General features: G+C 44.5%; 8 protein-coding genes and 3 non-coding genes across 33 annotated transcripts; 9 read left to right on the top strand and 2 right to left on the bottom strand.

Moving 5' to 3' along the window:
• Nucleotides 1-55,651: 55,651 nt before the first annotated feature.
• Nucleotides 55,652-58,368, top strand: LOC139568532 (homeobox protein MSH-C-like). Its single transcript, XM_071390430.1, has 2 exons — nucleotides 55,652-56,179; nucleotides 56,797-58,368. The coding sequence occupies exons 1-2, from the start codon at nucleotides 55,744-55,746 to the stop codon at nucleotides 57,210-57,212; spliced, it is 852 nt and encodes a 283-aa protein (XP_071246531.1). The 5' UTR covers nucleotides 55,652-55,743; the 3' UTR covers nucleotides 57,213-58,368.
• A 9,665-nt stretch (nucleotides 58,369-68,033) lies between these two features.
• LOC139568530 (patatin-like phospholipase domain-containing protein 6) lies at nucleotides 68,034-101,188 on the top strand. 5 transcript variants are annotated; one of them, XM_071390423.1, is made up of 35 exons: nucleotides 68,034-68,178; nucleotides 73,742-73,839; nucleotides 75,344-75,397; nucleotides 75,621-75,708; nucleotides 76,656-76,738; nucleotides 76,853-76,944; nucleotides 77,094-77,234; nucleotides 77,492-77,651; nucleotides 78,031-78,111; nucleotides 78,993-79,121; nucleotides 79,221-79,301; nucleotides 79,612-79,819; nucleotides 80,123-80,223; nucleotides 80,538-80,717; nucleotides 81,176-81,253; nucleotides 81,675-81,880; nucleotides 82,551-82,682; nucleotides 82,950-83,073; nucleotides 83,314-83,503; nucleotides 83,642-83,791; nucleotides 84,031-84,094; nucleotides 84,189-84,357; nucleotides 84,645-84,827; nucleotides 85,433-85,551; nucleotides 85,915-86,071; nucleotides 86,323-86,439; nucleotides 86,674-86,743; nucleotides 90,843-90,959; nucleotides 93,124-93,240; nucleotides 95,174-95,322; nucleotides 95,407-95,559; nucleotides 95,856-95,975; nucleotides 96,179-96,281; nucleotides 97,834-98,000; nucleotides 98,081-101,188. In XM_071390423.1, the coding sequence occupies exons 2-35, from the start codon at nucleotides 73,783-73,785 to the stop codon at nucleotides 98,156-98,158; spliced, it is 4,218 nt and encodes a 1,405-aa protein (XP_071246524.1). In that variant the 5' UTR covers nucleotides 68,034-68,178; nucleotides 73,742-73,782; the 3' UTR covers nucleotides 98,159-101,188. The 5 variants fall into 5 exon arrangements, with proteins under 5 accessions (XP_071246524.1, XP_071246526.1, XP_071246527.1 ...); XM_071390424.1 differs by lacking the exon at nucleotides 68,034-68,178 and adding an exon at nucleotides 69,767-69,898; XM_071390425.1 differs by lacking the exon at nucleotides 90,843-90,959.
• A 4,406-nt stretch (nucleotides 101,189-105,594) lies between these two features.
• Nucleotides 105,595-133,876, top strand: LOC139568536 (myosin-9-like). The gene is made up of 41 exons (XM_071390434.1): nucleotides 105,595-105,733; nucleotides 113,216-113,547; nucleotides 113,815-113,971; nucleotides 114,056-114,083; nucleotides 114,257-114,350; nucleotides 114,833-114,850; nucleotides 116,705-116,797; nucleotides 116,927-116,990; nucleotides 117,413-117,511; nucleotides 117,870-118,013; nucleotides 118,150-118,245; nucleotides 118,547-118,818; nucleotides 119,052-119,225; nucleotides 119,521-119,694; nucleotides 119,896-120,010; nucleotides 120,334-120,527; nucleotides 120,697-120,818; nucleotides 120,936-121,005; nucleotides 121,085-121,245; nucleotides 121,399-121,507; nucleotides 121,631-121,762; nucleotides 122,115-122,321; nucleotides 122,605-122,742; nucleotides 123,003-123,126; nucleotides 123,308-123,479; nucleotides 123,807-124,019; nucleotides 124,170-124,314; nucleotides 124,503-124,709; nucleotides 125,222-125,326; nucleotides 125,424-125,576; nucleotides 125,883-126,131; nucleotides 126,444-126,656; nucleotides 126,927-127,139; nucleotides 127,290-127,451; nucleotides 130,156-130,284; nucleotides 130,381-130,469; nucleotides 130,586-130,709; nucleotides 130,930-131,138; nucleotides 131,270-131,378; nucleotides 131,994-132,166; nucleotides 132,544-133,876. Exons 2-41 carry the CDS (start codon nucleotides 113,221-113,223, stop codon nucleotides 132,653-132,655), a joined length of 5,889 nt encoding a protein of 1,962 aa, XP_071246535.1. The 5' UTR covers nucleotides 105,595-105,733; nucleotides 113,216-113,220; the 3' UTR covers nucleotides 132,656-133,876.
• Nucleotides 133,877-135,559: 1,683 nt separating this feature from the next.
• Nucleotides 135,560-147,228, top strand: LOC139568537 (mitochondrial glycine transporter B-like). Of its 4 annotated transcripts, XM_071390435.1 has the most exons (9): nucleotides 135,877-136,012; nucleotides 136,216-136,326; nucleotides 137,763-137,852; nucleotides 139,592-139,716; nucleotides 142,334-142,418; nucleotides 143,009-143,191; nucleotides 146,110-146,278; nucleotides 146,553-146,716; nucleotides 146,964-147,228. In XM_071390435.1, exons 2-9 carry the CDS (start codon nucleotides 136,312-136,314, stop codon nucleotides 147,084-147,086), a joined length of 954 nt encoding a protein of 317 aa, XP_071246536.1. In that variant the 5' UTR covers nucleotides 135,877-136,012; nucleotides 136,216-136,311; the 3' UTR covers nucleotides 147,087-147,228. The 4 variants fall into 4 exon arrangements, with proteins under 4 accessions (XP_071246538.1, XP_071246539.1, XP_071246536.1 ...); XM_071390437.1 differs by lacking the exon at nucleotides 137,763-137,852 and having other exon boundaries at nucleotides 135,560-136,012; nucleotides 136,195-136,326; XM_071390436.1 differs by lacking the exon at nucleotides 137,763-137,852.
• Nucleotides 147,229-152,056: 4,828 nt separating this feature from the next.
• LOC139568535 (small ribosomal subunit protein uS2) lies at nucleotides 152,057-156,807 on the top strand. 2 transcript variants are annotated; one of them, XM_071390432.1, is made up of 8 exons: nucleotides 152,057-152,139; nucleotides 153,097-153,268; nucleotides 153,864-153,982; nucleotides 154,435-154,680; nucleotides 155,365-155,493; nucleotides 156,045-156,231; nucleotides 156,363-156,407; nucleotides 156,639-156,807. In XM_071390432.1, the coding sequence occupies exons 2-8, from the start codon at nucleotides 153,136-153,138 to the stop codon at nucleotides 156,731-156,733; spliced, it is 954 nt and encodes a 317-aa protein (XP_071246533.1). In that variant the 5' UTR covers nucleotides 152,057-152,139; nucleotides 153,097-153,135; the 3' UTR covers nucleotides 156,734-156,807. The 2 variants fall into 2 exon arrangements, with proteins under 2 accessions (XP_071246533.1, XP_071246534.1); XM_071390433.1 differs by having other exon boundaries at nucleotides 152,065-152,139; nucleotides 156,045-156,213.
• On the top strand, nucleotides 154,196-154,337 carry LOC139568991 (small nucleolar RNA SNORA62/SNORA6 family). The gene has a single exon (XR_011673827.1). It is a non-coding gene; the product is annotated as a small nucleolar RNA SNORA62/SNORA6 family (small nucleolar RNA).
• Nucleotides 156,446-156,564, top strand: LOC139569022 (small nucleolar RNA SNORA26). Its single transcript, XR_011673858.1, has one exon. It is a non-coding gene; the product is annotated as a small nucleolar RNA SNORA26 (small nucleolar RNA).
• A 783-nt stretch (nucleotides 156,808-157,590) lies between the features above and the next one.
• On the bottom strand, nucleotides 157,591-157,663 carry trnar-ccu (transfer RNA arginine (anticodon CCU)). Its single transcript has one exon. It is a non-coding gene; the product is annotated as a tRNA-Arg (tRNA).
• On the top strand, nucleotides 157,656-166,193 carry LOC139568528 (intraflagellar transport protein 56-like). The gene is made up of 18 exons (XM_071390420.1): nucleotides 157,656-158,173; nucleotides 158,521-158,667; nucleotides 158,905-158,997; nucleotides 160,046-160,160; nucleotides 160,255-160,304; nucleotides 162,449-162,594; nucleotides 163,058-163,229; nucleotides 163,378-163,452; nucleotides 163,538-163,640; nucleotides 163,741-163,796; nucleotides 163,909-163,962; nucleotides 164,143-164,206; nucleotides 164,338-164,426; nucleotides 164,621-164,704; nucleotides 164,805-164,874; nucleotides 165,039-165,145; nucleotides 165,320-165,453; nucleotides 165,758-166,193. The coding sequence occupies exons 1-18, from the start codon at nucleotides 158,171-158,173 to the stop codon at nucleotides 165,870-165,872; spliced, it is 1,677 nt and encodes a 558-aa protein (XP_071246521.1). The 5' UTR covers nucleotides 157,656-158,170; the 3' UTR covers nucleotides 165,873-166,193.
• Nucleotides 166,194-166,881: 688 nt separating this feature from the next.
• On the top strand, nucleotides 166,882-183,393 carry LOC139568529 (ubinuclein-2-like). The gene is made up of 16 exons (XM_071390422.1): nucleotides 166,882-167,466; nucleotides 169,818-169,973; nucleotides 170,194-170,304; nucleotides 170,627-170,761; nucleotides 171,025-171,128; nucleotides 171,814-172,351; nucleotides 172,827-172,897; nucleotides 173,197-173,433; nucleotides 174,110-174,223; nucleotides 174,428-174,625; nucleotides 178,133-178,175; nucleotides 178,308-179,146; nucleotides 179,188-179,794; nucleotides 180,043-180,229; nucleotides 180,947-181,015; nucleotides 181,355-183,393. Exons 1-16 carry the CDS (start codon nucleotides 167,164-167,166, stop codon nucleotides 181,399-181,401), a joined length of 3,759 nt encoding a protein of 1,252 aa, XP_071246523.1. The 5' UTR covers nucleotides 166,882-167,163; the 3' UTR covers nucleotides 181,402-183,393.
• A 1,832-nt stretch (nucleotides 183,394-185,225) lies between these two features.
• On the bottom strand, nucleotides 185,226-276,397 carry LOC139568526 (myosin-10). Of its 15 annotated transcripts, none has more exons than XR_011673625.1 (45): nucleotides 276,224-276,397; nucleotides 274,151-274,527; nucleotides 257,815-257,971; nucleotides 238,347-238,374; nucleotides 235,847-235,955; nucleotides 233,381-233,410; nucleotides 233,103-233,120; nucleotides 231,898-231,915; nucleotides 227,048-227,140; nucleotides 224,879-224,942; nucleotides 224,584-224,682; nucleotides 224,165-224,308; nucleotides 223,868-223,963; nucleotides 222,374-222,492; nucleotides 221,814-221,966; nucleotides 220,758-220,946; nucleotides 220,387-220,560; nucleotides 219,478-219,592; nucleotides 219,144-219,215; nucleotides 215,388-215,581; nucleotides 215,019-215,140; nucleotides 214,809-214,878; nucleotides 214,463-214,623; nucleotides 213,976-214,084; nucleotides 213,694-213,825; nucleotides 211,399-211,605; nucleotides 211,050-211,187; nucleotides 210,539-210,662; nucleotides 209,391-209,562; nucleotides 204,815-205,027; nucleotides 204,401-204,545; nucleotides 203,394-203,600; nucleotides 203,153-203,257; nucleotides 202,600-202,752; nucleotides 198,182-198,430; nucleotides 197,728-197,940; nucleotides 197,138-197,350; nucleotides 196,696-196,857; nucleotides 195,070-195,287; nucleotides 194,436-194,559; nucleotides 193,901-194,109; nucleotides 190,314-190,422; nucleotides 188,476-188,648; nucleotides 185,913-188,254; nucleotides 185,226-185,846 (listed from the first exon to the last, which is right to left on the bottom strand). XR_011673625.1 is itself a non-coding variant. In XM_071390407.1 (44 exons), exons 2-44 carry the CDS (start codon nucleotides 274,493-274,495, stop codon nucleotides 188,104-188,106), a joined length of 6,096 nt encoding a protein of 2,031 aa, XP_071246508.1. In that variant the 5' UTR covers nucleotides 274,496-274,527; nucleotides 276,224-276,397; the 3' UTR covers nucleotides 185,226-188,103. The 15 variants fall into 15 exon arrangements, 12 of the variants coding, with proteins under 12 accessions (XP_071246508.1, XP_071246509.1, XP_071246510.1 ...); XR_011673626.1 differs by having other exon boundaries at nucleotides 186,012-188,254; XR_011673624.1 differs by having other exon boundaries at nucleotides 185,226-186,077; nucleotides 186,144-188,254.
• Between the last annotated feature and the right edge of the window lie 11,961 nt (nucleotides 276,398-288,358).

Genomic DNA, 288,358 nt, shown 5'->3' with positions numbered 1-288,358 from the left:
AGTCAGTTAACACTCTGAATTGAGAGGACCACCAGACAGTTAACACTCTGAACTGAGAGGACCACCAGACAGTTAACACTCTGAACTGAGAGGACCACCAGACAGTTAGCACTCTGAACTGAGAGGACCACCAGACAGTTAACACTCTGAACTGAGAGGACCACCAGACAGTTAGCACTCTGTACTGAGAGGACCACCAGACAGTTAACACACTGAACTAAGAGGAACACCAGACAGTTAACACACTGAACTGAGAGGACCACCAGACAGTTAACACTCTGAACTGAGAGGACCACCAGACAGTTAACACTCTGAGCTGAGAGGACCACCAGACAGTTAACACACTGAACTGAGAGGACCACCAGACAGTTAACACACTGAACTGAGAGGACCACCAGACAGTTAACACTCTGAACTGAGAGGACCACCAGACAGTTAACACAATGAACTGAGAGGACCACCAGACAGTTAACACTCTGAACTGAGAGGACCACCAGACAGTTAACACACTGAACTGAGAGTACCACCAGACAGTTAACACACTGAACTGAGAGGACCACCAGACAGTTAACACAATGAACTGAGAGGACCACCAGACAGTTAACACACTGAACTGAGAGGACCACCAGACAGTTAACACACTGAACTGAGAGGACCACCAAACAGTTAACACACTGAACTGAGAGGACCACCAGACAGTTAACACACTGAACTGAGAGGACCACCAGACAGTTAACACACTGAACTGAGAGGACCACCAGACAGTTAACACTCTGAACTGAGAGGACCACCAGACAGTTAACACAATGAACTGAGAGGACCACCAGACAGTTAACACACTGAACTGAGAGGACCACCAGACAGTTAACACACTGAACTGAGAGGACCACCAGACAGTTAACACTCTGAACTGAGAGGACCACCAGACAGTTAGCACTCTGAACTGAGAGGACCACCAGACAGTTAACACAATGAACTGAGAGGACCACCAGACAGTTAACACTCTGAACTGAGAGGACCACCAGACAGTTAACACTCTGAACTGAGAGGACCACCAGACAGTTAACACAATGAACTGAGAGGACCACCAGACAGTTAACACAATGAACTGAGAGGACCACCAGACAGTTAACACTCTGAACTGAGAGGACCACCAGACAGTTAACACTCTGAACTGAGAGGACCACCAGACAGTTAACACAATGAACTGAGAGGACCACCAGACAGTTAACACAATGAACTGAGAGGACCACCAGACAGTTAACACAATGAACTGAGAGGACCACCAGACAGTTAACACTCTGAACTGAGAGGACCACCAGACAGTTAGCATACTGAACTGAGAGGACCAACAGACAGTCAACACACTGAACTGAGAGGACCACCAGACAGTTAACACTCTGAATTGAGAGGACCACCAGACAGTTAACACTCTGAACTGAGAGGACCACCAGACAGTTAACACTCTGAACTGAGAGGACCACCAGACAGTTAGCACTCTGAACTGAGAGGACCACCAGACAGTTAACACTCTGAACTGAGAGGACCACCAGACAGTTAGCACTCTGTACTGAGAGGACCACCAGACAGTTAACACACTGAACTAAGAGGAACACCAGACAGTTAACACACTGAACTGAGAGGACCACCAGACAGTTAACACTCTGAACTGAGAGGACCACCAGACAGTTAACACTCTGAACTGAGAGGACCACCAGACAGTTAACACAATGAACTGAGAGGACCACCAGACAGTTAACACTCTGAACTGAGGGGACCACCAGACAGTCAACACACTGAACTGAGAGGACCACCAGACAGTTAACACTCTGAACTGAGAGGACCACCAGACAGTTAACACTCTGAACTGAGAGGACCACCAGACAGTTAACACACTGAACTGAGAGGACCACCAGACAGTTAACACTCTGAACTGAGAGGACCACCAGACAGTTAGCACACTGAACTGAGAGGACCACCAGACAGTTAACACACTGAACTGAGGGGACCACCAGACAGTTAACACTCTGAACTGAGAGGACCACCAGACAGTTAACACACTGAACTGAGAGGTCCACCAGACAGTTAACACTCTGAACTGAGAGGACCACCAGACAGTTAACACACTGAACTGAGAGGTCCACCAGACAGTTAACACAATGAACTGAGAGGACCACCAGACAGTTAGCACTCTGAACTGAGAGGTCCACCAGACAGTTAACACAATGAACTGAGAGGACCACCAGACAGTTAACACTCTGAACTGAGAGGACCACCAGACAGTTAACACAATGAACTGAGAGGACCACCAGACAGTTAACACTCTGAACTGAGGGGACCACCAGACAGTCAACACACTGAACTGAGAGGACCACCAGACAGTTAACACTCTGAACTGAGAGGACCACCAGACAGTTAACACTCTGAACTGAGAGGACCACCAGACAGTTAACACACTGAACTGAGAGGACCACCAGACAGTTAACACTCTGAACTGAGAGGACCACCAGACAGTTAGCACACTGAACTGAGAGGACCACCAGACAGTTAACACACTGAACTGAGGGGACCACCAGACAGTTAACACTCTGAACTGAGAGGACCACCAGACAGTTAACACACTGAACTGAGAGGTCCACCAGACAGTTAACACTCTGAACTGAGAGGACCACCAGACAGTTAACACACTGAACTGAGAGGTCCACCAGACAGTTAACACAATGAACTGAGAGGACCACCAGACAGTTAGCACTCTGAACTGAGAGGTCCACCAGACAGTTAACACAATGAACTGAGAGGACCACCAGACAGTTAACACACTGAACTGAGAGGACCACCAGACAGTTAACACTCTGAACTGAGAGGACCACCAGACAGTTAACACACTGAACTGAGAGGACCACCAGACAGTCAACACACTGAACTGAGAGGACCACCAGACAGTTAACACTCTGAACTGAGAGGACCACCAGACAGTTAACACTCTGAACTGAGAGGACCACCAGACAGTTAACACAATGAACTGAGAGGACCACCAGACAGTTAACACTCTGAACTGAGGGGACCACCAGACAGTCAACACACTGAACTGAGAGGACCACCAGACAGTTAACACTCTGAACTGAGAGGACCACCAGACAGTTAACACACTGAACTGAGAGGACCACCAGACAGTTAACACTCTGAACTGAGAGGACCACCAGACAGTTAGCACACTGAACTGAGAGGACCACCAGACAGTTAACACACTGAACTGAGGGGACCACCAGACAGTTAACACTCTGAACTGAGAGGACCACCAGACAGTTAACACACTGAACTGAGAGGTCCACCAGACAGTTAACACTCTGAACTGAGAGGACCACCAGACAGTTAACACACTGAACTGAGAGGTCCACCAGACAGTTAACACAATGAACTGAGAGGACCACCAGACAGTTAGCACTCTGAACTGAGAGGTCCACCAGACAGTTAACACAATGAACTGAGAGGACCACCAGACAGTTAACACTCTGAACTGAGAGGACCACCAGACAGTTAACACAATGAACTGAGAGGACCACCAGACAGTTAACACTCTGAACTGAGGGGACCACCAGACAGTCAACACACTGAACTGAGAGGACCACCAGACAGTTAACACTCTGAACTGAGAGGACCACCAGACAGTTAACACTCTGAACTGAGAGGACCACCAGACAGTTAACACACTGAACTGAGAGGACCACCAGACAGTTAACACTCTGAACTGAGAGGACCACCAGACAGTTAGCACACTGAACTGAGAGGACCACCAGACAGTTAACACACTGAACTGAGGGGACCACCAGACAGTTAACACTCTGAACTGAGAGGACCACCAGACAGTTAACACACTGAACTGAGAGGTCCACCAGACAGTTAACACTCTGAACTGAGAGGACCACCAGACAGTTAACACACTGAACTGAGAGGTCCACCAGACAGTTAACACAATGAACTGAGAGGACCACCAGACAGTTAGCACTCTGAACTGAGAGGTCCACCAGACAGTTAACACAATGAACTGAGAGGACCACCAGACAGTTAACACAATGAACTGAGAGGACCACCAGACAGTTAACACTCTGAACTGAGAGGACCACCAGACAGTTAACACTCTGAACTGAGAGGACCACCAGACAGTTAACACAATGAACTGAGAGGACCACCAGACAGTTAACACAATGAACTGAGAGGACCACCAGACAGTTAACACTCTGAACTGAGAGGACCACCAGACAGTTAACACAATGAACTGAGAGGACCACCAGACAGTTAACACTCTGAACTGAGAGGTCCACCAGACAGTTAACACTCTGAACTGAGAGGATCACCAGACAGTTAACACACTGAACTGAGAGGACCACCAGACAGTTAACACTCTGAACTGAGAGGACCACCAGACAGTTAACACACTGAACTGAGAGGTCCACCAGACAGTTAACACTCTGAACTGAGAGGATCACCAGACAGTTAACACACTGAACTGAGAGGACCACCAGACAGTTAACACACTGAACTGAGAGGACCACCAGACAGTTAACACACTGAACTGAGAGGACCACCAGACAGTTAACACAATGAACTGAGAGGACCACCAGACAGTTAACACTCTGAACTGAGAGGACCACCACACAGTTAACACACTGAACTGAGAGGACCACCAGACAGTTAACACTCTGAACTGAGAGGACCACCAGACAGTTAACACAATGAACTGAGAGGACCACCAGACAGTTAACACTCTGAACTGAGAGGACCACCAGACAGTTAACACACTGAACTGAGAGGAACACCAGACAGTTAACACAATGAACTGAGAGGACCACCAGACAGTTAACACACTGAACTGAGAGGACCACCAGACAGTTAACACACTGAACTGAGAGGTCCACCAGACAGTTAACACACTGAACTGAGAGGTCCACCAGACAGTTAACACACTGAACTGAGAGGACCACCAGACAGTTAACACACTGAACTGAGAGGACCACCAGACAGTTAACACTCTGAACTGAGAGGACCACCAGACAGTTAACACACTGAACTGAGAGGACCACCAGACAGTCAACACACTGAACTGAGAGGACCACCAGACAGTTAACACACTGAACTGAGAGGACCACCAGACAGTTAACACTCTGAACTGAGAGGACCACCAGACAGTTAACACAATGAACTGAGAGGACCACCAGACAGTTAACACTCTGAACTGAGAGGACCACCAGACAGTTAACACACTGAACTGAGAGGACCACCAGACAGTTAACACTCTGAACTGAGAGGACCACCAGACAGTTAACACACTGAACTGAGAGGACCACCAGACAGTTAACACTCTGAACTGAGAGGACCACCAGACAGTTAACACACTGAACTGAGAGGACCACCAGACAGTTAACACACTGAACTGAGAGGACCACCAGACAGTTAACACTCTGAACTGAGAGGACCACCAGACAGTTAACACACTGAACTGAGAGGTCCACCAGACAGTTAACACTCTGAACTGAGAGGACCACCAGACAGTTAACACACTGAACTGAGAGGTCCACCAGACAGTTAACACAATGAACTGAGAGGACCACCAGACAGTTAGCACTCTGAACTGAGAGGACCACCAGACAGTTAACACAATGAACTGAGAGGACCACCAGACAGTTAACACTCTGAACTGAGAGGACCACCAGACAGTTAACACAATGAACTGAGAGGACCACCAGACAGTTAACACTCTGAACTGAGGGGACCACCAGACAGTCAACACACTGAACTGAGAGGACCACCAGACAGTTAACACTCTGAACTGAGAGGACCACCAGACAGTTAACACTCTGAACTGAGAGGACCACCAGACAGTTAACACACTGAACTGAGAGGACCACCAGACAGTTAACACTCTGAACTGAGAGGACCACCAGACAGTTAGCACACTGAACTGAGAGGACCACCAGACAGTTAACACACTGAACTGAGGGGACCACCAGACAGTTAACACTCTGAACTGAGAGGACCACCAGACAGTTAACACACTGAACTGAGAGGTCCACCAGACAGTTAACACTCTGAACTGAGAGGACCACCAGACAGTTAACACACTGAACTGAGAGGTCCACCAGACAGTTAACACAATGAACTGAGAGGACCACCAGACAGTTAGCACTCTGAACTGAGAGGTCCACCAGACAGTTAACACAATGAACTGAGAGGACCACCAGACAGTTAACACAATGAACTGAGAGGACCACCAGACAGTTAACACTCTGAACTGAGAGGACCACCAGACAGTTAACACTCTGAACTGAGAGGACCACCAGACAGTTAACACACTGAACTGAGAGGACCACCAGACAGTTAACACAATGAACTGAGAGGACCACCAGACAGTTAACACTCTGAACTGAGAGGACCACCAGACAGTTAACACACTGAACTGAGAGGACCACCAGACAGTTAACACTCTGAACTGAGAGGACCACCAGACAGTTAACACTCTGAACTGAGAGGACCACCAGACAGTTAACACACTGAACTGAGAGGACCACCAGACAGTTAACACTCTGAACTGAGAGGACCACCAGACAGTTAACACACTGAACTGAGAGGTACCACCAGACAGTTAACACACTGAACTGAGAGGACCACCAGACAGTTAACACACTGAACTGAGAGGACCACCAGACAGTTAACACACTGAACTGAGAGGACCACCAGACAGTTAACACACTGAACTGAGAGGACCACCAGACAGTTAACACAATGAACTGAGAGGACCACCAGACAGTTAACACTCTGAACTGAGAGGACCACCAGACAGTTAACACACTGAACTGAGAGGACCACCAGACAGTTAACACTCTGAACTGAGAGGACCACCAGACAGTTAACACAATGAACTGAGAGGACCACCAGACAGTTAACACTCTGAACTGAGAGGACCACCAGACAGTTAACACACTGAACTGAGAGGAACACCAGACAGTTAACACAATGAACTGAGAGGACCACCAGACAGTTAACACACTGAACTGAGAGGACCACCAGACAGTTAACACACTGAACTGAGAGGTCCACCAGACAGTTAACACACTGAACTGAGGGGACCACCAGACAGTTAACACACTGAACTGAGAGGAACACCAGACAGTTAACACTCTGAACTGAGAGGACCACCAGACAGTTAGCACTCTGAACTGAGAGGACCACCAGACAGTTAACACTCTGAACTGAGAGGACCACCAGACAGTTAACACTCTGAACTGAGAGGACCACCAGACAGTTAACACAATGAACTGAGAGGACCACCAGACAGTTAACACAATGAACTGAGAGGACCACCAGACAGTTAACACAATGAACTGAGAGGACCACCAGACAGTTAACACTCTGAACTGAGAGGACCACCAGACAGTTAACACACTGAACTGAGAGGTCCACCAGACAGTTAACACTCTGAACTGAGAGGATCACCAGACAGTTAACACACTGAACTGAGAGGACCACCAGACAGTTAACACACTGAACTGAGAGGACCACCAGACAGTTAACACACTGAACTGAGAGGACCACCAGACAGTTAACACAATGAACTGAGAGGACCACCAGACAGTTAACACACTGAACTGAGAGGACCACCAGACAGTTAACACTCTGAACTGAGAGGACCACCAGACAGTTAACACAATGAACTGAGAGGACCACCAGACAGTTAACACTCTGAACTGAGAGGACCACCAGACAGTTAACACACTGAACTGAGAGGAACACCAGACAGTTAACACAATGAACTGAGAGGACCACCAGACAGTTAACACACTGAACTGAGAGGACCACCAGACAGTTAACACACTGAACTGAGAGGTCCACCAGACAGTTAACACACTGAACTGAGGGGACCACCAGACAGTTAACACACTGAACTGAGAGGAACACCAGACAGTTAACACTCTGAACTGAGAGGACCACCAGACAGTTAGCACTCTGAACTGAGAGGACCACCAGACAGTTAACACTCTGAACTGAGAGGACCACCAGACAGTTAACACTCTGAACTGAGAGGACCACCAGACAGTTAACACAATGAACTGAGAGGACCACCAGACAGTTAACACAATGAACTGAGAGGACCACCAGACAGTTAACACAATGAACTGAGAGGACCACCAGACAGTTAACACTCTGAACTGAGAGGACCACCAGACAGTTAACACTCTGAACTGAGAGGACCACCAGACAGTTAACACAATGAACTGAGAGGACCACCAGACAGTTAACACAATGAACTGAGAGGACCACCAGACAGTTAACACTCTGAACTGAGAGGACCACCAGACAGTTAACACTCTGAACTGAGAGGACCACCAGACAGTTAACACAATGAACTGAGAGGACCACCAGACAGTTAACACAATGAACTGAGAGGACCACCAGACAGTTAACACAATGAACTGAGAGGACCACCAGACAGTTAACACTCTGAACTGAGAGGACCACCAGACAGTTAACACACTAAACTGAGAGGACCACCAGACAGTTAGCACTCTGAACTGAGAGGACCACCAGACAGTTATCACTCTGAACTGAGAGGTCCACCAGACAGTTAACACTCTGAACTGAGAGGACCACCAGACAGTTAACACTCTGAACTGAAAGGACCACCAGACAGTTAACACACTGAACTAAGAGGAACACCAGACAGTTAACACACTGAACTGAGAGGACCACCAGACAGTTAACACTCTGAACTGAGAGGACCACCAGACAGTTAACTCTCTGAACTGAGAGGACCACCAGACAGTTAACACACTGAACTGAGAGGACCACCAGACAGTCAACACACTGAACTGAGAGGACCACCAGACAGTTAACACTCTGAACTGAGAGGACCACCAGACAGTTAACACTCTGAACTGAGAGGACCACCAGACAGTTAACACTCTGAACTGAGAGGACCACCAGACAGTTAACACACTGAACTGAGAGGACCACCAGACAGTTAACACTCTGAACTGAGAGGACCACCAGACAGTTAACACTCTGAACTGAGAGGACCACCAGACAGTTAACACTCTGAACTGAGAGGACCACCAGACAGTTAACACTCTGAACTGAGAGGACCACCAGACAGTTAACACACTGAACTGAGAGGACCACCAGACAGTTAACACAATGAACTGAGAGGACCACCAGACAGTTAACACAATGAACTGAGAGGACCACCAGACAGTTAACACAATGAACTGAGAGGACCACCAGACAGTTAACACTCTGAACTGAGAGGACCACCAGACAGTTAACACACTAAACTGAGAGGACCACCAGACAGTTAGCACTCTGAACTGAGAGGACCACCAGACAGTTATCACTCTGAACTGAGAGGTCCACCAGACAGTTAACACTCTGAACTGAGAGGACCACCAGACAGTTAACACTCTGAACTGAAAGGACCACCAGACAGTTAACACACTGAACTAAGAGGAACACCAGACAGTTAACACACTGAACTGAGAGGACCACCAGACAGTTAACACTCTGAACTGAGAGGACCACCAGACAGTTAACTCTCTGAACTGAGAGGACCACCAGACAGTTAACACACTGAACTGAGAGGACCACCAGACAGTCAACACACTGAACTGAGAGGACCAACAGACAGTTAGCACTCTGAACTGAGAGGACCACCAGACAGTTAACACTCTGAACTGAGAGGACCACCAGACAGTTAACACTCTGAACTGAGAGGACCACCAGACAGTTAACACACTGAACTGAGAGGACCACCAGACAGTTAACACTCTGAACTGAGAGGACCACCAGACAGTTAGCACTCCGAACTGAGAGGACCACCAGACAGTTAACACACTGAACTAAGAGGACCACCAGACAGTTAACACACTGAACTGAGAGGACCACCAGACAGTTAACACTCTGAACTGAGAGGACCACCAGACAGTTAACACACTGAACTGAGAGGACCACCAGACAGTTAACACTCTGAACTGAGAGGACCACCAGACAGTTAACACACTGAACTGAGAGGACCACCAGACAGTTAACACTCTGAACTGAGAGGACCACCAGACAGTTAACACACTGAACTGAGAGGACCAACAGACAGTCAACACTCTGAACTGAGAGGACCACCAGACAGTTAACACTCTGAACTGAGAGGACCACCAGACAGTTAACACTCTGAACTGAGAGGACCACCAGACAGTTAACACACTGAACTGAGAGGACCACCAGACAGTTAACACTCTGAACTGAGAGGACCACCAGACAGTTAGCACTCTGAACTGAGAGGACCACCAGACAGTTAACACACTGAACTGAGAGGACCACCAGACAGTTAACACTCTGAACTGAGAGGACCACCAGACAGTTAACACACTGAACTGAGAGTACCACCAGACAGTTAACACACTGAACTGAGAGGACCACCAGACAGTTAACACAATGAACTGAGAGGACCACCAGACAGTTAACACACTGAACTGAGAGGACCACCAGACAGTTAACACACTGAACTGAGAGGACCACCAGACAGTTAACACACTGAACTGAGAGGACCACCAGACAGTTAACACACTGAACTGAGAGGACCACCAGACAGTTAACACACTGAACTGAGAGGACCACCAGACAGTTAACACTCTGAACTGAGAGGACCACCAGACAGTTAACACAATGAACTGAGAGGACCACCAGACAGTTAACACACTGAACTGAGAGGACCACCAGACAGTTAACACACTGAACTGAGAGGACCACCAGACAGTTAACACTCTGAACTGAGAGGACCACCAGACAGTTAGCACTCTGAACTGAGAGGACCACCAGACAGTTAACACAATGAACTGAGAGGACCACCAGACAGTTAACACTCTGAACTGAGAGGACCACCAGACAGTTAACACTCTGAACTGAGAGGACCACCAGACAGTTAACACAATGAACTGAGAGGACCACCAGACAGTTAACACAATGAACTGAGAGGACCACCAGACAGTTAACACTCTGAACTGAGAGGACCACCAGACAGTTAACACTCTGAACTGAGAGGACCACCAGACAGTTAACACAATGAACTGAGAGGACCACCAGACAGTTAACACAATGAACTGAGAGGACCACCAGACAGTTAACACAATGAACTGAGAGGACCACCAGACAGTTAACACTCTGAACTGAGAGGACCACCAGACAGTTAACACACTAAACTGAGAGGACCACCAGACAGTTAGCACTCTGAACTGAGAGGACCACCAGACAGTTATCACTCTGAACTGAGAGGTCCACCAGACAGTTAACACTCTGAACTGAGAGGACCACCAGACAGTTAACACTCTGAACTGAAAGGACCACCAGACAGTTAACACACTGAACTAAGAGGAACACCAGACAGTTAACACACTGAACTGAGAGGACCACCAGACAGTTAACACTCTGAACTGAGAGGACCACCAGACAGTTAACTCTCTGAACTGAGAGGACCACCAGACAGTTAACACACTGAACTGAGAGGACCACCAGACAGTCAACACACTGAACTGAGAGGACCACCAGACAGTTAACACTCTGAACTGAGAGGACCACCAGACAGTTAACACTCTGAACTGAGAGGACCACCAGACAGTTAACACTCTGAACTGAGAGGACCACCAGACAGTTAACACACTGAACTGAGAGGACCACCAGACAGTTAACACTCTGAACTGAGAGGACCACCAGACAGTTAACACTCTGAACTGAGAGGACCACCAGACAGTTAGCACTCTGAACTGAGAGGAACACCAGACAGTTAACACACTGAACTGAGAGGACCACCAGACAGTTAACACTCTGAACTGAGAGGACCACCAGACAGTTAACTCTCTGAACTGAGAGGACCACCAGACAGTTAACACACTGAACTGAGAGGACCACCAGACAGTCAACACACTGAACTGAGAGGACCACCAGACAGTTAACACTCTGAACTGAGAGGACCACCAGACAGTTAACACTCTGAACTGAGAGGACCACCAGACAGTTAACACTCTGAACTGAGAGGACCACCAGACAGTTAACACACTGAACTGAGAGGACCACCAGACAGTTAACACTCTGAACTGAGAGGACCACCAGACAGTTAACACTCTGAACTGAGAGGACCACCAGACAGTTAGCACTCTGAACTGAGAGGACCACCAGACAGTTAACACTCTGAACTGAGAGGACCACCAGACAGTTAACACACTGAACTGAGAGGACCACCAGACAGTTAACACACTAAACTGAGAGGACCACCAGACAGTTAACACAATGAACTGAGAGGACCACCAGACAGTTAACACACTGAACTGAGAGGACCACCAGACAGTTAACACTCTGAACTGAGAGGACCACCAGACAGTTAACACACTAAACTGAGAGGACCACCAGACAGTTAGCACTCTGAACTGAGAGGACCACCAGACAGTTATCACTCTGAACTGAGAGGTCCACCAGACAGTTAACACTCTGAACTGAGAGGACCACCAGACAGTTAACACTCTGAACTGAAAGGACCACCAGACAGTTAACACACTGAACTAAGAGGAACACCAGACAGTTAACACACTGAACTGAGAGGACCACCAGACAGTTAACACTCTGAACTGAGAGGACCACCAGACAGTTAACTCTCTGAACTGAGAGGACCACCAGACAGTTAACACACTGAACTGAGAGGACCACCAGACAGTCAACACACTGAACTGAGAGGACCACCAGACAGTTAACACTCTGAACTGAGAGGACCACCAGACAGTTAACACTCTGAACTGAGAGGACCACCAGACAGTTAACACTCTGAACTGAGAGGACCACCAGACAGTTAACACACTGAACTGAGAGGACCACCAGACAGTTAACACTCTGAACTGAGAGGACCACCAGACAGTTAGCACTCCGAACTGAGAGGACCACCAGACAGTTAACACACTGAACTAAGAGGACCACCAGACAGTTAACACACTGAACTGAGAGGACCACCAGACAGTTAACACTCTGAACTGAGAGGACCACCAGACAGTTAACACACTGAACTGAGAGGACCACCAGACAGTTAACACTCTGAACTGAGAGGACCACCAGACAGTTAACACACTGAACTGAGAGGACCACCAGACAGTTAACACTCTGAACTGAGAGGACCACCAGACAGTTAACACACTGAACTGAGAGGACCACCAGACAGTTAACACACTGAACTGAGAGGACCACCAGACAGTTAACACACTGAACTGAGAGGACCACCAGACAGTTAACACACTGAACTGAGAGGACCACCAGACAGTTAACACACTGAACTGAGAGGACCACCAGACAGTTAACACACTGAACTGAGAGGACCACCAGACAGTTAACACTCTGAACTGAGAGGACCACCAGACAGTTAACACAATGAACTGAGAGGACCACCAGACAGTTAACACACTGAACTGAGAGGACCACCAGACAGTTAACACACTGAACTGAGAGGACCACCAGACAGTTAACACTCTGAACTGAGAGGACCACCAGACAGTTAGCACTCTGAACTGAGAGGACCACCAGACAGTTAACACAATGAACTGAGAGGACCACCAGACAGTTAACACTCTGAACTGAGAGGACCACCAGACAGTTAACACTCTGAACTGAGAGGACCACCAGACAGTTAACACAATGAACTGAGAGGACCACCAGACAGTTAACACAATGAACTGAGAGGACCACCAGACAGTTAACACTCTGAACTGAGAGGACCACCAGACAGTTAACACTCTGAACTGAGAGGACCACCAGACAGTTAACACAATGAACTGAGAGGACCACCAGACAGTTAACACAATGAACTGAGAGGACCACCAGACAGTTAACACAATGAACTGAGAGGACCACCAGACAGTTAACACTCTGAACTGAGAGGACCACCAGACAGTTAACACACTAAACTGAGAGGACCACCAGACAGTTAGCACTCTGAACTGAGAGGAGCACCAGACAGTTATCACTCTGAACTGAGAGGTCCACCAGACAGTTAACACTCTGAACTGAGAGGACCACCAGACAGTTAACACTCTGAACTGAAAGGACCACCAGACAGTTAACACACTGAACTAAGAGGAACACCAGACAGTTAACACACTGAACTGAGAGGACCACCAGACAGTTAACACTCTGAACTGAGAGGACCACCAGACAGTTAACACTCTGAACTGAGAGGACCACCAGACAGTTAACACACTGAACTGAGAGGACCACCAGACAGTCAACACACTGAACTGAGAGGACCACCAGACAGTTAACACTCTGAACTGAGAGGACCACCAGACAGTTAACACTCTGAACTGAGAGGACCACCAGACAGTTAACACTCTGAACTGAGAGGACCACCAGACAGTTAACACACTGAACTGAGAGGACCACCAGACAGTTAACACTCTGAACTGAGAGGACCACCAGACAGTTAACACTCTGAACTGAGAGGACCACCAGACAGTTAACACTCTGAACTGAGAGGACCACCAGACAGTTAACACTCTGAACTGAGAGGACCACCAGACAGTTAACACACTGAACTGAGAGGACCACCAGACAGTTAACACAATGAACTGAGAGGACCACCAGACAGTTAACACAATGAACTGAGAGGACCACCAGACAGTTAACACACTAAACTGAGAGGACCACCAGACAGTTAGCACTCTGAACTGAGAGGACCACCAGACAGTTATCACTCTGAACTGAGAGGTCCACCAGACAGTTAACACTCTGAACTGAGAGGACCACCAGACAGTTAACACTCTGAACTGAAAGGACCACCAGACAGTTAACACACTGAACTAAGAGGAACACCAGACAGTTAACACACTGAACTGAGAGGACCACCAGACAGTTAACACTCTGAACTGAGAGGACCACCAGACAGTTAACTCTCTGAACTGAGAGGACCACCAGACAGTTAACACACTGAACTGAGAGGACCACCAGACAGTCAACACACTGAACTGAGAGGACCACCAGACAGTTAACACTCTGAACTGAGAGGACCACCAGACAGTTAACACTCTGAACTGAGAGGACCACCAGACAGTTAACACTCTGAACTGAGAGGACCACCAGACAGTTAACACTCTGAACTGAGAGGACCACCAGACAGTTAACACACTGAACTGAGAGGACCACCAGACAGTTAACACTCTGAACTGAGAGGACCACCAGACAGTTAGCACTCCGAACTGAGAGGACCACCAGACAGTTAACACACTGAACTAAGAGGACCACCAGACAGTTAACACACTGAACTGAGAGGACCACCAGACAGTTAACACTCTGAACTGAGAGGACCACCAGACAGTTAACACACTGAACTGAGAGGACCACCAGACAGTTAACACTCTGAACTGAGAGGACCACCAGACAGTTAACACACTGAACTGAGAGGACCACCAGACAGTTAACACTCTGAACTGAGAGGACCACCAGACAGTTAACACACTGAACTGAGAGGACCAACAGACAGTCAACACTCTGAACTGAGAGGACCACCAGACAGTTAACACTCTGAACTGAGAGGACCACCAGACAGTTAACACTCTGAACTGAGAGGACCACCAGACAGTTAACACACTGAACTGAGAGGACCACCAGACAGTTAACACTCTGAACTGAGAGGACCACCAGACAGTTAGCACTCTGAACTGAGAGGACCACCAGACAGTTAACACACTGAACTGAGAGGACCACCAGACAGTTAACACTCTGAACTGAGAGGACCACCAGACAGTTAACACACTGAACTGAGAGTACCACCAGACAGTTAACACACTGAACTGAGAGGACCACCAGACAGTTAACACAATGAACTGAGAGGACCACCAGACAGTTAACACACTGAACTGAGAGGACCACCAGACAGTTAACACACTGAACTGAGAGGACCACCAGACAGTTAACACACTGAACTGAGAGGACCACCAGACAGTTAACACACTGAACTGAGAGGACCACCAGACAGTTAACACACTGAACTGAGAGGACCACCAGACAGTTAACACTCTGAACTGAGAGGACCACCAGACAGTTAACACAATGAACTGAGAGGACCACCAGACAGTTAACACACTGAACTGAGAGGACCACCAGACAGTTAACACACTGAACTGAGAGGACCACCAGACAGTTAACACTCTGAACTGAGAGGACCACCAGACAGTTAGCACTCTGAACTGAGAGGACCACCAGACAGTTAACACAATGAACTGAGAGGACCACCAGACAGTTAACACTCTGAACTGAGAGGACCACCAGACAGTTAACACTCTGAACTGAGAGGACCACCAGACAGTTAACACAATGAACTGAGAGGACCACCAGACAGTTAACACAATGAACTGAGAGGACCACCAGACAGTTAACACTCTGAACTGAGAGGACCACCAGACAGTTAGCACTCTGAACTGAGAGGACCACCAGACAGTTAACACAATGAACTGAGAGGACCACCAGACAGTTAACACACTGAACTGAGAGGACCACCAGACAGTTAACACACTGAACTGAGAGGACCACCAGACAGTTAACACTCTGAACTGAGAGGACCACCAGACAGTTAACACAATGAACTGAGAGGACCACCAGACAGTTAACACACTGAACTGAGAGGACCACCAGACAGTTAACACACTGAACTGAGAGGACCACCAGACAGTTAACACTCTGAACTGAGAGGACCACCAGACAGTTAGCACTCTGAACTGAGAGGACCACCAGACAGTTAACACAATGAACTGAGAGGACCACCAGACAGTTAACACTCTGAACTGAGAGGACCACCAGACAGTTAACACTCTGAACTGAGAGGACCACCAGACAGTTAACACAATGAACTGAGAGGACCACCAGACAGTTAACACTCTGAACTGAGAGGACCACCAGACAGTTAACACAATGAACTGAGAGGACCACCAGACAGTTAACACACTGAACTGAGAGGACCACCAGACAGTTAACACACTGAACTGAGAGGACCACCAGACAGTTAACACTCTGAACTGAGAGGACCACCAGACAGTTAGCACTCTGAACTGAGAGGACCACCAGACAGTTAACACAATGAACTGAGAGGACCACCAGACAGTTAACACTCTGAACTGAGAGGACCACCAGACAGTTAACACAATGAACTGAGAGGACCACCAGACAGTTAACACAATGAACTGAGAGGACCACCAGACAGTTAACACTCTGAACTGAGAGGACCACCAGACAGTTAACACTCTGAACTGAGAGGACCACCAGACAGTTAACACAATGAACTGAGAGGACCACCAGACAGTTAACACAATGAACTGAGAGGACCACCAGACAGTTAACACAATGAACTGAGAGGACCACCAGACAGTTAACACTCTGAACTGAGAGGACCACCAGACAGTTAACACACTAAACTGAGAGGACCACCAGACAGTTAGCACTCTGAACTGAGAGGACCACCAGACAGTTATCACTCTGAACTGAGAGGTCCACCAGACAGTTAACACTCTGAACTGAGAGGACCACCAGACAGTTAACACTCTGAACTGAAAGGACCACCAGACAGTTAACACACTGAACTAAGAGGAACACCAGACAGTTAACACACTGAACTGAGAGGACCACCAGACAGTTAACACTCTGAACTGAGAGGACCACCAGACAGTTAACTCTCTGAACTGAGAGGACCACCAGACAGTTAACACACTGAACTGAGAGGACCACCAGACAGTCAACACACTGAACTGAGAGGACCACCAGACAGTTAACACTCTGAACTGAGAGGACCACCAGACAGTTAACACTCTGAACTGAGAGGACCACCAGACAGTTAACACTCTGAACTGAGAGGACCACCAGACAGTTAACACTCTGAACTGAGAGGACCACCAGACAGTTAACACACTGAACTGAGAGGACCACCAGACAGTTAACACTCTGAACTGAGAGGACCACCAGACAGTTAACACTCTGAACTGAGAGGACCACCAGACAGTTAACACTCTGAACTGAGAGGACCACCAGACAGTTAACACTCTGAACTGAGAGGACCACCAGACAGTTAACACACTGAACTGAGAGGACCACCAGACAGTTAACACAATGAACTGAGAGGACCACCAGACAGTTAACACAATGAACTGAGAGGACCACCAGACAGTTAACACAATGAACTGAGAGGACCACCAGACAGTTAACACTCTGAACTGAGAGGACCACCAGACAGTTAACACTCTGAACTGAGAGGACCACCAGACAGTTAGCACTCTGAACTGAGAGGACCACCAGACAGTTAACACAATGAACTGAGAGGACCACCAGACAGTTAACACACTGAACTGAGAGGACCACCAGACAGTTAACACACTGAACTGAGAGGACCACCAGACAGTTAACACTCTGAACTGAGAGGACCACCAGACAGTTAACACAATGAACTGAGAGGACCACCAGACAGTTAACACACTGAACTGAGAGGACCACCAGACAGTTAACACACTGAACTGAGAGGACCACCAGACAGTTAACACTCTGAACTGAGAGGACCACCAGACAGTTAGCACTCTGAACTGAGAGGACCACCAGACAGTTAACACAATGAACTGAGAGGACCACCAGACAGTTAACACTCTGAACTGAGAGGACCACCAGACAGTTAACACTCTGAACTGAGAGGACCACCAGACAGTTAACACAATGAACTGAGAGGACCACCAGACAGTTAACACTCTGAACTGAGAGGACCACCAGACAGTTAACACAATGAACTGAGAGGACCACCAGACAGTTAACACACTGAACTGAGAGGACCACCAGACAGTTAACACACTGAACTGAGAGGACCACCAGACAGTTAACACTCTGAACTGAGAGGACCACCAGACAGTTAGCACTCTGAACTGAGAGGACCACCAGACAGTTAACACAATGAACTGAGAGGACCACCAGACAGTTAACACTCTGAACTGAGAGGACCACCAGACAGTTAACACAATGAACTGAGAGGACCACCAGACAGTTAACACAATGAACTGAGAGGACCACCAGACAGTTAACACTCTGAACTGAGAGGACCACCAGACAGTTAACACTCTGAACTGAGAGGACCACCAGACAGTTAACACAATGAACTGAGAGGACCACCAGACAGTTAACACAATGAACTGAGAGGACCACCAGACAGTTAACACAATGAACTGAGAGGACCACCAGACAGTTAACACTCTGAACTGAGAGGACCACCAGACAGTTAACACACTAAACTGAGAGGACCACCAGACAGTTAGCACTCTGAACTGAGAGGACCACCAGACAGTTATCACTCTGAACTGAGAGGTCCACCAGACAGTTAACACTCTGAACTGAGAGGACCACCAGACAGTTAACACTCTGAACTGAAAGGACCACCAGACAGTTAACACACTGAACTAAGAGGAACACCAGACAGTTAACACACTGAACTGAGAGGACCACCAGACAGTTAACACTCTGAACTGAGAGGACCACCAGACAGTTAACTCTCTGAACTGAGAGGACCACCAGACAGTTAACACACTGAACTGAGAGGACCACCAGACAGTCAACACACTGAACTGAGAGGACCACCAGACAGTTAACACTCTGAACTGAGAGGACCACCAGACAGTTAACACTCTGAACTGAGAGGACCACCAGACAGTTAACACTCTGAACTGAGAGGACCACCAGACAGTTAACACTCTGAACTGAGAGGACCACCAGACAGTTAACACACTGAACTGAGAGGACCACCAGACAGTTAACACTCTGAACTGAGAGGACCACCAGACAGTTAACACTCTGAACTGAGAGGACCACCAGACAGTTAACACTCTGAACTGAGAGGACCACCAGACAGTTAACACTCTGAACTGAGAGGACCACCAGACAGTTAACACACTGAACTGAGAGGACCACCAGACAGTTAACACAATGAACTGAGAGGACCACCAGACAGTTAACACAATGAACTGAGAGGACCACCAGACAGTTAACACAATGAACTGAGAGGACCACCAGACAGTTAACACTCTGAACTGAGAGGACCACCAGACAGTTAACACACTAAACTGAGAGGACCACCAGACAGTTAGCACTCTGAACTGAGAGGACCACCAGACAGTTATCACTCTGAACTGAGAGGTCCACCAGACAGTTAACACTCTGAACTGAGAGGACCACCAGACAGTTAACACTCTGAACTGAAAGGACCACCAGACAGTTAACACACTGAACTAAGAGGAACACCAGACAGTTAACACACTGAACTGAGAGGACCACCAGACAGTTAACACTCTGAACTGAGAGGACCACCAGACAGTTAACTCTCTGAACTGAGAGGACCACCAGACAGTTAACACACTGAACTGAGAGGACCACCAGACAGTCAACACACTGAACTGAGAGGACCACCAGACAGTTAACACTCTGAACTGAGAGGACCACCAGACAGTTAACACTCTGAACTGAGAGGACCACCAGACAGTTAACACTCTGAACTGAGAGGACCACCAGACAGTTAACACACTGAACTGAGAGGACCACCAGACAGTTAACACTCTGAACTGAGAGGACCACCAGACAGTTAGCACTCCGAACTGAGAGGACCACCAGACAGTTAACACACTGAACTAAGAGGACCACCAGACAGTTAACACACTGAACTGAGAGGACCACCAGACAGTTAACACTCTGAACTGAGAGGACCACCAGACAGTTAACACACTGAACTGAGAGGACCACCAGACAGTTAACACTCTGAACTGAGAGGACCACCAGACAGTTAACACACTGAACTGAGAGGACCACCAGACAGTTAACACTCTGAACTGAGAGGACCACCAGACAGTTAACACACTGAACTGAGAGGACCAACAGACAGTCAACACTCTGAACTGAGAGGACCACCAGACAGTTAACACTCTGAACTGAGAGGACCACCAGACAGTTAACACTCTGAACTGAGAGGTCCACCAGACAGTTAACACACTGAACTGAGAGGACCACCAGACAGTTAACACTCTGAACTGAGAGGACCACCAGACAGTTAGCACTCTGAACTGAGAGGACCACCAGACAGTTAACACACTGAACTGAGAGGACCACCAGACAGTTAACACTCTGAACTGAGAGGACCACCAGACAGTTAACACACTGAACTGAGAGTACCACCAGACAGTTAACACACTGAACTGAGAGGACCACCAGACAGTTAACACAATGAACTGAGAGGACCACCAGACAGTTAACACACTGAACTGAGAGGACCACCAGACAGTTAACACACTGAACTGAGAGGACCACCAGACAGTTAACACACTGAACTGAGAGGACCACCAGACAGTTAACACACTGAACTGAGAGGACCACCAGACAGTTAACACACTGAACTGAGAGGACCACCAGACAGTTAACACTCTGAACTGAGAGGACCACCAGACAGTTAACACAATGAACTGAGAGGACCACCAGACAGTTAACACACTGAACTGAGAGGACCACCAGACAGTTAACACACTGAACTGAGAGGACCACCAGACAGTTAACACTCTGAACTGAGAGGACCACCAGACAGTTAGCACTCTGAACTGAGAGGACCACCAGACAGTTAACACAATGAACTGAGAGGACCACCAGACAGTTAACACAATGAACTGAGAGGACCACCAGACAGTTAACACTCTGAACTGAGAGGACCACCAGACAGTTAACACACTAAACTGAGAGGACCACCAGACAGTTAGCAATCTGAACTGAGAGGACCACCAGACAGTTATCACTCTGAACTGAGAGGTCCACCAGACAGTTAACACTCTGAACTGAGAGGACCACCAGACAGTTAACACTCTGAACTGAAAGGACCACCAGACAGTTAACACACTGAACTAAGAGGAACACCAGACAGTTAACACACTGAACTGAGAGGACCACCAGACAGTTAACACTCTGAACTGAGAGGACCACCAGACAGTTAACTCTCTGAACTGAGAGGACCACCAGACAGTTAACACACTGAACTGAGAGGACCACCAGACAGTCAACACACTGAACTGAGAGGACCACCAGACAGTTAACACTCTGAACTGAGAGGACCACCAGACAGTTAACACTCTGAACTGAGAGGACCACCAGACAGTTAACACTCTGAACTGAGAGGACCACCAGACAGTTAACACACTGAACTGAGAGGACCACCAGACAGTTAACACTCTGAACTGAGAGGACCACCAGACAGTTAGCACTCCGAACTGAGAGGACCACCAGACAGTTAACACACTGAACTAAGAGGACCACCAGACAGTTAACACACTGAACTGAGAGGACCACCAGACAGTTAACACTCTGAACTGAGAGGACCACCAGACAGTTAACACACTGAACTGAGAGGACCACCAGACAGTTAACACTCTGAACTGAGAGGACCACCAGACAGTTAACACACTGAACTGAGAGGACCACCAGACAGTTAACACTCTGAACTGAGAGGACCACCAGACAGTTAACACACTGAACTGAGAGGACCAACAGACAGTCAACACTCTGAACTGAGAGGACCACCAGACAGTTAACACTCTGAACTGAGAGGACCACCAGACAGTTAACACTCTGAACTGAGAGGTCCACCAGACAGTTAACACACTGAACTGAGAGGACCACCAGACAGTTAACACTCTGAACTGAGAGGACCACCAGACAGTTAGCACTCTGAACTGAGAGGACCACCAGACAGTTAACACACTGAACTGAGAGGACCACCAGACAGTTAACACTCTGAACTGAGAGGACCACCAGACAGTTAACACACTGAACTGAGAGTACCACCAGACAGTTAACACACTGAACTGAGAGGACCACCAGACAGTTAACACAATGAACTGAGAGGACCACCAGACAGTTAACACACTGAACTGAGAGGACCACCAGACAGTTAACACACTGAACTGAGAGGACCACCAGACAGTTAACACACTGAACTGAGAGGACCACCAGACAGTTAACACACTGAACTGAGAGGACCACCAGACAGTTAACACTCTGAACTGAGAGGACCACCAGACAGTTAACACAATGAACTGAGAGGACCACCAGACAGTTAACACACTGAACTGAGAGGACCACCAGACAGTTAACACACTGAACTGAGAGGACCACCAGACAGTTAACACTCTGAACTGAGAGGACCACCAGACAGTTAGCACTCTGAACTGAGAGGACCACCAGACAGTTAACACAATGAACTGAGAGGACCACCAGACAGTTAACACTCTGAACTGAGAGGACCGCCAGACAGTTAACACTCTGAACTGAGAGGACCACCAGACAGTTAACACAATGAACTGAGAGGACCACCAGACAGTTAACACAATGAACTGAGAGGACCACCAGACAGTTAACACTCTGAACTGAGAGGACCACCAGACAGTTAACACTCTGAACTGAGAGGACCACCAGACAGTTAACACAATGAACTGAGAGGACCACCAGACAGTTAACACAATGAACTGAGAGGACCACCAGACAGTTAACACAATGAACTGAGAGGACCACCAGACAGTTAACACTCTGAACTGAGAGGACCACCAGACAGTTAACACTCTGAACTGAGAGGACCACCAGACAGTTAACACACTGAACTGAGAGGACCACCAGACAGTTAACACTCTGAACTGAGAGGACCACCAGACAGTTAACACACTGAACTGAGAGTACCACCAGACAGTTAACACACTGAACTGAGAGGACCACCAGACAGTTAACACAATGAACTGAGAGGACCACCAGACAGTTAACACACTGAACTGAGAGGACCACCAGACAGTTAACACACTGAACTGAGAGGACCACCAGACAGTTAACACACTGAACTGAGAGGACCACCAGACAGTTAACACACTGAACTGAGAGGACCACCAGACAGTTAACACACTGAACTGAGAGGACCACCAGACAGTTAACACTCTGAACTGAGAGGACCACCAGACAGTTAACACAATGAACTGAGAGGACCACCAGACAGTTAACACACTGAACTGAGAGGACCACCAGACAGTTAACACACTGAACTGAGAGGACCACCAGACAGTTAACACTCTGAACTGAGAGGACCACCAGACAGTTAGCACTCTGAACTGAGAGGACCACCAGACAGTTAACACAATGAACTGAGAGGACCACCAGACAGTTAACACAATGAACTGAGAGGACCACCAGACAGTTAACACTCTGAACTGAGAGGACCACCAGACAGTTAACACACTAAACTGAGAGGACCACCAGACAGTTAGCAATCTGAACTGAGAGGACCACCAGACAGTTATCACTCTGAACTGAGAGGTCCACCAGACAGTTAACACTCTGAACTGAGAGGACCACCAGACAGTTAACACTCTGAACTGAAAGGACCACCAGACAGTTAACACACTGAACTAAGAGGAACACCAGACAGTTAACACACTGAACTGAGAGGACCACCAGACAGTTAACACTCTGAACTGAGAGGACCACCAGACAGTTAACTCTCTGAACTGAGAGGACCACCAGACAGTTAACACACTGAACTGAGAGGACCACCAGACAGTCAACACACTGAACTGAGAGGACCACCAGACAGTTAACACTCTGAACTGAGAGGACCACCAGACAGTTAACACTCTGAACTGAGAGGACCACCAGACAGTTAACACTCTGAACTGAGAGGACCACCAGACAGTTAACACACTGAACTGAGAGGACCACCAGACAGTTAACACTCTGAACTGAGAGGACCACCAGACAGTTAGCACTCCGAACTGAGAGGACCACCAGACAGTTAACACACTGAACTAAGAGGACCACCAGACAGTTAACACACTGAACTGAGAGGACCACCAGACAGTTAACACTCTGAACTGAGAGGACCACCAGACAGTTAACACACTGAACTGAGAGGACCACCAGACAGTTAACACTCTGAACTGAGAGGACCACCAGACAGTTAACACACTGAACTGAGAGGACCACCAGACAGTTAACACTCTGAACTGAGAGGACCACCAGACAGTTAACACACTGAACTGAGAGGACCAACAGACAGTCAACACTCTGAACTGAGAGGACCACCAGACAGTTAACACTCTGAACTGAGAGGACCACCAGACAGTTAACACTCTGAACTGAGAGGTCCACCAGACAGTTAACACACTGAACTGAGAGGACCACCAGACAGTTAACACTCTGAACTGAGAGGACCACCAGACAGTTAGCACTCTGAACTGAGAGGACCACCAGACAGTTAACACACTGAACTGAGAGGACCACCAGACAGTTAACACTCTGAACTGAGAGGACCACCAGACAGTTAACACACTGAACTGAGAGTACCACCAGACAGTTAACACACTGAACTGAGAGGACCACCAGACAGTTAACACAATGAACTGAGAGGACCACCAGACAGTTAACACACTGAACTGAGAGGACCACCAGACAGTTAACACACTGAACTGAGAGGACCACCAGACAGTTAACACACTGAACTGAGAGGACCACCAGACAGTTAACACACTGAACTGAGAGGACCACCAGACAGTTAACACTCTGAACTGAGAGGACCACCAGACAGTTAACACAATGAACTGAGAGGACCACCAGACAGTTAACACACTGAACTGAGAGGACCACCAGACAGTTAACACACTGAACTGAGAGGACCACCAGACAGTTAACACTCTGAACTGAGAGGACCACCAGACAGTTAGCACTCTGAACTGAGAGGACCACCAGACAGTTAACACAATGAACTGAGAGGACCACCAGACAGTTAACACTCTGAACTGAGAGGACCGCCAGACAGTTAACACTCTGAACTGAGAGGACCACCAGACAGTTAACACAATGAACTGAGAGGACCACCAGACAGTTAACACAATGAACTGAGAGGACCACCAGACAGTTAACACTCTGAACTGAGAGGACCACCAGACAGTTAACACTCTGAACTGAGAGGACCACCAGACAGTTAACACAATGAACTGAGAGGACCACCAGACAGTTAACACAATGAACTGAGAGGACCACCAGACAGTTAACACAATGAACTGAGAGGACCACCAGACAGTTAACACTCTGAACTGAGAGGACCACCAGACAGTTAACACACTAAACTGAGAGGACCACCAGACAGTTAGCACTCTGAACTGAGAGGACCACCAGACAGTTATCACTCTGAACTGAGAGGTCCACCAGACAGTTAACACTCTGAACTGAGAGGACCACCAGACAGTTAACACTCTGAACTGAAAGGACCACCAGACAGTTAACACACTGAACTAAGAGGAACACCAGACAGTTAACACACTGAACTGAGAGGACCACCAGACAGTTAACACTCTGAACTGAGAGGACCACCAGACAGTTAACTCTCTGAACTGAGAGGACCACCAGACAGTTAACACACTGAACTGAGAGGACCACCAGACAGTCAACACACTGAACTGAGAGGACCACCAGACAGTTAACACTCTGAACTGAGAGGACCACCAGACAGTTAACACTCTGAACTGAGAGGACCACCAGACAGTTAACACTCTGAACTGAGAGGACCACCAGACAGTTAACACACTGAACTGAGAGGACCACCAGACAGTTAACACTCTGAACTGAGAGGACCACCAGACAGTTAACACTCTGAACTGAGAGGACCACCAGACAGTTAACACTCTGAACTGAGAGGACCACCAGACAGTTAACACTCTGAACTGAGAGGACCACCAGACAGTTAACACACTGAACTGAGAGGACCACCAGACAGTTAACACAATGAACTGAGAGGACCACCAGACAGTTAACACAATGAACTGAGAGGACCACCAGACAGTTAACACAATGAACTGAGAGGACCACCAGACAGTTAACACTCTGAACTGAGAGGACCACCAGACAGTTAACACACTAAACTGAGAGGACCACCAGACAGTTAGCACTCTGAACTGAGAGGACCACCAGACAGTTAGCACTCTGAACTGAGAGGTCCACCAGACAGTTAACACTCTGAACTGAGAGGACCACCAGACAGTTAACACTCTGAACTGAAAGGACCACCAGACAGTTAACACACTGAACTAAGAGGAACACCAGACAGTTAACACACTGAACTGAGAGGACCACCAGACAGTTAACACTCTGAACTGAGAGGACCACCAGACAGTTAACTCTCTGAACTGAGAGGACCACCAGACAGTTAACACACTGAACTGAGAGGACCACCAGACAGTCAACACACTGAACTGAGAGGACCACCAGACAGTTAACACTCTGAACTGAGAGGACCACCAGACAGTTAACACTCTGAACTGAGAGGACCACCAGACAGTTAACACTCTGAACTGAGAGGACCACCAGACAGTTAACACACTGAACTGAGAGGACCACCAGACAGTTAACACTCTGAACTGAGAGGACCACCAGACAGTTAGCACTCCGAACTGAGAGGACCACCAGACAGTTAACACACTGAACTAAGAGGACCACCAGACAGTTAACACACTGAACTGAGAGGACCACCAGACAGTTAACACTCTGAACTGAGAGGACCACCAGACAGTTAACACACTGAACTGAGAGGACCACCAGACAGTTAACACTCTGAACTGAGAGGACCACCAGACAGTTAACACACTGAACTGAGAGGACCAACAGACAGTCAACACTCTGAACTGAGAGGACCACCAGACAGTTAACACTCTGAACTGAGAGGACCACCAGACAGTTAACACTCTGAACTGAGAGGACCACCAGACAGTTAACACACTGAACTGAGAGGACCACCAGACAGTTAACACTCTGAACTGAGAGGACCACCAGACAGTTAGCACTCTGAACTGAGAGGACCACCAGACAGTTAACACACTGAACTAAGAGGACCACCAGACAGTTAACATTCTGAACTGAGAGGACCACCAGACAGTTAACACACTGAACTAAGAGGACCACCAGACAGTTAACACACTGAACTGAGAGGACCACCAGACAGTTAACACTCTGAACTGAGAGGACCACCAGACAGTTAACACAATGAACTGAGAGGTCCACCAGACACGGAACCCCTTCATTATCCTCAACTTGTGTAGCCGGCGGGACTGTGACTGCATACAGGCACTTTAATTAATGTCACAGAAAAAAATATTTTAATGACTTACAAATGGGGACTGTGCCCATACATACACACATCAACACACACACACACACATACTGTACATCCACAGGCACACATATACACACACAAGTACACACAAACACAATGTGCTATGCCATTCATTTACAGTCTGATTGAGACCTACTGGTATATGGGAACAAATACAGCAAATTCTTAGACCAAATTAGAGGGTGTTGAGAGTGTCGTGGCTACAGATACATGTGTGTTACCCTGTGGTCTTCCTCCCCTCTTCCCCCCATCCTCCCCACCTCCCTAATTTAGCATTTTTTCTAATCGATGCCAAATGGCACTTTTTCCAGTGTTTTTCAGAGAGAGAGAAAGAGAGAGAGAGAGAGAGAGAGAGAGAGAGAGAGAGAGAGAGAGAGAGAGAGAGAGAGAGAGAGAGGGGGGGGGGGGGGGAGAGAGAGAGAGAGAGAGAGAGAGAGAGAGAGAGAGAGAGAGAGAGAGAGAGAGAGAGAGAGAGAGAGAGAGAGAGAGAGAGAGAGAGAGAGAGAGAGAGAGAGAAAGGAAGTCACTGTTTTTCAATGGGAGCCTTCCATTTTCATTTTTTTACAACTCGCGTCACATTTTATCCCCCACAAACAAACTCATACAATTACTAGTGCTTTCATGTACCACAGACTGAGGGGAAAGGGGGCAATTGCTTATAATTAAAAGGTATTTGTTTGGGGGAAGCAGAGGTGGGGGGTCCTCACAATAAGTTATGGATGTGTACGTACAGTATGTCTTTGTGACAGATTATGAGTCACAATAGACGAGATAATAAATCACCATTAAAAAATAATAATAATAATAATTTATGGAGGTTAAGAACCAATTCTTATTTACGATGACGGCCTACCCTGGCCAAACCCTCCCTTAACCCGGACTACGCTGGGCCAATTGTGCTCTACCTTATGAGACTCCTGATCACGGCCGGTTGTGTTACACCCCAGGACCAAACCAGGGTCTGTAGTGATGCCTTAGACCGCTGCGCCACTCGGGAGTACCACCAGACAAATGACAGGGACAGAAATTCAATTAGGCATTTTAAAGATTTAAAGGATTATGAGGACTTAAAATACCAAACAGTTTCATGCAATTCAAATTACTATCAATGTGTATTCACTCTATTAAAAAAAAGACTTTGGAAGGGAAATGCATTTTGACATTCTTAAGAGTATACCATTGTATTATAAGGACCTTTTTTGACATTATGAGGATTAAAAAAAGACAAAGATGTTTCATCAATATACAGAATATATTCCAAGTTCATAATAATACTTAATCAAAAGTTTATTTGGCCCTTGGAAACCCTGGGCGACTGTTAAGTTGTTTGTGTGAGCGTCTGAACTGAACACCTTTTGCTGTACCTTTAATCTCTCATTTACACCTAATAACACAGTAAAATAATTCCACACTTAACCCAGCATATGCTAGTCATTATTAATTTGTGTATTTAGTTGCCGCCATTTAGGTAATAGCAGAGAAAGGAGAACAGTAAAACCGTTTACGTTCGATACCCAAGGCCTTACAATTAAAATTTACTATGTGTTTGTTTTTCAATAGGTCTTTAGTTTTGGCTGATGCAATCTGTTGGCACGATGAAACCAGGGAACGAAGCTGATGTAGTTTGACTGCAGGATAAACAAAGCTTCATGGACTTTAATTTGAATAAGAAGAAAACATTCTGGGTTTGATTGCTGGATTTTTCGGGATGATCGGATGATCCGTTTCTTGAGCACATCTGCGTCCACATATTTTTGCGAGGAAGTAAGTCACATAGGCACTGTAATTGGGAATACAGTCCAACTGCCTTTTTTTGTCTGGAGAAAACGGATAAATTCGTGATTTTCCCTTGTTATAGTTTTCATTCTAATCTACATGGACCCCATTGACTCTCATGAATTCAATGTGATCTGACCAGGTAAAAAAATGTCTGGCCCTACTTTACTTCTCTACAGTACATTTACACTCTATTCAATACAATTCAATACAGGGCAATTCAATGGCTGAACAAATATGAATGAATATATATATGAAATCTACTCCATCTCTCCTGCAGTCTCGGACTAGAACAGTGCTCCTATTGCTTCCATCTCTCTGCTCATCTGACATCAAAAAAGGGGTCAATTCTTCTCTCAACTCCCGGGCAGTGGAGTCGTTTAGTCTGATGGATGAGGCCAATTCTCCATAGCGATCCTCACTGCAGACGAACACAATCAAATAAATGGAAAGAGGGAAGAAAATAAAAAAGAAAGGAAAGAAGAGTGGGCCAGGAGGATTAACTTAATATGACCACTAGCTCATGTCAAGGAAGGGCGCTCTTTTGTTTTGTTCCTCCCACTCTCTCTCCCACTCTCTCTCTCTCTCTCTGTCTCTCTCTCTCTCTCTCTCTCTCTCTCTCTCTCTCTCTCTCTCTCTCTCTCTCTCTCTCTCTCTCTCTCTCTCTCTCTCTCTCACTCTCTCTCTCTCCCTCTCTCTCGCTCTCTCTCTCTCTCGCTCTCTCTCTCGCTCGCTCCCCCTTCTCTCCCACCCTCTATCTCCCCTCTCTATCCTCCCTCCATCTCCCCTCTCTATCCTCCCTCTCTCCCTCTCTCTCGCTCTCTCTCTCTCTCTCTCTCTCTCTCTCTCTCTCTCTCTCTCTCTCTCTCGCTCGCTCTCCCTTCTCTCCCACCCTCTATCTCCCCTCTCTATCCTCCCTCCATCTCTCTCTCTCTTTCCCCCCCTTCTCTCCATCTCTCCCTCCATTGTGTGTGTGGGTATATCAGCCACAGCTCCTGTCATTTGGCCTGACTCGGCAGAAAGCCGTCTGGGTCACAAAGTCAGCTGGCACCAGAGCTAATGGGGAAGGTTTGTTACGGGGGGCCCTCTCCTCTCGGCCCGGGCCGGGGCACAGCAGCCGACAATGGCCAGCGTCTCTGAAACCCGGGCCGCGTGATGACAGGTCGATCGGCGGGGGACAATGCGCTGTAATTTGTGAGGGCCTTGCCGGAGAGGTGGATGATGGGTAATTAAGAGGAAGACAGTGAGAGACACCACAGAGGCTCGGAGCGGCTCGATGACAGACGAGTCAGGTGATTGGCTGTTTGTGAGTTAGTAAGGGGGCCCTGGCATCTCCGGCTTGGCTCTTCTCTCGCTCCTCTCCTCTCTCTGTCTGTCTCCCTCATCCCCGGTTAAAACAAGCCTGTCGGACAAGCGAAAACAAGGGCCTTTGAGTACAGCTCAATGGTAGCTGGATGTTTGGAAGGTTCAGTTAGAGTGGTGGGGGCTGCTGTTTATGGGGGGACAGGGACAAGTACTGTAGTTGTGTGTTCCATAGCATATGAGGTATAAAGGCTTACCTGTACTGTCATTAGATGGTTAGGGGAGAATGAGATTGGTTGTCACACTTTTTACTCTTGTGTGTATTTCTCAGCACCAGTATATAATACAACACTATTTTCAATATTAGGTGAAAGAACAAGGTCTTATGACCCTCATATCTCATTCCAACATGGAGTTATAAGCCATCACAACCAGCCCCATCGCAAGGTTGGATTTCATACATTATGGGGTTGGATGTGACAGTGTTTGTTATTAGCTTATTCATTTTGGAACAGGAAATGAAGCAATAAAGTATACCGTTTTAGAAATAGCCTTTCCTTGATTGAGCGATATTCCCCCCAAAATCTGCATTTAATACCATGAGAAGAACATATGACATTTTAAGTAAATGTGTGTGTGTATGCGGGTGTGTGACAGAAATAAATATGTGTGGGAGAGAGGCAACGATGGTTATTTAGCATAACGTTTTCTACAGGTTTCCTCGTGGTTCTATTTAAAGTCAAGTTCTCAGAACGTTCAGAGAACATTAAGAAACAACGTTCTGTGGGGATTTCAGTACTTCAGCATAACGTTTTCTGCAGCTTTCTTCATGGTTCAATTTAAAATAAGCTTATCAGAACATGAAGAAAACGTTCCATAAAAATCACAATACATTTTTTATGTGGGGGAGGCTTTAATATTGCTTTAATATCAGCTTTAAAATTGCAAATATATTGTGGCTTCCATCAATAGAATTGTCTGCATTATTTCCAATCCCCCATATATTTTTGGGTATATACAGTTGAAGTCGGAAGTTTACATACACCTTAGCCAAATACATTTAAACTCAGTTTTTCACAATTCCTGACATTTAATCCTAGGAAAAATTCCCTGTTTTAGGTCAGTTAGGATCACCACTTTATTTTAAGAATGTGAAATGTCAGAATAATAGTAGAGAGAATGATTTATTTCAGCTTTTATTTCTTTCATCACAATCCCAGTGGGTCAGAAGTTTACACACACTCAATTAGTACTTGGTAGCATTGCCTTTAAATTGTTTAACTTGGGTCAAACGTTTCAGGTAGCCTTCCACAAGCTTCCCACAATAAGTTGGGTAAATTTTGGCCCATTCCTCCTGACAGAGCTGGTGTAACTGAGTCAGGTTTGTAGGCCTCCTTGCTCGCACACGCTTTTTCAGTTCTGCCCACAAACTTTCTATAGGATTGAGGTCAGGGCTTTGTGATGGCCACTCCAATACTTTGACTTTGTTGTCCTTAAGCCATTTTGTCACAACTTTGAAGTATGCTTGGGGTCATTGTCTATATGGAAGAACCATTTGCGACTAAGCTTTAACTTCCTGACTGATGTCTTGAGATGTTGCTTCAATACATCCACATAATTTTCCTTTCTCGTGATGCCATCTATTTTGTGAAGTGCACCAGTCCCCCCTGCATTAAAGCACCCCCACAACATGATGCTGCCACCTTCGTGCTTCACGGTTGGGATGGTGTTCTTCGGCTTGCAAGCCTCCCCCTTTTTCCTCCAAACATAACAATGGTCATTATGACCAAACAGTTCTATTTTTGTTTCATCAGACCAGAGGACATTTCTCCAAAAAGTAAGATCTTCGTCCCCATGTGCAGTTGCAAACTGTAGTCTGGCTTTTATATGGCTGTTTTGAAGCAGTGGCTTCTCCTTGCTGAGCAGCCTTACAGGTTATGTTGATATAGGACTCGTTTTACTGTGGATACAGATACTTTTGTACCTGTTTCCTCCAGCATCTTCACAAGGTCCTTTGCTGTTGTTCTGGGATTGATTTGCACTTTTCGCACCAAAGTACGTTCATCTCTAGAAGACAGAGCGCGTCTCCTTCCTGAGCGGTATGACGTCTGCGTGGTCCCATGGTGTTTATACTTGCATACTATTGTTTGTACAGATGAATGTGGTACCTTCAGGAGTCTGGAAATTGCTCCCAAGGATGAACCAGACTTGTGGAGGTACTACTACAAACATACTACATACATTTTACGGACACAGTATATTTTACAATAGTTATCATTTGTTCGTTTTTAGTTTCATCTTTCAGCTCTTTTCAACTCCTCCCATCTATCTCTGAACACTATCCAGTTTTTATTTTCAACTGTGTGATGTTTCACAAAAGTTCTGAACCTTTCTATTCTCATAGATTCTACGTATTGTAAATTAAATATAAAAACATTTGCTAAGAGTATTATTATATTATTGATCGATTGACTATGACTTTTTAAATCACCCAGCAGTGCTATTTGCAGAGTTAGCTCCAGGTAAATGTTGAAATTCTTCAGCCATTCCTGAACCTGCTACCAAAAACAAGCTACAGTGCATTCAGAAATTATTATAGACTTTTTCCACATTTTGTTACGTTCCAGCCGTATTCTAAAATTGATTAAATTGTTTTTTCCTCATCAATCTACACACAATACCCAATAATGACAATCCAATAATGACCATTTTAAAAACTGAAATATCACATTTACATAAAATTATTCAGACCCTTTACTCAGTACTTTGTTAAAGCACCTTTGGCAGCGATTACAGCCTCAAGTCTTCTTGGGTATGACGCTACAAGCTTGGCACACCTGTATTTGGGGAGTTTCTCCCATTCTTCTCTGCAGATCCTCTCAAGCTCTGTCCAGTTGGATGGAGAGTCTTGCTGCACAGCTATATTCAGGTCTCTCCAGAGATGTTTGATCGGCTTCAAGTCTGGGCTCTGGCTGGGCCACTCAAGGACATTCAGAGCCTTGTCCCAAACCACTCCTGTGTTGTCTTTCCTGTGTGCTTAGAGTATTGTCTTGTTGGAAGGTGAACCTTCATCCCAGTTGGAGGTCCTGAGCACTCTGGAGCAGGTTATCGTCAAGGAGCTCTTTGTACTTGCCCTCGATCCTGACTAGTCTCCCAGTCCCTGCCACTGAAAAACATCCCCACAGCATGATGCTGCCACCACCATGCTTCATCATAGGGATGGTGCCAGGTTTCCTCCAGATGTGACACTTGGCATTTAGGCCAAAGAGTTCACACTTGGTTTCATCAGACAAGATCATCTTGTTTCTCATGGTCAGAGTCCTTTAGGTGCATTTTGGCAAACTCCAAGCGGGCTGTCATGTGTTGTTTACTGTGGAGTGGCTTCCGTCTGGTCACCCTACCATAAAGGCCTCATTGGTGGAGTGCTGCAGAGATGGTTGTCCTTCTGGAAGGTTGTCCCATTTCTATAGAGGAACTCTAGTGCTGTCAGAGTGACCATTCTTGGAACTTGAAGCTCTCAACCTGTTCCACCACAGCCCGTCGATGAGAATGGGGGCGTGCTCAGTCCTCCTTTTCCTGTAGTCCACATTGATCTCCATTGTCTTGATCACGCTGAGGGAGAGGTTGTTGTCCTGGCACCACACGGCCAGGTCTCTGACCTCCTCCCTATAGTCTGTCTCGTCGTTGTCGGTGATCAGGCCTTCCACTGTTGTGTTGTCGATAAACTTAATGATGGTGTTGGAGTCGTTCCTGGCCATGCAGTCATGGGTGAACAGGGAGTACAGGAGGGGACTGAGCACACACCCCTGAGGGGCCCCCGTGTTGAGGATCAGCGTGGCAGATGTGTTGTTACCGACCCTTACCACCTGGGGGCGGCCCGTCAGGAAGTCTAGGATCCAGTTGCAGAGGGAGGTGTTCAGTCCCAGGGTCATAAGGTGCATATGGTGCATATTTAAAGGACTTCAATCTTTAAGGCCCAGTGCAGTCAAAAAAAATATTTTGCCCTTTGCTAAGAAGCTATTTTTGTTAATTTTTGAACTTTTTAATTTAAAACAATCACAAAAATTTGATAAAAATGTCTGCATTGGACTAGTAGCCATGTACACTTGTACCCGTATACAGGTTGAAAATTGCATATTTGGTCACTGTGCCTACATTGGAACGTTGGTGGCTGTTCAGTAATACGCTGTAAATGACGTCAGAGCTCAGGCTCTGCTCTTCACAGCGCTGTATGGGTTTTGACTGACAGCCGTTCTGAGCATAGAGATCATAAATGTTAACACTGTATATGACTTTATGATGTGGAAATGTGAAGTGCAAAAGCAGTAGTAATTATAATTGTCAACGTCTCATCTTTCAAAATACATCAAGTCCTCTTAATCTTAATTTCCAGCATTTCCCTAACTCAGACAACACCGCGCGCGACAAGAAGTTGCCCCCATCCCTCCCGCTAATTGGGCAACTTTTGCGCATTTGTTGTTGTCTGAGTAAGGGAAATGCTGTAAATTAAAAGGACTTGATGTATTTTGAAAGATGAGACGTATACAGTATCTACATTTATGATCACTATGTTTGATGTTGGCCTACAGTCACAAGATGACATGGCATCATATCCTGGGTTGTTCTGAACAGAGTGAGCCTGTTTGTTTATTCTGAAGATAATTTGCATCGGAACACGCACTTGAATGCAGACATGACTCCTTTTCTATGCTCACCAAAATTACGATCAGATTTTCTGAATTGCCCTGTGAAAGCCTAACACTGTAAGATCATATTCTATAACTTAGATAGTCATGTTGGTAATAGAACACGCTTTCAAAGTATGGTCACCTGACCCAGATTGCGATTTATACCGTTTTTGGATTGCATAAACAACAACAGTAATTGTGTGATGGCGATGATGCAGGATTGTGTTCCAAACACAACAACTACAAGTGTGCTTGCTCTAGTTTCTCAAGGGTACAGCTAAAGTAGGAGAGCAAAAAAAAAAACGTATAGTTGACGACTCTTCTTTGAGTCATAAAAGTGCATAGAAATTACTTAGGAACTGTGCACACTTTAGAGAGGTGTGTGGCCACTTGGAGACGCCAGTTAGTCCTCTCACTCAAACCGTTTAAATTTGTTTGTCTTATGTTGCACCTACCCCACATTTTCCAGGAATATTCTTATCATGTTACTGAATGTGTCCAGAGTATTTGTTATCAACAAATGCAGAGAAAATTACAGTAAATGTAAAATGCACATAAAATCAACAGTGTAATGTTTGGATTCAGTCTTGTGTCAGGTGAACTGTTGTGTGCTCACCTTTGGTCTCATCATTTTCACATTATCTCCAAACTGTTCCCTTTCAATTGCTACCATGGTTATGCATGTGCTTTTCATATTTCCTCTGTAAGAAGCATTTCAATTTAGCCCTATCCATATAGGCCAATTCCCACAAGTGTAAAGGGTTAAAGTACTTGGGAAAAAATGCTTGCAAACCTTTGCGTTTAAATTTATCGGTCTCCTCATTAGTATATGGTACCAAACCACAGAACGTGGAATACACAAGGTTTGGCCTCCAGCTACAGTACATTCCTATGGAACATCAAACCCATAGCTTTATCAGACTGCCTGGAGCTAAGAGAAGGACATCTTTCCCTTACATCTCCCTGACAGTCTCTAAATCAAAACTCCCAGCTCCCGGGACCATTAAATAACCTCGCTGGAGTTGCTGACTAATTGATAACGTTACAATCTGAAACATTTTCAGAGGAGGGCCTTAATTGAAAACATTGGGGAGGAAGACAGGATTATGTCTGAGGAGACTGACGTGAGAGAGAGAGGGAAAGGAGGAGGGCGGAGGAGGTGGGGGGAGGTAGCCCTCGTCTTTGGAGTCTTTGATCTCGGTACTTGTCTGCCATGCTGTTTTCCTTCAAGGCTTCCTGGTTTGTTTCAGTAGACACCGGGCCCGGGCCCCACTCTGGGGGAATAGGATCGCTAATGGATCACTTTAGGGAGGCCTATTCTTTATGGCCAGCCTAAGTGTTATCATCTGGGGTTAAAGACACTGACCGCAAAGCAGAGGAGAAAGCTGCTGGCTGGGCTGGAGTTTTTCTGACGGAGTGGAGAGCGGAGAGAGGAGATAACCTTCTCTTGGGGATTACAGTAGAAGGGCCTTTGGGGTGTGTTGTGTGTTGTATGTGTGTATGTGTGTGTGTGTGTGTGTGTGTGCGTGTGTGCGTGCGCTTGTGTGTGAAAATGGTTTTGATCTTTCTGCGGGGCGTCCTACATGGGGAAAACACTCTGGAGTCTGACGTTCCCAACCAGAATCTGCCATTCCATTAGAAACCATTTATCAGTCAGTTGCACAAGAGAGAGTCAGGGAGTCAGGCGGCAATAGATTCCAGAGGTTAAGGGTGACCCTGGCCCTTTGCCTTAAAGAGTTAAAGGGGTTTATCTATCCACAGGACCTGTCATTGCCTGACTGGCTGAAATGAGTAGCAGTCCATCAGATAAGCTGCCGAGGAAGAAAGAAACATGTCTCTTAAAACGATCATTATCTGACTGTGTTTTTCTGTTTAACGAGTGCACAGAAGGTGTGATTGACAAGCAGGAGGCTCTTTAATTGGATGTGATATATTCCATCATTAGGTTAATTGCCAGGTGGTTTTGATTATTTAGAAGTGTCAATCTCACCTGAAAATCGAATTCAATCATTTAATTTGACAAATGTCTTCTTTTTCTCACATATGAGTGGCAGTTAAAATCATAACTGTTAAGAGTGCAATGAATGAATACACACTCCCTCCACTTAGCCTATAACGAAAGAGACTCTACTACTGCTTCTATAATTCAGCAATATGACATATTTAGATATTTGTTTCCTTGCCCTTAAACAAGTACAAAGTGTGGATTTGTCACTCAATAAACTGCTTTCAAGGTAAGCAAAATATATAAATACATAATTTCACTGAACTGTTCCTTTAATACATAACAAGTAATCAATCAGAAAGTGAGTAATTTGGCACCGAGATGACTCCAATGCCTGTGGTACATACAGGAATATATCACTTAAAGGGGGAACCTGTCGTAAAATAGCCAATAACATGTGTTTCAAATTGCCCGTTGGTAATAGATTGGTTTACTAGAGGTGGCTAGTTATCGGCCCGGTGGCATTTCACACACATACACACACGCAGACACACACACACACACACAGATGCCCCCAACACACACACACACACACACACACACACACACACACACACACACACACACACACACACACACACACACACACACACACACACACACACACACACACACACACACACACACTTCCCTGTGTTGATAAAGCACCAGGGAATTCTAAGTCAATTAGTTTGCCACACCAAAATTCCTGCAGTCAGGCTGGCCAATTAAATCTCTGAATTCCCAGTCATGGTTTAGGGCTCTTCCTGTTGACTTCCTGGTTAGGGTTAGCTGTAGTTATTTCCAGATCACAGCACCTCTACACTGTGTGTGATGGTAAAACAGTATTTTATATTTAGAGACTGGCATGATGATGGTAATTGGATTAGAACAAATCTACACTGTTAGATGAATGTAGAATGTAGAAAATATGCAACGGGCAGGGAAACATTCATTAAAACTATTGCAATAAATGTTTGTGTAAGCATAACATCTCATTTCAGTTTGGTATCATTTTTTCCGTCACTGTTCCGTATGCTTAAGCCACTGACCTATTATCATTCTGTTTGTTGGTTTCAGCTCTACAATTACGACCAAGAATTCCACTTTGCCGAAACAAAGTTGCTTGGTTTCTTTATATTCACTTTCTTCTTTGCTCTTGAGTGAAAATCCCTCTGGAGAAAAAAAAATGTGTTCATTGTTTTAAGTCGCAAACTTTTATTATGAGCTCTTTTGTTCTCGGTCGGAGTTGCAAATTGTTGTTTTGCTGTGACGTTACGCAAACGGAGCATAACAGTAACCATCACTCCACAATGGAGATTCAACTTGAGAGGGAAAGAGCTGAGAGCTCTGGAGATCAGAACACACCTGAATCATATGGTGTGTGTGTGTGTGTGTGTGTGTGTGTGTGTGTGTGTGTGTGTGTGTGTGTGTGTGTGTGTGTGTGTGTGTGTGTGTGTGTGTGTGTGTGTGTGTGTGTGTGTGTGTGTGTGTGTGTGTGTGTGTGTGTGTGTGTGTGTGTGTGTGTGTGTGTGTGTGTGTGTGTGTGTGTGTGTGTGTGTGCGTGTGTGTGTGTGTGTGTGTGTGTGAATGTGATGTACAGAGGGGTGTTTGATGACTACACTCTTAGAAAAAAAGGTGCTATCTGCCCTTTTGGTTCCAGGAACAACCCTTTTGAGTTCCATTTAGAACCCATTACAAAGAGGGTTCTACATGGAACCCAAAAGAGTTCTACCTGGAACCAAAACGGTTTTAGCTGGAATCAAAAAGGGTTCTCCTTTGGGGACAGTCGAAAATCCCTTTTGGAACCCTTTTTTTAAGAGTGTAGAGGTATCTCTAAATCTGCAATCTTTTAGACATTCAGAAACTAATTCAGATTCAAAAGTGGATGATTATGATGATCAAAGACCATAAGATCTGTGTTTTTTCTTTTACATGCCTTTTTAGAATATTCAGTATTCCACATTTCAAGGTACAGTACTATAGAAGGAAACTTTGTCCCATGACTAAACTGTTGCATGCAATACTTTTTAATTACATCTGACCTTCACCGAAATATGGTCTTGATCTAACATCACAAAGACGTTAAAAGGACATTACACTATGTGGTTATTTTGATGTTTTACCCCTTATCGTTATATATCCTCTTCTAAGCTTGTGCGATCCAGACATTGCTTGTGGTGCTTGTTAAACCATTGTGGATAACAAACAAAACGTCCCCGCCGTGATGAACACAAAGGGACAGGGGAGCACTACCACTCAGCCTACCACAGCACTCTCTTTGTCTCCTCGGGGGCGGGTTACTTACAAAGCTGAATTTCCCCATGACTGAAGTTTAAGTTAACTAAACATTTTTTTGATCCCGCTGAATTTGTGGCTGTGTGCAATCCCTTTAACGAGCTCCATCTTTGACCTTGGTTGTATGTTTCCCGAGATGTCATGTCTTGTAACTCACCAAAATACTTCAATGTCCAGATGATTTAACATTAAAGAGGAAGGATCGAGAAGACGGCTCACCTCCAGGGAGCTAATAATACTGCCTAAAAAATGAATTGTAAACGCTAAATACATCCTACAGATCAGTAGAGAACATCCAGAGCAACTTCTTTACAGTAACTTAGACTGTCCATGGTTTGAGACCTAAAATATGGAGTCATATACCTGTCATAGGATGTGAAGAGAAATGTCATCATCAATAATCAATAATCATCAATAATAATTTTAAAAAATCACGTATACTCACATCTATACAAAAACCTTATGAAATGACTTACAAAGGCCCATATTTCTAAGATTGTCTTCATAGTTTTCCCATCAAGCATAAAGAACAGGAGTTCCCTGTAAAAGCTGGAGTTTCACTGTCTCTTGCTTTTCCCTGGTCTTTAGTAAAAGGGATTCTATAAAACACATTGTTTACATTGGCCCAAACCACAGTTGTGTTAGAGGGGGTTTCCTACTTGTAACTTTCCTTTTTCCCTCTGTCTTTCTGACTGTAAATTTGTACAGTATGTTTCCAGTAACAACAACATGAATTATGCTCTTCTCCTTCACTTCAGATCTGAGAGGAAGAAAACAGAGCAGAGAGCAAGACTTGGCCCGAGACATACAGTTCAGAGACAGGCTTGCCACGCCATTGTTTGTGGCTCTCACAGACCTGTAATCAGATTTCTGGAGGTTTTGGAAAGCCATCGCCAGGATAATTCTTTAAAGACTTCACTTCACCAGTTCGTCCTCAAAGGCACAATGATGTCCAGTAAAACAATATCGAGACTCTTTCTCAAACTCAAATCCTGCTGTAATCGTATATTTTTTGAAAGGAAATATATTCCATACAAATATTTGTATGCACTGTTAGAATTTATTTCAATATTATTTTGAATACAGTTATGTCCCTTGCTAAATCAGTTCGTTTTTGTCAAATTGCTCGAGGCTGGTTGAAGGTTTTGTCCGGGTTTTAAAGTTGTGGTTGGGGTTGAGAAACCCTGTTTGAATTAGTGTGATGGAACACATGTGTCCGGGTCCTTATCGGAACCGGCATCTTCTACTGATGGCCTTTGAAATAACTGGCTCCACCGGGTAATTGGACTTGAAAGAGCTGATTCTCCCAGGGTGCCGTTTTGCATACTGTCGGGCCATCCGGAGCCAGGCCGCGTGGCTCTGCTGCTGACACCCGGCCGTGTCTGGAGACTTGTTATAAAAGAGAAACACACGCACGCATACACAAACACACACACACACAGACAGATATACACACACACACACAGATAGTTGACACTCGTCAGTGTCCAGAGACTTGTTCTAAGTGGTCGTGTACACAGCCGGGCAACACCCCAGGGGAAGATATGGATCTCTGGAGTGGGACCCTCTGTCTCATTCATTAGTGGCTACAGACCATACACACAAAGTCAACGACATAACACACCACAGAATTATATGAATGCCATGGATGTTCTCTACCACTCCGGACAAAACCCGTGTTAGACCCGCAAGTGAAAAACAAGTGTCGATGTCCTAATATGTCTACCACATCTACAACAGATGTCTCGAAGGACTTATTGACGTATCATCACACCTTAAGAGTTAGTTAACAGGCCATTCTCAGCCAGACATAGCCCCAGTCTCATTACGTCTCATTACATACAGTTTGTTTCTCAATTAAACATATAAAAAAAAATTAAAAGCCCACGTAATGATCTCTTTAGACAAGCAAATTGCCATGGTAATATAACGTTCTTTAATTAGACTTTATTAGAGACTTCTGGTCGGGTTTGAGTCGTTTTATTTTTAGCGTCTTTTTCCAACAGAACAGACAAGCCCACGTAGCACTGAGAGGACTAGGTGTAGACTCGTAAGTGTCTCATAACTAGCCAATAAATCCATTTGCGTCATTTGAGAGTTGGTTTGCTCTGATGAAGGGTTAAATTGCCCCCGACATCATGATGCGATTTGGGTTGGTTTTTATCACCGTTTTAGCAGTTACAGTGCGGCTGTCCGATTTCCTGCAACAAAAGTGTGTAGTGCCATTAATGCGAGTAATTTCACACAGCAGGCCTCCATTTGGGCATACATGCGATCTGGTAGAAACGCACTCAGACACACAATGCAGAAATAGACACACACACAAAACCTTGGTTAATGTCCTCGGTCATCTTACCTTGTTAGGGTTGTGTTTTACACCACTTACATTCTTTGACCATCATGGGAGAGAAATACAACAGAAATACAACAGATGGCATACACAAGACTAGAGAGTGTGTGTGTGTGTGTGTGTGTGTGTGTGTGTGTGTGTGTGTGTGTGTGTGTGTGTGTGTGTGTGTGTGTGTGTGTACACTTGCACATACATACATGTGCCTGTGCATATCAACCATAACGTCATCTGACACAAACATTACACACCATACCCTTAGACATTTGGATATGAAACATATTAACCGTCCCCTAAGGTTTCCTAAATGGGCAAACCTTTAGACGTGGAAGGTTCCATTCTAGTTCAAGGTCACCAATGAGTCGGCAGAACTTCCGGTCAGACCACTAGGGATGTACAGTGGCGTCACGGCGGTAAGTCTGCTACTGTGTCTTCTTTACACACCCCCACACACACACACACACACACACACACACACACACACACACACACACACACACACACACACACACACACACACACACACACACACACACACACACACACACACACACACACACACACACACACACACACACACGCATAAGTGGTTCCACCATGATTCTCTCCATTCTCTCATGCAGCACAGACTCGCATAGTCGGAATCCCAAACGGCTCCCTATTCCCTATACAGGCCATGGTCAAAAGTAGTGCACTATGTAGGGAATAGGGTGCCATTTGGGACACATCCTCTGTCTTTCTCTGTGGACTACCACATACTTATAGTAATATGTATTTTTAAGTACCACAAACCATATGTAGATACAATGTGGGAGCTAAACTCCACAGCTCAACCATCTTGGCTGCTTAGGCTTATTCGACTGAGTCCCAATATAGAAGTCAAACAAGTAACGTGAGCAAGCACCATGCCGACCGTCGATATTGAAAATAAAATAGTGCTCTCCTAAGAAAACCTGAAAAACTCCTGTCCCGGCACTTTAAACCTTAAAGGGTGTCTTATATAAACTGTGCAGGACCGGACTGACTGATATCTGATCAACTAGATCAATATTATTGGCTTTTATAGTCCACTGAAAACATAGCCCAAAGGTATGTCGTTTGGCAGAGAGCAGCTCATGATATGTCTAAGAATTGTTACCAGCTGGCGTGACTGCGGGGAACGCTTCTCTCTTAAAAACCTCAAAGTCAAAATAATATAAGTTCAAATGCAGCATTCATAACCAGGTTGGCTTTAACGGCCGGCCGTCCACATTGATTTGGCTCCCCTTCGCAATGGCAACCTTAAAGGGGAACTACGCTTTTTTGAAGTTGTATTTTTTCTACTTTTCCTTGGAAAGGAACTGCGCAATTTTCAATTTGGATTATTATTTTATGATTAACTTTTCAGCAGTCTTATTGAATATATGGTGTGTAGGCTAGTCCCAGTAGGCTATTCTGTTTGTATAAGAAAATGTCTGCTCCTGTCCCTGTCTGTCATTTTTAACTCTTTTTAGGGATTTTGGGGACCCCACCCTGGTAATAGTTACACAGTTTTAGTAGTACACAGTTTTACTCAGGTTATTACCTTATTATGAGATTACAACGTCAGTGTAGTTAGTTTAGACAATTACTGTGAGAATTTGGTAGTTTTAAATGGCCTCTTTGTGTAGTTTGCTAGTTCTATCTTCTTTCGCCTATATCCTGTTTACACTATAGACCAAAGGAAGAGCATTTTACCTCAAATCAAATGCATTATCCCCACTCTGGCAATATACATTGGGAATCGCATAGGGCGGCTCACAATTGGCACAGCGTCGTACGGGTCAGGGTTTGGCCAGGGAAGGCCATCATTGTAAATAAGAATTTGTTCTTAACTGACTTGCCTAGTTAAATAAAAGTTCAATAAAAAATAAACATTGATACCGGTAGATAGGAACCACTGGTGGAAAAGTTGCTGCGGCTGCCTGGTAATCGACCAATCCGGTCCAAGGAATCCTTTTCTCTCACTGTGTGCCCTGAGGTCTAGATGGCCTGTCATAAGAAACATGAGTCCCCTCTGTAGCAGTGTGAACCGCGGGGGGGGTGGGAGGGAGGTGAGTGTGGGGGCTGTTTTCTCAATGCCTCCTTGACCTGTAGCTATTGATGAGGGGGGGGGGGGTGACTTTAGCTGTGACTGCGCCTCACCACATACAAACATTTTCAGGGACACCTCCGACCGACATCCTCGCACCCCTCCCTCTCATCCTCCTCTCCTCCTCCTCCCGGCGGCGCCGCAGTGTGAGAGACGAGAGGAGAAAAGCTGTTGTTAATAAAAAAGTGTTTCAAAAGAATAAAAAGAGGATGAAAAGGAGAGGTGAAATTGAGCGGGCACTGGCTGTGTTATTCCATCACCGTATGGGAGCTGGCCTCTCGCGGTGTGTGTGTATGTGTGTGTATGTGTGTGTGTGTGCCTGCGTGTGTATCCGACGCTCTCGAGCCGACGGGGGCCCAATGGGGGGGCTGAGGGGTCCAAGGATCACTGACCATTTCTGGCCCCGGGGCACAGCAAATGATTTGCCTCTCTGAGGCTTCAAAGGGGAGCAATTACACTTAAGTAACTAAATGAATAGATACCCCAGCTAGGAGGCAGTTTGGGGAAACAGTGAAGCCCTTTGAGGGGAAGAAGAAGAGAGAGGCACCACACCTCTGGAGTAATGTGCAACAGCTCCCAGCTTGCATCACAGGGAGAAAGGAGAAGAAGGAGAAGTACGGGAGGAAAGAAAATAAAGTAATGCCACTGACTGAGAAGAAAAGAAGAGAAGAAACTGAAGGGAAGACGGAAAAGAGGAGGATGGTGCCAGCGTTTGGCACCTGCCAAAAGGCAAAACAAAACAAATTCAGGCTTCGTAACTCCACCTCCGTGAGTTACATGTTTCTCGAGCGGCGGCACCTCCTTCATGAACTGAAGGCATTCCGAATGTCCCAATATACCATAGCAGCACATACGAAGTCAACTCAGCCCCCCCAAATGAAAAGTCCCATTGAGCCCCATTGAGCGGACTGGAGAGGCTGTGAGGCTGCTTCTTTGGCAGGCTTAGCTCACCTGCAGAGAGGCCTCTATAGTCGTATAAAGAGGCTTAGCAGCTGCCAGGGCTGTAAGTCTATGGCACCTAGTGGGAGAGGAGAATAGGGAAATGTAGGCCCCCCCTTTCAATGGCCCTCGCCACTTAGTAACAGAAGGCATGTGCCAAACTTGCAGAATGAGAATGAGGAGAATGAAAACGTTCCCTTTGGAGTTCACTAAATATCGGCAGTGGCAGCGACTCTCTTTCTTTGTTGTCAAAGTGAAGTCACTCTCTCTCTCACACACACACTCTCTCTCTCTGTCTGTCTGTCTGTCTGTCTCTCTCATAATTTCTCTATGAATAAAAGGACAATGAATGAAGTCAATTCAGTCAAAGACCCCCAACCAAAACAGCAGAGATAAAGCAACAACACGAGAGAGAGAGAGAGAGAGAGAGAGAGAGAGAGAGAGAGAGAGAGAGAGAGAGAGAGAGAGAGAGAGAGAGAGAGAGAGAGAGAGACTAAGGGCCTGGGTCCCGAAGTGTGGAAGCCATCAATTACATAGCTAAAGCTACCAACCCAGCAGGACAGGGGCATTAGAATGCAGATATAGGCATGCGGGGCCATAGGGGTCCCATAGGCAGCAGATGCCTAGCGTAGCGGTCAAAAGAGCACCCAGGGGCATATAGTATAATGGTATAGAGGAGGCATATGCACTGTGAGGACTTTTCCCCTCTATTGACATTATAGAACTGAGGAAGAATAGGAAATTCAATGGAATGATGAGTGAAATAGTGAGTCAATAAAAGCTATAGGTTATATAAAGGTTATAATAAGTTATTGGTTTGCTCTGCATGGGGGGGTTGATCCCTCCAATTCTGATATGCAATAGTATCGCAAAAACCTAATATGACACTTTTCTTGACATATTAACACATACAGTAGCTAATGTCACTTTTCCTGACATATTATTGAATAGCTACCTGTAGTGCAGGAAGCACAGGCATTTCGCTACACTCGCAATAACATCTGCTAACCATGTGACCAATAAAATGGGACTTGATTTGAGGTATTGCTATAACTGTATGAGTCTCCAAGAGCGCTTGACGCTGCAACAAGTCTGCTGTTCTATCAAGCCGATCCAGAAATCCAGAAATCCAAAATATACAACAGCAATTCCTCCACCCTCCATATCCCCCCCTCCCTAAAAGGATTGCCCCCCCCCCCCCCCCCCCCCCGGCATCTCCCTATTTGAGCCGCTCAGCAAGCCTCTATCCCCTCCAGGCTCCTGGGCTCCAGGATTCCTCCTCCTTCCTACCACGGCTAATTTAGAAGGGCCTCCAGGCGATCTCTCTTCACAGTCAGAAAAGTGCAATTGTATTTTCCAGCTCATTAAGCAATAGCACAAAAAGAAGACCCCCCCCATCTACTTTCCTGTCCACCCTCTGTTCAGAGAGAGGGAGAGAAGGATGGAGGGAGGGAGGGCTAAATAAGTGCTAAGTTTGAGGAGAAAACGGAGAAAGAGAGAGAGGGGGGAGAAGGAGAAATACGACTAAGTGAGCTGCTAAATTAAATGTGTGCACCTGTATCAGATTGTTTGTATTAGCTAGACACTCGGGAGGCATCTTCTTAAATTCTCGACTCCGCAGTCACAACCCACAATTCCCCCCTCCCTCTCTTCATCGCTCCATCTTTTCAAAGCCAATCCCACTGCTCACTTGGTTCCAGTGAGTCCCATTGAAAAGCAACCCGTGATTGTTTATTGAAAGGGCCTTTTAACTCTGCCAGCCCATTCCATTGTTGGGGCTTTTTCATGGGGAGGACTTTGAAATTGTAATCTCAAGATGGCTCAAGAGCACACTATTTGTCCTGACCTTTACTGCTTGTAATAACATTATTAGTACTATAGTATCAAACAAGTGCAATCCGGCAGGATCAAGGGCGATAGTGAAGAACCAATTGGGAACTCTTTAAAGTGGAGATAGAGTGTGGTTTTTGAAAAGTCACAATGACACTGTGAATAATACACATGACCCTATGTGAAATATACACACGACCCTATGTGAAATATACACACGACCCTATGTGAAATATACACACGACCCTATGTGAAATATACACACGACCCTATGTGAAATATACACACGACCCTATGTGAAATATACACACGACCCTATGTGAAATATACACACGACCCTATGTGAAATATACACACGACCCTAAGTGAAATATACACACGACCCTATGTGAAATATACACACGACCCTATGTGAAATATACACACAACCCTATGTGAAATATACACACGACCCTATGTGAAATATACAGATGACCCTATGTGAAATATACACACGACCCTATGTGAAATATACACACGACCCTATGTGAAATATACACACGACCCTATGTGAAATATACAGATGACCCTATGTGAAATATACAGATGACACTATGTGAAATATACAGATGACCCTATGTGAAATATACAGATGACCCTATGTGAAATATACAGATGACCCTATGTGAAATATACAGATGACCCTATATGAAATATACAGATGACCCTATGTGAAATATACAGATGACCCTATGTGAAATATACAGTTGACCCTATGTGAAATATACAGTTGACCCTATGTGAAATATACAGTTGGCCCTATGTGAAATATACAGATGACCCTATGTGAAATATACAGATGACCCTATGTGAAATATACAGTTGGCCCTAGGGTAAAACAACATTGATCTAATCAAAATATCTCTACTATAGATACTCACTTAAAAGTTAACGAAATTGATTAAAACAACCGACCTTGCAAAAGGTGAAAAGGATGGGTTTAGTAATATTGATGACCTATCTGGCATGAAGTTTATCACGTATTGGTATAAAGTCTCATTCCATTTGACTCTGAGTGAGCTTATCGCTATTTTCCTCAAAAACATTACAAAAGGGGCATTTGTTTCAAGACACTGTTGCGTCATATTATAAATAGCATCGTAGTCAGAATATTACCCATGGGAACATTACTCAACAGTGTCTACTATCTTTCTCGTGACAAGGGTTATCGCAAAACTCATTTGGTGTCAGGGCATGAGACGTTCAATAAGAAAATGACAAAAATGACCTTTTTGAACTTTTTTGATACAAATCACACAATTTTTTAATTGCGATTATTCATTGGTTTGATAAGATGTTTAATTGGTGTATCTTTTTACTCATATAATATAACAACATAACATAATTAGAGAATATTTAGGTTTTCATTGATAAAAACTATCTCTATGAGGCTGTAAACAACCATGAATATCCATCTGATATTCAGTGGAACCAGATAGGTTGGATATGCTGTCACAAGTTCTTTGGTCTGACAAAGTGTGACGACACACACATAACAAGGCTTCAGGATCAGGATAAAACAAACGCTGCTTTGATAACCTACTTATATCACCCAAACACACACACACACATACACACTTTTGACCAAAACACACACTCGCACAAACACACACCCAACACACACACCTTTTTTTCATATTTTACCTACAACACCCCCAGAAGGACGGTTGCAACACATCTTTTTGATTCTACCCTTTTCTCACTCACAGCCCATATTTCAGCCAATCTGTTTTTATTATGTGAAAATAGCGTTTTTATATCATATACTGTATACTAAATTGCTGTAATTCATGCAATAGTTTCTGGTTTGGCCCCGGCTTGAAATGCCGGCCAAGAGTGAAGAGAAAATTGAGGCTGCTGCCTAGGGTTTTCGCAAATATAATGCATCACAACTTTGGCTGAGAAGATAGTAGGAGTTTGTGGTGACATTCTTTGGTTGCCTTTGTAACCTCAAAGTAGTCACACTAAGTTCTTTTGTCCCCTGTATTCCCAAACCTCGCTCGCCCACTCGCATTGTCTCCAGACTTTCCTCTAGAATGCTGATTTCTATGGCCGACGAACGCGGAGGTCAAATGAAAATGGTTAATTGCATTGTCACCTCTTGAGGTGTACCACTACCTTAAACGCTTTCTGTTGGCAAGTGTGTAATGCCCTCCCTCTCTCTCTCAAGGCACGCTACAGAATCTGTTTTGTTTTGTGTAAAGGGCCGTTAGGATGGAATGACAAATGATAACCAGAAAGTAATTTCTTACATTAAAGACTCATCTTCATCATCAACATTCATATTTCAGTTATTATAGTGTTGTTATTCATTAATGTTCATGTGTAGTTGGAGTAGCAGTAGTACTGTTATCATTGTTGTTGTACACTGCTAGATCAAATGGTGCTGTATAGAGCCTAAAATGATTCAATGGCTCATTTAATTTATGGTGCTCAAAAATGTCATAGAAGTAATGGTAGAAAAGCCAGACAAGTTCAGTTCACTTTTGTGCATTCTGCAACAACATTTCTCTTATTACCCAGCATGCATTCAGCGACCAGGACCAGTTCTCACTGACTGATGCCACTGTTGCTACAAGGAGGGAAGTGGCTTTGGCATAAAAATGTTAACCAGCATTTAACTGCAAGCTTGAAGCCAGTTTGATGTGGATAGATTCGACTTGTTAAGTCAAATGAAAGGTCAAGAGATTTTACACGGATATCCTGCAACCCAAGGCAATGCTATTTAAACCACTTTAATTTAAATGGGAGAGAGCTCTTGCCTGGTTTCCTGATGTTAGAGTTAAATGAAGATGGATGCAAATGAAGCAAGGCAAGGAACTTTTAAGATAAAATACACTCAAAATATTTTCTCATAGTTATGTGAAATGTATGAGGATGCCTCTCAAATCTGCTCACGTACCGTTTAAGCCATGCAGTTCTCGGTCCCTATCTCTGACACGTAATAAGAATTGATAAAACTGAAGACTAAGTAACTGGCTTTGGCAGATCCACCCCCAAAATCCCTCTCTAGTGTGTATTTAATTTTCATGATCAGAATCCACACCATTCTGGACGGCTGATTCTCCACTTCTCTCCTCATACAGACTCATGTGAGAGCAGAGCGGTGAGAGAGTGGCGTGATTGGATGGCGATGGCCAACGAATGTGTCCCCTCGCCCCATCCTCCTGTGTAGTGTCAGCAAGTGTGTCCATCTCACTCTGTTTCATTACCCATCAGCCATTGTGTTTCTGTCTCTTAAGCCCATCTCACACGTATTGGGTTCCAGTTGTCCCTCACTTTCTAAATGATCGGTTTGTTTGTCACTGTACAGGGCCTCACCACGGCACGGACACCACCACGTCAGGGAATTCACAGTTCACTGGTGGACAGCTCAGCTCTGCACCTTTCACCCCGGGTTCCTTCTGACTGAGAATTTAGCTTTGCTGTACAGTGCACAATGCTTATGGCGGATGCGGTTGTAGTGATCAACTGCTTAGTGATCATATAGTCATCTAAGGATGTAATCACTGTCTGCAGAGTGCACTGTATTAGATTGGAATTCCCAAATTCTCTGTCTGGTTCCAAGCTATACAGCTACAGTACCTTCCTTGTCTAACACACAAATCCAACTGCGCATGAAATCTAATTTGATTTTGATTGTGTTTAATTACTTTTATGGGTTTCCTTAGTCATTATATAGGGTCAGGGGTCATTCCAACTGTCTGTGAGAGAAATAGGCCTAAGTCACGCTTTCATTCAGCAGTAAAACCTATTAATTGAGCTAGGAGTTAGATCAGGGGTCATCTACTATATAGGTTTCCATACCACTCATTTTGAACCTTATATAGATGATCTAACTTAGTCTTCTCACATTGTCTAAATTCGCTGCCCAAACTTGGCCCCTGCTTTTACGAACAGGCTGAGTGGTTCCATCGAAGCATGAGAATATTGGAAAAGGCCCCATTTGAGAGTCCTAAATGGCACCCTATTCCCTACGTGGAAGTAGAGCACTGCATAGGGAATAGGGTGCCATTTGTGACAGAGACAAAGTTTTCATTTCGGGTGCTGAAGGAAAGTGTTTCCCATCGAACGTGTCGACCTTGGGGGACAGATCTGCTTTCAAACTCGGTAATGACATCTGACACAGTTCACTCGCCTGCATGCTGTTACAGAAATTCATTTTGGGGATCTAGGAGAGAAGGGCTCTGAAAGTCTGAAACCGAAGACCCCGGCTGAACATCAGGGGGGAACGTTTTACTGTAACTTGGTGTAAATTCACGTGTAGATTTATTTATGGGTAGTACCTGTATCGGGTGAATCTCTGCATGGATTTGTGTTGCTCTATGATTCGCCTCTCATCCTCGTCTAGCACGACAGTTGGGAGATTAGATTGACTGAAGGGTACATGGTTGCTGGGATCTCAAACCTAAAACAGCTGGGCTGGGAGATTGTGGAGAGTGCCTGTTTAGTCAGAGAGAGAGGAGACAGAGAGGCAGATTGTTAGATATGAAAATGCAGGGGTGGACTCCCAAATTAGGGCTTGATTTTTTTTTAAATGAGAAACTGTCACAGTGGTTCAGATATTGATAATGACAGACTCATTTGGGAGGAGTGTAAATGATTGTAACTATTCATTCAGGTATTAGAAATGTATTTGAATGATATGTGAGATTGGAAGCCTAGATATCCAGGCACTTTGAAATGGCTCAAAAACTCTTAGGGTCATTTTCCCGAACTCAGATTAAGCCTAGTCCTGGACGAAATAACATTCTCAAATAACATTCTCTTCAAAGAACCCCCTGTATACGGTTCTACCTACAACCCTCTATGAAGGGTTCTACCAAGAACCACTTTATCATCGAAAGGTTCTTCCTAGAACGTCTATGAAGGGTTCTACTGAGAACCCGTTTATCTTTGGACGGTTCTTCCTAGAACCCTCGATGAACGGTTCCACCGGCCGTAAAATTGTATTATTTATGACAATACATTACATATATCATAAGGCCTTTCTTTGAGGGCCTAGTTACTCCCAAACACAGTGGTGTTAGGAATCTCATGGTTTACAGGCCACATCAGGCCTTCAAGACACATTATGCTTGCAAAGTGATGTGTAATTCCTATTGGAATCCAGCCAGAGTTAGGATTTCCAACAAGTGGAATTGTTAATCACCTGCAACCTGCATTGAGAATGACTGCTAGGGTAGGGAAGATTGAATACTGAGACTACCAAAATCATCTAAACTGGAACAACCATCTCAGTAACGGGTGCAATAAATCCAACAGATTGGATGTTTAGAAAACTGTAAGGTATTTATCTTTGTGTAGCATAAAATTAATCAACCAATCAATGTACATGCAAAAACACAGATATTACAGTAAAACAAACAATTCTGAAAATCTCCCTTCAACAGAGCATGCTGGGAAATATTATATATGGTTCTATGTAGAACCCTTCTTGCCTTCCAAAGAATCATCAAAGACTCCTTTCTTCCTTAGGATGTTAAAGGTTCTAGGTAGAACACTTTGCCTTACAAAGAACCCTTGTGTGAAAGCGAAGTCGTGCATCTCGCTCATCGCAATATCTGCAGTGCTGCTTGAGGCAACGTCATTTCGCTGAGTTAACCAATCAATCAATCTTTCCTGTCCTTGTGTAGCTTTGAGAAAAAGCCTGATTGCCCACAGAACTACGTCAGTTTGATAAGTTTTCCAACCATGACAGTCATGTGATTTGACCTAAGTCATATAAGGTCATAAACCAAATATGACTTGTTGTCAAATGAAGTGGACCAATTACACTTCATGTGTGACACAAGTTCATTCATAGTGTGACTTAAAGATCCACTCCGGGATCTTAAGCACAACAAATTCAAATCATATTGCACTAATTGGATTTGTAACATATCACACAAATTGCAAAAATCGTATGATATCATAAAAATTGCTACATTCGTAACATATCACACAAAATGGATGAGGTAGTACACAATTGGATGACGTAGCACACAAAAAACGGGGACCACTTTTGGCTCGTGAGCACCCCTTTCAAAACTAGTGGCAGAAATTATACAAAACGTTTGAGAGTGCATCTTTAAGGCGTTAAGGACACATAAGGTCATAAACCAAATATGACTGACTGGCGGTCAAGTAATGTGAACCAATCACACGTGCCTTCTCATGAATGGCCAGATTCAAATATTGAATTATTCACCCTTTAATCCAACTAAGATGTAAATTGAAGTGTGAAGAGTAACAAAGACAATCCAGAGAGGGCTGAGTGGCTCTCCAGTGTGTTGGAGTGACCGTGCACTCTCTCGCTCTCTCTAAGTGTCTTCCTTGCCAGAATATTAACCTAAGAGCGATGGGGCTAAGGCAATTCAATTAAGACAAACCCCCCACTTGTGGCCTACTAGGCGGCCATTTTGCACTTTACCAAGTCTTAATTGTGTATTTGATCCTGCTGATGACTGTTGGCAGTCAAACAGGCTTTCAGTGGGGTCCTGAGATAGGTGGGGTTGGCCATGCCAGGGAGGCCATCTTGGATTATATGGTGTTATTTACTATGGTATCATGTTGGGAGTGCAGAAGGGCAACGCTTTGGGATGATACACGTCATGAAAGATAGTTGACGTCAATGACACTGGGGCAAAGGGATGATTTTAGTGAAAGAGAATGTCTGAGAGAATCCTTATGTTACAAAGCTCCTGAAGGAAATGAGAGACTAAACGTTAAGAGCTTATTTTGCGTACTGGTGACACTTCAATCAAAGGCATTAATGTTAAAATAATATGTGGTCACATAAGGCCTATGCTGCCACTTTAAAGTGCTACCAAATAATGTTTTGTGATAGGAGACAACTAGGTCACCACATATGAAATCAGGCCATGACACCACAGATATTCGAAACTGTCAAGTAAATGTTTTATTTTTTCATATATTTAAAGTATTTTTAAAAAGCTGTTAATTGTCCCTTTTTAAATGTATGTTTTTTACTTTACTTTGTGGAAGGTATTTGATGGCAAATGCCAAATATTCCATATTTGTTATAAAGATTAATTAACAGGCTTTATTTAAAAAATCGAAATCAATATTCATTGCATTGTCTTTTTTACCTGATCTTTTGTATTTTAGTTTTTATTCCTCATTGTTCATTTGACCATTTTAATTTCAATGTTGCTCGATGTGTATTATTTCTGTGGAAATATCATTTTCAAAAGCATTTTTGAAATACTGCCCCTCTTATCATCCGATCAAGTTGTTTGTTCTCTTCTTCCAAAAAGTGAAACAGGCTAACCGTCTTTAATGTCAGTGGTTGTGCCTCATTCCTGCAGCTATGCACTGGACTATGAAATATTTCGAGTACAATTGGTTAAGTGGAGTTAACCGTACCCTTTTCTCCCCGAGGTAGCTTCCTTTTTGATCCCGCCGAGGCTGGCGCCTTCCAAAACACAACTTGTCTGGCTTATTAAATAGTTTGACCTGAAGAAAAAACGCCTGTTGCTTCTCAACCGAGCCTATTGTAAACTTTAAAAAGTCCATGACAGCATTTAAATTGGCGTAATGCTGTGTGACCAACAGTCATAGCATATCGATTTATTTATTCAATATGTCTGTTCATAAATGTTTAGATGACTTTGTGTATTTCCATTTTTTTTGTCCTTTCTCATATTTTATTTTTGCCTATTTAATACTTTAGAAGGATTCCTTTATAACCTTGCATTCTTCTGCATCTTATCACAACGTTCTCGGGTGTGAAATTAATTAATTAAAAGGTTCCAATAAGTGCTCAACTAATGGATGTAAATACTCACGAGGCCTCCCCACTGGTTAATTGCGCTAAAATTGGTCTACTTTGTGTTCGGCGGAGACAAAAACCCCTTGAGCTATCAACGCACCAGCTCCGCACGGGGTCTGTATGATTAAAACTTCTTGTCGCTTTCAAAGGGTCTCTTGATGTCTCTTGGAAGGCAGAGGGCCAATGAGGACGGAGGAAAGGAGCGCTGGGAACGTCACGAGGCCGAGTTGAGACGATGATTGGACGGCGCGGAGAGGGGAACAGTTACTGCCCTTTTATAGACGACCCCATCTAGTGAGTTGAGCTACTGGGCAATATTCTGACAGCGAGGACAGCACCAGACGCTATACTCTCGATCGCGATTCGATTTTCCTGAGCTGGCCAGGCGGAGGTGTATGGCCCCGTACCCCTTTGAGATGAATCCCGTTGGCCTACCGGGGTCTCCGTCCCACGAGATTAAACTCCACCAGAAAGAAGTGTCGGATACGGAGTGTGAGGAACTTCAACCCAAAGATATGACAACCGACAAAGGATACAAAAGTAAGACGAGCAGTCTTCCATTCAGCGTCGAATCATTGATTTCCAAGAAAACAACCTGCAGGACTTACTATTCTTCTCCCTCCTCGGATTCGGGTCTCCTTCAACCGAAGCCTGTGGCGGCGGCGGTGCAGATCACCGAACAGTTTTCTCCAAGGACTTTTTACGTGGAGAGGAAAGTTTCCCCGGAAAGCTCGCAGAGCGTGTCGGACTGTCAGAATGACGACAATCAAGATTTTTGTGAGAAAGACCAGAGCACTTGGTTCCAGACAACATCTTTCTCGACTCCCCCTCGTAAGTCCCTGTTTCCAGAGTTATTGGCTGTCTAAATGTTGGTCAACTAATTAGGCCAACTATTCCATATTGTTTGTCTATTATAATAATAATAATAAAGTAGTAGTAGTCATATTATTAGCAGTAGTATTATTTCTAGTTTTTCTATTATTAGTCTATTATTGATGTTATTGTATTTATGAGATCGTTATTACCTCACATAATAGATCGTCATAAGCCTACCTCACATATGTTGTCATCACTGTGATCGTGCCTGTCTATCCAAAAATCTATAGAATTTGCCTCGAAATGTCCCTATATCAGTCTAATAATACAATGTTATTTCAGAGTAGCCCGATCGTTCTAAACTGTGCACAATTAGACAACGTTCCTGTATGTTCCCGAAGTTTGTCATAGGCCTATTTTGGAATTGGGAAATTGGTAGGCCTATCCATTAAAAGTCACGGTGCAGGAATAAACCTTATGGCAATGTCCTTAAATGCATACCTTGTTTGGTGAGACTAATTATGACTAATTTATTGTCACATAGGCGCAGTGAAATGTGTTGTTTTAAAGGGTCAGCCGTTCTTGAGTTTTCCATTTGATAACAATACCTTTTAATTTATTTGTCCCTCCAGGAAGCTTAAGTCCACCTCCATGTCCTTTAAGGAAACATAAAAACAACCGAAAACCTCGAACGCCCTTCACTACCTCCCAGCTGCTCGCTCTGGAAAGGAAGTTCCGACAAAAGCAGTACCTCTCCATTGCGGAGCGAGCCGAATTCTCCAACTCCCTCAATTTGACCGAGACCCAGGTCAAAATCTGGTTCCAAAACAGGAGGGCTAAAGCCAAGAGACTTCAGGAGGCCGAGTTGGAAAAGTACAAACTGGCGTCGAAACCCATGCTACCTGCCTTTGCTCTGCCTTTCCCCCTGGGAGCGCACATGGGCTCTCCATCTCTCTACGGACATTCTAACGCCTACCCCAGGCCCACTTTACCTGTTCCGGGACTCTTCGGTGGACCTGTCGCCTATGGAATGTATTATTTGTCTTGACTTAGATTGTGCATTTACATTTGAGATAAAATCATATGTCATTTATATATGTCTTCAAACATGGTTGCAACACTTAACTCTACCCCCTGTCTGGAACATGGATATATTTTTCCAGAAAGCCATAATTTCCCAGAAAGCCTATAGGCCTATATTTGTCTACACGACAGAGATCATTTTTAGATATATGTTGTATACGCTCATTAAAGTCAAATAGGCCAATACTTGTGGGACATGTTCTCATGCCTAGATATTCTTAGCCAAATGTTGGCCACATTGTTGATTGCAAGATGGTGATTGCAAGATAATTTTATATCAAAGGCCTATAGGCCTTATTTTGTATATTTCTGATAGCGATTTCTGATAGTTGAGCAGTTATCAATGGCCAAGTTGTTAATGCACGTGAGGCCTTAAAACACAAACCGTTTGCCACTTGCAACTAACAGCGTGTGTAATTGATCACTAGATCTATACATTTTTGTATCCATTTCGATTATACACAAAAGGGGGGCATAAACATTAAGTTTATATAATTTAACAGGCCTAGACAACGTCAATATCCTCGTGCGTAATATATAGCCCAGTGCGCCATGCAACGAAAAAGTACTTAAAACAGCCTTATTGAAAGTGCCTTAAAATACCAACTAGGCCTATTTTGAGCTCTCGAAAAGCTTACTTGAACTGTAAAATGTCTGTCATTTGTTTCATTTGTTCAATATTGACGATTTTTCACATTCAATTGTCCGTGCATACAATTATGGAAAATCATGACCAACAGAATTATGCATGTGTACATTTGCCGCATTTCTTTCCAGTTGCAAGCTCTGTAAATCCGGTTTCTTTACATGGAGTGAAATATTACTTTAGAAAACAAATGTGCATAAACAATTTGTACTTTTTTTTACTATGAGGCCTTAAGATCAATTACAAATGGGATATTTGTATGATAAAAAATGATTTTATTTTCAAGAAATATAAATAATATCATTGTAAATAATAGTGTTCACGTGTCCTGCAACTGATGGAAGAAGGCGCAGGAATATTGATATTTATTAAATATCTCTGTATCTGTACTGTGTACATACATGGTCTTATTTTAATTATTCACTCATACCTGTAAAAACTGAGCTCAGTAAATAAACATTATAATTTAAACTTCTGTTGAAATGCTTTTGTCTCGTCAATGAATACAGATTACACGTATTACACCACACGGTGAACATCAAGATTGAAAGGGAAAATTGTCTTGACAGGAACCAATGTAGGCCTACATTTTCTCCTAATTTTCTCTTCATTAGAAATGTAACAACAGTTTCTAATTTCAAGGTTCAGTATTTAACCTCCATCTATTCTGAATAATAGTTGTATAGTTCGTTCATCTATGACGACTGGAATGGTATATTTCTGCAACAAAAACTGGCAAAGTTTTCTTGATACTTGCAATGTTTAAACGAACAATATCCTTAGGCTATATATGTTTATTAACAATTTAATAGTTGTGCGAATTAGGCCTACTTTGACAAGAAAAACTGAAATTATAGGCTACCTTCACAAGACTAGACTTGTGCGGCTGTTGTAATATGCCCATCACTACCTCTAATAGCCGTACTCCTATGATCAATATTTATTAAAATGTTAATAATAATTACAATCATGCGCTTTCATAAGATTTTTCCTTGATATATTGTTTTATTTGTGTATTTTGCCATTTGTTAAGCTAAACGATAGTTGAAACGACCAATGACGTTTGGATGCTATGATTTGGTTTTATTAATCTCTATCATATTAAACACAAAAACAGTAGATTTCAACCAGTATTATTCAATCTATCTAGTCATTTCTTAATTCCACATGAACCGTTGTATCATCCATCACCAAGCGTTTCGTATAGGCCTACTCAAAAAGTGATGATGTGTCTTCATTTCTCCCCTGGTTGTTTAGGCTACAGTTTTGGAATGATATGGCATTTTTCACCACCAAGTAGCCTAGGGAGCTTTAGCGAAAGTGGGACGATGTTCAGTATTTTTTTTATTATTTAAAAAAAATATGACAATCTCCAAGAAACCCGTCGTGATTTGAGTGGTGCGCAAGGGTCCTCGTGTTGGAACCACTTCACACTCCAACACGGTAGTGGGCGATATACACTCTATTTGTTTCCCGACCAATGGATGCACCAAAGAAATAGAGCCACTTCCACAGTTGCGCAGTGTGGGTAAAAGCTTGGACGTAACGAGGTATTTTGTCAATTAAAGTATTGTAAATAAAACGTTTTGGTAGCCATGTCAGTTATGGAAATATTATACCATGCAACGTGTGCTTGTCCTGCACGGGCATATAGTCGTTATTGTTACCCTTCCCACACATAGGCGTTCGTCTGAAATCTCATGTGTTTTGCATTCCGACCTTGGCTGTAATGTTGGTGCTAACAACTTGCAAGGTTGTCAAACGTTTAGTTTGCAGAGTTAGCATTAAAAAAATGCAGTTAAGTTTTACATTAGTGCTTGCAATGATTAAACAGCGTTTTGCTCATCTGCAGAAGAAAAGTAGAAGCATTGGCATGCTTGCATAATTCAAGACATGTGACTGTTTCAAGTGTCACCACATTGTTTCTTGACAGCAGGGCTGAAATGGCAGTTTAACAAAACCAATAGCAATACCCAACTGAATCCATCATGTGTCTTGGCATTTCTCCTGGGTAAAACCATTTGAATTCAATCACTTTTTGACAGCATCCCTTGATTTAAACAAAACTTTCCATACATGTTTGTCCATGGAAGACTTGGTCAGAAAGTGACTTTTTGGACCTGAATGCCAAAACATTCAGGAGATAAAGGTGCTCAAAGTTGACTTATTTTGCATACCCTACCATACCATGAGACATCCATGTTTTCATCACTGGAAAATATAAACGGTTGAGTTTAATATAATTTAAAAGCTTGCAAACTGGGTTGACATTTTAACCTTCAAAACACCCGCAAAACACCAGTCTCAACAGTCAATGTCAACAGTGAAGAGGCGACTACGGGATGCTGGCCTTCTAGGCAGAGTTCCTCTGTCCAGTGTCTGTGTTCTTTTGCCTATCTTAATCTTTTATTTTTATTGACCAGTCTGAGATATAGATTTTTCTTTGCAACTCTGCCTAGAAGGCCAGCATCAGTTTCTTGGCAATTTCTTGCATGGAATAGCCTTAATTTCTCAGAACAAAAATAGACTGACGAGTTTCAGAAGAAAGTTCTTTGTTTCTGGCCATTTTGCACCTGTAATCGAACCCACAAATGTTGATGCTCCAGATACTCAACTAGTCTAAAGAAGGCCAGTTGTATTGCTTCTTTAATCAGAACAGTTTTAAGTTCTGCTAACATAATTGCAAAAGGGTTTTCTAATGTCAATTAGCCTTTTAAAATGATCAACTTGGATTAGCTCACACAACGTGCCATTGGAACACAGGATTGATGGTTGCTGATAATGGACCTCTGTACGCCTATGTAGATATTCCATTTTTAAAAAATCAGCCGTTTCCAGCTACAATAGTCATTTACAACATTAACCATGTCTACACTGTATTTCTGATCAATTTGATGTTATTTTAATGGACAAAAATGTGCTTTTCTTTCAAACACAAGGACTTTTCTAAGTGACCCCAAACTTTTGAACGATAGTGTACGTGCACATATTACCTCAATTACCTCGAATAACATGTGCCCCCGCACATTGACTCTGTACAGGTACCACTTGTAGATAGTCTCGCTACTGTTATTTTACTGCCGCTCTTTAATTATTTGTTATTTAATTTTTTACTTAACACTTATTTTTCTTAAAACGGCATTGTTGGTTTAATTAAGGGGTGGTAAGTAAGCATTTCACTGTAAGGTTTCACCTGTTGTATTCGGCGCATGTGACAAATACAATTTCATTTGATTTGACTCTCATAGTCATCACACCAAAGCCAGTGTTGCCTATATCAGACCGCTGCGCTATAGGCACATGTCTGGAAAAAGCTATTTCCTTATCATTGGTGCAGAGGAATGGAGTACCAAACCATATAATATCCATTCATACGCTAGGGAGTTTTAAGATAAACCTAGAGATATGGTTTATGGGCAAAATGCTTTAAAACTGCACAGGATAAAGAAAATATAATTGTTTTCAGTAAACGTTACATGGTCGTCTATTTTATTCATTTTACAGTTTCCTCCCTATTGATGAGACGTATTTTGTCTCCATGTTATAATCTTGGGTATATTTTGTTTTCATGTATTTTCATGAGAACCACAATGGAAATACGTTTTTAAACTGTTTGTTGGAACCCTTCAGAAAATAGGGTTTTGCCATTGTGCACACGTGATGTGCTAATGTGATTGGTTCGTTGGATATAACTGCACTCATTTAGATGTTGCTTTCCCCCCTACAGTTCAGTGCCTTGACTATTCCAGTGCCATCGATGCTCACTCAGGAAGCAGAAGCAGTGAGTTACAAGTCATATGGGTAGGGTTAGGAGTATTTTCTGGACAAGCCAGTCACCATTGCCTCATTGGTCCAATATTGCTATTAAATTAAATGTATTGCTATTAGATCATGTATAAAGTTTATCATTGCGGGAGTTGATATTCTTTGTCAAAGATTGTATTTGGTAAATGAGTGCCACTGACTTGGCAGAGATGGCATCGCTACGCATCTTCAAATCAAATCAAATGTTATTTGTCACATGCGCCGACTACAACAGGTGTAGACCTTAAGGTGAAAAGCTTACTTACAAGCTCTTAACCAACAATGCAGTTTAAGAAAATGTCTAAAAAAAGGTAAGAGATAAGAATAACAAATAATTAAAAAGCAGCAGTAAATGACAATAGCGGGGCTATATACAGGGGGTACCGATACAGAGTCAATCGAGGTAATCGAGGTAATATGTACATGCAGGTAGAGTTATTAAAGTGGCTATGCATAGATAATAACTAAGAGTAGCAGCAGCGTAGACATTACAGAGAAGTAATAGAACTCAATGTTCTCATTCTAAACTACTCAATCTTCAAAGGAGGGTAAATCCATTCGACTTTTTGCCCGTACTGTAACGGTATTCCTCTCTCTCTTCATATGAAGAGGAGGAGTAGTGATTGAACCAAGGCGCAGCAGGTTGTGAATACATAAATATTTATTAAATAAACAAAACAGACAAAGACGAAAACGAACTATACTTGATAGATACAAAATAACAAACACGATGTAGACAGACCTGAACGACGAACTTACATATAACACGAAGAACGCTCGGACAGGAAAAATGACTACATAAAACGAAACGCATAAACAAACCGACAACAGTCCCGTATGGTGTAACATCGACACAGACACAGGAGACAACCACCCACAAACAAACATTGTGAACAGCCAACCTATATATGGTTCCCAATCAGAAGACAACGTAAAACACCTGTCTCTGATTGAGAACCATATAAGGCTGATTACAAAGACCTAAACATAGAAACACAAAACATAGAAATGCCCACCCAAACTCACGTCCTGACCAACTAACACATAAAACTAACAGAAAACAGGTCAGGAACGTGACATAACCCCCCCCTCAAGGTGCGTACTCCGAACGCACCACCACAAGTCTAGGGGAGGGTCTGGGTGGGCATCTGACCACGGTGGTGGCTCAGGCTCTGGGCGAGGTCCCCACCCCACCATAGTCAATCCTAGCTTACGTCTACCCCTTATCATGACCACCCTCTTATTTCCCCCACCTAATTTAAGGGACAACACCAAGATAAAGAACAGCTCCGGGACAAGGTAGCTCAGGACAGAGAGGTAGCTCAGGACAGAGGGATAGCTCAGGATAGAGGGGTAGCTCAGGATAGAGAGGTAGCTCAGGATAGAGAGGTAGCTCAGGATAGAGGGGCAACTCAGGATAGAAGGGCAGCTCCGGACAGAGAGACAGCTCTGGACTGAGGGGCAGTTCTGGATTACTAGCCGCTTCTGGCTGAGGGGCAGCTCATGGCTGACTGACGGCTCTGGACGCTCATGGCAGGCTGACGGCTCTGGACGCTCATGGCAGGCTGACGGCTCTGGACGCTCATGGCTCGCTGACGGCTCTGGACGCTCATGGCTCGCTGACGGCTCTGGACGCTCATGGCTCGCTGACGGCTCTGGACGCTCATGGCTCGCTGACGGCTCTGGACGCTCATGGCTCGCTGACGGCTCTGGACGCTCATGGCTCGCTGACGGCTCTGGACGGTCATGGCTCGCTGACGGCTCTGGACGGTCATGGCTCGCTGACGGCTCTGGACGGTCATGGCTCGCTGACGGCTCTGGCAGATCCAGTCTGGTTGGCGGCTCTGGCAGATCCTGTCTGGTTGGCGGCTCTGGCAGATCCTGTCTGACGAATGGCTCTAGCGGCTCCTGACTGACTATCGGCTCTGACGGCTCGGGACAGACGGGCGGCTCTAATGGCGCTGGGGAGACGGATGGCTCTAATGGCGCTGGGGAGACGGATGGCTCAGATGGCGCTGGGGAGACGGATGGCTCAGATGGCGCTGGGGAGACGGATGGCTCAGATGGCGCTGGGGAGACGGATGGCTCAGACTGATCCTGTCTAGCGGAAGGCTTTGGCTGCTCCTGTCTGGCGGAAGGCTCTGTAGGCTCATGGCCGACGGGCAGCTTTGCAGGCTCATGGCAGACGGACAGTTCAGGCGCCGTTGGGCAGACGGCAGACTGGCCGGCTGAGACGCACTGTAGGCCTGGTACGTGGTGCCGGAACTGGAGGCACCGGACTGGAGACACGCACTTCAAGCCTAGTGCGGGGAGCAGGGACAGGGCACACTGACCTCTCGAAGCGCACTATAGGCCTGGTGCGTGGTACCGGCACTGGTGGCACCGGGCTGAGTGCACGCACATCAGGACGAGTACGGGGAGAAGGAACAGTGCGTACAGGGCTCTGGAGACGCACAGGTGGCTTAGTGCGTGGTGCCGGAACTGGAGGCACCGAACTGGATACACGCACTACAGGGAGAGTGCGTGGAGGAGGAACAGGGCTCTGGAAACGCACTGGAAGCCTGGTGCGTGGTGTAGGCACTGTTGGTACTGGGCTGGGGCGGGGAGGTAGCGCCGGAAATACCGGACCGTGCAGGCGTACTGGCTCTCTTGAGCATTGAGCCTGCCCAACCTTACCTGGTTGAATGCTCCCGGTCGCCCGACCAGTGCGGGGAGGTGGAATAACCCGTACCGGGCTATGTAGGCGAACCGGGGAAACCATGCGTAAGGCAGGTGCCATGTATGCCGGCCCGAGGAGACGCACTGGAGACCAGACGCGTTGAGCCGGCCTCATGACACCTGGCTCAATGCCCAATCTAGCCCTACCAGTGCGGGGAGGTGGAATAACCCGCACCGGGCTATGCACACGTACAGGAGACACCATGCGCTCTACTGCGTAACACGGCGTCTGCCCGTACTCCCGCTCTCCACGGTTAGCCTGGGAAGTGGGCGCAGGTCTCCTACCTGCCCTTGGCCCACTACCTCTTAGCCCCCCCCCCCAAGAAATTTTTGGGTATTACTCACAGGCTTTTCGGGCTTCCGTGCAAGACGCGTCCCCTCATAACTCCGGTTCCCTTCTCCGGTTGCCTCTGCTCTCCTCAGTGCCTCCAGCTGAGGCCATGGGAGGCGATCCCTTCCAGCCAGGATCTCCTCCCATGTGTAGCAACCTTTACCGTCCAAAACATCCTCCCATGTCCATTCCTCCTTCTTGCGTTGTCCCTTCCTCCCGTTACACCGCTGCTTGGTTCTGGTTATTTGGTGGGTGGTTCTGTAACGGTATTCCTCTCTCTCTTCATACGAAGAGGAGGAGTAGTGATTGAACCAAGGCGCAGCAGGTTGTGAATACATAAATATTTATTAAATAAACAAAACAGACAAAGACGAAAACGAACTATACTTGATAGATACAAAATAACAAACACGATGTAGATAGACCTGAACGACGAACTTACATATAACACGAAGAACGCTCGGACAGGAAAAATGACTACATAAAACGAAACGCATAAACAAACCGACAACAGTCCCGTATGGTGTAACATCGACACAGACACAGGAGACAACCACCCACAAACAAACATTGTGAACAGCCAACCTATATATGGTTCCCAATCAGAAGACAACGTAAAACACCTGTCTCTGATTGAGAACCATATAAGGCTGATTACAAAGACCTAAACATAGAAACACAAAACATAGAAATGCCCACCCAAACTCACGTCCTGACCAACTAACACATAAAACTAACAGAAAACAGGTCAGGAACGTGACATAACCCCCCCCTCAAGGTGCGTACTCCGAACGCACCACCACAAGTCTAGGGGAGGGTCTGGGTGGGCATCTGACCACGGTGGTGGCTCAGGCTCTGGGCGAGGTCCCCACCCCACCATAGTCAATCCTAGCTTACGTCTACCCCTTATCATGACCACCTTATCACCAGGCATATCACTCTGCCTCACAAAAATAGATAATCTACAGATCTGAGTACATTATTTTATTGTCATGATTCTTTTATTTCCTTGAGAAATATTGTTTGTTTTCTCTATGCTTTTTTCCCTAAGGCTTTCAGAGGAAGTAGTAATAGTGCCATATCTAACGACACAAACATTCAATTGGTTTTTGAGCCAAACATTTGTTTGTTGCTTCACTAATTTAGCTTTCTTATCATGCATTTTGTCAATTAAATATTACCACTACAAAATAGAAATGTTGATGATGTAATGGCTGTTTCTAGATTGAGAATCTAATTCTCCTAAACTCGGACCTGCCTCCCCCCCCCCCTCTATGTGCACATTTTGTTTTTTGCCCTAGCACTACATAGCTAATTCAAATTACCAACTCATCAAGCTTTGATGATTTGAATCCGCTGTGTAGTGCTAGGGCATAAACCAAAACGTGCACTCAGGGGGGGGCAGGACCGAGTTTGGGAAACCCTCTCCTAACCTGCCACGTTAGTTCTCCTAACCTGCTGTGTAAGTCTACCTAACCTGTTATGAAAGGTCACCTCTGCTTGTCAAAACCGGCAGCCTGCTTTGAGAACAGTGTGAGTTTCCACTAATGTGATACACATGTAAATTATATGTTCCAGGTAGAATATCCCAGATAATAAACGCTATGGTGTACTGACAAGTTAGCACCACTGGGTGGCAGTATATGCATGTACTTGGCTCCAGGTTGAATGTGGCACCTAGACTCACAGCACACTTTCCATACTTGCACAAATGTATGAAATTAGTATTGTGAATGATTTAAGTGTTGCTTGTTGTTAGCTGAATGGATGTATGGATTACATTTTAGTCATTTAGCAGACACTCTTATCCAGAGTGACTTACAATTAGTGCATTCATTTTAAAATAGCTAGGTGAGACAACACATCACAATCGTATAATGTTCATTATTAGCTTGTTCCACCATTGGGGTGCCAGGACAGAGAAAAGCTTTGACTGGGCTGGGCTGAGCGGGAGGCACCCCCCCCCCCGGTATGGATGGGAGGGTCAAGAGACCAGATGTGGCAGAACGGAGTGCTCGGTTTGGGGTGTAGGGTTTGAGCATAGCCTGAAGGTAAGGGGATGCAGTTCCCCTTGCTGCTCTGTAGGCAAGCATCAGGATCTTGAAGATGATATGAGCTTCGACTGGAAGCGAGTGGAGTGTGCAGAGGAGCGGAGTGACATGGCAGAGCTTAGGAAGGTTGAACACCAGGCAGACTGCAGCATTCTGGATACATTTCAGGGGTTTGATGGCACAAGCGGGGAGCTCAGCCAAAGCAGAGTTGCAGTAGTCTAGATGGGAGATGACAAGTGCCTGGATTAGGACCTGCGCCGCTTCCTGTGTGAGGAAAGGTCGTACTCTATGGATGTTGTAGAGCATGAACCTGCAGGAACAAGTCACTTCTTTGATGTTTGCAGAGAATGACAGGGTGTTGTCCAGGGTCACGCCAAGGTTCTTTGCACTCTGGGAGGGGAACACTGTAGATTTGTCAACCGTGATGGAGAGGTCTTGAAGCGGGCAAGCCTTTCCCGGGAGGAAAAGCAGCTCCGTTTTGACGAGGTGGTGGGCCGACATCCAAGGTGAGATGTCTGCCAGGCACACAGAGATGCGTGTCGCCACCTGGGTGTCAGAAGGGGGGAAGGAGAAGAGCAGTTGAGTGTCATCCGCATAGCAATGATAGGAGAGACCATGTGAGAACCGAGTAACTTGGTGTACATAGAAAAGAGGAGCGGGCCTAGCGTTTTGGATGTGGCTTTACCCTAATTATAGGGCCTTTAAACCATCACAATAGTGATTGAATCAATCATCCCTCATTCAATACTAAATACTGATGAGCACTGAGGAATATCATTATATTTTATAAATTGCTGCCTTATCTTTTCTATCTAATATACATCTTGGTAGATGTCTGAAGATTTTGATAACATTTTTTTGTCATTTTTTATTTTAATATTATAATGATGGCACCTGTAGAAAGTGGGCAATGTCATGTACTACATACCCAGTTGATCAATATGTATTGTCATTAGTTTGTAGTCAGGATCCATCATAAATATTTTATTAGCAGCTAAAGTGAGTGTTCAGTTATCAAGATTAATTTACTAAATTCATGCATGATAAACTGTACAGTACATTTTTGGTTTGTTGTCTCTTGTTACTGGTTAGTGTAATCGTCAGTCATATACACCTCGCCAATCACAGGTCTATTTGTAGCGTCCCCTTCTCAACCTTGCAGTGCGACTGGCTACTTCTCTCATATGTATATAAAGGTAGGCGGGCTATGTTGCAACATTCATTCCTGGATGCAGATTGGATTAGATATCCACAATTTCAGATTTGGATTGGCCTGCGGCTCATGTAGAATAAAAAATAGGAGGAGTTATATTACAGATAATTTCCGCTATGTGTGTTATTTGACAGTACTGTAAAGCTTGACGAGAAACACGCAGTTCAGGTAAGGGTGTTTATCGTTTTAGTCACTTTACATGTCGATAAATATCATGACATTTCTAGTGAGAGGTCTGTCTAGCTGAATAAATTGACATATGTATGCGTCTTTGTGGTAGAGATTGTGTCACCAAATGTCCAGATAGTGCGCGAGCTGTGCCGAGCATGTCAATCAATAAGCACTTTCCCTGCTGAGGTCAAAAGACAGCATCTTTGCATTAACCAGATTCTGGTGGCTTTTCTGCACTAGCCAACTTGTTGAAATTCGAAAGCGACTGTATTTGTACATTACATTAGGTATTTTCTACGGCTGGTTGGTCTCATTGAAAACAACGATCTAACGTTAGCTGTTGGGTAGGCATTATCGGTCATCATATGCCAATGCTAACTAGAGGGGACCATAGTTAACGGCTAGCTAGCGAGGTTTATGATGCTTGCCTGCTGTTTCAAAGCGTGTCAATTTAGCTAGCTACTGTAACTAGGCTACTGAATGTTGTGGTGTAGAGGCACACATTGTAACTGTTAACGTTAGCTATGTACCTAGCTAACTAGCTACAACATAATGAGATGACTTAATTGAGTACAAGTTTCTAATGGGCTTTCCAGAACATGTTTGGCCCTGTAGTACTGCTAAGGTAGATGAGTGCCTAGACACGAAATTAGAATCACTTCACCAGTTTCATTACCGTACTCTGCGCAAAAACATACCCACGGTTTGCGCAGGTCCGAGCTAGAATGCGGCTACGTTAGATTCAAAAGGGCGGATCAGGATATTAATGAGGGCTAGTAATACAACGCTACACGCCAGGGTTCCGAATTATGCAACAACTATTTTGACATAGAAACCCGAGCTGACCTATTGCCACACTGTCCTGCTACCGTTCACAACTGCACACGACTCATGAGCTACTAATTCATGTCACAAAGGCTATACTGTAGTTAACCTACACATTTGAAAACGGTAATATGGTTCATGCTAATTGATAGACTTTAGGGAGCAAAGGTCAAGTTGTGCCATATGCTTATGTCTGGTTTCTGTTCTCTATGACCCTAGTTATTGCACATCATAGAAAGTTGGCTAAGTCAGAGTTCATGTACTTTCTGTCCATAGTCCCCACAGTAGTTTGTCTGTTCTCTAGGGTCTGACAGGCTGACCCAGTATAAACAACATGCTATAGGCTGTTGTTGGTGGTTAATCCCTGGCCCAGAATGGGCAGTGTACGTAAATAAAACAGGTTTGGTTGTGCTATTATTGCTTCTGGTGTGAGAAGGAGGAATGACGAGAGAGGGAAAGAGTTTGCACATGCCTGGGCCTAGGGACATCGACACTGGCAGCATTGTTTTCAGGACAATGGGAATAGCCACCAAGCTATATGGAGGCGTTACTGGAGAGTGGGAGAGAGAGACAGCTGCTTCTGCTAGAGGAGATTTCTGTAACAATTTACCCTTTTCACTGACAGTGATCTTATTACTCTGTAATAATTCTGCTAGCCTAAGCCTTGTAGTAGTAGTAGTGTGCAATGCATGCAATAGTTAGCATAGGCCTACGTGTTACACAATAGGATATACATGGTGACAACACTTAATATTCACTGAGATGGCATGAAGGGACACGGCAACTCGCTCTTGGGATCATTGGACACTCAGTACTTTAAGTTTGCCTGATTGACTGTCTTTTATCCTTCGAGAGCAAATTCTTTCCACGACCAAAGCCTAGCACTGCAACTGTGAGTGAGGGGCAGGGAAAATGTAATGATGAGCAAATGGAAACGCGTATATTTTCCTTTCTATATGATTACCCTGGGCCTCCTTGTTGTCTATACAGCACAGACCAACAGAGCATGTGATGTTTCTAGAGCCAGACAGTACTGCTTGGCTGGGTGGAATCATGGCTAGGCCTAGTTTACCATGGTATTTCATTAAAATGGGCATTTATTAACATAGGGATATTCAGTAGTTTGGGTACTTACAGTTTTGCTTCAGCAGTTGGTTAAATGAGTCAAACACAAATTAATGGTGGAGGATGAGAGAGAGTAGTAGAGAGAATAGACCTTGATGCTACACATCCTGTTTCAGGTCTGTTTGTGACAGGCTATGCAATAGGACAGTCCACTGTCAGCCACTCTCGGATTTGATTTCATCCAATGCAGCTCTTGTCCTCTGATTCCTAGACCATGATGTCATGGATTATCCCTTTAGCTGGGGTTCAAAAGTACATACAGAGTTTTCAGACCCCTTTGCTTTTCCACATTTTATTACGTTAGCCTTATTCTAAAATGGATTTAAAAAATGCTCAATTTACACACAATACCCCATAATGACAAAGCAAAAACAGGTTTAGAAATTAGTATTCAGACCCTTTACTCAGTACTTTGTTGAAGCCCTTGGCACCGATTACAGCCTTGAGTCTTCTTGGTTCTTCTTGAGTCTTCTTGGGTATGATGCTACAAGCTTGGCACACCTGTATTTGGCACACCTGTATTTTTGTTTCTCCCATTCTTCTCTGCAGATCCTCTGAAGTTCTGTCAGGTTGGATGGGGAGCGTTGGTGCACAGGCACAGCAATTTTCAGGTCTCTCCAGAGATGTTCGATCGGGTTCAAGTCTGGGTTCTGGCTGGGCCACTCAAGTACATTCAGAGACTTGTCCCACAGCCACTCCCGCTTTGTGCTTAGGGTCGATGTCCTGTTGGAAGGTGAACCTTCGCCCCAGTCTGAGGTCTTGAGCGCACTGGAGCAAGTTATCATAAAGGATCTCTGTACTTTGCTCTGTTCATCTTTTCCTCGATCCCGACTAGTCTCCCAGTCCCTGCAGCTGAAAAACATCCCCAAAGCATGATGCTGCCATCACCATACTTCACCATAGGGATGGGGCCAGGTTTCTTCCAGACGTGACACTTGGCATTTAGGCCAAAAAGTTCAATCTTGGTTTCATCAGACCAGAGAACCTTGTTTCTCATGGTCAGAGTCCTTTAGGTGCCTTTTGGCAAACTCCAAGCAGGCTTTCATGTGCCTTTTACTGAGGAGTGACTTCCGTCGGGCCACTCTACCACAAAGGCTTGATTGGTAGAGTGCTGCAGAGATGGTTGTCCTTCTGGAAGGTTCTCCCATCTCCACAGAGGAACTCTGGAGCTCTTTCAGAGTGACCATCAAGTTCTTGGTCACCTCCCTGACTAAGGCCCTTCTCACCCGATTGCTCAGTTTGACCTCATGGCTTGGTTTTTGCTCTGACATGTACTGTCATCTGTGGGACCTTTTTATATAGACAGGTGTGTGCCTTTCCAAATCATGTCCAATCAATTGAATTTACCACAGGTGGACTTCAATCAAGTTGTAGAAACATCTTAAGGATGATCAATGGAAACAGGATGTACCTGAGCTCAATTCTGAGTCTCATTGCATAGGGTCTGAATAATTATGTAAATAAGGTATTTCTGTATTTAATTTCTTATACATGTGCAAAAAAAAAATGATTTTTTCTTTCTGCTGTGTCATTATGAGGTATTGTGTGTAGATTGAGGATTTCTTAAAATTTGATCTATTTTAGAATAAAACTGTAACGTAACAAAATGTGGAAAAGGGGAAGGGGTCTGAATACTTTCCGAATGCACTGTGTGTAGCCTATAAAGACTTTGTTTGGGTTGCATACTTGCATTTGTTCATGTCAACAAATGGGTTAGGAGAGATGGTGGGGGGTCTGGAATGTCTGCTGTGATGTAGTGATAAATGGATGGAGTGGGAGGAAGAAAAGTAAAGAGGCGAGATGATGAAGGGAACAGATGGGGGTGGAGTTTCATTGGTCAGTGCTAGGCCTAAATCCCAGGAGTAATCAAATCAAATCAAAGTTTATTTGTCACGTGTGCCAAATACAACCGGTGTAGACCTTACAGTGAAATGCTTACTTACTTAAACAATAGTGCAAAAAAGTTATTAGGTGAACAATCGTTAAGTAAAGAAATAGAAAAACAGGAACAAACCAGGCTATATACAGTAGCAAGGCTATAAAAGTAGTGAGGCTACATACAGACACTGGTTAGTCAGGCTGATTGAGGTAGTATGTACATGTAGATATGGTTAAAGTGACTATGCATGTATGATGAACAGAGAGTAGCAGTAGCGTAAAAGAGGGGTTGGCGGGTGGAGGGACACAATGCAGATAGCCCGGTTAGCTAATGTGCGGGAGCACTGGTTGGTCGGCCCAATTGAGGTAGTATGTACATGAATGTATAGTTAAAGTGACTATGCATATATGATAAACAGAGAGTAGCAGCAGCGTAAAAAGAGGGGTTTGGGGGGCACACAATGCAAAAAGTCTGGGTAACCATTTGGTTACCGGTTCAGGAGTCTTATGGCTTGGGGGTAAATACTGTTGAGAAGCCTTTTTGTCCTAGACTTGGCACTCCGGTACCGCTTGCCATGCGATAGTAGAGAGAACAGTTTATGACTGGGGTGGCTGGGGTCTTTGACAATTCTTAGGGCCTTCCTCTGACACCGCCTGGTGTAGAGGTCCTGGATGGCAGGCAGCTTAGCCCCAGTGATGTACTGGGCCGTACGCACTACCCTCTGTAGTGCCTTGCGGTCAGAGGCCGAGCAATTGCCGTACCAGGCAGTGATGCAACCAGTCAGGATGCTCTCGATGTTGCAGCTGTAGAACCTTTTGAGGATCTCAGGACCCATGCCAAATCTTTTTAGTTTCCTGAGGGAGAATAGGCTTTGTCGTGCCCTCTTCATGACTGTCTTGGTGTGTTTGGAGCATTCTAGTTTGTTGTTGATGTGGACACCAAGGAACTTGAATAACCCAAATAGGGATGGGGGGGGTAAACCCTCTTAGAGGACCAGCCCTCAGGGAGATGGTCATGGGAAGAGGGGGTAGTAGTACCATGCCATCTGGGCACAGTAGGATTGTCTGTCTCTGGATCATGTGTTCCAAATGCCACTATATTCCCTATATAGTGCATTACTTTTGACTAGGGCTCTGTTTAAAATTAGTGCACTGTGTAGGGAATAGGATGCCCTTTGGGATGTTGCCTGTGTGCCATTGGAGCACTGTTATTATCTCTCGGTTTGGGACTGGGAGATGATCATGTTGCCAGTTTCAGTGGGGGAGGGGAACGGATGGGGATTGGCTGAGAGGCTCTGCTGTTCATGCATAAACACATATACAGTATGTATCTATAAACAGCAGTACCTCTCAGAAACCTGGATAGGTGACTTTCCCAAAGTTCCCGGGTTTTCCAGGAATTCTGGTTGGAGTATTCTGGAATTCCTGCTTGTTGCCTCCTGATTCAGGGAATTTCCCAACCTGGGATTTCTGGAAAACCTGGACATTTTTAGGAAAGTAACCCAAATTTTGCAACCTTAAACCTGGACAACCTTTACAAAGAGCAATGAGTCTTAAATACATACTAGATAGTATTTAGTATAGTTTTGTTAGTCCTTTGTAAAAGTCCAGGTTTCTCTTCCATGCTACTAAAAAGCTATTTGCTTTACTACTTGTGTGAGAGAGTGAGTGAGTGTGAGACGTAAACAGTAGCCTGCATGTCTAATGCCAACATCCTGTTTTGTCTCCTTAGAGGCCGTTGATGGACCAGCCTGGTGAAGAGGCGGGGTTAGAATGGGACAGAGCACCTCGGAACAAGAGGGCCAAGAACGTGCAGATGCCCCTCTGGAAGTAAGAACACACACAATCCTGGCCTCTACCACTTACTCTGGCCCCATTGACCTCACCAACTACTACAGTACCGCTCCCATAGAGTGTGTGTGTGTGTGTGTGTGTGTGGGTGGGGATACCTAGTCGGTTGCACAACTGTATGAATTCAACCAAAATGTCTTCTGCAGTATGTACAGTATCCACCATCTGTCAGACCATAACCAACTTCTCATCAATAACTGCAGCTGAGTCCTTCTTTCTTTCGTCTCTTCTCCTGATCAATAAGCACTGACCGCCCTCCCACTCCAGCACAGTCACTAATTGGCTGAGAGCCAGAGTACTAAAAGCCCATTGGCCTTGCCCCATAGTTATACACTATCTGATTGGTTATGTGACCAGTGGTCAACTCAGCCATCCCCTTCTCGCTCTCTCTCTCACACACACACACACACACACACACACACACACACACACACACACACACACACACTTTCTATTGCAGCAACAGTGTAAATAAGCTTATCTCTGAGCTAGGATCTCCACTCCTTCAATGAGTCATATAGGGCCTAGTCTTAATCAGTGAAGGGATTAGAACAGGGAAGGTCCTTTTGGCAGGACCTCACTCAAGTTCTACGATATCCTCCTGGAGAGAAGTGTCCTATTGATTTAGAGTTAGAGAGACCTCAAAAGATAAGAGACTCTCACTGTAATTTCTCTGCTTTGGTCCCCAACTGTGTGGGTGTTTATGGCATAGGAGTTAGACATCTCTCTCGGCTCTCTCTCACTCGTTACCTCTCACTTTCACTCACTTTCACTCACTCACTCACTCACTAACACACACACACACACACACACACACACACACACACATACACATACAGCTGTGTACAGTACAGTCAGCTGATCACAGCCAAATTGCATCATGTCTCAATGAGCTCTGTGTTATTGTCTGGTGCAGCAGAGTAAAGCAGCAGACAGTCACTGTTCCTATTGTTGGTCTCAGAGCCAGGCTGACATGGGCACAAGGCAACTCAATCCATATCGACAAGGCAATTAGGCTTACTGTATAATAATAATCATCATCATCATCATTAAAAGTATTGTTAGAGTTATGTTGTCCCATTATTTATATGGAGCTTTTTGAGTTAAGCTGGGTAAGAAGGGACTGAGAGAAGGAGGGATGAACAAAGGAAAGAACAAGTGGGATGGGGTGCTGACAAAAGAGGATGTTGATAAATAGTTAGGCCAAACTCAACACATTGGGTGACTGGATGTGTTTAAGATCCCACCTGGAAACTGTCATCCAGACCTGATTCAACCCAGATGAAACAATTTTACGTCATCATTCCTCCTTCTCTGACATTCTTTTCCCCGGGCATGGCGAACCCCAAGCCCTGAATTCCTTTATACGTCAGTTACTTAACTCAGTAACGCAACTTTCCCAGCTCTGGAAAAAGCTCCCTGTCTACATGGTATATAGGCTATTTTGTACGGTTGTTCACTTCTCTTTTTTGTCTGCCAACAGGAAGGGTTTAACAACATCAAGGCGTTTGTGGAGGAAGAGCTACAGACTAGCATGGTTAGTTCGTATGTTGTAGTCTGGTGTGCAGTGTTTCAATCCATGAAGCCGTTGTAATTATGTTCTAATCAGCTGCTGCACACCTCTCTCTCTCTTTGTCTCTCCGCATCTCCCTCTGTCTGTCTCTCTACATCTCTGTCCCTCTGTCCATCTCTGTCTCTGTCCATGTCGCTCCCTGTCCATGTCTCTCTCTGTGTGTGTCTCTCTCTCTCTCTCTCTCTAGATGATGGGGATGGTGATTGGTGCGGGCATCGCCATAATCCTCATCGCCATCCTCATCTTCTTCATGCTGCGGAGGATCCAGCTCAGAAGTACGTGTCACATTCTCTCTCTCCAATGCATTTTCTTCGATAACTATAAAATGAAATAAATGCTAGCTTCAGTTACACTAGCGATTGCCCTTCACTTACACCTAAGAGCTTTCTAGCGTTGTCCCCGAACCCCCCATAAATTGTCAGACTGAGTGTAAATGTATGTGGACACCCCTTCAAATTAGTATATTCAGCTATTTCAGCAACACCCGTTGCTGACAGGTGTATAAAATCACGTACACATCCATGTACTGTCCATAGACAAGCATTGGCAGAAGAATGTCCCATATTGAAGAGCTCAGTGACTTTCAATGTGGCACTATCATAGGATGCCACCTTTCCAACAAGTCAGTTAATCAAATGTGTACCCTGTTAGAGCTGCAGCGGTCAACTGTAAGGGCTGTTATTGTAAAGTGGAAACGTCTAGGAGCAACAACGGCTCAGCCGCGAAGTCGTAGGCCACACAAGCTCACAGAACGGGACCGCCGAGTGTTGTAGCACGTAAAAATTGTCTGTCCTCGGTTGCAACACTCACTACCGAGTTCAAAACTACCTCTGGAAGCAACGTCAGCACAAGAACTGCTCATCGGGAGCTTCATGAAATGGGTTTCCATGGCCGAGCAGCCGCACACAAACCTAAGATCACCATACGCAATGCTAACACGGAACCCAAACCGGCTGCACGCGTGCGCCATCGTGCATAAAGGTATTTTGTCCCCCCACACCAAACGCGATCACGACACGCAGGTTAAAATATCAAAACAAACTCTGAACCAATTACATTAATTTGGGGACAGGTCGAAAAGCATTAAACATTTTTGTCAATTTAGCTAGCTAGCTTGCACTTGCTAGCTAATTTGTCCTGGGATATAAACATTGAGTTGTTATTTTACCTGAAATGCACAAGGTCCTCTACTCCGACAATTAACTGTTTTAACTTCTCACAGACCTGCAAGCCCAGGAGGCCCCCAAGTATCGATTCCGCAAGAGGGACAAAGTCATGTTCTATGGGCGAAAGATCATGCGCAAGGTTAGTGGCTGTGATGGGATGCGTTTTGGGGTTTCTTGCAAAGTAAAATGGTACCCTTTTGTTCGACAATGCGTTTTTTTGCCTTAGTTGACCTATGACCTCTTGCTCTCACAGGTGTCCCAGTCCACCTCTTCCCTGGTGGGCACAGCCTCTTCCACACGCCCACGACTCAAAAAGAAGCAGAAAATGCTTAACATTGCCAAAAAGTGTGTGAACACGGTTTACCCTGTCTGCTCTACTCTAATTCATGATGCTAACGAACTTAGTGGCGACAGAGTAGAGAACAATAGTCTCTTATACATTTGTCCTCCCGCTCTCTCATCCTGCTCTCCATCCCTCCCCCTCCTCCCTCCAGGATTCTGCGTTTTAAGAAGGAGGTGCCCACCCTGGTAGCTAAGGAGCCTCCTCCCTCAGTGCTGGAGGCCGACCTTACAGAGTTTGACGTGGCCAACTCCCACCTGCCCTCCGAGGTGCTCTACATGCTCAAGAACGTCCGGTACGTAGGGACTTCTCCGAGTTTGTGTGTGTGTAGAGTGTACTCTCTGTTTGTGTTAAGATGTTGTGGAGTCCTTATCTATATGGAGGAGACGTGTGTGTGTTCGAGTATCAAACCACTATGTATCATGGGTAAATTGTGACTGACTGATCTTCAAATAATATTGAGTAGTTATTAATGATGCAAGGTGATACGTAGGTCAGTCAGTCACTTTCTTTGTGTGTAGTAATCTCTCCATCTCTATCCCCTCGCTGCAGTGTGCTGGGCCACTTTGAGAAGCCTCTGTTCCTGGAGCTGTGTAAACACATGGTGTTCCTGCAGTTCCAACAGGGAGAGTACGTCTTCAGACCGGGCCAGCCTGACAGCAGCATCTACGTGGTGCAGGACGGAAAACTAGAACTGTGCCTTACTGGAATGGTGAGGGAGAGTGTGTGTGTGTATGCGTGTGTCTGTGCCTTCTGTACAATTGAGCCTCCATCCATGCTAACGAGTAAACAGGAACTCAGTTCAGGGGCTTACAGTTCTCTAACAATTATCTCTCTTGTAGGTCATTAAATAATGATTAGCACCTATTAGTGTTTGACTCAGATTATCCCAATATGGAGGAAAAGGATCAAATGGAATGATCTCTGAATTTAGAAAGTTATGGCCACAATAAACTTGCATTTGGGCAAAGATTGGAATGACTTAACATGAACAGAATGTTTTCAAGGTAACTGTCAATTGTACTGTTTGCCTGTTTTTGTCTATGTTCATTTGTTATGACATACTCTGTTTTACCCCTGTGTGTTTTTAGGACGGCAAGGACGGTGTGGTGAAGGAGGTGTACCCCGGAGACAGTGTCCACAGCCTCCTCAGCATCCTGGATGTCATCACCGTAAGACACGCCCACTTCCTGTCCCGCATTCCACACTCCCTAAATCACCATGCACGTGCCGTTTCTTGTTTGAGTCACCCTTTTGTCTGTCCCTATCACGTTTCAGTCAGAACTTTGAACTTAGTCAAGGAACAAGTCAGGGAAATCTAGCGTTGAATCGTAGCCTCCAAAGTTGAATCATATCAAAGTCATGATGATTTCGCAATTTAATGTTATATCATGAAGCACTATGATATGACATGTGTGGCTTATGTGCGCTTTTACTCTTGGTGGGATTTTTTTCTTCTATAAGTATACAATGAACTATTAAACACATGACCCTTTTAGAGTCAAGAGGATTTGGTAGCTAGCATGTAACTCCTATATTTAGACTTGGGAAAACTACCTGACACAAACATCCCGGAGCCCTTGCTTTACGACTGAGAAAAGGAAGTGGAAAACGTCTCTAAAGCAATGGTTTCTGCTGGTGGGTTCTGCTAGTTCCCTCTTCTTGGCTTGTGACTATAAACATTTTGTTGAGTAGTTCAGTTTTTTGTTAGTGCGTGGGTCACAGTGACATTTAAAAAAAAAAAAAAAAAGGCTTCACCCAAGTCACTGCAATGGCCGGGGTAGGCCGTCATTGTAAAATAAGAATTTGTTCTTAACCTACTTGCCTAGTTAAATAAATAGGACAGTGCTGAAAGAGCCTTGTCGTTGTGTTTGTTTCAGGTACACCTAGCTAGCATGTGAAACCACTCCCAACACAAACTTCCCCTCCCTTTACTGCTGAAAATAGGAACTTGTAAAATGTCTCAAGTCTGTAAAGTTACTAATATTGAGTTACAGTATATTCTGAGAGCGTGTGTGTGTGTGTGAACCTTATCACTGTGTGTGTGTTTCAGGGACACCAGAAGCCGTACAGGACGGTGTCGGCGCGGGCGGCTGAGGTGTCCACCGTACTGCGTCTACCTGTCGAGGCCTTCCTCTCCATCTTCGAGAAGTACCCTGAGAGCCTGGTGCGGGTTGTCCAGGTAAGCTGCAGTGTGTGTGTGTGTTTGTCACCAGATGTGGACGTGCGTTTTTCTCTTGATGTTTACGGGACCTTTTCCTCCCTCTGTCTTCTCATGCAGATCATCATGGTTCGTCTCCAAAGAGTAACCGTTCTGGCTCTGCACAACTACCTAGGGCTCACCAACGAGCTCTTTAGCCACGTGAGTCAAGCTCCCCTTACACACACACAGCGCCACGATTCATCATACCACCCAGATTCTCAAACAACACACACCCACACATGGACATTCTGTTTGTTACTTCATCTACCAGGAATGCTACTTCATTAGCTGAAGCTACATCAGACATGCTGTTTTCATTACGATTGAGTCATTCAACGCTAACGCTACCGCTAATCACTTTTCAATGCTGACCTGGTAATTATAGCGATGCTAATTCAACGCTAGCCTGTCTTCATTGACCCTAACCTCTCTCTCTCTCTCCCATGCCCCTGTCCTCCCCTCCCTATAGGAGATGCAACTCCTGCGCCTGCTGCCCCTGTCCCCCCACCCCGTGCCCCGCACCAGCCCCCAGCGCCACGGCAAGCGTTTCGGTAGCCTGACCGTGCCCGTGGAGGACCGCGAGGCCGCCGTGAAGGACGCACCAGATCCTGGGAAGGATGGAGCCACAGTCCCACCAACCCTCAGTAGGACCATCTCCATGCCTGTAGACATCGCCGGTGAGTAACTCTTTCTGTCGGTCTCTCGATCCCTCTCTCTGTCCTCTTCCGTTCTTTTCTCTCTGTCCGTATGGTAACATCAGCATTCTTAGTATGTAACTTCAGCTCTGTGGCTTCAGTCCAGTTTTTACTGCATGTTAGTGACCTGACTTGACTCTTGACATTTGACATTAGTGTGCTTTAGTATGTTCCTAGTATGTAACTTGCCTCTGTTGCTTCTCAGACTGTTGACTGTGGCATTTACACGTGTTTGTGTTAACATGATTTCTGTGGTGTGTGTGTGTGTGTGGTGTCTACACACAGGCATGCAGAAGAATCTGCGGTCGGATTTCGATATGGCCTACGAGAGGGGACGGATCTCAGTTTCCGCTGAGGACGGCAACACACCACCCACCTATTCACGGGTCAGTATATACGTGTGCTCTCTCACACACACACACACACACACACACACACACACACACACAAGGTTGGATATTAGTGACATCTCAGAATATGCATTTACATTTTAAATAAAATCAAAACAGAAATGTTTTAGTAATTCAACACTATCTATTCACTAACAGTCATCCTAGTGCACTAAAATACACATTTGCACTTCAAAGTAGACCACTAACTCTTGTCTTTGTACGTCACAGATCTGCACTTCAAAGTAGACCAGGCACAGTGTACTGTAATTGACATTCATGTCCCTCCATGTTTTCTGTTCTTTTCCCAGGACCAGCGGGAAAGGAGGGTGACCGTTGACGAGGTGCCGTCGGGGGTGTACCTTTACCCCGAGGAGGAGGGGGGTCCGGACAACCAGTTCTCACCAGGACCAGGACCCGTCCCCGGTCGCCCCAGCCCTGCCCTGTTCGAGGAGGCCCTGAAGGAGCTCCTCAAACTCATGAGGATAGAGGTTAATACTAACTGATGCTTAGTAACCTTAGTACATGGTCAGTAGATGGTTGCTATCTATGCAACCATGACTCTAGTAACAATGTAATCATGTGGCATTTACCTGATTATTGTGTTAAAAAACTGTCACCAAGTTACTTTGTCCTTTGGGCTAATGTACCATGTCTAGACAAGTTCAAGTTCAACCAGCACTTTCTCCCTCTGACTCCTTTTATCTAAAATTATTACAGTTCCATTTCACAATCTACTGTTATGGTTGGAACCGAGCATCTGAAATGTACGATATCGAAAGTTCTGTCTCCGTCCGTATATTTGCCAACCCTCTTGATTTGCAGCCCAGGAGAGCAAAAGGGGAATCCAGACGTTGTTTCACCACCAAGAGCGTTTCCTCATTCCCTCCCTCAAACGCTGTCACACTCTTTCTTTCTCTCATTCTGTTCTTTTCCCTTCTTCTGCCAGGACCCCGCTCTGCTGAATGGGAGAGTGACTCTGCACCATGCCAAGGCAGGAACTGTGCTGGCTAGACAAGGAGACCAGGTACTTTTCTGAGGCTTGGAGAGATGTCCTCTCCTCTGTTTGAATGCAGGTTGACGTTTGTCATGAATCTTGCCATGGAGGCAGAACTGAGCGATTTCCGCTAGGTGGGCCAGCTGCAAAGTCAAAATTGTCTACATCGTCATGACAATACATGCCAACCTGACTGTTTAATCCCCCAATTTTATGAGGGAGAAGTCTTCAAAACATTATAGATTTGTGATATTGCAGATTCCTATCATCCCTTAATATTTCCTTGACATCTTTCCCCTCCAAATCCCTCTCTTTCCCATACACTTTATTCTCCCCTCCCCTCCCCAGCTCCTTACTCCCTCCTCTACTCTCCTCTCTTCAACCCCTCTAAACACACAAAAACAAAACAAAACAAGAGACCTGAAATCTGAACTCCCTCTTCTCCTCTCAGGATGTGAGTCTCCACTTCGTCCTGTCCGGCTGTCTCCACGTGTACCAGCGGATGATCGACAAGCAGGATGCGGTGTGTCTGTTTGTCACCCAGCCGGGTGAGATGGTGGGCCAGCTGGCCGTGTTGACTGGAGAACCCCTCATCTTCACCATCAAGGCCAACAGAGACTGCACCTTCCTCAAGATCTCCAAGTCTGACTTCTACGAGTGGGTGTCTAGTAGAGACCAGACTAGAGAGAGACTAAAGCAGGGGGGTAGTCAAGCCTGGTCCTGGAGCACCGCAGGCACTTCCTGTTTTTGATTTAACCGACCTGGAAGACCAGCTGTGCTGAATTTAGGCGCTGAACTGCTCAATTAGCTCAGTTGGTCAGGTGTGGTGCCTAGTTAGAGCAACATCCTGCTGTACCCGTGGCACTCCAGGAACAGGGTTGCCTACCCCTGGGCTAAACCCTTCTGTGTGAAAGGGGTATAGTTCACAGTCTGGGCATTAAGCTGGAACATTCAGTTTAAGCCTAACTCGGGTTTAGAAGTAGAGGAATGCAGGTTGTTGAATGATTACATGAAATTTAAATATACCAGTAGTCACTGACTGTTGACTATTAAACCATCTGTTACAAGTAGGTTGGCTTCAGTTCCAAACATGCATTTCTTGTTCTATGTCAGAACTGTCTCACTGTTGATAAGATGCTGGTTATTACTATCTATCTGGTCATGGTAGAAAAGACTGAAGTGGTTCGAAAGTGGCATACACTTCTCCTAACCCTCGCTTTGTTTATCAGTTCCTGTGATATTTAAGCATAGTGACTGCCTCACCCCTGAGATACTGTCTGTGTGTTTTTCCTGATCTGGTGTGCTCTGTGCTGCCCCCTGTCTTTAGGATCATGAGAGAACAGCCCAGTGTGGTTCTGAGTGCAGCCCACACCGTAGCCATCCGCATGTCCCCCTTCGTCAGACAGATGGACTTCGCCATAGACTGGATGGCTGTGGAGGCCGGCAGAGCCCTCTATAGGTATCTGGACAAATCTTCTGTCATGACAGTATTTTTAATTTGACCAGAAAATCTGTATTAGTGTGTTTGTTCTTATTACAAGCAGGCACATTTTTCTGACTGACAATATCACCTATCTGAAGGTATTTTTCTTTGACACGTTTCAAACTCTAGCCTTGCACAGACACGCTCAAATGTACACTGTCCTGAAACCAAACAACAATTTTTTTTTATTTTTTTTTTAAAACCGAAGTGACTGTTCTCCACCTCCTCTCGTCCTATCTCCAGGCAGGATGACCAGTCGGACTGCACCTACATAGTTCTGAACGGACGTCTACGTTCTGTTATACGTAAAGCTAACGGGAAGAAGGAGCTGGTAGGAGAGTACGGCCGAGGAGACCTCATAGGAGTGGTGAGACTTTGGCCCATTTCTACAGCTGTCATCGTTCTGGTCGTTCTGTAAAGGCAGAATATGTCGTTGCTATATTAGTTTATAAAGCTAATATTCAGAATAAAGTCAACCTATTTTATTTATATTAGACCTGTGTGTGTGTATAGTGTATATTTGGGTTGTATTAGATCATTGGGGACACTATACCTTTTTAAATCCCATGATTTTGGAGCTCTTACTATCTCCTCCTGTTTTCCCCAGGTTGAGGCTCTGACCCGACAGCCCAGAGCCACCACGGTCCACGCGGTCAGAGACACAGAGCTGGTCAAGCTACCAGAGGGAACGCTCAACAACATCAAGAGGAGGTACCCACAGGTGGTCACCAGGTTGATCCACCTGCTGGGACAGAAGATCCTGGGGAACCTGCAACAGGCCCGCGGACCATTCTCAGGTGAGAGTGTGTGTGTGTGTGTGAGACACACCCACAAGTACACAGGCATGTTTAGTATGCATACACACACTTGCCCTCTTTGTCCTCTAGATAAAGCCATGTATTACACTCTCTCTCTCTCACCCCGTACTTCTCCAGGTTCTGCCCTCGGCCTGTCCAGCGTAGCGTCCAGCCCTGACGTCACCAACCCGGCCAGTAACCTGTCCACTGTGGCCGTACTGCCCATCTGTGACGAGGTGCCAATCAACGCCTTCAACCTGGAGCTCAGCCACGCCCTCAGCGCCATAGGTACACACCTCTAGAGACTAGCATAGCAACTGTCAATCAAACCTTACTATGACTTGAACGTCTTGTTTCATATTAGTCAATAGTGATTACATCTGCCTAATGTGAGTAGATTCTGTGGACAATAAAGTTGTTCTATTCTGTTCCTTAACTAAATTGTTACATTGAGTGACCGTGATATTCAATTTTATATACATAAATTGTTCTCTCGGGAATATTAAACATTTGTCCTTGATGTGTAGGACCTACCCTGCTGCTGACCAGTGACATCATCAGAGAGCGACTGGGGGCCTCCGCTCTGGATAGGTCCGTTTTTATCCTCTCTTCTTCCTCTGCAGTATCCATATCAGTTGGTTGTTCTTCACTCTCGTTCTTCACTCTCGTTCTCCCCTCGTAACAGTATCCATGAGTACCGTCTGTCTGGCTGGCTGGCCCAGCAGGAGGACATCAACAGGATAGTCCTGTACCAGACAGACAGCAGTATGACCCCCTGGACCCAGCGCTGCATCAGACAGGCTGACTGCATCCTCATCGTGGGCCTGGGTGAACAGGAACCTGCGCTGGGACAGGTAGGAGGGACGGGGTGAAGAGCTGGAGGTTGATTTGGATGGGGCTCAATTGGAAGATGGGTTGCTAGTGTTTGGAGGATTGGTTGACCTATGAAGCTACTCTACTTACAAGCTGCCTAGTTACATTTATTTGTTCAATTTAAAACTTTCCTTGTGAAATTATACATGAACCTCATATTTCAGCTTATTTGTAGAGATATTTTTTTTTAAAGCAGTCTAGTTATGACTGCATCTTATCCTCAGTACTGTATCTAACCATGCCTCTCTCTCTCTCTCTCTCTCTCTAGTTAGAGCAGATGTTGGAGAACACCGCGGTGAGGGCCCTGAAACAGCTGGTGCTGCTCCATAAAGAGGACGGCTCGGGGCCCTCCAGGACCGTAGAGTGGCTCAACATGAGGAGCTGGTGCTCTGGACACCTCCACCTCCGCTGCCCCCGCCGGGTCTTCTCACGACGCAGCCCCTCAAAACTGGTGCGACTCCCTGGGGAGATGCCATGACTTCTTTGTTTCTTTTTTTACTTTCTCTCTTTCTAACTTTCGTTTTTTTTTCTTTTTTTCGTTTATTCATTCATTACACACCGACCTTTGCCCACATCTGATTGTGTTCCTCCATTAAATGGAGGATGAGGACAGTTGTAAAGAGAGCTCTGACGATGTGGTAAGAGAGGAGGCTAGTCTGTTTTATATATACTTTAATAGCCTGTTGAGCATGTCTTCTTCATCCAATCAAAACATTTGTTTTATCTTGCACGGAGTGACGGCTCAAAATGAAGCACTTTGCAGTTCTACGAGTAACATGAGTTTTGGTTTTCATGAGAAATAACATAGTGCTTTAGCAACAAAAGCTTTGGGAAACCCAGCCCAGGTCGTTTTGGGGAAATGATCCATTGACAAGTTTACCAACCACTTACAGCGCTTTGGTGGATAGCAACTGTCGCTAACCAAGTCTGAATTGTTGGACAAGCTCTCGTTTCAAGCGCATGGAAGCCTACAAATTGCTCAGATTATCATCTGAAATCGACGTGTGTTTTTGTGTGTGTGTGTGTGTGTGTGTGTGTGCGCGGGCGGGCGGGCAGAGGGAGGTGTATGAGAAGGTGTTTGAGAAGACAGCGGACAGACACAGTGATTTCTCTCGGCTGGCCCGGGTACTGACTGGGAACAGCATCGCTCTGGTGCTGGGAGGAGGAGGTGCCAGGTCAGTGGACTTAGTTTTGATAGGAACACCTCTCTTTTGTGCTAGACTCTCTTTTGTGCTAGACTCTCTTTTGTAGATGATCAAGTAGTACATGCTTTACTCCACACTATCGACATCATCAAATGCATGTTTTCAATGACAGTCATGGGACCACAGCTCTTTGCATGAGAAGTCCTGTCTTCTGTTGATTATTATCAAGATTTCTTGTAACATGAATGTCCTTCAGGGTATCTGTAGTCTCGAATTAGTCAAGTTCTTTCAGATCTTTTCAAATGAATGAAAGAAGTGGAAGAAATGCAGTCCTCAAACAGTGAATTTCCTACTCTCTCTGATTGGTGGTTGTTGTCTCTGTCACTCTTGCAGAGGCTGCTCCCACGTGGGAGTGATCAAGGCCATGGAGGAGGCAGGGATTCCCATCGATATCGTGGGCGGGACGTCCATCGGGTCGTTCATCGGGGCGCTGTACGCCGAGGAGAGGAGTGCGGTGCGCACCAAGCAGAGAGCCCGAGAGTGGTCCAAGGTCTGATCCTCCCTCCGCTATACCATCATGCACTTCTCTTGTTCCTATATCTGACCATTTGGCACATTCCTTTGTCAGGTGACATGTAGTGTATTAGAGGGAATCAGTTTGAGCATGGCGAGACACAGAATCACTCGTGTTGATCACATAATGAGTGGTCATGTGGGACGCAAGGTGATTCTGTGCGGTTCTGACTGAAATGTTGATTTCAGACACGCTCATTATTAACCTCCTTCCCTCCCTCCCTACAGGCGATGAACTCCGTATTCAAAACCATTCTTGACCTGACCTATCCCATCACCTCAATGTTCACCGGCGCCGCCTTCAACACCAGCATCTCCAAAGTGTTCCAGGACAAGCAGGCTGAGGTGAGAGGTCACATTGTCTGTCAGTGCTACTAGAGATGTCTGTCTGTGAAGGAAACTGGGCCACGTTCAGTAGGCAAACCTTGTGAACAGTTTCAGATAGAAATGTCTTGAATAGAGCTGACGTTGATACCTACTCCACATTTTAGAGAGGCATATTTGTTCTACATAATATATGTCCTTCTGAACGTTCCTTATTCCAATTCATATGGAATGTGTGGTCTATGTAACCATCAGGACCTGTGGTTGCCCTACTTCAACGTGACTACTGACATCACGGCGTCCGCCATGCGTGTGCACCAAGACGGTGAGTGACAGGCAGCTAACCGCTGGCCCCTCCCTCTCTCTGCTCTATCGCTGTTTAGAAATGGACGACTAGATTTTGAAGTTGTCTTGACCGCACTATAGAAGTAATTGTCCTAGTTCTGCGGGATTTTGAGTAAAAATTGGATAGCTGTTAGGATAACTCTCAAGCAGTCACACACACACACACACACACACACACACACACACAAGTTAGATATGTATTTCATTTAGATATATACTCCATATGTAACACTATTTAACTCAATCCACTCACGCTGGTACGGTCCAATATGACCGAGAACTAACGTGGGATTGTCATGATCATTCATTCCTAATGTCATTCGGCGTTTGATGATAACTAGATAATTTAGATTAGAACGCCCTGATTTTACTGAATCAGAGTATGGGTTATGCGACTAAAATCCCAGCCCTTAATTGCACATTTACATTTGTTTTTATTTTAGTCATTTAGCAGACGCTCTTATCCAGAGCGACTTACAGTTAGTGCATTCATCTTAAGATAGCTAGGTGTTGTTATAATTTGGCGTTTTAGATAAATTCTGCATGCGTTTCAGCTGTATAATACTAATAGGGAGGTCATACAGCTGGTATGCTAGAGCAAAATCCTCTTTTCCCCGCTTGTTTAATATGTTCCTCCATTGACTGACTGACTGACACTTAATATATGGATTGTTTATGTGTGTGATGACTGACTGAGTGAGAAATGCACTGCCACTAACTGTAGCTAGAATAGTCCTAGAGGCTGGGGGTACGACCCCTGCTGACCTCTTGGGGTCATAGGCCACACCTTTTGGCTTGTGGAAGGAAACCTACCCCCCCAAATCCAGTGTTAGTACATGTTGCATGCATTCGTTATCACCGGTAATGTCCACTGGTTTGTAAGAGCAAAGGCATTTAAAGAAAGTAATCTATGTTATTTATGTACTGATTTTAGGCCAAATAGGCAAATGTAGCAATTGAGTCCTACTTGATTCTGGATTTGGGGTGTCATAAGGTTGTGGGGTCCTCCAGTTATATCTTCGATGCCTGTCTGCACTTGGCATGTTTACTAACGGCGAGAGCAAAGCTTTACGACACTCTCTCTCTTTACCGACCACCTTCCTCCTCCCTAGTGTGATGTCACTTCCTGTTGACGCAGCCTAGTACACTCCCACTACTCATCTCTATTACTCTCTTTCTCAGGTTATTCCTCCTACCTTTCTCACATCTGTTTTATGTTTAAAACATGTCTTTAAAACAACACCAAACAAACCATGCCACAGTGACTTCCCTAATGTTCATTTGCTCATATGGGGACACTTTCACCATCTGCTGTATAGGCTTACTATTAGCCTGGTCCCAGATCTGTTTTGCCATCTTACCATCTTCTATGGTCATTGTTGGGAAGATGGCACAAACAGATCTGGGGCCAGGCTAGTGTACTATAGATGTAGTGTGCTAGTCGTTGAACCTTCCACCCTTGTCCGCGTCAACAAGTAGGATCCAGAACACTCTTCATTTGCTTTACCCCTCCGCACCCTAACGCCTCTCCGTCCATCCCTCCCTCGCTTCCCATAGTTTCTCCCAATGTGCTTTCATACAGCTCAAATTTCCATTACTGGAGGCTTACACACAGGAATAGAGTGAAGTTGCCCCTAGACCCTGATCTTGGGTCAGTTATGTATTTCCCCCAATAATGGTTAAGTTTAGTATTGGGGGAGGGGAAGCTGATCCTAGATCTGTACCTAGAGAACTTCAACCATAGCCTACACCACACATAGCCAGAGCGCAATGTCTGAAGCTCCGAGTAAGTGGGCCGTTTTTTTAACACCAACCTCAGGGTTTTCCAACATAGGAAGTTACACCGTTAGCTCATTCGTAACGCAAGGACTTTATTTGTTCGTGGTGGCACTATTTGGTTTATGCAACACCCCATGTTTCCATAAGCCAACCAATGAATGGTAGTCTCTTCGACATTGTGTAAATGTTGCATCATTTAGTCTTTTTTTATTTTTTTATGTTACGCTAGTCGCAAGACCTGTAGCTTAATTTCAAGATGGTGGCTTTTAGAGTATGGTCATAGCCATCAAGTTTTATAGATCCTGCGTTGTGTGTGTGCTAGCTAACTCTCCCTGGCTTGTAGATGGATCTTCCTTTTTGATCTTTTTCTAACTCTTACTTCTCTCTTTCACTGGTCTCCTCCCTCTCTCTCGCTCTCTCGATCCCTTTCTCTGAGAATGTTGGTGCATTTTGTAGTAATTGTCTTATTTGTTGACGGCTGCTATCTATCTAACCAAGCTAATACGCTCTTACGCTCTAAACAAAACACCAAACAGGACGACTGTGGCTGTTGATAGCCTGGGATAGAGTAGAAATACACTGAGTGTACAAAACATTAGGAACACCTTTTGCCTTTAGAACAGCCTCAATTTGTCGAGTCATGGACTCGACAAGTGTTGAAAGCGTTCCGCAGGGACGTTGGCCCAGGTTGACTCCATTGCTTACCTTAGTTGTGTCAAGTTGGCTGAATGTCCTTTGAGTGGTGGACAATTCGTGATACTCATGGGAAACTGTTGAGCGTGAAACCCAGCAGCGTTGCAGTTCTTGACACAAACCGGTGCGCCTGGCACCTACTACCATACCCCGTTCAAAGGCACTTACATATTTTTTTTTGTCTTGCCCGTTGGCACACATACACAATCCATGTCTCAACTGTCTCAAGGCTTAAAAATCCTTCTCTAACTTGTCTCCTTCCCTTCATCTTCACTGATTGAAGTGGATTTAACAAGTGACATCAATAAGGGATCATAGCTGTCACCTGGTCAGTCTATGTCCTGGAAAGAGCAGGTGTTCTTAATGTCTTGTGCGCACTCAGTGTATGTAGGTCTCCATTTTCCAATGAGGTTTCTGAACTAATACATGGTTACGGTGTTCATGGCTCCTTTTGAGTGGTTTAGGAGAGTAAATGGATGACACCATTTGAACTATTAGTTTGAAATTCAGTGTAATATTAATGCTGTGACGCTATTTAGTTCTTTTCTATCTGTATTGAAAAAATGTCATTGTCATCTACAATCCTGTCTGTGCTATCTGTTTTACTTCTAGAACTGGCCTCTCTGGTTATTTACTTCTAGAACTGGCCTCTCTGGTTATTTACTTCTAGAACTGGCCTCTCTGGTTATTTACTTCTAGAACTGGCCTCTCTGGTTATTTACTTCTAGAACTGGCCTCTCTGGTTATTTACTTCTAGAACTGGCCTCTCTGGTTATTTACTTCTAGAACTGGCCTCTCTGGTTATTTACTTCTAGAACTGGCCTCTCTGGTTATTTACTTCTAGAACTGGCCTCTCTGGTTATTTACTTCTAGAACTGGCCTCTCTGGTTATTTACTTCTAGAACTGGCCTCTCTGGTTATTTACTTCTAGAACTGGCCTCTCTGGTTATTTACTTCTAGAACTGGCCTCTCTGGTTATTTACTTCTAGAACTGGCCTCTCTGGTTATTTACTTCTAGAACTGGCCTCTCTGGTTATTTACTTCTAGAACTGGCCTCTCTGGTTATTTACTTCTAAAACTGGCCTCTCTGGTTATTTACTTCTAGAACTGGCCTCTGGTTATTTACTTCTAGAACTGGCCTCTGGTTATTTACTTCTAGAAACATTGCGTTATGTTACCTGGCCATGTTCACTGAGGGTTTTATACTGTATACGTCAGATACAATTTCAGGTCGTTTTACGTTTTTAGATTGTATACGTCGAGAGCTCTGGACATGTTTTGCCCTTTTTGTCTCCTGCTCTTTTCTGACCCTCACTCTCTCTATATATCTGGCCATCTTTAGCTCTGTCTTGCTCCTAGGTTTTACAAAATTACAGAAACTTTCCAAAGGTCTCCCAGAATTCCCAGAATCAACTGGGATTTCCCCAACAAATACGGGAACTTTGGGAACGTTTCTGACAATTTGGAACCCTAATCTCTCCTCTCTCCTTTGTCTCACTCCTTGTCTCTCTTTCTCTCTCTCTGGCTCTGCCTCTCTCTCTGTCTGTGTGTGACGTGGGGCTATTTGTCCATGTTTGATGTCCCTTCTCCATCTTCCATTCTGACAGGCTCGCTGTGGCGCTATGTTAGAGCGAGTGCCTCCTACACCCCCTATTTACCTCCCCTCTGCGACCCCAAGGATGGCCACCTGCTTGTGGATGGTTGCTATGTTAACAATGTCCCAGGTCAGAGTTCAAAGTTCAAACCCCGACCCGTCTCAACCCCAAAAGGAGTTGTAGAAGTTGCTCCTGACCACTGATACAGGGTCATATTATTTTCACCCACCTGATGGTTAATGTTAGGATTGGGGTTATGTCAATTGATCCCAGATCTGGGGTTAGGGGCAACTTCTACCTTAAGCTCCTTGAAACACCGACAATCAACCACTCCCTCCCCCTCACGTTCCGTCTCACCTTAACCCCACCTGACCAGTCGGACATTGGGAACCCATGGTTTGGAAGGAAAGTTAGGCTAATAATACAGTGTATATTTTGGTATGTGAGTGGAGGGGATGCAATGTTTCGCTCCCCTACACCCAGAACCACCCATTCTTAACACCAATACTTCTCTATTCAATTTGGCTTCAATAGTTCACACTCATACACACGTCAGTTACGAATTGGCTTTGTCCCGCCCCCCAGTGTCAATAAGCCCCTCCCCATGCCTCCGGATTGGCAGTGAGGCTTTGCTCATGCAGGTACATATCCATGGGTCAGACAGAGAGGTGCATGATGGTCCTGCTTTTGGTGCCCCGCCCCCTCCCTGTTTTTGGTTCTCCATGCTGCTCCACTTCATCTCCCAAGTTCTCCTGCACTTGGCTGGTATACTACACACCAAGTGTACACTCACTTGCCTGATTTTTCCTGAGCATGGCACACAGGCTTTTCCCTAAGGCCTTTCCACGCAGCTTACTGCTTGTCGTTTTCCACTTTCTAAAGCTTGGGTCTCAGTCACTCGTTTGTCAGTGTAGGTCCATAGGTTATAGCTTTTTGCGTATCGACCTAGCTATAGGAACACAACATGTAGCGTTCTCTTCAGGGTTTGAAGCTGATCCTATGGTGTCGGGAAATAAAGGTTTTGTGTTGAGGTCAGAGAAGATCACCATATAGGCTATTTCATGTGTTTTATTTTTATTGTGGTCTGTGGTTGTTTTTTCTGTGTCCATTTGTCTGTCCGTTCGTCCATCGCTTGATCCCATGTCGTCATACCGAGCAGTGCTTATGAATGGCTTCTGTCAACCATTTGCACCCCCCCAGCAGCTACACCTTCCCCTGTCCATGTATGTGCATGTGTCCGTGTACTGTACGCATCTATATATTTACTCTTTACATATATATTGATGACAGTGTTGCTGATGCTACCTGTTTCCCTTTAGCTTTTTCTAGCGAGATGCCAAAAGTGTTCTGGATCCTACCAATGCCCATAGCCGAACATACAGTTCCATCACTCTTGTCAGTGAAAGGCTTGATTGAAGCCTCAAATTAAAAGTGGGGTGAGAATGGTGACTGTGCGTTTTGTTAGTACTTCTAAGTCCAGAACTAGTTCAGTTCAATGATTCCACACTGAAATTCTTCAGTCTCGTATGTCCCCTTCAAACTCCACACACAGCGGCATCCTGCTCTTCCTCTGGTGCTCCTTCTCCTTCCAATCCATGCAGCGCCCAGCCTCCCCCTGCCCTCTGCTGGTCCGGAGTGGTATTACAGGACCACAGCTTTGGGCAGGGCTGGCTGGTTGCCCCTAACATGTTCGCTAGTGTCTGAGAGATCTCCATATGCTGTGACCAGACTACCAACCTCCAGTGCTCTTTGTGTCTAGTTGGGGAGTCAGGGAACTGAAGGCTAGGTTTAAAAAGGTTCCTCTTAACTAAAATCACCAAAAATACAGGTTTCTTCCCCCTTTTTGTATGTTTTCACCAAGTGCTGTAAACACACTACTTTTTATAAATGGTTCTAAAAGCAAAAGCTTCACTTTGGCTCGATAACCTTTCACAAGGGTTAACTCACAAGGAGCATAAGGTTGTGGTTGGGGACAGAGTCTGGAGATCGAACCAACCCTTGATACTCTGTGGCTGAACCCTTACCCCTGTACCCTGTGCCTAGACCTGACACACACTCAGGTCTCTGTGCATGGTAAGGTGGTTCAGGGGATGCAGAAGCAATTTGAGAGGTTGGGCAGCACCACATTCACATCTAACCCCTTGGCGGTTACCCACCTCTGGGTTAACCAATTGGGATTGCATCCCTTTGGTTTGGGGCCGTGGTCTGCTGCCAAAACGCATGACTAACCTGAGAAGTTACGCCAACGTTATTGAGATGTTATCCCCTCCCTCCCCCTGGGTGTGGCTCACAGGGTCACTGTGGCGCTATGTGAGGGCGAGCATGACCCTCTCAGGGTACCTGCCGCCCCTCTGCGACCCCAAAGATGGCAACTTGCTTATGGACGGGGGCTACATCAACAACCTGCCAGGCAAGTAGATGGGGAGGAGAACAGGAAAGAGGGCGGAGAGAAGGGGTAGTAGGACATCAGAGTTATTTTAGTTGGGGGGTATTGAGAGATCATCCATGGGTAGGGGCTGTCATTGACAATGGTGGAGATGACAGTTTGACAGAATTCAGTTGCATTTTCTACCATCTGAGCAGTGGGAATGAGCGTTCAAATCCTTTCCATTGTCAAAATGTTCAAATTTAATTTGCCAACAATCTTTTCAAAATATAGCCATATAGGCAATTGACTGAGGGGAAAACAAATATGTAAATGAACCCCGTAGTGTATTTGAAATTGGTCTGTAACATGCTTTCAGCTCAGGATCAATCTTTCCTATCAGATGGGAGAAAATACAACACAGAGCGTCAAGTGTGTTAGTGATGGTGGACACTGGCGGTACAAAGTATCCCATTGTCCAGTATCCACAAGCTTTTTAAATCGGCACTAAATCAACAGAGTTTCAGAATGCTATGTGTCTGTCAGTCAGGCTTCCTGGTGTCTTACTGGCTGAGAACATCTAAAGGGGCGGGACATATACCGTATTCCTCAAATTATTGGAGTGTTGATAGAGTTGTGATTTTAGGCAACTTTAAAAACGATATACAGTTAGCTTTCTCAATTCCATAAAACAAAACAATAGCCCATGCTTCTAAATCAGTGACTTACTAGACACCAGTCGGCTCTGACAGTACATTCCCTTCCAGTTTGAATACGAAACGCAGTATCATGCCCCTCAACAAACTGGTATTCAATAGGATGTTACCAATTTGGGAGTTCTACCAAATGGATGTATTGACTGCCTCTTGCAATCCAACTGGAAAAAAAAATATATAATCTGCATGCTACTCAAATGTCTATCTCTTCTACTATGCTACTGTTATCTCCTCTTGGAAGTCAGCATTGTAGCGTGCAGAAGAAAAAGAATGAAACACAAAACCATGTTTCACAAACCTGAGGAAGTTGAACATCATCCTTCTCTATTTTGGGTGATTTAGGTTCATTTAGATGTGGAATCTCCTTGTGGTTTGTGCCACATGGTTGGGTGGCTTCGAGGTCTACGATACGTGGGATTATTTGATGATTTGGGTGAACACACCCACAGAGTTGGACCCAGTGTCTATCGGGCTAAAGCAATGACTAGTCTCACATTCTAATAGGCAGAAGAGGCGCAATGCCATAGTAACCATCTAGTGTTTATGATGGCTTTAGATAGCTAGTACCCATAGAACTAACGCTAATGATATATGTTTAAACTCTTCCAAATTTAGGCTTGGTTCATTTTTTACATTTTTTGTCATTTAGAAGACGTTGTTATCCAGAGCAACTTACAGGAGAAATTAGGGTTAAGTGCCTTGCTCAAGGACACATTGACTGATTTTTCTCTGGCTTGGGGATTCGAACTGGCGACCTTTGGGTTACTAGACAAACACTAAACCGCTAGGCTGCCTGCCAGTTCCTTGAACACATTGGGTCAACACTGTGGAGTGGACTGGTGAGACCTGCACCCTTCACAGGGTAGTTGGTCTCAAACCCTCTCTGGGACTCGCACCATAAACACACACACCAAGGCTGCATTATCAACAATACAGGAGGGAACAAAAAGTGGAGATAAGAATTCACCCAAACATTGGGACCATCAAAAAAAATGTTGAGGTGTAGTAGGGCGATATGAGTAGATGCATTGTATAAAACTGGAAATGAAATGAAGTTTGTTGTGATTTTCCAGTTGGTGATAATCCAGCCAATTGGGATGTCTGTTTCTGTTGGAGTGAGTTTGAATATGTATTAAACTATATGAAGGACAATGTTCCTATTAGGAGATAACCACAATAACCCCAGACTGGGTTTTCCTTATCGTCCCTGCTGCCGGCTCGTGTGTGTGTGTGTGTGTGTGTCACAACGTGACGTCCCACAGCGGACATCGCGAGGAACATGGGCGCCAAGACTGTCATCGCCATCGACGTAGGTAGCCAGGACGAGACGGACCTCTGTAACTACGGCGACAGCTTGTCGGGCTGGTGGTTGCTGTGGAAACGGATCAACCCCTGGGCAGAGAAAGTGAAGGTATGATGATCAACGCAGATGACCCCACACACCGACACGAGCACACGCACACATTCTCACACCCTATCGTCTATACCCACCCAGGTTCCAGACATGGCAGAGATCCAGTCCAGGCTGGCCTATGTGTCGTGTGTACGTCAGCTGGAAGTGGTTAAGAAGAGTGCCTACTGCGAGTATATCAGACCACCCATCGACCGCTTCAAGACAATGGACTTCGGCAAGTTTGATGAGATCTACGTGAGTTCCACAATTCCTTCTCAACACCTGTCTCGTCTCCTTATGCAGGCTCTGGGATATGTTCAAAATGTATTTACATTCATGACCACTTTTTTTATGTGGTTGTTAGAGAAAATAAAATGTTAGATAACAGCTAACATTAAGTTTGGTAAAATACAGTCTCCTGTTCATAGCTAACAAATCACACGGTAAAAGACCATATTTGTAGCTAGGTCTCCACCAGACTCTATTGCTACAGTAGCTTGTTACTGTACCACATGGTCTGTTACCCCAGGCTAACCTGTCCTCTCTGTCAGGATGTGGGCTACCAGCACGGCAAGCTGCTCTTCACCGGCTGGGCCCGTGGTGACATCATCGACAACATGCTCAAGGACCACCGCTCGGCAGACTACAACGACAGCAAGACCAAGACGGACGTGAGTCACACACACACACACACACGTCACAAACCTTACATTCACCATCTTTACATTATGACATTCTCCTAACATAATATTTACCTAACGTTATTATAAAATTCCCATGACATTCTCTTGTTTTAAGCTGTGTTCGTTATTACATTTTACACAAATTCTAACATTCTCGTTAACATAATGACATTATCTTGTTTGTATTCCAGTCCTGTACGTGTACAGGGTCAGACTTCACTGACCTGGCTGAGATCGTGTCCAGGATTGAGCCGGTCCAGACCTACGTCGATCCCGACGCTGATGCTGCTGAGGGTAAGAGGCTATTATAAAGTGGAAAATGTACCGAAGTCTGGTCGAGCAGTAACTCTACTGCCAACGTCGATAAGGGTTTGAGCATTTCCCCTTCCTCTCTGTTTCCCTCTTTACCGTGTCCTGACTCTTCCAAGTGTCCTGCAATAAAATAATAATCACCGCTCCAGAGCCAGTGTCCATGAAGCCTGTCAGAGTAGGACTGCTGATCTAGAATCAGGTTTGCCTTTCAGATCATAATGAATAAGATTTCTATGGAAAGATCCTAGATCAGCACTCCTACTCTGAGATGGTGAATACGGGCCCTGGTCACCTTTAAAAATATATTGAATGTATCTTTACTTAAATTGTAGCTCCTTTAAGATAGAATATACATGGAGAGAGACACTATATATACAAAAGTATGTGGACACCTCTTCAAATTAGTGGATTCGGCTATTTCAGCCAGACCCGTTGCTGACAGGTGTATAATATCTCCAGACCAACATTGGCAGTAGAATGTCCTTACTGAAGAGCTCAGTGACTTTCAACGTGGCACCGTCATAGGTCAGCCTTTCCAACAAGTCAGTTCATGCTAGATCTGCCCCGGTCAACTGTATTGTAAACTGGAAACATCTAAGCGCAACAACGGCTCAGCTGCGAGGTGGTAGGCCACACAAGCTCACAGAACGGGACCGTCGAGGGCTGAAGCGCGTAAAAATGTCTGTCCTCAGTTGCAACACTCACGACAAGTTCTAAACTGCCTCCGGAAGCAACGTCAGCACAAGAACTGTTCGTTGGGAGCTTCATGAAATGGGTTTCCATGGCCAAGCAGCCGCACACAAGCCTAAGATCACCATGCGCAATGCCAGACGTTGGCTGGAGTGGTGGAAAGGCGTTCTCTGGAGTGATGAATCACGCTTCACCATTTATTGCTACCTGCCCAAATGCATAGTGTCAACTGTAAAGTTTGGTTGAGGAGGAATAATGGTCTGGGGCTGTTTTAGCCCCCTTTTTTAGTTCCAGAGAAGGGAAATCTTAATGCTACAGCATACAATGACATTCTAGACGATTCTGCGCTTCCAACTTTGGGGCAACAGTCTGGGGAAGACCCTTTCCTGTTTATGCATGACAAAGCCCCCGTGCACAAAGTGAGGTCCATACAGAAATGATTTGTTGAGATCAGTGTGGAATAACTTGACTGGCCTGCACAGAGCCCTGACCTCAACCCCATCGAACACCTTTGGGATGAATTGGAATGCCGACTGCAAGCCAGGCCTAATCGCCCAACATCAGTGCACGACCTCACTAATGTTCTTGTGGCTGAATGGAAGCAAATCCCCACAGCAATGTTCCAACATCTAGTGGAAAGCCTACCCAGAAGAGTGGAGGCTGTTATAGCAGCAAAAAGGGGAGGGGGCACAACTCCATATTAATGCCATGATTTTTGAATGAGATCTTTGACAAGCAGGTGTCCACATACTTTTGGTCATGTAGTGCATCACATGGCAATCTTCAGTCTTGTTGCTTGCTTGGTCTCTTTCATAGTGCATAACTGTGTCTGTGTGTCCCACAGCGGGGGACGAGTCGGACTGCCTGACGGAGTATGAGGAGGATGGGATGGACACGGTGAGAGAAGAGGAGGAGGAGGAGGAGGAAGAGGAGGAGGAGGAGGAAGAGGGGGAACAGGAACTCGATGACCTCTCCCCCGGAGAGTGGGGCCAGAACGGAGTCTTCCAGGCGGTATGTGTAACACAGACATCATAGACTCTCACTCACACACCCTACTGTTAGTAGTGACTGTCTGTGTTTTGTTCCTCTAGGATGAGGAGAAGTCAGTCCGCCAGCGGAGGAAAACAGAAGGTGACTCCAACACCTACTCCGAGCTCTCCGACTGCTGACAGGAGGAGAGGAAAAATGAGAAAGAGACAGACTTTGGGTCTAAGAACTATGAGGAAGGGAGGAAAGGAGAGATAAGAGTCAGGCTCTGGGTCCAAAAACTAAGAGGAGGTGGAGGATGAGAGTTGGATGTCGGGCACTTTCTGCAGCTACTGTAGCTTAAATACTTATTTTTCCCAACCCTAATCTACTACGCTTGATTCTAATAATTAGCTGGTTTATCAAATAAATCAGGATAGTTACATCAAGGGTTGAAAACCTACAGGAGAGCTCTCCAGGAACAGTGTTGGAGCAGCATACCACCCTGCATACCACTGCTGGCTTGCTTCTGAAGCTAAGCAGGGTTGGTCCTGGTCAGTCCCTGGATGGGAGACCAGATGCTGCTGGAAGTGGTGTTGGAGGGCCAGTAGGAGGCACTCTTTCCTCTGGTCTAAAAATAATATCCCAATGCCCCAGGGCAGTGATTGGGGACACTGCCCTGTGTAGGGTGCCGTCTTTCGGATGGGACGTTAAACGGGTGTCCTGACTCTCTGAGGTCATTAAAGATCCCATGGCACTTATCGTAAGAGTAGGGGTGTTAACCCCGGTGTCCTGGCTAAATTCCCAATCTGGCCCTCAAACAATCATGGTCACCTAATAATCCCCAGTTTACAATTGGCTCATTCATCCCCCTCCTCTCCCCTGTAACTATTCCCCAGGTCGTTGCTGCAAATGAGAACGTGTTCTCAGTCAACTTACCTGGTAAAATAACGGTAAAATAAAAAATAAATAAAATAAATAACCCCTGACCCTTAACCCGTAAGCCCTTGGACCACTGGTGCCCAGTGTGACTTGGACCATGAATGGATCCTCTCCAATCTGAAGATGGACTCAACTGGGACCCCACCACTCTGTTTCCCTCCCACCACTCCACTCCTGCCAAAGCTGAAATACTTTTATTGGGGTGACTAAAGGGTGTCCCTCATACCACAGGGAACACATTAGTACTTGGTTGAAGTTAAACACCTAGTCTCTTTAAGCTTTCAGCTCCAATGCTTTGGCTCTATTCAGTCTGTCTGTCTGCATGTCCTGTCTGTCCATAATCAGGAGAGGTTCTCATTGATGGTACACTGTTCTCTGTTAAGACACAGATGGGTATTAAGTGGATGGAAGTTGGAGAGAGGTGTGTGTGTCATTACGATGTATTTACTAGTAGTAGTATTAAAGGCTGATAATGAAAGAGGTGCAAAACCGCTGCTGCGCACAAACGGTAGAAAGACGGATGTATACTGAACAAAAATATAAACACAACATGCAACAATTTAAACAGTTTTACTGAGTTCATATAAGGAAATCTGCCAATTTAAAATTCATTAGGCCCTAATCTATGGATTTCACATGACTGGGCAGGGGAGCAGCCTTGGGTGGGCCTGGGAGGGCATAGGGTCCACCCACTGGGGGGCCAGGACCAGCCAATCAGAATAAGTTCTTCCCCACAAAAGGGCTTTATTACAAACAGAAATACTCCTTAGTTTCACCAGCTGTCAGGGTAGGGTGTCTGGTCTCAGACGGTCCCGCAGGTGAAGAAGCCGGGTGTTCAGGTCCTTGACTGGCGTGGTCTGCAGTTGTGAGGCCGGTTGGACGTACTGCCAAATTCTCAAACACAACGTTGGAGGTGGCTTATGGTACAGAAATGAACATTTAAATTATCTGGCAACAGCTCTGGTGGACATTCCTGCAGTCAGCATGCCAATTGCACACTCCCTCAAAACATGAGACATCTGTGGCATTGTGTTTTGTAATAAAACTGCACATTTTAGTGGCCTTTTATTGTCCCCAGCACAAGGTGCACCTGTGTAATGATCCTGCTTTTTAATCAGCTTCTTGATATGTCACACCTATCAGGTGGATGGATTGTCTTGGCAAAGGAGAAATGCTCACTAAGAGATTTTAAACCAATTTTTGCACAAAATTTGAGAAGCTTTTTGTGCATATTAAGAATGTCTGGGATATTTTGTTTCAGCTCATGAAACATGGGACCAACACTTTACATGTTGCATTTTATATTTTTGTTCGGTGTACATTATTGGATGTTGAAGTAGGGAGATGAAAATGTGTAGAGGAGAGGTGTGTGTCAATGGTTTCCACCATGCTTGCTACTACTGTATTCTGCTTGTTCCAAGCAGAGGATAACAATGCCTTTTTAACCTGAATTTAACCATTTAAAAACGATGGAGGGGAGACTTTGCCAATGGACCTTTTAGTATAGAAAACCCCCTCCTCTCCCTACTTGCCTAATGCTTGCATGGGTCCTGTGTACTCCCTAACCAACAAGTGTCAAACTCAATCCACGGAGGGCCAAGTGTCTGTGGGTTTTCACTCCTTCCTTTTACTTGATGAATTAAGGTCACTAATTAGTAAAGAACTCCCTTCACTTGGTTGTCTAGGTCTTAATTGAAAGGAAAAACCAAAAACCTGCAGAAACTAGGCCGTCCATGGATTGAGTTTGACACCCCTGCCCTCAAATGGTCACAGAATAATTTAGTCTAATCTTAGTAATAACTATATATACATGATACATATTTTACACCTGTTAATACTCAGAAATATGTATATAATAAATCATTTCTATGTCAATGTTTTTCTGCTGCAAAACTTGGACTCTTTTCGCCTGAGAGGTGTCCTTCCTAAATCCATTCAAATGTGCACTGAATGTTTTTTTTTGCCAATTTAATTTATTTGTTTTGTTTTACCACTGGCTTTTTTTTTAAATAGCCTTTTTTTATCACTGAACAAAAAAGGAGAAAAAAATCCTAATAGAGAATTCTAATTACAGACATGAATAATGAAATGTACTGTCCTTTCTTATTAGCTTGGGTTTCGCTATTTTGCACTGATGAATATAAAGAATAATTCCTTGGTTGGAAAGGAGATTTGTTTTATTTGCATCTTCCTTAAGATGCCCTATGGAGACAGGATGGTATGGGATGTCATTTCAATTTAAAGAAATGTTAAAATGCATACTGAATAATAAATCTAAATTATAATACAAACATTTGTTTTTATTTTATAACAGGTAGAGGAGAGGATTTCTCCTGTAACTTTACTTTTACTGTACCTGTAGTTTCTGAAGTTGTCCACAGGAGGGAGCCCTGTTCATTCAACGTGATGAGAACCCCAACACTACTCTACTGAATCATCATAGTTTGCCAGTGCCACACCTCCCTCTCTCTACACAGCAGAGGTGGATGTGCAGAAACACGTCCAGAAGCGGCTTCCAAATAATCCATGCACCCTCTCACTCCACCCCAGCCTCAGCTCCACATCCCTGGGTGCAGCATCTGCAGTTCCCCCTCAGTGAAATTACTCAACCACATTACATGACTGGACATGACCATTCCTTCCAATAAGTCTTTGGATGCTTGTGAAAGTGATATAATGTGTGTGTGTGTGTGTGTGTGTGTGACTTCACTCTTAATATCCTGTTAGTCAATTTTGTACGACCACAGTGCATGGTATGATGTAACATCCTGTCAGGTTAGAAAGTGTCATGGGACTGTTCATGTTTTTGGCTTTAACATCCCATGTAGAGGTATTAGTGCAGTAGGACTACACATAACAATACAATGAAAGCCTCCAGAGAGAGAGATCACACACACACAAATAATACTGTGAAGTGAACTACTGTATGACAGACAAATTCCTCCTTACATTTAACCTGTAAATCTGGTTGGTTTTATCAAGATGGCTGGTGTTAATCTCAGGTGATCTAACTGCATAATAGCACTCCCCTGCAGTTGAACAAAATTGCTTCTACCTGTGACTGCAGATACCATATGTAATTAATAAGTATATACCATATGTTCATGTGTCAGTGGTGGCTGGTGACTCTTTCAAATCAAATTGTATTAGTCACATGCACCGAATACAACAGGTGTAGACCTTACAGTGAAATGCTTACTTATGAGCCCCTAACCAAGTAACCTAAGAAATAAAAGTAACAAGTAATTAAAGAGCAGCAGTAAAATAACAATAGCGAGACTATATTCAGGGGGGGGTACCGATACAGAGTCAATTTGCGGGTGCACCGGTTAGTTGAGGTAGTATGTACATGTAGGTAGAGTTATTAAAGTGACTATGCATAGATGACAACAGAGAGTAGCAGGGGTGTAAAGAGGGGGTGAGGGGGAAATGCAAATAGTCTAGGTAGCCATTTGACTAGAAGTTCAGGAGTCTTATGACTTGGGGGTAGAAGCTGTTTAGAAGCCTCTTGGACCTAGACTTGGTGCTCCGGTACCGCTTGCCGTGCGGTAGCAGAGAGAACCGTCTATGACTAGGGGGGCTGGAGTCTTTGGCAATTTTTGGGGCCTTCCTCTGACACCACCTGGTATAGAGATCCTGGATGGCAGGAAGCTTGGCCCCGGTGATGTACTGGGCCATTCGCACTACCCTCTACCCTTCTCCAGCTCTCTTTCACTTTAGTGTCAACTGTTGCAACACACCTGCACTCTGTAGCCTATCTGTTCATCTTTGATGCCAGGCTGATTGAAGGAGAGGGGGATGGGGTAATAACAGGGTTGTAAAAGTAACTTGACACCACAGAACAAACACAATGAACCACACCTCCCTACTGCTCCCTTTCTCACTTGTTCTCTGGCCCTCTTTGACTATATTAGGTAGAGAAGTCACAAAAACACCTACATTGGGGAACTGAGAACGTGGAAGATAGACAGTATCTCCTTCTGAATGGTTGAAACAGATTGGTACATGTTTGTTTGGGGATTAGTGAATCATGCTTGGGGATAGTTTTCATACTTTTATCTGCTGAATCTTTTTTGTGTGCTTTTTAACCAGATCGGTTTGTGAGGCACATATCATCTTAGCTGGCTGTCTGTCATTGCCTGTGTTTACACAGGCAGCCCAATTCTGATTTTTTTTCTCACTAATTAGTCTTTTGACCAATCTGATCGGAAAATATCTGATGTGAAACAAGCTGATGTGATTGGTCAAAATACCAATTTAGTGGAAAAAATAGAATTAGGCTGCCTGTGTAAACACAGCCTTTGACGTTTGTTCTTCTCTCATGGTGTGACGAATGCCCTATTATTACTGTGCATGCACTGGCCCACATGCTTCTAATTGAGTCTTTGTTAACTGATTCGTTGAAACATGTGATTGGCTGGTTTTCCCCTGTCTCTTCATAACGCTTGTTCAGTTTGTTTGAGGTGTGGCTACATAGGGGGAAGCGACGGTTAGTGAAGGTTGTGGCAGAGTGCCTTTGAAGCCTTGGTTTTGCAAAGAGAAGTATGATTTGAGGAATGATGATCTGAGTTAAAGATTAAATGCATTCCCTGCACAGAAACCTGTTTTTGTTTGTTTTGATTGTTTTGTGTTATTTCCTCCCTTCATTTTGTTGTGCTAAAGTAGAGCAGAGATACTGTATATATGACAAGATGGTCTTGTCTCTGGGCTAACAATGGGAGTTGTCCAAAAAGCGGGAAGGCAGGTGGTCTGCTTATTGTGGACCAAGTTTGACGGGAGTTTAAACCCTCTTTGTCTCTTCCTCTCTGGGTAGAGTTAACTTGGTTTAGGGAAGCTAATTGGGAGTGAGAAATAAACTGTGACCTGTCTCAGACTTTTATTCTATGTACTTCCACTCAAGTCCATTCTAAAACAACTGGTGTGGTCTGTGTTACTAATTCAGTGGCCCCTATGCACTTGGTGTAAACCTAGGGTGTGTAGATCAAATTTGAGTTGTGTGACGTGCCAAATACAACAGGTGTAGAAGTTACTGTGAAATGCTTACTTACAAGCCCTTAACCACCAATGCAGTTCAAGAAAGAGTTAAGAAAATAGTTACTAAGGAAATAAAAATAAAAGTAACACTGAAATAAGAGGCTATAGACAGGGGGTAGTGAGTCAATGTGCGGGGGTACAGGTTAATCGAGGTAATTTGTACATGTAGGTAGTGGTAAAGTGACTATTGTACTGAATTGAGTTGTCACAGCACCTCTTGGCCAGGGTGTGACAAATGCACGCAAATGTTTACCTAGTTTTTAATACATGGTCAAAATAAGCAAAGGTGTACCCTGCATGGTGAGGTTTTCAATCACATTGATGAAGAAATACACTAATGATGCTGTTGTAGCATCTTTCGTGACACCAACCCACCTTGGCCATGTTCGGGGTGGCTACAGATCATACCTTTCTACACCCCTCTTCCCAACAGCTAAAGGTCTCAAAACTTCTGTCTCTCCCACCTGTCCCCCCTCCAGCCCCCAAGCCTTCTGTGACCTCGGGCAGAAAATCACAGGAAGGGCAGGTACAGACAAGACTCCTGCATTTCTCCACACATCCTCTCCTCTCTCAGATCAGATGCTCACCTTCTGTCACAACACCACTTCTTCTCTCCTTCCCAAGCCTTACCATCCATTATGGTTAAGTAACAAACAGATCTGTTAATAGCAATATTTATTGGCCTGGGTGAGGTCTGCCGCTGAATATAAGTTCTAGATATGGTGCTAAAGTATTGGTAGTTTATTCTTTGGAATTGACAAAAGTGATAATTCACCAAAACAACAGCATCGATATACATGATCATCCTTCCAAATCCCACCCTATTTCTCCTACCACATTATTATGATGTTGGTTGATACATGGAGGGGGCAACGCAAATACCTATCTACAATATGGTCTGACTGCGACCCGCATCCTCTCAACCGCCCCGGGAAGCCCTGTCGCCTCTTCTATTGGCTCCTGGCTACTTCCTTGTTCTAGCAGGTTAGGATAATTATTAAAGGAGGTTAGAACTAAAGTAGCAGGTTAGGAGAACTAAAGTATCAGGTTAGGATAATTAACGTGACAGGTTAGGAGAACTAATGTAGCATGTTAGGATAATTAACTTGGCAGGTTAGGAGAACTAACGTAGCAGGTTAGGATAATTAACGTGGCAGGTTAGGAGAACTAATGTAGCAGGTTAGGATAATTAACATAGCAGGTTAAGATAATTAATGTGTCAGGTTGGAGAACTAAGCGGGATAGGAGAATGAGGTTATGGTTAGGAAAAGGGTTAGGCTTAGCTAAAATGCTAAGGAAGTAACAGGTGCTACAAGGGCAGCAGGTAACCTAGCAGTTAAGAATGTTGGGCCAGTAACCAAAAGGTCGATGGTTCGAATCCCTGACTAGGTGAAAAATCTATCGATGTGCACTTGAGCAAGGCACTTAACCCTAATTGCTCATGTAAATCACTCTGGATTAGAGCATCTGCTAAATGACTCACATGTAAGTAGCCAAGAGCCAATACAAGAGGGGGCGGGGTTTCCCTGGGCGTTTCTTACCTAGTCTTGTTGAGGACGCGGGTCGCAGTCAGACCCTTCTCACCTGTGAATGATAAAGTGGGCGGATCATAGTTTCGATATGTCCACCCTATGTCAGCCACGCCCGGCGCAGAGACAACAGAAAGGGAGATAATTGAGAAGGAAATCATCTGCAGTAGGGTTTTTGGAGTTTGCTGTCGCGTGGAAGGAGTTGCCTTTGCAAACACGGAAACCGATAGAGCAACCGAATTCACCACGTAGTGCCGACAACCGAGCAAGAAGGTAAGTTTTTATTTTATCAAGGTTACGTATCTGTCGATCCCTCTGTAATCCTCGTGGAATGAGATCTACTTGGAATATGTTAGTGCTTACTTCGAAGTGTGTTGCGGGAAGCTTTACTAGCGACGACAGACAACTATGTTATTTTTGTTAGTTCTGTGTTCATGTGCGCTTTGGCGTTTTATTGCGAATATAGATCGAAAGGTGAGGCGTCAGGCAGCAACCGTACTACTCGACGTCAAGGTATCCTTTGAAATATCCGTCGTCACTGCTTCCGGTGAGAACGTAGTCGCTGGTAGTAACGAAGGGACACTTGGACAGATTGCAAACTGCATTGCTAGTTCACATTAGTCCTGTCAAGCTTGCACCGTGACACAGTTTGAGTAAAGCTAACCTGGGTGGCAGAATCTGCAAGGCTAAGCCAATTGTAGACTACCTGTACAATGATTATTTCCCCATGTCATGACAAGTAGTTTTAACAATGTCAACACCCAGCCAGTGTCCAATCCTATGTTCTGCTGCCCAAACTTGTTTTCTATTTCAAACCACAGCCATCAACCCTGTAGTAGTGCACTTTTTCCGTTGACCCATTTACTGTTTTGCGGAAGCTACTCTGAAAACAGTTTACTAAGCTACCAATCGTTTCACACTGAAAGACGGTAAGCTACACTAAAGCTACCCTAAAGAAACATGTTTAACTTAACTGAAGGCTAAAATTCACTCTGTCTAACTATGACCCGAAAGTGATTCGTTCTTGCAATTCGTAGTCTGACATTTCAGGGGTTTTTCTCTGGGGAAAAAATGTATATTTTTGCCTGTTAAACAAACTATGTTTCAAGTGAGAATTAGGCAGGTCTGATGTGGAAAAATATACATTTGCCTAATAAACACATATAAAAATATTTAAATTACTATTGGACTAAATTGAGTTAAATGCTCTCCAACACTGCCAATTTATCTTATGTATGCTTGTCTTGGTTTGAAGATGGAATTTGAGACCATGGGTTGGTGGAAGCACAAAATGCATGCAGGCCCTGATATGGATCTGCCCTAAGGATACAACAGTAGCACACTCACATTCAAATGGTTTTGCCACCTGAAATACTGGGACTCGTGTTTGAGTTGTTTCGTGTGGCATTCAACTGTTGAGCCAAACCTGTATTCAGTTCAGACCACTTGGCTGTCGTCACGCCATTTAGCAGAATGCAATGTTTCTGGTAGGAATCCAGTCCTTCCTTGGGGACTAGACCATACACACAATTATATGATTAGTACATGCATATCTGTTATGCAATCACATCAACAATCTTGCTTAGTTACTTCCCCAACCCATTTTTCCCCCTAGATACTAAAGTTGTTAATGCCAGAGACTCCTAGTACCTGCATTAACTAGATGAAGAAGAGACAGCCTGGTCTCAGACTACACGTAACATAGTAAATGTAAATCTGGGGCACTCAAATTAGTATATGTTACATTTGTTATAGTTGTGTATTACAGAAGGTTACTTAAAGCAAAAAATAAAGTTGGGCGGGTGGGCGTATAACGCGTATGTCTAGCAACCCAACGGTTGTGTGTTCGAATCTCATCATGCACAGATTCAGCGTTTAACCTGTCTAGCCCTGGGGTTCCGCTAGCGGAACGCCCCCCACATTCCACTGAAAAGGCAGCGCCTATAAAAAAACATTTTTTTAGAAATATTTAACTTTCACACATTAAACAAGTCCAATACAGCAAATGAAAGATAAACATCTTGTGAATCCAGCCAACATGTCCGATTTAAAAAAAAATGTTTTACAGCGAAAACACCACGTATATTTGTTAGCTCACCACCAAATACAAAAAAGCACAGACATTTCTTTCACAGCACAGGTAGCTTGCACAAAACCCCCAAATAGAGATAGAATTAGTCACTAACCAAGAAACAACTTCATCAGATGAGTCTTTTAACATGTTATACAATAAATCTATGTTTTGTTTGAAAAATGTGCATATTTCAGGTATAAATCATAGTTTTACATTGCAGCTACAATCACAAATAGCACCGAAGCAGCAAGAATAACTACAGAGAGCAACGTGAAATACCTAAATACTCATCATAAAACATTTATGAAAAATACATGGTGTACAGCAAATGAAAGATAAACATCTTGTGAATCCAGCCAATATTTCAGATTTTTTAAGTGTCTTACAGCGAAAACACAATATAGCATTATATTAGCGTACCACAATAGCCAACCACACAACCGTATTCATTCACCGCAAAGGTAGCGATCGCAAAAAAACAGCAAAAGATATAATGTTATTCACTAACCTTGACAAACGTCATCAGATGACAGTCCTATAACATCATGTTACACAATACATGTATGTTTTGTTCAAAAATGTGCATATTTAGCAGTACAAATCGTGGTTTTACAATGTGAATACGTAGCCAAACTGCACAAAATTATCCGGATATATTTCTGACACTCATCTAATCAAAGAACTCATCATAAACTTTACTAAAAAATACATGTTGTACAGCAAATGAAATACACTAGTTCTTAATGCAATCGCCGTGTTAGAATTCTAAAAATAACTTTAGTACGACATACAGCTTACGTTATAGCGAGACAGCGCCTGCAATGAGGGCGGAAAATAGTACTAAACATTTTCCACAGAAATACGAAATAACATCATAAATAGTTCCTACTTTTGCTGAGCTTCCATCAGAATGTTGTACAAGGAGTCCTTTGTCCAGAATAATCGTTGTTTGGTGTTAGAATGTCCTCTTCTCCTGTCGAATTAGCAACCAAAGCTAGCCAAGTGGCGCAAAGTTGTCCATCTTCACCAAACGCGGAGAACGGAAAACGCCAAAACTCCCGATAAACGTTCAATAATCTGATAAAACTATATTGAAAAAACATACCTTACGATGATATTATCACATGTATCAAATAAAATCAAAGCCGGAGATATTAGCCGTCTATACCGAAAGCTTTTCAGAAGGCAATCCAGGGTTCCTTCCCGCGCCTTGCTGAACAAAGGAAATTTGGGGTCACGTCATTCCAAGAGCTCTTGTTCGACCTCAGATCAAGCTAGACACCCCATTCCACCTCTCACTGCCTCTTGACATCTAGTGGAAGGTGTATGAAGTGCATGTATATCCATAGATTTCAAGCAAATGAATAGGAAGGCCCTGGAACAGAGCCTCGATTTCAGATTTTTCACTTCCTAACAGGAAGTTTGCTGCAAAATGAGTTCTGTTTTACTCACAGATATAATTCAAACGGTTTTAGAAACTTGAGAGTGTTTTCTATCCAATAGTAATAATAATATGCATATTGTACGATCTAGAATAGAGTACGAGGCCTTTTAAATTGGGCACGATTTTTCCCCAAAGTGAAAATAGCCCCCCTATTTAAGCAACTTTCCGACTACTCTGCAACTACTTGGCATGTTGGCTAACCCTAACCCCAGCTAACGTTATCCACCTAGCTAATGTTGCTGACAACAAATTGGATTTCGTAACATAACATATGAAATGGATGATGGACATCCACGAATGAATACTTACCATATGAAATGTTACATGTCATACTAATTGGAGTGTCCTGAATTTACATTTTACTATGTTACATCTACCCAAGAGTCAAGATTTTAAATAGGGGTGCATTAAGCCTACTTGGAGTGCCAGATGGGTGGTGATTGCACTGTTGGGACTGTTCCATTGGTTCCATTGTGCCATGCAATTAAGCCCAGATAGTATTTGAACGATTTCAAAATGCTGTTTAAAACCAGGTCTGAGGTCACCACTAGCCAATGTCTAGCTCTGGACAGACCTGCCCTGCTGTTCTCAGCATCACGTTTCAACACCTCTACGCACTTGTGTTCTTGGCCTCCATTCAATCCAGTCTTTAGCTTGGCTTCCCCCTGCCCTTTTAACAGACAGCCACATGCCATCTGCAGCAGCTTGAGCAGTAGGACTTTATTATGCTGTCTGATACAATTTTGAAACGATGACTGCATAACCTAGGAAAATGATACTGGTTGGTAGCAGAGTTGGATGAGTTGCCTTACAGGATTTATAGCAGCCGTCAGGCCGCAAATCATTGGCTACCGGGCTGCCAAATTATAATGTTTTTTCCCCCCGCTGGTTTATAGGACTAGTTAGCATTTTCTTAACTTTTTTTCCAAGTACTTTTTAAACCCAGATCTGGACCCAATGCACGGAAATCTAATGGGGCAACTGCAAGACGAACCATGCTGTGGTCCCTCGAGTGAATGGATAAGGAGTTTTGTTAAAGGGGCAATTCCGCCACTTTTCAACCTCATTCATTAACTTCAGCAACTTTTAAACGTTATATTTATGTGCCTTTTTCACATATGTAGACATACACTGGAATTGTGCTGGAGACGATGGAAATTGGTTGAAAAGTGGTGTAATGGCCCTTTAATTGACACTAGTCATTTGAGTTGGCAGGCCAGTCATGAGTTGAAAGGTGACTAGGAAATCCTTGGCATTCACAGCCCACTGTATGGGCTTACACTCTGATCTTCTAACACTGTATGACAATGGATACCATCAATTGTGGATGTCATTAGTTTTTTTTTTTTGACTGAAGTTGTGCAATAAGACCCTCAGGAAATGCATGTGTCAACACTGCAACACCATATCACGCAACTTCCTGTGGAAGTTGGCCCACAGTTAGCACTTTGTTGCTGAAAACCCACATTCATGTGAAAGTCTCATTTTTATGGTCGTCTTGTCTGCATTTCCTCATGTCTCCCATGAGAACCCATTCCTCCTATGTGTTTCAGATGGGGCTTACGTGCATGAGATCAGCCTGATCCCAGATCTTTGTGCCAACTTCTTGTCACTCAATGTCACGTTTGGTCTGGTTGGCGAGACGGCACAAACAGATCTGGGATCAGGCTAGCATGCGTGGGTCATTATGAGTGGGAACAGTTAGTCCTGATTTTAAGCTGTGTACTCACACTGGTTTAGTAGTCCACTCTGCTGGCACATGTAGTGGACAGCCAACAGCATGGACACAGATCCTTGAGGTGATCCTCCTCCCCCTCTGTCTTTTAATCAGAGCATCAGTCTGAGCCCGTAATGAACTTAGACACCTGGATGTTATCGCTCTGTCCCTCTATCCCCCTTTTCTCTTTGTCCCTATTATCTCACACTTTCTCCCTGATAGGGGGGACAGGGGTTAGAGAGACACGCACTGTTTAGTGTCCCCACCTCAGGCACTGGGGGACATAATCAACACGCGGTGATGTTTTGCAGGGAAGTGGGAGAGACCTTGCAATATATGCTGATGGGTCTGGACGCAGCCTCATTAGCCATCAAACAGTATAAGGCAGCGTTTACACAGGCAGCCCAATTCTGATATTTTTTCCACTTATTGTTCTTTTGAAATGTCACCTAAGATTTTTTTCTGATCTAAATGGGCAAAAGACAAATTGGTGAGATCTGAATTATGCTGCCTGTGTAAATGCAGCCGAAGAGGTTTAGAATTACAATTGTGGACAAGGCAACCCTGTACATATGTAATCCTGACGATATTGATCTGACCTGGAATGGAATTACAATGTTACCATGGAGGAAAAACTGGTTACGACTGGGCGTTGTAGTCTGTACTTGTAGCCTAAGGCCCATGAGTATGCACACACCCTTGAAAGGGTCATGGCTAGAGACGCAAGCAGATGGAAATAGAAATTGACCTAGAATACCTGGGCCTGTATTCATAAAGCGCCTCAGACTAGGAGTTCTGATCTAGGATCAGCCTTTTGGATCATAATGAAAAGATTTAGGACAGGTGGGACCTTATCCCAGATCAGCACTGGGGCTACTCTGAGACGCATTATGAATTCAGGCCCTGTGATAGAAGGGGGACGTATTAGGTTAAGATGTGGAGCTGTCTGTGTAGTCGCCAATTTAACCTGAAGAGTGACGGTTTTCTTCAAGAGACATGGCATCTGTTCTTAAGGGTGTGGTCTGTGTGTGGATGAGTATAATGACATGTCTCTGTCTAAACTTGCTCCAGACATTCCTCACTGGCTGTCCTGTTTTCTGTTCCCCTTCAAAGGAAGTCCTCATTTTGTCTTCCTCTGACTAGTCCACCGCTGTTTACTTGTCCTTAAGACAATGTTATGTAATACGTGACAGCTGGGGTGCATTCATTATGACACACCGTAGCAAAACATTTTGCAACAAAACAAAAACCAAGCATTTGTTATTAGACAAAGTTCAGGTAGTCCCTTCATGTTTCATTCCCTTCTGTTTTGGTGATGAACATGATACTGGGAAAGCTATGTGGTGTTAAAGTACTCAACTGTCCATTGTTCATTTTAAGACAGTCAGCTTCATCGAGCATAGGCATCAAGCAATAGTGGGAGTGTTTTGCTTAAGGAAGAAATATGAGAATGTGACCCTGGTTGGAAGATGGGATGGTCAGGTAAACGAAAGGGGGGAGGTTAAAATGCATGTATGGAACAGTGGCGGGAGAGACACGTGACCAGGTCAATGCCCAGAAGTTGTCTCCTCTTGTAGAGGGCAGCAGGAGTGAGAAAGAGCAGCTTGTAAGGGCCAAAGGTCACAATAGAAAGGTGTCTGTCTCACTGTGTTTGTGTGAATCCAATGACGTGTGCATGCACAATTCCTGATTGTCACAACCTATTTAGTCTGATCCAGTTTATGCTTGGCAAAGTCAGTCCATAACGCCTCTTACGTCTCATGAGAGAATCTGCCCAGCTTACAGAGGATCATCCTCGTAATACATCCTCATAGTACAACCTCTAGCTTGCAGCCGTGTGTGAGTGTGTGCCTGCGGGGGGGGTGTGTGCCTCCTCTCGTACATGGCAGATAACGCAAATATTCCAGAGAAGCACGTTTCATGTAACGCAGGTTTACTTCATGCATTTTCAGCAAATGGGAATCGCATGTTGTGTGTATGACCTAAACTTTTAATGGGTTGAGTGACTTATACGCTTAAATATTATTATTAAATCCACCTTAAGTCATTTTTCAACAGCCCGAACTGCACCTGCATACTGTTTTGAGTGCCCCTCACTTTAAAGTAAGGCATTTCGACTAAAAGAATTGCTGGTCCGTAACAATCTTAGTTAGCTCAGCATGTCTGCATTTTTCTCTAGACTCTTGTCCTATTTTCCCTATCCATCCTACAGCCATGTGCGAAGCAAATACGTTATTGTACAGGGAGAAGCCAAATTCTATAGGGCCGGTCATGAGTTCAGGACAAACTCCTGGCTCAAACCATGATCGTCTGTTTTTCACCGGGTGTTTCCATGACTCGTATTTTTCCTCTCCACTCTACAGCCACTGTTCTGGCTCGCGTTCCTTTCTCCAGCCTACCTCCTGGGTGGTGTGGTCTTATCGTTGTTGTCTTTGTCCTACAGCCACTAGGTTCTGGCTCACTTTCCTTTCTCCAGCCTACCTCCTGGGTGGTCTTATCGTTGTTGTCTTCGTCCCACAGCCACCATGTCCGAAGCGGACAAGTTCCTCTACAGAGACGGCGGTAAGGTCGCCAACCCCCTAGACCAGGCCGACTGGGCCACCAAGAAGCTAGTATGGATCCCTTCGGAGACGCTGGGGTTCGTGGCCGGCTCCGTCAAGGAAGAGAAGGGAGAGGAGTGTGTGGTGGAGCTAGCCGATACAGGCAAGAGGGTGACGGTGAACAAGGACGACATCCAGAAGATGAACCCTCCCAAGTTCAGTAAGGTGGAGGACATGGCCGAGCTCACGTGTTTGAACGAGGCCTCAGTGCTGCACAACCTCAAGGATCGCTACTACTCTGGCCTCATCTACGTGAGTGTTTTGCATGCTTCATATGCACGTATTGACATAAATACGCATGCATACATGCGTGTAAAATAGCACATGTATACAGTAAAACTCTCTTATCCAGAGGAATGTACATTTCTGATAAGTACACAGCACTCTGGACAACCAGTGATTTTGTAACGGCATATTATTCACGTTCGTCTTTTGCCATATTGTGAGACATTTGGGTCAGAATCTTGGTATAGATGGTAAGTATTGCCTGTGCCGAGTCTCTTCTCTTGTGTCTTTCAGACGTACTCTGGCCTCTTCTGTGTGGTGATCAACCCCTACAAGTACCTGCCCATCTACTCAGAGAACATCATAGAGATGTACAAGGGCAAGAAGAGACACGAGATGCCCCCTCACATCTATGCCATCACAGACACTGCTTACAGGAGTATGATGCAGGGTGAGAATGTGATGACACACACACCTGTGCCACATACACACACACACACACACACACTCATGCATTTTCTGTCTTCTATTTCAGATCGTGAAGATCAGTCCATCCTCTGCACGTAAGCTATGTCTCTGCTCAAAATCTTCCCTGTGTTTTACTTATGCGTGTTGTCTCGCTCCTATGTGATGTTTTTGCCGTCTGTTCTCATCTTCAATCAGCAACTCCTGTAATCTCGCCCTCCCCCTCTCATTTCTATCTAATTTCTCTCCCTTTTTCTCTTCTTTCCTGCAGAGGAGAATCGGGAGCTGGAAAGACTGAGAACACCAAGAAAGTGATCCAGTATCTGGCACACGTTGCCTCTTCCTTTAAGTCGAAGAAAGACCAGGTCAGTACCAGGCCTCCTTTTCACCTCCTCACTCCCCCTCTCCCTACACCTCCATTCTCTGTCCTCTGCAGTTGTCCTATTCTGCTGCTCATCCCCCCCCCCCTGTACTTATTCTCTGAGTCAGGGTAGTTCCGTATTCCTAACATTCCTGTTTCAGGCCCGGACCTGCCTGACACGCCTCCCTGCAGTCACCAGGGCCCGTATACATAAAGTGTCTGAGGGAGTGCTGATCTAGGACCAGTTTTTGCATTTTAGCTCTCTATATGAGCGAAATAACATGGACGGGGTGACCTGATCCTTGATCAGCACTGTCTTTATGAGTAGGGGCCCATTTGCTGAATGGGGATTGTTGAATACAATCCATTGACATTGAGTCATTACAGTCCCTTCCAGCTGTGTGACAGTTTGTTTTAGAACTGTATGGCTAGTACTTGTGTTAAACTCTCGCTCTCTTTCTCTCTCTCCATCGTTCCCATCTCTAGGGTGCAGCATTAGCACATGTGAGTTAATCCCGCCCGCTCGCCAGGGCTTTTTCCCTTCATGTACATGCATGTTCTACTAACTGCAGTCTGTCTGCAAGCTGTGTGGTGGTGTAATGTACAGGTGAAATGATGTATTTGAGGTGTGGTTAAAGATCATGTTATATCGTAAGTCTAACACCTTAGATTTAGACCTAAAAGAGTACTGCATGATATTTCAAATGACTGCATAGTAAAGCATATCAAGTAACAATGATTCGGACTGTGTTTACACAGGTTGCCCAATTCTGATCTGTTTTTCTCTTCTCACTAATTGGTCAAAAGCCCAATCGGATCCGCTCTGAAAAATATCTGATATGTGTTGGGTGAGATCAGAATTGTCTGCTGTGTAAACGCAGCCCTAGAACCAATTTAAGCTGTGTGTGTAGCTAGTAGGTGTTCAGCCATCAGTAAAGTGCTCATGAGTCATGCCACTAGTAGTAAAGGGGTAACCCAATATCATGTTTGTCTGGCCTTTGTCCACCTCATCTGGTAGGTCTTAGAACAGGGGGTCATTAACAAAAGTTGATTTATGTTTTGGTCTTACACGCCTGTGTGCTGTCTTGGGATCTCGGCGACTCTTGAATTCTCTCGCATGATTTTTAAGAGCTTTTGTTTTCGTGGTCTTGTGGACAGGAGAGTGAGTGTGCTGCTTGTACTTGGGCAACAGGTCTGGTGTGTCAGAATGTGTAACATTTAACATGAATGTGGGGGTTTATTAGGAAATGATAGGTTCCCTGGGGTCATACTTTCTTGGTTTGTATCATAATTGTAGCATATCCTGCTGTTTACTGCTTACAGCCATGCACACCTGCTAATGTATATACGTCTATGATGAACACTGATATAAGGCAATATACACTCGGTGGCCAGTTTTTGGTACACCACCCTGTTCACGAAAAATGGCTTGCTCCTACAGACAGTGAGTCACCTGGCCGTGGCTTTATAAAGCAGGCAGACGGGCATCAAGGCATTCATTTACTTTTTGATTGAATGTTAGAATGGGCAAGACGAGTGACCTAAGCGACTTTGAGCGTGGTATGATTGTCAGGCTATACAGAATGGCGCGACGAACTAAAAACATCCAGTTAGCGGCCGTCCTGTGGGTGAAAACAGCTTGTTAATGAGAGAGGTCGAAGGAGAATGGCAAGAATCGTGCAAGCTAACAGTAGGCCCACAAACGGGCAAATAATGGCGCAGAATGGCATTTCAGAATGCACAACTCATCTATCCTTGTCACGGGTGGGCTATTGCAGCAGACGACCACACAGTTCCACTCCTATCAGTGGCACGCAGTCATGTGGAAAAACATTGCCTGGTCCAGTGAATCCCCGTTCCTGTTGTGTCATGCTGATGGCAGAATCCGGATTTGGCGTGAGAAGCATGAGTCGGTGGCCCCATCCTGCCTGGTGTCAACAGTACAGGCTGGCGGTAGAATGGTGTGGGGAATGTTTTCTTAGCACACGTTAGGTGCCTTGATACTAATTGAGCAACATTTGAACACCACACCTTGTAGAATCCCTGCCCTGAAGAATTCAGGCTGTTCTGGAGGCAAAGGGGTCCAACCTGGTACTAGATGGGTGTATCTAATGAACTGGCAACTAGTGTGCGTGTGCATAACATGGCTGTAGTTCCACGACTAACGCATGGAGTCAATCAGGTGCTCCCAATGCTTCTCGCGAAGATTAAATGCAACGCTTGCAGCAATGAATTAAGTAGTTGCAGCATTTTACTGCATGAATGCTCATGTTGAGTCGTCCTGCCATCCTTCTGCCATAATGATAACATTTGCTATGTGTGTGAGTATATTTGTAAGTGAATATGATTTGTCACCAGGGGGAGCTAGAGAAACAACTTCTGCAGGCTAACCCTATCCTAGAGGCCTTTGGAAACGGCAAGACGGTCAAGAATGACAACTCCTCCAGATTCGTAAGAATCTTTTTTGTTTAAAAAACAAACAAACATTTGCGTCTTTGCAATTGTATTAATGGCGAGAACAGTATTGACTGTAACTGGATCCAGTGACACCACCTCCTTGCTTTCTCTCACTCTTTCTAGGGGAAGTTTATCCGGATCAACTTTGACGTCAATGGATACATTGTGGGAGCCAACATTGAAACTTGTATCCTTTCAATCCATATACATATACACTATATATATATGCCTTCAAGCTAGAATAATTTGTTGAAAAAGCTGAGGGATGGGCCTGGATAAATATACGCACTCAAATTCATGGACAGAGCTATGGATGCAAGGACTGACCATCCAGGATGGCAACATTTTTAGTTATAGCCATGTCTCAGAACCCAAAATATAAGCTTGTTTGACTCCAATGTTTGTAAACAAATGTGAATGTTAAACACTGTATGGCTAAGTTCATGAGCCATTTTTAGTTATTCTTCAAGTATCAATGGGTACATATCATTCGTTTTATACGTCCAAAAATTGGCGTAGCAACTAAGGATTGTAGCTTTAACATAAAATATTTCATAACTTATTGGTTGTCTATGGTGGTTATTTTTCCTTGACGAAACATGTTGGCAGATCTGCTGGAGAAGTCCAGAGCCATCCGACAGGCTAAGGATGAAAGGGCCTTCCACGTCTTCTATTACATGCTCACAGGAGCTGGGGACAAAATGCGCTGTGAGTGAGCAATAAACTCATTTTTAACCCATGTCATTTTTTTGAGGTGCAGGGCAATTATTACATTTGTCTTTATAGCAGAAACTCGTATCCGAAGTGACTTAGAGGAACAATTTAGGGATAAGTTCCTTGCTCAAGGGCACATCGAACCAACGACATTTCGGTTACTGGCCCAACGCTTTTAACCACTAGGCTACATGCCGGCCATTATTATAAGTATAATGGTTGGACTGTAAAAAGTCTTGATTTTAAATGAAATGATATCCAGTAACACTTAAAGCCTGCAGGTATAATGCTTTATAACTTGTAATAACTAAAGCATTTATAAGACATAAATGTGTTCTGTCTCTCTAACCAGCTGAGTTGTGTCTGGAGGACTACAAGAACTACCGCTTCCTGACCCACGGGAACGTGACCATCCCTGGTCAGGAGGACCGGGACCTGTTTGTGGAGACCATGGATGCCTTCAACGTCATGAGCATCCCAGAGGAGGAGCGGATAGGTACGCTAACTCCCCCTGTCACGCCTGATTCTTGGCCTGTAATACTAAAGTGTTCAAGTAGCTGTTTACAGATCAATGCAATTTCTGTAAATGACTGATGAATTGTGATTTGATTGATGGTCTTGTTCTCCATCAGGTCTTCTGAAGACTGTCTCTGCCGTTCTCCAGCTGGGGAACATGAGCTTCAAGAAGGAGCGCAACTCTGACCAGGCCTCCATGCCTGACGACACAGGTACTTTACATCTGTGTTTCACTAATAATTTCTGGTGTTCCCCCAGGATTGGTACTGGGTAAATTTTTTTATTTTAGTCCAGCACTAACTCACCTGTTAATAATCTAATCAAGAGCTCTCTCATTTAATTGAATCAGGTGTTAGTGCTGGTTTGGAACAAAAGTGTGTACCCTTTACTCCACCACTTGGGTCCTTAATTAGACTTTGTCTCCTGCAACCCTCCTTCATGGCTTCTACAATCCCTTACCTAATCCATTCATCCAGCACCACCCACTCACCCACCCCTTTCTCTCTCCCTCAGCGGCCCAGAAAGTGTGCCACCTGCTGGGCATGAACGTGACCGACTTCACCCGGGCCATCCTGTCCCCCAGGATCAAGGTGGGCAGGGACTACGTTCAGAAGGCCCAGACCCAGGAGCAGGCTGAGTTTGCAGTGGAGGCGCTGGCCAAGGCCTCCTACGAGAGGATGTTCCGCTGGCTGGTGATGAGGATCAACAAGGCCCTGGACAAGACCAAGAGACAGGGAGCCTCCTTCATCGGCATCCTGGACATCGCTGGCTTTGAGATCTTTGAGGTGAGCTGAAGGTTTGTTGGGAGTTTGTTGGTCATTGAATACAAATCAATGGATTGGTGTGAGTGGTCGTTGATTGTCAATTGTTTTTCAAAATGTATCTTCATCTCTTTAGATGGTGCGTGGACTTCTTTACTGCTTTCTCACGTTAAGAAACTTTTCATTTCTGAGTTCCCACCAAAAAGGTCTGTCTAATGAATGTGTACCATCTGTCTTTTCCCCTCTTAATCCTGTAGCTGAACTCGTTTGAGCAGCTGTGCATCAACTACACCAACGAGAAGCTGCAGCAGCTGTTCAACCACACCATGTTCGTCCTGGAGCAGGAGGAGTACCAGAGGGAGGGCATCGAGTGGAGCTTCATCGACTTCGGCCTGGACCTGCAGCCCTGCATCGACCTCATCGAGAAGCATGTAAGTTTTTGCCACTACCTCTTCCCTAAATGGAATTGAGGCTTATGATTTGTTCTGTTCCAAATTATACACTTTGTCTTTGGACCACATAAACAGCAATCCATCCTTTGGTTTTGTTTACCTGGCTGCTGTCACCAAATGCTAACCTGAGCATTTTATCCCAAAACCAATGCAAGTCAATATCCCCAAAAGTTGGCCTGTTTTTAAATGTCCTGCACAACCCAACATGCACTGAATTAGTGTCTCCACAAGTAGCTGATAGTTTTCCCCCCCAAACCTTTCCCTCTGTTCCTAGGCCAGTCCTCCTGGTGTGCTGGCTCTGCTGGATGAAGAGTGCTGGTTCCCCAAGGCCACAGACAAGAGCTTTGTGGAGAAGGTGGTTCAGGAGCAGGGAAACAACCCCAAGTTCCAGAAGCCCAAGAAACTCAAGGACTCTGCCGACTTCTGCATCATCCACTACGCTGGAAAGGTCAGTTTACCACTCGTGGCGAATCTAATCACTAAATTTGGTACTTTAAGAATGTTTTCAGAGATCCTACAACTGTGATTTCTGAAAAACCAGGGCATTTTGCCAGAATTGATCTTGAACCTGAGCAAATTGGTAAAACCACAACTTCTTGAAAGGTCAGCTATGTGATCACAAAATGGTTCCTCTCTTCCCCCTCCTTAGGTGGACTACAAGGCAGATGAGTGGCTGACGAAGAACATGGACCCTTTGAATGACAACGTGGCCACGCTGCTCAACCAGTCCACTGACAAGTTTGTGTCGGAGCTCTGGCGAGACGGTACGTCTCGAGATACCGAGAGTGGACTAGACCCGTGGAGTCCGAGGGGAGGACGGCTCATAATGGATGGTTATCAAATGCATGATAACCATTTATGAGCAGCCTCCACAGGACTAGAAAGTAACTGGGTTGGACTGTAGACTCTAATAGTGTGATATGTACCAACAGTAGGTGATAACTGCATGATTGGTGTTGGCCAATAGAACTGCAAGCAACCTTTCTGTATGTTTGAACTGAGAAAGTACATGGTGAAAGAAAATAACTGCTGGAAAGATGAGTTGATAAGTGTTATCTATGATCCTGTTTCTCCCTTTCTCTCTCAGTGGACCGTATTGTGGGCCTGGACAAAGTTGCTGGGATGTCTGACGGGGGGATACACGGGGCCACTAAGATCCGTAAGGGCATGTTCCGCACCGTGGGCCAGCTCTACAAGGAGCAGCTGTCCAACCTCATGACCACTCTCAGGAACACCAACCCCAACTTCGTCCGCTGCATCATCCCCAACCACGAGAAGAAGGTATGGTGTCTAGTCATCAAATCTTCCATTGCTCAATGAGTGATTTGACTATAAACTTAAATAATAAATATATGATAAATATGAGGCACAGGCAGTTGGTCTTTGCTTCAGCACATGTACTATAAAAAATAATATTTAAAATCCTGACGCTTCACTTCATCACTGTCAGGCTGGTAAGCTGGAGCCCCATCTGGTTCTGGACCAGCTGAGGTGTAATGGAGTTCTGGAGGGGATCCGTATCTGCAGACAGGGCTTCCCCAACCGCATCGTCTTCCAGGAGTTCAGACAGAGGTAACCATGGAAACATATCTTTGTGGTCATCTCCTTCCTGTTTATCAGATTCACCGAGCAGACTAGCCTGTTATTGTTTCAGTGTCTAATCTTCTTAAACTTCTCCTGTTTTCCCAGATATGAGATCCTCACTCCCAACTCCATTCCCAAGGGATTCATGGATGGCAAACAAGCCTGTGTGCTCATGGTAAGAGGCGTCAGACCAAACCATCGTTCAGCAGTCTTCCAATGTCATTCCCAAATGTCATCCTCCTTCCTCTTCCCAGATCAAGGCCCTGGAGCTGGATTCCAACCTCTTCCGGATTGGCCAGAGTAAGGTGTTTTTCCGGGCTGGCGTCTTGGCCCACCTGGAGGAGGAGAGGGACATTAAGATCACTGACATCATCATCAGCTTCCAGTCCTGGTGCCGTGGCTACGTGGCCCGCAAGTAAGGAACTCGTCATTTAGAGCAGTAACTAGCAGAGGTTTGGCTTATGGTTTTATACTGCGTATTAGTGTGTGTGAGCACGCTACGTACACATACTCCAATAACATCATGTAGATTGATGAGCGTCTTTTTTTTTTTTTTTTTTGTCTCCAGAGCCTTCACGAAGAGACAGCAGCAGTTGACTGCTATGAAGGTGATCCAGAGGAACTGTGCTGCTTACCTCAAACTCAGGAACTGGCAGTGGTGGAGACTCTTCACCAAGGTACATGCACTCAGTTGCACATCCATATGGGAGCATCCTAATATCAGTGTTGCAGACCTCATCCCCTACTCCTCAGCTACCTGCATTGTCCTGAGTCCCTGTCCTCTTCTCCTACTCCCCCAGGTGAAGCCTCTGCTGCAGGTGACCAGGCAGGAGGAGGAGATGCAGGCTAGGGAGGATGAGCTGGAGAAGAACAAGGCGAGGCAGCAACAGACTGAGGAGCAGCTGCAGGAGTTCGAGGCCAAGCAGAAACAGGTATGGAGTGTCCCTTCTAGTAATTATATTTCTATGGATTGGATTAAGCCCCAATGTAAGGTAATGACTGGTACACTCAGAATGATTATGAATTGGTGCCTTTCAATATGTCTTGTTGGGGTGGTTTCCCAGACAGACTAGTCCTGGACTAAAGCGTTTAACTGAGATTCTCCTTTGAGTTTGATATTTAGTCCAAGGCTTAATCTGTCCAGGAACTCACCCCTAGTGTCTTATACATTGTCGGTGAATGGCGTGAGTACCTTCCATACTGTTTAACACCATAGTATCATAAACCAACCAGCATTTCAGCCTTGCATCATTGCCCTGTTTGACACATGCCCCCCCCCCCCAGCTGAATGCAGAGAAGCTAGCCCTGCAGGAGCAGCTGCAGGCGGAGACGGAGCTGTGCGCCGAGGCGGAGGAGATGCGCTCCAAGCTGGCCACCAGGAAGCAGGAGCTGGAGGAGATCCTCCACGACATGGAGTCCAGAGTGGAGGAGGAAGAGGAGAGGGTCACCCAGCTACAGACCGAGCGGAAGAAGATGCAGACCAACATTACGGTATTATTTTTTTTTTAAACAATGTTTTATGTTATTTATGGTGGACTAACCTTCCCTTGTTAATTAAGCCTTGTGGTCCAAACCTGTCAGTCACATGTAAATAGTAAGATATTACCTTTATTTCTCCTATTAAATTGCCTTTGCAAATTGTCAATTTTCACTTCATTTTCCCTTCCATTTCACCCTCAAAGGGTGTGGCACTTATTAATGAACTTGGAGTGATGGCAGGAATTGAGGTGAAAATATCTGAAATAAAACATTCCATGTCTCTCCCTCTCTGTAGGACCTGGAGCAGCAGCTGGATGAGGAGGAGGCAGCCAGGCAGAAGCTGCAGCTGGAGAAGATGACCACGGATGCCAAGCTGAAGAAGATAGAGGAGAATGTCATGGTGCTGGATGACCAGAACAACAAACTCCATAAGGTTTGTAGTTAAAGTTGATGCGGTAACTTGTTTATTCAGATGGCTGGAAGAATAAAATAATCACTTGGGGAGTAATTCATTCCAGCAATAAAGCAAGTAATCATGGACCAATTTTTATTAAGAGTAAATTACTGTTTGGCATTCAGGGGCTAGGTGTTATCTTTGAATGTAATATCCGGTTGTGTCCTTATGGTTCAGACATTGTGTAACCTTCTGGGATTGTTTGTTGTGTGACCGTGTGTGGGGTTATTTGTTTGCAGGAGAAGAAGCTGTTGGAGGAACGCGTCTCAGAGTTCACCACCAACCTGACTGAGGAGGAGGAGAAGTCCAAGAGCCTGCAGAAACTCAAGAACAAGCACGAGGCCATGATCACTGACCTGGAGGGTAGGTGGACCGTAGACCTACAATGACATAGGTTCTATGTTTATGAGGTGAACCACTTTTCCTTGTTTCTTATCCTTCGTCTGTACTGATCTGAGAGAGCCGGTGAGAGCAATCTGAGACCAAGAGACCACTTAAAAGTATTGAGACACAACCCTGGTTTCCCATCCCTCTCCCTCACCAGACCGGCTGAGGAAGGAGGAGAAGAGTCGTCAAGAGCTGGAAAAGAACCGCAGGAAGCTGGAGGGAGACTCCACGGAGCTTTATGACCAGATGGCTGACCTGCAGGCCCAGATAGCCGAGCTCCGAGCCCAGCTGGCCAAGAAGGAGGAGGAGCTAATGGCTGCTCTGGCCAGGTGAGGGAAGGGGAAACGCATGATTGGAGAAAGGGCCTAAATTCTATTTCTGATTGTGTATCAAAAGTATTTTTGACATTTTTCGAAATGACGCATTATAGGCCGCATGTATGAAGAAAAACGCAGGCCACATTAAATTGGATTGCGGCCCACATTTGGTTGGCCTGAACGAGATATTTTACTTTCCATTGAAAGAGTTTGATCTGCTGTTTGTTAGGATCTCATTAAGCCCTTACAGTAAAAGTCTACAAAATAGTCTTGTCTGACTTTAATTTCAATGCTTTACACTCTAACCCCCATCCTCCTTCGCTCCCCACCACCCTCCAGGATAGAGCAGGAGGCCGCGGCCAAGAACACAGCCCAGAAGAAGATCCGGGAGCTGGAGGCCCAGCTTTCTGAGCTGCAGGAGGACCTGGAGCTGGAGAGGGCTGCAAGGGCCAAGGCTGAGAAACACCGCAGGGACCTGGGAGAGGAGCTGGAGGCTCTGAAGACTGAGCTGGAGGACACACTGGACTCTACTGCAACACAGCAGGAGCTCAGGTAGTGGGAGCGTGCACACACACACACAGTTGGAGGTGAAGCACAGCAAGACGGTGGTTTGCTATGAGTAAATGTCAAGTTTTAGTAATAGACAATTACCCATTGAAGACCTATGGTGCTATTCCCCTCTTTCTCCGCCATCCTGTTCAGAACCAAGCGTGAGACTGAGGTGACCCAGCTCAAGAAGGTTTTGGAGGACGAGGCCAAGGTGCACGAGCTGCAGGTGGCCGACATGAGGCACAAACACAACCAGGCATTCGACGAGCTCAACGAACAGCTGGAGCAGGCCAAGAGGGTGAGAGCTCACTTAAACTGCATTATACTGTTCATGTGTAGGCATTATGGGAATTTGTTTTTTGTTTATTTTGGGGGGGCTGCATATGGTTCTCTAACATGACCGTGTCAATGGTGGAATCTTTACATTATAGTATTTCGGTAGAGAACCGCTGATGTAACCTCCTGCCCATGTGTCTGCTCGTTCAGAACAAGGCGTCAGTGGAGAAAGCCAAGCAGGCCATGGAAAGCGAACATAATGAGCTGGCCATCGAGCTGAAGACCCTGAACCAGGGGAAGAGTGAGTCAGAGCAGCGCAGGAAGAAGGCTGAGACCCAGGTCCAGGAACTGCAGATCAAACACTCTGAGAGCGAGAGACAAAGGAAGGAGCTGGCCGAGAAGGTGGCCAAGATGCAGGTAGGTGTGGACTGGATGTTGGATACTGTGGCTTGGCTGTAGCTGATGGAGAAAGGGAATGGTAAGAGGGTGGATGAATGGTGATACAGAACACTTTGGGGGATTTCAAAGTATTATTATGTTGGGTGGGTGGATGAATAGATGAACGTTATACAACTTTATTTGTCACATGCACCGAATACAACAGGTGTAGACCTTAGAGTGAAATGCTTACTTACGAGCCCTTAACTCCATTTCTTGAACTTCATTGTTAAGAAAATATTTACTAAATAAATTAAAGTACACAATAAAATAACAATAGAGGCTGTATACCGGGAGTACCGAGTCGATGTGCGGGGCTACAGGTTAGTCGAGGTACTTTGTACATGTAGGTAGGGTGAAGGGACTGCATAGATAAACGGCAAGTAGCAGCAGTGTAAAAACAAGGGGGATAATGGATGATAGTGAATATATGTTTGTATATTAGGGATAATGGATTGATGTGGTTAATTCCTCCTGTGTCTTGTCTCTAGTCTGAGCTGGACAACGTCAACAGCGTGTTGAGTGTGGTTGAGGGCAAGTCCATCAAGGCAACGAAAGACTGTTCCACTGTGGAGTCTCAACTGCAGGATGTACAGGTACGGTCACACACACCCATGTTGTGCTGTTTGGAAATGGCTTTACACACACACACACTGTAACCATTCTTTCCCTCCCTTTTGTCCTGTTTTCTAGGCGCTGCTCCAGGAGGAAACTCGTCAGAAGCTCTCCTTCTCCACTCGTCTGCGTCAGATGGAGGATGACCAGAACAACCTGAGGGAGACGCTGGAGGAAGAGGAGCTGGGCAAGAAGAACACGGAGAAGCAGCTCTACACCCTCCAAGCGCAGGTTGCTAACACATTCCTGTCACTCTACCTCCATAATACTACCCAGTTTTGTTCCCCCTATCGTGCATGTATTACACTACCTACCTGAATGCTTACAAATCTTTCTGTATTTTCTCAATCAAATCCCCTGCTTGAACTATGCCACCTTGTACGCTAGGACATATAGACCATGAAGTCTGAGGCATTTCATGTATTTTACATATTGACACCACCTTGATGCTTTAGCTTGACCAATCAACTCTACATGTCATGTGCATCTCTTCCTCTCCCCTTTTACCCCTCTACCATAAACTTCTCTTATCCTCAGCTGACGGAGATGAAGAAGAAGATAGAGCTGGAGACCCAGTCCCTGGAGGGGGCGGAGGAGAACAAGAAACGGATGCAGCGGGAGCTGGAGGGCATGGGCCAAAAGCTGGAGGAGAAGGCATCGGCCTACGACAAGCTGGACAAGACCAAGACCCGTCTGCAGCAGGAACTAGATGACATGATGGTGGACCAGGACAACCTCAGGCAGACGGTGTCCAACCTGGAGAAGAAGCAGAAGAAGTTTGACCAGGTGAATGGGTTGATGGGTGATGGTGGCATAGAGGTTCTATAGCAGAGGTGGGCAGTGAGCACCTCTGGTCCTAGATGGCCGAAGACTGGAACCACTGCAGCCCTCAAGGACTAGATAACCCTGTTTTTAGAGGCTTGTTTTCTAGATTGACTCACTGGCCCATGACAAGCGATTCATAAAATGAACGTGTAATGATTGATGTATTGATCAATCATTTCAGGGTCAAATTTGCTTCGAGCACTATATCAAAACAAAAATTAGATTTGACTCAACTGTCTTACTGAAATATTTTCTCGCCTGTCCTGATAACAGATGCTGACTGAGGAGAAGACCATCTCCAGCCGGAATGCTGAGGAGAGGGACCGGGCTGAGGCCGAGGCCAGGGAGAAGGAAACGCGGGCCCTGACTCTGACCCGCGAGCTGGAGACCATTAAGGGCCTGAAGGATGAACTGGACCGGGCCAACAAGGTCCTCAAGGCAGAGATGGAGGACCTGGTCTCATCGAAGGACGACGTCGGTAAAAGTGTAAGTCCGATCACAGATGTTGTTGTAGAACTCTCTAGAAGGATAGTGGAACTATTGATAGTGGGTGACTCAAGTTCTCGATTCCTTGCGTCCTGTCTTCTAGACTCCTAAAAATGCAAGTCCAGTCCGACCTCCTCCTCCAATGTGTTTTACAAATCGGAAGGATGTGAAAGACTTGAGGATAGTTTGGAACTTTTCCAAACGCTGCAAAATGTGAATGCCCCATCCCTCCCTAACTCGCTCATTCCTCCTTTTTGTCTCTTGGTGCAGGTCCACGAGCTGGAGAAAGCAAAGCGTGCCATGGATCAACAGCTGGAGGAGATGCGCGTGCAGCTGGAGGAACTGGAGGACGAGCTGCAGACCACGGAGGACGCCAAGCTGCGTCTGGAGGTCAACATGCAGGCCATGAAGGCCCAGTCCGACAGGGACCTGCAGGCCAGAGACGAGCAGGGTGAAGAGAGGAGGAAGCAGCTGGTCAAACAGGTACTGGGTTGTGTTCATTACATACCAATTGGAAGAAAACAGTCTGAAACCGGAAGAGAGTACTTGAACTTATCCAATAAGAAATGCTAATTCAAAAAAAAAATCTTGAACCTACTAAATACAGCCTTGGATCTGTGTGATGTTCCCCAGGTGCGTGAGTTGGAGACTGAGCTGGAGGATGAGCGGCGGCAGAAAGCCCTGGCCGTGGCTGCTAAGAAGAAGCTGGAGGTGGACCTGGGAGAACTGGAAGCAGGCATCAGCATGGCCAACAAGGGCCGTGACGAGACCCTCAAACAGCTGAAGAAATTGCAGGTAATACAGAGGGACGCACACAGGAGGGCAGTGTGAGTTAAAGCTTTTACTGGTATTTCCAGGATTTTCCACTAGGGTTGCTGCATGTATGAAATGTTTTGTAATTGACACCTTTCCAATCAATTAAAAGGTGTTGGCTTGCCAATTGCTAGACCTGGGTCTGAGTCTCGGTCGGGGCTACCCCCTGAATTTGCTATATTATACTTCCATGGTTGGTTTCATTGACTCTCCCTTTTAATTGACCAATATTCTTTTTGCTACAACTTCCAAGTCTGTTGGAGAGGATCAGCTTGTGCAAATTGAGGTATAGAATCAATAATCTACAAAAAGTATTCCCTGCCAAATAATAGGTTTTGTGCATTGCGTTAGTTATGTTATAGGGGTGAAGGTTAGTGTTAGGACAGACAAACGCACTACCATGATACACTTCCACACTCCACCCCCAGGTGGCAGCAGCAACTGGGTCGAGATGCTGAGCCAAGTCTTTATTTGCACATAGGTGCTGCCTATGAAGGTGATAGTCAGTGTCCCAGCTGACGTAGCTGCTGGTTTTGTTTGGTGGCCACGAGGCCTTTCCTTTGTTTTTGTCTTTAGTTTGGCCTTTTTTATATATATTTTGTCACCATATAAACAAATAATAACCTGCTTGGACTGGCCGTCCAACACAATTCCCCAAAATGTTCAAGCTACGTTTGCTCCATGCGGTGGGGTGTGGCATGAAGTGACTTAAAGGGATCATGCATGATCTTCTACGTACCTGGAGTCTGAACTTGTGGATACCATTTTGTTTGTCTCTGTGTGCTGTCTGAATGTAGTTGGCAGTAGTTGAGTGAATGCTAACTAGCATTAGCGCAATGATGAAGTCTACGGGTAGCAATGCAGATGTTTGTCTATAGTATGCTAGGAGAGGTTTTGCGCAGTGCTAGTTATGGTTAGCTGATTTCAGCTGATGGTTTTTGGTGAACAAATGTTTGGAGGTGGCCACGAGGCTAGTACATTGTTTGCAGCTGGTATTCCTTATCTACAGTAGGGCATTTTAATATTTTATTTTTTGGTATTAGATTTCTCAGTTGAGTCTGAGGATGTGCTAGGCTAGTGGCTAACTGTTGCTATGTTTGGTAGCATTTGGTGCATGGCGTGGTTCTCTGAGGCTTGGTGCATGTGTTTTGGTTAGCGGTGAGCTAGTGGCCTACTGACTTGTCAGTTGTTTTATTGGTTGTCTTTGGCATACTGATTTTTAACTATGGGGGTATTTGAACCAGCAGTGTGTGTAGAGGATCGTGGGATTTTCCTCAGGCTAATGAGGGATCAGTTATTTCAGGTGGCAGAAATGCTGGAGGTTGAAATAGCAGAGGAGTTGAACGAGGTTACTTTGAATGGTCAGTGCTTTTTGGGTTCCTTGGGACATCCTCAACTCAAACTTTAACCATAATCTTATCCACTTCAAATGGGGGACGTCCCAAGGATCCCGGATAGCGAGGACTGTTGAACAGACAGGTGTGTTTTCTCTGGTTGTTGGGTGTGGCAGGGGTATGGCATGATGAATAACGTATTTAAAGGGCAGCAGCCATGCTGACAGTGTTCCCTAACCCCCATTGTCAACTGGTCATTCAGAACAGTGCTTTGTTTAATTGACATTCCACTTTGTAGTTGATAGTTGAGGTATGCCCAGTTTGTAAAGTTACACATGTTCAGAAGAGTGCTCATGAAAAACAATAGGGAGGAGGATTTGTGGGGGGCCCTGGAGGAAACGACATTATTTGCTGAACTAGGAAATCGTTATTGTCTCTAGCTGAGACCACCTGGGCAGAGAGATGATGTAGTGTGCCTTCTGCAGGTTGAGATTCATGTGTCTATTTAAGGACATGTTCCTTGTCAAAGTAGGTAAGGTTGTGGTTCCTCAGCAGGCTGACCGTGAGCTTGTTTAGGTGTCAGATTTAGCTGACAATTTTCTCACTAAACTGAAGGAGACTTCCCAGTCGTGATGCTAGTGAGAATCCGCTAGAAGACCTGATCTGGGTTTTGCGGGGTGACGCTGCTGTTTTTTGAGGCGAATCAGGAGCTTGAAAAATAGTTTGGAGGAGCCAGATCCACCGGTTTTGTCACTTCCTGTTGAGGCGCGGTTGACAGTTCCTGTCGCATGGAGGCCTAGTGCGTCTCCTGTTAAGGTGGAGGAAAGCGAGGATATGGCTGGTGGTTTCCCTCCAGTGAGCACTCCGGGCTGAGCAAAGAGGCGTTGGGGAACGGTTGTTCCTAGTGAGTGTTCTGAAGTTGGTTAATGTTCACGTGTCCCTGGTGGTGGTTGCTCCAAGTCTCATCGGCGCTTGCATATCCGATGGCGCTTGTGACCATGGGCCTAGTTAATGGAGTTGGTCTCAGTTTAGAACCAGACGGATCCCAGCTGGTGCCTTGAACAAACCAAGTCAGACCTTTGGCAGGAAGTAATTATCTGAGTGCAGAGCAGTGAATTTGATGCTTTTGGTTTTGAGAATGGCTTGGTCTCTCACACGTGATAACCTTCTCTATGCGCCAAAAGTGAGTTGAAGGCATGTTCAACAGCTGCTAGAAGGTTTACACCAACAAAAACATAGTTCACAGCTCACTACAAATTAGGCAGTGTGCAGTCTATTTCAGTAGAATGATACCAAGCCCTACAGTCTGGTGTGGTACTTGACTCAGTCCTTTGTGGTTCTCTCCTATACAGGCCCTGTTGAAAGATCAGATGAGGGAGCTGGAGGACCTGCGTCTGTCCAGGGACGAGGCCCTCAACATGGCCAAGGAGAACGAAAAGAAGGTCAAGGCAATGGAGGCTGACACCATCCATCTCCAGGAGGTATGCCCATCTGTCTGCAGGTCTCGCTCGCTGTCTCCACCCGCACTGTCCGTATTCTTATGCTCATCATGACATACTCCTCTCAATCTTCCATAGGAGTTGGCGTCTGCTGAGCGAGTCAAGAAACAGGCCCAGACAGAGAGGGACGAACTGCAGGACGAGCTCAACGGCCACAACTCTAAGAAGTACGGTTCAGACACCTCCATAGAAACACTGAAATTGCATTAATTTGCATGGAATTTGCCATTTCTGTGATGGTTTTCTTCCTCCCAACCAAAATGTATCTCCCCCTCGCCCTCAGTTCCCTGACGGGGGATGAGAAAAGGAGGCTGGAGACTCGTATCGCTAAGCTAGAGGAAGAAATGGAGGAAGAGCAGTTGAACACAGAGATGGTCAACGACCGCTTGAGGAGAAACACACTGCAGGTAATGAACTCATCACAAAGCTGAGGAGCTGCACCTAGAAAGTATTTCAATTGTATTTATCTGGGTTAGTCACAGGGAGATAAAGGGAGAGTGTTTCAACCTGAATCGTTAGCGCTATTTGTAGAAGTACTCAATTGAGATAAATGTCTAATGTTATGGGCCGGCCACTACATTGTCCAGTTCATCTCAATGCATAGTCTTGTCCATACCTCCGCCCTAGACCGACCAGCTGATCACTGAGCTGACAGCGGAGCGCAGTACCGCCCAGCGCCTGGAGGGCACCCGGGCCCAGCTGGATCGGCAGAACAAGGAGCTGACGCTCAAGCTGCAGGAGCTGGAGGAGACTGTGAAGTCCAGATACAAGGCCTCTATCGCTGCCCTGGAGGCCAAGATACTGCAGGTAGAGGAGCAACTGGACTTGGAGTCCAAGTAAGTAAAAACCATTGGCTCGGTCTCCCTTAGTCTTTCCTCAAGTCCTCTCTCCTTGCTTCCTTCTCAATGTATTGTAGGAGAGGATCCAAGGTCCCTCCCCTTTGACCTATGAATTTTTTCTTTCTAAGGGAGCGTCAGCAATCGTCCAGGCTGGTCAGGCGCGCGGAGAAGAAGGTGAAGGAGGTGCTGCTGCAGGTGGAGGACGAGAGACGCAACACAGAGCAGTACAAAACAGAGGTGGGTCCTCTCTGCATAGAACTAGATCAGTTAATTGCTAGAACGGAGCGATCAAATCCATGGCAGCCATATGTTTGTATTTGATACCATTCTACCTCAGCCATTACTATGAGCCCGTCCTCTCCGATTAAGGTGCTACCAACCTCCTGTGGTGTGTGTATAGTCCCAGGTGCAATGTAACCAGACAAGCGATATGACGGATGCATATTGTATAATCTCCATGTATTGTAAAGGTCTGGGGTGTTCATTAGTCAGATTGGTTCCTACAGTAAACGTTTCCGTTGGAGAACAATCTGAAGTAAATGGAGAGGGACCTAACTGAATTTGTCCAGTAAACTCTAGTTTTGGTTGCAAAATGTTTTCTTTTTGGAGTAAACGATTTCTGTTACAAAAAAAACATTTTGCAACAGACTAAACATTTTCCAATGGAAACCGACGAATGAATATACCCCAGATAATTTGTGCAGACCTGTCGTGAATCTGTGCTGATATCTGGAAAACAACCAGAAACCACATGCTGTATAGATGCAGCCACTGAACCACCTTGCACAGTTACTGTATAGCCTCCATAGATTTGCAGCCACTGCTCGAACGTCCTCTGCCTGTACTCCACAGGCGGAAAAGGCGAACAACCGCACACGTCAGCTAAAGCGTCAGCTGGAGGAGGCAGAGGAGGAAGTGACACGGGCTAACGCCAACCGCAGGAAGCTGCAGAGGGAGCTTGAGGATGCCACTGAGTCGCAAGACGCCGTGACCCGAGAGGTCAGCACCCTGAAGAGCAAGCTCCGGTATGGTCGTCCCGCCACTCTATATTCATTAGTGAAATGTTGTATAAGGTTTAGTTAGAAATGGATTGTGTAGAGCAGAGTTTCCTAAACTCGGTCCTGTGGCCCGCCCTGGGTGCACGTTTTGGTTTTTGCCCCAGGTATAGAGTATGTATGTCAGGTAGAATAGGTGATTGTGTCATTTATTTGTAACATTTATTTTGGCAACATTCTGAACTCACGAGTAATGGCGTTTTTGGCACCTTACAGAAATACAATGCGTTACTGTGTCTGACTTTGAACAAGCATAAAAGGATCTCAAAATGTGTTACTTTAAGTAATTGCACAGTCATAAAACCTGCTACCAAATATCTCTGAAGTGGTTGATTTACTCTTTGCAGGCGCGGGGACTTGCCTTTAAACATGCGCCGTGTCATGAATCGCACAGGCATGGGGGACAGTGATGAGGAGATGGATCTGCCCAGCGACGCATCCAAGCCTATACCTGAGTGAGATGAACGTGACAGGAGAGAGCAGTCAACTTTTTTACAGGGACCATACTGGAAATGCAATATCTATCATAGATTTAAATAGTGCATTCTATAGCGGACTGCTCATTCTGCCATGCTTGCGATCATACAAATAATTGTATACCAAGATTTTTACTATTCTCTTCAGTGTCCATTTTTGACAATCTGTTTTGTTCAGGTAGGCCTAGTAGGAGATCTGAGATCGTTCTCCTAGATTTACTAATTGACGTTTGAAATCTGTACAATGCATTTTGTGCATGTGTGCAAAACAAATCTGTGGCCAAATTTATATATTTTGTCATGAATGTGACTTTTTTTAGAGGCTAGCTTTCCAAATTATATTTGACATTCTAGATCCTTTTTTGTACTCTGCCATCTTCAATATTATACAAAGTATATTATTCAGACATGGTTTAGCAGCTTAAATTGTTACTGTGGCTAGAATACACCACAATATCTGTTGCGACCTCTTTTTCCCCTGGAACTTGTTTGATACTGTTTCTGCCATCTTTTGCTGTGCACATGGATTTATTTTCTTTATGAATGCAGTAATTTAATATGGTTAATTAGTGGGGGGGTTTTCACTGCTATTTTCTGCACACACAGCTATACTTCTCTATTCATCCTCATTGTAGTACTTGCATCACATTAGGACATGAGGTTTGCACACAGTTATTACATCTACAGATGGAGCCTGCACTTTATATGTAACGGTCACACTGGAATAAAGTTTGTGCATACACTGAGAATAACTACAGCCTTAACACTTGAAAATCGTATTATGCTGAAATGTGTGTGGGGGGGGGGGGGTCTTTTCCGATAGTTATTGGTGTCTTGAAATTGACTGCTTTGAGCTGATCCATGTGCTCTGCTAAATAGGGGAAATGGTGGTGGGGTTAGATGGCACACTGTTCTTTGCACATGGCTGGCAGTGAATACCACATGGTGTGAGTTCTACTTCATATCTAAGACTAGATACTCTTTTTAATCTAGCTCTGTCACTTTCATTTGCTGTTATCGCACTTTCACATATTTTAATTATTTAGCGCTTATAGATATTCTGCAAGATAGTGGGGGATGGCTGCTTTTGCTAAATTTTCACTCAAGGTTTAATGAATTGTAACTAAGGGGTATATTGATTTATTTCAGAGTTTTGTATTTTATCAGATGCTATGTTTCAATAAAATTATATTTTAAATGGAAATGACTGCAATATTTGTAACCCTGAAATGAATAGTGACGCAGTGAATATAATATTCACAGTAACAGTAATAACCTCTATGTGATCGGTGTTCTCCCTGCGGGACGGTTGAGCTAATGTGACTAGCATGTTGTAAGTAAAATTAACATTTCCCAGGACATAGACATCTGATATGGGCAGAAAGCTTACCTTGTTAATCTAACTGCACTGTCCAATTTACATTAGCTATTAGTGAAAGAATACCATGCTATTTGAGTGCCCAGTTATGAACTTGAAAATGTATTAAACCAATTAAGCATATTTGGGCGGTCTTAATACATGTTTAACAGAAATGCAATGGTTCATTGAATCAGTCAAATTTGTGCCACACTGCTGCCATCTAGTGGCAAATCTAAATTGCGCCTAACCTGGAACAGTACATTATGGCCTTTCTCTTGCATTTCAAAGATGATTGGGGGATGCATGTGTTTTCTTAATCTTTTACCAGATCTAATATGTTATTCTCCTAAATTAATTTCACATTTCCACAAACTTAAGTGTTTCCTTTCAAATGGTATGAAGTGTATGCATATCCTTGCTACAGGCAGTTAGATTTGGGTATGTCATTTTAGGTAAAAATTGGGGGGTGGGGGTGTATGATCCTTTAACCCTCCTGTTGTGTATGTTAATTCTGTGTTCCCGGTCCAAAATGACCACCCCATTTATAGCGGATTATAAATCCATAATGCATATTGCCAATCTTTTTATGAACTTAAGTTATTGAACTTCTATTTGCTATTTATGGCCTGTAGGCTTCACTGACCTGAGCTCATAACTCGATTCTGAGTAAAAGCATAATGTATCGATTATTTTGACTATAACAAATACTCAGATGAAACTTATTGTGCTATTTATCAGACTACTTTGTGTCAAAGTTTAACAAGGACTCTCTCCTCACCAGTGTCATGATCAAAGACATCAAGAGCCTCACATACAGTATACCATTTGGTCATTGTGCTGCCACAGAACGAATTGTGAGCAAAGCCTTATATACCAGAGCTGCAAGAAAAGTTCTATATATTATTGAAACAATGTTGCGATACTGAGCATGCCAACAGGTGTGGTTCCTGTGGGGGTTGCCATGGAAGCCAAAAAGGGGAGGTGTGCGTATGTGTGCTCAAACACATGCATGTGTGGGTCTGGGTGAGGAAGTGTGTCCCTCTGATGAATGGGCATGTGTGGGCATGTGCCTGAACTCAGTTTTATACACTAATTGTAGTCTCACCCATTCATTTCTAATGACCAGGAACACCACAGCTGTACAAAAGTTAAATAAAACACCCTAAATGTAATGAAAATCATCTAAATGTATTTTGTGCGTTCAGATGCCCTGTGTAGATAAAGTCATGGAACCTTATGACAATCATATTAAATGAACTACATTTGCCAGAGAGAAAATTGTAAATCTGTAAAATTCGACCGGAACATAGGTTTATTCAAAGGAGTGATACCACAAATTAGCTACTGTATTTACACACATGCAGTCCTCAAGTACACCACCAGAGGGTTCAAGGAGTAGAACTAGAAATATTGACTATGCTTCTCTCCCACTGTAAATTTTGCAGTGGAAAGCGAGATGAAACCGGTTCACAACCAGTTGGCCCCGACTGGTACCGGGTAGAGAGGAGGGGCTTGGTGCGAAGTGGGGGAAATTGCGCATCTCGCACTAACGTTACCGACGCCGACAAACAAGGTGCATGGCAACAACTGCATAGTGGTCTACGTGTTAAATATAGTGAATTATATCTTACTAGATGGCTACACTTTGGTATCTGTGAGCAGTCAAACGTTTTAGTACAAAGCCAGCCAACTACTTTTGCTAGCGTTACATTAGCAAAGTCAGTACAGCTAGCTAGCTTAATTTTGGTGAGACAGTTTGCTAGCTACCTAACGAGTAACTTAAACGGAGTATTTCTTTTAGCTAAACACCATTATAGTATTACTCAAAAGGTTCGCGCTTACAAGTTAGCTAGCTTTTAGTTCAGCTAACAGTTCGCTATCTGATGTGGTGACTGATCAGTTTCTTGTAGCCTGTCACCGGCAAAATGACTGTCTTTGAACTGAATCAAGTCATCGGTCCCTAGCTAACGTCAAAGCCAGGTAAGGTATGTTCTGTGCCGTGTGCATGACATTTGACCACCTTTTCAATAGCAAAAGAGGTAAGGTTAGCTAACTTCTGTATTCAGTTGGACCTGGTGTAGCCCTTTTATAGTTTGATGGCTGTAGCGAGTCTTTGCAAAACATTACATCATTATGTTGACATGCGTATGTAATTGGTATAGTTATTCACCCTCTCACTATAGTTGGGGCTGTAAACAAACAGCGACAAGACGGCAAGAGAAGTGAAGGAGGCGCTCGAATCGCTCCTTCAGGATTCATCCACTGCATCAGCATCAACGATGGAGTTGGCACTGGTAATTTAGTAACGTTAGCTACTAATGTATACATGAACACTATGTAGTCCACAGGCATTGTCTTTGTTTCTATACAAGCGAACTAACCTGACTGACAGCGGTACTGAGTCTCAGAATATTCACTTTAAAGACTGCACTATGCAGAAAACGTCCCTCCATTTCCTGGTTGCTAAAAATCTAATAGTTCGCTTAATTTCAGTTTATATGACAAACGTGTAGGGAACTGTATTTTTTACCATATAAACCGCTATGAAATGTTTTTTCCATAACCAAAAATAAATATTTTATCTGATGTTTGTAGTTGGTGTACAAAAGTAAGACGCAAAAACGAAAATTAGGAACAGGAAGCATAGAAATAAGGCACATAGAGCATATCTACTTCTTAGACTTACTTTCAATGAGAATGACAGATTTATAAATCAATTTCTGTGAATTTGGTCTTCACCCAAAAAGTTACATATTGCAGCTTTAAACTGTCAAATAAAAACCAACGATTGCAAAGTTAAACAAACCGTACATCTCAGTACACAAGGACTACTTTTAACAAATTCCACAACATTTTACTCAAACACATTTACTTGAACATTGCAGATGCAAAGTTTGGTAACAGAATAATGGCACAAACCGTTATTCTGTTAGCAAACTTTGCATCTGCACTGTTTTTCAAGTAAATTCATTTTCTGCAAAGATTTGGTTTGAATATCTGGTGTCATGGGCAGGATTTGACCATATTCTCCAGAAGTAAGGAGTTGGAATCTACCAAAGTGCATGGAGGTGAGGCCCAACACCCTTTTATGTTCTACAGGCAGCCCCTCATTGGTCATTGTTGTCTGTTGCCATAGCATTCTTTAGAAAAATAGGACATATTTTTTTGTAATGTTGAGAATAATGGGTTGTGACTAAACCTGTGACGTCGGGGTAAAGGAGGCTGCCATAGACTGAGAAAGTTGTATTTTCTGTGCAAACATTGTAATATTCTACTACACTAATTTTACATTGGTTATGTCATCCTGGCCTGGGGACAGTGTAGTGCACACAGGCTGAAAGTCTCACATTCATTTGCATAAACAGACTCCCTCCACCATCCAATTCTCAGTGACCCATATTTAGTGTCACACACACACAGAGAAAGACAGACACACACAGTCCAAATCACACACAGCGACACAGCCACTGCATGACTCATACATCGCATTTCATAGAGACAAAATTTGTCAGAGAGCGATTTAGAGGGGAGGAGAGAGAGCATCACAATTCTGTTGTGTATATGTGTGTGTATGTGTGAATCTACGAGAGCGAGAGAGAGACCAATAGAAGCATGTGGATGAAGCTGGGGTGGGGGTGAGAAGAGAGGTAGCAGCAGCAAACCATTGTGTGTTAGATTGAGAGGGAAGCGAGAGATGGAGATTGCTTATTTTGTAATATGCTGTTCGTAGCAGCAGCACAGAGAGAGAGAGGTGAAAGAGGGAGACATGCAACAGAAACAGGATTCTCAAGGAGGCAAACCCTCAAGCATCTTGGGAAAGGTAGGGAGGATAGCCAGTGGCGTGTGTGTGTTACTGTCAAGTGTCAGTGTGGATGTGTTTTCATGCTATGCTGCTGTGCATTTGTGTCTACATGCTTTAAAAAAAAAAAATGTTAATCACCATGATTACAGTATTTGAGATCAGGCATCATACGCATGTCAGCATCTGTCTTTGTGTGTGTGTGTCATCTGTGAGTGTGCGTATGTATATATGTTTGTGTGTCCATGCATGTTTCAGTGTTTAAAATTCACATGTACAGTGTTGCAGGTGTAATTGGATGGTACAGTGAACATCTGTTGCAGGACTAAGTGAAATAAAACAATGAAAATGGTCATAAAAAACAACAATTGAAATAGCACTGGGGGGGGGGGGGGGGGGGTAGTAGGTAGCTGACTAGTGGTGGCTAATCAGCAGCCTGATGGTCTGGGTGGCTCAGGTTTCTGATGATCTTCTTGGCCTTCCTGCAACGCCTGGTGTTGTAGATGTCCTGGAGGGCAGACCGTGTGCACCCAGTGGTGCGTTTGGCTGCACATATCACCCTCTGAAGTGCATTACGGTCAGAGGCGGTTGAGTTGCCTTACCAGGTTGTGATGCAGTCCGACGGTATGCTCTCGATGGTGCTCCTGTAGAACACTGGGAGAGGCCAAATTTCTTCAGAATCCTGAAGTTGTTGTGCCGCCTTCACCACGGTGGCCGTGTGACTTGTACACAGAGGAATTTTAAGTTATTGACCGTCTCCACGGTGGCCCCGTGGATGAGGATGTGTCCAGCCTGGTTACTCCTGAAGTCCACAATCAGCTCCTTTGTTTTGCTGACGTTGAGGGAGAGGTTGCTTACCTGGCACCACGCCGTCAGTGCCTACCTCCTCCCTGTAGGCCATCTCGTCGTTGTTGGTAACCAGGCCTACTCCTGTCGCGTCGTCAGCAAACTTAATGATGGAGTTGGAACTGTGTGAGGCCACACAGTCGTGGGTATACAGAGAAGACAGGAGGGGACTGAGGACGCACCCTTGTGGGGCCCCCGTGTTGAGAATCTGTGTCGAGCTCGTAATGTTGCCTACCTTCACCACCTGGGGGTGGCCCTTCAGGAAGTCCAGGACCCAGTTGCATAGGGAGGAGTTCAGACCCAGTGTTGTGAGCTTTGTAATGAGCTTATAGGACACTATAGTATTGAAGGCAGAGCTGTAGTCCATGAACAGCATCCTCACATATGCATTCCTTTTATCCAGATGGGTAAGGGGAGTGTGCAGTGCAATGGTGTATGTATGTACTTACGTGCGCCTGTGTGTGTGTTGGTATTTATCAGTGTGTGTCCCATTTATCCCACCATCTCTAGCTATATTTAGCATTTGTCTGTGTACATCCCCCCTCCGTATTTGTCCGTCAGACGTGTGAATAATGATAACGCTGAGTCTCCATGTGATTCGCCGTGACAGCTCCTCTGTTTGTGTCGACTGTCTGCACGCATCTCCATCACCACTGGTTGTTTGGGCGCTCGCCTGTGTTTTGTGGCTGTCGTTGCAATTTGTTGTATCTGCGTGTACTTGTGCATACATCATGAACATGTTTCCGTACTGTGCGTAGCCTTTTAGGGCATCGTTTGTGTTTTCACAAACAGAATGTGCGTTGTAAGCTGTATTGCCTACCTGCATGCCCGTGCATGTAGCATCAGTCACACATATCACGACATGTGGAACTGTGCTTATCCCTCGTCCTCTTCCAACCCCCCCCCCCCCCCAGGCGCATCCAGCTCTCAAGGCCTTCATGTGTGGCTCCTTGAGCGGCACCTGCTCCACGCTGCTCTTCCAGCCTCTGGACCTGGTCAAGACGCGCCTTCAGACCCTGCAGAACAACATGAAGCCTGGGTATGTAGTGGAGCTCGGCAATATGGACAAAAATCCATATCGCCAATAAAAACTTTTTTTATTTTTTATTGCCGATTTTAAATTATTATTTGGGGAGGTGCACAGTTACTCTCCATTTGCACCCTATGTACTGTGTCAAAGAAATGGCCCTAATATATTATTATTAAGTTATTTGGTTACCAGGTGATCCAGCGTTTAAAAGATGACGTAACGCTGCTACAGAAAGAGACCTGTATTTTAAACATTCATTTAGTTATGCATTCATTTCTTATAAAGACATGAGACTGATTTTATATGTAAATGTATTTAAAACTCCATTAGTCTATTGGTGTTTGGTAATTGCAGCATGTTATTTGCTCCAAACACAATGGACTTTTAGACTGCAAAGTAGGCAGTCTACAAGCACCTGCTGCACAGCTTCGATGTAGTGCAGTGGCAATGACATGTAGGGCTTCACCGTCCTACTGCATCACATAGCAGTTGTTGTTGCGAAATAGTGCTCTGCACCCGTTTCAGCTCGATGCTATTTTGCCATGACATTTCTCGTACATTTTGTATTTCTTGTCCAGATTGTGAACCATCTTCTTTTGCGATGTGGTACTTTATGCCATGTGTCATTTCATTCCATCTGTTAGTGTGTGTTGCATAGTAAGTTGCGTGTGCAAACGAGTATTGTGTTGTCCCTGGGCACTGCTCTTGTCATGACTAGGGCTGTTACAGTGACCATATTACCGCCACACCGGCAGTCAAATTCCACGTGACCGTTGAGTCACGGTAACTAGGCTCCAAAACTGCACTCTGATGCCGCTGATAGCTTACCAAACTTGTTAACTTCTGCTAATGGCCGGTACTCTGCGCTTCATTGTCCCTTTAAGTCACTCTGTTCTTCTTAAACAGGCTACATTTTCTTCACATCATAATGTTTCTTTAGACCTGCCTAAAATAAATAATGGATTTATTGTAACGCTGTAAGCAATATTAAATGGATTTATTGTAACGCTGTAAGCAATATTAAATGGATTTATTGTAACGCTGTAAGCAATATTAAATGGATTTATTGTAACGCTGTAAGCAATATTAAATGGATTTATTGTAACGCTGTAAGCAATATTAAATGGATTTATTGTAACGCTGTAAGCAATATTAAATGGATTTATTGTAACGCTGTAAGCAATATTAAATGGATTTATTGTAACGCTGTAAGCAATATTAAATGGATTTATTGTAACGCTGTAAGCAATATTAAATGGATTTATTGTAACGCTGTAAGCAATATTAAATGGATTTATTGTAACGCTGTAAGCAATATTAAATGGATTTATTGTAACGCTGTAAGCAATATTAAATGGATTTATTGTAACGCTGTAAGCAATATTAAATGGATTTATTGTAACGCTGTAAGCAATATTAAATGGATTTATTGTAACGCTGTAAGCAATATTAAATGGATTTATTGTAACGCTGTAAGCAATATTAAATGGATTTATTGTAACGCTGTAAGCAATATTAAATGGATTTATTGGACTTTTAAAATGTAGATGTTCCAAAGGTCTGCATCAGTGGCTTGTAGGTTATGCGTGGTAGCCAGAAATGCTAAACACGTTTATGTTAATTAACAGTCAATTACCATTAGTCAGGCAGTTATTTGCATGACAATCAACTGCTGACAACATTTCATAACAGCCCTAGTCATGACGCTTGTTGGCCTCTACCTAATTCTTCTTCGCCAAGCATTCGTCATGCTCTATTACCTGCCTGTGTTTCAAATGGTGGAAACAGTTGTTGGTGTTACCTCAAGTGGTTGCTATAGTTGTGCGACAGTTCAAGCGCATCTCCTCACTCTGCTCAATGTCACTAGGTTGAAAACCAAAATAGGCCCAAACAACCGACACAGCATCCTTCTTTGGCAGCGATTGTTCTTGGATTTCTGGGACGGCAGTTTGTTTGTCTCCGTTCATTTGAACAAGGCTACTCGCAACATCACTTGGGAGAACTGCCAACAACAGGTGTTGGAAGCTTGGGTTAGAACACGGCTCTGATTGGCTCGAATGAAACGGCATAGATGAAAGTGTTGAGCTCCGGCAGCGTGATGCTTTTCTCTATGCCTTTTTGCTTTCATATATGCTGTGCCGTTCTGTAGGCCATTGTTTCATGCACACAGGAACATTGTGTAATCCCCGAAAATTACAGACATTGGCAAAATTGCTTCGGTATGAGTTCGAAGTGCCGGTGTCGGTAATTTTGGGTTTATCATCCCAGTTCTAGTCTGTAGGGACACACGTACACAGAAAGAGCCAGAGACACACACACACACACACGTGCATGTATACTTGCATAAACACTGATACAAACACACAGAGAGACACACACACACTGCAGTGTAGAATCCCTCTTCAGTAGCTTTCAGACAGTTTGAATCCCCTCATTTGACCCATATATGCTAATTAGACACACTTCCATGCTAACAACTCCTCACTAGAATTGACCCCCGAAGACGTGTTGGGAACATATCTACAGGTGAATCTGTGTTTGTGGACTTTTGCTTATTTTCAAGTATCCAGTCTCTTATCTTATTAATGAATGTTGTGTTTAACCATGTATTTATCTCCTGTCTCAGAGCTCCTAAGGTGGGGATGATGACAGTGCTTGTCCAGGTCATTCGGACAGAGAGCTTCCTGGGCCTGTGGAAGGGAGTGTCACCGGTGAGAATCTAATCGAAGCAGTCTGGCTTCCCTGTTCATCTTGTGGTTTACTTTCCCTGTTTTAAACAGTCTGTGTACAAAGTCCGGCTTAGTGTATCACTTTGGTTTAGTGAATCTTTTTTCTAAGAACCAGACTTTCTTAGTAGATCATGTCGGTCTCCAAAAAAGACAGGACTTTATTTATATATTTTTTTACAACTGTTTTCTTTTGTGTGAACAATGGCAGAGGTGCATAAATGATGGCGGCCTCATGTACTTATCACAAATGCCTTGTTTGCGCATTTACCGAATTGTACATTGCTCTCCTTGACTCTTTTGTCATGTCCTCATTAGCACAGTGTACATGATTCCAATTCTCGCTCCAAGACGGCGGCAATTTGAAAACCCCAAAAAGTTGAACCATGTCGTTCTCCACCGTTTAAAAAAATCAGTGGATGTCATATCTGATTTCCGACATCTTTATCCACTTCGCCATTGTAGCTGAATTCTTCTTGAAGGTAGAAACAATCTAAATCTTGACCGCTCTCTCTCGCCCTCGCTCTCGCTCTCCTCACACACTCTCTCCTCACACTCATTCTCTCTCTCCCCAGTCGTTTGTGCGCTGTATCCCAGGCGTAGGGATCTACTTCTCTACCTTCTACTCACTGAAGCAGCACTACTTCCAGGAGGGCCGGGCCCCTAACGCTGGGGAGGCTGTGCTGCTGGGGGCCGGGGCCAGGGCTGTGGCTGGGGTCTGCATGCTGCCTGTCACCGTCATCAAGACACGCTTCGAGGTGAGAGCTTCTTCTCTGTGTTGTGAATGGGGATGGACTACAATAAAAGATGGAGCGATGCAGGGGGGAAGGAGCTGGGATTAAGGCATGGTTGAGTGGGCGAGAGGTTGTTACAGCTGTAAGGATGGAAAAAGACTGAGGGAATGGTGTAGGATGGAGAGGAGGGGGTGGAGGGAGAGGAGCAAGGATGAGGTGATGGTTGCTACAGCCATGTATATTTAGGATGGATTAGGGCATGAATGGATGGGGGAAAAGGGGTGGAAGGATGTATGAATTAAGATGAGGAATGATTCAGAATCAGAATGTGTGAGAGAGGAAAGAAAGAATGAAGTCAGGAAGTAAACAAAGGAGGAAGGGGAGGAGTTGGTGGTTCAGTAATAGCATAGAACAAGCACTAGCAGATAGGCGGGGATATTTCTGGTGTCTGTGGGCTGGAGATTGAATTAGAGGGAGGATGATGGTAGAATTAGCAGCCTGCTACCGCAGAGAGAGAGAGGGGGGCGATAAAGGGAAAAGAGAGGGGAGAGAGAGGTTATCTGACGGGAGAGCTGATTGCCTTGGGAACTAAACGCTTCTATCTGCATTTGATTAAATGCTGTCGTGTTGGTTTTATAAGGACCGAGCATCTAGCTGTGCATAGAGGATGTGTCACGACTACAAATGTTTAATGGAACTATGTCGCCTGCTAGTTTCTTCATCTGTATGACTACGATGTGTCATCTGTTTATTAATGGCGCTCCGTTGGTTTCCAGTGGTGGTGGATATCTATCTGGTTTAGTGTTTAAATGTTGCTAGTTGTTGTGTGTTGAGTAAGTATTCAGTCAGAGGAGGCTGCTGAAGGGAGGACGGCTCATAATAATGGCTGGAATGGAGTGAATGGGAAGGTATCAAACCGATGAAAACAGTGTGTTTGATACCATTCCATTGACTCCGTTTCCGGTCATTATTATGAGCCGTCCTCCCCTCAGCAGCCTCCTCTGTATTCAGCATTGGGGTCAATTAAATTTCAATTCAGTCAATTGAAATGGAACCGACCCCAACCCTCGTGGTAATCTGTAGGTATTCCAGAGTGGACGGTACAACTACGTGATCTACTGTGGTTGTAGTGTATAATGGGGTGTATTACTGTGTGTGTTTCGCAGAGCGGACGGTACAACTATGTGATCTACTGTGGTTGTAGTGTATAATGGGGTGTATTACTGTGTGTGTTGCGCAGAGTGGACGGTACAACTACGTGATCTACTGTGGTTGTAGTGTATAATGGGGTGTATTACTGTGTGTGTTGCGCAGAGTGGACGGTACAACTACGTGATCTACTGTGGTTGTAGTGTATAATGGGGTGTATTACTGTGTGTGTTGCGCAGAGCGGACGGTACAACTACGTGATCTACTGTGGTTGTAGTGTATAATGGGGTGTATTACTGTGTGTGTTGCGCAGAGCGGACGGTACAACTACGTGATCTACTGTGGTTGTAGTGTATAATGGGGTGTATTACTGTGTGTGTTGCGCAGAGCGGACGGTACAACTACGTGATCTACTGTGGTTGTAGTGTATAATGGGGTGTATTACTGTGTGTGTTGCGCAGAGTGGACGGTACAACTACGTGATCTACTGTGGTTGTAGTGTATAATGGGGTGTATTACTGTGTGTGTTGCGCAGAGTGGACGGTACAACTACGTGATCTACTGTGGTTGTAGTGTATAATGGGGTGTATTACTGTGTGTGTTGCGCAGAGTGGACGGTACAACTATGTGATCTACTGTGGTTGTAGTGTATAATGGGGTGTATTACTGTGTGTGTTGCGCAGAGTGGACGGTACAACTACGTGATCTACTGTGGTTGTAGTGTATAATGGGGTGTATTACTGTGTGTGTTGCGCAGAGCGGACGGTACAACTACGTGATCTACTGTGGTTGTAGTGTATAATGGGGTGTATTACTGTGTGTGTTGCGCAGAGTGGACGGTACAACTACGTGATCTACTGTGGTTGTAGTGTATAATGGGGTGTATTACTGTGTGTGTTGCGCAGAGCGGACGGTACAACTACGTGATCTACTGTGGTTGTAGTGTATAATGGGGTGTATTACTGTGTGTGTTGCGCAGAGTGGACGGTACAACTACGTGATCTACTGTGGTTGTAGTGTATAATGGGGTGTATTACTGTGTGTGTTTCGCAGAGCGGACGGTACAACTACGTGATCTACTGTGGTTGTAGTGTATAATGGGGTGTATTACTGTGTGTGTTTCGCAGAGTGGACGGTACAACTACGTGATCTACTGTGGTTGTAGTGTATAATGGGGTGTATTACTGTGTGTGTTTCGCAGAGTGGACGGTACAACTACGTGATCTACTGTGGTTGTAGTGTATAATGGGGTGTATTACTGTGTGTGTTTCGCAGAGCGGACGGTACAACTACGTGATCTACTGTGGTTGTAGTGTATAATGGGGTGTATTACTGTGTGTGTTTCGCAGAGCGGACGGTACAACTACGTGATCTACTGTGGTTGTAGTGTATAATGGGGTGTATTACTGTGTGTGTTGCGCAGAGTGGACGGTACAACTATGTGATCTACTGTGGTTGTAGTGTATAATGGGGTGTATTACTGTGTGTGTTTCGCAGAGCGGACGGTACAACTACGTGATCTACTGTGGTTGTAGTGTATAATGGGGTGTATTACTGTGTGTGTTTCGCAGAGTGGACGGTACAACTACGTGATCTACTGTGGTTGTAGTGTATAATGGGGTGTATTACTGTGTGTGTTTCGCAGAGCGGACGGTACAACTACGTGATCTACTGTGGTTGTAGTGTATAATGGGGTGTATTACTGTGTGTGTTTCGCAGAGCGGACGGTACAACTACGTGATCTACTGTGGTTGTAGTGTATAATGGGGTGTATTACTGTGTGTGTTGCGCAGAGTGGACGGTACAACTACGTGAGCGTTCTGGGAGCTCTGAAAAGCGTGTGTGAGACGGAGGGGCCCAGGGCTCTGTTCTCCGGGCTGACGGCCACACTGCTCCGAGACGCCCCCTTCTCTGGCATCTACGTCATGTTCTACAGCCAGGCCAAGAGGTCCCTGCCACCGGGTAAGAGAAACACACTCGTCTGCCCTGACGATACAGTTGTCTATGTGAGAGGAGGGGAAGAGGGAGAGACCACAACATTTCACACCGACACACTGAATAGTCACGTGTGTTACTTCAGCAAGATTTCTTTACATTGGCGTCTGTTAGTGTAAAAAGCTATTAAACGCCATGTGAGGTATTGCTTGCACTGAATTAAGAGTAATCCAGAATAATGACATATTTTCTATTAGTGCCTGGGTAGGTCTGACATTCTCTGTGCGGTCTCTTCCCTCAGAGGTGAGCTCGTCGCCCTATGCCCCGTTGGGGAACTTTGGCTGTGGGGTGATGGCCGGAGTCCTGGCCTCTGTGGTCACCCAGCCAGCTGACGTGGTGAAGACTCACATCCAGGTCAGCCCCTCCCACTTGACAACCAAGGACGCCATTCGCTACATCTACACGGTGAGGCCTGAATCTTAATGAAAATATACAGTACATGACTCATTTCCTGTGTTTAAGGTACCATTCTTGGTCTTCCAATTTTTCCCATTCTGAGGGTATTTTAATCCATGAGATATAGCTATGGATTTGAAGCACTTCTTATTGAACGTAAATGTTCCTCCAAAAGCGACTGAACATCTCTTCTTGCACACACTATTGTATTTACCAACTGAACAGTGATTGAACTCTCCTCTTCTCTCTCCTTCAGGAGCATGGTCTGAGGGGTTTCTTCCGTGGGGCTGTGCCTCGCTCTTTGAGGAGGACTCTGATGGCAGCCATGGCCTGGACTGTCTACGAACAACTGATGGCCCGCATGGGACTCAAGTCCTGAGGAGAGGAGACAGGGAGGAACTGATAAAGGAAGAATGACGTGGGGACTTGTTTTTATACAAAGCAGCAGTTTGAAGGGGAAGAAAGTGAGGAGGATGAGAAGGAGGGAGAGGGAGGAGGTGTAGGGACTGTTTATCACTGCAACTAGCTTGGGAAAGCCAAAGAGGTGGGTGTCGGTGGCACGGAAGAGGGAAAGGTGTGTGTGTTTTACATGTTGATGTTTATGAGAGAGTTATTGTGAATGTTTGTATGTCCTTACATTGTCAACCCTGACCTTAAATGACATTCCCTTACTGCTGAGAACTGAACTCATCCCCCTCCTAGTGTGGAGACCATAGAGAACTATCTATTTCTATGGGGGAGACCCTCTCAGACTGGGGAGACCATAGAGAGTGATCTATTTTTATGGGGGAGACCCTCTCAGACTGGGGAGACCATAGAGAGTGATCTATTTTTATGGGGGAGACCCTCTCAGACTGACTTCTATGGTTTACCTCTGGATACCACTCCAGTGACAAGAGACTGTCGCCGACTGTCACCCACTGTCACTGTCTATGACTGTGAATGACTGTGACTAACGTCTAGGTGTCTCTAACACTCCCACTCCCAAGACGGAACGGCAGCTTTGATTTAGTTACCTCAGCAAGAGGTTATCCGCTGGCTAAAAGTGTAGTGGACTGGACAAAGTAACCCTGTGCCATAACCATGCAACATATTTACAAATGACCGGCAGAATACATTATAACAGCACAGTGATTATTGTGACCTGTCGACTGACTGAAGGAAATACGATATTTATTGACTGACTGACTGACTAAAACATTTATTACTAGCTTGGACAATCAAGACAATATTGCTGTGCATTGTAGCAAAAGACTAGGCTGATATTTTCTATACTGCAACTGCACAATTAGATACTAGCAACTTGGCATTGGCATACTTAGCCATATGAAAATAGTGTACAGTAGGTGTTCTCTATACCCAATTCAACTGGGATAACATTTCTAGTGCATTCCATTCTGGTTGCAGTGTTGTAGACCGGATGTGCTTTATCTTAACCAGTAATGATAGTCAATCCCAGAGTCATAGATGGATAATTGGCTCTAGTCAATGCCATTGGAACCCAGACAATGCAACTCTGGCCCCCTTTGGGCTGTAGCATTGTGAGACAACATCGCGATCATGAACATGCAGCTTCAGCATCACTGTATTACATGGGCCAGATTCAGTAGTCACAAAAAGAAAGCAAACCGGAGGGACTAGCTGATCTTGTCCTATACGAAACGTAAAATGTGTTTGATTTTCAATGCAAAACATTTTGCGACGGTGTGCACTAATCTACACTACCCAGCTAAATATAGGAATCCATATCAGTGATGCACAGCCATGGTCCTGGATTGTCTCTGTTATTAGTTTAATAAATGAATAGGCCTATGTATTCAATATTTTGAGTAGTTCGTTTTTGGAAGCCCATACACGTGTATATTTTTTAACCCACAGTGTCCAGTGTGCCATGTTCAAAAATAAAAACCCATGACATGTCAGTTTTAAAGAGATGTGTTTATATTGAAAAGTATTGTACAGATTCAAAATATACACTGAGTGAGCGCAACTCAGTATTAGAAGGGTGTTCTTAATGTTTGGAATAGTCAGTGTATAGAGCCTGTAGAGAGCCCTATTGAAGCTTCTAGGACCAGAGATGGCTGAGAGAAACTGATTTAAATCCTTCATTCTATATTGGTGCACTAGTAGCACAGGGCTACTCACTCAATACCATCACTACAATCACTGTTTGCCAACTGTTTTTGCTTTTTACGCACACACATGAAAAAGGACATAACACTCAGTGGCCAGTTTATTAGGTACATCCATCTAGTACCGAGTCGGACCCCCTTTGCTTCCAGAACAGCCGGAATTATTTGGGGCATGGAAACGTTGCTCAATTGGTGTCAAGGGACCTAACGTGCGCCAGTAAAACTTTACCCACACCATGACACCACCGCCACCAGTCTGGATGGGGCAATGGACTCATGCTGCTTACGCCAAATCTTGACTCTGCCATCAGCATGAATGAACAGGAACCGGGTTTCGTCAGACCAGGCAATGTTTTTCCACTCCTCAATTGTCCAGTGTTGGAGATCACGTGCCCACTGGAACCGCTTGTTTATAACTGATAGGAGTGGACCCCGGTGTGGTCTGCTGCAATAGCTCTTCCTTGACAAGGATAGATGAGTTGTGCATTCTGAAATGCCGTTCCCCGACGTTATTTGCCCGTTTGTGGGCCTACTGTTAGCTTGCACGATTCTTGCCATTCTCCTTCGACCTCTCTCATTAACAAGCTGTTTTCACCCACAGGATGGCCGCTAACTGGATGTTTTTAGTTTGTCGCGCCATTCTCCGTAAACCCTAGACACTGTCGTGAGTGAAATGCCCATTAGGCCGACCGTTTCTGAGATACTGGAACCTGCTCGCCTGGCACCAACCATCGTACTACGCTCAAAGTTGCATAGGTCACTCGTTTTTCTCATTCTAACGTTCAATCGACTGCTAACTGAATGCCTCGATGCCTGTCTGCCTGCCTGCTTTTTATAGCAAGCCACGGCCACGTGACTCACTGTCTGTAGGAGCGAACCATTTTCGTGAACGCGGGTGTGTACCTAATAAACTGGCCACTGAGTGTAGTTTGAGTCATTGAGAGGGGAAACACTGAGTAAACCTTAGCTCAATGCCAGTCAGTGAATGCACTTTAGAATTCAACGCATATTCGTTCATTCAAGCCCCTTAGCGGCTGGTAAAAGGACTGGGGTGATTAACTTTTCTTGCGAATTGGTAGTTCTTCAGCCCTTGTCTGTGTGTTTTGTTGTTGTAACACAGTAACAACTCTTACACCAAATTGTCCTGTGCTGTAACATTTTTGCCTTGGCGATTATCATCACTATCACTATTGTCCTTGATATTGTGACTTTACATTGTATATGGTCTGTTATTTGTGTCAATATTTTGTGTGTGTGAGTTTGCTCAGACCGATGCTGTGCCTGTTTTTGTTTTTAAGTTAATAAAATTCCCCCCATTTTTGTACAATTCCTGGTGTTTATTTGATCCAATCTTTGCCTAGATTAACTTCAACATTGGTTCATCATGTTATCATCCTTTGTGGGTGTCTCTACCTTGAGCTGCTGTATTGTCAGGCTCAAACCTCAGTACCAAGGGGTTTACTACAATGCTGATCAAGGAGAAAACCAACTGACTTGCCTAAATAGTCTAAGCTTTTATTTTTTATTAAAACAAGCATGAGATGGGCATGATCTAATTGATTCAACAAATGAACACATATCTAAGTTTAGCTTTTATAATGAACCAGAAGATCAATAGTTATTTCTGGTTGCTTATCAAAGTTAGCTGGCTAACTCATTGATCCTAATTTGTTGTATAGCCCACTGGTCTCTCCAAAGCAACACCACATTGACATAACAGACAGTGACAGGCTACAGCTCATGTCCTCAGAACACCGGGGCCCATGTGTCCTGAGGAAGAGACAGGCACTGCAGTAGACATCCCCACAGCTGACTTTCCCTGGTGTAGGGAGAGGGGGAACATGATCAGAGGTTAATCGACACGTGCTGATATGCACAAGGACACAGTCACTAAGACTGAGGTCAGGTAAAAGTTTTCTTAAAATAGGAAAGTATTATCTAGCAGCACAGATTCCTTGCAAAGTAGGACAGATCTTCCTTGAAACACCAATCCACTATCTTTGCTCTCCCACTTTTACAGTTGTCCCTGTTAAAATAACATGCATAACCATGAGAAATACATACAGCCGTGAGTACAGTACCAATCCGTAACGCAAACAGACTTGGCCGATAAAAGCAGAGTAAGGTTGTCAGAGAGGGGAACTAGAGACAGTGATATATCAAAAGAGTGAGGGGAGTTCACAGAGAAGTCTGGTCTTTCAGTGGATTATCAGCCATCAGATATAGATAGATATAGTCTTGTATGACTCATTGCTTCCTACATTTACACTTATCCAGAGTGACTTATAGTTAGTGCATTCATCTTAAGATAGCTAGGTGGGGCAACCACATATCACAGGCAGAGTAAGCACACTTTTCCTTGAGGTGAGGAAGGGGATTATTTGATACTCTTTGAAAAGGTAGGGTTTCAGGTGCTTTTGGAAGATGGGCAGGGACTCAGCTGTCCTAGCTTCAGGGGGAAGCTGGTTCCATCATTGGGGTGCCAGGACAGAGAAGAGCTTGGACTGGGCTGAGCCGGGAGCTGCCCTCCCATAGGGGTGGGAGGGCCAAGATACCTGAGGTGGCAGAACGGAGTACTCGGATTGGGGTGTAGGGTTTGAGCATAGCCTGAAGGTAAGGAGGGGCAGTTCCTCTTGCTGCTCCGTAGGCAAGCACCATGGTCTTGAAGATGATGCGCGCTTCGCCTGGAAGCCAGTGGATTGTGCGGAGGAGCGGGAGAACTTGGGAAGGTTGCAAACCAGGCGGGCTGCAGTGTTCTTCTTCTTCTCTCTCCTGACTGACTATGTATTTCATCCCAGGCAGGAACCGGCTGAAACTAATCACTTTCTTATGATGTGGCCTGAATTGATTTAATTTGAAAGCAGTGGATTTTATATTCCCTTTGAACATTACCGAATTGGATAATGTCTTAATTGAAATGGCATCAAAATATTCAAAGATAAAGGACCTCAAAATGGCAACCTATAATTTTACTGACGTAAATAGACTATAAAGCGTTCAATCAATCATTACTATATGGGGTGATGGCATGATCTCTTGGCATGAACTTTACAGTATTTAATTAGAGATTTAACTGGATTTGAACTGCTTCCCATCACAATTTATGCCCTTTCTCATAGCACTTTAGACTCAAATGATTTGACTACCATCTATCGACCTTTTTATGAATTGCTTCTACTATTAATCCTGGAGAAGGAAATGGAAGATGATTGGTGGAATTTACAGTATATAAAGACGTCACTTCCGTTTCTCTTTCTCTTTTACCGTGAAGTACAGAACTCCATACGGCGTTGTCTCGTGGTGAGATAACAATTTACTATTTTCTTGAGATAAAAGTTGCGGAGACAAATACTAAAGCCTTGTTACGAACAACTATGAAGTTGTGTCTGATTGTTTCCTATATCCGTATAAATACAACCGCTGTAAATAGTGAATTACATGTTGGACAGTTAGGCCAGAAGCCATGTAGCTACTACTAACTTTAGCACTAGTAGCTAGTTAAGCCATGCGTGTTCTTGAAATCCATTGAAGAAGCTGGATACTAATAACTAAAGTAACCAACATCCATAGATGCAACCAGACTAGTTTCACACATGTATCAGTGCTCTTTTGCCTCATTGTATATATTGATATGAATTGGTCAGCAACATTGCATCACTTTTTTAAATTTCACTATGCAAGTCAGTTAAGAACAAATTCTTATTTACAATGACGGCCTACCAGGGAACCGTTGGTTAACTGCCTTGTTCAGGTTGCAGAACAACAGATTTTTACCTTGTCAGCTCAGGTCGCTGGATCGAATCACTGTCGACCCAACCCTCGAACCACTAGGCTACCTGCCGCCCCTCTTCCCCACATGCTCATGCTGATCATCACTCTGAGATCAGATGTCATTCATAAGGAACTGCAACAATATTTTGATTTAATAATTGTAAATTCTGTTTTTAGAAACTGATTCCAAGTCCCCATGACAAGTGCCTGTATAAGTACACTAAATCATTATAAGCATTGCAGCTTTGACAGTTTGTTCAGCACACAATTAAAGCCTGACACGGTCTAATGTCTGTGTTCAGGTGTCGGAAGTGTGCCAGAGTGATCTGGCCGGGTTTTCGCTAACATCAGTAGGGCTGCTGCCCCATGACTGGAGTTTGATAGTGACCTGAGCCACAATGACCCCTCAGTTCCAACTGCAACCATTCTCTGCTTCCCTACCTTTATACAACATCTCACCCGTCTCCTCTCTTCCCCCCCCGCCAGCTTTTCCACATAACTCGTAACTTAGGAAAAGTGGTCACGATGTCCGGAGGTCTGGATGTGCTGCAGATGAAGGAGGAGGATGTGCTCAAGTTCCTGGCAGCCGGGACCCACCTGGGAGGTACCAACATGGACTTCCAGATGGAGCACTACACGTACAAGAGAAAGAGTGATGGTGAGTGGAGGAATACGAGATCCCTGGCTATTTTGTCACTTTACGATCTGAAGACTTCCTGACCTCGCACATATTTTGACTGTGGAGGATGTGAATGCTTTTGTTCCGGCCCTGCATTTTCATACATAATTCGACTATTCGTGGTCTTGACATGATACACTGAATCAGATGTGTCGGTGCTGGGCTGGAACAATAGTCTGCACACAGGTTTATAGGATCAGAGTTGTTGATACCTCTGAAATGCACATTCCCCTTCTAAAAGCACTTGCGTTGTCCGGTCAGTGACTGGGTGAGTTGTCGTTGGAAGGGAATAGTAAAACCATCACTGTGGGTGAGATGGCAGTCTGAAACCGTAACTGACTCATCTCAATCAGTGATGGAACATCTCTTTCTAATATTGAATGTTTTTCGCTCAAACATTTATCCAATAGATAATGATCTCAATGTTGGTGAAACACCGGTTCTCAGTCAGTTTTAATCAGTAGTCTTTTTCTTCATTGATTGTCCTGAGAGAGGATAGCATGTGTATAGACATTATGGCTGTATGCGTGTCGGGTATCAGCATGTAATTAATGTAACTGGTTGTCCCCCGCAGGTGTGTACATCATCAACCTGAAGAAGACGTGGGAGAAGCTGCTGCTGGCTGCTCGTGCCATCGTGGCCATTGAGAACCCAGCTGATGTCTGCGTCATCTCCTCCAGGAACACTGGACAGGTGAGACCCCCACTGCTAGCTAACCTGACATATACGAGGGTCCAGAGTTTCTCTTGGGTTATGTTCAGCAGGCACAAATGGAAGTGAACGGTCTAGAGGAGAGGTACTATCTATACTTGTCCAATAAGAAACGTTTTTATTTCCTGGTGTTCCCTAATGAACATTACCTTGGTCAGCTCAGTTGGCCTGGTGTAATTGTGGGTGACTAGCTTAACCGCACACAATTAAAGCCTGGCACTGTGACGTCTGTGTTCAGGTGTCGGAAGTGTGCCAGAGTGATCCGGCCGGGTTTTCGCTAACATCAGTAGGGCCGCTGCCCAATGACTGGAGTTTGATAGTGACCTGAGCCACAACCAAACATACCATATTACTGCTAAGTTATATTCTTGACTGAGTCACCTCCTGCTTGTTAGCCAATCCACTAACTCCACTCCCCGTTCTTCTCCGACCAGAGGGCTGTGCTGAAGTTTGCGTCCGCCACCGGCGCCACCACCTTCCACGGTCGTTTTACCCCCGGAACCTTCACCAATCAGATCCAGGCTGCTTTCCGTGAACCCCGCCTCCTGATTGTGACCGACCCCCGTGCCGACCACCAGCCCCTGACTGAGGCCTCCTACGTCAACATCCCCACCATCGCCATGTGCAACACTGACTCTCCCCTCAGATACGTGGACATCGCCATCCCCTGCAACAACAAGGTACAGACAGCCCATAGACTACAGATGTATGTTCTAGTGGTCTCTCATTTTTGTGTATGTATATATATACATATACACACATACATATAAAAGTGTGTATATATATATACACACATACATACATATAAAAGTGTATGTATGTATATATAATGTGTGTATGTATGAATAAGAGAGAGAACGACTTTAACAGCTTATCATATCAGTTTTGTCCCCAATAGGGATTCCTCAAAGTGAAAGGGTAGATGGGAACTTCTGCCGATATCTTGGTCAACTGATGGAAATATGCAGCACACAATTAAAGCCTGACACGGTCTGATGTCTGTGTTCAGGTGTCGGAAGTGTGCCAGAGTGATCTGGCCGGGTTTTCGCTAACATCAGTAGGGCTGCTGCCCCATGACTGGAGTTTGATAGTGACCTGAGCCACAACCATGTACCCTACTGGGACTCTTCCTTCCTAGGGAGTTTCCTTTGCACTTCCTCGTCAGTAGTCGACGCCCTCCCATGTAGTCATGTTTTTACTGGGTATCAGTTAATCCACTAACCAATTCTACTCGTTTAGACTGATCAATTCTGTTGATGGCCTTCGTTTGACTTCTGTATGACTGACTGTTGCCAGTGCATATAATCATCAGGGACTTAGTATACAACCCTAGGTCTAACTGACTGTTGTATGATGTGTTCCAGGGCCACCACTCTGTTGGTCTGATGTGGTGGATGCTGTCCAGGGAGGTGCTGCGGATGAGGGGCACCATCTCCAGGGAACACCCCTGGGAGGTCATGCCTGATCTCTACTTCTACAGAGATCCAGAGGAGGTAACTGACATACTGGGACGCTGTGGTTCACACACTGTTTATACCAGGGGTTTTCAACTGGTCGCGGAGAGCTGTGTGTTTGATGGTCGCGGAGAGCTGTGTGTTTGAGGTTTTTGATCTAGTCCTGCACTAATTGTTTGATACAACTTAACTAATCATGGTCCTCTGTCTTGACCACGATTAATTGAATCAGATGTGTTGGTGTTGGACTGGAACAAAAACCTGCTCACCGTGTAGCTATTCAGGAACTGAGTTCGGAGACCTCGAATGCACATTCCCCTTCTAAAAGCACTTGCGTTGTCCGGTCAGTGACTGGGTGAGTTGTCGTTGGAAGGGAATAGTAAAACCATCACTGTGGGTGAGATGGCAGTCTGAAACCGTAACTGACTCATCTCAATCAGTGATGGAATAACTTGAAGCAAAATATGCTTCTGATGTGGTGTTGTATGCTTGCGCTAAGAATCCATATACCTGTGGTGCCTGCTTACCTGAGCTCTCACTCAAATTGTGACGTCACATCCCTAATTTGTAACCTCTTTGTCCCGTTCCAGATTGAGAAGGAGGAGCAGGCCGCGGCCGAGAAGGCTGTTGGCAAGGAGGAGTTCCAGGGCGAGTGGACCGCCCCCACGGCCGACTTCGCCCAGCCCGAGGTGGCCGACTGGTCCGAGGGAGTGGCAGTGCCCTCTGTGCCCATCCAGCAGTTCCCTGCTGGCATTGAGGGTAAGAGCTTCACCGAGGGTAAGCGATGAATACACAGGAGTGGAGGCCACAAATGCAAAGGTGGATGGAGTAGCACATTTTGACAATCACAAAACAAAATGGCTCCCGGAATAAATTTGACTCAAGCTTTGTTTAATTCTCCTTTTCAGCCGCTGCTCCTTCCAAGGCCCCAGCTGCAGCTGAAGGCTTTGCTGGTAAGTTCTACTGAAAGTAAATTAGTATTGCCCCTTTTTTGCCCATCTAGGACTTAAAATGTCCTATATGACCAACACAGAGGGGTAGAGTAGTTCTCTCATAAACCTGTAGTGAAGCATCAAATCCTCACTGCGGATCCTGTCGGGAGAAACACAATTTTTCTTGACTGGAAATGTCTACAATAAGTGGTTTGATTGTATTCTCACACACACATGATTGTATTCCTACAGAGGATTGGAGTGCCCAGCCTGCCACAGAGGATTGGTCCGCTGCCCCCACTGCCCAGGCTACCGAGTGGGGTGGTGCATCCGCTGATTGGTCTTAAGTGGTGTCAATTACTCGAGTCAAAAGCTGTGCTGTAAACGGTGACGTCAATAAACTTGGCTTATTGTTTTTAAACTTGTGTTTTTCTTGTGGTGAGGTCGATTACAAATACATGGATTTATTATATTGGGTATTTTGCATTGACATAGAATTCTGTCTTCTACTCTTGTGGTGTCTTCAGCTTGGCCTTCAACACTCAACCACGGAGTCACAATGTAAACACATAAATCAGAAATCCATACAAATGTTATATAGACTGTTCAGTATAAAATTGATATATAAAGATAGAATCATTAGTTGTTGCATTGAATGGTAAATACCCATTTTGTTTCTTGAAGAATATAATTTATAAATGGTTGATGAGCTTATTTCAACTATTACAACGCTTATTGTTTCAATTAGGGATTCTAGCTATGAAGATGAATAACAGACAGTTGTCTCCTGTTCTGCACAAATTCACATCACAGGTTGATTGTAGGAAGTTCTTGACAGATTTTATCCTATTTGGCCTCATGTCCATAAAAATGTTTAATTGGGGTGGCTAGATTATGGATCATGCATTATATATATCTATATATAGCAGGCCTGGGCAACTCAAGTCCTCTGGGCCTGATTGGGGTCACACTTTTGCCCCAGCTAACACACCTGACTCCAATCAACTAATCATGACCCTTTAAAAGCAATTAATTTAAATCGGGTGGGGGCAAAGTGTGACACCAAATTGGCTACATTTAAATGACATGAACAGAATCTATGTGCACTTGTTAGGCACGCGCGCATTTAGCAAGACTAAATCCACGTTATAATGCCCACCCAATGAAAGTGATGGTCAAAGCAGTTTCTGGGTGAAAATATTATCACCCCAGATGGGACTCGAACCCACAATCCCTGGCTTAGGAGGCCAGTGCCTTATCCATTAGGCCACTGGGGCTGTTCTGAAGACATAACAAAACCACTGTATTTCAATGCTGTTTGTGGCACTTTTTATTTTATGGTAATGTTATTATCAAACATGCACGACAACGGGGCTAAATCCAGAGTTCAATTTGCATTTCGACATGTGATCCTGAAGTGAAAAAGAGGATGAACGACGTTGCTAGGCAACACAAGCGTAATCCTCACATGGCAAGGAAATCACAGTCAGATGATCCATTAGCTAGTGGCTAACGTTAGCTAGTTTGATGCTCTTCGTTCACCTTATTCATGCTATTCTTTGATTACAATTTTAGACAGCGAAGAGGTATCTTTTGTTTTCGTATCTGTTGGTTCACTGTTAGCTAGATAGCCAGACAGCAAACGCAAGCTAATTCTAGCAAGAAAAGTTATAATAGTAATAACGTTAGTTAAGGTGTAGCTAATTTACGTTAGTGTTATCTAGCTATATTCAATTTCTCCATACTGAAGAGTGACATTATGCAAGAGTAACTGCTGTGCGGTCATGGTAAGTCTTACAAGTTAGCCTACTAGTTGCGTAACTTGTTGGTTAGCTAAAAGTCCTGCTATGTAGTTAACGTTAGCTAGTTAGCTTTCTAGATTAATCATTGTCGCTTGCCAGCTACCAAACCAAAGTCTATTTCACCTATCTGTGATATGTGACGAGGTTCATTTTAAAGTAATGGCAGTTAGCTAGTTTAACAGAGGATAACTGCGATAGCTACACGATATCCATTAAAACATGACTGTCTATTTTACCAAATATGCAAATATTGTTTGAATCCCGCTTTAGTAAACAAATTGCCAGCTGTCATGTCCACAATAAGGATTCTCTTCCTTGTCACATCCATCCAGATTCTGTCTCGGGTGAAGCCAGCAGTAGGTGGAGATTCTGCAGCTAGCGTCAGTGAGAAGAAGAAGAAAAACAAAGCCAAGAAGAGCCCTCGCCTGGAGGAATACCTCAACCAGAGAGACTACCTTGGGGCACAAACTCTGTTAGAGGTAGCCAGATAGGAACTCATGTAGCTGTCATGTGCAATCAGCAAATGAATGATGAGCAACTCTGTAATAAATGTGACAGAAGATATGTGATCTGTGAAAGTCCTGTGTCCTCAACATTCTCCTTCCTCATTCTTGATATTGCACTGTCTATAAGGTCTTTCTGTTTCCTTATTACAGTTGCATAGGTGTGAGTGAGAGCACTGAGTCCTACTGTTGATGTGTTGCTTTGTCTTTCAGTTTCAGCGAGATGTTGGAGAAAAAGAGGAGCATGCAGACCTTTGGATTGGCTACTGTGCCTTTCACTTGGGTGATTACAAGAGAGCAATGGAGGTAGGTGTGTGTTCAGTCAAATTCATTCTTGTCTGAAAAAAAGCATTTTTTACAATATGACACACACTACCGTTCAAAAGTTTGGGTTCACTTAGAAATGTCTTTTTTTTAAAGAATTTTCTGTCCATTGAAATAACATCAAATTGATCAGAAATACAGCAAGAGGACAAGTACATTAGAGTGTCTAGTTTGAGAAACAGACGCCTCACAAGTCCTCAACTGACAGCGTCATTAAATAGTACCCGCAAAACACCAGTCTCAACGTCAACAGTGAAGAGGCGACTCCAGGATGCTGGCCTTCTAGGCAGAGTTCCTCTGTCCAGTGTCTGTGTTCTTTTGCCCATTTTAATATTTATTTTTATTGGCCAGTCTGAGATATGGCTTTTTCTTTGCAACTTTGCCTAGAAGGCCAGCATCCCGGAGTTGCCTCTTCACTGTCCTCTTGCTCAGTTGTGCACCGGGGCCATCCCACTCCTCTTTCTATTCTGGTTAGAGACAGTTTTTGCTGTTCTGTGAAGGAAGTAGTACACAGCGTTGTACGAGATCTTCAGTTTCTTGGCAATTTCTCACATGGAATAGCCTTCATTTCTCAGAACAAGAATAGAGTGACGAGTTTCAGAAGAAAGTTCTTTGTTTCATGCTCCAGCTCATGCTTCAGATACTTAACTAACTAGTCTAAGGCCAGTTTTATTGATTCTTTAAATCAGAAAAACAGTTTTCAGCTGTGCTAACATAATTGCAAAAGGGTTTTCTAATGATCAATTAGCCTTTCAAAATCTTAAACTTGGATAAGCTAACACAATGTGCCATTGGAACACAGGAGTGATGGTTGCTGGTAATGGGTCTCTGTACGCCTATGTAGATATTCCATTAAAAATCAGCTGTTTCCAGCTACAATAGTCATTTACAACATTAACAATGTCTACACCCTATTTCTGATCAATTTGATGTTATTTAATGGACAAAAAAATTGTTTTTCTTTCAAAAACAAGTACATTTCTAAGTGACCCCAAACTTTTGAATGGTAGTCTATTTATTTCAATGACAGGAGTACAGGGCCTTGACACTCAGGTTAGAAGAACCAGGGGAGGTGTGGGTGTATCTGGCCTGCACTCAGTTTTTCCTGGGGCTCTACAGAGAGGCAGAGGAGGCTGCAAACAAGGGTGAGTATTAAGCAAAAATGTTTTGTCGTTTTTCATCCTACTGTTTCTTGCCCTAGTTGATAAGGTATTCCCTCTGTTTTTTTTTCTCCTGTAGCTCCAAAGTGTGCACTTCAGAATCGCCTGCTCTTCCACTTGGCTCATAAGGTCAGAACTGTTCCCTTTCTCAATTCTTTAATATGTTAATGAGTATTTCTCATCGTTCTTTCTTTTTTGCTTCTGTACAGTTGCTTGTGCTGAGCGATTTAGAGCTTTTTAGGTCGGTTCAGTTTCAGTTACATTATTTCAAAATAATAACGGTTTTCGATTTCAACACTTTTTTCCTAGACATTAAAAGCACTATTCATTATGTGAGTTTTAATGCTGTAAGAACACAGAATAAAACAATTAGTGTAAGTCCCATGAAGATAGTGACTGCCCATGACTGTTTATCACTTATTAACCATCATTTATTCACATTACTTTAATCAAAGATTTCAGTTGTTGTGTATATTACATTTGTTTTAAGCCTATTTGATGAGTTTATTATTTCATTCCAAGTCATCGTCTCATCACTATAGAGCTGCTACCTATGCTGTCTGACAAAACTATTTTAGTAGTTCTTCAAAGTAAATAAGGCATACTTTTATGACTGCTGAATACCAATTATCAATCATAGATCATGTATTTTCAGGTAGAGATACGTCCCGGAGCAACTGCTTTCTATCCCTCTCGATCACATGTTCTTCTGTCTCTTCTCTCCGTCTCAGACCGGACAAGTAGGCACGCAATGGATAATGGTCATTGTAGTTAGTTTAGCACAGAAAATGTGGTAATTATGTAGAATATTGGCCTTTTGGAAACTACAACCCCTTACTACATCGTACAGTCTGGGCTTGATTTAATTTATCTCTGGAGAAACTGCGCATTGAGCACAAAATGGAATTCAAGTAATTGAACCAACATCGGTCAATTCGTTGTTTAAAGACGGAAAAATAACCGACATTTCGATGAATTGCTCAGCTCTAACAGTTGCATAAAATCATGTTTTACACAATTCCCAAGTGTCAGTACTTATACTGAACAAAAATATAAACGCAACATGCAACAATTTCAAAGATTTTACTGAGTTACAGTTCATATAAGGAAATCAGTCAATTGAAATAAATTAATTTGGCCTTAACATAACTGGGAATACAGAAATGCATCTGCTGGTTACAGATACCTTAAAAAAGGTAGGGGCGTTGATCAGAAAACCAGTCAGTATCTGGTGTGACCACCATTTGCCTCATGCAGCGCGCGACACATCTCCTTCGCATAGAGTTGATCAGGCTGTTGATTGTGTCCTGTGGAATGTTGTCCCACTCCTCTTCAATGGCTGTGCGAAGTTGTTGATAAGGGAGCGAACTGGAACACGCTGTCGTACATGTCGATCCAGAGCATCACAAACATGCTCATTGGGTGACATATCTGGTGAGTATACAGGCCATGGAAGAACTGGGACATTTTCAGCTTCCAGGAATTGTGTACAGATCCTTGTGACATAGGTCAATGCATTATCATGATGAAACATGAGGTGATGGTGGCGGATGAATGGCACAACAATGGGTCTCAGGATCTCGTCACATTATCTCTGTGCATTAAAATTGCCATCGATAAAATGCAATTGTGTTCATTGTCCGTAGCTTATGCCTGCCCATACCATAACTCCACCGCCACCATGGAGCACTCTATTCACAACATTGACATCAGCAAACCACTCGCCCACACAACGGTTGTGAGACCGGTTGGACATACGGTCAAATTCTCTAAAATTATATTGGAGGTGGCTTATGGTAGAGAAATTAACATTCAATTCTCTGGCAACGGCTCGCCAATTACAAGCTCCCTCAAACATTTTAGACATCTGTGGCATTGTGTTGTGTGACAAAACTGCACATTTCAGAGTGTACTTTTATTGTCCCCAGCACAAGGTGCACTTGTGTAATGATCATGCTGTTTAATCAGCTTTTTGATATACCACACCTGTCAGGTGGATGGATTGTGTTGGCAAAGGAGAAATGCTCACCAACAGTGATGTAAACAAATTTGTACACACAATTTGAGTGAGTGAAATAAGCTATTTGTGCATATGGAACATTTCTGGGATCTTTTATTTCAGCTCATGAAACATGGGACCAACACTTTACATGTTTATATTTTTGTTTAGTGTACCTTTTTCCTTTCTTTGTAATGCTACTGTAGGTGCACACCTACTTGTGTAATAATAAACCAATAGACAAACCAACCATGCCTTTCCTCTCTGTTCCCAGTTCAACGATGAGAAGAAGCTGATGGGTTTCCACCAGAACCTGGAGGATGTGACTGAGGACCAGCTGAGCCTGGCCTCCATCCACTACATGAGATCACACTACCAGGAGGCCATCGACATCTACAAACGCATCCTGCTACAGAATAGGTACTTATACTGGGCCATTCTCCCATGTCCCCTCATCAAAATCACTGATAGGCAAGAGCATAGTCCCACAAATCCCTCATATGCCAGATTACAGTGGTCCCACTAGTACCAATGGGTATTGTGGATTGTCTGAATGAGTCAGTGTCAATTTTACTGTAAATTCTTATAACTATATACAGTAAACATACTATAAGCCATACATTTAGGATGAAGTATTAGAAAATTGGAAGGACACATTTCCTTGTGTTGAGACCGAGACAAGAAGATGGAGGGAGGCTATAGTTATTTTGCAGTGGAGGAAGATGCATTGGAGAAAGTGGAGAAAGGTGCATTATATTGGACGGTGCAGTCAAAAAGCAAGAGAGAAAGATGCACAGGGACTTCTATTCAAGAACGCAGTGTGAGCTATAGGACTAGCTATTGGATGTTTTACCATACTTATTGATTTTTCTTTTAACCCCAGAGATTTCCTGGCTCTTAACGTGTACGTAGCGCTGTGCTACTACAAGTTGGACTACTATGATGTTTCCCAAGAGGTGTTGGCTGTGTATCTGCAGAGTATTCCTGAATCCACCATCGCTCTCAACCTCAAGGCCTGCAACCACTTCAGGCTGTACAACGGCAAGGCAGCCGAGGTAAAGCAACTCCGTATGTGTCGACGGTCAAAACAGACTGCCGTGCATCTACACGCGTTTGCCTGACATCCACAGTCGATGTTTATGCCTACACTTGTCACGTTACAGCAATAAATAATGTGGTTCAATTTGTTCTTTTCTCTCTCAGGCTGAGTTAAAGAACCTCATAGACATCTCCTCTTGCTCCTTTGAGTTTGCTAAGGAGCTTATCCGGCATAACCTGGTAAGCCGTTCCACCACCTCTGTTGTGTGACTGTTTGCATGACAGTGACCCCATGCTCTATAACCTTTGACCTCTATCACCCCAGGTGGTGTTTCGTGGTGGGGAGGGGGCGTTGCAGGTGCTGCCCCCGTTGATTGATGTCATCTCTGAGGCTCGGTTGAACCTGGTCATCTACTACCTCAGACAAGGTGGGCCTTAGCCACTGGTGGTTGTCTTTGAATCCTAATCCTAACATTGAAAAGTTGAATGGCTATTTTGTCATCAGTAATGTGCATCTTTATGTTTCAGATGATGTTCAAGAGGCTTACACCCTCATAAAAGACTTGGAGCCAACCACACCACAGGTAGTAATCGTTTCACATGATCAGGTGTCATAAGCTGAGGAAGTCTCGTTGTTTAAAGACTAAAGCCTTAATAGCATACATGCAGTGTCTTAACACAATCTATTTATTTAAGGAGTACATTTTGAAAGGAGTGGTGAATGCTGCTTTGGGTCAAGAAATTGGATCGGTGAGTAAGTGTTTGACAAACTACCCGAAAACCCCCTAGGACCACACAGTAGAAATGTCTGAGTAGATTAGGAATGTCTTATGAACCTGGTTTAGTAGATCATCACTGATATGAAATCTGACTGACTGACTAGCAGTCTCTATTCCCTCCTCCTCGTCCCTGCCTGTATCTCTGCTGCAGAGGGATCACCTGAAGATCGCTCAACAGTTCTTCCAGCTGGTCGGAGGCTCAGCCAGCGAATGCGGTAATGTGAATGTATGAATCCAAAGCGATTCAACCAAGAAGCTAGGAGTTAGCATGTATGTGTGTGTGTATGTCTGCGTGTGAGTGAGCATGTGCATCTTTGTCTCACTGTCTGTATCTCGCTCTCCTCAGACACGATACCTGGAAGACAGTGTATGGCTTCCTGTTTCTTCCTTCTGAGGCAGTTTGAAGACGTTCTCATCTACCTCAACTCAGTCAAGGTTTGCATGGCCCAAAGCATGTACCACTAGGACAGTACACCACATAGGCATGTTTGCACACACATAATCATTTTCTTTTCCTTTGCATTTGAGTGCTTGACATATTTATGGATTAGTGTGGAATTAACATGTATACTTGGGGAAAGGAGGTGAGCATTATTTCTGTTTGTTTATTTTTGGTTTGTCATTAACAGAGTTACTTCTATACCGAGGATATGTTCAATTTCAACTATGCCCAGGCCAAAGCTGCCTTGGGCAACTACAAAGAAGCAGAGGAGGTACATCCTGTCAACATAGAAAAAGGATTTCTGCTTGCATGAGTAGTGTATTGAATCAGTTCAAAGTTCATGTTGTAACATTATTTTATATTGGACTCAGATATTTCTGCTGATCCAGGGTGAGAAGATTAAGACTGACTATGTATACCTGAGCTGGCTGACTCGCTGCTGTATGTATCCAGTCTGAAATACATTTTCCATTTGTCGTCAATACAATTTCAATACCTTTTACATCAATACGATATCTACATGCATGATCTAAAAAATGAAATATATGACGAATTCATTTGAATAAATATATTATCTAAATAGTGTTGTCTCTCCTCTCGCTCAGACATCATGAACCAGAAAGGCCGGCTAGCCTGGGAGCTGTATCTGAAGATGGGGGCTTCGCCAGACTCCTTCAGCCTCCTACAACTCATTGCCAACGACTGCTATAAGGTGAGGCTCACTACTATTCTCTCTACTAACTTAGTTTCCAGGCTAACCACAAGTCCGCAATGGCTTAATCTCCCGCACCAGACTTCCTCCACAATAGACTGGGGAGGAGATTAGCAAAGGCCAAGCTGTCTCAATATTCATTGCAATTAAATGTTGCTCTGTCTGTGCTTTCAGATGGGTCAGTTCTACTGGGCAGCCAAAGCGTTCGATACTCTGGAGAAACTGGATCCCGACTCCAACTACTGGGAGGGCAAGAGAGGGGCCTGTGTCGGAATCTTCCAGCTCATACTGGCAGGCAGAGAGCCAAAGTAAGTATTGGCTAAGTTTCTTAGTCTTAAGTCCAATTTTGATACCAACACTTGTCTGTGTTAAAGATTTGTCACCAACACATCAAATATGAAAATCATGTCCTCCACAGAGATGTTTTGGCACATAATTTTTGTACCTTGAGTAATTTGCATTGCACGGTAAAGTGTGACTTTTGTGATTCAGGCACTTTAATTTTAACTTTATAAACAACCGTTATGGTAATGTTATGAAAAAATTGCCATTGTACAATATGACATGTTCCTAACTTCCCATCACTAATAACCATTGTCTGTGGTTCCACAGGGAAACCCTGAAGGAGGTGCTGCCCCTGTTGAGGAGCACACAGAACCCCCAGGTTGAGTACATTATCAGAGCTCTGAGGAAATGGGCCAAAGACAACAGGGTTCCTCTGACATAACAATGTCTTAACGTGCTTAACTCGCATAATACACTTACTACATGTTGTTATTACATTATATATGTGGTTTACATGTGCATTTTTTATCAGACACTTTTTACTAGTGAAAATCTATAAAATAACATGTTCTCATGAGTCATGCACAATGTGTATTGATGCGCTTTATTGTACATGTGTCACAGTATTTATATCATGTAATACATGTTTTATTTGCAATGTATATAATTCTGTACAATCTCGCCAATCAATTGTATTGAAATGTGTATTTTGTATTACTCAAATGATGCTGATACAAGTATTAAACAGTATTCTCTTTATAAAGAGTTGTTGACCCTTTTCTCTCTATTGTTTGTTCTATCAACATTCACTATTTCTGTCAAGACGTAGTTTTTTTATTGTGTGCAAACTAACACAAATAGGCATACATTTGAATGAAATAGTACATGTACTGTCTTTTGAAGTCCAAAATACCCAATTGCTAATAAACGTATTACTCATCTAAATTAAAGGAAGCAGTGTCTCTACAAAATAATTTAACACAAAACCCCTCCATTTCAACAGGTGTCCACCAATGTTTGCTTGTGTTGCGTCATCAGTGCCCATAACCGTAACTCACAGAGTCACCCAACTGGCTTATTTGGTTCAGTTTGGGATTTACTGTGCGTGTAGCTAGGTCACTGTGGAAAAACGCACAATTCAGCATTTCAGCACTGACTGAATGGATGACATAAGAATGGCATCAAAACAAATTCCATCCATTTTCTTTATTAGTGAGCAAAATTATTCTGGTGACACGGGCTATGATCTGACAAAATGTCCTTTCACAAAATACATCTCCGTTAAGGTCATAATACTAGTGCCATCTTCTTCAGATGTTCTTATTATCGCCTTTTGTGATAGGGGCGGGATTAAAATGGGGGCAAATGCAGTGATTGGCTATGATAACCCCCCCTCGCTCACGCGACTTCCGTTTTGTCTGTGCGCGCAGGCCCAGTGACCTCTCGGATATTTTATTTACTCCTGAAATCCAAGATGGCCACCTTGAATGTCTCGATCCCATAGCAATTGAGGATGCAAGTAGCTACCGAAAAAACAACTTTTCCCCGACCATCTCATCCCCTGAAATTCAATTCGAATGGTGCGGCTGACCCCCTTACATCTTATTAGCCACTAAATAGCCATTGCATTTTCGCGCAAACCCCTTCAATTCGCAAATTTGAAGTAGTTTCGCGAAGTAGCTCGCGCTGTCGCTGTCTGTCCGAAGCGAGGTTCAGACAGGCAGCACATCCAAATGGCCGAACCGAGAAAAGTACAATTTGTCACCCTCTCGGCCTTCGCTGCGGGATCAGCCACGGAGACTAGGAAACGCCGGTTGGAGGATGACGAGGCCGACATCGACTTGGATGCGGATGGTGAGGTCGAAACGAAAGCGTCCGGGGCAGATGGTGGCGGTGGGCTTTTCGGCAAAACTAGTAGTGACAAGGACAACGCTGAAGGAAAACGGATTACCGTGCGGTTGAACCTATCTCTGTCCGAGCCCAGCGATCAATCGTCGGCCGAGTTTAACTACAGCGAACTCATCCAAAACATCCAGGTATGACTCCTTCTGTTTGGTCAAGAAAGACATGGATCAACACCAGTTGATTTTATTAACTTGGTTAGTGGGGACTTGTTAAAAGATAGGATATGAACGTGGGTGTATCTTGTCTTTCCACGGACTAGTGTGGTCGGTGGGAGGAAATTACCAGTCATGGACACACAAAAGACCCTAACTCAACCATTCATTAAGCCGTTCACTCAAATCACTTGGTACTCAAGAACGGCACATCAAGATTACAGTTGTAGGCACTCCTTATGCACATGGAGTGATAAAGGTTGTCTGGCGCTACCTGTTTCCAATTCTTGATAACTTGCCAACTCTCTTGTTAGTTTACACCAGTCATACAGCCAATAATATGGCACGTAGATGTGCCCCAGTACAGTTGAGTTTAGCCTCCTATGGGTGACATATAGAAGACCAGTCAGTGCTGAATAGATGGAGTAGGTTTGGAAGTACCAGGATGTATCCTACAGGGAGTTATGCAAACATCGGTGTTATGTTATCAAGACACTCAGTGGTGTGTACAGACTAGAGGTCGACCGATTATGATTTTTCAACGCCGATACCGATTATTGGATGACCAAAAAAGCCGATACCGATTAATCGGTCGATATTATATATATTTTGTAATAATGACAATTACAACAATACTGAATGAACACTTATTTTAACTTAATATAATACATCATTAAAATCAATCTAGCCTCAAATAAATAATTAAACATGTTCAATTTGGTTTAAATAATGCAAAAACTAAGTGTTGGAGAAGAAAGTAAAAGTACAATATGTGCCATGTAAAAAAGCTAACGTTTAAGTTCCTTGCTCAGAACATGAGAACATATGAAAGCTGGTGGTTCCTTTTAACATGAGTCTTCAATATTCCCACGGCTCAAAATAAGTTTTAGGTTGTAGTTATTATAGGACTATTTCTCTCTATACCATTTGTATTTCATATACCTTTGACTATTGGATGTTCTTATAGGCACTTTAGTATTGCCAGTGTAACAGTATAGCTTCAGTCCCTCTCCTCGCTCCTACCTGGGCTCGAACCAGGAACACATCGACAACAGCCACCCTCGAAGCAGCGTTACCCATGCAGAGCAAGGGGAACAACTACTCCAAGTCTCAGAGCGAGTGACATTTGAAACGCTATTAGCACGCACCCCGCTAACTAGCTAGCCATTTCACATCGGTTACACCAGCCTAATCTCGGGAGTTGATAGGCTTGAAGTCATAAACAGCGCAATGCTTGTGGCATTGCGAAGAGCAGCTGGCTAACGCACGAAAGTGCTGTTTGAATGAATGCTTACGAGCCTGCTGGTGCCTACCATCGCTCTGTCAGACTCCTATCAAATCATAGACTTAATTATAACATAATAACACACAGAAATACGAGCCTTTGGTCATTAAAATGGTCGAATCCAGGAACTATCATTTCGAAAACAAAACGTTTATTCTTACTGTGAAATACGGAACCATTCCGTATTTTATCTAACGGATGGCATCCCTAAGTCTAAATATTGCTGTTACATTGTACAACCTTCAATGTTATGTCATAATTATGTACAATTCTGGCAAATGAATTACGGCCTTTGTTAGGAATAAATGGACTTCACACAGTTCGCAATGAGCCAGGCGGCCCAAACGGCTGCATATACCCTGACTGCTTGCACGGAACACAAGAGAAGTGACACAATTTGCCTAGTTATAAGAAATTCATGTTAGCAGGCAATATTAATTAAATATGCAGGTTTAAAAAATATATACTTGTGTATTGTTTTTAAAGAAAGGCATTGATGTTTATGGTTAGGTACGTTGGTGCAAAGCCAGTGCTTGCTTCGCAAATGCGCTTGTTAAATCATCACCCGTTTGTCGAAGTAGGCTGTAATTCAATGAGAAATTAACAGGCACCGCATTGATTATATGCAACGCAGGACACGCTAGATAAACTAGTAATATCATCAAACTATAAACACACATACAGTACAACAATTACATATTACATTAAAAACACAAACATCTTGACTAAAAACAGCTGGCCTAAAAACAATTTCACTCTTCTATGATATATACATCGATCAAGTGTTTAAACTCCACTGAATATATAATACATTGTTCTCAAACTTATAATTACAAGTAACACTACAACTTTATAAACCAGCTGTAAATCTAAATACAAATGCTTCTTCACCAATGCTATTTGGGCAATATGATTGCATGACAATGTGATTTACATCCGGTACAATAACAACACAATATTATTTGTTCTTTGTTTGTTTATTGTGGGTAAGTCCATTTCTGTTCCAGTAGTTACACTTTTCCTCACCCATTCCCCCGCTTTCTAGGCAAAAAAGAACACTCCTCCTCCAGCCCCAGCCCCAACTCAGACTCCAACTCTTTTTATCCTGCCTCCTGCCCTTGACCCTAGCGACCCTTTCAACGATGACGATAGAGAACGACTGCAGGTGGAGGCCCTGGCCAAGAAGTTTGAGAACAAATATGTACGTTATTTTTTTGAGCCATGGTAAAACTTTGTGCTCTAATAACTCCACTTGTAAGATACTAGTTTTAAGATTATTTAGACTTTTTTTTATCTGGTTAATAGCTAGTTGTACTAGTTTATAAACCTATTATATCTGGTTATAAGCCATTTTTTTCTCGTTTTATGACTACTGGTTATACAGTATGTACATGTGAAAATATGTATCCTCTGTGACACAGGGCAATGCGAATGCAGCAGGAAAGAAGAAGAGGAAGGATAGAATGCAGGATCTGATTGACATAGGCTTCGGCTACGACGAGACCGACCCTTTTATTGACAACTCAGAGGCTGTAAGTATCCCTTTTTTTTAACCTTTTACACCCCTTCATGTGGAGAAGGCATGTTAGGCTGTATTATAGGCGGAGAAAATAGGAATCTGCTCTGTTCTGGCGAACTCCGCTCTCGACTTTCGCTTCCTGTTTGGAGCGTGCTTAAGACTGTCAATCAACCACAGCACCAATTCGCACAACCAATCAACCTCATCCCATAAACACTAACCTACATTCACCACAGTGACCTGTTTTTGTTGTTGTTGTCAGACTCTCATTGAAGTTACTCTGTTCTGCATCTATGTTCTGAATGTAACGGCTGCCATTTTGTTTTGTGTGACAGTATGATGAGCTGGTCCCGGCCTCCCTGACTACCAAGCTGGGAGGGTTCTACATCAACACGGGCACGCTGCAGTTCAGAGCTGCTTCCGAGTCAGAGGGAGAGGAAGGGGGCAAGGATGTCAAACCCAGAGTAAGGGTGGGATACTGGCATGAAGTATTGTATACAGTGAAATTACACTATATTAGTCAGTTGGTGTCAATTCCATTTCAATGATGTCAATTCAGGAAGTAAACAGAAATTCGAATTATTTTCAAAATCAATGAGAAAATCAGTTCATTTTTGTTTACTTCCTGAATTGACTAGAATAATTGACCCCATCCCTGATGCTTTATTTGTGTTTATCCAACTGGTTGTTTTGGTTTTTCATGAATTTTCTCTGTGCCTTCCGGTGTTAGCAGGAGCTGAAGGATGGCGAGGAGCAAGTGATCAAGAGACGAAGGAGGAAAGAAGGAAACAATTTGGAGGAGAAGAAACCCCGGAAGAACAGAGTGCCCAAACCAGGGTGAGATGATAGGATAGTGGGATGGATACATCGCTTCTTGTGCCTGTCTGTACCTTCACAAATTACAATTTGAGATAGAATGGTTGCTGAATAATTCTGATTATTTTGTTCTTGCTGTAAGAACAAATCGTCCATTGTTGTTCTATGCATATTTCTCAAATAGAACTGAGCATGTTTCACGAACCATTCCTCAAAAATGTCTCAAAATACCTCCCCGTGTCAAACCCTACCAAATGTGCACTGAAATTGAAATGTATCAGCATAGAATACAATAGACGAATTCATCATATACATATATCTTTGTTCATTCCTACCCATGTACAGATACGTCTGACTATGACATGATACACTGTGATGCTCTCTCTGAATGGCCCGTGGGCTTGTGTGACAGGCCAAGTGTCCTTAACAAAGGCTACATTAGCTACGCTCTGATAGGCTGGTCACTCCGCTGCCATAAATAATCCTATTCCCAGAAATAGACCAGCAGATATTATGAGACTGTTGTTTCCCTTGTATCATATTGAAAAGACATGGCCTTGCTTATAGGTTTCTTGTCTTCGAGATTACACATCGTAACTTGCCTCACTATTTTCTCTCTCCTTCCTCTTTCTTCCTTCTCTCACCCTCTCCTCTCTTCCCGCTCTCTTTCCCCTCTTCACCCCTCTCTCTTGTCTTTCTGATCCAGAGTGTCGTCTCTGATGAACATCCACCGGCCAGAGAAGAAGAAGAGGAAGAAGCTGATGAAGGACTCCTTGTGCTTGGCAGCCATGTTGCGCCGCTTCACCCGGGAGAAGCAGGAGATGAGGAAGATGAACCCCACCGCGCCCCACTCCGGCATGGGTAGCTCCGTGGCCAACGCCCCGCGAGCCAACCACCTGCTGGCTAACTCCCACCTGCACGCTAACGCGGCTAACAACGACGTCTCGTTGGCCGAGCTCACCGCGGACCCCGCCATGATGTCACTGCTGGGCTCGGCAAATGAGAAGGAGCTTCAGGATCTTCTGGGTGACCTGGACTTCAGCCTTCTGGACAGCTCGGCTAATCCGCATGTGGCCACGCCCGGGAGAGAGAATGGCCTGATGGGAATTGGAGTTTCAGGGCCGAAGCCGAGTGGGGGCGGGTTAGGGAGGGGGCTGGGGGTTGCAGGGGGTCTCCTACACCCACCTCCGCTCCCTGACGGCCTGCCCGCCCCCCTCATCAAGCGCATCGAGGACCTGCGGGCGGTGAGTCGCACTGATGGGGCTTTTCCAGTTTATCATAGATTGATTTGTTCATTTAATGTTTATGTGATCATCCCTTGATTTAATTGTTGAGTAACTTCCTGGAATTTTGTACAGTTGAAATGTGGGGCAGCCATTTTCTTAAACCATGATGATATCACTTAAAATAGTGTCAGTTCTTGGAAGATTTGTAATGCATTTCTTGACAGGGTGGTAAAAATGCGAGGAGAGGTTAGAGAAAAGCAGAGCAGAAAGGAAGAGCGGATGAGAGCAAAACGCATGAAAGAAAGGTAGACTAGCAACAGACAACTGGTGGCCAAAAGGGAGAGAGAAGAAAGAGAGAGTGACAAATCAAGGATGAGCGAAAACTGTCAAGATGACGATGCAGCCATTTTGAAACTGACACGGAAGGCTCCTTTTTGCTTTTGCGCGTCTTTCCATGGAAGACAGTATGCTCACCAACCTCTTTTCTTCACAGGCCTCTCGTCAGTTTGATCAAGAGGGAAGGAAGAAATTCTTCACCCTGGATATGAATAACATCCTACTGGAGTGAGTTAGTCATTCTTTTGACACATTGTACATCTCTCTCCGTCTCCACCCTGAATGTGTCATAATGCTGATATTGGAGTCGATTGTTCATCTCTTTTCCTGTCTTTTTCACCCCCACTCTGTTGTACATTTCTCCCAACATCTTTTTCTCTCGCACGCAAATGGTTTTATTCTTTGTCGTCTCTTCTTTATCCCCTTTCCTTGCTTACCATCTTTCTCTCTCCATCCCCCCTTTCTCTCACTCCTGTTAATTCCCTCTTGTTGCTCCTCTCCCTTCCCTCCACTCTCTCCTCCCCCAGTATTGAGCTGCAGGTGCAGGAGCAGCCGATGGGGCTACGCGGGGAGGTGTATTCTCACCTGGAGGCCTTTGTGCCCTGCAATAAAGAGGCCCTTCTCAAACGCCTCAAGAAGCTTAGCCTCAACATCCAGGATGACCGTCTGCGTACGCCCCTGTTGAAGCTGAAGCTGGCTGTGTGCAGTGTGATGCCCGAGCAGATCCAACGATACAACATGGACTGCATGGTTAAGGCTGCCAAGTAAGAAGATTACAATACTCCATAGTGTACTGCAGCCATACTCAACAGGCGGACCGTGGTCCGGATGCGGACCCAGAACGGGGTCAATACGGACCGCGAGTCCCGACTTTACATTTGACATTTTCCTACATTTGATGTTGCATTGGGCAGTTTGACATTCCCTGACAGAGAGCTATTTCGATTTAGTACCTGTCAGAAATGTCCTGTTGATCAAATAGCCCATGTTAGGTAGATGGGTACGCTCAGGGGCCTCGACCCCCAGTGGGCCCCCATTAATTTTGTTGAGCAATTCACTCAGGTATCATATGGCAAAATGTGTAGAATTGCAGGAAATTAGCTTTAAAATGGCAACATTTTCTCTCAAACAACAAGAAGGATGTGAACAGTTTGAACAGTTTGGGGTTGTTGGGTGGGGGTTTGTTACTAAATTACAAAATCCATCCTGACCTTTGCCACCTAGGAAATTTGTATGACCGGACCGTCTTAAATAGTAGTTGAGTACCCCTGATATACTGTAATGCTATATCGCTTATCCATAATGGGTGTTTGGTTATTTTTAGTGCCCTACTCTGCCTGTGTTCATCACTGCTTTTATTTATATGCGTCTCTGCCTCTGCGGGTATATATTGAGGTTGTTAGAACATGTTGGTACTGAGGTGTGTGTGTTGGTTCCTAGCAGGCAGCAGCCTGGAGAGGGAGAGAAGAACGGATCAGAGGAGGAAGACGAGGGGAAGCCGGGGAAGAGGATGATGGGCCCACGGAAGAAGTTTGTCTGGGACGACAAGCTCAGGTGACGGCCCATCCACTGCCCTCAATCAAATCTTATTTATAAAGACATTTTCACATCAGCAGTTGTCACAAAGTGCTTTTATAGTAATCCGGCCTAGACACTAAAGTGAAATTCTCGAGCAAAGTCATACAGGAAGTGGTTGATTTGAAAAGATAATAGATTAGTAAGCTTTCTTCATTTCTCTCTCTCTCTCTGTGTGTGTAGGTCGCTGCTGTGTAACCTGGTGCGTGTGAAGTTGAGCTCCTATGAACTGGAGTCGTCTCAGTGCTCTCTCTCCGTGGAGGATTACCTCAAGGCCTTCATGGAGAACGAGGTCAAACCACTGTGGCCCAAGGGCTGGATGCAGGCCAGGATGCTGTTCAAGGAGAGCCGTGGTGTACACAGTCACCTCACTGTCAACATGTAAGTTATCTCAGCTATAGTTGGACCTTATAAATAAGTTGGCTTTAAAATGGCAATTATACCTTTTATTGTATATATGCCTGATTGACAGATCAAATCTAATTGTATTAGTTCCATTTATACAGTGGGGAGAACAAGTATTTGATACACTGCCGATTTTGCAGGTTTTCCTACTTACAAAGCATGTAGAGGTCTGTAATTTTTATCATAGGTACACTTCAACTGTGAGAGACGGAATCTAAAACAAAAATCCAGGAAATCACATTGTATGATTTTTAAGGAAATTATTTGCATTTTATTGCATGACATAAGTATTTGATCACCTACCAACCAGTAAGAATTCCGGCTCTCACAGACCTGTTAGTTTTTCTTTAAGAAGCCCTCCTGTTCTCCACTCATTACCTGTATTAACTGCACCTGTTTGAACTCGTTACCTGTATAAAAGACACCTGTCCACACACTCAATCAAACAGACTCCAACCTCTCCACAATGGCCAAGACCAGAGAGCTGTGTAAGGACATCAGGGATAAAATTGTAGACCTGCACAAGGCTGGGATGGGCTACAGGACAATAGGCAAGCAGCTTGGTGAGAAGGCAACAACTGTTGGCGCAATTATTAGAAAATGGAAGAAGTTGAAGTTGACGGTCAATCACCCTCGGTCTGGGGCTCCATGCAAGATCTCACCTCGTGGGGCATCAATGATCATGAGGAAGGTGAGGGATCAGCCCAGAACTACACGGCAGGACATGGTCAATGACCTGAAGAGAGCTGGGACCACAGTCTCAAAGAAAACCATTAGTAACACACTATGCCGTCATGGATTAAAATCCTGCAGCGCACGCAAGGTCCCCCTGCTCAAGCCAGCGCATGTCCAGGCCCGTCTGAAGTTTGCCAATGACCATCTGGATGATCCAGAGGAGGAATGGGAGAAGGTCATGTGGTCTGATGAGACAAAAATAGAGCTTTTTGGTCTAAACTCCACTCGCCGTGTTTGGAGGAAGAAGAAGGATGAGTACAACTCTAAGAACACCATCCCAACCGTGAAGCATGGAGGTGGAAACATCATTCTTTGGGGATGCTTTTCTGCAAAGGGGACAGGACGACTGCACCGTATTGAGGGGAGGATGGATGGGGCCATGTATCGCGAGATCTTGGCCAACAACCTCCTTCCCTCAGTAAGAGCATTGAAGATGGGTCGTGGCTGGGTCTTCCAGCAAGACAACGACCCGAAACACACAGCCAGGGCAACTAAGGAGTGGCTCTGTAAGAAGCATCTCAAGGTCTTGGAGTGGCCTAGCCAGTCTCCAGACCTGAACCCAATAGAATATCTTTGGAGGGAGCTGAAAGTCCGTATTGCCCAGCGACAGCCCCGAAACCTGAAGGATCTGGAGAAGGTCTGTATGGAGGAGTGGGCCAAAATCCCTGCTGCAGTGTGTGCAAACCTGGTCAAGAACTACAGGAAACGTATGATCTCTGTAATTGCAAACAAAGGTTTCTGTACCAAATATTAAGTTCTGCTTTTCTGATGTATCAAATACTTATGTCATGCAATAAAATGCAAATTAATTACTTAAAAATCATACAATGTGATTTTCTGGATTTTTGTTTTAGATTCCGTCTCTCACAGTTGAAGTGTACCTATGATAAAAATTACAGACCTCTACATGCTTTGTAAGTAGGAAAACCTGCAAAATCGGCAGTGTATCAAATACTTGTTCTCCCCACTGTATATCTCGCAAACTTTATTGCGGGTGTAGCGAAATGCTTGTGTTCCTAGCTCCAACAGTGCAGCAATATCTAACAATGCACAACAATACACACAAATATGAAAAGTAAAATAATGGGATTTAGAAATATTAGGACGAGCAATGTCGGAGTCCGGAGTATAAATATACAGTGCCTTCGGACTTTTTCCACATTTTGTATACGCTACAGCTGTATTCTAAAATTGATGAAATACAATTTTTTCCTCATCAATCTACACACAATACCTCATAATGACAAAGCAAAAACAGTTTTTTTTGAGTCTTTTGCAAATGTATTCAAAATAGAAAAACATAAATACCTTATTTACATAAGTATTCAGACCCTTTGCTATGAGACTCGAAATTGAGCTCAGGTGCATCCTGTTTCTATTGATCATCCTTGAGATGTTTCTACAACTTGGTTGGAGTCCACCTGTGGTCAATTCAATTGATTGGACATGATTTGGAAAGGCACAGTTGACGGAGCAAAAACCAAGCGTTGAGGTCAAAGGAATTGTCCTTAGTGCTCCGAGACAGGATTGTGTCGAGGCACAGATCTGGTAGAGTGTACCAAAAAATGTCTGCAGCATTGAAGGTCCCAAGAACACAGTGGCCTCCATCATTCTTACATGGAAGAAATTTGGAACCACCAAGATTCTTCCTAGAGCTGGCCGCCCGACCAAACAGAGCAATCAGGGGAGAAGGACCTTGGTCAGGGAGGTGACCAAGAACCCGATGGTCACACTGACAAAGCTCCAGAGTTCCTCTATGGAGATGGGAGAACCTTCCAGAAGGACAACCATCTCTGCAGCACTCCACCAATCAGGCCTTTATGTTAGTGGCCAGACAGAAGCCACGCCTCAGTAAAAGTCACATGACAGCCCGCTTGGAGTTTGCCAAAAGGCACCTAAAGGACTCTGACCTTGAGAAACAAGATTCTCTGGTCTGATGAAACCAAGATTGAACTCTTTGGTCTGAATGCCAAGCGTCACGTCTGGAGGAAACCTGGCACCATCCCTACTGTGAAGAATGGTGGTGGCAGCATCATGCTCTGGGGATATATTTAAGCATCGGGAACTGGGAGACTAGTCGGGATCGAGGGAAAGATGAACGGAGCAAAGAGATCCTTGATGAAAACATGCTACAGAGCGCTCAGGATCTCAGACTGGGGCGAAGGTTCACCTTCCAACAGGATCTGCAGAGAAGAATGGGAGAAACTTCCCAAATACAGGTGTGCCAAGCTTCTAGTGTCATACCCAAGAAGACTAGAGGCTGTAATCACTACCAAAGGTGCTTCAACAAAGTCCTGAGTAAAGGATCTGAATACTTATGTAAATGTTATTTCCGTTTACCTGTTTAGATTGATGAGGGGAAAAAACGATTAAATACATTTTAGAATGAAGGCTGTAATGTAACAAAATGGGGAAAAAGTCAAGGGGTCTGAATACTTTCTGTGTGTGTGTGTATTATTTATATATGTGTGTGTGTGTGTATATATACACGTGTATATATTATATATATATATATATATATATATACACACACACACATGTTTTCATCAAGGATCTCTTTGCTCCATTCATCTTTCCCTCGATCCTAACTAGTATATATACACACACACACAGAGTATGTGATGGGATGTATAGACTATATGGATAGAAGATGTACAGTATATCTGAAGAAACAGATGATTGATTGACAGATGGATTAGCATTCCTGTGCGGATGTTAACTTAACACACCATTGGTTTCTCTGTCCAGGGTCAAGAAAAGGATGGTCCCCACCCCCAGGGCTAAAGCAAAGGTCAGTGACATCTCTTCACTCTCAATTGACGTTTGTAACCTTTTCTACAAGATGGTTATTTGGTATTACTTGCGGTGCCATGTGTTCTGATGCGGGGCTAATGCTAACCTTTGTCCTTTCCCTGTATTCCAGGAGGGCCAATGGATCCAGCAGAGGCCCAATCTCCCCACCGCCACCACCCCTTCTCTCCCCCACGTCCCCTCCACCCCCTCCGTCATCCAGGCCCGCCGGACCTCCTCGTCCCCCTCGGAGCCCATCTGCCTGTCCGACTCGCTGGACGAGGACCTCCGCGCCCCCTCCCTGGATTCCGTCTCCCACGCCCTCGCCTTCCTCAGCCAAGCCGCCAAGGGCCTGGGTCCCCACGGCAGCGTCACTGACCTCACCCTCACCTCCCCCCTCTCCCCCCCACCTCTCCAGATCCCCAACACCTCCCCCCCCTCCATCACCCCTCACTACTCCCCCTCGTCTTCCCTACTCACCTCACATTCTCTTTCCAAGATAAACGCCAACTTGTCGACGATGGTGACGATGCCATCGATGGCCAACATTAAGACCACGCTATCTACCTCTCCCTCCACTTCCACGGTGTCGTCGGCTCGCATGCAGCTCGCGGGGGCCACGTTGGTGTCTCGTGGCGCCGACGGAGTGTACGGCGTGATGAAAGGGGCAGGCTCTATGGGACAGACTCAGAGACACAATGTCAGCATGGCGACCGCCATTCACAGGCATGGGGGCATGACTGGAGGGAGTAAGCTCCACCCACCATCGTCCCCCTCCCCGCCCACCAAGCAGCGGCCCCCTCCCACAGCCTCTCCGCTCCTGCCCCCCCATCAGAAGGTCTCCCTGGGCATGGGGGTGGCAATACCAGAACTAGGGAAGAGCAGTGTCAAAGCCAACAGCAGCAGTAACGGCAGTGTCATGATGAGCAACATGCCCTCCTCCTCCCCTCAGTCCCGTGCCACCAACTCCCACTCACACCCCCAGCAGCTCAACTCCAAGAGCCCTCAGCGAGCCCCCAGCAACCCTCCTACCTCACCTCCACGGTGGGCTCTTCACCCTCCCCGTCCCCCTCCCACCACCAGGGCAAATCCAAGCCCCACCACCAGTCCAACTTCATCACCCCCATGCAGGCAACTCTCACCAAGTCCTCCCACAGCAACAACTCCTCCCCCATCATCAAGCTCACCCCCCGCCCCCCTGCCCCCACCCCTCCTCCCATCTCCTCCCCTTCTTCCTCCTCTTCCAACCTCCTCTCTCACTCTCAAATGATCTCCAGCCCTCTCCAGTACCAGTCCCCCAAGACTGCTGGCTTCCGCCCCCCATTTAGTGTCCAAGGTGGGGGTCAGGTGAAGCCGGGCCAGGGCACTTATAGCTTCGCAGGGAGCCAGAAGGCTCCGTGTGTCATTAGCAGTAGTAGCGTTAGCAGCGCCAGCTCCAACAGCAGCCCCATGCGCATGTCGCCCGTCACCAGTCGCCCGGACAACAGCCCCTCCCCCTCCGGCACGGTCTCGACCAGTCATGGACAGAGACAGAGGGCCATGGGCAGAGCCAAGGCTGTAGGCAGTCGGGTGCCCACGGCAACCATGGCCACACCCTCCGTCACCTCACACCTGACGCAGGTGAGTCAGCCAATCACATGCGACCAGAAAGTGCCAAGAAGTGTGAAAAACAGGATCAAGAGAAGCACCTCTTACATATTGACTGCATTTTTCTCGCTTGTGTTTTGAGTATGTTCTGCAAAGGCTTGGCCACGTCGTCAGAACAGAACAGAAGAGAAAGGAAGAGATTGTGTCAGGCACTTTATGTCACCAAGTTGAGTCACCTGATCCCTTCTCTCTTTCTCTTTCTCCCTCCCCCTTCCTCCTAGGTGTCAGCTGGCAGTCCCCTCCTGGGCGGGCCACTTGGCTTTGGGATGCTGGGGGGGCTAGTGCCCGTCTCACTGCCCTTCCAGTTCCCATCGCTGCTCAACTTCACTCCTCCTGGTGCCCCGGGGGTCAGCGGCCTGGGCACGGGCACCAACTCAGGATACAGCCTCTCACAGAGCGACTTAATGGGTGAGTAATTGGCAACCGGTGCCCAACTGGCAGTGGCTCCACAAGACTGATCTTTCAAAGCACCGGGCATGCAAATGTATAGGAGCAAAAATAAAGCATTTGTTCTCTCTGTTCGCTACGGTTCAGTAGAACTTCTAGGGCTCTTAATTCCACTGAAAAAGTCTGTACTGTACATCATGATGTGGTAAAGGTCTTTAAAGAATTTACTACTTCATTAGTATGACATTTTATCGGATGAATTTGATCAAATGACAAAGAAAATCAGTGTTTATTAAGATGGCAAAATAAATGAAGCCGCAGTTAGATTTGTTTGTGGTCCCTTGAGATTCATCTAGTCTTAGTTTGTGTTACTCATGGTCAGTGTTGTGGTGTGCAGTGTGTGTGCGTGTGCGTGCTGTGGATCCATACTGAAATATAATCAGCTCTAATGTGCCTATGCTAAAAGTTTCTCACTGTAACCCTCTTGCCCTGCCTGTCTCGTTTTCTCATCCAATCCCTCACTCCTTCTCCCCCTCCGTCCATCCATCCATCCTCCCTTTTATCTGCCCTCACTTTCTGATTTGATGTTTTACTCAAATTCTACTTTCATCTTTTAATGTTCCTTTTCTCACCTTTATTCTCCTCAACCCCTTCCCCCTCTCCATGCTTCCCTTTTTTTTTAACCTCCTCACTCTTTCTTCCTCTTGTCTGTCCACCCCTCCCTCCATCTCTCCTCAGATCTGTATAAGAGTCTCCAGTCAGGGTCACAGGCTGCTCTACCTCCTCACTTGCAGCTTGCTTTCTCAGGTAAACTTCACACCTCCTCCTCCAGTACTTCTCCCCCTCCTCCCTTACCTCCCTCCTCCTCTTCCCTTCCTCCATTTGTGTTGTTGTCATTCCCTGCGTCATGTTGATATCGCTCACTCACTGTTTGGCTGTAAGCTCTTCTTTCCCAACCTGTCTGCCTGCTTCAATGTTAGCGGTGATCTGCATGCCTGTGTTACTGCATGACTAGGCTAACACTAGAAGCACGTGTCTTGTCTGTCGATGAAGCATCTCCTCCCTGTGTGTTAGGTGTTCAGTTTTTTTCTGCATCATGTCATTTACACATGATGTAACAAATTATTTTAACCCCCCCCACCTCAGATGCGAACCAAAGCCAGGGTGGCGACATGAAGAGGAAGTCCCACTGACCAATAGAGACGGAGGACAGAGAGTGACATCGAGACGTCCACTAGGATCACTTTGATTGGACAGATGGACACAATGATGTAATAATACAGGGGGGAGGAGCCTTCTTCCCTCAATATGGACCTGAAGAATCAATTACCCCTCACCATGACGATTTATGAATTTAATTTAACTGTATTTTTATGATTACTGGGTATAAAATGGACCTGGGGTGAATGATAATGAATTTCTTTCCCTTACATTTTTTTCTTGTCAACATGTTTACATGACCGACCTTTATCACTGTGGAATGAGGACAGGGTCGTATTCATTAGGCTCCAAACGTAGAAAAACAAATACAGAAACAAGGAAGTACTGCCTGAACACTGGTTTTCGTTTAAAAAGAGTTTTGCTATGTTGTGCACCAACGGAGCGCACATACCGCAGCGAATGTCGATCTATTTGCCGTTTGTTCGGCGCGGTCTGTTTTACGGACCACCCCACCGGTGAGGGTCTGATTGTTGACATTTTCCCTCGATTCTACATGTAGAATCAGTTTGCAAATTATGGCTGGCACTCTGTTCAGAGGTGCAAAGTACTCTCGACCTGCAAACGCCACCAGTGTGTCCGTTCCGTAATGAAAACCACCCAGGAGAGGGAGCACGCTGTTAGCGAAGTAATTTAATTAGAATTTAAGTCTGTTTTTATTTTTTCTCGTCTAAAGCAGATTTGAGTATACATTTATTTTTTGGTCGTTGTCTTGACTGTCTGAGGAAGGTAGTTGTTAACTTGTCTCCGATGTGAGATGGTGTGTCCATAGATTGTTTTAAAGTCGCCTCTGCTCCCCACAACTGACTGTTAAGGTAGTATAGCTAATATAAAAATGGATAAATTATTTGTAATTTACACAGGGATAAAAAAAAATATTTAGAGGTATGAGTGTGCCCAGTGAGATTGTGTGTGTGTGTGTGTGTACGTACACAACCTACATATATTATTATAAATTGTATTTTCTTTCCAGGTCAGTCTGTGCTGTGTGAGTGTGCGAATTGCATATCCCCTTTTCTCTGTTGTGTGAGAGAGTGAGTATTCCCCTCTCTTGTTCAGCGTGTCTTTGGTGCTGTAAAATCACACTGGACCTTTTCTGGAGAAAAAACTTGAACTGTAAAAGCTAGACTCCTCTTGGAGGGTGAGAGAGGGGACAAAGATGCGAGATTGTAGCTTACTTGAACTTTTTTTTTTTTAATTGTAATTAATTACTTTGTAAAAAAAAAACTATCAACTCAAACACTCAACTCAATATGACAAAACGCCTTAGTTTGTAAGTTTCATTAAAGAACTATGCAGGACTATAAATGCTTCAATGCAAAAGTGCAAGTCGTCGCTTGGCTTTCAACCTCTTACTCAGCTGTCAATGTATTTCTGGGAGTTGCGAATGTTTGTGTGTACGTACGTCTGAGTCCTTTTTCCCATCTAAAGAACTCTCCCTTCTCACCTGCTGAATACCTCTAGAAATTGTTCTTCCTTACTCTCTTCCTATATCTGGGAAGATCTCAATAGCATACTCCTCACTTCCTCTCTCCTAGTCTTCTCAAAACCCGTTGTGGGAGAAGGTCAGAGGGGAGGGACTTCTGGCTTTCTTGCCTCTGTCCATCTCTAATCATCCTTCATCCCTCCTTCCAATGTCAGTATGAATGTCGACCAACTGCACCAAGGATGGCGCCAAAGATGAGTTTCCTAGCATATAGATGGGGTGCTTTGGTCAGTGTGCGTGTGTTCCTATCAACATTCTCTTTGAAATGTACCCATGAGTGTTGTCCGTCTGTGGTCTGTCAGGATATCATGGGGAGAAGTTGTTTCTTTCTGTGACTGGAGCAGGAGGTGACATTTTAAAGCTTTTGTGCTTTTGGGGCGGGTAAAGATTACATTTCATGGTAACTGGTTACTTAATTCGGTCTCTTTTGTAGATTATTTTTGTGTGTCGATTTATGGAATAAAATACAGTTGGTTTTCAATAGGGCCTGAGTCATTTCTTTGTGCTCCCTTTCTTCCGTCCTTTTGAAAGCTGTCTTTCAAAAGAACACTTCCTGTTCTAGGGCTCTATTCAATTTGTATATCGGATTTTAAACACAATGTTCCTGCCTTAAAGGTCATTTCCGATTGTCAGATCAAATGGAATTTACCTTAACATTTCTAGCACGCAAACTGTAACGCTTCAGGGATTCAGATTGAATAGAGCCTCTTTATTTTTATTTATTTAACCTTAATTCAACTAGGCAAGTCAGTTAAGAACAAATTCTTATTTACAATGATGGCCAAACCCGGACGACGCTGGACCAATTGTGCACCGCCCTATGGGACTCCCAATCACGGCCTGATGTGATACAGCCTGGATTCGAACCAGGGACTGTAGTGACACCTCTTGCACTGAGATGCAGTGCCTTAAGACTGCTGCGCCATTCGGGAGCCACAAGTGAAACGACGTGGCACTCGGGAGCCTTAAGACGTGGCAATATTGTTTTTTTATACATTTGTCCTAAGTCCATGTTTTGTACAGTCCCTCAATGATGTCAACATTCGTGTTCACTTTCTGTACTCTGGAAAGGTCAGGGCTCGATTCAATCCATAAGGCTGAAGATCCGTGCCACAATGCGGTTGAAATTTAAAGGTAATTTCCTATTGAGTGGACGTCAGCAGCGTTCACTGTGAATGCAGTCTCCTGCAAATGCGGAGACATTGCCTTTAAACCTCAATCGCGCTATATCCCGGATCTTCAACGGATCGAATCGAGCCCTCACTGTCAAAATACATCATTACACGTGTTGCTCTTTGACCTTTCTCACCCATGCTGGTGTTTCTCAGGTAACAACAGGCCCTAGCTTTGTGGAAGGCTCTGGAGTTTTCCGTTCTTGGCCCGGTTTGGATTCTTTAAAAAGTGCATCCTTTGTTCCTCCCTTGAAGTAACTGATTAGAAATGACTGGACAGGTGAAAGCCATGTGGTAGAGCCCTTCTGCTCACCTGCCCAGGACACCCACTCAGATTGAGCAACAACAAAAGAAATCTGCTCTTGTCAAATGTTCCAAACAGGACATTGTCTTTTTACCTAAATATGCCAACACCAACAGATATAATTCATAGCAAGCAGTGCATTGGGTTAGTCAGATTTGATTAAATATAACAGAACAGAGTACCTGGATTTAGATTCACTCTCACAGGATGGGTTGCCAAAAAAGAACTAACTGAAAGCCACACCCCCAATAATCCATGAATATAACTGCATTGAGCCATTTGCCACTGTGCTTCTATGGCTATAATCACCATGCTACTGCCTATTTCATTTGTTCAGTTAGCAAACAAGACAACTCATAATCCAGTACCTTTATCAGTCAACACCTATATTTTAGCTGTAATCCACTTTAAAATGCAACATTTTCTCTCAGGCTCATGGCAAAATGTGTACAATAGCATGAGATGAGCTATACAACAGCACATTTTCCTCTGCCCGATGACAAAATTTCAGGAAGTTAGCTACCCAATTTGATGCAGGCCCACCTGACAAGTTTCTGGCTACGCCAATGATGTCCCATACCCCCAGCTGGTGGAGAGAATAACATTTGGGTTGCCATCTGCAGCAGATCCCTGGTTCAAATCACAGAGTAGCTTTTGTTTTCTAACTTTTCCCAACCCCTTACTGAATTTAGACCACTTCCCTAAACAACCCATCATATCTGTCCAGGCCCTTCAGGCATAGCTACCCTCTGTGCTCTCCGATTTGAAGAGAGAAACATGCATGACTGAATTGAAAGTCTCTAGGGGCTCCTCCGCTCAGGACAAACTGGAATCATATTATTTCTACAATGAATATGCTTTATTTTCTTTCTACAAAAAAATCACTGTAGTCTAGAAATACAGGAGGCATACAAGAAATAAAATGGGGGGGGGGGTATTTGCAGTTGTAATGAAAGCCTGGTCGTCAACAGCCAGTCTGAGAATAATAATAATAATACAAGTAAAACTACATCATGGATGTTAAAGCTTTTAACCAAATGAAATCACATTCTGCTCTTGAAGGGGGAGCAGAAGGCTCCACATCTCACACAGTTAATAGTAACACTGATTTCTGACCCACACACACACTACCTATGGAGACATTGCTACAGGTATATGAACGGGAGAGGAGGTGCACACTGGGTATGATATGACACACAGCAAAAATACACAAGACAAAGAAGAAGAAAAAGTGTTTGTTTACCGTTCACCAGGTTTGCCTCGTTAGGTTTTTATGTAACACGTACAGCACACCTACACATCTTTCTGTTTAATACAGGTGCTCACCTACACATCTTTCTGTTTAATACAGGTGCACACCTACACATCTTTCTGTTTAATACAGGTGCTCACCTACACGTCTTTCTTTTTAATACAGGTGCTCACCTACACGTCTTTCTTTTTAATACAGGTGCTCACCTACACATCTTTCTGTTTAATACAGGTGCACACCTACACATCTTTCTGTTTAATACAGGTGCTCACCTACACGTCTTTCTTTTTAATACAGGTGCACACCTACACGTCTTTCTTTTTAATACAGGTGCACACCTACACATCTTTCTGTTTAATACAGGTGCTCACCTACACGTCTTTCTTTTTAATACAGGTGCTCACCTACACGTCTTTCTTTTTAATACAGGTGCTCACCTACACATCTTTCTGTTTAATACAGGTGCACACCTACACATCTTTCTGTTTAATACAGGTGCTCACCTACACGTCTTTCTTTTTAATACAGGTGCACACCTACACGTCTTTCTTTTTAATACAGGTGCTCACCTACACGTCTTTCTTTTTAATACAGGTGCACACCTACACGTCTTTCTTTTTAATACAGGTGCTCACCTACACGTCTTTCTTTTTAATACAGGTGCTCACCTACACGTCTTTCTTTTTAATACAGGTGCTCACCTACACGTCTTTCTTTTTAATACAGGTGCTCACCTACACGTCTTTCTTTTTAATACAGGTGCTCACCTACACGTCTTTCTTTTTAATACAGGTGCTCACCGTGCATTACCCACTAATGCTCTTATCTAGTGTCTAAGGCACTTTAAAGAAACATGTCATTACAGCTGAGCTAACATTGGAGTAAAAGTCAAATGAAAGTGGCAGTTTCCATATATTACCATCTTTTAATACTGAACAGAGATGCCAAAGGAAGAATAGAGAGCGCTGATGGATATGGACATTCTGGGACGTTAAGAGTGGCTTAATAGTTTTAGAGCTTTGAGATGCTATCCCCAGTAGAAGGCTGTTATATCTAGGAATACTAAGTGCTTGGTAGTTGGTGTGTCAGCGTATTATAATAGAGAGTTGGGGGTCCTACTTTGCTACCAAACCATGGCACAAACACAGTGAGATGGCAGTCTCCCTTGCTCTGAGCGGTAGGCTTTAGCTAGTCAAACTACACGTTCAATCGAAGCTCTCAACATTAGTGTTGGACTAAGGGGCTGTATTGTACATCATGTGACCACTCATGAGAGAAGCTTGGGGTTTCCTGGCTCCAGTTACAGGGGCATATGAACACTCATTGTGCAGTTTCCAGCGATTCTCTGTGACACGTACGCCAGCGACCATCTATCTAAGCATACCACACTTCACTGCCTTCAACCCTTCTTCCTGAACAACAGGAAAAATAGTGTTACAATTGGTCAAAATACAAAACAACAAAAACCGTCAATCATGACCTATGCGATTCCTATAAGAAGTCAGTTACCAATTGTTTTTAAAGTGTTGTGACGAGATGCTGTGGCAAGTGGAGAAAAGCTTTTCACAGTTAAAACTTTCTTTCCATTCAATGTTTTTCTCCCAGAACAGGTCAGACTGTGTGAATCCACCATCTTGTTTCATTGTAGTGTTTAGAAGCGGAACAATAGTCTGTACATTAGGAAGAGACTCATGCAATGAGGGAAGCGGAGGCAGTCTGACCTATTGTTGAATAGGACTATCATCGGAGAGGACAGAGTTTTGTTAGGCCTGCTTTAAGCCAGGGGAGAGATGATGGCTTTACATTTGGTGACACACTTGTATTACAAGACAATGTTTTGTTTAATGTGGGAGGAGGATGACAAAAGTGAACGTTTCCTAGTTTTGCTCCTTTCATTGCAGTTTGGCATTCAGGGGCATACACATACCTTACATACTCACATGTGCACACACGCATAGTTCATAAGTAAAAATCACTTGGACATAAGTTTACATATTAATTTAAGCACATAATTCCACGCCTAGGGAGGACTATATTAAGATCGTTGGGACACTCGCCGGGCCGAGCAGCTAGCCAAAGTAGAGTAGGAATATTGTTAGAGTAACGTTACAGTAAGGCAGAGTAAGCCGCTCAAGTGGGAGTAATTGCTTTGTCATCCCCAGGGAGGGAGCATTTCTGGGAGGGGTGGGGTGGTCTAGGTCGTATTCATTAGAACACACCGTAGCAAAACGTTTGAAAGCGTCTTTCAACGGAAAATGAAAACGAGCGGTTCTTATTGGACAAATCCAGGTAGTCCCTCCCTGTTTCGGACTGTTTTCTTCTGTTTTGGTGCCTAATGAACAGGACCCTGGTTCTCCCTGCTGTTGACTCGTGGACAGGGACAGATGGAGAGGCTGAGGTGTTGTAGTCACCATGCTGCCAGGCTGGCTAATCGATAGGGTTGGTAGGATTAGCAGGAGGCGTCTATTCGGTCTGGTTGGAGGCTTGCGTGTCGTTGTGGTCACTGGCGCGGCTGTCGGCGTCGTCGTCAGAATTGTCCACGGAGGTTCCGTCGATCTGGAGCTGCCGGCTGCGGCCTGAACGGCTAGACGAGAAGCTGATGGGGCCTCCACGCCTGAGGAGAAAAGGCAAATACATACATGGTCATTTATCACACCCACAGATCTATGACAGTGTGGGTGTCCTGTTGCATCTATAGGAGTGTTGATGAACATGTACGGGAAATGATAACAATGAATGTATTCTTCTTTGTTTTAAAGAAACTGGCAGAGGGAACGCCGATAGGCATAAATAACTACGTGAAGTGTATATACAGAGTGTTATGAGAGGCTGTACCTGAGGCGGTTCTTGAGTGTGTTGACCTCGCGGGTCAGGCCCTCGCTGGCCTCGGTGGCGTCGTCCAGCTCCCTCTGTAGTTTCCTACGGGAGGCGTTGGCCCTGGTAGCCTCCTCCTCAGCCTCCTCCAGCTGACGCTTCAGCTGCTTCATACGAGAGTTGGCCTTCTCCATCTGACGGGGGGAGAATTTGAATTTTATTGGCACAATTCAACGTATTTACATAGCAAATTCATGGGCCAATTCAAGATTAAAACACAAAGAGAGAGAGAAAGAGAGAGAGAGAGAGATATATGGAGAAGGGGAGATATGGAGAAGAGGGGGGAGATGGACAAAAGGTGGGATAGAAATTGGAAAAACAAGGATGGAAATGAAAGTTTGGGACAGACAGAAGAATTGAGAGAGAGAACCAAAGCTACTGAAGAGCGTGGGTGGGAATAGGAGAGAGAGAGAGAGAACCAAAGCTACTGAAGAGCGTGGGTGGGAATAGGAGAGAGAGAGAGAGAACCAAAGCTACTGAAGAGCATGGGTGGGAATAGGAGAGAGGGAGAGAGAGAGAACCAAAGCTACTGAAGAGCATGGGTGGGAATGAGAGAGAGAGAGAGAACCAAAGCTACTGAAGAGCATGGGTGGGAATAGGAGAGAGAGAGAGAGAGAACCAAAGCTACTGAAGAGCATGGGTGGGAATGAGAGAGAGAGAGAGAGAGAGAGAGAACCAAAGCTACTGAAGAGCATGGGTGGGAATGAGAGAGAGAGAGAGAGAGAGAGAACCAAAGCTACAGAAGAGCATGGGTGGGAATGGGAGAGAGAGAGAGAGAGAGAGAGAGAGAGAGAGAGAGAGAGAGAGAGAGAGAGAGAGAGAGAACCAAAGCTACTGAAGAGTGTGGGTGGGAATAGGAGAGAGAGAGAACCAAAGCTACAGAAGAGCGTGGGTGGGAATAGGAGAGAGAGACAGAGAACCAAAGCTACAGAAGAGCATGGGTGGGAATAGGAGAGAGAGAACCAAAGCTACAGAAGGGCGTGGGTGGGAATAGGAGAGAGAGACAGAGAACCAAAGCTACAGAAGAGCATGGGTGGGAATGGGAGAGAGAGAGCGAGAGAGAACAAAGCTACTGAAGAGTGTGGGTGGGAATAGGAGAGAGAGAGAACCAAAGCAACAGAAGAGCGTTGGTGGGAATAGGAGACAGAGAACCAAAGCTACAGAAGAGCATGGGTGGGAATAGGAGAGAGAGAACCAAAGCTACAGAACAGCGTGGGTGGGAATAGGAGAGAGAGAGAACCAAAGCTACAGAAGAAAGAGGGTGGGAATAGGAGAGAGACAGAGAACCAAAGCTACAGAAGAGCGAGGGTGGGAATAGGAGAGAGACAGAGAACCAAAGCTACAGAAGAGCGTGGGTGGGAATAGGAGAGAGAGAGAGAACCAAAGCTACAGAAGAGCGTGGGTGGGAATAGGAGAGAGAGAGAGAACCAAAGCTACAGAAGAGCGTGGGTGGAAATAGGAGAGAGAGAGAGAACCAAAGCTACAGAAGAGCGTGGGTGGGAATAGGAGAGAGAGAGAGAACCAAAGCTACAGAAGAGCGTGGGTGGGAATAGGAGAGAGAGAGAGAACCAAAGCTACAGAAGAGCGTGGGTGGGAATAGGAGAGAGAGAGAACCAAAGCTACAGAAGAGCGTGGGTGGGAATAGGAGAGAGAGAGAGAGAGCATCAGCACAGATGACACAGAGACACTGATTATAGTGAATTAGTAGCTAACCTGGCATCCATGGCCTTTTACTCACCCTTTCTAAATGTCAGGACAGACTGTTTCAAGCTCACTGTGGACCCAAAACGACCACTCACCTGCTCCTTGTACTGGTCGGCATGGCGACGCTCGTCCTCCACCTGAATCACCACCTCTTTCAGCTTCTTCTCTGTGCGTCGGACGATCTTATTGGCTGCTGCCCTCTCCCTGGGAGGAAAAAGAGTGATAACGGGAAAGTGTGTAAATAGTGTCACCCTGACTGACTCATATCTGATGGGGACATACATTTGCATCAGGATGCAGTAAAATACTCCACATTAGGCAACCTCATACACTACCATTCAAAGGTTTGGGGTCACTTAGACAATTCCTTGTTTTTGAAAGAAAAGCAAATTTTTTGTCCATTAAATAACATCAAATTGATCAGAAATACAGTGTACACATTAGTAATTTACAACATGAACATTGTAGATGGAAACGGCAGATTTTTAATTGAATATCTACATAGGCGTACAGAGACCCATTATCAGCAACCATCACTCTTGTGTTCCAATGGCACATTGTGTGAGCTAATTTTAAAAGGCTAATTGATCATTAGAAAACCCTTTTGCAATTATGTTAGCACAGCTGAAAGCTGTTGTTCTGATTGAAGAAGCAATAAAACTGGCCTTCTTTAGACTAGTTGAGTGTCTGGAGCATCAGTATTTGTGGGTTCGATTACAGGCTCAAAATGGCCAGAAACAAATACATTTTTTCTGAAACTCGTCAGTCTATTCTTGTTCTGAGAAATGAAGGCTATTCCATGTGAGACATTGCCAAGAAACTGAAGATCTCATACAACGCTGTGTACTACTCCCTTCACAGAACAGCGCAAACTGGCTCGAACCAGAATAGAAAGAGGAGTGGGAGGCCCCCATGCACAACTGAGCAAGAGGACAAGTACATTAGAGTGTCTAGTTTGAGAAACAGACGACTCACAAGTCCTCAACTGGCAGCTTCATTAAATAGTACCCGCAAAACACCAGTCTCAACGTCAACAGTGAAGAGGCGACTCCAGGATGCTGGCCTTCTAGGCAGAGTTGCAAAGAAAAAGCCCTATCTCAGACTGGCCAATAAAAATAAAAGATTAAGATGGGAAAAAGAACACAGACACTGGACAGAGGATGACTGGAAAAAAGTGTTATGGACAGACGAATCTAAGTTTGAGGTGTTCGGATCACAAAGAACATTCGTGAGATGCAGAAAAAAATGTAAGATGCTGGAGGAGTGCTTGACGCCATCTGTCAAGCATGGTGGAGGCAATGTGATGATCTGGGTGTGCTTTGTTGGTGGTAAAGTGGGAGATTTGTACAGGGTAAAAGGGATCTTGAAGAAGGAAGGCTGTCACTCCATTTTGCAACGCCATGCTATACCCTGTGGACGGTACGTAATTGGAGACAATTTCCAATAGGACAGTGACCCAAAGCACAGGTCCAAACAATGCAATAACTATTTAGGGAAGAAGCAGTCACCTGGTATTCTGTCTATAATGGAGTGGCAGAGCACAGTCACCGGATCTCAACCGGGGGGCAGCTTGACCGTATGGTACGTAAGAAGTGCCCATCAAGCCAATCCAACTTGTGGGAGGTGCTTCAGGAAACAAATTGACAACTGGAATGCCAAAGGTCTGCAAGGCTGTAATTGCTGCAAATGGAGGAATCTTTGACGAAAGCAAAGTTTGAAGGACACAATTATTGTTTCAATTAAAAATAATTATTTATAACCTTGTCAACATCTTGACTATATTTCCTATTCATTTTGCAACTAATTTTATGTATGTTTTCATGGAAAACAAGGAAATGTCTAAGTGACCCCAAACTTTTCAAATCAAATCAAAGTTTATTTGTCACGTGCGCCAAATACAACAGGTATAGACCTTACAGTGAAACAATGCAAATAGTCCGGGTAGCCATTTGATTACCTGTTCAGGAGTCTTATGGCTTGGGGGTAAAAACTGTTGAGAAGTCCTAGACTTGGCACTCCGGTACCGCTTGCCATGCGGTAGTAGAGAGAACAGTCTGTGACTGGGGTGGCTGGGGTCTTTGACAATTTTTAGTGCCTTCCTCTGACACCGCCTGGTGTAGAGGTCTTGGATGGGAGGCAGCTTAGCCCGTGATGTACTGGGCCGTACGCACTACCCTCTGTAGTGCCTTGCGGTCAGAGGCCGAGCAATTGCTGTACCAGGCAGTGATGCAACCAGTCAGGATGCTCTCGATGTTGCAGCTGTAGAACCTTTTGAGGATCTCAGGACCCATGCCAAATCTTTTTAGTTTCCTGAGGGGGAATAGGTTTTGTCGTGCCCTCTTCACAACTGCCTTGGTGTGTTTAGACCATTCTAGTTTGTTGATGTGGACACCAAGGAACTTGAAGCTCTCAACCTGCTCCACTACAGCCCCGTCGATGAGAATGGTTGGGGTATGTACGTACAGTCACTGTGGGGACGACGTCCTTGATGCACTTATTGATAAAGCCAGTGACTGATGTGGTGTACTCCTCAATGCCATCGGAAGAATCCCGGAACATGTTCCAGTGTGTGCTAGCAAAACAGTCCTGTAGTTTAGCATCTGCTTCATCTGACCACTTTTTTATAGACCGAGTCACTGGTGCTTCCTGCTTTAAGTTTTGCTTGTAAGCAGGAATCAGGAGGATAGAGTTGTGGTCAGATTTACCAAATTGAGGGCGAGGGAGAGCTTTGTACGCGTCTCTGTGTGTGGAGTACAGGTGATCTTGAATTTCTTTCCCTCTGGTTGCACATTTAACATGTTGATAGAAATTTGGTAGATCTGATTTAAGTTTCCCTGCATTAAAGTCTCCGGCCACTAGGAGCGCCGCCTCTGGGTGAGTGGTTTCCTGTTTGCTTATTTCCTTATACAGCTGATTGAGTGCGGTCTTAGTGCCAGCATCTGTCTGTGGTTGTAAATAAACAGCCACCAAAAGTATAACTGAACTCTCTAGGCAAGTAGTGTGTTTGAACGGTACTGTATGTTTTCAGCCCCCTAATGTTAAAGGTCCAATGAAGTCATATATATCTCAATATCAAATCATTTCTGGGTAACAATGAAGTACCTTACTGTGATTGTTTTCAATTAAAATTGTCAAAACGAAACAAAAATAGCTTCTTAGCAAAGAGCAATTTCTCAAGCAAGAATTTTGCTAGGACTGTCAGGGGAAAACCAAAAAAATCGCTGTTGGCAGAAAAGTTTGGAACTCTTTCTTATTGTTCTATTAACTAATTTACCATATGGTGATGACACCAGGCAGGCAAAAACTCCATCCCACCAAAATGGGCTGAAACTTCAAGCTGTCTTTATACTAAAAGGGCATTATCATAATTTTCACAATTTCACAGTATTATTCCAACCTCCTAGTGTGGAAATATATATAAAACACAGGAAAATCACATTTAAGACTGCACTGGGCCTTTAAAGGTCCAGATTTTGAGTAGTTTGTAATCTGAAAATAGATCTGTGGTTTGGGGAAACTCCTACCTCTAGCGGTCTATTGAGTATGGGTAAATCATTATGATGAGTGTATGAGCTAGAGTCCACCTATTGAAGCCTACATCTAATTCTAGGTAACCTCCCATGTTTAAACTCTGACCCCCATTATGACGTCTATTTAGTACAGTATATAGAAGGCTTCTTACTTGGCCTCCTGCTCCAGTTGCTCCTCCAGCTGCAGTATCTTGGCCTCCAGGGCGGTGATGGCAGCCTTGAACTTGGACTTGACTGCCCCCTCCAGCTCTCCCAGCTTGGCCTTCAGCTCCTTGTTCTGCCTCTCCATTCCTTGACGGGCGTTCTCACTCTTCTGAGCCGCGCTGCGCTCCCCAGCCAGCTCCGTGTTCAGGATGTCCACCTTGGGAGAGAAATGGGAATAAAGGGAGAGAGGGTCACTCTTTGTGCATCTCTATATAAAACTGTTAGTTGTGGGTCCCAGGAAGTGGTCTGGTGTGATACTTGTTAGCGCAGTTCATTATAGACTACTCTCCAGGCCATAAAGAGACTACATTCTAAGGTCCAGGAATCGTCTCTGTGTATGTGTGAATCTCAAAAGTACTTTCCTCTTGCCCGATATCCTCCTCAAAACGTCAAGAGACAATGCCGGTTTAAAGAGAGTTTTACCTGTTCTGTACCTTCATGAGCTGTGTGTACGTGTTTGACAATGTGAGAGTTGCACTGTACCTGCATGGTGGTCTTGCGGAAGCGGTCGTTGAGCAGCTCCATGTTGCTCTGTTCCTCCTCTAGTTCCTCCTCCAGCTGCGAGATGCGGGCCTCCAGCCTCCTCTTCTCATCTAGTAGGGCCGACCTGACACAAATAAGTGAATGATTCGGTGATGTGGTTGGTACAGAACAGAGCATAGAAATCAGGGGGGGAAGGCTGCTGGTCCACTTAAAGCTGCAGTATGTAACTTTTTGGGTGACCTGACCAAATTTAGATAGAAATGTGAGTTATAGATCTGCCATTCTCGTTGAAAGCAAGTCTAAGAAGCAGTAGATCTGTTCTACGTGTTCTACTGTTCTACTATTTCTATGCTTCCCGTTCTTAAGTTTCATTTCGTCTTTTACTTTCAGTTTTGTACACCAGCTTCAAACATCTGAAAATACAAGATTTTGGGTTATTGAAAATATATTTCATAGCGGTTTAGATGGTACAATGATTCTCTACACACGATACATTGCTTGTTTTGTCACAGAAACTGAAATTAGGTGAACGGTTACAATTTTAGCAACCAGCGATTTCTGCATATTGCACCATTAAATCTGGAAAATATCATGCTTGAATTTGATAATTAATCAGGAAAATGTAGCTACTCACTTTCCAGAGGCACTATTTGAGATCTCGTCGGCCAGCTCGTCTCTCTCCTGCTCAGCGTGTCTACGGGCCCTCTCTGAAGCCGCCAGGTCCTCCTGCAGCTGTAGGATCTCAGCTTCCAGGCCCTTTAGTTTCTTCTCGTTCTCTTTAGACTGTGCAAAGATCTCATCACGGGATGCTCTGGCCTCCTCCAACTCCCTCTGGTAGTCCTTCATCTGGGCCTGCAGGGGGCAGCAGCAAGGCAAAGAGTAAGACCGGTCTTGGGCAACAGTACAGGATTAGAGGTCAACTCCATTTCAAATTAGATTCTCCTCAATACTCCTCTATGGCAGTATTTACACAGGCAGCCCAATTCTGATATTGTTTGCCACTAATTGGTATTTTGACCAATCAGATCAATCTGTTGCCCATAATTGGTCTGCCTGTGTAAATGCAGCCTATGAGAAAATGTTTGAAATTCAGTTTTTCTTCCCGAATTGAAATAGAACCGACCTCAACCCCGTAGTTATACTGAATATAATAGTGTAAGGCCAGCGGGGAAGCTACAAATGAGACCAGACCAACTTGGACAACTAGAGTTTACAGCATCAGGGATGTCATCTAAATACAGACGTTGGTAGTCCTGGACATATTCTAATCTAGGCTACATTAAAGCTGACTACACAGTGGACAGACAGGCACAGATACCATACCTGCAGAGGCTACCAGTCCATTTTATTGATAAAAGGATACAGGTGTAAAAAATTATATTGCTGATTATCAGAGATCAGACAACCAGGAGTTCCTAATTAATCAGGCAAAAAAGATTGACATTGTAGGGTTGCAAAATTCTGCTAACTTTCCCAAAATTCCCAGAATTCCTGGTTGGAAGATTCTTGGAATTTTGGAAAAGTTACCAGAATTTTGCAACAATATTTATAATCTACAGTTGAAGTCGGAAGTTTAAATACACTTAGGTTGGAGTCATTAAAACCTGTTTTTCAACCACTCCACAAATTTCTTGTTATCAAACTATAGTTTTGGCAAGTCGTTTAGGACATCTACTTTGTGATTGACATAAGTCATTTTTCCAACAATTGTTTACAGAAAGATTATTTCACTTATAATTCACTGTATCACAATTCCAGTGGGTCAGATGTTTACATACACTAAGTTGACTGTGCCTAATAACAGCTTGGAAAATTCCAGAAAATTATGTCATGGCTTTAGAAGCTTCTGATAGGCTAATTGACATCATTTGAGTCAATTGGAGGTGTACCTGTGGATGTATTTCAAGGCCTACCTTCAAACTCAGTGCCTCTTTGCTTGACATCATGGGAAACAATTTAAAGGCAATGCTACCAAATACTAATTGAGTGTATGTAAACTTCTGACCCACTGGGAATGTGATGACAGAAATAAAAGCTGAAGTAAATCTTCTCTCTACTATTATTGTGACATTTCACATTCTTAAAATAAAGTGACCTAAGACAGGGAATTTTTACTCTGATTAAATGTCAGGAATTGTGAAAAACTGCGTTTAAATGTAGTTGGCTAAGGTGTATGTAAACTTCCGAATTCAACTGTACATAATAGCTCAGCACAACTTGAGAATGAACAAGCAAACCCAAATCCTGTACAAAGTCTCACCTGTAGTTTTCTGAGCTGTTTGATGGCTTCATCTCTGGCCTTGTTGGATGCTTCTATTTGCCCCTCCAGGTCCTTGAGGTCCATCTCCAGCTTCTTCTTAGCTGCCACGGCCAGGGCTCTCTGCTTCCTCTCATCCTCCAGCTCTGCCTCCATCTCACGAACCTTGGTTCAGACAACAAGATATTACAGAGGGTTGAAAACGCCAAGTAAGTGATGAAACCTAGTGAAGTTTGGGTTCTAGCTTGCTCGGATGCAATAACGGTTAGGGTGAAGATGGATGGAAAGTACACAATGAGTCCATAAGTTAAAGTTTTTGACCATATATATCACCATATATGGTGATTATTTTCTCCGAACTGTTGGCCAAGCTAAATCAGCTGAGTTTCTATTAGAGGTCTGAATGTTACTCCCCAAAAATGGTCCTCTCAGCTTGTCTCTGTACCTGTTTGACCAGCGTCCTCTTCTTCTCCTCGTTCTGCTCGTCTCTGGCCTGCAGGTCCCTGTCGAACTGGGCCTTCATGGCCTGCATGTTGACCTCCAGACGCAGCTTGCCGTCCTCTGTGGCCTGCAGCTCGTCCTCCAGCTCCTCCAGCTGGGTCCTCATCTCCTCCACCTGCTGCTCCAGGGTGCGCTTCGATTTCTCCAGCTCATGGACCTACACACAGGGGGACGTAGAGAGACTGTCATAAGGAAGCAATCCCATAGGATTAGTCAAACAAATTCTCACACAAAGCAAAATTCTGAGGTGGGTGGACAGCGTTCTTTCAAAATTAAGTAATTTACAGAAGGCTTCATGTGTGTAAGGTCTCCAACAACGTTTAGGAACCACCACCAGCTCCTCTAACACAGGCATTCTCACTCATTCTGTGGTGGGTGGATTGGTGGCCATATTGGAAGAAACATACCAAAACCTGTACATGTTGGTTCTATCAATCCTCATTGGATGAGCCTAGCCAGGTCAAGGCTTAGGACTGGGTTGTATAAGGTATGTTAGAACCTTCGACTCCTGTACGGGGGGTTTAAACTACGTACGCTCTTGCCCACGTCGTCCTTGGAGCTCATCAGGTCCTCCATCTCAGTCCTCAGCTGCTTGTTGAGCCTCTCAAACTCCTCCTTGGCCTCCAGGGCCTCGTCCAGAGCCCGGGCCATAGACAGAGCCTTGGTCTCCTTCTCCCTGGCCTCAGCCTCGGCCTTGTCACGCTCCTCAGCATAGCGGGTAGAGATGGTCTTCTCCTCAGCCAGGAGCTAACATAGAGGGAGAAGATAATGATGAAGAAGGATGGCAAGCAATGTCTTACTGGTAAGTTATGTTAATGAAGGCAATCATTGGAATAAAGAAATCACAAAAACTCTGCCATTTCTTCATTAATGGCAGGTCTATTTTTATTTTGCAGAGAGGGGAGAAGGAGATAAGCAAAGGTGAGTGGAGGGAGAAAAGGAAGCGAGATAGAGGAAAGGATAGAGACAAATGGAGATGATACGATACCTGGTCGAACTTCTTCTGCTTCTTCTCCAGGTTCGAGACGATGGTCCTCTGGTGGTCCAGGTCCACCATGAGGTCGTCCAGCTCCTGCTGCAGGCGGGTCTTGGTCTTTTCCATCTTATCGAAGGCAGAGGCTTTTTCCTCCAGCCGCTGGCTGGTCAACTCCATGTCCTTCTGTAGCTTCCTCTTCACCTCCTCCAGAGACTCCAGGGTCCCCACGTCCTCATCCAGCTTCTTCCTAGACTCAAACAGCTAGATAGAGAAGACAATGGTTTTCATATTATATATTTTTTCGATGGTTCTTACATGAGGAAATAAGATTCACAGCTTTGTGAGTGAGCATTTGATATACAGAAAATGACAGTGGTCTTTAAAAGAACACATTACTGATCTTAGTGTTGGGGAAGCTACTATGAAAATATATTTTACCAAGCTACCAATTACTTCACATTGAAAGAAGTTGAGCTACGTTAAAGCTACCCTTAAGACAAATATAGTTTCCTTAACTAAAGTGACTTTAAAAAAGTACTGTGCCTTGCAAAAGTATTCACCCGCTTTGGCGTTTTTCCTTGTTGCATTACAACCTGTAATTTAAATGGATTTTTATTTGGATTTCATGTAATGGACATACACAAAATTGTCAAAATTGGTGAAGTGAAAAAAAAAACTTGTTTAAAAAGAAATCTGTAAAAACAAAAAACGGAAAAGTGGTGCGTGCATACAGTGGGGCAAAAAAGTATTTAGTCAGCCACCAATTGTGCAAGTTCTCCCACTTAAAAAGATGAGAGAGGCCTGTAATTTTCATCATAGGTACACTTCAACTATGACAGACAAAATGAGGGAAAAAAATCCAGCAAATCACATTGTAGGATTTTTAAATTAATTAATTTGCAAATTATGGTGGAAAATAAGTATTTGGTCACCTACAAACAAGCAAGATTTCTGGCTCTCACAGACCTGTAACTTCTTCTTTAAGAGGCTCCTCTGTCCTCCACTCGTTACCTGTATTAATGACACCTGTTTGAACTTGTTATCGGTATAAAAGACACCTGTCCACAACCTCAAACAGTCACTCCAAACTCCACTATGGCCAAGACCAAAGAGCTGTCAAAGGACACCAGAAACAAAATTGTAGACCTGCACCAGGCTGGGAAGACTGAATCTGCAATAGGTAAGCAGCTTGGTTTGAAGAAATCAACTGTGGGAGCAATTATTAGGAAATGGAAGACATACAAGACCACTGATAATCTCCCTCGATCTGGGGCTCCACGCAAGATCTCACCCCGTGGGGTCAAAATGATCACAAGAACGGTGAGCAAAAATCCCAGAACCACACGGGGGGACCTAGTGAATGACCTGCAGAGAGCTGGGACCAAAGTAACAAAGCCTACCATCAGTAACACACTACGCCGCCAGGGACTCAAATCCTGCAGTGCCAGACGTGTCCCCCTGCTTAAGCCAGTACATGTCCAGGCCCGTCTGAAGTTTGCTAGAGAGCATTTGGATGATCCAGAAGAAGATTGGGAGAATGTCATATGGTCAGATGAAACCAAAATAGAACTTTTTGGTAAAAACTCAACTCGTCGTGTTTGGAGGACAAAGAATGCTGAGTTGCATCCAAAGAACACCATACCTACTGTGAAGCATGGAGGTGGAAACATCATGCTTTGGGGCTGTTTTTCTGCAAAGGGACCAGGACGACTGATCCGTGTAAAGGACAGAAAGAATGGGGCCATGTATCGTGAGATTTTGAGTGAAAACCTCCTTCCATCAGCAAGGGCATTGAAGATGAAACGTGGCTGGGTCTTTCAGCATGACAATGATCCCAAACACACCGCCCGGGCAACGAAGGAGTGGCTTCGTAAGAAGCATTTCAAGGTCCTGGAGTGGCCTAGCCAGTCTCCAGATCTCAACCCCATAGAAAATCTTTGGAGGGAGTTGAAAGTCCGTGTTGCCCAGCAACAGCCCCAAAACATCACTGCTCTAGAGGAGATCTGCATGGAGGAATGGGCCAAAATACCAGCAACAGTGTGTGAAAACCTTGTGAAAACGTTTGACCTCTGTCATTGCCAACAAAGGGTATATAACAAAGTATTGAGATAAACTTTTGTTATTGACCAAATACTTATTTTCCACCATAATTTGCAAATAAATTCATTAAAAATCCTACAATGTGATTTTCTGGATTTTTTTTCTCATTTTGTCTGTCATAGTTGAAGTGTACTACCTATGATGAAAATTACAGGCCTCTCTCATCTTTTTAAGTGGGAGAACTTGCACAATTGGTGGCCCCACTATATGTATTCCCCCACTTTGCTATGAAGCCCCTAAATAAGATCTGGTGCAACCAATTACCTTCAGAAGTCACATATTTAGTTAAATGTGTGCAATCTAAGTGTCACATGATCTCAGTATATATACACCTGTTCTGAAAGGCCCCAGAGTCTGCAGCACCACTAAGCAAGGTGCACCACCAAGCAAGCGGCACCATGAAGACCAAAGAGCTCTCCAAACAGGTCAGGGACAAAGTTGTGGGGAAGTACAGATCAGGGTTGGGTTATAAAAAAATATCAGAAAGTTTGAACATCCCACGGAGCACCATTAAATCCATTATTAAAAAATAGAAAGAATATGGCACCACAACAAACCTGCCACCCACCAAAACCCACAGACCAGGCAAGGAGGGCATTAATCAGAGAGGCAACAAAGAGACCAAAGACAACCCTGAAGGAACTGCAAAGCTCCACAGCGGAGATTGGAGTATCTGTCCATAGGACCACTTTAAGCCGTACACTCCACGGAGCTGGGCTTTACGGAAGAGTGGCCAGAAAAAAAGCCATTGCTTAAAGAAAAAAATAAGCAAACACATTTGGTGTTCGCCAAAAGGCATGTGGGAGACTCCCCAAATATGGAAGAAGGTACTCTGGTCAGATGAGACTAAAATGTAGCTTTTTGGCCATCAAGGAAAACGCTATGTCTGGCACAAACCTAACACCTCTCATCACCCCGAGAACACCATCCCAACAGTGAAGCATGGTGGTGGCAGCATCATGCTGTGGGGATATTTTTCATTGGCAGGGATTGGGAAACTGGTCAGAATTTAAGGAATGATGGATGGCGCTAAATACAGGAAAATTGTCTAGTCAAAGCCCAAACCTCAATCCAATTGAGAATCTGTGGTATGACTTAAAGATTGCTGTACACCAGCAGGAACCCATCCAACTTGAAGGAGCTGTAGCAGTTTTGCCTTGAAGAATGAGCAAAAATCCCAGTGAGACTTGCAGCTGTAATTGCTGCAAAAGGTGGCTCTACAAAGTATTGACTTTGGGGGGGGGGTTATTAGTTATGCACGCTCAAGTTTTGTGCTTTTTTTGTCTTATTTCTTGTTTGTTTCACAATAAAAAATATGTTGCATCTCCAAAGTGGTAGGCATGTTGTGTAAATCAAATGATACAAACCCCCCCCCAAAATCTATTTTAATTCCAGGTTGTAAGGCAACAAAATAGGAAAAATGCCAAGGGGGTGAATACTTTCGCAAGGCACTGTAAGTAGTTACAGTACCTGAAGACTGTAGTTCACTATGTGAAGGAACATTTTATGTTTGTGCTTTTCTAAATACCAATTCGACTGGGTTTGTGCAAGTGACTGATTCATTGTGCCTGGGAGGAACCCTCACTATCAGTATCTGCAATTTGGCAGTACGCCCAGAACATTGTTTTCAGAACGGAAAGGGATATCTCAGTTTCAAGGTCTCAGCTTGGAGAGAAGAAGCCTCGTGACGTATTGGTCTGTCACATGCATGAACCAAACGTTAATGATGAATTCATTATGAATAAGCTAAATCATGCAAATATAACTTGTCTGTGTAAGCTGTATATAAGAGGTCTAACGGGACTGCCCCGACAGAGCTCACTTCAGACCGGTAATTTAGTTTGACTGTGACCTATCCAGCTTGCTGTTAATAAAGAATGATTCATTTAACATTGAATCCAGGTGTCCCTGGTGGTAATTTCCATGACAACTACATCCAAACTACTTTTTGCAAGAATAGATCACTTTGGGGTCATATGTTAACAGAATGTGTTATTTAGCCTATTAAACAAAAACAATGTTCCAAGAGAGAATTAGGCAGGTCTGATGCTGAAAAATAAAAACATGTATTGCCTAACTACTGACAACACTACCTAGATTTGAATTTAGTTCAACTACCACCAAGCTACTGCAAAATGTAGTTAATTTACTAGTAGAACTACATGTAGTTTACTTCTCCCCAACACTGTGTCCAACTTATACCAATACCTATTTTGTGAGTAAGGAATCTATCTACCACAACCTGTAGTAAATATCAACGGTGGGTGTTCACAGCTGGAAACCCTGTCCTATTGGCATTGAAACATTAAGAATACCAGTGGGGTCCATACCTGAGCCTGCAGCGTGGCCAGTTGTTTCTCCAGGTTCCTGCGGGCCTCCTCGTCCTCCTCCTGCTGCTCCTGCAGGGTGCTCTTGTCCTCCTCCAGCTGACGGATACGAGAGCTCAGGTTCAGCTTCTGACGAGTCTCCTCCTGGAGCAGCTCCTACACACAATCACGCACACACGCACACACGCACACACGCACACACACACACACACACACACACACACACACACACACACACACACACACACACACACACACACACACACACACACACACACACACACACACACACACACACACACACACACACACACACATACACACACACACACAAAGACCCAAAAGTAGTTAACCACCACTTACAATAAGACTTGTTGGATGGAGACAATGATATGAAGTTGTTTTTACAGCAGATTGGCATTAGCTACAAGTGTCTCCAATAATGAAGCGTCACCAAAGGACATTTGCTTCCAAAGCATATTACAATACCTCCAACTTCGATTTCAACTATTAGAGCATGTAATGGCTTGGTGACGTATAAGGAGTCTCTGCTCACCTGTGTGTCCTGTAACGCACTCTCCAGGCCTGCTGAATCCTTGGCCAGCTTGATTCCCTTCTTCTCAGTGTCCTCCAACAGGGCGGAGACAGTGTCCAGTTCCGTCTACAGACAAAGGTCTATAAATATCTCTTCATATTCACATTAAAACATATTCACTCCCATTTTGAGAAACCAATTGACTTCAACACATAGTGATGACGACAGACAGACAGCGTGGTCCGTTGACTTGCCCTCTAACCTGTAGTTTGTGTGTGCGGTCGGCCAGTTCTACTTTAGCCCTCTCTCCCTCGGTGGCTCGGGCCATGAACTCCTGCAGCTGAGCCTCCATCTTCTTCCTCTTGTGTTCTGACTCTGTCTTGGCCTGCTGAAGCCCCTTCACCTCGCTCACCAGCTCCTTGTTGTCACTCTCCATGGTACACTTGTTCTTCTCCAGGTTGGACTTGAACTGCAGCGGAAAGAAGGGTGAGAGGGGTTGTGGTATACATTGGGAAGATGAGAGAATTTTACAGAGGGTATGTTGGATAGGCCTGTCCTCTTGGCCTGCTTAGCAAAGAAGTGATAGTGTAGTGTTACTACTGTATGAGATGACGTTATGTTGACAGGTCTATTTTCTCAGGTGGCGACCAATGATTTATATACACATTAGATGACTGACTGTGTTGAAGCCACCGTGCCTCCATCTTGGGAGTGTAAAAAAACATTTTAGAAGCTATAGAAATGCATTTATTAATGTCTACATTCGTTTTTGCCACATGTATTCTATTAGAAACACCTTAATGCATACAATTACATTATATTGTGAGCTAAACATACCTTTTTATTATAAAAATAAAATATAAAAACACAGTTGACTTTTTAGAGATTACTAATGTTACTGTCCCCATGACAACACATACTTAAATACATGTCAATTTGTCCTTGTCCCATTTAATTTAAACACTGTAGAATTCCATTCATTCCTATGGAGGACTGCTCCTACTGGGGAGTCCCAATATGGCCGACCAGTGGCTTCAAAGCCTCTCAATGGCCAATACATAGCATCAGCAATCCAGGGTTTATATACATCGTTGGAGGAGATCTACCCTCTTGACCTGCTAAACATGTGTAGTGCTACTACTGTATAACGACATTATGGTTGGCAGGTGTCATGTCCGATGGTGGACCTAGCCTCTAGGCCTGCTAAACATGTAATGAGACATGTTACTAGATGATTGACAGGTGTATTGTCTCTGATTATAGACCCACCCTCTTGGCCTGCTCCAAATTCTCAGACAGCTCCTCCAGGGCAGTGGAGTGTCTCTGTCTCATCTCCTGGACCTGAGACTCGTGGTTCTTGGTCTCCTCGTCGATGGCCTTCTTCAGCTCAGCCACCTCCTGCTCTCGCTTGGTCCTGAGAGGAGAGGAGAGAGGGGTTAGGAAGGAAGGTAGACCCCATAAAAGACACCTCACTGAGGTGCTGTGTCTCTCCATAGCCCTCATGCAGATACACACGCAGGTACTTTGCCAAACTATGACAGTGCCACTTTTTCAGGGCGACCCTACACCGGTTCTTTATCCATTTCTAAAAGCACCGAAAATAAACATATTGGGACTACAGTAAACATATAAGCGTATCAGCGCAGCAGAGAGCAGTACATCTGACAAGCAGTGTCCCAGTACCTGAGCTCCTGTTGGGCAGCGGTGGTATCCAGAGTGTCCTCCAGCTCAGTCTTCAGAGCCTCCAGCTCCTCACTGAGGTCCCTCTTGACTTTCTCTGCCTTGTTCCTGGACACCTTCTCTGACTCCAGGTCCTCCTGCAGCTCTGACAGCTGGGCCTGCAGCTCCCGCACAGCTTTCAGAGCGTTGTTCTTCTGGGCCGCCTCGTCATCACCCCTGGTACACACGCAGACACAACAAACCAATCAATTCCAAAATCAATTCCAAACAGCAACATAGAAATCGTTAAATTAGCTAGCTAATGCCAGGATACATTCCATTTCATTGAAGAGGTGAGAAATCATGTTAACTGTGGGGCGTTCATCTGAGCAGTACTTTTATAGTACCAGAGATGTCCAAATGTTAGGATAATTCTGGGTAAAACCATGGTACACAAAACTGGTACATGAAATCACTGCACATTCTCTAAATCCCCCAAAATGGCTGATCATTTCAAAATCATACAGGCCCTAGCAAGTGAGACTGTAGCGTGGTGACAAAATCCCAGTGAACACAGGGTGGCAGTGTGATCGACCTTACAGCGGGTGAGCTCATGGAGGACCAGTGTGTGTTAGTCAGCCTGCCGTGTGTGTGTGTGTGTGTGTGTGTGTGTGTGTGTGTGTGTGTGTGTGTGTGTGTGTGTGTGTGTGTGTGTGTGTGTGTGTGTGTGTGTGTGTGTGTGTGTGTGTGTGTGTGTGTGTGTGTGTGTGTGTGTCTGAGCAATGAGTTTCTTGACCGTGTCTGTCTGTGCCTTTCTCTGTCAGTGGAAATGCCATTGCGGGCGAGGCCATAGTGAGATTGAATATGTGTTGTTGCTGGCAGTCAGGCTAGATTAAACTATTATTATTATTATTATGGATTCTGACACATACTCACTAATATATCTACCCCTGGATTGTTAATTAGACTCATTCTGTCATTTCTTGTTTTGATTATTCATTATTTGTGTATGTGTATTGTATTTGAGAGACATTCTACTGTACTGTTGGCGCTAGTAACAAAAGCATTTCACTGCACCTGCTATAACACCTGAAAATCTGTGTACGCGACCAATACACTTTGATTTGACTCCTGAGCCCTGCCTGCATTCCTTAGACATTCCTGCGTTAGAGCTTCTGGAGAGGCCTGTCCCTTTGCCAGGACCAAATAATGACTCCATGTCCAATTAGGTCTTACACTGATGAAGCCATGGATAACAATATAGCTACTAATGAGTCATTATAGTCAAATAGCAACTGTCCAGACTATGGTAATTCAATAGCCCTACAATTATAAACAGTCATAAAATTCCAACTGGAATACTGTAGCCTAAGTAACGGTTTAATCAACTAGCCTATGACCATGTGATGATTTCAGAAGGTCATTTAGGGGATACTGTTTTCCATTGGCCTACAGTCACCACCTGAATTCGCTACAGTCGCCACCTGAATTCGCTACAGTCGCCACCTGAATTCGCTACAGTCGCCACCTGAATTCGCTACAGTCGCCACCTGAATTCGCTACAGTCGCCACCTGAATTCGCTAGTCGCCACCTGAATTCGCTACAGTCGCCACCTGAATTCGCTACAGTCACCACCTGAATTCGCTACAGTCACCACCTGAATTCGCCACATCTAAATGATTGGACTTCACCTTCATGCCAATGACCTCTGTTGCAGCCAGAGGAGGAGCTCATTAGTATGTTGTCTCAGTTTCCCTAATCAAAAGGGACTTAATTGAACGTGACACCAAATGTGTTGCTCATGAATATTTTCCACTAAATTAGGTCTGAATTGGCTTTGGATTACAAAGAATGTTAAATGAACAATCAAGATAAATTGAGGTAATACTTGGATGCAAGTTGACACTCTTTCTCCTTCTTCCAAGAGAAAGGTCTTTTTCAAGCCATATCTGGTAATGTTTTCCTTGAGTCCAGCAGCCCTGTTCAGAAGCTATTAAAAATAAACGTCTGTGAAGTACAAACAGATTCCGTGACCAATTCCCTCTGAGGTGTGAGACAATCCGTCATGGCTGCCATGCCCAAGCTGAGATTCCTTTTCCTTTCCGTTGAAAAATGCAGTGAAAGACTTGGATGGAGCACATCATCAATCTCTATCAATCTGCCTCAGAGTGTGCGTGTGTATTAAATGTCTTTAGTGAGGGTGATAGCCAGCATACCAGCACGCACTGCACTAAGGAAGGCATTAGTTTAGTTTAGAGTGAACCGATGCCACTGAACAACTAAGCAGCTGGACTGTGTGGCTGCTTTTAAATATTTCGTTCAAAGCCAACATGAGGGTATGTGCCCATATGAAAAAAATACTATGGTATACTATGGTTAAATAATATTGTATTCACTGTAGTGTTTTTGCGGACTTTACTGTAGTGTACTGTAGTATTTACAATCTACTGCAGTGTTGGAACTAGTAACATAAGCATTTTGCTGCACCTGCTATAACACCTGCAAATCTGTGTATATACCTTAGTCATTACTGTAGGGTTTTTGTGGACTGTAGTGCTTTTGTGAACATTACTGTAGTGTTTTTGAGGTCTGCAGTATACTGTAGTATTTACTATTGTATTCTATAGTATACTACAATGTGCTATAGCAAGTACTATACATGATTGAGAAGTACTACAGTGTGTAGTATATTATTCTACAGTATACTGCACAATTCTATACTAAGTTCTACACACGATCGAGGGATTCTACAGTTTGTAGTATAGTATTCTACAGTATACTACACAATTCTATACTAAGTACTGTAGTATTCTATAGTAAACTGTGGTATTTTTTTATGTGTGTGTGTGTGTGTGTGTGTGTGTGTGTGTGTGTGTGTGTGTGTGTGTGTGTGTGTGTGTGTGTGTGTGTGTGTGTGTGTGTGTGTGTGTGTGTGTGTGTGTGTGTGTGCCCGCTGGGTCTCAACTGCTTGGGCCCTGTAGAGTGGACTGTTGCTATGGGGACAGGCGATGGAAGTGGGAGTATATGTGTGGGTGCACATCTAGCCGGTATGGTTTACTGGACCACAGTAGTGGCCGGGCAGGTTGGGCCGGTTGCCATAGGAACAGGCAACATGCGCGGTACAGGCTTGCATGGTGGGCAAAGCTTATCTATTCATCATCTATTCCCCGTATTGATCCAGGTAGCGTTCACATAGTACATCCTCCATTTCATTTCATTCGATTTCACCGTTTCAAAACATTTTCTCTGTCATGCAGATTGAGTTCGAATAACAGACTGGAAGCTTCAAAAGGAGGGTGGTGCTTGGAATCATTGTTCTTCCTCTGTCAATCATGGTTACCTGCAAGGAAACACGTGCCGTCATCATTGCTTTGCACAAAAAGGGCTTCACAGGCAAGGATATTGCTGCCAGTAAGACTGCACCTAAATCAACCATTTATCGGATCATCAAGAACTTCAAGGAGAGCGGTTCAATTGTTGTGAAGAAGGCTTCAGGGCGCCCAAGAAAGTCCAGCAAGCGCCAGGACCGTCTCCTAAAGTTGATTCAGCTGTGGGATCGGGGCACCACCAGTACAGAGCTTGCTCAGGAATGGCAGCAGGCAGGTGTGAGAGCATCTGCATGCACAGTGAGGCAAAGACTTTTGGAGGATGGCCTGGTGTCAAGAAGGGCAGCAAAGAAGCCACTTCTCTCCAGGAAAAACATCAGAGACAGACTGATATTCTGCAAAAGGTACAGGGATTGGACTGCTGAGGACTGGGGTAAAGTCATTTTCTCTGATGAATCCCCTTTCCGATTGTTTGGGGCATCCAAAAAAAAGCTTGTCCGGAGAAGACAAGGTGAGCGCTACCATCAGTCCTGTGTCATGCCAACAGTAAAGCATCCTGAGACCATTCATGTGTGGGGTTGCTTCTCAGCCAAGGGAGTGGGCTCACTCACAATTTTGCCTAAGAACTCAGCCATGAATAAAGAATGGTACCAACACATCCTCCGAGAGCAACTTCTCCCAACCATCCAGGAACAGTTTGGTGACGAACAATGCCTTTTCCAGTATGATGGAGCACCTTGCCATAAGGCAAAAGTGAAAACTAAGTGGCTCGGGGAACACAACATCGATATTTTGGATCCATGGCCAGGAAACTCCCCAGACCTTAATCCCTTTGAGAACTTGTGGTCAATCCTCAAGAGGTGGGTGGACAAACAAAACCCCACGAATTCTGACAAACTCCAAGCATTGATTATGCAAGAATGGGCTGCCATCAGTCAGGATGTGGCCCAGAAGTTAATTGACAGCATGCCAGGGCGGATTGCAGAGGTCTTAAAAAAGAAGGGTCAACACTGCAAATATTGACTCTTTGCATCAACTTCATGTCATTGTCAATAAAAGCCTTTGACACTTATGAAATGCTTGTAATTATACTTCAGTATTCCATAGTAACATATGACAAAAATATCTAAAGACACTGAAGGAACCAACTTTGTGGAAATTAATATTTGTTTCATTCTCAAATCTTTTGGCCACGACTGTATGGTGCAAACTGAACACAACCCATGAACGTTTATTGAGAATCCATTTTGGGGCTGAAGGGGGAGTATCTCACCTGGACAGAGCGGCCTGTAGCTCCTCCTCCTTCTTGGCCAGCTGGATCTTGAGCTCCTCTATCTGGGCCTGCAGCTCAGCTATCTGGTCCTGGAGGTCCGTGGTCTCAGCGTCTAGCTTCCTCTTGGCCTTCTCCAGCTCCTGGCGAGTCTTCTCCTCCTTCTTCAGGCGCTCTGATGACACACACACACACACACACACACACACACACACACACACACACACACACACACACACACACACACACACACACACACACACACACACACACACACACACACACACACACACACACACACACACGTACGCAGACAGACACACACGAGGTGGATGGGCAGCGGGATCAACCAAACGATGAAAATAGATGTTGGCCCAGCACTCAAAAGTATCCACTCAAACATTCCACTCAAGCAGTAGTAATCAGATTCTTCCGCTTGGTAAACCATTAAGTCATTGTGGTGTCCGAACTGAAATGGAATTCCTATGCATACGTAGAATCACACTACCAGAGAAGTCTTAATCTTATCCAGTGTCACGCCCTGGCCTTAGTATTCTTTGTTTTCTTTATGTTTTTTAGTTAGGTCAGGGTGTGACATGGGGAATGTATGTGTTTTTGTAGTGTCTAGTGTAGTTGTCTAGTTATGTCTATGGCTGCCTAGATTGGTTCTCAATTAGAGGCAGCTGTGGTTCATTGTCTCTGATTGAGAGCCATATTTAAGGCAGTCATAGGCATTGGGGTTTTGTGGGTAATTGTCTGTGTCTATGTTGCATGTTTGCACTTAGTCTTTGATAGCTTCACGTTTGTTGTTTTGTTTCGTTGTCCTTCTTCTAATAAAGAGAAGATGTATTTTCCACACGCTGCGCCTTGGTCCTCTCTCTCTCCCATTGACGATCGTGACATCCAGTCTGTAGTCTCATCTTAATGTTATTATATGCAGTTGAACATCTGCCATGTTGAGGGAGTTACAGTAAGTTCTACAACTAATCTTTCCTGGATTCCTTGCATCATCAAAAGGCTTTGGAGAAGAATGCCTGACAGGAAGGACCTTGGACCTTCTCCTCCAATGAAGGCAGAGAAAGAGAGCAAGGAAGAAAGAGAGCAAGGAATCGAGGAGACCAATCGAGGAAGAGCCACAGTGAAGCCTTTACCTTCCAGGTCGACCATCATCACCTCCTGCTTGTTCTTGACCTTTCCCAGGTTCTTGGCCTTCTCCTCCTCCTCCGTCAGCTGGGAGGTCATCTCGGCCACACGGTCGTCCAGCAGCTTCTTCTCCTGTTGGGTGGAGAGAGGAGAGGAGAGACGTTAAACCCCTCTACAGTTTTCTACAACAGGGGTCTGCAATGTGTGGCTTCAGAGCCGCATGTGGTTCTTTAGCTTCCCCTTCATGGCATCTTCTAATAAATCATTTGTATCAGATTAAGATAATCTTAAACATCTCTTCTATCCCCTGTACCCTTCAGGGCTCTATACAAGTCTAATCCCTAATTTATGTTTTCCGCTTCAATCAAACGCACATGGTTCCGTATTCAGTGTTGGTGCGGACAGGAGGGGACATTCTATAATGTCTTTTCTGGTTTTGTTCGAGAGAACCAGGCAGACGGTCGGACGATGTGGAAGCAGAATGTATAAATTTGTCTTAAGTGTGCCCTCTTCTCTGACCTTGAGGAACTTGGAGTTCTGGTCCTCCAGCAGTAGAATGTCCTCCTCCATCTTCTTGATCTTGGCCTCGGCAGTCACCTTCTCCAGCTGAAGCTTCTGCCTGGCTGCCTCCTCTTCATCTAACTGCTCCTCTAGATCCTATGGATAGACAATGGACATACATACGTTCAACCAACAGAAACACTCAGTATCTTCAGCGCAAGGATATGTATTGCAATGCTGAAGTTATCAGTAGTTTTAGTTGAATCAATTCCATCTAAACCAACATTAACTCATCAACTGATGGTGTGTGAGTGTGTGTGTGTCCATGCTGCATCCATATGTGCATATATGGGTCTCTCTCTCTGACCTGGATGTGGGACTGCATCTTCTTCTTCTCGTTCTGCATGCTCTGGTTCCTCTCCTCCTCCTCCTCCACTCTGGACTCCAGGTCGTGGAGGATCTCCTCCAGCTCCTGCTTCTTAGCGGCCAGGCGGGCCCTCATCTCCTCCGCCTCGGCAAACAGCTCCGTCTCCGCCTGCAGCTGCTCTGCAAGGATGTTCTTCTCCTCTAGGAGCTGTGGGAGACACAGAGGATAGAGAGCAAAGTTTACCTACGCTTCTTTTCTAGATGTTATTCGATTAGAATAACATGGAAACACTTTGTTGCTTTTATGAATTTTGTCTTGCTGCTTTTTGTTCTATGTTGCTCTGTCTGTATGCTATGTCTTGCTTGTCCTATGTTGCTATGTCTTGTTCTATGTTGCTATTGTCTATATTGTAATTGTTTTTAATAACCTGCCCAGGGACTGCGGTTGAAAATTAGCCGGCTGGCTAAAACCGGCACTTTTACTGAAACGTTGATTAATGTGCACTGTCCCTGTAAAAATAAAAATAAACTCAAACTCAAACTCAGAATGTCGAAAGGTCAAATCTCCTCAAGTCTACAATAAAGGTGCTCTCTAGTACCAAAAAGGGTTCTTTGGCTGTACCCATAGGAGAAACCTTTGAGGAACCCCTTTTGGTTCGAGGTAGAATCCTTTTGGGTTCCATGTAGAACCCTTTCCACTAGAGGTCGACCGATTATGATTTTTCAACGCCGATTATTGGAGGACCAAAAAAAGCTGGTACCGATTAATCAGCCGATTTTTATATATATATTTGGAATAATGACAATTACAACAATACTGACTGAACACTTTTATTTTAACTTAATATAATACATATATAAAAATCTATTTAGTCTCAAATAAATAATGAAACGTGTTCAATTTGGTTTAAATACGTAAAGGAACGTTTAAGTTCCTTGCTCAGAACATGAGAACATATGAAAGCAGGTGGTTCCTTTTAACATGAGTCTTCAATATTCCCAGTTAAGAAGTTTTAGGTTTTAGTTATTATAGGAATTATAGGACTATTTTTCTCTATACCATTTGTATTTCATATACCTTTGACTATTGGATGTTCTTATAGGCACTATAGTATTGCCAGCCTAATCTTGGGAGTTGATAGGCTTGAAGTCATAAACAGCGCTGTGCTTCAAGCATTGCGAAGAGCTGCTGGTAAACGCAGGAAAGTGCTGTTTGAATGAAAGCTTACAAGCCTGCTGGTGCCTACCACCGCTCAGTCAGACTGCTCTATCAAATATCAAATCATAGACTTAATTATAATATAATAAACACACAGAAATACGAGCCTTAGGTCATTAATATGATCAAATCCGGAAACTATAATTTCGAAAACAAAACGTTTATTCTTTCAGTGAAATACGGAACCGTTCCGTATTTTATCGAACGGGTGGCATCCATAAGTCTAAATATTGCTGTTACATGGCACAACCTTCAATGTTATGTCATAATTATGTAAAATTCTGGCAAATTAATTACGGTCTTTGTTAGAAAAAAATGGTCTTCACACAGTTCGCAACGAGCCAGGCGGCCCAAACTGCTGCATATACCCTGACTCTGCTTGCATAGAACGCAAGAGAAGTGACATAATTTCCCTAGTTAATATTGCCTGCTAACATGAATTTATTTTAACTAAATATGCAGGTTTAAAAATATATACTTGTGTATTGATTTTAAGAAAGGCATTGATGGTTAGGTACATTGGTGCAACGACAGTGCTTTTTTGATTGATTGTTTTTTATAAGATTTTTATTTTATAAGATAAGTTTAATGCTAGCTAGCAACTTACCTTGGCTCCTTGCTGCACTCGAGTAACAGGTGGTCAGCCTGCCACGCAGTCTCCTCGTGGAGTGCAATGTAATCGGCCATAATCGGCGTCCAAAATTGACGATTACCGATTGTTAAGAAAACTTGAAATCGGCCCTAATTAATCGGCCATGCCGGTCGGCCATGCCGGTTGACCTCTACTTTCCACAGAGGGTTCTACATGGAACCCAAAAGAGTTCTACTTGGAACCAAAAATGGTTCTCCTATGGGGACAACAGCAGAACCCTTTTAAGAGTGTACTACTCAACTTTCAAACCCAGTGGCCGAAGTAGTACTACACAGCATGAACTATGGAAGCCAACGACATTAACAATGGCTGGAGTAAGTTCATATGTTGCTTTATCTTCGGCAGTGCATACTTCAGAAGAATAGCTAAATTGAGATATAGAACCATGGTAAGGGGATCAGGTAGAGCTCCAGGTAGTAACTCACCTGTTGGTGTTTCCTCTCCATCTCCACCAGCTCTCCCTCCACCTTGCTCTGTCTCTCCTTCACCTTGACCAGCTCCTCGTCTTTGGTCTGCATCTCCTCCTCCTGCCGGGTCACCTGGAGCAGAGGTTTCACCTGGAAGAGAAAAAGGAGGAGGGTCCCATCAAGGTCAGGGGAGGGAGGAAAGGAAGAAATGAATAGGATAAGGTGTAGAGAAATGGTCATATGCATCCTGTTAACAGTGGGTGTAGATGTGGTCGCTCCATCAGTAAAACCCCCACTCACCTTGGTGAAGAGTCTCCACCACTGCCAGTGGCGCAGCTTGAGGTAGGCAGCACAGTTCCTCTGGAGGACCTTCAGAGCACTCAGCTGCTGCTGCTTCTTAGCAAATGCCCTGAGGAGATGCATAATTAAGAGACTGATATCACATACAGCTTTACTTTAGCTACTTAACTTGGCCACACAGCTGTATCCCAAAACATAACACATACAGTATCATTTTGACTTGACTTTTGACAGTTTTAGCAACTTCATAACTTATCTGTACTTATGCCCCATTTTTGTGAATTGCATTGAAATCAAAGGGCATGAACATCCCTCAGTAATGAGGTGGACATTTACACCTACTTGACTGAGTGATAGGGGACAGACAGTGGGGCTGCTGAGTCATGGTACTTACTATGCAAAGTGATTTGAAGCCTGGAAGTCTGGAAAGTCTGGCTATATAAATATGAATTAAGTTATAAATCAATTGTTAGTCCTAATGACTCACTTGCGTGCCAGGTAGCCGCGGCAGACAGACTGGAAGTAGATGATGATGTCAGTGATCTTCAGGTCTCTCTCCTCCTCCAGGTGGGCCAGGACTCCGGTCCTGAAGAAGATCTTACTCTGGCCGATACGGAACAGGTTGGGGTCCAGTTCCAACGCTCGGATCTGTTACGATACACAGGAGAATACGAGTAAATGAGGAAAGTCAGCATGCAAATCAGATCTTTTTTATTTGTTATTTGCATCATTTTAAACAGGGTGGTGCATTGACACAACTCATATTTTCATGAGTTTCAACACTTTTTCTCATTGTGTTAGTTAATTAATAGATAACATTGGAAGCCCTTTACCATCCTCTCGCAGGCCTGTTTCCCGTCCATGAAGCCCTTGGGGATGGCATTAGGGGTCAGGATCTCGTACCTGGGATAAATAGAGAAGTATTAGGAGTTAACACACTGGCATATACCCCGAGATCCCTGTAAGTGAGGGCAGTCTTGTCGGCTCACAGTGTAGACAAAGAACACAAGCACAATAGTTATGTGTCCTGTTTCCATGGTTACCTCTGTCTGAACTCCTGGAAGACGATGCGGTTGGGGAAGCCCTGTCTGCAGATACGGATCCCCTCCAGAACTCCATTACACCTCAGCTGGTCCAGAACCAGATGGGGCTCCAGCTTACCAGCCTGACATGGGAGAGAGACGAAGTGAAGTGTAATAAATAAATAGTACAAAAATCTGGTACAGGTGTACAAGCAAAGAGTATTACCTATTAACCTTGTGTCTACAGAAGGTCTAGCAATATATACTCAGAGAAAACCCTGAAATTAAGAGATCAATTCAAGTCTCACCCCTTCTGTTGGGTATAGTATAGAACAGGTGGCCTGGTATAGTTAGACTGACATGTAAAGTATGACAGGATATACTACTCACCTTCTTCTCGTGGTTGGGGATAATACAGCGGACGAAGTTGGGGTTGGTGTTCCTCAAGGTGGCCATGAGCTTGGTGAGGGACTCCTTGTAGAGCTGGCCCACCGTGCGGAACATGCCCTTCTTGGTCTTGTAGGTGGCGCCGAACGTCGTCTCCGCCATGCCCGCCACCTGGTCCAGGCCCACGATGCGGTCCACTGGCGAGGAGAGAGAGAGGGAAGGAAAGGGGTTAGAAGAGAGGGGGCGTCAGACTTGGAGAGAGGTGTTGGGAGCTAGATCACAGACAGACAGACAGACAGACAGACAGACAGACAGACAGACAGACAGACAGACAGACAGACAGACAGACAGACAGACAGGATGCTGGGAGTAGCAGCAGCCAGCAGAAATGTGTGTCAGCTGCAGGTGTAGATAGATGAGGACCTCTAGGTATGACTGGCAGCCTCTGTGGATTTGTGGGGGTGGGGCAAGGACAGGGCAAGAGGATCACCTAAAACTGTAGTCCCGGACAAGCACAACTGATTCAACACGTCAAGTAATCATCAAGCCCTCGATGAGTTGAATCAGGCGCTTTTATCCGGGGCTACAACAACGATGTGTGCTGTTGGGGGTACTGGAGGACTGGAGTTGGGAACCACTGCTATACAGTATACATGCTTGGTTCCAGGGTCTGTATTCGTAAACGTTCTTCAGGCTAGGTACAGCTGATGGTTGCTAGTGGTAAAAACAGGTCTTCTTGAGCACTATGTTCCCACACTACTCCTTTCAGCAGTCATTCAAAGTGACAACCTTTTAGGATAACTATAAATTAAATACCTATTCTTTGGTATGAAACTAAAGGCATTTCACAGCCTGGGACCTTTCCTACACATTGTCTTTTTTCCATCATATTAGCATAATCTGACAGTCAGTCACACAGGGCCATTTCATATCCGTAACTTCAGATTCACAACATGCCTTTTTTCATTTTGGTGTGACATTATTGCTGGGCTGGCGTGTTGCCAAGCATCATATTTCCAACACGTGGCATAAGTTTTGATATGAGGCATGCTGATGAATTAACTATTGTTTATCCAAGTGTCCATACAGGTAATTTATCAAAATCAAACCTCCAACTGTGTTATCTCCTAGGGTTTCAGGCAGACAGAACTCCAGGAATGTCCTACAAAGTTCCAGACTTTCAGTTTTTAGTCTGTAGATATTGTATCACTGTCACACCTGCTGTGTGTCAACGTCTAATGTACTGTAGAATCGGGCCAAGAAAAATGCCAAATACTACATGTGGTTCCAATTCTCTGCTACTTTGAAAAAATAAAAGGGGGAAATGAATTCCATTAATCTTTCCTCAGTCAAGCCTCAATTCTTTAATTCCCTTTACGCTTAAATATATGCCTTGGAAAGGGAATAAAACCCAGACAGGAGAATAGGCTTTGGTTCGGAATACTGAATAACCAGTGCTCTTAACCTTTCCACCATACTGTAAGGAAGCGGTCGAAATGTACACTATTGTTACCCTGAGGGAAATGGGGGAGGGGCATGCTTTTTCAATTTCAGTCAGGGAGAGAGTTTAGTATTTTTTTATTTAGTCCAGGGAGGATCATGTAATTTGGATTTGATTAAATGTCATACACTCATAGATTTTTCTTTGCTATCTAGAACCTAAAGGGGTTCTTTGGCTGTCCCCATAGGAGAACCCTTTGAAGAACCATTTTTGGTTCCAGGCAGAACCCCTTTGAGTTCAATGTAGAACCCTTTACACAGAGGGTTCTACAAGGAACCAAAAAGAGTTCTACCTGGAACCAAAAAGTGTTCTACCTGGAACCAAAAAGGATTCTACCTGGAACCAAGAAGGTTTCTACCTGGAACCAACAAGGATTCTACCTGGAACCAAAAAGGATTCTACCTGGAACCAAAAAGTGTTCTACCTGGAACCAAAAAGGATTCTACCTGGAACCAAAAAGGTTTCTACCTGGAACCAAAAAGGATTCTACCTGGAACCAAAAAGGATTCTACATGGAACCAAAAAGTGTTCTACCTGGAACCAAAAAGGATTCTACCTGGAACCAAAAAGGATTCTACCTGGAACCAAAAAGGTTTCTACCTGGAACCAAAAATGTTTATTCTATGGGGAATTTCGAAGAACACTTTTTTCTAGGAGTGTATTGCTCAGTGTTTGAGAATTAGTTGTTTATTATATCTGGATGTGTGCCTGATGATGCCCCTCATCCCTGATTCTCTGCTGGGCGCGCAATATCAAGTGGCACTACTGTGGTCTCAATAAAATGATCCTTAGACTATAGGCCTAGGCTATATGAAGAGCATGCTTGGAAAAGTACAGGGCAACATTATATTTTGAAGAAAATGTACTTCCTTCCCAAGTTTTTGCGCTGCTGGGATGGTGTAAAAATAGGCTACACTCTCAATCAATCAATCAAATTGATTTATAAAGCCCTTTTTACGTCAGCAGATGTCACAAAGTGCTTATACAGAAACCCAGCCTAAAACCCCAAACAGCAAGCAATGCAGATGTAGAAGCACGAAGGCTAAGAAAAACTCCCTAGAAAGGCAGGAACCGAGGAAGAAACCTAGAGAGGAACCAGGCTCTGAGGGGTGGCCAGTCCTCTTCTGGCTGTGCCGGGTAGAGATTATAAGAGTGCATTGCCATTAAGGCCAGATTGTTCTTCAAGATGTTTAAATGTTCATAGATGACCAGCAGGGTCATATAATAATAGTCGTTATAGAGGGTGCAACAGGTCAGCACCTCAGGTGTAAATATCAGTTGGCTTTTCATAGCCGAGCATTCAGAGGTCGAGACAGCAGGTGCGGTAGAGAGAGTGAGAGAGAGTGAGGGAGAGTTGAGTTACACACAGCAATTGATAGGCTGTCCCAATCATGAGCCTTGGCCTGCCCTGCTCTTGTTGATGTAGGCCTAAAGTCTTTTGTGCAGCCTAACCAATGGTTGTGCTGTGTACGGTGGCACTTCAGGAGGCAAGTCAAAGGCTTCGTCCCCAAAATGCTATATTTGTGTGTGCGGACTAGCCCTACTGATGTCCTGTTCAGTTTGAGAGGAAGAGCGTGAAGATGAGAAGGAGGACCGGAGGTAAGCTTGCTACTGCTATAACACTTCCGTATTGGTTCTAATACAAAATAGGTCCCGTGACCAAATGATTAGGTACCTATACCATAACTACTCCCCGGGAAGTGGAATAAATTGGTCTGAAAAGCCCGTATTATTGTTTGTTGTATTTTCTTCATGGTGTAATCATTAAATAATTTGAATTGAACAAAACAATAAAACAGGCTTTTCAGACCAATTTAGTCTAAGTAGGTAGTATCTAATGCTAGCAGGAGTAGAGCATTGCTGAAAGGTATTGCCATCCATTGGCCTATTGACTACTATACTAGTACTGAGACATAGACGACCAACAATGACATGCAGCCTAGAAGCGACGGGAGCCTCTGTATGGAGGTAGGCTTCACCATGATGCACTGCTAAGCCATGGATCTACATCAGCATGTCATAACATAAAACGTCATCTATCTCTATGAGCAACGCCATGCTGCGCTGGTAAGCCATGGATCTACATCAGCATGTCATAACATAAAACGTCATCTATCTCTATGAGCAACGCCATGCTGCGCTGCTAAGCCATGGATCTACATCAGCATGTCATAACATAAAACGTCATCTATCTCTATGAGCAACACCATGCTGCACTGGTAAGCGTGGAACCTTCTACAGCTAGTCAGAACATTCACCTGGAGGCTCATCAAGACTAGTGACATTGTTCTGTATCTCTACGATACAGAGAGACAGGGGGATAAAAACACCTGACAGAAGAGAAAATAAAAACAGAAAAGGGTTGAAAACATAAACAGAGGTTAGTTAGTAGGCTGAAGTCCGACTGATTACTATTAGTACCATGTTAGCTAAATATCCAGCAAACATTGTACATTGACAATCCCTAAAACAAATAGGCTTAAATTATGATGAATTAACCAATCTAACGAATAATAACTGTTCATCATCAAGCCGGTGCTAACACATTCCTTCTCTGTTAACCATGTGGACAGGACAGGGAACATAACTTACCATCTTTCCAGAGCTCCGACACAAACTTGTCAGTGGACTGGTTGAGCAGCGTGGCCACGTTGTCATTCAAAGGGTCCATGTTCTTCATCAGCCACTCATCTGCCTTGTAGTCCACCTGGGGAGGGGGGAGAAGGTCAGAGCCATCCAGGCCTAGAGAGATATAAGCAATAATAGCCCTTCAGGGATGAATAAAGTTTATTGAATTGAACTGTCGGAGAGTGGTGATATACAACAAAATGACTGTTGAGGTTCCAAATTCATTTCACTAGGGGTGACATAAGACTCCAAATCATTCCAGGAAAGTGTGTTTAAAGACGACGTGGACATAATATAGAACAGATGTGGTTACGGTGTACAGGGCCCGGGTCTCTATTGCGCAACACTGACTGGACGCTAGAGAAACTAGCCAAACCTCCTCCCACGTATCTGATACATAAAACCAGGATGATACTCCTGCGGGATTTGAATACCACAGAGGAGAAGTTGTGCGTCAAGAGCGATACAGCAGCCAGAGGTTGATGGGAACAGGATAGGGGCTAGTGACGGAACAGACAATGCCTCAGGACACATTATAACGGCGGCTTTCCAAAAGGACCTGGTGTGCCTCCAAGAACACTACAAGCCAAAGGCTCTGGGGTCTACAAGTAGTGCAGATGACGTAAACCAAAGTAACTTGTAAGTGGATACATAAAAATAGCCACAAAAATTGCCTCAGCGGAAAAATCGGTCTATAATACATCCCAGTGCATTGTAAATGTTTAATCTTTGACTCGAGGAATACGGCAGAGCCATACGTTTTTAAAGGGATAGTTTTCTGTATTTTTACACCAATCTTTGGGTTACAAATAAAAACCAAACTATCCCTTAAACTATCCTCCACCCGCTATATGTAATCTCACCGGTCCGTACCTTGCCAGCGTAGTGGATGATGCAGAAGTCAGCCTTGTCCTTTAGCTGTCTGGGCTTCTGGAACTTGGAGTGGGTGCCCTGCTCCTGGACCAGCTTGTCGATGAACGTCTTGTCCGTGGCCTTGGGGAACCAGCACTCCTCATCCAACAGAGCCAGCACACCAGGAGGGTTCGCCTGCAGGATGACAGCAAACAACAAGCCCGTGTTCAATAGCACACCAGGAAAAAAAGTGAATCAACGGAAAACAAATTGTTTTAGTTAACTTTGTTCCTTACTGATTCACTCTGTTTCAAAATGTTAGCTGCTCATTGAACATGACCCAAGTATTGACAACAGCACAACACCACAGGAGGACACACACACACACTCACTAAACGGATACTGACCGGCCTCTCGATGAGGTCGATGCAGGGCTGCAGGTCCAGGCCGAAGTCGATGAAGCTCCACTCGATGCCCTCCCTCTGGTACTCCTCCTGCTCCAGGACGAACATGGTGTGGTTGAACAGCTGCTGCAGCTTCTCGTTGGTGTAGTTGATGCACAGCTGCTCAAACGAGTTCAGCTACAGGAGAAAGGCATACAACTTGATTTGATCTTTTCAGAACTCAGAAACTCAAGGAACTTTGTCTCAAAAGTGAAGAAAGCAGTAGGCGGAAATTGATTTGTAAGGAGTTTCAGATATGTAAAATCAACAAGACTACATTATTTCATTTATGAAACACCAATGAATACCACTTCTAAGATGTCTTCAGCTCAAACTGGCACCCACTGCTTTTTACAGTTTACAAAACAATAACTGCAGCTGATAGATTTTTGTTTGCTATGATTAAATTGGTACCAGGGATCGTGATTTAGTTTCCTGTTCTTTTGGCTCAACATTACAACGCTGCAGCCAAGGCTCTTAGTGGGGGAATAAACAGCTGCCACAAACCAGAAGGGAAACAGACAGGTTGGAATTTCAGCACAAGATTTAGTGATCTTGGGATATTGAGTGTTCTAATCGACGACAAGGTTCATGTCAGCAATGTCTGAACCGTCTGAACTCGCCTCGCATGATAACTATTGTCTTATCAAGTGATAGATCAATTAATGACCTTGGTGTGAATGAGGACGACACCCAAGAGGCATTTTTAGAAGTGATGAGATTACCATAACTGACCCTGAGGAGGGAATGGGTTCAAAGTGCAATTGGTCCACAGGATAAATGATCAGTTGTTTCCCAAAAATGTCAATCAGACCATTTCCCCACAAAAAAACATCCTTAGACCATTCAGATGACCAGTTCCATAGACAGGATGAACTAAGCCAAACCAAGTCCCCTCTCTCTTCTCTAGCTGTTTTCTCTGTATCTGGAAGAGATGGAGGGACCTACTGGAGGCCTTATTTGCCATGTATTTAAGTACCTGTTGAGGCCTACGCATTTAAGTACCTGGAAGATCTCAAAGCCAGCGATGTCCAGGATGCCGATGAAGGAGGCCCCCTGGCGTTTGGTACGGTCCAGGGCCTTGTTGATGCGGTGGACCAGCCAGCGGAACAGACGCTCGTATGTGGCCTTGGCCAGAGCCTCCACTGCAAAGTCAGCCTAGCGAGAGAAAGAGAAAGAGAGAGAGAGAGAGAGGTAGAGAGAGAGAGAGAGAGAGAGAGAGAGAGAGAGAGAGAGAGAGAGAGAGAGAGAGAGAGAGAGAGAGAGAGAGAGAGAGAGAGAGAGAGAGAGAGAGAGAGAGAGAGAGAGAGAGAGAGAGAGAGAAATATGCATTGCTTATTAGATTGTCTTTCAGTGGTATGACTTGGCAAGTAAGTCTGCCATTCTCAGCCTTGGGGTCTCACGGCTAGACCTCTCTGTTGTTATAAATCTAACACAGAGGTGGACAGGAACCACACCCCACAGTACTAACATTATCCTGATCCAGAGTCAGCAGTACAGTGAGTCCATAGAGGGGTGATGAGTGAAGCAATGAGAGCTTCTGTGGTGTAGCGTTTGTGTTTTACCTGTTCTTTGGTCTGGGCCTTCTGGACGTAGTCTCGTCCCACCTTGATCCTTGGAGACAGGATGGCCCGGGTGAACTCCATCACGTTCAGCCCCAACAGGTGGCACAACTTCTGGGCCGCTGGTAGAGGAGAGGAGGAAGAGGGAGATAAAGGAGGGAGTGAAAAAAGGGAAAACAGTAGTAACATTAAACGTTCGTTCTCAAGATGTGATTACAGGCAACACAAATAACTTTACAATACTCAAATATCCCTTACATAGACTCAAAGCAGTAGCAGGGAATGAAGTAGCAACATTTGAGAAGTTAAACGTTATTGGGATTTGATTATATCTATATATATATTATATAGACCCGACGGATAACCCTATAATCCTCCAATTCCCATAAACCCCAGTGAGTGGGAAAACACACAGTAAAAACCATATAGACTTTCCATCAGTGGGACCACCGCTTGAGACCACCAGAAAATACATACCACTGGCAGCAGGCCACAGCTCCACATGGTCGGTAGCTAAGAATTACATTCTCCCCCTTCTGCCAGAAGTTGCTCACATTTGACCGTTAATGGTAAAGAATAATAAGTAAGAACTGAACTGAGTGACTGCCTCCCCCTGCCAGTCCAGTACCTCTAAGGTATGCCTGGAGCAGACATGGATCCAAATACTATTTGAAATATTTCAATTACTTTGAGCATTTGCTCTAGTCTGTCTGGAGTGTCAGGTGAATGGGGTTTGCACTTTTGGGACTTTTGTATTGGTTCCATTGCAAAAGACAAGCTCAATCAACCACAGCTTAAGTATTTGAAATAACTTAAAATAGTACTTGAACCCAGGTCTGGACTAGAGCTCAGGGTAGGGGGTAGTTAAACGCACAGCTGTTTAGAACACCGGTGGGTTAACAACACAGACTTGATTTAAGACGTGTCAAAGCGGCTTTTATGATATTTGTCTTTTGGAACTGGGGAGATGTTTGAATTTTAAATATTTGTCACGGCGGGAGCTTCTGGAGAGGTAAGAATGATAAATCTGTATCATTTCCAGGGGTAGAGTTGCCAGCGCAGAGACAGCTAAAAACATCTGCTTCTGCCCTAGATCTGTTTTCCACATTTGGTAATAAGTGCCTGGGCCACGGCATTGACACTCACTTGCTACCCTCTCCTCTTGAAATGCCAGGAATGCAGCAGTAACACACGCGGTTGAGGCAAAGTCTTCATTTGTTTTTCCTTCTAAGTAAAGTAGGGGAGTAAATCTGAATAATGATGTTGTTTGAAGGTGGGTGACAGGGCCAGGGGAGATGGGAAGGTTAAATCGTTAGAGCTCTGACGTCTGACTCAGGCTGGTTAGCACAGGTCTGGGAGGAAGATGAGGAAGATAAGGTCTGAACGTGAGAATGTGAGGAGCTTCCTTGACATCAATACATGTGACAACAGACAGGTGTAACGGCGGTGTGAATGTAGTTATGTGTGCCCAGGGCAACGCGGGTCAATGTCAGCTACCTGTGTTCTCAGGCATAGAGGCCTGGTCTGAGTTCCTCTCCTTCTTGAAGACGACGTTCCCAAACTGAAGCACGGAGGAGACCACCTTCAGCATGGCTGCAAGCACAGAGAACGTTATCATAAACTTATCATGAAAGCCACACACTGCTCTGTGTTTGTTGGAATACATGGAACTGTTATGAACATGTAAAGTTATAATAATTACTGTAAAGCTGTAAAGTGTTGATGTAAAAGGGGTTTAAAAAGTTGAGACAGACAGACAGTCAGTCAGACAGATGAGAGTGAGGATGGTGGTACCCAGGATCTCGTCGTGGGAGAAGCTCATGATGTCCATGGCCTCCATGGTCTCCTGGAAGTTGTCTTTGTCCTGCTGACCAGGGACGGTAATGTTGCCGTTGGACAGGAAGCGGTAGCTGTTGAAGCCCTCCAGGAGCAGGTCCGCTACACAGAGGAAAGGGAAATGACGTCGAGATAGCTGGTCCGAGGTCACAAAGGACAAAAGGCAAACATGCATTTTTGACAGTCAGCCCACTGACAGGTGATGTTATTGTGATACTAGGTAGTGAACGACACGGAGTCTGAGTGGGTTTCAAGACACCTCAGGCCAACGACTAGAGAAACAATGTTCTGCATGTCAGAGGGTGACTATTCTTTACAGAGGCCATATGGGTCCGGGTCGTTGAAGTTATGCTGATGATACATAGCAGACTACTTACACCTGAGATGTTCTCCCGCCCCACACAGCAGCTGGTAGAAGATGTGGAAGGTGCGCTCGTCTTTGGCTTGGCGAACAGCTCTCGATTTCTCCAGTAGATCTGTCCCATCACAGTCAAGGAAGGGCAGCCTTTATACAGTAAAGAAAGATATTAACCCCCTAGAGAAGATTTATGCGGCCCCGTTGGAATCTAATTAGCATAATACAACAATCCCCATCAAAAATCTGTCAGTTTATGTAAATGATTAATATCATAGCTTGCATGGAACATTTAAGCTAGCTGTTTGGAAGGATACACGTTTCAATGTTGGCCCCGACGATGTATCCGGTGACATCAAAGTTGATCCGGATGAACTTTCCCTGCAGGGAGAGAGAAATGGAGGGTGAGAAAAGCAGACAAACCATATCACTGCATCCACGTCTCCCTCAACCAGGTCTCACACTGTGCTGCAAGGCCTTCCTTCTTCTCCCCCTGAGTCACATCACAATAAGGCTACATTTGATTAGTCTGGTCCCAGAACTGTATGTGCTTTAGTAAACTACTATAGTCAGATGAGTTGGCACATACACAGATCTGAGACCAGTCCAGGCCTCATTCGGCCACATTCCTGTGGTCTCTACATTCCTGGGGTCTGGATTAGACTACATTCCTGTTGGTCTCTACTGTCCCGGGGTCTGGAGTAGACTACATTCCTGTTGGTCTCTACTGTCCTGGGGTCGGGAGTAGACTACATTCCTGTTGGTCTCTACTGTCCTGGGGTCTAGAGTAGACTACATTCCTGTTGGCCTCTACTGTCCTGGGATCTGAAGTAGAATACATTCCTGTTGGTCTCTACTGTCCTGGGGTCTAGAGTAGACTACATTCATCTTGGTCTCTACTGTCCTGGGGTCTAGAGTAGACTACATTCATATTGGTCTCTACTGTCCTGGAATCTGGATTAGACTACATTCCTCTTGGTCTCTACTGTCCTGGGATCTAGAGTAGACTACATTCCTGTTGGTCTCTACTGTTCTGGGGTCTAGAGTAGACTACATTCATATTGGTCTCTACTGTCCTGGGGTCTGGAGTAGAATACATTCCTATTGGTCTCTACTGTCCTGGGGTCTAGAATAGACTACATTCCTGTTGGTCTCTAATGTCCTGGAGTCTGGATTAGACTACATTCATCTTGGTCTCTACTGTCCTGGGATCTGGAGTAGACTACATTCATCTTGGTCTCTACTGTCCTGGGGTCTTGAGTAGACTACATGCATCTTGGTCTGTACTGTCCTGGGGTCTAGAGTAGACTACATTCCTGTTGGTCTCTACTGTCCTGGGGTCTGGATTAGACTACATTCCTGTTGGTCTCTACTGTCCTGGGGTCTGGATTAGACTACATTCCTCTTGGTCTCTACTGTCCTGGGATCTAGAGTAGACTACATTCCTGTTGGTCTCTACTGTTCTGGGGTCTAGAGTAGACTACATTCATCTTGGTCTCTACTGTCCTGGGGTCGGGAGTAGACTACATTCATCTTGGTCTCTACTGTCCTGGGGTCTGGAGTAGACTACATTCCTGTTGGTCTCTACTGTCCTGGGGTCTGGATTAGACTACATTCCTGTTGGTCTCTACTGTCCTGGGGTCTGGAGTAGACTACATTCATCTTGGTCTCTACTGTCCTGGGGTCTGGATTAGACTACATTCCTGTTGGTCTCTACTGTCCTGGGGTCTAGAGTAGACTACATTCCTGTTGGTCTCTACTGTCCTGGGGTCTGGAGTAGACTACATTCCTGTTGGCCTCTACTGTCCTGGGATCTGAAGTAGAATACATTCCTATTGGTCTCTACTGTCCTGGGGTCTAGAGTAGACTACATTCATCTTGGTCTCTACTGTCCTGGGGTCTAGAGTAGACTACATTCATCTTGGTCTCTACTGTCCTGGGGTCTAGAGTAGAATACATTCCTATTGGTCTCCACTGTCCTGGGGTCTAGAGTAGACTACATTCATCTTGGTCTCTACTGTCCTGGGGTCTGGATTAGACTACATTCATCTTGGTCTCTACTGTCCTGGAGTATAGAGTAGAATACATTCCTGTTGGCCTCTACTGTCCTGGAGTCTAGAGTAGAATACATTCCTGTTGGCCTCTACTGTCCTGGGATCTGAAGTAGAATACATTCCTATTGGTCTCTACTGTCCTGGGGTCTAGAGTAGACTACATTCATCTTGGTCTCTACTGTCCTGGAGTCTGGATTAGACTACATTCCTGTTGGTCTGTCCTGGAGTCTACTGCAACAAACACACATGCCAGCTAAATCTGTCTCAAGTGCCAGTTGTTTGAGCAAGAGATAGTGAGTGAGATGGCATGAGTGGCTTTTAGTAAGCCACAGAGGAACATACTTATAAACGTAGGGAAGACTTCAAATGAAGCTCGATACGGTCTTGAGAATGGCATTCTTTTGGGGATATATGCATACATCCTTTACTTACGAATCGTGACGAGTTGTCATTCTTCACTGTCTTGGCGTTGCCGAAGGACTCGAGGATGGGGTTGGCCTGTAAGAGTTGACGTTCCAATTCACCCTGAAAAAGAGGAGAGGTATTACAGCAAAGCACTGGGTCCAAGCACATATGCCCCCTTCCCCCAACTAAACTTTTTACAAATAACAAGCACAAAAAAATGTTGGCCCAGGAGAAGCATTTTTCCAATACACACAATGACTGATCACCCTTCTAATGTTCGTCAATGTCAATCTAATAATCACATAGTGTCACACAGACTATTGATCATAAAACATATGTAGGCGGACGGACACTGTTTCCCCAGTAATGTTTATGACCATAAAAACTAGTCGAAAAGAGAGTGAAACGACAGGTATTGCAACGCTGTAAAAGACAGATGTGATCAATGGAGCATGTTCAGGAAACCACTTTACAGTCTCTCTGCTCAATATCCTACAACAGTACGTCCAACTAAAACTAAAGAGATGGTGGGATAGGGAGAGAGAGGAGATAATCTCATTTCTTTGAATAAATTGGGCCTGTTCTGTGCGTTAACGACACGTGTTTCCTGACGTCTGGTCACTCAGTGTAGAACCTCTGGGTTTGGAATGGAATGGACTAGAACCTTGTTGCTCAGTGGTGGAACACAACAGAACTGCAATGACTCTCTCCACACCGCATACGGTTCAGCTGAAGCTCAACACATCCACAAGCGAATGTTCAAACCCATCTGGACTCTGGGTTTGCATATCCTCTTTCTACTGTCAGACCAACATCAAAGGCATCAGATCAAATCAAATGTTATTGGTCGCATACACATATTTAGCAGATGTAACTGCGGGTGTGGCGAAATGCTTGTCAAATAACAAACAAAAAAAAAGAAATACTGTAAAGTTGCTTAGGAGCGAGAAGCAGAGCTGCCATGTCTGTCGGCGCCATCTTGATGATGGAAGCCATTGTCTAACCATCAAGCCTGCAAAACAACCTAATCAAATCCATCCCTGTTTACACTGTCGAAGTACACAGTACATTTACATTTACATTTAAGTCATTTAGCAGACGCTCTTATCCAGAGCGACTTACAAATTGGTGCATTCACCTTATGACATCCAGTGGAACGGCCACTTTACAATAGTGCATCTAAATCTTTTAAGGGGGGGGGGGAGTGAGAAGGATTACTTTATCCTATCCTAGGTATTCCTTAAAGAGGTGGGGTTTCAGGTGTCTCCGGAAGGTGGTGATTGACTCCGCTGTCCTGGCGTCGTGAGGGAGTTTGTTCCACCATTGGGGGGCCAGAGCAGCGAACAGTTTTGACTGGGCTGAGCGGGAACTGTACTTCCTCAGTGGTAGGGAGGCGAGCAGGCCAGAGGTGGATGAACGCAGTGCCCTTGTTTGGGTGTAGGGCCTGATCAGAGCCTGGAGGTACTGAGGTGCCGTTCCCCTCACAGCTCCGTAGGCAAGCACCATGGTCTTGTAGCGGATGCGAGCTTCAACTGGAAGCCAGTGGAGAGAGCGGAGGAGCGGGGTGACGTGAGAGAACTTGGGAAGGTTGAACACCAGACGGGTTGCGGCGTTCTGGATGAGTTGTAGGGGTTTAATGGCACAGGCAGGGAGCCCAGCCAGTACGATCATAAAAAGTACCAGTATATTTGTGCAACAGACACACCAATAAATCTATCCACAGATGTCTCATATATTCCACAGTGCACAGCTGTGTTCCAGCGTGGTGGTTTAGGACGTGTGGACAGCTAGCTGCTGTGAGCCAGGCGGATGGGTGGGTGCTGGATGAGTTGGGGCTAATGAGGCGACTCAGAGAGGAAGGCCATATCTCTCCAGTTAGTGATTGAGATAGAGATCCTGAGGAAAAGGACTCAATCGTTTACCACAGTGACAGATACTGGGGAAACAGACCTGTTTAACACACTGACACAAGCCAGAGACACTATATCCTATTGGCCAGAGACACACTCAATCCTATAAGGAAGAATCCGTCATCATTAGTGATCCCGTTAAGGGAGGGAGGGAACGGTGCTCTGTTCACTTCTCACACCTATTGTAGACCCTATCTGGCTGACTGCCAGGGCGGAATAGAATGTTCAATAAGTATGAAATGGAACAAAACGCTCCAAAATGTAAAGGTGGTATCCAAACTTGTCCAATAAGAAACACTGGTTTTCATCTTCCGTTGCTACAGTGTACCCTAATGGACATGACCCTGTGCAGATGTTTAGACAGGTGGCCCATTACGATCCCATCCAGAACCTCATTCTAGGCTTGGTCATGACCGGGGAATCCAAGATGGCCCACAAAAAAAAATAACATGGCCCATACTTTGAGCTTTTCTTTTCTGCGGCTAGGTGGGAATGGGATTTTCCCATTACGTCAAGCTCACCAGACACATTTTGATCGCTCAAGACAGTGGCGTTTTTCCAGGGATATCTGTGGGATGAGTTAGGGGTTAGGAAATCAGCCTTGCGTTCAGACGTGAGACGTGTAATGTGATCTTTGGCTGCCAGAGCTGGGCCGGAGAGCCCGGCTGCTGTTTTCATTGAGTTTTCGTCCTGCTGACAATGAGGCAGGAATGAATTGAATAAGCCCGTTCGTGCCAGTGGCAGATTGCACAGACTGTAAATTATAGCACGGTTTCAGATCTGTTAGTGCAGTCTTACCATTTCCTATAGTCAATGTCACACGCTGTCTCTATAACGCAGTGCTTTATGGCACAACTTGACAACACCACACGCTTTAGAACAAACTAGAACAGAGGACATAATAGAGACTGTTTAATGTCCACAAGCTGCAAATCTCTGCCAAACTCAGTCTCCAGACTGGGACCAGACTGGGGAGAGGGTAGGAACAAAGGGGTGAATACAAAACACCAGCAGGGGTCCACTTTAGGAGCATTACAAGCTGACCCACATTCCAGCGTTCCGGAGTGTGTTACTCTTGTTCTGACAGATTCCAGAGAACATCATTGTCATGTAAGGAGGCTAATCACTAGCCGTGCCAACAACTGACAGGCTTGGAAGACCTCCGGGACATGTATTGTACCACATAATCTGGTTTATGTGAGCAAGAAGACCATAACATTACTGTTGATGGAATGCGTTACACTTATTCTGATGAACATTGTCTGGAAACCATCATAGCCACATTAAGAGGCTAATCACTACAGTGACAACAACTGGTGGGGGCCTGGAAGAACTCAGGGACATATAGTTGTTGATAACATAATTGTTGTTGTTAGTGTGACTATGGACAATGCTATCGTGTACCACTTAATATCCCGTTAACATTGACACGACTACGAAATGAATGTAATCTTTTGTGAAATAACTCCTCTCTATTCTCAATCTTTCCTCTGTAACTTGGGAAACATCCTTTGTAGCGTGTTCAACCTCACTTGTTATCAGTGTCAGGGCCTTTGGCAGTGCTTTGGCCCAGATTGTGGAGAGTGGAGAGCCAGAGGAACAGTAAAAACTGTACCATTAAATCTTCAAGGAAGAGGCCAGGTAGGGTTGTGGAGTCACATCTGCTCCACAGACTAGAGTCAATGGACAGACGTTACAAATCTCTCCAAGTCCACAAGCAGAGTCACTGCTGGACAGACATTACAAATCTCTCCAAGTCCACAAGCAGAGTCACTGCTGGACAGACATTACAAATCTATCCAAGTCCACAACCAGAATCACTGCTGGACAGACATTACAAGTCGTTTCAAGAGTTGCTCCAAGTCCACAAGCGGAATACCACTTCAGTGACTGTTGGGAGAGTGCGAATGACGCAGGCAACTGGACTTTTGTTTGTGGTTTGGGGAACAGGAACAAACCCCCACTCCTCAAGGGGAGGTCAGAATAACTTTCTATCTGTGTAAACTCCTCCCCCATGGCAAAGCAGGGAGAAGATGAAAGACTTGCAAAGACAGGAAGAAGCAGTTCTAAGGGGATTCATTAGTGATCTAAGTAGCACTACCACTGAGACACAAATGGCAAAATCCACAGTCAACACCCCGTGGTGAATTCAATAAGGTACGAAGATTAAAATCCCCATTATCATCCCTGCTGGGCGTTCTGTGGCTGGGTCTGAATAGACCAAGCAGAGGAGAGGCTGTTGTAGGTCTTGGACCATGTCATGGCCCTCTCTCCCTGGGGGAGTCCGTTCAGCTGAGCTCTGGGCAGTGGTCCTCTTGGCTCTCCCTCCCTAGCTGCTCTCCTCCAGATTCCTACTCCAGCTCCAGCTCCTGCTAGCTGGAAGCCAACTGACTATTTAGTAAAGCCTGCTATGGCTATTTGGCAGCACCAGCACCTCGCGAGTGAAAAGCTCTCCAGCAGGCTCACCGGGAGCCAAATTGGACGCGGGAGAAAAGTTTGTGACGAGGTCCTGACAGGAGTCTTGCTCAATGTCTGCCAGTATAACAGTGGAACATATTACAAATGCACTGTTTATGATTGGTGGTGTATGATTGTTTCAAATGGGATATGGCAGTTAGGAAGTGGGAAACGTGTTTATTAGTATGTATTAAACTAGGAAGTAATGTTTATTTTCCCAAATCGGAGATATTTGAAAGAAGCAGTGCCAACTATAGGTAAGAACAGGGACACCATACAGCGCATGGAGTGGATTAAAACTAAACTAGTTTAGTGTCCCAAAGGTGATAGAAACAGAAGCTGCTATTGGGCCCCCACTGACACCCATAAAAGGGACAGATATACAGAATAGTACACAGAGACAATAGCAGCCCCTTTACAGGATATTCTACCCATTGTGTTTTGAGCTTGTCTAGTGAGTGGAGTACGGTGGGTGAGAGAGAGGTGAGGGACGGACTACATGCTACTCACATAGAACAGGGCTCCACTCTGTAGTCAATGGGTAGATTGTCAAATGTTACCATGGAAATAAACAGGAAGTGTTAATGGTCATGGATACTAAACACACATACAGGATATACATACCGTACATACACACCAAGGAAGACAATTACAGGTAGTACTCAAAGATAATTCGGACTAGGCTAAATAATGCATAAAGGCAAACGGTTTAAGTGAAATGTACAGCAGTACATTAAAACAGGAAGCAGGGGAATGGATATGTTATTCTGAAAGGCTCTATTCCAAGAAGCTATCTCACTGACGGGTGCAAATCCATATGTTTCTCATATTAGCCTTGGGGCAGTGTGCCATAGTGAGCATCACATCTCTATTCAGAACACTGCTCATCTGCCCTCATGTGCCGTTCCCATTATTTTAACAGTATCAACAAGACCTACAGCAGCTGGTTGAAAAGCCTTGAGAGTATTATTAAGCTACTGAACTAACTACTGTCATGACAACCACAGTCAGACAGTCTGCTTTTCAGTAATGTCCAGTAACTGACCCTGTGTGTATGTTTGGTCTTGTTCTTCTAATCCTCGTGGGGAACTGAAATGTCCAAATGTCCCTCACAAGGATAGTAAAACAAGGAAAATTCTCCCTTGTGGAGACATTTCCCACGTCTCCATGAGGACAAAGGCTACTTTAAGCTTAGGGGTTAGGTTTAGGGTTACAATTAGGGTTAGAGGTTTAGGGGTTAGGGAAAATAGGATTTTGAATGGTAATACATTTTAGGTCTCCACGAGGATAGAAGAACATGTGTGTGTGTGTGTGTGTGTGTGTGTGTGTGTGTGTGTGTGTGTGTGTGTGTGTGTGTGTGTGTGTGTGTGTGTGTGTGTGTGTGTGTGTGTGTGTGTGTGTGTGTGTGTGTGTGTTTGTCAGTTCTATCTTCAGACTCATCTCTACTCATCTCTATTCATCTCTATTTCAACGTCTTACTGCTCAACTTCTACTCTGCATTGTACAAAAATAGCTCACATAGTACGGCATGTCTGCCAAACTTTGACTGGTGGCGACCAAACACAACAAAGGCATGTATATGACTGTTTCATCTAGTGTAGAATAACAACATTTGCAAACACATTTTACACTACAGTACAGTGCATTGACCCACAGGTATACATGGAAAAGCTGCATTCACATCAATATTCATGCCAGATTTAAGGTTAACTTACGACATGATTATTTTCCGCCTGATAGAAAGAGAATCTGGGTCAATACCCAAACTTTGTTTGTCTAATTTTGACGCAGATGTCAACATTACACATACATGCTTCACCACAGTGTGCAAGAAAATAACCAACGGCGCCATTTCACAAAACAGGCTGTAGCCACAAAGAAATATATTGAATTGTCACTAGGTTTACATAACAGTAGGTCCGTTTGAGAGCAGAAAGTTGGTGATGCAACATGCACATGAATGAGGTGTTTAGAAGAAAGTGTAAAGACTTGCCTGTAGTTTTACTGGTTTAGGCGACTCTGGCTGTTTGTTGCAAATGAACAAACGCAAATATGTTAGAGGGTTGTGCACGCCTGCACAATCTATAGAGCCCACTATAGGTACTACTGTAGGATGCATTCACTTTGGCAACACACATCATGGGACTGGAGCTCGTCTATATGGACTCTTAACACATTTACAGGCATGTTATGCAAAAAAAAACATCTATATATTGGCACATTTTATCAATGGGTTAATTTTTATAAACTGGGTGGTTTGAGCCCTGAATGATGATTGGTTAGCTGTGATATATTGGCCATATACCACACCCACTCGTGCCTAATTGCTTAATGAGCCTATTTTTGACTGCAGTGGTAATGTACCAGCATCATATAACTACAGAAGGACCTGACCCTTTGGTGACCTCATCACACAGCCCATGTTCACTGTCAGACACTGTTGTCCTATAATCATTATTCCCCCATTATCATACGGATTATCTGATATGGATTAACTAGGGTTGGAGTTAATCCACTGTACTGTAAATACCAGTGGATCAGACTGGCCTGGTATTAGGGGGACATTGTAGATCAAACTGGCCTGGTATAAGGGGGACATTGTGGCTCAGACTGGCCTGGTATTAGGCGGACATTGTGGATCAGACTGGCCTGGTATTAGGGGGACATTGTGGATCAGGCTGGCCTGGTATTAGGGGGACATTGTGGATCAGACTGGCCTGGTATTAGGGGGGCATTGTGGATCAGACTGGCCTGGTATTAGGGGGACAATGTGGATCAGACTGGCCTGGTATTAGGGGACATTGTGGATCAGACTGGCCTGGTATTAGGCGGACATTGTGGATCAGACTGGCCTGGTATTAGGCGGACATTGTGGATCAGACTGGCCTGGTATTAAGGGACATTGTGGATCAAACTGGCCTGGTATTGGGGACATTGTGGATCAGAAAGGCCCGGTATTAGGCGGACATTGTGGATCAGCCTGGCCCGGTATTAGGGGGACATTGTGGATCAGGCTGGCCTGGTATTAGGGGGACATTGTGGATCAGGCTGGCCTGGTATTAGGGGGACATTGTGGATCAGGCTGGCCTGGTATTAGGGGGACATTGTGGATCAGGCTGGCCTGGTATTAGGCGGACATTGTGGATCAGCCTGGCCCGGTATTAGACGGACATTGTGGATCAGACTGGCCTGGTATTAGGGGGACATTGTGGATCAGGCTGGCCTGGTATTAGGGGGACATTGTGGATCAGGCTGGCCTGGTATTAGGGGGACATTGTGGATCAGGCTGGCCTGGTATTAGGGGGACATTGTGGATCAGGCTGGCCTGGTATTGGGGACATTGTGGATCAGAAAGGCCCGGTATTAGGCGGACATTGTGGATCAGCCTGGCCCGGTATTAGGGGGACATTGTGGATCAGGCTGGCCTGGTATTAGGGGGACATTGTGGATCAGAAAGGCCCGGTATTAGGCGGACATTGTGGATCAGCCTGGCCCGGTATTAGGCAGACATATAGAATGACAGACTGGCCTGGTATTAGGGGGACATTGTGGATCAGGCTGGCCTGGTATTAGGGGGACATTGTGGATCAGAAAGGCCCGGTATTAGGCGGACATTGTGGATCAGCCTGGCCCGGTATTAGGCGAACATTGTGGATCAGACTGGCCTGGTATTAGGGGGACATTGTGGATCAGACTGGCCTGGTATTAGGGGGACATTGTAGATCAAACTGGCCTGGTATTAGGCAGACATTGTGGATCAGAAAGGCCCGGTATTAGGCGGACATTGTGGATCAGTCTGGCCCGGTATTAGGCGGACATTGTGGATCAGAATGGCCTGGTATTAGGGGGACATTGTGGATCAGGCTGGCCTGGTATTAGGGGGACATTGTGGATCAGGCTGGCCTGGTATTAGGGGGACATTGTAGATCAGGCTGGCCTGGTATTAGGGGGACATTGTGGATCAGACTGGCCTGGTATTAGGGGGACATTGTGGATCAGGCTGGCCTGGTATTAGGGGGACATTGTGGATCAGAAAGGCCCGGTATTAGGGGGACATTGTGGATCAGCCTGGCTCGGTATTAGGCGGACATTGTGGATCAGACTGGCCTGGTATTAGGGGGACATTGTGGATCAGGCTGGCCTGGTATTAGGGGGACATTGTGGATCAGAAAGGCCCGGTATTAGGCGGACATTGTGGATCAGCCTGGCCCGGTATTAGGCGAACATTGTGGATCAAACTGGCCTGGTATTAGGGGACATTGTGGATCAGACTGGCCTGGTATTAGGGGGACAATTTGGGCCGTACAAGTTGTTAACTCCTCTTTCATCACTTACCCCTCAATAGAAAGACATACTGTAACTGTGGCCTTCAGAACAGGGTTTAGGGGGAGATCTAGAGGTGTGGTAGGGAGATAAACATGGTAGGGGGAATATAGAGAAAGAAAAGACAGAAACGTACACTTACAGGAATGCTGTGGTCTTTTTTTCCTTTATGGGAGGAAGCCACATGTGCAAGGTACTGGATGACCTTTTTAGTGTTTTCTGTCTTGCCAGCACCAGATTCACCTCTGAGAAGACAGAAAACATACAAGACAGATTCCTGGGTTAGTAGATGGGGAAGAATGACGTGTGTGTGTGTGTGTGTGTGTGTGTGTGTGTGTGTGTGTGTGTGTGTGTGTGTGTGTGTGTGTGTGTGTGTGTGTGTGTGTGTGTGTGTGTGTGTGTGTGTGTGTGTGTCAGAACTGTCTTTCTGACTGGCAGATGTTTTTGTGAGGAGATTATGGCACTTGGGAAACTCCATAAACAGTCTTGAGCCGGGGGTGAGAGAGCTAGCCAAGCTCTGCTCCCTGCAACTCCGCTAAACAACAAATTAAGTGAAAATAAACCACATTTGAGAGGTTTATCGGATGAGGCGTTGTAGCAGAGCTTTTGTGTATCTATATGTGCTGTTTATTTTCTTTGCGCTAGTTTAGTTCAGCGGCTGTGGTTGAGGGTGGTTCTCACGGACCCACAGCGATGACAGCTTTAGAGCAAGGAAGTATGTTTTTGCAAGCTCTTCAAGCCATGCAGACAGAATCCTATCCCCAAGTGCCACTTACTGTACAGTAACATCAACACACAATGCATACCAGTGGTTTTACAATAGGTACTCATTCTACGTAATCGCTGGCGGTTAACATTGAACTTTCTCCGCGATCTCAAGCTCAACGCTAGGTTATACCTATTTGAGCAAAATTACCTGCAAAATAAAACTAACGACATGATGATCTTCAAATAAATGACATGGCCCCATAATAATCACTGAGTGTAAAACCAATTACTATAACAAAATCGTGTGTTGTTTTTTCCTTTCAGATTCCCCTTACCTGGCCATGTGGCCAAGTCCTATGGTAGTCTAGTCTAATACTATGAATATGCTGTACGGCTGATGTGTTTAGTGTTGAGCTCAATAACCACCGGGAGCAGAGGGTATTTCTGGCTGCGTATGAAATGACGGGCTCTGGTCAAAAGTAGTGCACTTATATAGGCATTAGGTTGCTATTTTGGACACGGCCCGTGCGTGAGTGATTGTGTCAAATGTCCCCGAGGTTGGCATTGAACTGGAAGTGTTAGATTCCTCAGGTTGGGTCGCCTTGCTGAAGAGGAGACGGCTCATATTCTCAGGGACTGACTTATAATCACATGGCATCTCTGTGCAGCGTTTACATTGCTATGACCACCGTCTCCTACAGTGGGTGTGTGTGTGTCACAGTCACAGTTGGCATATAAATGCATCATAGCAGATGTGAGATTTTATGATAGTGTTCAAGCCACACTTCCGACATCCATCCAAATTCTTCCATGCTCCCCCAGACTTAGTCATGTATGGTGAGAGGCTAGAGAAATATTTGTTGACTGGTGGCTTGTAGCCCTGGGGGTTCCAGGGAAATTTTGGGTGGTGGTGGATCAGGTTCAGACCAGCGCAGGGAGAGAACACACACACACACACACACACACACACACACACACACACACACACACACACACACACACACACACACACACACACACACACACACACACACACACACACTTGGAGAAACTTTACCCTGTATACTCTTTCACACATCATCGGTGTAGGCCTGTCACAGAGGCTTACGATGAGATGCCACGCAGACATTTTTCTTGGCAGCATTCCTGTCACACACACACACACACACACACACACACACACACACACACACACACACACACACACACACACACACACACACACACACACACACACACACACACACTTGGAGAAACTTTACCCTGTATACTCTTTCACACATCATCGGTGTAGGCCTGTCACAGAGGCTTACGATGAGATGCCACGCTGACATTTTTCTTGGCAGCATTCCTGTCATCTGTAGATATTGGGCGCTAGACTGGAATACAGCCAACGGGTAGGGGTTGTGTGTGTGTGTGTGTGTGTGTGTGCCAGAAATACCAAACATTTCCCAGCTTCCCTGCCCCAAGCTTAAGTCTCTTTCCCGTAAGTGTCTGTCTCACTGTTCTGTGTTACCGAGTTGCTCCTTTTAAAATAGTTGGCTCTGTTCTAGTTCAATTCAATTGATTCCTCTTTCGACCTATAATCAGTGCTAAGTACATTCACGTCGGCTTCAATAAGCTACACTTCATTCTTAGTTGAATAGAGCTTCTGCAGGAATGCAATGCGGCAGGTAATTTCCCCATTTAATTTCCGGGACTAAGTGAGGAAAGATAATTGAATTGTGAATGTTATGCAATTAAGCTGGTGCTGCATGGCCTTTCTAAACCATCTGCTCCAAACCAGTGTGGTATGATACTATGCAGGCTGGATGCAAGGAATCAAACTGAGAAGACACTTTCCTGTAAATCCAGCAACCCACATGCAACACAGAACACAGAAAGAGAGAAGAAAAGGGCTGAGCAGACATGGCTCAGAGGTTACTCACGTGCAAAGAATTGATTGGTCCTCTCGGTCTGGGAGGGAGAGAGAGAAAGAGGGAGAGAGGGGGGGGGTAGTGGGAGAGAGAGAGGGGGGGGGTAGTGGGAGAGAAAGAGAGGGAGAAAGAGAGAGGGGGGGTAGTGGGAGAGAGAGAGAGGGAGAAGAGAGAGGGGGGGTAGAGTGGGAGAGAGAGAGAGGGAGAGAGAGAGGGGAGGGTAGTGGGAGAGAGAGAGAGGGAGAAAGAGAGAGGGGGGGTAGTGGGAGAAAGAGAGGGGGGGGGGTAGTGGGAGAGAAAGAGAGGGAGAAAGAGAGAGGGGGGGTAGTGGGAGAGAGAGAGGGGGGGGGTAGTGGGAGAGAGAGAGAGGGAGAAAGAGAGAGGGGGGTAGTGGGAGAGAGAGAGAGGAAGAAAGGGAGAGAGAGAGAAATGGGGAGAGAAATTATACAGTGTCAGCATTTAGCATACTCATCAGCTATGGCCCATTCCCCAAAATCCCTCTTTCAAACTGAAATGAGGTCTTGTACCAAATGTATCACTGGCTGACAGATGTACAACAAAGTCATTTTACAGAACATAGCCAACTTTACTGAGCTTGGTGAGTTTGCCATCAAATGAGATACTCCCTTCAAACAGGTTGAAGGTCATTATCTGCACCAGGAACGAAATGTAATTTGACTAAACATTTCAAAAGCCTCAGGATCCAGACATTTCACAGGCACACAAAATGGAGGAGGAATCGAGGAGTCTTTCAAAGGAAAGCTTTGTAGTGCCAAACCTCTGCATTACAGAGATAAGGGCTGATAGTGTACCTTGTCGCTATTAGGCTGGGGAACTGAGTGTAAACCTGCTGAAAGCTACACTCTTAGAAAAAAGGGTTCTTCGGCTGTCCCCAAAGGAGAACCCTTTTTGGTTCCAGGTAGAACTCTTTTTTATTCCATGTAGAACCTTCTGTGGAAAGGGTTATACATGGAACCCAAAAGGGTTCTACCTGGAACCAAAATGGTTCTACATGGAACCAACAGGGGTCGGTTCCTTTTAAGGTCTAAATAACACCTTTTTGTCTAAGACTGTATGTCGGCTATGTCCATCGGTAGGCGTAATACTGCAAAGGCCATTTTCTCTGTATTTACAGTCTTGTTATTTTAGAGCCCTGTATAGAACTGGTGGGCTGATGACAGAAACACAGCTCTCTAGGAAGAAGGCAGAGCATCAATGTGATTTACAGTCAGCAGGAAAGAGAGAGAGAGAGAGAGAGAGAGAGAGAGAGAGAGAGAGAGAGAGAGAGAGAGAGAGAGAGAGAGAGAGAGAGAGATGCTCTGGTTTAACGGCTAGAGAATCAGGAAGAAGAAGGAGGGACCCATTTGAAGTAACAGCGAGGTTGGGACAGTTTGCAGACAACAAGCCAATCACTGAGCTCCTTCTCATCTAATTGGCTGAGGTGAACGGGGGCACCAATGGGTTAACAGACAAGTTGCGTTTCGATCAAACAGTGTTCCAGTGATTTAATTTTCTTAACTCGAGTGGATTTGATTAATTGTAACCAAATGTGACACTGGGTTGATTAACTTCTTCAGATTACAGTAAGTTACTGTAGAGTCAGAACAGCTCTACACATACTGGTGGTTGATGCTACTGTACATTACTTAACATCTGTCAACATTGCCTTGCACTCCAGTTAATATGCACTGTGATGGAAATATTTGTGATTTGTTTTGTAACCACATTTTTATTAATTTTGTAATTTTTTCGTTGGGGGGGTACAGGTACAATATACAAATGAATATAATTCAATATTCAGTTCATATTGTATTTACCTGTGGGCTGCCACTCAAAAAAGAAAAGAAAAAAACATTTCGAAAAAAGGTACATAAATACAAAGTATTGATCATTATGATCATATTACAGAGTTACAAAGTTATAATACATTTAGTATGTAAAGAATGATTGCTTGTAGTCCAAGTAATTGCCACCATGTTTCTAAGACTTCATTCCTCGCACTCGTATAACACCACATAAAGCACTGTCTGCCACCAGACCAAACTGTCTGCCACCAGACCAAACTGTCTGCCACCAGGGCAAACTGTCTGCCACCAGACCAAGCTGTCTGCCACCAGACCAAACTGTCTGCCACCAGACCAAACTGTCTGCCACCAGACCAAGCTGTCTGCCACCAGACCAAACTGTCTGCCACCAGACCAAACTGTCTGCCACCAGACCAAACTGTCTGCCACCAGACCAAACTGTCTGCCACCAGACCAAACTGTCTGCCACCAGGGCAAACTGTCTGCCACCAGACCAAACTGTCTGCCACCAGACCAAACTGTCTGCCACCAGACCAAACTGTCTGCGGCAAACTGTCTGCCACCAGACCAAACTGTCTGCCACCAGACCAAACTGTCTGCCACCAGACCAAACTGACACAATGGGAGGCATCCATCAGTCCAGTGGGCTCCAAATGAACCCAAGGTCGTGGCTGCCGGCCAGGTTAGCACCAGAGAGTGGCAGTAGAGGAGCGTAAGGGGGGTGGTGAGGTGTGAGGTCATGGGAACTAACTGTGGTTCGGCTGCCAGCATCAGCGCCTCCTCAGGCCTCTCAGCTGTGTCACATGCCTGGCAGAGCTGGAGTACCACAGATAAGACAAAGGCCATCAGCTCCCTTCCCTTCTGCAGTGAGTCCCTTCCTCCGGGCTCCAGTGGCTCGCCACTGACGCCAGATAGACCTTTGTGGTCAGTTCTGGCTGTGAGTCTGACGAGGGCTGGGCTCTTGTCACCAAGGCAGAGCCAGGGGCTGACCCACAGTAAGAGGCAGAGCATGGGGCTGACCCACAGAGGCAGAGCATGGGACTGACTCAAAGTAAGAGGCAGAGCATGGAGCTGACTCACAGTAAGACGCAGAGCATGGGGCTGACTCACAATAAGAGGCAGAGCATGGGGCTGACCCACAGTAAGAGGCAGAGCATGGGGCTGACCCACAGTAAGAGGCAGAGCATGGGGCTGACTCACAGTAAGAGGCAGAGCATGGAGCTGACTCACAGTAAGAGGCAGAGCATGGAGCTGACTCACAGTAAGAGGCAGAGCATGGAGCTGACTCACAGTAAGAGGGAGAGCATGGGACTGACTCAAAATATAAGAGGCAGCGCATGGGGCAGACCCACAGTAAGAGGCAGGGCATGGGGCTGACCCACAGAGGCAGAGCATGGGGCTGACTCATAGTAAGAGGCAGAGCATGGGACTGACCCACAGTAAGAGGCAGAGCATGGGGCTGACCCACAGTAAGAGGCAGAGCATGGGACTGACACACAGTAAGAGGCAGAGCATGGGGCTGACCCACAGTAAGAGGCAGAGCATGGAGCTGACTCAAAGTATAAGAGGCAGAGCATGGGGCAGACCCAACGTAAGAGGCAGAGCATGGGACTGACCCACAGTAAGAGGCAGAGCATGGAGCTGACTCACAGTAAGAGGCAGAGCATAGGGCTGAACCACAGTAAGAGGCAGAGCATGGGGCTGACACACAGTAAGAGGCAGAGCATGGGGCTGACACACAGTAAGAGGCAGAGCATGGGGCTGACCCACAGTAAGAGGCAGAGCATGGAGCTGACTCACAGTAAGAGGCAGAGCATGGGGCTGACCCACAGTAAGAGGCAGAGCATGGAGCTGACTAACAGTAAGAGGCAGAGCATGGGGCTGACCCACAGTAAGAGGCAGAGCATGGAGCTGACTCACAGTAGGAGGCAGAGCATAGGGCTGAACCACAGTAAGAGGCAGAGCATGGGGCTGACACACAGTAAGAGGCAGAGCATGGGGCTGACCCACAGTAAGAGGCAGAGCATGGGGCTGACCCACAGTAAGAGGCAGAGCATGGGGCTGACCCAAAGTAAAGGCCCAGAAGCACAGTTTGGTACTGTACCCATCGTATCTACTAGCAGTGAGCTAGTTTATAGAGGGAAAGGTGGGAACATAACTGACCAGATTTTCCATATGAAGTTTCATAGCCTAAGTGCCATGTGCCGAGTTCTCAGATTGGACTATAATAGACCATGACCAATATAGCATAAGAGAGAGAGAGCTGCTCACACCGGCAATGACTCATCAGGAGCAGAACTCCATCGTAGCCCTGAAGACAGTCTTCTGTCCAATCTGTATCTCTACCAAGGAGGAGCACTTCTATGTTAGATGGGCTTTTTACCCCTGAAGACATCAATAACCCGATCGTTTCTGGGAATACACGCCTTAATAGGTTTAAAGAGTTTCCATCCAATCTGGGAGAGTCATGATGCGCAGTGGAAAGGTGGACGGAAAGGATTGTGATGCATTATTAGATTGACTCCTGTGAGGTACCGTAGTCAATCATTCAAGACAGGGGTGCATCTCTTCCTTCATAGGGGCTGTGTATTTTCCTGTATTCACCAAAGGAGTAACACTTGTCTCTAGGCTAAACCTTATCAGCTTTTCATGGATGTCAATGACCCAAATTATTTCATTTCCAAATGTTTGATTTGATTTGAGGATTATTCCTATACATAGTGCAATGTTTTGTTGAATATTTGTATATTTGCTTATTGCATTGTTAGGAGCTACTCCAACGTCAACAAAACAAAGGAGATGATCTTGAACTTCAGGAAACAGCAGAGGGAACACCCCCCTATCCACATCGAAGTGACAGTAGTGGAGAAGTTGGAAAGTTTTAAGTTCCTCAGCGTGCACATCACAGACAAACTGAAATGGTCCACCCACACAAACAGTGACAAACTTTTACAGACGCACAATCGAGAGCATCCTGTCAATCTGTATCACCGCCTGGTACGGCAACTGCACCGCCCTCAACCGCAAGGCTTTCCAGAGGGTGGTGCGGTCTACACAACACATCGCCGGGGGCAAACTACCTGCCCTCCAGGACACCTACAGCACCTGATGTCACAGGAAGGCCAAAAAGATCATCAAGGACAACAACCACCCGAGCCACTGCCTGTTCACCCAGCTACCATCCAGAAGGCGAGGTAGTACAGGTGCATCAAAGCTGGGACCGAGAGACTGAAAAACAGCTATATCAAGGCCATAAGACTGCTAAACAGCCATCACTAACTCAGAGAGGCTGCTGCCTACATAGAGACTCAAATCATTGGCCACTTTAATAAATGGATCACTAGTCAGTTTAATAATGGCACTTTAATAATGTTTACATATCTTACATTACTCATCTCATATGTATATACTGTACCTTATACCCTCTATTGCACCTTGCCTATGCCACTCGGCCATCGCTCATCCATATATTTATATGTACATATTCTTATTCCATCCCTTTAGATTTGTGTGTATTAGGTAGTTGGTGGGGAATTGTTAGATTACTTGTTAGGTATTACTGCACTGTAGGAACTAGAAGCACAAGCATTTCGCTACACTCGCATTAACATCTGCTAAACATGTGTATGTGACCAATAAAATTTGATTTGAGCTAGTAACCAAAGTATTTAGCTGCACCTGCTATAACATCAACTGTACGGGACCAATAAACATTGATTTGATTAGATTTCCTAATTATCTCAGGAATTTCACCCCGAGCTACGAGACGGCGAGATGGGTGCACTACAAAGCATTCCGATGAATTCATGTGACATGTGGAATTGTCGCTGTGATGTAACAAGTGACGAATGTAACGTGTCGTGTTCAAATCTAGCGGGTCTTCACCATCTCTTAGGAACAGAGAGAGAGGTGCTACTGGTTTCCATCTTTGTCTTGACGCTGTGAGTTTGGGTTGCTGCTGGGCATTCAAGTAGGTACTGTACATCTCCTCTCCATTCATCCTCACTTAGCAGATGAAAAGGGTTGTGGAGAAACGTCTTGATGTGTAATAAAAGCAGTAGTAGTGCTACAACCAATGTAGCAAAACAGGAATCTGTTAGCGTGATGTTGCCATTTGTTGTGGGCAGCCGGTCATATTAATGTTTGCTTTGCGTCGCAAATATTAATTATTTGACGTAATAATCATGTTTTTGACCACATCTGAAGAACTACATTGGAAACCGTTTGATATTAAACCAGCCTCAGAAGCGGGACATGTTTCTTCTCCCTTCTCCAAATGGGTTTTCCCCCTCTTCTTTCTGAGCTGAGGCCAACAGTCTTTCACCGTCTCTGCTACAGATTCTACAGACGGTGGCTGGCCACTGACATTACCCATGACCTCTTCCTGAGTCACTGGAAGGCATCAGAGGAAGGGATGATACCTGAATAGTTGCGCAATTTCCCTGAAGGTGAGGCTTTGTCTTGACCTGGCCTTCAGGAGGGAACGTTCGGATTCAATTTCTGTCCTGGATGAGCTCATTTGCGATTCCAGCCCAGCACAGTTAACATGATATACATCAATAAAATAACTATTGTGGTGGAAGGAGGGCAATCATTCAACCATGAGACGCTGCGCGCACAAACTCTTACAAACTCAATGTCCTTCGCTACAGTAGCCGTAACTATTCTAATTTGGCTCAGTATTGTCACAGAGAGAGAGGCCGTCCTGGCCCGGTCTTCTGATGGAGGGAGAGAGCTGGTTTGAAAGAGTGAACTGGAGAGAGGACAGAGCTGGATGGGTAGTTCTGTAGGAAGGGATGCCTGAGGAAAACAGGGTGGGGGGGGGATGGCTGGATGGCTCATCAGGGACAGTGCAACTTCCTTGATTTGAGCAGGTTCTTCCTGGCTTTGACGGGCGGGGGGCCTGGCTTGACACATTCTCACTGATGCACAAGGATTTACAGGCATTTCATGGTATGATGTCATCATCCGCTGCTCTACGCATGGCCGTACTGAGAAGCACGCACACACCCCATTGTCTCATCCTTCCTGTGTCTCCCTTTACATCCAAAACCCCTATCTCTTTCAGACGCAAACACAGCCCAGACAGCAAGGCTGCTGTGGAAACATCTCTCACTTTATCTGGCCGGCTGCAGACGCGGGAAGGATATAATCGATTCAAGAGGACGTTCTCGAATTCCATTCATTCATGCCAATGTATCGACCTTAACAACCTCTCCAAGATCGTAAAATTCTGATGACTATTTGAGGGGTAGAAGCCATGTTGGGCATAGATGGGGAACCAAGCAGAGCTGTTATGTCTGTAACATTGTTTTATAGCCTAGTCATGAGAACCGTTGTGTGGGATTCACATGAATGGTAGTGTTCTTTCCAGCTTCACATGACTTGATTATTTTGGATGGCTTCAAGAGGCTTCTCCACGGAATAGGATAGGATTGGTTGTTAAAATGATTTAAAAACCTATTCAGTTGTACAGTGTTTGGCCAATTCTTTAGTAATGGACTGTCTCATGGGAGGGAAAAAGGCAGTACCAAAGATTTGTTATTAATGCTCAAAATAACAGAATAATTACTTCATAATTTACAGCCTAATTAACAAGTTAACCACCAGGCTTGGATGGATGGCTCCACTTCAGCTCCTCCACAGACCACAGACAACAAAAACAAAACACACGTCACCATCTGTCAAACCTGCGACAAAGTGAAAAATTGGAGGACATCTTGAGCACAGTGGCTCTGCGTGTGGCGTTTGCGACGGAGAGGAGACAAGGGAGGACAGGACGAGGGAGAGAAGAGCAGCGGGGGGCAGAGGGAGCTGATCTCAGCCCACAGACAGTGAGCTCATTGTGAGCCTGTGGCCCGCTGGGCCTGGGCCAGCCTCCGCTATTGAAGGCTCATGCCGGCATTAAAGAGAGGCAATGGAGTGGAAACCCTCGCCTCAGAAAGCCCAGCTCCAGAGGTCACTTTTGCTGTTAACAAAGTGGCTTTGAAGGAGGAAGAGCTCAGAAACCAGTTTGATATAAATAGAGGTACAACACATCCACTGGGCCGCGGTGGATAATGAACACAAACTGGTGGTCTGCAGCTTTAATTGACCATAGTCTAGTTTTCATCAGTTTCAGAAAAAAGAGAATGTCTCAAAATGAACTCTGAGCACTGATAACGTATAGCAGACGCACTCTGCAACAAATAAAGGCATCATCCAAGTGTTGTGTGGTGAGCAGTAGTATGTCAGTCAGCAGATACCAGAGTCAAAACCAGAGCAAAATGAAGATCATTGTTGGTTATCCTGGCTCCTCCAGGGGAAGTTCCAACCGGCCACGAGACAGGGGGGATAGGGCCTATCTCACACTGTGGACTGTGGGCAGACTGCTTCCCCATTACCCCTCCCCCCTTCAGATCCCCCCTGCTGGATTGATGCAGTGACCAGACTCATGCCATACATTCCAGTTCACATCCCTGCCAGCCACGAGCCTCAAGCTCAATTCTAACGAAAAGTGTGCTCATGCTGGAAATAGAATGCATATGAGTGAGAGAAAACAGACGTGACGCGAGAGTCAACAGCATCATAGCGCGTCAAATTAGCAAGAAAGTCTATTTTTCACGCGTCTACACGGAGCAATTCTGGTAAAACAAGCAGATAGATTGCATGGGGTCATTTGTAGAAAAGAATTAGGGAAGATAATTACAATTCCTCTATGCTAAGTAGACTAAAGATGTAGTTTATAATGTATTGGGCAGTAAGCTAAGGTCGCAGCCTACCTGTGTTGATTTCATAGGCATATAGCTTTGGCAGGCTACGTCTGGAAAACTTGAGGACCGCTTATGTAGAAGAACAAGAAAGACTTGGTTGTTTATAAACAACTCGGGTTTAGCACAGGTACGGTGGCTCCCGTAGGACATCTAAGGAACTCACAACAATAACTCTCAGGGGCTTCGTAGGGAACATAGATAACTGTTTATTATGGATTTTCATTGGCATACGCTATACAGTGTATGTGAATTGACGCTCGCTACTCTCGCATGCAAATTTTCACGCCGTTGACAGGCGTCTGTGATTTCGGCTTCACTCTAGACTCTAAGGCAGAAGGCAAGCCTCTCGTTCACATCTACTATATGGATGGACGACACCTGTACTGACCATATATGGACAAATACCTGGCCATATACAAAGAACACCTGTACTGACCATGTATGGACAAATACCTGGCCATATACAGAAAACACCTGTACTGACCATGTATGGACAAATACCTGGCCATATACAGAAAACACCTGTACTGACCATGTATGGACAAATACCTGGCCATATACAGAAAACACCTGTACTGACCATGTATGGACAAATACCTGGCCATATACAGAAAACACCTGTACTGACCATGTATGGACAAATACCTGGCCATATACAGAAAACACCTGTACTGACCATGTATGGACAAATACCTGGCCATATACAGAAAACACCTGTACTGACCATGTATGGACAAATACCTGGCCATATACAGAAAACACCTGTACTGACCATGTATGGACAAATACCTGGCCATATACAGAAAACACCTGTACTGACCATGTGTGGACTGCTCTATCCATTTGACTGACTGAGGAACATTGGGTGTTTACAGCCTTTCCACAATAAAATGAGAGGTGTGTTTTGTTGCCCTGGCCTGTAGATTCAGAAGGATCAGGTCCAACATCCTAAAACTTTGTTGACAGTTTGACTGTAATTCAGCAAGCAGGGGAGCGAAGAATTGCTGGAATTGGCCAATTTTGCCATCTACAATGTGTGGAGAGGTATGGAAACGCTATCCCATTATAGCATTAGAGTGGTCAGTTTGTTAGTATAACACCTCAGGAGTAGTTATAAGCCGGTACATCGGGCAGGACTCCAGCAGTGCTTAAGGGTCTAGTCAGACTATACTGTATTTACACTGAGTGTACAAAACACTTCCATGACAGGTGAATCCAGGTGAATCCAGGTGAAAGCTATAATCCCTTATTGATGTCACCTGTCAAATCCACTTTAACCAGTGTAGATGAAGAGAAGGAGACAGGCTAAATAAGGATTTTTAAGCCTTGAGACATAGATTGTGAATGTGTGCCATTCAGAGGGTGAATGGGCAAGACAAACGATTTACGTGCCATTGAACTGGGTATGGTCGTAGGTGCCAGGTGCTCCGGTTTGAGTGTGTCAGGAACTGCAATGCTGCTGGGTTTTTACAACTTTTTCCTGTGTGTATCAAGAATGGTCCACCACCCAAAGGACATCCAGCCAACTTGACACAACTGTGGGAAGCATTGGAGTCAACATGGGCCAGCATCCCTGTGGAAGGCTTTCGACACCTTGTAGAGCCCATGCCCCAACGAATTGAGGCTGTTCTGGGGGCAAAAGGGGGTGCAACTCAATATTAGGAAGATGTTTCTAATGTTTTGTACACTGTGTATGTTCTCTCTGACATAGCCTGCATGAACCAATCCTCTCCCCCTTTCTGTTACCATCTCATTATAAAACAGTTAATTCCGGCAAGGCATTATGATTGGTCGAGAGGCGTTCACAAGCTGAAAAGCTGTCTTTGACAGCAAACAGCTGGCAGGCGGTCAATAGGGGGTTGTGGACTGTTCCTCTGTGCCTGGTCCCTGTTAGCCGTCATCTGTGCTTAAAGCAGTCAAGATAACACTCACAAAAACAAACACTGTGGAGTGCCTGCTTGTGAATGGGGTCTAAGAGGCAAAGCCCCTGGCCTCTGAAACGGCCATTAAACCGCAGTGGCAGGGCTTCTGCTATGGGGCCACTAAATAGCAGTGGCAGGGCTTCTGCTATGGGGCCACTAAATAGCAGTGGCAGGGCTTCTGCTATGGGGCCACTAAATAGCAGTGGCAGGGCTTCTGCTATGGGGCCACTAAATAGCAGTGGCAGGGCTTCTGCTATGGGGCCACTAAATAGCAGTGGCAGGGCTTCTGCTATGGGGCCACTAAATAGCAGTGGCAGGGCTTCTGCTATGGGGCCACTAAATAGCAGTGGCAGGGATTCTGCTATGGGGCCATTAAACAGCAGTGGCAGGGCTTCTGCTATGGGGCCATTAAACAGCAGTGGCAGGGCTTCTGCAATGGGGCCACTAAACAGCAGTGGCAGGGCTTCTGCTATGGGGCCACTAAATAGCAGTGGCAGGGCTTCTGCTATGGGGCCATTAAACAGCAGTGGCAGGGCTTCTGCAATGGGGCCACTAAACAGCAGTGGCAGGGCTTCTGATATGGGGCCATTAAACAGCAGTGGCAGGGCTTCTGCTATGGGGCCATTAAACAGCAGTGGCAGGGCTTCTGATATGGGGCCATTAAACAGCAGTGGCAGGGCTTCTGATATGGGACCATTAAACAGCAGTGGCAGGGCTTCTGATATGGGGCCATTAAACAGCAGTGGCAGGGCTTCTGATATGGGGCCATTAAACAGCAGTGGCAGGGCTTCTGATATGGGGCCATTAAACAGCAGTGGCAGGGCTTCTGATATGGGACCATTAAACAGCAGTGGCATGGCTTCTGATACGGGCAGAACCAGGAGTTGGTCCTCAGCCACCAACATCAACTTACAGATGGGAAATTTAAAAAAATAGACAGACCCAGCAAATCTAGTTTCCCATTTCCAAAGTGGATCTTTCCTGAGAAATGGGTCCTTAGAAGAGAAATGTGATAGGCTAGGCTAGCTAGGCGGATTCATCATTTTGAGAAGTTAGACAGCCCCGGACATCTGGACATTTATTCAGTGTGTGTTGTTAAGTGACCCAGACCAAGGCACCTGGTACAGTACACGTTTAGGAAATCTGTGTTTAATATTTACCTCAGGAGTGAGATAAATTACAGGAGACAGGTTGTGTACTACTGGACTGCAGCTGCCACAGCAAGGACAGAGGGAGTGACGAGGAGTGACAGAAAGTAAGGGAAGGGAATCTCAATTAAGCCAGAACCTGAGGCCTTGTCCTACTTCAATATTTAGAATACTTAGATCATGGGGTATAATGCAAGGTAACACACACCTGCCATCGTGAGACTGACCTGAGGGAAAAACCCAGCAGTTGAAAGTCTGATAACAAAAAAGTAGCCCATTATTAAGAGCTTACGAAGGCCCTGAGGACATTGAACAGGGCTCATTTACTGTATGCTAGCTCTGCCAAAAACCAATCCATGCTGGGTGACAACACAGAGAGGAATTCTCACTGTGAGCACGGCACATAGTGTATTTTCTTCAGATGAGTGGACAGCCAATGTGGCTCAGACCTGGCTGAGAAACAGAACCAGCTGTCCCGAGACGGGCGACCAACCGCACCGCGCAGGAATTTGGCGGGTAGTGGTTTGAAGTAATTTTTCATTAGTCACACAAACCGAGGGACTGATTGCTTCCCGGAAAGAGGCCAGCCACAAGACCACCTGCCGGACCGTCAGAAAGGCCCCCCCTTAGAGCACGGGAGATCGCATTCCTCTAATGACCAGGGCTCAGTCCAAACCAAGGCCAAAACAAAGGGGAGAACGTGGACCTGGGGCTCCTGATCTGAAGCGATTGTATTCCTGAGCCAAGATGTTCTAATAAATTAAATTCAAGACGAAACATGAAAGGTGTTTCAAAGGGAGAATGTAGCATACTGAACACTTTGGACACCATGGAACGTTGAGAGGTCCAACTCACTTAGACAGAGATTACATTTCCCATCCCTTGTATCGTTCAATCCAGGCCTGACCGAGGCTGAATTCCACGGGTGAGATCAAACGCATTCCTCAATGTTCTAACGTCATTCCTCTCTCGCTATCCTTGAACTGTCACTACAGAACCAAAAAACAAAAACACAACAGAAAAGGGATGACTTGGCTATAGCTGCAGTCAGTCTCACCCTTCCCCGGACAGAAAAGGAAACGGGTAATCAGCAGGTCTTGCCCTCTCAGTGTCCTGTGTGGCTTCTTTCCTCCCAGGCCAGGGGTCATTAGGAGTCCTCTTAGCCTCCTCCCGCCTCTGCAGACAATGATTTATTCTTTATTCACCCAGAGGATATACAGCAGCCCAATGGCCACCCCTGCATTCCTTGCCATTGAACTGTAATGGCCAGCAGAGAGGTTTGGTCACTGCAAGAAACAAGGGTAATGGATATTCTCTAGCTTCTTCAATGTGGTACAAAGTAGCGTTGGTATAATAATGGTGGAGCGTTGGCATAGTGATGGTGGAGCATTTGGCTCCACTGGCTTAATGCCAGCTGTTTTAAAAACCTTAGAGGGAAAAGGCCATAGAAATGGATCATTGTCAGCATATTCCAGAACTTTATAGGTTTATGACATCAACCATGCTCGTATTATATCTCCAGGGAAAATGGCTGTGTGCTGCAGTATTGCCGGGCCTGCCGTGGATCTCAGGGGAGGCTAAAGAAACAGCTAGACCTTTGCTCTGTCTGGAGGGCACGGTCGTTTAGGTGCTCAGACTGCAGAGTGTCTCCAGGGACATCATTCCCATGTTTGGCAGCTGGAAACATCAGAGGAGTGCTGAATCTGCTGATATTCAGGGTAAAAATTCCCTGCAGGTTGAATGAGTTTAGGGCCACAAAGACTTGGAAATTGGGGGCGGGAATGGGACAAATGTTATCTCAATTCCATAACATATGAGAAAAGCAACAGAGCAGGCTAACTCAATCAAAGCTGTTCCAACTATTAGACCCTTTCCACAGACGATTCTACATGGAACCATAAATGGTTCTACCTGGAACCAAAAAGGGTTCTCCTATGGGGACAGCCGAAGAATCCTTTTGGAACCCTTTTTTCTAAGAGCGTAGAGGAAATGAGGGATTGAATTTGATTAAACACATTAATCAGTACCGTAATTCATCAAGTACTTTCAGCATCCATAACTGCATCTCATCAATGTTCTTCTGAACCAGGTAAAAGCAAGACAACTTGCTTTTTGACAATTTGTTTTTACTTTAGTTTATTTAGTAAATATTTTCTTAACTCTATTTCTTGAACTACAATGTTGGTTAAGGGCTTATAAGTAAGCATTTCACGGTAAGGTCTATTCGGCGCATGTGACAAATACGATGAGATTTGATTTGATTCCAAAAATTTGATCAAGCCTGTGTTTTCTTGGCTCTACTTGTAATTCCTTAAAACATGTAGCAGGTCTCTTTTTCAATAGACTAACAACAATCTCTGTGTGTACTCAGTGTGTTCTAGTACTCACAGGATGGACGAGGCGGGCTATGCACAAAGCCTTGGATTCTTTTCAAAAGAACTTTGGCCATAAAAACCATAACAGGTCTTATTGGTACAAAGTGGGTCAAGGGATGCAGCGGGTCCCAGAGTGTACACACTAGGCCTACATCGTAATAACACACCCACACCCACATTCGCTTTGAGTCTAGACCGTACATTGTACATGAGGTCTCCATCCACGGGAATTTTCCTCCACACCATTTACTTAACAAATGTAGGCTTATTGCTCCAAGCTTGAGGCCAATATAGATCTGCCTTGAGTGGATCTAATGTCCTATCCAAACACAAGGGAGAGTCCTTCCAGAGGCCATTCTTCTCTTCAATCTCACAAAGCCTTGCTGTTGGACAACTATGTTGCTGAGGGACAGTGTTGCCGTTGATGCGAGTTCAGTCCACTCTTGAAATCCCCATGCTGACATGGGCGTTTCTTCTCTCAACCAACACATGGTTTCATTCAAGAGAACATCAGCGCTTCGCATTTCTTAACGACACGTTCCAGAAATGTTTGAATTAGCCCCTTGTAAATGACTGGACGCCATCAGTCCAGAGCAACGAGGGAGATTATGGAAGGAATCTGGAGAAGTAATTCATGGCAGATGTGTGGGTCTAGTTGTGGTGGGGGGAGGCCTAGTTACACAACCAGGGCTTTGTAACGTTACACCTCATTTAACCCTCCATCTGGCCATTGGCTGGCATCTCAGAAATGCTGGGATAATGACTGGCCCCTGGAAAGGTTTAGACATCTTTTAGCCAATAACTTGATTTGACTGTCTGGAAGTTGACTTCCTTGGATGAAGATGTGAGGCCTACAAACTGTGAAGATAACAAACTGCCCAGGGACGACAGATGAAAATGATCCGGCTGGCTAAATCTGGCACAGTTGCAGAAATGTTGACCAATGTGCATTGTTCATGTTAAGTATACTTAACCTAATACATGACATGAAGCAAATGCCTGTTCCTCGCGGCTAAATTTGAACTTCACTGTCCAAAGGGACATGTGATACTATCATCACTATCACAACATTTAGGGATGAAATCATGGCACTGAGATAATGCCGTGATGATATCCATAACAATATGCAGTGATCCAGCGGCATTTTCATACAATCAGTACAGGGTACCAGCGCATAATCACTGAACTGAATCAGGTTATAGACCTGCTCAGGGCCAAACCGCTGGTTGGCTGGTTAGCCATGATGACTATACTGGCGATGACTACTAGAGGTCGACCGATTAATCGGAATGGTCGATTAATTAGGGCCGATTTCAAGTTTTCATAACAATCGGAAATGGACACCGATTTTTTTTTTACACCTTTATTTAACTAGGCAAGTCAGTTAAGAACACATTCTTATTTTCAATGAAGGCCTAGGAACGGTGGGTTAACTGCCTTGTTCAGGGGCAGAACGACAGATTTTTACTTTGTCAGCTTGGGGATTCGTTTTTGCAACCTTCAGTTTGGGCTGCCTGGCTCGTTGCGAACTGTGTGAAGTCCATTTATTCCTAACAAAGACCGTAATTAATTTGCCAGAATTGTACATAATAATGACATAACATTGAAGGTTGTACAATGTAACAGCAATATTTAGACTTAGGGATGCCACCCGTTAGATAAAATACGGAACGGTTCCGTATTTCACAGTAAGAATAAACGTTTTGTTTTCGAAATTATAGTTTCCGGATTCGACCATATCAATGACCAAAGGCTCGTATTTCTGTGTGTTATTATGTTATAATTAAGTCTATGATTTGATATTTGATAGAGCAGTCTGACTGAGCGATGGTAGCCAGCAGCATGCTCATAAGCATTCATTCAAACAGCACTTTCGTGCGTTTGCCAGCAGCTCTTCGCAATGCTTCAAGCATTGAGCTGTTCATGACTTCAAGCCTATCAAATCCCGAGATTAGGCTGTGTAACCGATGTGAAATGGCTAGCTAGTTAGCGGGGTGCGCGCTAATAGCGCTTCAATCGGTGACCTCACTCGCTCTGAGACTTCGAGTAGTTGTTCCCCTTGCTCTGCAAGGGCCGCGGCTTTTGTGGAGCGATGGGTAACGATGCTTCGAGGGTGGCTGTTGTCGATGTGTTCCTGGTTCGAGCCCAGGTAGGGGCGAGGTTAGGGACGGAAGCTATACTGTTACACTGGCAATACTAAAGTGCCCATAAGAACATCCAATAGTCAAAGGTATATGAAATACAAATGGTATGGAGAGAAATAGTCCTATAATTCCTATAATAACTACAACCTAAAACTTCTTACCTGGGTATATTGAAAACTCATGTTAAAAGGAACCACCAGCTTTCATATGTTCTCATGTTCTGAGCAAGGAACTTAAACGTTAGCTTTTTTACATGGCACATATTGCACTTTTACTTTCTTATCCAACACTTTGTTTTTGCATTATTTAAACCAAATTGAACATGTTTAATTATTTATTTGAGGCTAAATTGATTTTATTGATGTATTATATTAAGGTAAAAGAAAAGTGTTCATTCAGTATTGTTGTAATTGTCATTATTACAAACAAATTAAAATAAAAAAATTGGCCGATTAATCGGTATCGGCTTTTTTTGGTCCTCCAATAATCGGTATTGGCTTTTTTGGTCCTCCAATAATCGGTATCGGTGTTGAAAAAAATCATAATCGGTCGACCTCTAATGACTACCACTGTGACAAGCCTGCATAAAAGTGCATAGGAACTTCAGGTCCTGAGAGGTATCCTTTCATTTCTAAATTGGTTATTGGTAGAAACCGATGCCTCATTTAAATGGATGAAATCAAGCGAAAACAAAGAAGTGATTTGGATTTGAAATGGCACTTACTTCGAGTCCAAGTCTCCAGTCCCTGCCACCCACCCCTACATCCATGCAGATGCTCAGGGTGTGAGGAAGCTGGAGGGTGTGAAGGGGGTAATGGGAAAAACTCACTGGGTCATGGGACAAGTAGGGCTCATAACAAAAGTATGATTGGGGAAGCACTATGTATTTGCATGCACATGCAGTGTCCGATAGTGGAATTAACACTACATTACCAGTACATCCAACCAGTGTCTTTGAAGATATTCTTCACAGAGGACACTACTTGAGGTGTCAATGCACACATTCTCCACACTGAGAGAGAACTTCCTCCTTGTCTAAACTGACACCAGGCAGGGCCTGGATGACGGGACTGCCCAACTCGTCACAACCGACCCCCACTGGACGGACAAGCCCTCGCCACAGAGACAAAAGGTCCCATTGTGCTGCCAAATGCAGGTCACCCTCTCTGTTCTCACTGGTCTGGTCCCAGTCACCGCTCCCAGCCTGGCGTGCCTCCCAGCTATATCAGGCAGAGGGAAAGAGAGACATCTCTCTATGATGTCTGTTGTTGTGACAGTCATGGGATGGTGCTCCGTGATGTGCATCCACACCAATAGCACAGCCCTATAGACATCCAGAGTTTGTCCCGTGATAGTATCGCTGGGGAGCTGTCCCTCGCCCCAAGATCCAGAAAAAAGAGTTAAGAGGTCAAGAGGAGCTGTGCAAACACAAACACACGCTGGTGTAAAAACTCTGGATAAATTAGAGTGGGAGAGAAAGGGGGACTGGGAAGGATTGTTTGCTGCCTGGAATGATGTTGGTTCAGTCAGGTGTCTGGGACAGGACAGATAACGGGTATCTGGGACAGGACAGATAACGGGTGTCTGGGACAGGACAGATAATGTGGCTATTTCCACTTGGGAGTATAAGATACAAAAGACATTAAATAAACCAACTGTCAACAGACAAAAATGTGATTAATAAATTCCAAGAAAAAACAGAGCTGTTCAGAGAAAGCCAAGAACCTTGGCAATTAAAGGGTAAAGCAATGGGAAAAGATGGAGCATGTGGTTTGAAAGAAGCGATAGGTTACTGGCACTAGAATGATGGAGAGAGATAGAGAAATGGGTGCTTTCTTTAAGCAGCTCCTTGTAAATCAATTCTGCCCTTCACTATTTTTCCACTGATGTGAGGAATAGAAGGTTATGCAGGCTTCTCCTGCTGGGCAGAACCTATAGGCTAGTAGACACTGCAGGAGGTCAGTTCTCCCTCATCACGAACCCCTGGAAGATTTACGGTCGAGTAAAAACCAACCCAACTGGGATGAAGTCTATTACAAGCTGGATTTAACATCACATATAGGATTGTGAATCTACTTGAGTCACATAGATTCACCCTTCTTGTGTTATGGAATCAGATGCCATTCTAATAAAGCTTTGGGTGTATGTTTTTCTTCACCCAACACCTGCGGTGCGTCAACATACTTTGACCATGCCAGAGACAAAGTCAAAGCCTCTGGCAATCTGAAGAGGTCTGAAGTGGATTCTCTCTGCAGTGACTAAAGGCTTTGGGTTCTCAAGCTGAGATTTAGACCCATTGGTGCTTATAGCCCATAGTGGTGCTGAGAAGTGCATCGTTCTGAGGTATCAGCACTTCATGGGAAAAACCCAGTCATCCTTCACTTCCCCTTTCCACTGTGCTCCCCACGTTCCAGACATTGCTGGCAAACTTCATTTCTCTCTGGAGGTGGAAATATGAACAGAGAAATAAGACCAGCTCCTTTGGACTGTTTCCACAGAGCCCTTTTTCCTCAATGCGTGCCATTTGATACCATAATGCTGGAGATGCTTGCATGAATTTAGGGCAACTACTACATAATACAGAGTTGGCCAGTGCACTACATCAAAATAATTGGGGGCGACATTAGTATGCAACAAACCATGGTTCAGCTGATGGTTTCAATTAAGCCTTCTAGTGAAATGAACGGCCCTAAAGTTGTTGAAAGTGAGTAGTAATCCCGTAAATCACAGGGCGACTGTTAAACAACTTTTATGAGCGTTGGCGATGGCGACACGTGGCTTGTTTTGGTTTGGTAACTTGAGAGCGAAAGCCTTGAGTATTGTAACAGTAGAGCTAACGGAAATGCCCTGCCAAATGCAACAGGAGGAAAGGTAACATTTCGACAATCTACAGAAGCCCCCCCCCCAAACAATACGACAAAACTAAAATGATGACATAAAGGCCCAATACCTGTTCATCCCCTAGCAACAGTTTAAATTGAAACACAACAACAACATCTAGCCCTATAGGAACTGACATTGTGCAATTAACATGACAAATGATCCAATCAGGCTCCACTTAACATCACAGACCTGGGAGATAAGTGCACCTGCCACAGTAGAGACAAGCCTGTCCTAATATCAGTATGTACTGTACCTACCGGTTGACTGCCTCTCAACAACAGCCTTAATCCCAAAACAACCGGTTAAGTTGGCTTTGACTTTCTGGTTCCAGTAGACTGATTCAGATCATTCATACAATTTCCCTGTGTAGCAAACATATGTGCATATTTTGTCCATTGACATTGATGGTTGCGGTAAAGGAATGGATAAACCTTAACCAATTGAGACTTACCTTGGAGCATGCATCTGTAGGCGGACTCTGAGATGGCGTAGATGTGAGGGGGCATCTCGTGTCTCTTCTTCCCCCTGTACATCTCTATGATGTTATCTGAGTAGATGGGCAGGTACTTGTAGGGGTTGATCACCACACAGAAGAGGCCAGAGTACGTCTGCAGGAGAAAGAAGATAATGTCATTTGGTGTGAAAAACGGGAATCTGAAGAAACCATGATATGATATCACATTTTTTTTTTTTTTACATTTAATAGTTCAGGTTTGCCAGGTAAAGAGAAACCATCTGAAACAATTGTGGACCAGTCAGCCGTCATGTAATGAGAAAGAGCTAACAAATCCCTTCAGTGCCTCACAGGGAATCACTACTATCACTATTCACTAATAATGTTGAAGCAATCAGAAAGCAATTTCCCCTCTCCCTTGTGGGGTTGAAAAGGAGTGTGAACTGCTTAGTGGACAGTGACTAAGCACAAACAGAGTAATAGCCTGACCTTGGCTTGTATGGTGGTGGAAGGACAGTGAAGATGTGAAAGGATACATACAGGTGGCGTAGAGGGAATGAGAGAACAAAGATCGTTGCTGGTCCGTATCAAAGCAGCCTAATGATAAGGTTGACCTTCAGTTTGCTGCTACAGGCACAGAGATTAAAGCATTACCATCATAATGATTACGCATCATAAAAAGACCGGTTGCCTCTGGTTCAGAGCCGGGATTTATTTTCCTTTTTCTCTCACTCTCCCCCTGACCTCCAAAAACGGATCATACAGAAACAGTCCCTGTGATATAGATGCTGCTAGGTGGATGGCTGCCAAAGTGCTGCACCATTTGAGATTCCTCCCACACAGCTTTCTCCTCATCCTCCTCCAACTCATTGCATCCGGCTGAGAGGACGGCTCTTTATTCAGTGCAGTCCAATGCACTCAAGCCAGGGAATGAGTTACGCTGTGTGTGATGCATTGTAATAACCCGAAACAGAGAGCAACAAATCTGATCTCTTTAACACTAATGCAGATCTCTAAATGGGGGTCGTTGCAGTTGCGTACAAAACTGCCATATCATCCCTGCAGTGTCAGACTGGGGGGAGGGCAGGCCAGGAGAGGGTTAATCCCTGTCTACAGTCTGCCGGCCGGGATATTCCATTAAACCAGTAAGAGAGGGGGGACGGGTGATTATGCAGAAGGGTCCATTTCCCATTCTGCCTTTCTCTCTGTGTCCATGCACCCTTTATCTCCATCTCTCAGACCCTCTCTTGGTCAGTCCAAGCTTGGCTGAGCGGCAGAGACACATTCCTGTAATTATGTTGTCTGTGTGTTGGGGCAGGGGAGGCAGAAGACAGGGGGCTGCAGAGGGGCCCAAGGTCGGCTAACCAAGTTGCTGAGCTGGAACAATGGCGGTGTGGCCACGGCATGCTGGTGGGGGGTGGGGGTAGCGGCAGGGTCCTAGTCTAAAGACTCTTGCGGAGCAAAGCTCACCGCCACGGTTGTCACCTGGCTGGAGCGGGAAGAGCGATTGTGAGTCACACACACTCCTTCTCCTCTGGGAGACAAAACAAACATGTCCGCTCAGCTAGCTAGCTGCTACGCCTTTTATCTCAGTCTTTGGACCACAGAGGACTTTTAGTGTACTCTATTTGGCTGCAGCATGACTGGGGTTTGTGGCATTGTGTTATGTGGTATAAAAATAATGGCAATATATTGAAGGTTGTGCTGAATGGAAATGAGACAATCACCATCACCATGCAGAATGTGATGAACGGTCACTTTGAGAGGACAAGGGTCAGTGATTTTGGGGGATATCATGGTGTGCATTAGGGGAGGGGTGAGTGGGTCACCAGATGGCCAGTCTTTCATACGTACACAGACAGATCCCTCGGAAGGGCAGAGATACGCTCTAGCCTGGTCATGGGCCAGCCACAGCAACAACAAGATCGGGAGGAAGCAGAGATTTGTTGATCAAACCAAAATCAAATCAAAGTTTATTGGTCGCGTACACAGTTTAACAGGTGTTATAGCGGTGCGGCGATACGCTTATGTTAATAGCTCCTAACAATGCAGTAAAATGTCAAAATCTAAATGTCAAGAAAAATACGCCACAAAAGGAAGAAATCGAGAGCGGCGGGACGAATGTTCATGAGTCACAGTAGGGGACTAGGTCGCTTTTTGGGGAGAAAAATTATAGATGCAGGGGTCACTAGCAGGGGGTATGTGGCTACACAGGGGTAACCAACATTCTAGTTGGTCATCTTGGTGCACTGGTCGATGAGTATGTATGGAGTTATGGAAGAGATTCCTGCGGAATCCACAGATCCCCACATAGTTGCAAGCCTCACCTTTAGCTGGCAGCAGAGTAGGGCCAGCGGACACACCACCTGTCGCCCCTTCCCCCCCACAGTGGGCGCAGCGCCAGGCAGACGGATCAGCGCTCCGGCCGGCGCAGCCCAGACCCAGAGGCAGCAGTGGGGTCGGGGAGAGATAGGACTCAGCTTCCCAGCCTGGATGGCAGCCCCTGGGGAGTACTTGGGGGATTAGTGGGGCTCTGGGTCTGCAGGCGGGGGTGAGACGTGTAGGAGGTATATGAAGGGAAGGAGGCCTTGGCGAACGACCTGTCCCTCTCTCAATACAGTAGAGACCGGGGTGAGACGCCGGCCAAGAAAATATATATCTCACACAGCACTGTGCCTTAGGTGGAGGGAGGCGTGAGCCAAGAACCTGTCTCTCAGTACAACAAAGTAGTGTACCCAGATAGCCAGGCTGTGGTTAACAACGGAGAACTCCGACACAGTTGACTAGGTTCCCAGTTCTCCGGAAATGTCCAAGTGGTCCCCCTTGCCAAGCCCAAGCTGAGCGTAGCTGAGCAACGGCAAGAGTTGAGGGCCTCTCCATGGAGAGAGTGGATGTTTTCATTCTCATTCTCAACATTGTTCCGTCTGCGAAGCTTAGCTCAGTGCCACTCCGTTTTGATTGTCATAGCATATTGAAAAGAGGCGATGATTATGGAGAACAGGATTTTCAAAGGGTTTAGAGAGAGAATGGTCTAATATCACTCACTATGAGCACTGCTTCATTTCCAGTGCTCCAATAGCATTGGGGTCTGAGCGTGGGAGGAGACCAATGGCGCACTAGCGCAGAGCAAGCAGTTTTGCTCCATCTACACAGTGTGTGTGTATGCATACTGATCTCTCATCCCGGCGGGCCTGTGACCAGGCTGCGAGTCTGAGGCATCAGGCAGGAAAGGAGTGGTTTGGGTCCCGTCTGTCTGCTTATGGGGACTTAAAGAAAATATTCTCTTGATATATTTTATGGGAAAAACATAACTGACGCACTGGTTTCTATTGAGAACAGAGAGACCCATGCTCCAGTGAAAGCCAGGCTTAGGGGAGACTGAAGAGGGGATGTCTGCAGATGAAGGTAACCAAACATCAACTCAACGCTCCAGGCCTTGGGCCGTCTTCCCAGTCTGCACTGTTGCAGTACAAAGGATACAGCAGATACTGTTACTTAAAAGGTTACAGAAACACATGCATTTAATAACACATCACACATTCAACCCAAAAGCTAGCCCTTTCCTGGGGCCATTGAGGTTGGCCACAGACCACAAGGGGAAACGAGAACGCTATGCAGCTGACCAAAAAACTAGTGCTGAGCAATAAGTGCTTTTTGAGGTCGGTTCGGTTTCGGTTCGATTACAAAAAACATATCACTGTTTCGATTTCGGTTTCGATTACTTTATTTTTTTTACATTAAATGCACTATGCATTATGTGGGTTAAATGCTGCAACATAGAATAAAACAATTAATAAAAGTCCCATGATGGCAGTGACTGCCCATTACTGCTTATCAACCTTCATTCACAAATATTTCACTTGTGTTAATTAAATGGGTTTTATTTGATGACAATTATTTAATTCCAAGTCATCATCTCATCTCTATAGAGCTGCTATCTATACTGTCTGACAAGCCCACTATTTTAGTAGTTCTTCAAAGTAAATAAGGCATACTTTTATGACTGCTGAATAGCAGCTATCAATCACTTAGATCACACATTTTCAGGTAGAGAGACCTCGAGAAGCAACAGCTGCCCTCTATATCCTTCCTCTCACAATCGCAAATTATTTGATCTCTTCTGCAGCAGGCGTAAAAGAAGCACAGACCGGACAAGTACAGTTAAAGTCGAAAGTTTACATACACTTAGGTTGAAGTCATTAAAACACGTTTTTCAAACACTCCACACATTTCTTGTTAACAAACTATAGTTTTGGCAAGTCGGTTTGGACATCTACTTTGTGCATGACACAAGCAATTTTTCCAACAATTGTTTACAGACAGATTATTCCACTTATAATTCACTGTATCACAATTCCAGTGGGTCAGAAGTTTACATACACTAAGTTGAGTCAATTGGAGGTGTACCTGTAGATGTATTTCAAGGCCTACCTTCAAACTCAGTGCCTCTGCTTGACATCATAGGAAATTAGTACTCAAGTATAAACACCATGGGACCACGTAGCCATCATTCCGCTCAGGAAGGAGACGCATTCTGTCTCCTAGAGATGAATGTACTTTGGTGCGAAAAGTGCAAATCAATCCCAGAACAACAGCAAAGGACCTTGTGAAGTTGCTGGAGGAAACAGGTACAAAAGTATCTATACCCACAGTAAAACGAGTCCTATATCGACATAACATGAAAGGCCGCTCAGCAAGGAAGAAGCTCCTGCTCCAAAACCGCCATAAAAAAGCCAGACTACGGTTTACAACTGCACATGGGGACAAAGATCATACTTTTTTGAGAAATGTCCTCTGGTCTAATGAAACAAAAATATAACTGTTTGGCCATAAAAGGGGGAGGCTTGCAAGCCGAAGAACATCCTCCCAAACGTGAAGCATGGGGGTGGCAGCATCATGTTGTGGGGGTGCTTTGCTGCAGGAGGGACTGGTGCACTTCACAAAATAGATGGCATCATGAGGTAGGAAAATTATGTGGATATATTGAAGCAACATCTCAAGACATCAGTCAGGAAGTTAAGAAGTTTGGTCGTAAATGGGTCTTCCAAATGGACAATGACCCCAAGCATACTTCCAAAGTTGTGGCAAAATGGCTTAAGGACAACAAAGTCAAGGTATTGGAGTGGCCATCACAAAGCCCTGACCTCAATCCCATAGAAAATTTGTGGCCAGAACTGAAAAAGCGTGTGTGAGCAAGGAGGCCTACAAACCTGATTCAGTTACACCAGCTCTGTCAGGAGGAATGGGCCAAAATTCACCCAACTTATTGTGGGAAGCTTGTGGAAGGCTACCTGAAACGTTTGACCCAAGTTAAACAATGTAAAGGCAATGCTACCAAATACTAATTGAGTGTATGTAAACCTTTGACCCACTGGGAATATGATGAAAGAAATAAAAGCTGAAATAAATAATTCTCTCTACTTTTATTGTCATTTCACATTCTTAAAATAAAGTGGTGATCCTAACTGACCTAATACAGGGAATCTTTACTAGGATTAAATGTCAGGAATTGTGAAAAACTGAGTTTAAATGTATTTGGCTAAGGTGTGTATAAACTTCCGACTTCAACTGTAGATGCGCAATGGATTATGGCCATTGTAGTTAATTACCACATATTATGCGCTAAACTATGTAGAATATTGGCAATGTTGGAAACTATAACTCCCTACTACATTGCACAGTTCAGGCTGTATCTGATTAATTTCTAGAGAAACTGTGCAATGTGTGCATTGATCTCACAGGAAACAAAATGGTTTATTGCTCAGCACTACCAAAAACAGACATTTGGAGGCAAGTGTCCTTCCTTACCCCTCAACAGCCTCTGTTCAATACGCACCTGGGGCACATCAGCGTTGTTGAGGATTGAGTCAGTGGCAGTTTCAAAGTGGGACTGTTCCCTACGAAATGTCACTGGCCTCTACTGTATTGGATTGCAAGGAGGGGACCTTGACCTGGCCGTCACACGTCATGCTTATTAACCATCTTTGGCTCTGAGAGTCCTACAGTTCTCAGCCTATGACATTCTATCTCATTAGCATAGGGTAGCCAGGGGTCAAGAACCTGTGGCACCAGGAGAGTTTAGGATTGGCAGAGCTCCCTGTAAAGCTCGGTGTTGTTATTTTATGAATGGAGTGCATATAAAAAATATTTTACAAGAAAGAAACTGCAATGTACAGCCTCGCAAAAACAAACCAATATCCATCAGCACCACCAGAGAGACAGAGGAGACTGTTTTTTTACACTGTGACCTGAGTCATTAAAGTCACAGGATCAAACATCAACCAAAACACACAGTACTGTGCAAAAGTTTTAGGCAGGTGTGAAGAAATGCTGTAAAGTAAGAATGCTTTCAAGAATAGACATGTTAATAGATTATATTTATCTAATTAACTAAATGCAAAGTGAGTGAACAGAAGAAAAATCTACATCAAATCAATATTTGATGTGACCACCCTTTGCCTTCAAAACAGCATCAATTCTTCTAGGTACACTTGCACACAGTTTTTGAAGGAACTCGGCAGGTAGGTTGGCCCAAACATCTTGGAGAACTAACCACAGATATTCTGTGGATTTAGGCAGCCTCAGGTGCTTCTCTCTCTTCATGTAATCCCAGACACAGACTCGTGATGTTGAGATCAGGGCTCTGTGGGGGCCATACCATCACTTCCAGGACTCCTTGTTCTTCTTTACACTGAAGATAGTTCTGAATGACTTTCGCTGTATGTTTGGGGTCGTTGTCATGCTGCAGAATACATTTGGGGCCAATCAGATGCCTCCCTGATGGTATTTCATGATGGATAAGTTGCCTGTACTTCTCAGCATTGAGGAGACCATTTATTCTGACCAAATTCCCAACTCCATTTGCAGAAATGCAGCACCAAACTTGCAAGGAATCTCCACCATGCTTCACTGTTGCCTGCAGACACTCATTCATGTACCGCTCTCCAGCCGTTCGGCGAATAAACTGCCTTCTGCTACAGCCAAATATTTCAAATGTTGACTCATCAGTCCAGAGCACCTGCTGACATTTTTATGCACCCAGTTCCTGTGTTTTCGTGCATAGTTGAGTCGATTGGCCTTGTTTCCACGTTGGAGGTATGGCTTTTTGCCCGCAAGTCTTCCATGAAGGCCACTTCTGACCAGACTTCTCCGAACAATAGATGGGTGTACCAGGGTCCCACAGTTTTCTGCCAATTCTGAGCTTATGGCACTGCTGGACATCTGATTGCGAAGGGAAGTAAGCATGATGTGTCTTTCATCTGCTAAAGTAAGTTTCCTTGGCCGACCACTGCGTCTACGGTCCTCAACGTTGCCCGTTTCTTCGTGCTTCTTCAAAAGAGCTTGGACAGCACATCTGGAAACCCCTGTTCGACTTGAAATTCAAGCAGCTCGGCTTTGTTTGATGCCTGATTCTAGCCTTGCTGAAGCACACGCTGGCTTATAGGCCTCTCCAGGTCTCGCACCCACTGTGAAATTTGGTGGAGGATCAGTGATGATCTGGAGGTGCTTCAGTGAGGCTGGAATTTCCCACTCATCAATCTACACACAATACCCCATAATGAACAAGAGAAAACAGGTTTTAAACAGAAATACCTTATTTACACAAGTATTCAGACCCTTTGCTATGAGACTCAAGATTGAGCTCCGGTGCATCCTGTTTCCATTGATCATCCTTGAGATGTTTCTACAACTTGGTTGGAGTCCACCTGTGGTAAATTCAATTTATTGGACATGATTTGGAAAGGCACACACCTGTCTATATAAGGTCCCACAGTTGACAGTGCATGTCAGAGCAAAAACCAAGCCATGAGGTCGAAGGAATTGTCCGTAAAACTCAGAAACAGGATTGTGTCGAGGCACAGATCTGGGGAAGGGTACCACAAAATGTCTGCAGCATTGAAGGTCCCCAAGAAAGCAGTGACCTACATTATTCTTAAATGAAAGAAGTTTGGAACCACCAATGCAGGAGTGGCTTCAGGACAAGTCTCTGAATGTCCTTGAGTGGCCCAGCCAGAGCCCAGACTTGAACCCGATCTAATATCTCTGGAAACCTGAAAATAGCTGTGCAGTGACGCTCCCCATCCAACTTGACAGAGCTTGAGAAGATCTGGACAGATGAATGGGAGAAACTCCGCAAATACAGGTGCCAAGTTTGTAGCATCATACCCAAGAAGAATCGAGGCTGTAATCACTGTCAAAGGTGTTTCAACAAAGTACTGCGTAAAGGGTCTGAATACTTACGTAAATATGGCATTTTTATTTTTAATACATTCGCACAAATTTCTACAAACCTGTTTTTGTTTTGTCATTATGGAGTATTGTGTGTAGATTGATGAGGGGGAAAACGACTAAATCCATTTTTGAATCGGGCTGTAACGAAATGTGGAAAAAGTCAAGGGGTCTGAATAGTTTCCGAATGCACTGTATATATAATATAAAGCTCTCAGAATAAAATTAATATCTCCCCCTCCAAACTGTGTCATGGTGTAATTGTCTAGAATAGAAGTAAACTTCTCTACAGGCAGCACATGCTGCTTCTGGGCTGTCATCATGACATACTAGCTACTAACTGCAGCTGTCTACTTCTCCCCTGGTAACTCATGCATTGCTTTACTTGATCTGAGGAAAGTAGAAAAAATGACAAACTATGACACCTAAGGAGGTTAGAATAAATGTTTAAAAGAAATGGAGGGAGACAAAGAGGGAGTGGTTAGGTTTGGGCAGTACACCGTATATACGTATACTGGGGTATATGGAAATAGTTCACAGGATGGTTTTTCAATACCGTCATTACCATTGAAACTATTTCTTTGTTTAATACATTTGAATATTTGTAGCTACTTTAAGTCAATACCTGCACTCAAGTTAGGAGATCAAGAAGATTGCGTTCTTCATTTCATCTGTCACATTTTTCATAATGAAGCTTACCGGTAGTCCCCAGTCACGTGGTGTTTATTTACAAGCACACAACAATGACAGACCGGAGCCTTGTGAGTCACACGCTGTTGTGCAGCACGCGCCAGGTAATGTAGTTACATTCACAACTAAATGTTTGCCAGCTAGATATCTTTGTCACCAAAGCCCCATACACTACCCACCATTGCGACCTGTACGCTCTCGTTGGCTGGCCCTCGCTTCATACTCGTCGCCAAACCCACTGGCTACAGGTTATCTACAGTCACTGCTAGGTAAAGCCCCGCCTTATCTCAGCTCACTGGTCACCATAGCAACACCCACTCGTAGCACGCGCTCCAGCAGGTATATCTCACTGGTCACCCCCAAAGCCAATTCCTCCTTTGGTCGTCTTTCCTTCCAGTTCTCTGCTGCCAATGACTGGAACGAACTGCAAAAATCTCTGAAGCTGGAAACACATATCTCCCTCACTGGCTTTAAGCACCAGCTGTCAGAGCAGCTCACAGATTACTGCACCTGTACATAGCCCTATATATAATAATATATATATAATTTAGCCCAAACAACTACCTCTTCCCCTATTGTATTTATTTATTTATTTTGCTCCTTTGCACCCCATTATTTCTATTTCTACTTTGCACATTCTTCCACTGTAAATCTACCATTCCAGTGTTTTACTTGCTATATTGTATTTACCTCGCCACCAGGACCTTTTTTTGCCTTTACCTCCCTTAGCTCACCTCATTTGCTCACATTGTATATAGACTTATTTTTCTACTGTATTATTGACTGTATGTTTTGTTTATTCCATGTGTAACTCTGTGTTGTTGTATGTGTCGAATTGCTATGCTTTATCTTGGCCAGGTCGCAGTTGCAAATGAGAACTTGTTTTCAACTAGCCTACCTGGTTAAAACATTTATTAAATAACTATTAAGTTAACTGTCTAAAAGTTGCTAAATGCCCTGCAGTTGTGCATTTGGTTTGCTAATTTAGTGGTTAGCTTCTTCGTTTGGTAACAGCAGAGAATCCCCTCCTGGATCAAGAGTAGGGTTTCCTTTAGGAAAATGTGACCCTGGACATTTGACTGGCACCATTTTAATTTACCGGACATTTGATAAATTTACCGGACCCATATCCATTGGGTGCGTAACCTGATTAGGGCACCCACCGTGGGTACCCACGGTGCTCAGAATGACAGAAATCCCATTTAGATTATGGTACTTTATCTTAACAGAACATGCAAGTTGAGGATGCAAAGACATGCGTCCTTCTTACTGAATTCCACTGCACACTTTGAAGATGTTACATTTACTTTTCCTCAGCCAACAAGATGCGTAACGAACAGCAAAATCAAAAGCCCCTGTCAATCTACTACTCCTCATACTAGAAAAGTTGACCTATTCTATTGGTCAGCTTGTCGAGAAAGAAATAGCCCAAACAGACTATGACAGTTGTGGGACAATAGATCCCAAATTCATACAACCAGCAGGAGTCCTAACAATGAGTCTGATGCAACAGATCAGAACATTTAGCTTAAAATGTTGATAAACAATTATTTCTTCACATTATAACCACAGCAATGTGCACAAGGCAGTAGGCTACGTGTGAAAATGTCTTTCATAATGCAATTAGCGGGAAAATACCGTTGTCAAAGTGACAGATGAAAATATCCGTTACAAATTTAGAAATAGGGGAATTCTAATATGCAACAACTAGCATGGGTTGCTAATATGACTAGGATTGTCCCTTTGGCTACTGGACAATGAAAGAAAGTTGAGTTTAAAACCAATAGAACATGAGAGAAATAGGCTACTGATTTCAATGGCATATGGAAGTCATTATGAAACAATAGGCTACTGGTTTCAATGGCATATGGAAGTCATTATGAAACAATAGGCTACTGGTTTCAATGGCATATGGAAGTCTTTACAAAACAATAGCCTACTGATTTCAATGGCATATGGAAGTCTTTATGAAACCATATGCTACTGGTTTCAATGGCATATGGAAGTCTTTATGAAACAATAGGCTACTGATTTCAATGGCATATGGAAGTCTTTACAAAACAATAGGCTACTGATTTCAATGGCATATGGAAGTCTTTATAAAACAATAGGCTACTGGTTTCAATGGCATATGGAAGTCTTTATAAAACAATAGGCTACTGGTTTCAATGGCATATGGAAGTCTTTATAAAACAATAGGCTACTGATTTCAATGGCATATGGAAGTCTTTATGAAACAATAGGCTACTGATTTCAATGGCATATGGAAGTCTTTACAAAACAATAGGCTACTGATTTCAATGGCATATGGAAGTCTTTATAAAACAATAGGCTACTGGTTTCAATGGCATATGGAAGTCTTTATAAAACAATAGGCTACTGATTTCAATGGCATATGGAAGTCTTTATAAAACAATAGGCTACTGATTTCAATGGCATATGGAAGTCTTTATAAAACAATAGGCTACTGATTTCAATGGCATATGGAAGTCATTATAAAACAATAGGCTACTGATTTCAATGGCATATGGAAGTCTTTACAAAACAATAGCCTACTGGTTCCAATGGCATATGGAAGTCTTTATGAAAGTAATTGCCTCCACAGATATGGTCGGATTTGCCTAGGCGACTTTGAAGCAAGGTAAAACATTCCTCATAATATGTAGTAAAACGTTCAGGTTTCAAACAATTAAGTATATGTTTTCCAAATGCATACTGGCTTCAGCTCATTGCAAAGTGGTGTGTGACGCGCTGATGAAGCCTGCCTTCCGTTGAGAAATAAAAAGAGTAGCTCTTTTTAATTGTGGCCATCAAAACTATTTTCAACACGCGATTGCATTGAGAATGAATGTGCAATGATTAGGCTTATAAAAGCACTGTCTGACAGATTTACCATTCAAAAGCTCTGTATCTGTATGCTATACGTGTGTGCTAAATAAGATACATAAGAAATATACACAAGCGCCATTTTCATTTCACAAAATTATGCATATGAACCTATAGACCAATAAGCATGACCAGTCAAATGTATTTACATCAACTAGTATTTCCATCAATGAATAGGCATTAATAATAAGCATTATTTCGCTATGGGAATTTTCTTCTTCTCCTGGCCAAGGACAGGCCGGTGCCAATTTTATTTCTCTGCTTTTACATTTTTTTTATTGGCCAAAAAGCGGCTATTACCTGCTAACGGAAACCCTGATCAAGAGCCTTGCTGTCTAATATTTGTTTTGTGTGTGCAGCAAATTGTGAGAAGCCTTTTTTTGTTACTTGTTTAACTTTATTAGCTGGGATGGCTGTCCTGCCAATAGTTTAGGATAAAATGTATAAAATGTTCGCAATGCTCTCGTTAGCATTCTATATGGGATTTTACATGTACCTGTTAGCATTGCTAACCTGCGGATTAAAGAGGCTCAGTTGCATAGCCTAGGGGTAGCCTAGTGGTTAAGAGCATTGGGCCGGTAACCGAACGGTTGCTGATTCGAATGCACGAGCCAGCGAGGCGGAAAAATCTGCCGTTCTTCCCTTGAGCAAGTCAGGTAACTGCCAAAAACAACTGCTCCCGGGAGTCAATTAAAACAGCTTATTTTGTCACATAAACTGAAATTAGGCAAACTACACACATTTTAGAATCCAGGAAATGGCGATTTCTACATAGTGCATCTTAAAATGTGCAATACACATTTCGGTTGAATGCATTCAGTTGTGCAACTGACTAAGTATCCCCCCTTTCCCTTTTTGAAAATGGCGCCCTTAGTGTTCAGTGCCGGTAATACCGAATATCCCGGGATGGCACAAGGCCGGTATGACAATCTGGATACCGCCCAAACCTAATACAGATCCAGCGAACTTGACAGCAGGGCTGTCTCTGACTAAAAACAATCTTGGTCGACTGAGAGTCATCTGTAGAACGTGTATTTTTCTATATATAGACACACCGTACATCTTTGAATAAAATCAACTATATGCACTGAGCTTGTCTGATGCTTTAAGCACACTGTTTGATGAAACAATTAAAACACAAATAGCTCAAGAGGGAACCCGATGGCCACGCTGTGTTAAAAATAAATGGTGCCTGTTCGCGAGTGCCTGAGCGAACAGGCACCACAGCACAGCAAGTGTTTATCGCGCTGTCACTGTCCGTGCTGTAGCTGCAAAATAATTACAGCCATTTAGTTTCTTACTTGTTTCTCTGGCTGAAAGGTTCTGTTACCAAAATACCTAATTTGTATTAAAAAAAACATTCCCTTTTCCCTCAACCCTTGCTCTCTTTACGTGAAACATGTATACCATGCATGCACGTGACCAATAGGTCCTGACCTATATCCTATCATAATCACCTCAATACATTTGTTATAACAAACTCAGAACATCGTAACACATGTGACAGCAAAATGGATGCGGAGGACATGAAAAAGAAAATCGAAACGGGGAAATTGCTCAGGAGGGAAAGGGGAAGTCAGATGTGTGGAAGACATTTGACTTTGTTGTGGAAACTATTGGAGATGAAGAAAAAGGAGGGGATATAGGAACAAGCGCTGTGTGAGTATTGTGTACCAAACAGGTGCTTTTAGATCACAATATTATCCTTTTTTCTGACCATTTGTGTCACGACTTCCACCGAAGTCGGTTCCTCTCCTTGTTCGGGCGGCGTTCGGCGTCACTGGTCTTCTAGCCATTGTCGATCCACTTTTCATTTTCCATTTGTTTTGTCTTGTTTTCCTACACACCTGGTTTTCATTTCCCTCATTAATTGTTGTGTATTTAACCCTCTGTTCCCCCCCATGTCTTTGTGTGGAATTGTTTGTTGTAAGTGCTTGTGCACATGTTTACTGGTGCGCGTCGGGTATTGTACCCATGTTGGTTATTTCTTTATGCCGTTGGTTTTGAAATTAAACTGCTCCGGCTATTACCTAGTTCTGCTCTCCTGCGTCTGACTTCCCTGCCACCAGTTACGCACCCCTTACATTGTGGAACAGTGTAAGCAACACTCAATAAACTATAAATGTACCATAGTCTGTTCCAACGGATTTTTAAAATATAGAAATCCTTTAATTGAGGAGGTGAGGAGGATTATTTAAGATACTGTTTGAAGAGGTAGGGTTTCAGATGATAATGACATTACTTATTATAATGGTGTTCATAATAATTGTAATAATAAAAATAAGAACAAGAAGATCAAGAAAAAGGAGGCTATAGGAGCGAGAGCTGCGTGCACATTATGTGTGACAAACAGGAGCTGTTAGATTACCATATACTTTTTCTGCCCGTTTGGAACAGCGTAAACAACAGTAAATAAATGAAAAGTAATACCAGAGTCTGTTCTAACAAAAAAATTGTTGCAAAGACTTTATTACAGCAGAGCAAAGATTAAAAACAGCCGAATTTGTGAAATTGCTTTATTCTACATTTTAAGGTTGCATGAGGCTTGGTGCTCACGGAATCAGTAGGCTATTAAACAAACACTCATTCTGGCAACAGAAGCAGGATCTGTCTTATTGGTTATATCATGTAGATATATATGGATGATTTATAAAGCCAGGCAAGTTTAACAGTTAGGCTATTGATTACAGACCTAATTAACTTGGGGTTCCTCTCTCCTCAATTTTCTTCGACAATTAAGGCAAGGGCTGTTTCCTCGTTTCCTCTGCCACATTGTTCTCAACACCAATATGCTGGTTAACTTCGCGATTATGCACATAGCAACATATAGGGAAAGGCGCCAATTCAACAGCGCCCTGAAGATTACGTTTCAGAACCACGAACAGCGACCGCTATCCCTCACGGGAGGAAGCGCATTTGTTATAAAATAATATATTTATTAGTGTTGCACCATTATTCTTACATTATATAACCATTTACAATATCAGTAGCACATGTCAGAAGAGTGATGGACTGTGCCATCTCCGTGGCCTCCGCAATGGATTAGTCCACTGAGACAGGTGAAAATGGACAGGTTGTCTTGTGCACCATGAAAAACTACATCTATTTACGACCAAACAATCGACCAGTCGACTAAATGTGGTCAGCCCTACTTGACAGGGAGTTATTTTTTAATCAAGTAGTGGGTTAGGTACAGTACTACTGAAGGTTGAAAATATGCCAGTTATTCAGGGCCAGCTGTTGCTTATCTGCAGGGAGACAAAGAGCCCTGTGAAGGCGGTACAGTTAGTCTGTATGAATGACTCAGCACGAGCCTCCATCCCTGGCTGGCTGATTACTGCAGATCAGGCCCATTGGCAGGGAGCCATTACATTAGCACTACTAGCCACATGGATGGATGGAGCACCGACAGGGCCTCACTAAAGCCTGGTGCTCACCTAGCAATCCAGCCCTTGCCGGGGAGTGTGTTGGATGGGGCATAGGGTTTGGGTCGAGAGGCCTTCTTGTCATTCCTAGCAGGTCAGTTACTATGACAAAGTGGCCCGCTTCGTTACTAGTAGGGATCAACAACAATTTTTTATTGACCAGATGGTCAGAGGGCTGGTACATAATTACAAATAATTTGTAGCACCTATAAAATATTTGACTAAAACATAATAATTTCAAACCTAGCTTACATTTCTATACGATCCCATGTTTCTCTCTATTATGTGTGGGAATACTTGAACAGATTTCCAAAATTAAAATCACTTGGAGTTGATTTCCTGGTGTTTTAACAGTATTTTAGCTATGTCCAACAATAAAAAATTTAAAAAATAAAATAACAAAAAAATAGTTTTAATCGGGCCGTGGGCCACCAGTTGGTGAACCCTGCTCTAGAGCATTGGAGCGTGTTAATGTTTGATAATTGAGAGGGGTCAGGGTTAGAGAGCTGAAAATGCAACACATGGGAACTAATTACATATTCCCACATCAGCCAACAAGCCATTAACTAGGACCACTCCATAAGCCATAGAAACCATTTTAAAAAAGCATTAAATCCCTCACAGATTCTCTCATAAAACCTCTGCTTCATTAACATTCCAAAATGACCTCATCCTCTGAGCTGTCCTTCTGCCTCTTATTGCAGCCACCTGGGGAGAGAACCACAGGAATAGCTGGTGCCGTGGAACTGTAGAGGCAATCACAGTTGTCCTCCCTTCTCTCTGGGTCTCAGGCGGCTAACTGACATTCCATCTATTCCAGGAATGCATGTCATGTCACTAAGTGGGCCGTAATCACAGGGGAAACCCTGGTTATCTGGGACATTGCTAATGCCATTGCCAACTTATTAGAACCCTGGTTTTGGGGGTCTTAGTGGGTTTGGTATTGGACAATGCTGATTGATGTGATGGGTGGTTGGGTACAATATACCAAAAAGGGAGAGGAAAGGGCTACTGGTCCACTTCAATAAGATACCAATGTAAGGTAAAGAAGCCTACACCTGGTTTTCTCAAGTCAGAAAAAGCAGGATTTCTATCCTACTTACGTAGATGAGGCCAGAGTAGTAGCGGTCCTTGAGGTTGTGCAGCACTGAGGCCTCGTTCAAACACGTGAGCTCGGCCATGTCCTCCACCTTGCTGAACTTGGGAGGGTTCATCTTCTGGATATCGTCCTTGTTCACCATGGCCTTCTTGCTGTTCTCAGCCAGCTCCACCACCACCTCGTCGCCGCGCTCCTCGCGGATGCTGGCCGCCTCGAAGCCGTGGCGCTCCGAGGGGATCCATACGAGCTTCTTGGCCGTCCAGTCAGCCTGCGTGGCCGGATTGCAGACCACGGCGCGGTCCACGAACAGGTACCGCTCCGGGTCCTCCTGCCCGCTCCGCTGTGCCATCTCTGGGGTACAACCAGAACACACTAGGACACCTGGACGGGAGACACAAACAGTAAACACATTGGTTGAGTTAAAACCATTATTTAAAAACTCAAGTCGACCCCTAGCCCCTACCGAACATCTCCTGTAGATCTAATGCTGAATGTGATGCTCAAAGGTAGTTTAGGATACAGAGTACCGGTAAATCTGGATCTTAAATACCAGAACAACAAACAGCTGAGCTCTGAGGTTAGTCTCCTTGTAAATCAGACACTCTCCAACAGTAACACACTCCCTGTCCAAGTACAGCACCCTCAGTGTGTCCCTCTCACCAACTCCCTCAAAAAATAGACTTTCCTCAGACAGCACACATGACAATTATCACCCTGATGTCTGAGCCAAGCTATGTGTGGGTAGACGAGAGGCTCTCCCTCTACAGAGCTAGATTCACGGTCTGTCTGTCATACACTGCATATGTATGACTTCTTCAGTTCAGCTAGGCTAGGGATTGGAAGGGAGAGCCAAGGGGGAAAGCTGACCCTAGATCAGTATTTGGAGAACACTTCAGCCTCCTTCGCACCATGACTGCAGAAAAACAACATAATATATCCTCGCCTGAATCATCCAGGGAGGAGTGGAGGAATTGCCGTTTTCTATGTAGCCCAGCCCTGCTGAAATGCTTCACAGACCACCACCGCCAGCTTCTGTATCCGTATCTAGTGTTTACAGTGCCTGTTTAAGCTGACTGGACCATACTAAATAGGAAGAAGCAAACAAGCACACTTCCTGATCCAGGTAGTAGACACGTGTGCCATGTCATTTCTTACTGTGATAAGAATGATCGGGATATGATATGATGTCATATGGCTCGAGTAAATTGGGCTATACTTGAGAATATTGACAGATAATCAAGAGATGTGTTGACGCCGGTCACATAACTGGGCAAGCCAGCTTCAGCTGATGATGGCTAGCAGGGTGTTTACAAGGTGTTGTTTCAACCCGAAACTGGGCCAGATCACTGGATAGAGGGATCACGGTGCTGCCAAGCGTACTGTCGTGCCACTGCATCCCCTCTCTACGTCTCATAAAACCGCTATGATATCATGCTGACCGCATGCCAAAGCAAGTCATTCAGCCAAGGCATTGCCAGCCCTTGTTGAAAATACCAAGCCCTTCGCTGATAAACTTGCCGAGTAAACGTGGTTAGAATAAAATGCATTGCCCACATCAAACTGAATCTTGCTGTAATGTTAGCTATGTAACGTTAGCTAACATTGTCGGGCAAGCTCTGTATTTAGCTGCATTGATGAGCATAGTTTGTACAATATTGAATTTCTAATAAAAGTGAAACTTCTATTATCATAACCGAGCAGTACATGAATGTGTTAAAATACCATATGTTTAGCATGAGCTAAAGCAATGAACATCAAAAGGACTCAGGAGTTCTGATGCAGTTTAGGCTCCTCACGCTGCATGCACCATCACTGAAATGAAATACATTTTTGAATTGTTCCTATAATGAGCATATCAATTAGTTTGTTATTATGAAAACGATAGCTTAATTCAATTGATTATTTCTTTATCTAGAAAATGCCATTGAAACAATTGAGCATGTTAGCTAGCTAGCTAGTTAAATGTCAACTAGCCAGCAAGGTTGAGGTCCTCCATCGTTGAAAAGTCATGGCAAAATAATCCGTTAGCCAGCTAGCCACCCCGGCATCCCTCTGAAAACGACTCTAATAAACTCACCTTGTGCAGATGATAATGAAAGTCAGACACTTTTATGAATATACTGATAGTAAGCAGAACAATGTAATATTCCTCAGTATTCTTTGAAATGTCTGCAAATATTCCCTTTTTTCGGCCGCTTCTCATCAGTGGTACCATCCACCATCCAACTTCTTCTCAACCAAACTCGCCATGCAGCACTTTTCTATTCCCGCCTCTAGGACCAGCCGTGTGGCACACCCACTATCCAAAGATCAAATATGATTGGATTCCACCGCCTGAAGTCTACAGGCGATTGGTTGAAATTCCTCCCGTTTGAAAACCTTTATAGAAATGATTATCCGCCCGAGCCATGACGTTTCACCTGCAGACGGGTGGATGCTGCCCTGAGAAACTTGCAATGAATAAATTGGATAAAGTTGGATAATATCAAACGAAAAAGGCACAATCTTTGACATGTCCATCACACATCACATCCTCTGAATATGAATTCTCCATCCCATCAATTTTGTTTGCACCTTTCCGCTCAATTTATTGTGGTGAAGTGGCAAAGCATCTCCCACAACAAAATGCCTTTCAATTGATTATTACACCGAAATTACGATATTTTTCCGTGAACAGCAAGGTACATGTATTTGTGGGATTTGTAGCCTATCAACTAATGTGATGTGGACCCACAACTATGTCCCCATTTATTGTGTATACTTTATAACCCACTATATTAGACTAGTCTGGTCTGGATTAGCTAATAATGTAGCTAATACATTTGTATAAAACGATGACAAAGCAACATCCCATCATCACAAATCAGAAGTCTTTTGTCCACTCCTTGACTACTATACTGAACAAAAATATGAACGCAACATACAACACATGTTACAATTGTACGGTTACAGTTCATATTAGGAAATCAGCAGGGTTGGGGAGTAACTGTTTACATGTAAAGGATTTTTAAAAACGGTAACAGTAATCCGTTACATTACCAGCAACAATATTGTAATCAGATTACAGATAGTTTTTTAAAAACTAGATGATTACTTCAAGGATTACTTTTAAACTCAGAAAGGATGTTTGCGAATGTTTTGTTGTTGACACTTCTGTTTTCTCAATGACATTCAAATAAGCTTTAAAAAAAATGCGCAAGTTTAAATTTGTTCCACCTGAGCGAGTCGGACCACATTTCAGAGACCACTATGATGACACACCAAATGTGTTTGATGGATCGCGGGAAAAGAGCAGGAATAGGGTTTTTTAGGCTACAGTCCAAGCTATGTCTTCCAATTGTGCGATCCAAAGATGATCATATTTGTGGTTGTTGTGGATGGCTGTTCACAAATCTTTTTGAAACCAGTGGACAGCCAGTGAAAAATGCGCTCTTGCAACAGCTGCATAGCGCGGGAACCAAGCCTATGGAGTAAAAGTGGGGCTTTTATTGCTCAATCTAATTCATGCTGAAAAAAATTATAATCCATCGTCCTTATGGACACATGCTCAAATTTGCACAATTTTGATAGATTTAAATGCTCAATCTGTAGTTGCTACATTAATTTTTGGATTTATAAATTATATATACATATATATACATATATACAGTACCAGTCAAAGGTTCGGACACACCTGCTCATTCAAAGGTTTTCATTTCTTGGGGGGATTTTCAACATTTTAGAACAATAGTGAAGACATCAAAAATATTAAATAACACATGGAATCATGTAGTAACCAAAAACGTGTTAAACAAATAAATAAATATTTGAGATTTGAGATTCTTCAAAATTGCCACCCTTTGCCTTCATGAAAACTTTACACACTCTTGGCATTCTCTCAACCAGCTTCGTGAGGTAGTCACCTGGAATGCATTTCAATTAACAGGTGAACCTTGTTAATGTGTTTGAGCTAATCAGTTGTGTTGTGACAAGGTAGGGGTGGTATACAGAAGATAGCCCTATTTGGTAAAAGAACAAGTCCATATTATGGCAAGAACAGCTCAAATAAGCAAAGAGAAACGACAGTCCATCATTACTTTAAGACATAAAGGTCAGTCAATCCGGAACATTTCAAGAACTTTGAAAGTTTCTTCAAGTGCAGTCGCAAAAACAATCAAGTACTATGATGAAACTGGCTCTCATGAGGACCGCCACAGGAAAGGAAGACCCAGAGTTACCTCTGCTGATGAGGATAAATTCATTAGAGTTATCAGCCCAAATTTTATCCCAGTTAAATGCTTCACAGAGTTCAAGTAGCAGACACATCTCAACATCAACTGTTCAGAGGAGACTGCGTGTATCAAGCATTCATGGTCGAATTGCTGCAAATAAACGACTACTAAAGGACACCAATAAGAAGAAACACAAGCAATTGGGCCAAGAAACACAACCAATGGACATTAGACAAGTGGAAATCTGTCCATTGGTCTGACGAGTCCAAATTTGAGATTTTTGGTTCTAACCACCATGTCTTCGTGAGGGTAGGTGAAAGGTAGATGAACGGATAAGGTGAACGGATGTAGGTGAACGGATGATCTTCGCATGTGTGGTTCCCACCGTGAATTATGGAGGAGGAGATGTAATGGTGTGGGGGTGATTTGCTGGTGACACTGTTAGTGATTTATTTAGAATTCAAGGCACACTTAACCAGCATGGCTACCACAGCATTCTGCAGCGATACGCCATCCCATGTGGTTTGCACTTAGTGGGACTATCATTTGTTTTTCAACAGGACAATTACCCAACACATCTCCAGGTTGTGTAAGGGCTATGTGACCAAGAAGGAGAGTGATGGAGTGCTGCATCAGATGACCTGCCCTCCACAATCACCCAACCTCAACCCAATTGAGATGGTTTGGGATGAGTTGGACCGCAGAGTGAAGGAAAAGCAGCCAGTGCTCAGCATATGTGGGAACTCCATCAAGACTGTTGGAAACGCATTCCTCATGAAGCTGGTTGAGAGAATGCCAAGAGTGTACAAAGCTGTCATCAAGGCAAAGGGTGGCAACTTTGAAGAATCTCAAATATAAAATATATTTGGATTTGTTTAACACTTTTTTGGTTACTACATGATTCCGTACGTGTTATTTCATTATTTCACTATTATTCTACACTGTAGAAAATACAAAAAAATAAAATAAAACTTGAATGAGTACAGTGGCAAGTATGTATTTGCACCCTTTGGAGTTACCTGGATTTCTGTATAAATTGGTCATCAAATTTGATCTGATCTTCATCTAAGTCACAACAATAGACAAACATAGTGTGCTTGACCTAATAACACACAAATTATTCTATTTGTCTTGTCTATATTGAATACATAATTTAAACATTCACAGTGTAGGTTGGGAAAAAGTACCCCTAGCCTAATGACTTCTCCAAAAGCTAATTGGGGTCAGGAGTCAGCTAACCTGGAGTCAAATCAATGAGAAGAGATTGGAGATGTTGGTTAGAGCTGCCTGGCCATATAAAAAACACTCACAAAATTTGAGTTCGCTATTCACAAGAAGCATTGCCTGATGTGAACCATGCCTCGAACAAAAGAGATCTCAGAAGACTTGTTGACTTGCATAAAGCTGGAAAGGATTACAAAAGTATTTCTAAAAGCCTTGATGTTCATCAGTCCACGGTAAGACATATTGTCTATAAATGGAGAAAGTTTAGCACTGTAGCCACTCTCCCTAGGAGTGGCCGTCCTGCAAAGAGGACTGCAAAAGCACAGCGCAGAATGCTCAATGAGGTTAAGAAGAATCCTAGAGTGTCAGCTAAAGACTTAAAGAAATCTCTGGAACATGCTAACATCTCTGTTGACGAGTCTACGATACGTAAAACACTAAATAAGAATGGTGTTCATGGGAGGACACCGCGGAAGAAGCCACTGCTGTCCAAAAAAAACATTGCTGCACGTCTGAAGTTTGCAGAAGAGCACCTGGATGTTCCACAGCGCTACTGGCAAAATATTCTGTGGACAGATGAAACTACAGTTGAGTTGTTTGGAAGGAACACACAACATTGTGTGTGGAGAAAAAAAGGCACATCACACCAACATCAAAACCTCATCCCAACTGTAAAGTATGGTGGTTTGCTGCCTCAGGGCCTGGACAGCCTGCTATCATCGACGGAAAAATGAATTCCCAAGTTTATCAAGAAATTTTGCAGGAGAATGTTAGACTGGCTGTCCTCCAATTGAAGCTCAACAGAAGTTGGGTGATGCAACAGGACAACGACCCAAAACACAGAAGTAAATCAACAAAATAATGGCTTCAACAGAAGAAAATACGCCTTCTAGAGTGGCCCAGTCAGAGTCCTGACCTCAACCCGATTGAGATGCTGTGGCATGACCTCAAGAGAGCAGTTCACACGGCCTCCAGAGTTGCGCAGTGGTCTAAGGGACTGCATCGCAGTGCTAGCTGTGCGACTAGAGATTCTGGGTTCGAATCCAGGCTTTGTCGGCAGCCAGCCGCGACCGGGAGGCGCATGGGGCGGTGCACAATTTGCCCAGCGTCGTCCGGGTTAGGGGAGGGTTTGGCCGGCAGGGATGTCCTTGTCCCGTCGCGCACTAGCGACTCCTGTGACGGGCCGGGCGCAGTGCACACTGACACGGTCGCCAGGTGCACAGTGTTTCCTCCGACACATTGGTGCGGCTGGCTTCCGGGTTGTGTCAAAAAGCAGTGCGGCTTGATTGGGTTGTTTCGGAGGACGCGCGGCTCTCGACCTTCATCTCTCCCGAGTCCGTACGGGAGTTGCAGCAATGAGACAAGTCTGTAACTACCAATTGAATACCACGAAATTGGGGGAGAAAACGGGGTAAAAAAAATAAAAAGGAGAGCAGTTCACACCAGACATGCCAAGCATATTGCTGAACTGAAACAGTTTTATAAAGAGGAATGGTCCAAAATTCCTCCTGGCCGTTGTGCAGGTCTGATCCTCAACTACAGAAAACGTTTGTTTGAGGTTATTGCTGCCAAAGGAGGGTCAACCAGTTATTAAATCCAAGGGTTCACATACTTTTTCCACCCAGCATTGTGAATGTTTACACGGTGTGTTCAATAAAGACATGAACACGTATAATTGTTTGTGTGTTATTAGTTTAAGCAGACTGTGTTTTGCTATTGTTGTGACCTAGATGAAGATCAGATCTAATTTTATGACCAATTTATGCCGAAATCCAGGAATTTCCAAAGGGTTCCCATACTTTTTCTTGCCACTGTACGTTTGTCCAAACTTTTGACTGGTACTGTATATATATATATTGATTCTTAAAGAATATAACTTACAAATGCCTCATGAGCTTAGTTCAACTGTCACACCCAAAATATAAGCTTGTATTACTCCAACGTTTTTAAACATTGCAAATGTAAACAAACACTGTATAGCCTCATAACGTGGTTAAAACAATCATTTTTATATCATGGATGGTCAGTCCTTGCATCCATAGCTCTGTCTATTAATCTGAGAGGTTACATTTCTCCAGACCCATCCCTCAGCTTTTTACCAAAACAGAGGCGTGGCGACCGTTTTGTTATTGTTTCATCTGTGTATTTTCCCTTTAAACAGCTGCATATTATCAATTTATCAGTGTCACCCCCAAAAAAAGGTAAAGAATAGGCCTATAGCAAATGCAGCATATGGCATACATTTTCACATGTAAATAGCACTTGTCAGTAGTGCTCAAATCATGCCATTCCATGAGCGCAGCATTTATTTTTCAACTTCAATCAATGAACCCAATCAGTCCTCCATGACACCAAAATCATAAACAACAGATTAGGACTGGCTAATAAGTACTTAGTTTTGGGGTCATGCTCAGGTAAAACAATTTGTCTAATCTATACTTCCATATTTCCAAGTCCTATTCTTGAAGATCAAGGGGTATAGCATTCATTGGAATCACTGGAATTCTGATTGACTTTGGTTTATAATGTAAAGATACAATTGAATCGTATTATTATATGTAGTAGAAAGCCATGAGTTAGAAGAAGCCTACATAACCAACCTATAAAGTAACATTTAACATCCATATATGGCCAGCTATGTAAACTTTAACATTGATTTATCCTGCAATAGATGTTGTTCAATTGGTATCATACATGTGTGTCTTCTTCTAATGCCTCTTAAGGGGAAAGTAATCTAAAAGTAACTGAATGTAATCAGATTACGTTACTGAGTTTGGGTTATCCAAAAGTTACATTACTGATTACAATTTTGGACAGGTAACTAGTAACTTTAATGGATTACATTTAGAAAATAACCTACCCAACCCTGGAAATCAGTCAATTGAAATAAATAAATTAGGCCCTAATCTATGGATTTCACATGATTTAGCAATAGGTGGGCCGGGGAGGGCATAGGCCCACCCACTGGGGAGCCAGGCCCACCCACTGGGGAGCCAGGCCCAGCCAATATGAATACATTTTTCCCCACAAAAGGGCTTTTTACAGACAGAAATACTCCTCAAATGATCCCGCAGGTGAAGAAGCCAGATGTGGAGGTCCTTGGCTGGCGTGGTTACGCGTAATCTGAGGTTGTAAGGCCGGTTGGACGTACTGCCAAATTCTCTAAAACGAGGTTGGAGGCAGTTTATGGTAGAGAAATTCAATTTCAATTCCCTGGCAACAGCTCTGATGGACATTCCTGCAGTCAGCATGCCAATTGAACACTCCCTCAAAACTTGAGACGTCTGTGGCAGTATGTTGTGTGACAAAACGGCATATTTTAGAGTGGTCGTTTATTGTCCTCAGCACAAGGTGCACCTGTGTGATGATCATGCTGTTTAATCAGCTTCTTCATATGCCACACCTGTCAGGTGGATGGATTATCTTGTCAAAGGAGAAATACTCACTAACAGCGATGTAAACAAATTTATGCACAGAATTTGAGAGAAATAAGCTTTTTGTGCATAAGGAACATTTCTGGGATCTTTTATTTAGTCTCATAAAACATTGGGCCAACACCTTACATGTTGCATTTATATTTACGTTGAGTATATATTACCAGCCTAAGGCATGCAGTGAATGAATGAAAGTTTGCTACCCTCTAGTGGAAAAAAGCTAAAACATACAGCGTTCTGTACATTTTGGAAATAACCTGAGAACTGACATGACATTACACTTTACTGTCAGTAGATGTCAGAGTAACTTTAGAAATGTAGAGAGAAACAGCTTGAGACTCAGCGAGTATGATACACAGAGATGAAGTTCTGGGATGATGTTTGCATGTAAGGAATGGGATGGTTGCTTGGTAGGCTACTATTATTTCCTATAATAAGTGACACACAGGTCTACAGTGTCATTAGTGTTTTGCAACAAATGTAGATTTACCGGAGTTTGGTCGAAACCAGAATGAAACCTGAAGCTGTTGCACCTGCAGGCGTCACAGTTGCTCAGTCACTTACACACCTCCCTAAGCACGGGTGTCTGTATCTTGTCCATCTACAACTGTTTAATGAATACTAATTGGCAGGTGTTCAGGACAGAACCACGCAGACGTCCCTTTGATCATAGGTCATTTCATACATTGTAGGCTATCAACTGTGTACTTACCTGCCTACTGTTGTTTAAGTCTCTCTCTCTCTCTCTCTCTCTCTCTCTCTCTCTCTCTCTCTCTCTCTCTCTCTCTCTCTCTCTCTCTCTCTCTCGTCCATTCAGATGACGCAGATGGGTGGATGACTCACCATGGTCTCCCAGGACCAGATATTTTTTCGCTGTTAGTTCTTCTGTCCTCCTGCCTCTGCGTCACTGGCCTCACACGATGTGCAGTCATTACGCTCAAGCCCCAGCACTCATTGACAAATGCCATCCGTTAAGGCCACCAAATCCCCGTCCTTCTCTCTCTCTCTCTCTCTCTCTCTCTCTCTCTCTCTCTCTCTCTCTCTCTCTCTCTGTCTCGCTCTCTCTCTCTCTCTCTCTGTCTCTGTCTCTCTCTGTCTCTGTCTCTCTCTTCTCTCTCTCTCTCTCTCTCTCTCTCTCTCTCTCTCTCTCTCTCTCTCTCTCTCTCTCTCTCTCTCTCTCTCTCTCTCTCTCTCTCTCTCTCTCTCTCTCTCTCTCTCTCTCTCTCTCTCTCATCACTTAATAACCCAAGGAACCATTACCATTCCTTTGCCAGTAGTGTTCAGTTCTCCAAGTCTGAAACATGGTCCAACTGAAAAGTACTGAACCAAAGACTAAAGTACCAACTAAAATACTGCCTCCCTACTGTTTTGTGTTTTTCTCTTTCAGGTTTGCTGTGTTTTGTGTGTTTTTCTCTTTCTGTTTTGCTGTGTGTTTCGTCCATCGATGAGGTAAGGACAGGGTAACAGAAGATTTCTATGTAAGACTCTTTGTTGTCCGATTCCATCGAATGGTTGAACCACAGACTAGACTGTTCACTACTCTTCTTTCTTAACCACATAGATGCTGTTTTCCCAGTAAGCACAGATTATACCAGGTCCTACTCTCTGTGACAGGTTTCGTATCAGGACATGGTCTCCAACCTCAAGTACTGAACTCCATGCAATTTGATTGTAGTAAACTTCCCACATCGAAGTCTTCCTTTTCTCTGCATATCCTGCACGAGACTGTTCTTCCTTATTCTTCTCTCGGGAATATCAGGTCGATTGGCAGCGTTGGTTCTAGTCCAAAGAGAAAGAAATCCTTCCAGTTCGGTTTCTGTATTTCTTCCAGTTTACTCAGCATACCTAACAAGGTTCTGTTGAAGCATTCTGCCCGATGTGATAGTGGAAGGTATGGGGTCGTTCTTGAGCGTTGTATCCCACTGTAGCTTTGCAACTTTCTGAACAGTTCATTCTCAAACTCCCTCCCCTGATGGGTAGCCGAATCACAAAATGATGTCATTGAAGATCTTGCATGCTGCAGTCTTGCTGGACTTGTTCGGTGTAGCGTAAGTCTGGGGAAACTTAGTGAAGTGGTCTACCATAACCAGAATGTATTCAATACCACAACTGCTTCTCCCCAGATTTTTACATTTTTTTATTTAACCTTTATTTAACTAGGCAAGTCAGTTAAGAACAAAATCTTATTTAAGATGAAGGTAGTCGATTGAGATGATCTCAAATGGAGCAGAGGTTTCGATGCTTTGCAATGGTGTTGTTGTGGTTCTGTTGGGTTTCTTTTGCTTCAGACAGCGGCGGACTCTTGTCTCACAGTGTTCCATTTCTTCTCTCATCTTCGGCCAAAAGAAGCGTTCTCTGGCTAGAGAAACCAAACAAGTGGTGTGCCAGAACTAGTGTTCAAGGGATTTCCTAATAACACGCCATTTTGCAAGAACTCTCTGATGCGCGTTCCTGTTCAGTCAAGAACTCCTCTGACTTGACTCCACCCGACCCCACTTGAAGATAGTTTGTCCCTGGCTGGGCTGCTATCGACTCAAAACCATATAGGCCTTGTTAATGAACATGAAGAAGTGTATATGTTCAGATTTGTAAAAACTTTTTACTGTCTCTCTCCTCACGTCTTCCTCCACATTCAATGTAAAAACAAAGCATGTGATAACAACATAGGTGAGATGTGAGATAAACACGAAGAAGCCAGTCGGTGTGAATGTCAAAGTCCCTGCATTACCTGCGTCATCACGCTCACTGTGATGGGAGAGAAAAATGTGACGTTCTTTATTTGTGTCTATGAATTGGGAGCTGTAACTGCCAGCTCGTAAATATGGCTTCTACCCTTTACTATCGTGCTATCACTGTGAGATGGAATTATACTACTAGAACACTGCCGTTTTGATGCGTACTGTAGTACTGTAGTAAAAACGCAGGGAGCCTATAAAGAGTTCAAGTTTGCGAGAAGCTAAATGTATTACCATTTTTTTTTACATGCCTGGTTTTATCAAGTACACATATCACTCATAAATGTCGATCTCCTCCGAAATTTTACACGATAGACCAAGGTAGAGAAAATGCAGAAAAATACATTGAACAGTCTGACCCTGTCCTGAAAGAATAACACAATTTTAGATTTCTCCATCAGATTAATATCAGTTCATGTTCAATTTCCCCTGAGCCACAGCTACGACTTAGTTTCCTTTGTTGCCACCAGAATCCATGAAACTGAATCAGTTGAATTACTGAGCCACAATGAGCCACGACAGAACGACGCCACCTTGCATCCAAATCCTCTTTTGTGCATTAGGACTTAAAAAAACAAAAAAAAACACTTGTTTCTCATTGAACTCCCCTATAAAATAGATGAAAGGAAAGGGAAAGGGGGATACATAGTCCGTTGTACAACTGAATGCATTCAACTAAAATGTGTCTTGCGCATTTAACCCAACCCCTCTGACAGAACACATTTTTAGGATCTTGATGATAATCTCAACCTTAGTGTGGAAAGGTTCAAGTATGAGTGCCTGTTAGTTTCCACAAGTGTGTGTGACCTTTGAAACAAAGTGAAAAAGCAAAAGGCATTAACCATAAACATAAAAAATGATCATTTCGGCCTCCCGAGTGGCACAGCGGTCAATGGCACTGCATCGCAGTGCTTGAGACGTCACTACAAACCCGGGTTCGATCTCAGGCTGTGTCATAACCGGCCGTAGGGCGGCGCACAATTGGCCAAGTGTCATCCGGGTTAGGGGAGGGTTTGGCTGGGGGGCTTTACTTGGCTCATCGCGCTCTAGCGACTCCTTGTGGCGGGCCGGGCACCTGCAGGCTGACCTCGGTAGTCAGTTGAGTGGTGTTTCCTCCGACACATTGGTGCAGCTGGCTTCCGGGTTAAGTGAGCGGGTGTTAAGAAGGGCGGTTTCGGGGTCATGTTTCGGAGGACGCATGACTCGACCTTCGCCTCTCCCGAGCCCGTTGGGGAGTTGCAGGGAGGAGACAAGATCGTAATTGGGTCGCATTTGGATATCACGAAATTGGTGAGAAAAAGGGGGTAAAGTACAAAAAAACAAAAAATAACTAATACAATTAATTTCAAACATGTGATTGCATACGACCAGTTGTGTGTGCATGCAATAGTGATAGTAGGCTTACCATTGGACAAACAAACGTACCTCAAATCTGGCTGACAGCTAAGACATCTCCATCAACTAAACCATGAATGACATGCAGGCAAGCCTATACATAGCAGCATCTTGTTCACTGATGGAAAATAATGACTTTCCCATATACATGTTAATACTGCAGCTTGTTGGCGTGTTGCTAAGGAACAGTGGGGTGTAGGAGCCGGGTGTGAAGTTAGCTTATTGCAGAATACATATAAAGTAAGTACATGTTCCTAGAAGGTTAATGCCCCCCCCCCCCCCCCCCCCACACACACACACACTTGGACCTCTGTAGTGTGTGTGCGTGTGTGTGTGTGTGGGAGAGAGAGAGAGGTGTCTTTAACTTTCATCTTTAATAGGGGCAAAAGATGCATTATGGTGTGAAAGTCAGTAATGTTATCTAAGTCCATTTGCTCTACTGTATTTTAAGACATGTAGGACAGTAAGAAGTTTTCTCTTCTTCCCTAAATACATCTCGAGAATGAATGTATAGAGAATGTATACTAATGGTAATCTATCTTCTTTCGAAACAAAAGGATTTATCCCAAAAATCGATTGGATGAAAAATGCATACATTTTTTATGTCAGATGATCAGAATCTTCAACCAAGATTCTGACTGAGGCACACAGAACAGAAGTCAAGCCAGAACCAATGTCGCTAGCTGCAGGGAGGGAGGGAGGGAGGGAAGGAAGGAAGGAAGGAAGGAAGGAAGGAAGGAAGGAAGGAAGGATGGAAGGAAGGAAGGAAGGAAGGAAGGAAGGAAGGAAGGAAGGAAGGAAGGAAGGAAGGAAGGAAGGAAGGAAGGAAGGAAAGAGGGAGGGAGGGAGGGAGGGAGGGAGGGAGGGAGGAAGGAAGGGAGGGAGGGAGGGAGGGAGGGAGGGAGGGAGGGAGGGAGGGAGGGAGGGAGGGAGGGAGAAACAATCAGATAGCTGAATTACCCAGCACGGTACCAAGGTTTTTATCGCTTTTTTACTCATGCACCGTAGCCAGATCATATAAGATTAGCCCCCAACAAAAGGAATTCTAAGATAATGCATCTGTGGTGCAACACGTGGTCAATTATATGCTTTTATCAGATAATTCAATTACTTAAGGTAGTAGGGGTATTCAACAGTTAGGGAAGCTAACTCCAAAATGGTCTACAGGAATCAATAGCTGAAACAAGTGACTAATATACATGACGTGACCAAC

Source organism: Salvelinus alpinus, chromosome 2 (genome assembly GCF_045679555.1).
Source record: "Salvelinus alpinus chromosome 2, SLU_Salpinus.1, whole genome shotgun sequence".
Taxonomy (NCBI): domain Eukaryota; kingdom Metazoa; phylum Chordata; class Actinopteri; order Salmoniformes; family Salmonidae; genus Salvelinus; species Salvelinus alpinus.
This window is presented reverse-complemented; position numbering and strand designations above follow the sequence as displayed.

Coding starts and splice junctions, on each gene's coding strand:
- LOC139568532 (XM_071390430.1), top strand. CDS start 55,744: ATGGCCCCGTACCCCTTTGAGATGAATCCCGTTGGCCTACCGGGGTCT. Junction 56,180..56,796: donor ATCTTTCTCGACTCCCCCTC/GTAAGTCCCTGT, acceptor TTGTCCCTCCAG/GAAGCTTAAGTCCACCTCCA.
- LOC139568530 (XM_071390423.1), top strand. CDS start 73,783: ATGGGACAGAGCACCTCGGAACAAGAGGGCCAAGAACGTGCAGATGCC. Junction 93,241..95,173: donor CTACATCAACAACCTGCCAG/GCAAGTAGATGG, acceptor GACGTCCCACAG/CGGACATCGCGAGGAACATG. Junction 95,976..96,178: donor ACAGCAAGACCAAGACGGAC/GTGAGTCACACA, acceptor TTTGTATTCCAG/TCCTGTACGTGTACAGGGTC.
- LOC139568536 (XM_071390434.1), top strand. CDS start 113,221: ATGTCCGAAGCGGACAAGTTCCTCTACAGAGACGGCGGTAAGGTCGCC. Junction 120,528..120,696: donor TCCCCAACCACGAGAAGAAG/GTATGGTGTCTA, acceptor CATCACTGTCAG/GCTGGTAAGCTGGAGCCCCA. Junction 122,743..123,002: donor AGAACAACAAACTCCATAAG/GTTTGTAGTTAA, acceptor ATTTGTTTGCAG/GAGAAGAAGCTGTTGGAGGA.
- LOC139568537 (XM_071390435.1), top strand. Junction 139,717..142,333: donor CAGAACAACATGAAGCCTGG/GTATGTAGTGGA, acceptor CTCCTGTCTCAG/AGCTCCTAAGGTGGGGATGA. Junction 143,192..146,109: donor TCATCAAGACACGCTTCGAG/GTGAGAGCTTCT, acceptor TGTGTTGCGCAG/AGTGGACGGTACAACTACGT.
- LOC139568535 (XM_071390432.1), top strand. CDS start 153,136: ATGTCCGGAGGTCTGGATGTGCTGCAGATGAAGGAGGAGGATGTGCTC. Junction 153,269..153,863: donor GTACAAGAGAAAGAGTGATG/GTGAGTGGAGGA, acceptor TGTCCCCCGCAG/GTGTGTACATCATCAACCTG. Junction 153,983..154,434: donor CCTCCAGGAACACTGGACAG/GTGAGACCCCCA, acceptor TTCTCCGACCAG/AGGGCTGTGCTGAAGTTTGC.
- LOC139568528 (XM_071390420.1), top strand. Junction 163,230..163,377: donor ACAACGGCAAGGCAGCCGAG/GTAAAGCAACTC, acceptor TTTCTCTCTCAG/GCTGAGTTAAAGAACCTCAT. Junction 164,427..164,620: donor TCTACCTCAACTCAGTCAAG/GTTTGCATGGCC, acceptor TGTCATTAACAG/AGTTACTTCTATACCGAGGA.
- LOC139568529 (XM_071390422.1), top strand. CDS start 167,164: ATGGCCGAACCGAGAAAAGTACAATTTGTCACCCTCTCGGCCTTCGCT. Junction 167,467..169,817: donor AACTCATCCAAAACATCCAG/GTATGACTCCTT, acceptor CCCGCTTTCTAG/GCAAAAAAGAACACTCCTCC. Junction 174,626..178,132: donor AGTCACCTCACTGTCAACAT/GTAAGTTATCTC, acceptor TTCTCTGTCCAG/GGTCAAGAAAAGGATGGTCC.
- LOC139568526 (XM_071390407.1), bottom strand. CDS start 274,495: ATGGCACAGCGGAGCGGGCAGGAGGACCCGGAGCGGTACCTGTTCGTG. Junction 214,624..214,808: donor AACAGGCCTGCGAGAGGATG/GTAAAGGGCTTC, acceptor GTATCGTAACAG/ATCCGAGCGTTGGAACTGGA. Junction 203,601..204,400: donor ATTTGGAGCAGGCCAAGAGG/GTGGGTCTATAA, acceptor TTTCCGCTGCAG/TTCAAGTCCAACCTGGAGAA.